Genomic DNA, 260,073 nt, shown 5'->3' with positions numbered 1-260,073 from the left:
GGTAGAATCAATATTGTGAAAATGACCATACTGTTAAATGCAATATACAAATTCAATGCAATTCCCATCAAAATACCACCATCATTCTTCACAGAACTAGAAAAAACAATCCTAAAATTCATACAGAACCAAAAAAGGAGCCTGCATAGCCAAAGCAAGACTAAGAAAAAGAACAAATCTGGAAGCATCACATTACCCAACTTCAAACTATACTATAAGGCCATAGTCACCCAAACAGCATGGTACTGGTATAAAAATAGGCACATAGACCAATGGAACAGAATAGAGAACCCAGAAATAAAGCTAAATACTTGCAGCCAACTGATTTTCGACAAAGCAAACAAAAACAAAGTGGGGAAATGACACCCTATTCAACAAATGGTGCTGGGATAATTGGCAAGCCACATGTAGAAGAATGAAACTAGATCCTCATCTCTCACCTTATACAAAAATCAACTCAAAATGGGTCAAATACTTAAATCTAAGACCTGAAACCATTAAAATTCTAGATGATAACATTGGAAAAGCCCTCTAGACGTTGGCTTAGGCAAAGGCTTCGTGACTAAGAACCCAAAAGCAAATGCAACAAAAACAAAGATAAACAGATGAGATATAACTAAAAAGCTTCTGTCCAGAAAATGAAATAATCAGCAGAGTTAACAGATAACCCACAGAGTGGGAGAAAATCTTCACAATCTATACATCCATCCAAGGACTAATATTCAGGATCCACAAATAAATCAGCAAGAAAAACAAACAGTCCTATCCAAAAGTGGGCTAAGGACATGAATATACAATTTGCAAAAGAAGATATACAAATGGCCAATAAGCATACGGAAAAATGCTCAACATCACTAATGATCACGGAAATACAAATCAAAACCCCAGTGTGATACCACCTCACTCCTGTAAGAATGGTCGTAATTTAAAAAATAATAGATGTTGGCATAGATGCAGTGAAAAGGGAACACTTTTACACTGTTGGTGAGAATGTAAACTAGTACAACCACTAGGGAAAACAGTATGGAGATCTACTGTTTGATCCAGCAATCTCATTGCTAGGTATCTACCCAGAGGAAAAGAAGTCACATGAAAAAGACACTTGCACATGCATGTTTATAGCAGCACAATTTGCAACTGCAAAAATATGGAAGCAGCCCAAATGCCCATCAATCAACGAGTAGATAAAGAGATCCTGGTGTACGCATGTTCTCACTCATAGGTGGGAATTGAACAATGAGAACACATGGACACAGGAAGGGAAACATCACATACCGGGGACTGTTGTGGGGTCGGGGGAGGGGGGAGGGATAGCATTAGGAGATATACCTAATGCTAAATGATGAGGTAATGGCTGCAGCACACCAACATGGCACATGTATACATATGTAACAAACCTGCACGTTGTGCACATGTACCCTAAAACTTAAAGTATAATAATAATAAAATAAAAAAAGAAGTCCTGGTGTATATATACTATGGAATACTACTCAGCCATAAAAAGGAATGAAATAATGGCATTTCCAGCAACCTGGATGGAATTGGAAACTATTATTCTAAGTGAAATAACTCAGGAATGGAAAACCAAACATCATATGTTTTCACTCATATGTGGGAGCTAGCTAAGCTATGAGGATGCGAAGGATGATACATTGGACTTTGGGGACTCCGGGGCAAGGGTGGGGTGTGGCAAGAGATAAAAGACTACACATTGGGTACAGTGTATACTGCTCAGATAATGGGTGCACCAAAATCTCAGAAATTACCACTAAAGAACTTATTCATGTAACCAAATATCACCTGTTCCCCAAAAACCTATTGAAATTGAAAATAAATACATAAGGCCGGGCACAGTGGTTCACACCTGTAATCCAGCACTCTGGGAGGCCAAGGCTGGTGGATCACTTGAGGTCAGGAGTTCGAGACCAGCCTGGGCAACATGGCAAAACCCTGTTTCCACCAAAAAATAGAAAAATTAGCCAGGCTTGGTGGCGTTCACCTGAAGTCCCAACTACTCAGGAGGCTGAGGCAGGAGAATCACTTGAACCCAGGAGGCAGAGGTTGCAGTGAGCTGGGATCGTGCCACTGCATTCTTGCCTGGGTGACACAGCGATACTCCATCTAAACTAAATAAATACATAAAATAAAAATAAATAAATAAATAGAAATAAAGTATACAAGAAAATGTGTGTAGGTTATATGCAAATACTGTACCATCTTTATTTTTTTTTATAGACAGTCTACTCTGCCACCCAGGCTAAAGTACAGTGCTGCAATCATAGCTCACTGCAGCCTCAACCTCCTGGGCTCAAGCAATCCTTCCACCTCAGCATCCTTAGTAGCTGAAACCACAGACAAGTGCAAACATGCTCAGTTAATTTTTTTAAAATAATTTTGTAGGCATGAGGATCTTGCTTTGTTGCCCAGGCTGGTCTTGAACTCCTTGCCGCAAGGAATCCTCCCACCTCAACTTCTCAAAGTGCTGGGATTATAGGCATAAGCTGTTGCACCCAGCACATGCCATTTTATATGAGGGACTGGAGCATCCATGGATTTTGGGATCCGCAGGAGTCCTGGAACCAATCCCCCACAGGCACAGAAGAAAGACTGTAGTAGAAACTTGCTAAATATTTGTTCCAAAATTATCCTTTTCTTTTTTCTTGAGAGGCGGTCTCCCTATGTTGCCCAGGCTTGTCTGGATCTCCTGCCTCAAGTGATCCTCCTGCCTCAGCCTCCTGAGTAGCTGGGGCGACAGGCACACACCACCTCACCTGGCTATAATTATCCTTTCTATCTAACAATGGTATACCGAGATGAGAATTTGGCTAGACATGTCACAGAGTTACATCCTCAGGACACCTTAAAATTGGTAACCCAATCTGTCATCTAGGGTTATGGGGCCCCAAATTGACCCACTTATCTCAAGAAAGCAAGAAGGACAGCTCCAGGCAGAAAGAATTTTTTCTGCTCTCCAAGCTGCATTATTTTACACCTTGCTTCCTTTGCACGTGTTGTTCCTTTCTCTCCTTCCTCCACCTCCATCAGGATCCAACTCATGTCATCTCTACAAAACTTTTCCAACTTCCTTGGACTAACAAGTAACTTCTGCCTCCTCCCTCCACTTGCCTTCCCAATGAGCTCTCATCATCAGCTCCCCACCAGATCATAATTATGTATGTGTGTCTGTACCCCACCAAAGCCAGCATCATCGCTAAACACAATGCATGGCACAGAGGCCTTGTGCTTGTTTGTTGGATGGACTGGTCCTCTCTCTGTCCTTTCAGGGAGGCCTGGGAATTGTGAGCCAAAAGAAATATCAAGTAATCAACAACTTTAGTTAACACTCTCGTTCCTCAAGATCACTTTTGCAGACAGCTTCTCCCTACACCTAGTTCCTCTACCTCTAGAAATGATTTTGCAAAGCATATGATGAATTGCCTGGGAGTAGGCAGAACTTCACGAAGAGCAATTTCACTTAACTTGGTTCCTCTACCCAGCTTTAGGCTGGTTCAGAATAGTTAAAATCTCTGAAGCTGAGTATCCCAGGTTTAAATCCTAGCTCTACTTCTTACTAGCTGTGTAACTTTAAGCAAGTTACTTAATCTTTCTGTGCCTTAGTTTTCTGTTTCCTAAAATAATAGTAGTGACACCATAGAAAGTGGGCAAGGGTTGTGAGAATTAAATGATACAATCTATGTGAAGTGTTCAGCTCCTGGCACATTATAAGCACTCCGTAAGCAGTAGCTGGCTTGTGAACTGTCCAATCTGAAGGATGACAAGCCCATTCTTTTTAAACCTTCAGAGGGCTGGATTCGCTCCAAGACATCCTGAGCAGGGAGGGGGTGTTGTGGCCATGCTGGAGTTCTGCTGGGAGGCTCAGACAACTGGTGTCATCGACCTTTGGTTCTCATCTGGATCCATCGCTCACCAGCCATGGCCCTAGCCTAAGTAGCTTATCTTCTCAAAGCTTTATGTCCCCAGTAGGGCTGGCAGTACTGAGCTGCCTCACAAGGAGTGCCGAAAAGATCAATTCATGTTAGCAAAGTGCTTTGGAAATGTAAAATGCTAAATATTAATGGGTCTCTCTCAGTGTCGGGAAATGTGCAATCTGAACTCTGCTCAGGGCAAGCTGAAGGTGGGGAGAGTAATTCTGGGCAGCCCGATTGCCACATCCTTGGTCTAATTGGGAGGTGGTGCTTATGAAGGAGTGAGCACAGCGAGTATCTGGGGGCTGGGCGGGGCTGCGGATGGCAGCTCTGGAAGGAAGGATGTTCTGAGGAACCACCTAATCCATAAATAGACAGAAGCCTGGGGTGGGTCTTGGGGAAACCCAGAAAAGTCCTTCCTTGTGTTTCTTTACAAAAAGCAGACACAAGCTCACTCCTTGCTGCTCTCTCTTTCTCTCTCTCTCTCTCACTCTCATCCCTCAATTTTGGAGAGGACAGCACTCTGAGGATCTGTTAGCCGTCTGAGTTCTTGTCCTGTTCTTAACCTCTCAATTTCCCTGGATACGGTGATAAGTAGATATTTTCTTAACCTGAGCCAGAACTCTCAATCTAAAATCTTTAGTGTGGCCAGACATCAGGGCCTCTCTGCACATGCCCTCACTGAACAACTCTGGAGTAAGGCATTCCCTTAGAATACTGTTCCTCCATCACTTCTTCCAGGAAGACTTCTTGGACCCAGCCAGTTTGAGCTGGGAACTCCTCTTCAGGGCTTCTGTAATGGTCTGTGCTTGTGTCTATAAGTGCACATAACAGACATGCTCAGTGCTCTGCCCACATTCTCTTGGCACCATCATTTTCTTCTCACCTATGACTCTCTGCTGCTGATGGCCAAGCATGTACTTGACCAGAGGTCAGGCCAGGTCAGAAGGTAGAGATTAATGGGAAAATACCCTAGATTCTCACCCTCAGATGGGACATCACTGACACAGCTTCTACACTCTCTGAGAGATTCCCAGTGGGACTGAGCCCAGTTGCCCACAGCAGGACCCTGTTCATTAACATACCCTGTACTCATTTCCTTTCCTTACTTGTCTCAGCTTCTCACTCCTCTACTGGTACTTCTTGGGATCACTGTCTAGGACTGTTTCTGGGGCACCCAACCTAAGACATTGGACTTACCCTGCTGTATGAGAGGTATCTGTTTGTGCCTCTTTTTCTCACTAGATGGGAGCTACTTACGGGAGGGGACTATGTCTACTTCATCTTTTTATCTTCAATGTTTTGCATCATGCCTGGAATAGAAGTGCTCAGTAAATATTTGTTGAATGAATGAACTAATGAATAAATTATTCACTAAAACTCAGTTTCCTCATCTGTAAAATGGAGACCCACCAAGACCACCTACCTCATTGGGTAATCATGAATATTAAGTCATATAATGGATGGGAAATGGTTTGGTAAACTAGCTAACAAGGAAAAGGGGGAGATATAAATTACATGAAGTTTTGCTCGTAAGGGACAGATCCGGGTAAGTTGAACAACTAGATTTCTTTCTCTCTCTTTCTCTCTCTTTCTTTCTTTCTCTCTCTCTTTCTTTCTTCTCTTTCAATCTCTCTCTTTCTCTCTTTCTTTCCCTCTTTCTTCCTCTCTTTCTTCTCTTTCACTCTCTTTCTCTCTTTCTCTTTCTTTCTTTCTTTCTTTCTTTCTTTCTTTGTCTCTCTCTCTCTCTTTTTCTTTTTCAAGGTCTTGCTGTTACCCAGGCTAGAGTACAGTGGCATGATCATGGCTCACTGCAGCTTCCCGACTACCTGGGACACTGCACCACCATGCCCGGTTATCAATTAGATTTTAAAAATTGCAATGACAATTCTGTTTTCAATCAGGAGAATGGTAGAGGCAGATCAGGGTAAGAAACAATCAGATAAGGTATGGGGGGTGGCTAAAGGATGATATTAATAATATCTGGCACTTACTGAACCCTTAAATAACACTTCCCTCACTATTCTCAATAACAGCCCAGGAACAAGGGATTCTGTCCCAGGGCTTAGTAGGAAAACAAATACCAGTAATAATTGAACTTTCCAAATGTGGTCAAAACTTGCATGCCAAGCTGGCTGCTCCTAGAGCCCTGTGTGTCTCCTGCAGCTCTGGCCTCGGGGAGTCCATCACCTCAGTAGAACAGCAGCTTCTGCCATATATAACAGCAAACTTTCCTTTCTGCTCATGCCAACTCCTCAGGCCTCTCTCTTTTCTATTCTTCACATTAAAAAAAAAAAACTGGCTGGCTATTTTTATGCATTTTCTGCATTGTTGTCTTTCTTCCTGGCTTTTTTGCTTTCTCAGTGCTCAAAGAAAGGGAAGAGGATGAATTTATAAGAAAAGTATCCAAAAAGCTGAAGCCAGAGGATGAGCCAGTGCTCCAGAAAAAGCTAAAAGCAACCAAAGGGACTCAATCATTATGTTTGGAGGAGAACATTAAGAAAAGGCTAAACCCATTGTTTGTAGAAAGTGTGGAAATGTGTGTGTATGACAGACAAAGAGGTCAAACTATTTCACATCTGGTTTTCTACTCACTTTCCCCAGTCTTTACAAAGGTGTTCAAACGAGAAATTGTATGATAATCAATAGAAGAGTGCCTAGAATTCCAGCAAAGGGAAAGCACCTAAGCAATTTACAGAGAGCTCACATCATACAAATTCAACTATTGGCATTTGGGGAAAGAGAGAAACAGATATAAAAAGAATAAGGGAGAAATCACAATCTAAACAATCTACTATATGCTGCCTGCCTTCCATCCATTGAACGTATGCCCCAGTATGAACATGAGATGGGAGATAATAACATAATTGCTCATGTTGATTAGAAAGCATAGAAATACTATGTGCCCAGTGCTAGTCTAGAGACCTCATATACATTAGTAAACTTGGTCCTCAATCTATTCCTATGAGGCAGGTACTATTATTATTCTGCTTTACAGATGAAAAAACTGATGCATAGATAAGTTGAATATCTTGCCTGTAGTCATACAGCAAGTAAGTAAATGTTAGAGCCAGGATTCAAAATTAGGTAGTTTGGCTCCAGCACCCACGCTCAAAACTACTTGGCTATCCTAGGGGATATAAAATTGCTGTTCTCTCAGTCAGCCTCAGTTCCTAAATAAATACTTCCTCTAGGAAAAGCACCTAACCAGGCTAAGAATGATTCAGGTGTTCAGAGATCCATATTTTTCATACCACAGGGCTGCTAATACAAACAAACCAATTCCTCAGACACACAACTACAGAATCAGTAATCTGTTGTGATGCTAGGGATGTTCAAGGAAAATCCTGATGCTATGTGAATTTTACCTTCCTATGCTGACTTGAGAATGTAACCTCATGCTAGATAAAAATCTTCTGTGCATGCAATTTGCTTAGGTCCCTAGGCCAAGGTGGAAAAATCTCCTAGACACACAGCTGAAAGAACTTGCAGATCTTACAGCCACAGTCAAAATATTTGAGAAATCATGAAAAGTAGGAAATACCACAGGATTTCTGATGAGAAACTATTTGGGCACATTTTCAAAAAGATTGGACTTGTTTCTAGAAACTACAGACAAGTACACTGGATATTAATGCTAATTTTATTTTTATTTATTTATTGAGACAGAGTCTTGCTCTGTTGCCCAGGCTGGAGTGCAGTGGCTGATCATAGCTCACCGCAGCCTCAGACTCCTAGGATCAAGTGATTTTTCCACCTCAGCCTCCCAAATAGCTGGGACTACAGGCACGCACCACTATACCCAGCTAATTTTTAAATTTTTGTAGAGTTGGGGTCTCACTTTCTTGCTCAGGCTGGTCTCAAAATGCTGACTGCAAGTGATCCTCCCACCTTGGCCTCCCGAAGTGCTGGGATTATGGGCGTGAGCCACCGAGCCTGGCCAGCTGCTAGGTTTTAGAATAGGTTGTCAAGAAGATTAACTCATTCATTCACTCCACAAATGTTTATTTGGCACATGTCATGAGCCAGCCCTGTTCTTGGCACTGGGGATATAGCAGTGAATGAAACAGACAAAATCCTGCCTTCAAAGAGCCCACATTCTATTGGGAGACTGACAACTAATAAGTAAATAAAAGATAAATTTAGATCGTAATAAATGCTATTAAGTAAATAATGCAGGGTAAGGGGATAGCAAGCAACAAGTTGTGGGGTGAGGGGACTTTAGGTCTCTCTGTACAGCTGAATGATGTGAATGAGGGAGCAAGCCATGGGGAAGCCTAAAGGAGCAGGGTTCCCAAGAGGAAACACTAAATATAAAAGCCCTAACATAGGAATCTGGTGGGTTCAAGGGACAGCAAGGAAGTCAGGGTGACCAGAGTGGAAACGTTTGAAAGTTCATGTGGGCAAGAAGAGGTGGCCAGATGCCAGATAGTGCAGGATCCTACAGGCCACTGTAAGGACATGGGGTTCATTTTCGTTTGTTTTGTTTTTTGTTTTTTTAAGAGATGGGGTCTCACTATGTTGTCCAGGCTGGTCTCAAACTCCCGGCCTCAATCAATCCTCCCACCTCCACCTCCCAAAGTGCTAGGATTATGGGTGTGAGCCACTACCCCTGGCCCCTGGGGTTAATTTTTTAGTGTGATGGAGAGCCTTGAAGGATTTTGAACAGCAAGAAATATGATCTGATTTGGATTTTAAAGCAATAATTCTGGCTGCTGAATAGACATGGGAACAGGCTATCTCTGCTCCCTTCTTTGGAAGTGACCTCCTTCTCCTCTGTGCTTCCACAATATTTACCATGTCTCAATTATAGCATTTGTTTTACTCTTTTCTGGGTTGTCCCCACTGGAGTGCAAGTTCCTTAGAGACAAAGTCTGAGCTTGTTTGTTCTTTTTCCTCCACCTTGACTACCCCCATGGACCACCCATGTCCACCCACACACATACTTAGAACAGTGCTGCACAAAGTAGATGCTCCATAACTCTGAAAGTTGATTCTTTCTTCCTTCCTTCCTTCCTTCTTTTCTTTTTTTTCCTTTCCTTTCCTTTCCTTTCCTTTCCTTTCCTTTCCTTTCCTTTCCTCTTTCTTTCTTTCTTGAGATAGGGTCTCACTCAGTTGCCCAGACTGGAGTTCAGTAGCATGATCATAGCTCACTGTAGTCTCAACTTTCTAGGTTCATGGGATTCTTCCACCTCAGTCTTCCAAGTAGCTGGGACTTCAGGTTATTACCCTTGGATAATTTTTTCTTTTTTTGTAGAGATGGGGTCTCACTATGTTGCTGAAGCTGGTCTCGAACTCCTGGGCTCAAGTGATCCTTCAGCCTCAGCCTCCCAAACTACTGGGGTTACAGGCATGAGCCATTGCACCCAGCCAACTAACCTTTTGATGCAGCAGGTTTCAATTGAAAAGGATAAACTTTTGAACAGAGAAGTCAAAATACTGAAGGGCCTGTCTTCATAAAAAACAAGAGTTTCCATTATAGAATACTCAAGACCCCCAGTTTCTCTCAAGGAATGTTGGAGCCTGGTGATTTAATCAACAGATGGGTGATGATGCCTTTTAAGAATCTTTGTAACCCTAAGCTTTCATAATTCGAAGAACAATTTTTAAGTCATGAAAAATTACCGGGGTTGGTTCATACAAAAATTTGCATAATTCACCCCGAACAAGCCATGGTCACACTTTTACAGACTTCTCCCTGACTAGGAACGCCTTGGTGCACCCTGTCAACTCAGTGGACCCCTTGTCCCTTTCAAGACTCATCTAAATGTCCCCGTGTGCTGGCTTGTACTCCAAATTATTAAGATCACAGACGAAGTACTATGTACACGCTGGGCACCACAATTTAAGAGGGATGTAGACACACTGGGGCATGATCACGGGAAACCAACCAGGGGGTGAGGAGTCTGAAAACCAAATATTAAAAGAAACAGTTGGAGGCTGGGCATGGTGGCTCCAGCCTGTAATGCCAGCAATTTGGGTGGCCAAAGCAGGTGGATCGCTTGAGCTCAGGAGTTCAAGGTCAACCTGCGCAACATGGCGAAACCGTGTCTCTACAAAAGATAGAAAAATTAGCTGGGCATGGTGGTGCATGCTTGTAGTCCCAGCTACCCAGGAAGCTGAGGTGGGAGGAACACTTGAGCCCGGGAGATGGAGGCTGCAGTGTGCCAAGATCATGCCACTGCACTACAGCCTGGGTGACACAGTGAGATCCTGTCTCCAAAAAAAAAAAAAAGAAAGAAAGAAAGAAAAGAAAAGAAAACAACAATTAAAAAGTAGCTGGAAGTGCTTAGATTTCCTCTAGAAAAAATAAAAACTAGGGGAAGGCACAAAGGCCATCTTCTAATGTTGGAAGGGCTGTCATATGGCATAGGGAGAGCCTTATTGTGTGCTGTCCAGAAGGCAGGTATAGGACCAATGGGGAGAACTTGCAAGAAGAAAGGTTTCTGTCCTGCTTAAGGAAGCACCTTCTCAATACCTAGCCCAGGGCTTTTCCTGTGGTAGAAACACAGTGAGATTTAATTATAACACAGGCTTAACAATTTGAGCTATTCAACAACAAAATAGGTTCACAAAGCCTCTAGAGCGGCTCTCCAGAAAGCTAGAGAAGCAATCCTACTGGAATGATGTTAGATTGAAAAAAATCAGGAAAGGCAAAGGCCTCCACATTGAGTGCCAACTGTAATGATCTGGTCGTGGCTGCTGAAGCACTGGTGAGAACATTCTCAGGCGGCATCTATGCTCAGCAAGCATGTGGATATCAGGAAACAATGTCTGCTATGGGTAGAGGAGCAGGGAATGGCAACAAGAATGCCGTTCCCACTCCCCAAAGACTCCTTCAGCCCTTCAGTTGTATGATCCTCCATTGCTCTGTGCTTGAATACTGGGCCATTGGTGGCCCAGGTGTAGTCGTTGGTATGAAATTCAATAAAATGTCTCCCAAACAGGTACACATTGTTGTATTCTGCAAAATCAGCATGAAGCCTCCATCCATGGGCCCTGTGGCTTTCAGATCTGCTCAGAGACCTGGGGCAGCTGGCATTGATTCTGTTTGTTTCCTTAGAAGGAACAATATTGATCTACTGTACCATGAAACCCGCTCCCGGTTCACCTAGTTCCAACAAGCAATTCCCTTGTATTCGGCAGCCATTTCAAAGTTCCCCAGATACTTCACTTCTATTTGGCTCAGCCTCCAGCTAACAGGCTACTTATGCTGAGTACCACGGAGCAGCGCCCAGTTTAATCTGTGTCACCATGCTGTCCTACCACACTGGACAGCAACTTCTTCAATGCCCAGAACAGCTGGGCACTTGGATGAGGCTGGCTCCTCATTTCAGTCCCATGTAGATGACAGATAAACAGATGAATGAGGAAGTCCGATATAGACAATGCTGGCAGAGGAAAGCAAAATGGGGGCTGGGAGATGGTGGAGGAGGGAGGCCAAGCTCTGTAGAAGGTGGGACAGGGCTGGGATTGCTTTAGTAGGAGGCTCAGCAGAGATGGGCAGGACTCTTGAATGAGTAAAGACCTCTCCTAAAGTAGCGAGTACAATGTTATTGCTTGGAAGTCACCTCTAATGACCTGACAAGAGTTCCTAAGACTGGCCAACAAAGTGTGAAATCAGGGCCAGCACTGGACAAATGGGGAGGTAGATAAAGTTTGGCATTTCCTTTCCTTCTAGATCCTCTCCCTTATACGTGGATACTTCCGCAGGCCCAGGAAACTGTCCCTTCCTCTATCCTGCAGAGGGTGCCCCAGCGCTTCTGCTGCCCCTTTGAACTCAGGACTTGTCTGTTCAGGGTCCTACAAGGGCCCTACTTGATCTGAATGCTGCTGGCCTCCAGAATCCGCAGGTTTCTGCCATCACAACTGAGCTTCCCCATGATGCTTGCAGCTTTCTTCACAATTGCCAAAAGGTAGAAGCAACCCGAGTGCCCACTGAAGGATGCATGAATAAACAAAACACGGGTGTCCACATACAATGGAATATTATTCATCCTTAAACAGGAAGGAAATTCTGACATGTGCTATGACATGGATGAACCTTGAGGGTATAATACTAAGTGAAATAAGCCACCCACAAAAGGACAAACACTGTATGGTTCTATTTAGATAAGGTACCTGGAGTAGTCAGATTCACAGAGACAGAAAGAATGGCAGTTGCCAGGGGCTGGGGAGAGAGGGAAGAATGAAGAATTGTTTGATGGGTACAGTTTTACGTTTGCAAGATGAAAAAGTTCTAAAGATGGTCATACAATTTGAATATACTTAACACTACTGAACTATACATTTAAATTGGTTAAAATGGTAAGTTTTATGTTATGCATATTTTTCTATAATTAAAACACTTTTTGAATTACACATACAAAACAGAACAAAACAAAACAAAACAAAAAACCTGCAACAAAACCCCCGATCGTCCCCTTCCACCATTCTCGGGAACTGTGCATTAGCTACTGAAGTGAGGTGGCTCTCCATGTCCTTCATCTGAGAGTCCAATTCTGTGATCTCTACCAAGAAAGGCCAGTTCAGCCAACAAACCAAGTGTACTAATGCAATCGCCCAATGGGTTCATCTTTCCTGCTGCACAGTTCATCACTGAGAACATCACTGAGAGGTTTTTGCAATAGAAAAAGAGTTTAATAAATGCAGAGCCAGCTCAGCAGAAGGATAGGAGTTTATTATTACTTAAATTAGCCTCCCTAAAAATTTGAAGGGCAGGGTTTTTTAAGGACACTTTGGAGGGCAGGGGGCTAGGGAATGGGGCCTACTGATTGGTTGGGTCACAGATGAAAGCAGAGGGATTCATAGCTTGTCTTCTTGCACTGAGTCACAGTTCCTGGGTAGGAGCCACAAGACCAGCTCAGCCAGTTTATCCATTTGGGTGGTGTCAGCTGGTTCATCAGAGCACAAGATGTGAAAAATATCTTGAACACCAATCTTAGATTTTACAATAGTGATGTCCTCTATAGGAGCAACTGGGGAGTTAAGGATCTTGTGGCCTCTAGCTGTATGACTCCTGAGCCATAATTTCTAATCTTGTGGCTAATTTATTAGTTTTACAAAAGAGGTCTGATCCCCAAGGAAGGAGGGGGTTTGTTTCAGGAAAGGGCTGTTATTATCTTTGTTTCAAAGTTAAATTATGAACTTAATTCCTTCCATAGTTAGCCTGGCCTAAGCCCAGGAATGAACAAGTGCGGCTTGGAGGTTAGAAACAAGACAGAGTCAGTTAGGTCTGATTTTTCTCACTGTTATAACTTTTGCAAAGGCAGTTTCACCAAACAGGTGAGAATGAGATAAAGTGATGCTCCTTCCAGTGCATACACTATAAATGGAACCCTGTGGAACTCATTTCTTGAAGCCAAAGACCATGGTTAGTGGAGGGAACTTCAGGAAATGTGGTCCATGCAGTGAGAGGTCCCTGAGCCCTCACTGGACTGGAAGATCTGTGAGAGGAAGGCCAAGCTTGACTTTGTCACTGCTTTACCCCAACCCTTGGCACTGGGTCTGGGCCTTAGGAGATACTCAGCATGGTTTTATTTTTCCAGTAACAGTGAATGAGGAAATTAATGAGTAAATAAAACTGGGCCCTTTAAATAACACAAAGCAGACGGTTTAAGCTTAGGGCATCTTGTGGGAAATAGCATGTTATATTCTATGTGTGCACCAAACAAGTTGGTTTTGTCTTTTGGCGCCCCTTAATTTGGAAGAACTACCTCTCCCTCATTCCTTGTAGTCTGAGAGGCTTTAAACTACTGTGTCTTTCCTCACTGGCCACAGGGGTGGGCATGTGACCCAGGCTGAGCCAGCCATAGTACTACATCTTTTGTACCTATGTCTAGTTCAGATGTGGGCAGAGAACCCAAGCAGGGTCGGTGAGAATTCTTCCATGAGATTTGCACATGGACACAAAGAGAGAAAGGGCTTCTCCCCTTTGACTCACAAGCCCCCAGCCATCCCTCCCGCCAGCTGGAGATATTTTGCCTGAGAATAAAGCCATAGAGGCGGGGCCCACCCGGAGCTGGAGAAAAGGAGACAGTATCCTGTCTTCAGTATTTTAACCCCTGGACACCACTTTGCTGAAAGGCAGATCTACCCTAGAACTTCCCAATTAGGAAAGTCAATAAATTATTTTCTCCCCCTCAAGTTTGTTTGAATTGGGTGTATGGCCCTTGCAACAAGGAATCTTGTTCATTTCAGTTTGAATGTTTTCCATACATGTTTCACCTTATGACATCGACTATTTTTAAGAGTACACAAAAAATGTATTCTGCACATCTTTGTATGCAATGTACCAAGACACAGCATACAAATCTGGAGAGAAAGAATTTAAAAAGCCAGTTTGTCCTTAAGGGACATTCTAATGGAGGTGAAGAGTTGGGGGAAGGGAAGAATTCCATTTAATGAGTATTTTAAAATGATCTGCTATGCGCCAGATGTTTTCACAAGTAATTGCAATTAATCATCACCAATCTTGTAAAGAAGATATTGTTATGGCCACTTTATAGATAAAACTATGGTTCAGAAGGGTTAAATAACATGCCTAAGACAGCCCAGCTATTAAGAGCTAAAACAAGACTTCAGATTCAGATGTCTAACTTCAAGGTCAGTGTTCTTACTACTGCACAATCCTGCCTCCTGGACAGGAGAGAAGACAAGCTTAAGAATATGATAAGGAAAAAAAAAAAAAGAAAGGAATTCATACACGAATCTGTTCAGAAAATACTTAGTGTCTGAATAAGTTTTTCACAAAGGTTAGTGAGTAACATTTCACTTATTCAGACTCTTATTTCACTTATTTTCACAAACATTATTCATTAATGTTTGTGAAAATACTTCTTAAACTAGTTATACATCACATAAATGTAAAACATTGTCAACATGTGCAAGGCATCATGCTAGGTACTGCAGAAGGAGGGACATAAAGATGAATAAAATAGCCTTTTTCCCCAGGGGCATACAATAGAGTAGACCTAGAAATATTACATGGCAAAGTATGATTAATGGCATAGGAGAAGTTCAAAGTGCTGGGAGAGTTCTGAGCAGGAAATGTTTACATCTGATTGAGGGAGCCGGAAAGACTTCGTGGAAAAAAGTCTATTAGGTAAGTGCAAATAAATGTATTGATAATGGTGTGCTTACTAAGGTGCCTGTAGGAATTTGGAAGGAGTGAAAAAGAAAAATGAAAAAGAAAAGAAGGGAGGGAAAGTAGGGAGGGAGAGAAGAAGAGAGAGAGAGAGACAGTGAGATAGAAGGAGAGAGGAGGAAAGGAAGGAGGGAAGGAAGGAAGGAAGGAAGGAAGGAAGGAAGGAAGGAAAATAGAGAAAAAGAAAGAAAAGGAAAGAAGGAGGGAGGAAACAGGAAGGGGAGAAGAGGGAAGTATAGGGAAGAAAGAAAAGAAGGGAAATGAGAGAAGAAAGGGAGTGTGGAAGGGAGGGGTAGAGAGGCCAGCAAGCCAACCGGCATGCAGCTGCAGCGTGGTCCTGGGGCAGTGGCCTGGGTGTAGACCATGGAATAGAAGCTCTCTAATCTTTCTCTCCAGGGACACTTTGTTAGGACAAAATATCCTCTGGATTACTCACTCATCCATTCCACTTGTCACTTCAAAATAACTCAAATGATTACTTAATCCAGTAACCCCCACATCTTAGAACGGAAAAAACCTTGCCATTATAAAATTTTAAAGGTTTTCAACTGGAGTGGAAATAAGAATTGCCTGGGGAGTTTGCTCAACTACAGACTCCCAACACCCCAAAGATTCATTTTTGATAGCACTGATTTGAGTCCAGGGAATTTGCATGTATGTGTATATATATATATATATATATATATATATATATATATATATATATATATATACACACACACATACATACATATAAGTATATATATATATATATTTTTTTTTTTGAGACAGAATCTCACTCCATTGCCTAGGCTGGAGTGCAGTGGTGCAATCTTGGCTTACTGTAACCTCCACCTCCTGGGTTCAAGACATTCTCGTGCCTCAGCCTCCTGAGTAGCTGGAATTACAGGCACACACCACCATGCCCAGCTAATTTTTTTGTATTTTTAGTAGAGACAGGGTTTCACCATGTTGGCCAGGCTGGTCTCAAACTCCTGACCTCAAGTGATCCACCTGCCTCAGCCTCCTAAAGGGCTGAGATTACAGGTGTGAGCCACGGCACCAGGCCCGGAATTTGCATTTTCTAAAAGCCACTCAGGTGAATCTGCTACAAGTGTTCTGAGGATCACATTTTGAGAGACATTGCAGCCTAACCTCATTGTTTCACAGGTAAAGAAGCAATAGAGTCACAGAGAGGTTAAAAGACTTGTTCAAGGTCACATAGCTAGTTAGTGAAAAATCTAGGCCCAGAAAACTCAGGTCTGTGAACTCTTCGTCTGTTGCTTTTTGTTCCCCACTCAGTAGCTATATCATTCAGGGCTTACCTAAATATTGATATTGTAGAAAAGTAGATCTGCCCTTGGCTTCCAGGAACATCCATGTGGACCATGCTCTGAGAACCACAGCTCTGATTCAGCCAAGAGTACAAGATTTCAAAGCTAGCTTCTCCCAGATTCCAGTGTTGACTTGTATACAGTACTAAATAAACATTTGTTGACTTGATGAATTCCTAGCTGTCATTGAAAGAAAGAAAAAAGAGAGAAGGAGGTTCTAGTGAATCTGTAAATAAAAGAGTGAGATTCCTTCTCGGCTACCTTCTTGTGGCATCTCTTCTTCATAAGTTTGCCCTCGAATCAGACTAATTGAATGAGTATTAATTGAGCACCTACCATTTTCAAGGCCCTATGTTCTGTGCTTAGTGGATACAAAAATAAAAGTTAGCTTTCCTGTTGTGATGAGTAACACAAGAGTGACACATTGTAGGGTTCAAGAAGAGAAATATCTGTTCAGGTAAATCAAAGTAACTTTTATGGAGGTGGTTTTGAGATGGTTCTTAAAGGATGAGTAGGATTTCAACAGATGAAATGTGAAGGGAAGTTGGTCCAGGCAGATTCATCTCATTGGCAGCAAGGTGTGGAAGAACTGGGATGTAGTTCAATTTGCCTGTAGCTTGGGCACCAATGAGAGAGTAATGGGATTATAAAACGAGAAAGATAGTGAAAAGACCTTGTAGTGGTCTAAATCCATTCTTGGGTTTAGAATGGAAAGTGTTGGCTAAATCTAAAACACATTGAGAAATCATTAAAAATGTTTGATTGGTTTGATGTTTCAGGAAATGTTTCTGATGGGTGTTGTGCAGAGTGATCAGAAACTGGGAGAGCTAGGAGGCAGGGAGACCAACTGAGAAGACTGTCAATTTGACACCGAGGTTATGTTGGTCAGGATGTAGCCAGAGGCAAAAGTGTGAGGTCATGGTAGCTGACTGGTTGAGGGGCCTAAAGGAAAAAAGGATATGGATAACTCTGAAGTTTCAAACTTGGGCAACTGAATAATCCAACATAGGAAAGTGGGGAAGTGAGGTTGATTTGGCTTGGGTGATGACGGTAAAAATGTTGGTGTTACATATGCTAAGATTAAAGCTTCATAAACCAAGTATAGCTACTCAGTGAAAGGCTAGTAGTGCTGGAGTTGAAGGTAAGGAGACAGGTGGTAGAGGTGTAGAGGAATCGTCTACATAGATATAATCATGGAAGCTATGGGAATAGGTAAGAGCAATGAGATATAACATATCATATAAAGGGAGAACAGTGAAGGAAGCTATAATGGTTATATGTTTGGATTGCAAATAATGGAAATCCCTACACATCATGGTTTAAGTAATGCAAGGAACTTATTGGCTCATGTAACTGAAAAATCCTATAATAGAGTGGGCTTCAGGCATAGTTCAGTCAGGGATTTGGATCTGTTATGCATCAGTTATCTCTGCTTTATTCTGTGTGTTGTTTCATTTTCATACCGGATTCCCTCAAGGTTGTACAATGGTAGCCAACAGCAATTAGGTTTACATGCTTTGTCGTTTATATCCAAGAGGAAAGAAATAACTATTTTCCCTCAACTACCAAACAAAAATCCTGAGCTTTGCACTAATTGGATCACCAGAGGTCATATGTAAATGTCACATGTTAATTGTTCTGGTCTGGTTTTCCCTGAGACATCATTGTGGTAGGAGGAATGGGTTTATACTAATGGGCTTAGATGAGTCATAGCTTCCACTAGAGCTGGAGGTAGGATCAGTCCCTCCCAATTCTCCTGGCTGCTACACAGTGGGAGGTAGAGATCATTTAAAGTTCACTAAAAGGTTTGAGAACAAATTCTTATAGAGGTACAATTTTGGTAGGATAGAAGGGACTCTAAAGAAATTTTACGGCCATGGAACCTCAGATAGGAAAATGTTTCAGTGAGGACAAGATAGCCAACAGGGTGGTAGGAATGATGACCGATAAAGGGTCATTTGCTTGGATTTTTAAGAAAATTATTGGTGGCCTTGACATGGCAGCTTTAGTTGAGTGTTGGTCATCAATAAAAGAGGGCAAAAGGTTGAGAAGGAGCTAGAAGATGAGATGGTGAAGTGTAGACTCTTCCTTCAGAAAGATGGATGGTGACAGAAAAAGATATTTCATGGGGAGAGGGAGAAATTGCCTATTGCTTTTAGGAAAAGGGAGATGAGGATATTTGCAGGCTGAGGGGAAAGAGCGGAAGAAGAGGGAGAGACAGATGATGTAAAAAGGGTGGAATAACTGATGCAGCATGGTGCTGAAGAGACAGGAAGAGGGAACGTGGTCAAATATGCAGGCAGGAAGGTGTGTTTGGAGAGGAAATCAGACACCTCTTCTTCAGAGATCAGCCTAGGAGGGAAGCCCAGGTAAAAATAGAAACGTTGATGTGGAAGGAAGTTGAGGAAACTCAGGGACATGCATGTAACTTTCCCAGTAAAATCACCTCTGAAGGTTCAGAGTGGCTTGATGCCCCAGGCAGGCCCAGAAGATTTGGAACAACCCCTGGGGGAATTCATTACGAGGCTACAAAGCATGAATAAAAAGACGAGAGAATTGCAAATTAGTACAGTCTTTTGGAGAGCAGTCTGGCACCTCACAACAAAAGCCATAAAAGCGTCTCTAGCCTTTGACCTAATAATCCCTCTTCTGGGAATATATACCAGGGAAATAACTGAAAAGGAAATATAAGCTATTTGTGAAAAGATGTTTATTGCTGCCCTGTTCATAATAAGAAAATCCTGGAAAACACCCAAAAGCTCCACAAATGGGGAATTATTAAGCAAACTATGAAACATTAATATGATAGAATATTATACAACCATTACAAATGATAAATACTAGTACTCTGTCAATACATGAGAAAGTTTATACAGAAAAATGTTAGGTGAATGAGGTAGAGTATGAAATGGGATGAATAGTTGATTTCCACCCTTGAAAATGATGCTTATACAATGGCACGGTTTATAAAAGGTCACTGAATTATGCAAATAGTTGGTGTGAGGAGGTGAAGAGATTTTTTCCCCTTTAGAAAATTGTTTTCTCATTTTTTAAAGAGTTGGCAAGCAGCTGAAGCTGGTCTGCATGCATTTCTAGTAATGCTGATGTGCAGGACTCTTGGGCAATCTCTCTTTCCAGAGAAAGAAACGGAAACTGGGGGACATGCAGAGCCAAAGACAGGTAAGGCAGTGAGTCATGAATGCAGGGTTCATCAAAAGATGATCAAGCTCTTTCCTGAAATGGCTTATGATGTTGCAGGCTTTGTAGGGAAGCCAGCAGAGGCAGAATGGAACCCTGGAAATTAGGAGAAGGGGAGAGACTGAAGACCCCAAGGTACATGAAGAGTCATGCTAATGGAAGTGAATGAATGGCAGCTTTGGGCTCCTGACAGTGGTGTTATAAAACTGGGGGTCATGGGGATTATGAGAACAAATTCAGGGGGAGTTGAGGGAGAGGGTGCATAGAAGTCCCTGGAGTAAAAGAGGTTGAAAAATAGTAATATTAGATAACTATGTCTGGAATGAGCAGAAAAGTAAATACAATGGCCATTCAGTCATTTTTCAACCCAACAAATACTTATGGAACCCTACTATGCACTGGGCACTGTTCTAGACACTAGGGAGCCAACAGTGAATAAAACAGACAGTATGATTTTTCTTGCCACAGACTGAGTCCCTGAACCACGTTCTCTCTCTATTGCAGGTCCTAGCACATGGCTTGTGTTGCTACCTTTTGTTAAAGAGTGTAGAAATGAGATGAATTCTCTTGGTCTTTTAAAGCAGGGTCCACCCAGTATGCTAGGGCCCTGGGAACACAGGGATGGGAGGTCATCGGGGCCTGGTGACCTGCTCCAGGGTTTGGTGCATTAGAGCACTGGGAGAGTTGCTGCCTAAAGGGGTGAGCTCAGCAGAGATGGGAGGGATCAGGTTTAGAGAGAAGAGATACATCACCATCCTTTCTAGAACCAGAGGGAAGGAAAAGAAGATTGATGCAGGCCGGGCGCAGTGGCTCCTGCCTGTAATCCCAGTACTTTGGGAGGCTGAGGTGGGCAGATCACGAGGTCAGGAGTTTGATACCAGCCTGGCCAACATGGCGAAACCCTGTCTCTACTAAAAATACAAAAATCAGCCGGGCGTGGTGGCATGTGCCTGTATTCCCAGCTACTCAGGAGGCTGAGACAGGAGAATCACTTGAACCCAGGAGGCGGAGGTTGCAGTGAGCCGAGATTGCACCACTGCACCACTGCACTCCAACCTAGGCAACAGAGCGAGACTCCGTCTCAAAAAAAAAAAAAAAAAGAAAGAAAGATTAATGCAGGGATGGGATATATTAAGATGGGAAGTGTTATGTTTGAGGAAGTATTCACAGAATGTTCTTGGTGTTTTCCAGGAAGTCATTCATTCTCCATTTACTGGGCATCTACCTTGGTGCATGGCTCTTGACGATCGATTGTGAAGCCTGCAGAGTTGAAAAAAACTCAGCTGCTATTATCAGGAAGCTTACAAGCTTGTAAAATTGAAGTTGGTCTTGAAAACTGGGGCATAGGAAGAGAGGACCTATTCCTGCATTCCCCAGTGAAAGAAGAAGGGATGACAACTGCCCAGGGCTCTCTCTGAAACACAGTCCTGTGAATGTTTTCCAGGTCTTAACCAGAGGCTGGAGGCACACGGGGACAGAGATGCTGGGGACAGAGAAGCTGGAATGCTGACTGCACAGCAGGAGCTGGGGAGGGAATGCCTAGAAGGGGTTGCTGTCCTGAGGAGAGTGAGAGTGGTGGGGTCATGGGGGCTAGTTGGAGAAGGTGGCAGAGACCTTTCTCTAGGGCCTCCTGGCCACGCCCAGGAGAAAAGAGACAAAAGTGTAATACCCTGGAAGCAGAGAGAGCCTGAGTCACAGAGACGGGGATGGGATGGATTGAAAGCCCTGGCTCAGGAGCTAAACACCACCACGGGCCCTTCCACTGGTCTGCCTGAGGGCGGCTGGCACCAGAGGTGGGGTGGGAGTAGAGGTTCATTCCTTCAGTCAACAAACATTTACTGAGCTCAGACAGTTCTGGTTTCTAGTCCCTGCTCTGCCACATACTAGCCATGTGTCCCTATACAGGTCACTTCACTTCTACAAACCTCAGTTTCTTCATCTGTGAAACAGACCTAATAACCTGGAAGAATTGTTCTGAGGATAACATAAAATAATGTGAATGAAGGCCTCCCAGAGTGCTGAGTAAGCCCTCAATACATGCTAGCTATTATTTTTATTAACAACTGTGCTTAGTTCTGTGGGGCATACAGAGGAGCAGGAGACAGCCCTCTTCCTGCCAGAACTCCCTGTGATGAGGGGAAACAGACAGAAACAAAGGATTACGCCCAACCAGAATATAGTGTGGTCATTGTTAAAACAGTAGCATGCTTGCTATGGGAACCGGTGGAGGCAATAATTAGTTCTGCCTGGAGAGGTCAGAGAGGGCTTCCCTGAGGAGGAGATATTTGAGCTGGGCCATTAACTGGATCACCTGGCAGAGAAGAGGGGCGAGGCACTGCAGGCAGAGCAACTGCCTTGGGCAAAGCAGGGAGGCAGGCAAGGGCACTGGGGTTTGGAGAAGAGCAGTGATGCTCCAGCCTGCAGCCTGACAGGGGATGGGGAAGCAGGCTGGAGGGGCATTTGTGGCCAGTCTGGGAAGGGCCTTGATCTCTGGGCTGATGTGAGTGAATGTGTTCTTGCTGCAGTGAGTGATCTCCAAGCATTTGTCAGCACGGGGGTGACACACTCAGGCGAGACGAGTCTGGTGGGACGCACGACAGAAGGGAAGAGGCCAGAGCTGGTGCAAGGACACTGGCGAGGAGGCTGTGCCCCCACTGCTTCTTGTTGAGGGGTCCAAAGCCCCTCTGCAGCAGTCAGTCATCACTGGTACCCACAGCATCCAAGACGTCCCCTGCGGCAGGGGAGAGGTCCCTCATGCACAGAGTGCCAAGTGTCCACAGTTTCCCACCTACCATTCTGGGGGAGCTCCGTGAGCCCCACACTGGTTTGGGGGCTGATGGGTGGCAGCCTTGGTCTCTTTCATGGGAGGAGCAAAAGGACAGTCCCCACCTGTTAAGTTGATTTTCCTTTTCAAAAAGACAGCTTTGCTGATGAAGAGCGATAAGGGTCTTTCACCGGTGAGGAAAGGATTTTAATAACATCTGCTGATGACTCTTGCCCTGCTCTGCCGAGATACAGAGGCTCATTCTTCTTCCTTTTAATAACCCTGCGCGACTGGACTGCGGTGGAGGCAGCTCCAGCTCTTCCTCGCCCTGGCGGTGCGCTGCCTGCCCCTCCAGCCCCAAAGTGATCCAGGTCTTTGCCTGTTTCCTCAGTTTCCTTCTCTGCTCTGCTGTCAGATTCCTCTCCCACTGTTCTTTTCTTCCTTCTCTGACTCCTCATTTCCCTGAGTTGGTCATGGGGCTGGAAGGGACCTTATTAACAGGAAACCTGGTCCAAAGAGATGGATGAGCTGGCCCTGGAGGGGAGCCCCTTGTCACCTTTATGGTGACCACATAGGCCAGAGATCTTGCCAAGGAGATTGGTGTCAGCAGAAAAAATGTGGTTCTCAAATTTCGGTTTGCAATAGAATCACCCGTGGAGCTTACTAAAAACAAAGTTCCAAACCCTACCCTAAGCGAAGAGCCCAAAGCATTGCAGTTTCCACTAGTCCCCCAGGAGCCCCGGGCAGGAGGCTGTCGGCCACTCCCAGAAAGACAGCGGTGAGGCTGGACAAGTCACTGCCTCAGAGTCTCCGGCTAACCCCATCCAATAGCCTTTCTCCCAACTCCCCTTTGTTTTTCAACAATCCGTGTAAGTAAGTCCTGAGCCATTTCGGTGGTTTGGAAACTTGAACCATATGCTGGGTTAAAGTGGTTTTATAATAACAGCAGCTAACATATGAGTACAAGGAACCCGGGTAGGCACTTTACATGCCTCTCATTTCATCTCCTGCTGGTGCTGTGAGGTCGATTTTATTGTCCCCTTCATTGCCTTTATGTGACGTGCCCAGGGACTCCAGGCCAGTAGCAGCAGAGCTGGGACTGAGATCTGAGCTGACAATCTCCCAAGCCCATGCCGCTGACCCCACTCCACACTGCTCAGAAGACAAGCACACTGGAGGGAGGCAAAAGGAGAGGAGACATTTGTTCCATTTTATGGAAACTTCTTTTTCCCTTAAGATGTCCAAAGGAAAATGGTCCCCAAGAGAAAATGGCCATTGCCCCAATTGTTTCACTTTCCCCCAGGCCTTCTTGTGTCTAGTCCTGCTATCCCTCCTCAGAAAAAACTCTCTCTCCCTTCCACACCTCACTCACAAACTCAACTCACAAAATTACCCACTTTGCCACCATGCGCCCTGGCTTTGTACATGATTCCATTTGATGCCTTCTCACACTGGGCCCAGTAGCTCACGCCTATAATCCCAGCACTTTGGGAGGCCGAGGCAGGCGGATTGCCTGAGGTCAGGAGTTTGAGACCAGCCTGGCCAGCATGACAGAACTCCTTCTCTACTAAAAAAATACAAAAATTAGCCAGCATGGTGGCACACGCCTGTAATTCCAGCTACTCGGGAGGCTGAGGCAGGAGAATCGCTTGAATCCAGGAGGCAGAGGTTGCAGTGAGCCAAGATTGCACCACTGCACTCCAGCCTGGGTGACAGAGTGAGACTCTGTCTTGAAAAACAGACAAAAAAAAGTGGACGCCTTCTCTCCTTCAGCCCTTATGCCAAACCCTGGTGCCCTCTTCATTGCAGCTCTGGGCGTCATCTCTTGATTACTTTCTGGCCTCCACACCAGCCCCCACTGCCACCACTATTCATGCCTAGATTTCCCTCATTACTTTCCTACCTAGAATTCAGTCCCCCAACCTCCAATATTCTGGGGTATCTACCGTCAGTGACGTCTTCTTAAACCCACTGCTGTCACTTTGCTGCCCCTGCTTAACCACCTGTATTGGCTCAGCCTTGCCTTGCACACTGAGTCTGAAACTCCCGCCTCCCCAGCCCATGCCTCTCTCCTTCTGCAGAATAAATTCTCCTTTCCTTGAGGTCCAACATGATATACTATGTTCTTTCTAGCCACTGGGCCTCGGCCTATGTGGTTTCTGCCATCAGACAAGCCGTTCTCTCTAATTTTCTCTAATCCCAGCCCTTCATTCCTTTACCAACTCAGGTCCATACTCTGCCTCCACAAAGCCTTCTTGAGCTGAGCCTGCCTTCCTTTCCTTTTAATTCCCTGATGCTTAGTGTACACGGTTGGCATCACACACTCTCATACTTATTTATTTGTTGTCTTGGAATTATTCTAAGGTTGTTTTAGGTCTGTGTGGTTTTTCTCTCTCCAGCCAGATGCTGTAGGTGTTTAAGAACAATACCAGACCTTCCTGCACTTCAACACCTACTCTCCCAGAACACAGTGAGTGGCTTTAGTAACTTTGCATTAAATTGAAACAATTCCTAAATGACCATCCCTTTAATTACAATGAATGACTCTGAAGTCCTAAGCCAGTGGAGTGTGTGCTTTGTGGATGGAAATGATAGGATGATATAATGGGGACAAAGAACACAGGATTTGAAGGTAGAACACCTGCTTTATAATCTCACATTTTCTACTGTACAGCTCTATGATCTGGGGCAAGTCACTCCACTTCTCTATCCTGAGGGGTCAGGCCAGATATGCCGTGAGATCCTTCCCAGCTTCTCCACATTCTATGATCTGAACGAACCCATCCACTCTCTCTCCTAGCCAATGATCAAGGGCACACATGTCTCCCTGGACCTCACTTTACTTACATGTGAAATGGAAACTACAGTAATAGTAACTAATTTATAGAGTTGTCGTAAGGATTAAATGCAACAATTCAGAGAGCTCTCAGCCTAGAGCTGGCCCATAGAAAGTGATCAATAAATGGTAGCTGTTATTGGCCACAGTTAGGAGAGTGGCATGTACCCTAGGGAGAGAAGAAGGCCATCCCCTTGTGTTCGTGTCCAAGTAGGAAGCCCCAGAGTCCATGAAGCCATTTGAGCTCTGAAGAGGCCAGGTTGGGTCCCCAGTGCTAGGGTCCTGCCCAGCAGCCTTGCAGTAGCTGGAACACCAACTGTCCCATTAATGACAGCACTGCTGGCAGCTGGGGTGACCCTGTTGTATAGTCCCATCGATTTTACCATTACCCTTTAATGCTGTGTATTAAAGGCTTTGCAGATCCACTCTGTTACCTTCTTTCTTTATTATCTCCAGGGCCTGCCCAAATGCTTGGGAGGATTAAATTGCCTGGCTGCAGTAAACCTCTCCGCAGGGTGAGACACCTCTTCTTGAGCAGATCTTGGAGCCAGGAGTCTTGGAGGCCCTCCTAGCTTGCTCCTCAGGTTCAGGCACACCCTGATAAGGACGCTGCAGGGAGCGCAGACTGTGCACCTGGGACCAACTCACAATCCATTGCCGGCTGGAGAAGGAGATCCCAGCAGAGTCAGGTCCTCACCCCTCTGCTAGGTGCGTCTTCTGGACTTAGCTGGTCTCAGCCTGCTCCTGGCTAGTAACTGCCTTTACTTGGTCCTCTCTCCCCTTTCATCTTGCTTCCTGTTGGCCCTGTATGTCACTACTCAGATCCCAAGATTCATCCTCCGGCCTGACCTCCTGGGTGCTCTCTTTATTCAGTGACTCAATTTAATATTCTGGATCCCAGTACATATGTGGCTTCACTAAAAAAAAAAAAAAAAACTCAAGTTTGCCTCGATTTTCTTATTTGTGAAATGGGAATATGAGTCCTCTCATTGAGACAAGACAGAGATGAAGTCCATATGTTTCTCTGAGCAAAGGAGGCCAGGGGAAGAAGCACTGCTGTTTTGCTGTTGTTGTTTTGAAGTATGACCAAAAACAATGAGGTTGATCTTTCATACTATAATTCATCTATGCAAATTAATTTTCTCCCATTCACCTTGAAAAGCAAAACAGCAATTCAAAGATGCAACTCATTCTCAGCTGGCGTCCTGGTCAGCAAGTCTCCATCCTCCGCGAGTAGATTTGATTTTGAGACATGGTCAGTTAGAGTTAGGTCTGATGAACAATCTAAGCAATCAGATAGACTACAGATGGTCTCCAGTTTATCACGGTTTAACTTTTGGTTTTTTGACTTTATAGTGGTACAAAAGTGGTATGCATTTAGTAGAAACTGAACTTCAAATTTTGAAGTCTGACTTTTTCCCAGGCTAACAATATGTGGTATGATACTCAATTGTGATGCTGGGCCCCCAGCCAGGTATGCAGTCACAAGTTAAACAACCAGTACTCTACAGTATACTGTGTTCAATAAATTACATGAGATATTCAACACTTTACCATAAGACAGGATTTGTGTTAGATGACTTTGCCCAACTTTAGGCTAATGTAAGTGTTTTGAGCATGTTGTAGGCTAGGCTAAGCTATGATGTTCCATAGGTTATGTGTATTAAATTAATTTTCAAATTACAGTATTTTCAATTTACATAGGTTTATCCAGATGTAACTCCATTGTAAGTTGAGGAGCGTCTGTAATCCTCTCTTCCGTCTCAATGATACAAAGTAAGCAGATGACTTTATTGTTAAATTGGTACCAAGGGTTATCTCAACGAGGAGTTCTAAAAAATACTTCGAAATAAGTGTTGCTTCCCACGGTGACAGCTTTGAAGGGAAAAGTACTTACACGATGTAGCTTTGATCTACTTGTAAATTAAGCAGAACTTTTTTGGTGGAAGATGAGAGAAATCCAACTCAAACTAGCTTAAAGATAAAAAAAAATAGTAATTTATTGGTTCAGTGACTGAAACATCCACAGTTAAATTTTGTTTCAGGCATGGTTGGACCCAGGAGCTAAAATAATGTGATCAGGACCTAGCGGTTCTTAATCTCTTAGCTGTTTCCCTGTGCTTTCTTTTCACTCTCAAACAGGCCCTCTGAGCATGATGGCCCCAGCCGCTCAATCTTCAAATCCAATGGAAAGAGAGTTCCACTTTCCCACCAATTTCAACAGAAGTTCTGCGATACAGGGGCCAGGCATGGTGGCTCACGCCTGTAATCCCAGCACTTTGGGAGGCCAAGGTGGGTGGATGACGCGATCAGGAGATCGAGACCAGCCTGGCTAACACGGTGAAACCCCGTCTCTACTAAAAATACAAAAAAATTAGCCGGGTGTGGTGGTGGGCACCTGTAGTCCCAGCTACTTGGGAGGCTGAGGCAGGAAAATGGCATGAACCAGGGAGGCAGAGATTGCAGTGAGCTGAGATCGCACCACTGCACTCCAGCCTGGGCGACAGAGTGAGACTCTGTCTCAAAAAAAAAAAAAAAAAAAAAAAAAAAAAAAAAAAAAAATCCGTGATAGAATCCCATTGGCTTGGCTGGTGCGATGCCTTTCCCTGAGCAATGACTATGGCCAAGGAGATGGAATACTCTGAGTGACCAGGACTGGGTCATTTGAAATAAGTGTTGCTTCCCAAGGTGACAACTTTGAAGGGAAATGCACTTACATGATGAAGCTTTGATCTACTTGTAAATTAAGCAGAACTTTTTTGGTGGAAGGTGAGAGAAATCCAACTCAAACTGGCTTAAAGATAAAAAAAATAAAACTTATTGGCTCAGTGACTGAAACATCCACAGTTAAATCTTGTTTCAGGCATCATATGCATTCTTGGAACCAGATTGAACATCCACAATTAAATCACGCAGGTGCACACCTATGCATTCTCAGAACCAGATTGACCCGACATGTACCAAGAGTAGGAAAGGGGTGGCTCCACAGAGGAAGAAATGAGGTTCTGGTGCCAGGGGAGAGACAAATGCATGGTTGGCAGACAAATACAACAGACATCCACTATGGCTTTTTTAAAAAAATGAGTTTCATAGTTGCCACATTAAAGTGATAGAATCTTGAAAGGTTTTCTTTTAAAATTTTACTTTATTCCTGTATTACAGTTCATTAAATAAATAGAAAGGTAGATGTCCCTAAAAAGCAATTTATAACTTGAGCAAAGTTAAAAAGAAAAGAAAAAAACTGTTTCATTCATTTGATGCATCTTATGATGTCCTTGGCCTGAAGCATAGGGCATTTGTCTGGAGAGGTTTTCAGGAAGTTCTAACCAATTAACATGGGTCTATTTTCACTTGTTTTCCCCCTTATGAAATATCTGATTGGCCTGTTGGGCAACACTCTGTGGTTATGGAATGGAATGGTGGTTTTCTAATTATTTTTAGAAGCAGAACTCTTTTTGCAAGTGCCCACCACCCCGCCCCTCGCCGAACAACTTACCAAAGGGGTGAGAGCAGAGCTGCTCTGGTTGACCTGGGGGAAGAAACTCAGATCCCATCTGCAAAGCTTTTTTCTTCCTCTGTTATTTGCCCCTTCCTCTCAGCCTCTGATTCAGGACCAGAATCCCGCGGCTCCAGGAAATGCAATTTGAAAACCACTGGAATATAGCAAAGTAACTGGCTCTCTAGGGCAAAATCTGGGGTCTTAGCCTCAGCCCCATAATTGGGAGGGGCACAGAATGAACATTTATTGAGCACTTATTGCCAGGGGCTATATCTTCTTTTTCTCATTTAATCCCCATGACAACCCCATGAGGTAGCAATTATCCCATTTTACAGATAGGAAGATTGAGGCTCAGAATGTCACACAGCTGGCAAGTCACAGAGCTGGTTTGGAAGCCAGGTCTTTCTCATTCAAACCCACCCCATACCTCCTTAAATATTCACCAAGTTTCTACTGTATCCCAGGTCCTGTGCTAGGTGTTTGAGTATGGACTATTTCATTTGATCCCTACAAAACCCTGTGAGGGAAAGAATCCAGACACCAAAGAGCACACATTATATGATTTCATGCAAATTTCAAAAATACATCAACCTAATCAGAAATAGTGGTTACCAGCCGGGTGCAGCGGCTCATGCCTGTAGTCCCAGAACTTTGGGAGGCCGAGGTGGATGGATCACCTGAGTTCAGGAGTTCGAGACCAGCCTGGTCAATGTGGTGAAACTCCATCTCTACTAAAAACGCAAAAATTAGCCAGACGAGGTGGCGGCTGCCTGTAATCCCAGCTACTCAGGAGGCTAAGGCAAGAGAATCGCTTGAACTGGGGAGGCAGAGGTTGCAGTGAGTCAAGATCATGCCATTGCACTCTAGCCTGGGCAACAAGAGCGAAATTCCATCTCAAAAAAAAAAAAAAGAAAAGAAAAAAGAAAGAAATAGTGGTTACCCTTGGTGGGGCGGGGCTGGGTTGGGGGTGGTACTGACCAGGAGGGAGCCAGAGGAAGCCCTGTGGCATGCTGGCAATGTTTGTCGCTTGGTCTGGGTGATGGTTCTGCAGGCGCATACATGTGCAAAAATTCAGTGAGCTGTACACTTATGATTTGTGTGATTTATTATGTGAAGTTATGCCTTTGTTTGTTTATCTTTATTTTTAAATCCTACTATTAATATTTTTAGGTCAGGTGTAGTGGCTCCGCCTATAATCCCAGCACTTTGGGAGGCTGATGCAGGCAGATCACCTGAGGTCAGGAGTTCGAGACCAGCCTGGCCAACACGGTGAAACCCAGTCTCTACTAAAAATACAAAAATTAGCCAGGCATAATGACGCACGCCTGTAGTTCCAGCTACTGGGGAGGCTGAGGCAGGAGAATTGCTTGAACTTGGGAGGTGGAGGTTGCAGTGAGCCGAGATCATGCCACTGCACTGCAGCATGGGTGACAAAGCAAGACTCCATCTCAAAAAAAAATTTTTTTTTTAAGTTTTTCATTGTAAACGTGAGAAGATGATGGTTCAGGAAGGTAATCCAGGATCATGCTGTCAGGACTGGAACGTGCTGGGGAGTGTGTGATGTGGTCTCCTGGCATGTGGACCCATCTGGGGCATTTTCAGTGATGTGTGGGTGGGAGCAGGAATGTCCAGGATTGTCAGCCAGAGAGACCTGTGTGCTGCTTGAGATGGTGATGTTCACTTCAGACACTCTGGGCATCTTCATCCCAGCCCTCCCCTCACTGTAGCCCCATCCTCTTCTCCTCTCTTTAACTTTGATTTGATGGCTCCTTGGCTCTCTCTAATGCTTCGTTCTAATGCTTTGTGATGGCTACAAAGGCCCTTCCTGGGGATGGGACAGAGTGCTGGGCAAGGCATGGGTTCAGAGCCAGGAAAGGCATAAGAAGAGAGACTGTGAGTAGGTGAGGGAAGTGGAGCTGGGCCCTCCCAAATGCAAACAGGGCCACTTTGTCCCCTGCCAGAAGGCCTGTCCTTTATGTTCAGAGCTTCCTGGGACAATCCCCATGTTCCCCAGACAGCCCTCCAGGGAACATTTCCATTTAAACCTTGCCTGGGTCCTTTGCCTTTTCCCCTACACTATAAAAGTGGTTTCTATTTTTAGGTCCCATTGTGAGGGAGACCCTGGGATTCAGGCCAGGGATCCAGGGAGTTGGGAAACCACACTCCCAGGGGCCAGATCAGCAGCAGAACTGAGTGGATTAAATGGCAGCAGCCTTGGCACCAACTGGGTGTAAATCTCTAAGCCTGATGATGAATCACTGTGAGGCCTTGAGCAAGCCCCTGGCTCCACAAACTTGTAGGCACTGGGTGAGGGTCATGTTTAGAGGGAGAGGCCTGCCTCCCTCCAGCACCTGCCACCCCTGATCCATCCCTATGAAGCTTTAGGAACACTCAGCCCAAACCCAAATCAGAGCAAATCACTCTTCCTCTTAAAACTCTTCAATGTCCCTTTACATCTTGTAGCAAAGGGGAGGCATCAGTGAGTTTTAAGCAAGGAATGAGTACCATAATAGAGCTGGCATTTGAGCCAAGCCTCAAAGGACGAGTAGGATTTCAGGAAGTGAGCAGAGAGCTCTCTGAGAGGACTCGTGAGATAGAAAGTTGGAATGACTGAGCAGCATAGGTTCCCAGAGCCAGGACCAGGCTAGAATGTTTGGGCTTCACGTACGGCACTGGCAACTAGTGATGATTCCTGAACAAAAGATAACCTGGCTATGGAGTTTTTAGAAAAAAACAAACAAACAAACAAACAAAAAACACAAACTACCCCATGTAGGATTATCCAGAGAGATAAGAGGCTAGTGGCAGCAAGACTTATTCATTCCACAAGCACTTACGGAGCACCTGCTATGTGCCAGGCACTGTGCTGGGCTCTGAGGAAGCAGTGGCGAAGATGGTATGGATCTAGGCTTTCTGAACTTCATTCTCAACAGAAAGAAAAACTACTGAACAGGAAATTACTAATGAGATGCATGATATGAAGGGGCAGTGTCATATGTAATAGAGGTACTTATCAGGGAAATTGTATCCAGTCCTGGGGTTTGCAGGAGGCTTGAACCCAAGGGCATGTGTGAAAGCCCACCTATGGTTTTAGAGGTCACTCTGGCTACAGGAGAATGGAAGGTGGTGGGGTGCAGGGTAGCCCTATAGGAGGACATTGCAATACTGGGAGAAAAGCGATGAAGGCCTGAACTAGGCCAGCTATGGGCAAGAGTGGCTGGATTCTAGGGCCCCGGGGGAGACAGAATCTGCAGGACCCTGTGGGGAGGGAGAGGAAAGAGTCAGGGAGGACTCCAGGGTCCCTGGCTTGGAGATGACTACAATAGAACAGTGAAAGCCTCTTTTTCCTTTAGTCCCATCTGAACACCCAAACATGCGTTCCGAGTTTTGCTCTTTAACTGGATCATAAACAACTTGAAGCAAAATACCAGGTCTCACTTTACCTTGGACAGTGCCGGTCCCAAGACCTTCCAGCTAAGAGATGCTCAGTAAATGAATGAATGACAGCTATTGAAGAAATATTTGCATTGATCCCAATGGCAGCCAGTCATAGCCAGACCTTGCTTTCCCTCCTCTCGTGGCCCTCTCCTCCCTCTGCCCTGCCCCACTACTGTGACAGGCTGAGCTCAGGGGCAGGGGGCAGAAGTGGCTTGTGGGCACAGTGCCACCTGGAATACTTAAAACATGAATTGCGAGTCAAGTGGCCCCTCTCACAGTTAATCGATGGCAGCATATCCTGATCGCTTTCATTATTATTATTTTCTTATGCATGTGTGATCGGGAGATTTATTGTTGAGGCTACAGAGGCAAAATCAATTATTCATGTTATAAATTAGAAAATGATTTATGTCTACAGGAGACGGGGCCTCAACGAGCCGAGCCCATTACAGATAAGCTTTGCTGAAAGGACCAAGATTTATCTGTAAACTTCACAAATTGCTGCTCGCCATTCCAGCCCTGTTCCCAACCCCTCCCCCCAGGGCACCCATCCCTCTTCCTGAGTCATTCTGTCTTTTTCTCTCGTCCACCATCCCCTTGACTCCTGTTTCCTCTTTCCAATTCCCACTGACTTCTCTTTGTTCTTTTTTCCTGTTTTTTTTTTTTACCTCTGACAAATGCCCCCATTGCTTGCTCGTATCTCTTTTTTGGGGGGAAGACACTCTTGGAACTTCTAAATAAACTTTCCAGTCCCTGGGCATAGCCTGCCCTGTACAGGGAAGAGTTAGGTAACAGATTGGGGGAGAATTCCTCTTGGTTCAGTTCATCTGCAAACCTGTTGAGAGGATGATGGACTGAGTCACATTTCTCAGAGCAGCTGACCCCAGCCTCAGGCAAGACAGCCATTATCCAGCACCTGCATTCTGTCTTTTGGGCTCTTCCCAGAGAACATGGTAATGAGAAGCAATGTGATAATGTGGAAAGCCCTCAGGTTTTGGAGTCAAAGAGACAGGAAGCTGAATCCTAGCTGTACTGCCAATGGTGTGACCTTGGGCAAGTCACTGGTGCTCTCTGGGCCTCAGGTTCTACATCTGCAAAATGGGTTTTCAGCATCAGCTCTAGCTCATGGGACTGTGGAAGGGCTAAAGGAATAACAAGGATGACAGCTCCAGTGCTGTGCCCAGCACACAGGCAGTGCCCCGACATGTTAATTTCATTTGGGTGGGCATGAGATTGCAAGTGGAATGTACCTCTTCCTGTCTGTCACTCCTCTCCTCTGCAGAACAACACAGCTGCCCTGGACATTAAGAAGAACGCAAGCTGGGATCTGAGGATAAGGGAGAAGTATGTCCCAATGATGGCCACTTCCAGTGAAGGTGCCATGGGCAAAGGGGAAAGGGAACCACTCAAGGAGTCAGAAAACCAAGGTTACAGACCTGCCTCCCTTAAGAAGCTGTGACCAGGGCAAATCCAGAGCAAGACTAGGGCAAGACACAGCCAAACCATATCAATGGCCATAATCAAAACATCAAAAAACACTAGATGTTGGCATGAATGCGGTGATCAGGGAACACCTCTACACTGCTGGTGGGAATGTAAACTAGTACAGCCACTATGGAAAACAGTGTGGAGATTCCTTAAAGAACTAAAAGTAGATCTGCCATTTCATCCAGCAATCCCACTACTGGGTATCTACCCAGAGGAAAATAAGTCGTTATTTGAAAAAGATACTTACACACGCACGTTTATAGCAGCAAAATTCACAATTGCAAAATCATGGAACCAACCTAAATGCCCACCAATCAATGAGTGGATAAAGAAACTGTGGCATATTTATATGATGGAATACTACTCAGCCATAAAAATGAATGAATTAACAGCATTTGCAGCTACCTGGATGAGATTGGAGACTATTATTCTAAGTGAAGTAGCTCAGGAATGGAAAACCAAACATGGTACATTCTCACTGACATGTGGGAGCTAAGCTATGAGGACCCAAAGGCATAAGAATGATATGGTGGACTTTGGGGACTTCGGGGGAAGACTAGGAGGGCGGCAAGGGGTAAAAGACTACAAATATGACGTAATGTATATTGCTCGGGTGATGGGTGCACCAAAATCTCACCAATCACCACTAAAGAACTTACTCATGTAAGAACTTACTCATGACCTAACCATCTCCCAAAGGTCCCACCTCTAAATACCCTCACAAATACCACCTGTACCCCAGTAACCAAATGTAACCAAATGCCACCTGTACCCCAATAACTTATGGGAAAAAAAAGAACCTGTGACCATGGCAAGTCACTTTCCTCTCTGAGTCTCACTTTCTCCTCCTGTCGAATGGGGGTGATAACACTTGTCCTGCCTACCTCATAGGTTCTTGTATCCAAGGAAAGGAGGACAATCTTAATAACAATCACCGCTTCCTATAGCACTTCTTACTGGATATTGGTATAGGAGTAAATTGGCAAAAAAAAAAAAAAAAGATTTTGGTCAGTTGGAGGGCAACTGCAACGGAAGTCCACTTAAGAAGAATCAGCCTTGGCCGGACGCGGTGGCTCACGCCTGTAATCCCAGCACTTTGGGAGGCCGAGGCGGGTGGATCACGAGGTTAGGAGATCGAGACCATCCTGGCTAACATGGTGAAACCCCGTCTCTATTAAAAATACAAAAAATTAGCCTGGCGTGGTGGCGGGCTCCTGTAGTCCCAGCTACTCGGGAGGCTGAGGCAGGAGAATGGCATGAACCCGGAAGGCGGAGCTTGCAGTGAGCAGAAATCGTGCCACTGCACTCCAGCCTGGGTGACAGAGCAAGACTCCATCTCAAAACAAAAAAGAAGAACCAGCCTCTTTAACAATTGAGTAAATGCCCCTAGAATTCCCTGAAATGGCCCCTAAGCCTTCTGTGGCTTCTTCACACTTCACCAGGGGCTGTGACGGCCCTGCCAGCCCAGTGATGCCTGTGTCCTGGACCCACAGACTCACAGCTCTGAGGCCAATGTGATAGCACAGGGCACTCTTGTGTCTGACTTGGTGCTGTGGTGGGAAACGCTGACCCTGGAGAGGTGGGTTCTTAACAAAGTGTCTGCTACATGCCAGGCACGGGGGATGCTAGTGAGCAAACCAAGCTCAGAGGCTGATGCTTGGGGAGCCTACAGCCTAGTCTAGAAGACAGATATGAAACATACACGTAAATTGCAAGCTGAGAAGATCCTATGGTAAACAAGTACAGGAAGCTGTGAGATCCAGGCAGGGGACTGGCTGAAGCCTGGGGAGTCAGGTCAGTCTCCCATGAGGAAGTGAGTCAAGGCCAAGACCTAAAAGACCAAAGAACGAGTAAGGTTTGAATGTTTGTGTCTCCTCAGGAGTCATATGTTGAAACCTAAGGCCTAATTGAGGGTATTTGGAGGTGGGACCTTTGGGAGGTGGTTAGGTCATGAGGGCAGGGCCCCCATCAATGGGATTAGTGCTGTTATAAAAGGGTCTCCAGAGAGCTTCTTCGCCCCTTCCACCTCCTGAAGAGACAGCAAGATGGCGCCATCTGTGAACCAGGAAGCAACCCTTAGACACCAAATCTACCAGCCCCCTGATCTTGAACTTCCCACCTCCAGAACTGTGAGAAATAAATTTCTGTTGTTTACAAGCCCCTCATTCTGTGAAGTTGTATTATAGCAGCCTGAGTGACTAAAGCAGGGTTGTAGGGAAAGGGACAGACAGGGTAGGCTGTGTGAATCCCCCGCAGGGAAGAGCAGAGGAGTTCAGGGACCATAGTAGGCCAGTGTGGCTGGGTACAGAAAGCCAGGGGGTTGCAATTTGAGGTGAGGTGGCGGGCAGACATGGGTCAGCTTTTGGAGAGAATCCAAAACTGCCTTCAGCTCCATGGCTGAGAACCCACCTGCTTTTTGACGATTGCCTCGCTGAAGCCCAGGAGCCTGACCTTAGGGGCATAGCCCTGGCCTGGGAGATAGCCACATCCTCTTCTGAGGGGCTGGAACCCAGATATCTGCTGGGTCTCCTTCACGGGATCTAATGTTGAAGGACAGAGCTCCCTGCCCTTCTCCCTGGAAGATCACGGGAGACCGAGACCAGATCCCAGGTTCCCTGAGTTCCATGAAGCCCACTCAGCACTGCCTCTGGAACTCTTTCTCTATTTCCATGGGAGTCTGCCTTCTTGGAGCCCAAGGCCTATAAGTAACCTTTCCCAGCCCTCCCTGCACCCCATGGCTCATTCCTGAAGTCCTGACACTTGCTCTTTCAGCTGTTGGGAACCCTGTGAACTCCTCCTGTCCCCGTCCCCATGAGACAGTCTCTAAGCCCCCTGTCTCCTCCAGGCAAGATCCACATCATCCAGAGTCCACTTCTAGTGCCTCTCGGAACACACAGATTTTATGATGTCTCCCCTACTGCTGACCAAGAAGCCTCAGACTTGCCTCAGCACCAACAGCATTCTCACTGGACAAAACCACTAGATTCAACTTTAATTCTTTCTGATTCTTCAGAGACTGAAGTGTCAGATATTTCCCTCAGAAATCCCACCTACGTTAAATCTTAGATGAGATGAACCCATTTTCCTCTTAAAACTTCCCATTGGTCATGACTGACAAGGTTCAAAGTCATTAACCTGGCAGAGAAGGCCCTGGAAATGGGGCTCCAGCTTCCCCCCATGTCCCCTGCCTTGCTTGTCCTCCAGCGGGACCTGCTGCCACACACTGTCCCACTTTCAAGCCTTTCCCACACCTCTCCCTCACCGTCAGAACACTGCTTGTGCATCATTGCCCCCATGACTGCTCTGCAGAGAAAGGGAAAACACAGAGTAGCAGAGACAGCCCTGGGCTCGAATCTCTGCTTCTCTACTTAGTAGCTGTGTAACCTCACTCAAGACAATGTCTCATAGCCTCAGTCTCTCCATATCTTAGATGAGGGTAGCACCATTTCTTTCCTGGTAGTTGTGGAGTCTACCTATTTGGGCAATGAGCCAGGGCTTGAGGTTGAAACCAGCTAAGGTGATGGGTAAGGTGAAGCCAGGCAAGGAGGCAGGTCCAGGCCCTGCAAGGACCATGAAGCTCGCACCGGAACAGGGTCTCATTACTAACGTGACATGGATTAAACATACCAGATGAGAGGATGCCTGTGAAAATGTATCATAACTGTTAGACTGCTGTACATATCACGGCCATCCTTATCTCTGGGTTATCAAGGGAGGAAATTAGGGGCTTTGGAGAGAGAGAAGGTGGCAGACACAGACTCACAGAAGGAGCCAGCAGCTGCCCCGGGGACACCAACTTGCTTGGATCAGGATAGGAGCTTCGACTCCTGCTAGAGAGGAGAGTGCAGGAGATTGATGAACTAGCTTGGCAATGCTTGGTTACCTTGTCCTGCCAATAAAGTCACCAGGATTGAAAAATGGAACCAACTCCCTCCCTTGCCCTTGTCCTCGGGTGTTCTATGTGTCTGAGCTCTGTCCTTTTTGCTGCCAAATTACCTTTGCCTCCCCTCTCTCTGAAAAGCTGGTGGTGAATGATCCCCCTATGTCGGTAACACAGTTATGCCTCGATGTATTAAGGATGTGGATGGGGCTGGAACTGAAGGTGGCTGGACGCACAGAGGAGGAGAGATGGGTCTGAGGGGAAGGGGCCCATCTGGTGGAGAGTCATCCCTGGGGAGAGACAACCTATGACTCTTTGTTTAAAAACTAAAGGGAGTCAGTCTAATGTGTTCATTAGCCCAGGTTCAGAATCAGGTCAGCCTGGAGTCAGATATGAGTTCTGCTACCGAGTAGCTGTGTGACCTTGGGCAAGTTAATCTAATCTCTCTGAGCCTTAGTGTACCATTCTGAAACTTGGGGAAACAATATCCGCCTTACAGAGTTATTGTAAGGATTAAATTAAGTGGCTTGTTTACCACAGTGCTGGCATTTTAGTAACTGCTCAGTAAGTAGTAGCCATGACTATTCTTACTCCTATTATTATTGTCCTCCCTGATGAACCCTCCTGCTTTCTCTCAGAGCCGTGAGAGAAGGCCACTAATCAAAGATAAGCAAACTGGGACAAAGAAGGTAAGATTGGCATTAGCAAGATAATTATGACTAAGAGGAAAATGGGCCTGTGTGAGGAGCAGACTTTGCCCAACAACTTGAGAGCCCCCTCAAATCCCCTTTGGGAGGCCATCCATGAGGGGACTGGGCATAGGACGAGAACAGTGGCAAGATTCATCCTGCCCACCCTCTGTGGGGCGGGCAGGGCTTGCAAAGACTCTGACAGGCTAAGTGTGACTGGAACTGGGTCTGAGATTTTCCTCTTTAATAGATCTCTAAGCTTCTGTGCAAAAGAAAACCTAGTACCAATATAATCAGTGCCTAAGAAAATTTTGTTGAGTGGAAGGAAGGGTGATAGGGAGAATGAGAGGGAAGAGGAAGGGAGTAGGGCAGGAAAAGGGAGGCAGCCGCTCAGGGAGGCAGCCAGTGGGAGCAGCGTGAGGTCTGGGCTCTGTACCTGGTCAGTACCTGCCAGGTAGGCAAGCTGCAACTGGCCAGCCTCACTGCTGCAGCTTGGCTGTATGTGTTACAGTCTGCTCAGCCCCTGTGCTGCTCGGGGGCCTACAGCTGTCCCACAACCCAGCTGTGCAGATTCTGGCAAGCCCCATGGCCCCCTCACCTCCAGCCCCAGGCCCCAGGCAGGGCAGCATAGGTAGGAGCTAAGAACTCCCAGGCCGCTTACTGCCTCCCTCCTCCTCTAACCCCACGTGTCTTTTCAGCTGCCATCCCAGCTCCTTTCCTTGCTTCACTGCCCAAGCAGCTCATCAGCGCACTGTCCCTCAGGCTCCGGAGCCTTCCACGCCTTTGCAGTGTTGGCCTGCTTCATCTTCTGAAACAGCTGCGCTGTCCGAAGCCTCCCACACTTGCCTGCTCCTTGTAACTGCCTCTTCCCTTGCCTCTCCCTAGGGCTGACACCCACTACCCACCATCACCAAGAGTAGCTTCTCCTGTCCTCTGGACATGGCACCACTTAGTTTTGAGTTAAATCAGAGCTTCTGTCCTATGTGAGCACTTGGACACCAAGGGTCATGCTAGAAGATCCCTCCCCACAAGCCTCCACACCCAAGCTACCTCCAAATTTAATTATGTCCTTGGCCTAGAACATTCTCCATGCCTAATGCCACCCTCTGTCATTCTCCTCCTGCCAAAGCCTGTAGATGATGCTTCTGTAAGCCCCTAAATTTTGCTTACCTCTTCCAATACAGATTGCCCACAGGGCCCAGTTTAAACATCACCTCCTCCATGAGGCCCTCAGAGAGCCTGGCCATCAGAATTACTCACCAGCACGATGCGTTAACACTGTTTAATGTCACAGGCTTCCTGCATGAGTCAGTTGTGTGTCTGCCTCCCCATGCCTACTCTAACTTTATGAACAGAGACCCTCTCCTATTCATCTCTACATCTTTGGCACCTAGCCTATTGACTGGAACATGGAAGGTACTAAAATAGTGTTTATCAAGTTGACTAAATGGTGGGCACTTATGGTTTGGCTAGGTTACCACGCACTCGGCTCCTTTAGAAGATGAAAAACTGTGTTGTAGAGAAGGACAGCATTTCAGGTTCACAATCCCTCAGGGATGGAAAAATGACCTGGCAGTTTTCCTCTCCAGCCCTGCACCCTCCAGGGCACATGGAGAACGGCCCTGTATGTGCAATTACCACTGCTCATTGTACCTCCATATTGCCAGTGTCTTCTCCCAGCAGTACTCATTTCTGGTGTGGAGTCAATTTATCTTCTACTAAGACCTCTGGATCTTTTTCATCCATATGCATATACAGCCACTGAGCATCTCCCGCCCCCAACTCTATACACACACGAACACACACCTTTTAATTCATATAGTTTATTTTTCCTTCTTTGGAGAAAAACATAGCTTTGACCCACCTTCTTGTATAATTACTAAGAAATAATTTGTTCTAGCGTTCATCTTTTTTCCTTTCCTAATTTCCTTTTCCTTGTCAATGACACCTTCAGGTTAAAAACCTCAGGCATTTTTGCTGCTTCTAATTCACTCCCTCCCCATAGCCGGTCAATCAGTTCCTTCTTGAGGATGTTTCTGGATTCACTCCTTCCTTTCCATTTTTAAAGTTGCACTGTTATGATCTAGGTTCTTCTTACTTCATACCCAAGGGACAGCCCCTATGGAACGCTAGAGGAAGAAAGGACATTAGAAGAAATCATAGCCCAAATTTTGTGCTTTAAAGATGGGGAAACTGAGGCTTGAGTGAACTGTGTCACCCAGAGAGAGTGGACACCCCACGAGGGCAGAGTCCATGTCTGCCATATGCAATTCTATCCCCAGCATTTGGCAAAGTGGCACACAGCGTCATACTCAATATGCACAGGGCTCAATTGACAGAGCAGGTTCATGGCTGGGGCTTCTGACTCCTGGTCCAGGGATCTTTCCACCTGCCAGCACAGTGCCTGCCTGGCTCATCTCCCAGCCACCAGCCCATCCCTTTGCAATCTAAACTATGCTTCAACATCCAACAAATGCTTCCTTTGACAGGCTAATCTCCTGCCTCAGAACTTAAAATGGGTTCTTATTCATTTCCTGGTAATGAAACATACCTTCCCTTCTTTCTCAAATTATAGGGACATTAATTTTTTTTTCAAAAAATGACTGAATAGTATATATTATTGAGGGTGATGGGAAGAAGAGAATGGGCTTTGACATCCTGAATTCATGAAAACCCAGATCTGATCTCCTGGCAATAGAATTCCCTGCTGGGAAATGAGGAACCACTTGAACTGGCCTGATGGGGATGAGAAGGGGGGTATAGAAGAGGGTGCAGGGCCAGGCAGTAGAGAGTAGAGGACTCAGAACTGACAGAACCTTAGCCTTGTCTGCGGAAGCAGGGGTCAAGGGTCAGGATCTACCCCACACTTAGTAAGCTCTGTCCAGGGATGCATCAAGAAGGGAGGTTAGGGTATGCTCAGCCTTCAGAGTAGAAACCAGGTTTCTATTCACACAGATTGGTGTCTCCCTGCATTCTTTCCTGTCTCAGGGTCTGGAGCTCTGGGGCTGAAGGGAAGACTATCTCCAAGCATCCTGGTGTCTTTAGTGGAACATCCAAGACTGGGCCTACCCCTCAGTATTCGTTTTCTAGGGATGTCATAACAAAGCATCAATAGAAATCTATTTTCTTTCAGTCCTGGAGGTCAGAAGCCTGTGGCCAAGGTGTTGGAAGGGCTGGTCTCTCCTGAGGCCTCTTTCTTTAGCTTGCAGATGGCCATCTCCTCCCAGTGTCTTCACATGGTCTTCCCTCTATACTTGTCTGTTTCCAAACTTTCTCTTCTCATAAGGACACCAGTTTAACTGGATTAAGATTCACCCTAATTACCTCATTTTAACTTTATTATCTCTTTAAAAATGCTGCTCCAAAGACAGTCATATTATGAGGTACTGGTGCTTAGGATTTCAACATATGAATTTGTAGGGTGGGGCAGGGGGACACAATTCAGCCTATAACGCCCTTTCAGAGGACAGAGTCCAGGGTGGTATGGACACAGGATAGAGGCTGCAGAAGATATCCTACCTGGTTTCTCCTTGACATACATCCATGGACAGAGAAGACCTGGAAGTGAATGGCAATTGATGAATGCCCATGGGTTTAGGAGTTTCCAGCTCAAGAGTTTTAGAGGGTACTGCTTCTGGGAGTGTCTTCATCACTGTCCTTGGAAAGGCAAACCCAGCCTAGATGGACTCTGAGCAGCAGAGAGCACTCAAAGCATGATGGTTGAGGGCCAGAGAAGCAGTTCACTCAGGAGGACCAAGATGGTGGGAAGCAGAGCAAGACACCAAAACTGAACACCCTGGCAACAGAGGTGCAGTGGTAGATTGATTGAGCTCATGGCTCTAGTTAATAGTTTCACTGAATTATGTCCTTTATCCTATAATTTTCTTGTTCTGCCCACTCTGATTCTAGACTTGGCTATGTAATTTGCTTTGGCTATGACATGTTAGCAAACATGTTTGGAAGCAGAAACTTGAAAAGCTGGTATGTTTCCATTCCTTGCACAGTTGAGCTTGTTTGTCATGCCCCGCTGCCGTGCCATGAGAATATGCCTGGCCTAGCCTGCTGGACCCTTGGTAAAGGACTGAGTCATCTCACTTATTCCAGTCATCCAAGCCATCCAGTAAAGACTTCCTAGATCAGCCAACAGCAAGCCAACCTCCCCATGAATGTGAAATAGTCCAGCCATTATAGGAAACCCTCCCAGTTGAGTTCAGTCTCAATAACTGACCCACAGCAAGCTAAATAAATGGGTATTGGTTTAAGCTTCTGAGCACTGGGGCAGTTTGTTAGACAGCATTATTGTGGCAATAGAAAACTAACGTAAGATACAATGCAAGACACGAAGAATTCAAGTACTAGACCATACTCAGTGTGATCCAAAGACTCTGGGATCTGATGGAGTCTGAGAGCCTAAGACCCTGGAAAATCAGACTGGTAGAGTAATGCAGGCCAAAGCCACAGCAAGACTCAAACCCTGATGTCAAGGCAGATTCCTCCTTAGCTTGAATCTCTAACCCTCCCTAAGTCCTGCCTTTTATCCTGGCTTCAGCCAAGGTTATTTGTGTACTCACACTAGATTTTACATCTCAGTTTATCCATCACTGTTTCTCCCCTTCTCCCCATCTTCCATGAGTGCCAGAAAGACACACTGCACTGAGAGCCAGAAGCCTAGGGTCTAGTCCCAGCTCTGCCAATACTAAGAGTGACTTTGGTTGGCTCACCCCCCATCACTGATATTCACTCTCATTGTCTGTAAATTGAGCATGGGGCCAGATGATATCTAGGGTCCCTCCAGACCCTAAATGTGACCCCAGACCTTTTGTTCCTTATAGGTACCGTGCCTTTACCCTCCACACTCCAGTTGTTTTCCTTGCCTTCTAGACTGTATGCAGTTTGTTCCAGCTACCCGGGGAATAGAGCATTAAAAACCTATGCATTTCTGTTGTCATCCATTATCAGCTTTCCCTCATCATCTATTAGGAAGAAACGTTCCCCCTTATCTTTCTCTTGTTCCCAGTGTATTTTAAAGAATGTTTTTCCATTCCCTTTTATGTGTTTTGCAGGTTACATCTCATTTCTTTCTTTGATTTTTCTCTTCTCATGCCTATAAATTCTGGCTATTTCTTTGTTCTCTTCTTGGGCAATTTGGCCAAGCTTCCTGTTTTTGCCTTTCCAACTGGCAGATCTGTTCCCTCTGCAGCTTTTTGTCTGGCCAACGAGACTTCTCCTTCTCACTTTTCCAATCTTGTTCACGTTGGAGTTTTTTTTATAGGACTTTAATTAATTCAGTGTGCTGGAGAGTGGATTGATAGTCACGGCTCTGCAACTTGACCAACTCCGTGACCTTGGAGAGGTCACTTAGCATCTCAGAGCCTCAGTTTCTTTACCTGTAAAATAGGGAAGTAATACTTGCCTGCTACCTGCCAGAGTTGTTATGAAGCTCTGAGGAGAAGATGGTCAGACAGCCTGTGCTGAACTGCAGAGAATAGAGAGGTTATTGCTTTTGTGGATATGCTTATAAAGGTGAGCTCTGCAGGTAAAACCAGGGACCAGAACTGCTTCTGTCCCCAAAAGTTCACTGAGCAGGGCTGCTCAACTTTCCCATGAGCTGCTTCTCACAGCCTCCCCACTTCCCTCTCCAAAGATAAAAGCCATCCAGGGAGCCCCTGACCTAACTGGCTGGGGCTCTGCATTTCTACACAGGGGGCCAGGGTATTTACCACCTTTGTTTGTCCAGCTGGATTCCCCACGGTCTTTCTTCTGGTTTTTTAGGGAGCTCCTCCCTCACTTTGGGGATGTGGTCAGAGCTCTCATTCTTGTTCCCTGTATGCTCTTTTGTCTCCACAGGTGAGGCCATACCACTCAGGCTGATCAATCAGAGTACATGCACAGGACCTAGGCAGAGCCACTCAGAATCTCCACTGTGACTGATGCATGGAAATTGGAAGGAAGATGGTACCTTTCTGTTTGTGTTGCAAATCAGGGATGGTGGGATTCTGGGTCTCATGGCAGCCACCTTGTCTCACATGATGGGGACTGATCTTCAGAAAAGCAAATTGGAGAACAAGGACTGGGGAAAGGGACAGAGTCATGATGACAGCATATAACACTCCCTCCACACACACGCATACACAAATTCAGCATCTCTGAAGCTAGATCTATACCCAGACTTTTTAATATTATGAACTAATAGCCTTTCATTTACTAGGCTTATTTGAGTTGAGGAAACTATTATCCTACTGAAAGATCTCTGAATAATGCACCTCACACATTTCACATAGCTCTGGAGTCTCTTCACTCCCTCCTACCCCAAGCTAGTGCTCTCCCAAGGCCAAGATGGTAAGAAGACACTCCGAGGATGAAAAGGAGCAAAGGAACTGACCTTTCTCTCTGCAAGCTCCACAAGCAAACTGTAAAGACTAGTATGTTTCTTTCTCCCATAGTCCCCTAATGGGGAATCATAATGATATAGGAAGAATCCAGGCTTTGAAGGAACACAGGCATGGTCTCTATCTTGTTCCACTACTTACAAGCCATGTGATTCTGAACTCATACCCTCTCTGTGTCCCTGTCTTATGGAGCTATTTCGAAATGATGTATGTACAGAGCCTGGTTTATAGTAGGAACTCAATAAATTATATCTATTATGATGTTTCCCAATCTTTCTAAATACAACTTTTTAAACTTAAATAGTCTTTCTTTTGTGTTTCCTTTCCTGTTTTTCTTGGAAACCTGTGTTGTAGTAGTTTCTGGTCATTTCCTTTAAGGTTATCTTCAACTTTAAAATACTCAAAGACTGCTTCTTCCCTACTATATCTAGATGCTGCCTGCATGTAATGGGCCCTCAGAGAATGTTTGTGGGATGAGTGAATTGATGGACCCTGAATTGGAAACTACATTGCATTCACCTCATTACAGATCTACCTTCAGCACCACGGAGCTGTCCACAGCACTCTCTGGAACTGGAGAGTACAGTCAGAATTTCAACTTAAATACGGATTGTCTACAGACTTAAAAAAAAAAATTTCAAGAGTATTTTCTGATTGCTCTAACCTAGAAGTAGGCTCTTTTCATATGTTTTATTTATTCTTCACTCATTTATTGTTTCATCAACAAAACTTTATGTAACTTTATGCTAAGAATATATCGATTGTCCTCAAAGAGTCTATAGATTTCCAAAAGTAAAACTAAAATTAAAGATCCTAGCACATTTCTAGGTACATAGTGACCGCCGCATGGAAACAGAAACACATGATATTAAAGGTGGAAAAACTATTATAAATAATTAAACACCACACTCAGCACCTCATTCCACCTTCCCCACAGTATATTTGTTTATACATGCAGAAACTGATACCTTGTGCCTTTCTCAAAGCCATACCTCTAATTTGTTAATTTTCACTTTATCTTATTTTTTATTTTTAAATCAACAAATAATAATCGTATTTATTCATGGGGTATGTAGTGAGATTTCATTATACATAATGTGTCGCGAGCAGATCAGGGTAATTAGCATATCCATCATCTTAAACACTTATCATTTCTTTGTATTGGCAATGTTCAAAATCCTCCTTCTAACTATTCAAAACTTTATAATATATTATTTCTAACTATAGTCATTCTATAGTGGTATGGAACATTAGAACGTATTTCTCCTATCTAGCTGTAATTGTGTATCCTTTAACAAATTTCTCCCTATCCCCCACACTCCTATTATTTGTTTTTTAACAAATTCCATGTGCCTATATTCAGTATTAAAAAATTTCTGTCCTTGGAGCTCTGAGAGTGGATAAAAGTCATTTCTGATTTTCCCTTTCATCAAGAGCCCCCTGCACCTCTTCTGTGGATCTACATGCTCCTTCTCCTCCATCTTCTCCTGAGATGGCCTGTGGCTGGGTTCAAGGCCATACCACCACCCCTTTCTCCTTTCCATATATTCCTTGCTCTCCGGGTCTCTCAGATTCGACTGGCTGCAGAACTGACTCAGAATTTCAATCATATACATCACATGGTAGTCACCAGCTCCAGGAACCCCTCTGGGGTGGACATTTTACAGATTGCCTCTGAGAAGTCAGGATTCTCCTGCCAGAATATTCTGTCCTCCTCCCCATCACCTTTGGACATAGAATGTATTCACCATTCTCCTCCTCCTTGCTTAGAGCAGAATAACACCTCCATCCTCCTATAGTTCTTGCCATCCAGTGGGGGATGTTATTCAGACATGAGACTTTTATCTGACCCTCAGAAAGGGAGACAGGAATTACCTGGCAGGGCCAAACAAACGGGAATCCAAGTCATATTTTCAAGACTGCCTCTTACACATAGAAACCACCCATTATTCTTCACTCAAGCACCCCCAGGCTTGTATGGCTAGAACCCTCTCCTTTTAATAAATACATCAGCCCACATTCCTCTGTCCATTTTTGGCAAAGGCTTCCTGAAGGAGAGCTATGCTTGGAGAAGAAGGGAAGTATGTGTATGTTTGTTAGTTAGCTTATCGCTTGCTGTCTCCTCCTCCAGACCATAAACTCCATGACGACAGAAGCTAAGCCTGTTTTGCTCACATTGTTTACTCGGCACCTGACACATAGCAAGTGTTCATTTAATACATGTTGAATGAAGACATACACAAAAAATAAAGAAGAGAGAAACCAGAAAGGCAGGCAGAGGAGAGGCATTTTCCAGCTCTTATGCCTCTGTCTTGTAGCTAATGCAATGGGATGGATGAGAGGGCAGCCTCTCCCTGGAGACTTGTTCGAGGGGCTCGCATGCTCCCCCCAAAACCCAAAGGCCAGGGTTGCTCCCTGTGATTTCTGATCCAAGGCTGACATTAGTCCTCAAGGAAGACACAATGGACAGCTGACTCTCTCTCCTTATCTTTGTCCAATCATCTGTAACTGTGACAGATGGTGGCCAGGGAAAGCAGAGGCAGTCAAAAGACCAAGGCAGAGAGAAAGGAACTGCCTTGGGACTTCAGAATCAGGTTACTTTTTTGTTGTTGTTGTTGAGATGGAGTCTCACTCTGTTGCCCAGGCTGGAGTGCAGTGACGCCATCTCAGCTCACTGCAACCTCCACCCCCAGGGATTCAAGCAAGTCTCCTGTCTCAGCCTCCTGAGTAGCTGGGACTATAGGGGCATGCCATCACGCCTGGCCAATTTTTGTATTTTTAGTAGAGATGGGGTTTCACCATGTTGGCCAGACTGGTCTCAAACTCCTGACCTCAGGTGATCTACCCGCCTCAGCCTCCCAAAGTGCTAGGATTACAGGCGTGAGTCACTGCACCTGACCAGAATCAGGTCACTTCTGAGTTCTGAATAGGCAAGGCGGACAAGACTTTCTTTGCTCCTCTGACAGGCTGAGATCTCTCTTCAGCCCGCCATGCAGAGCTCTGGGGACGTGGGTGTTCTGGCCAGTCTGTAGCAGTCTACGTGCAAGGCATTACAGACAAGTTTATTAAGGGAGGGGCCTGGATGCCAAAAGTTATCTCAGCTCCTTTAAAAATGCCCAGAAGTGCTGTGGGCTCTGCAAGTCTTGGCTAGACAATCGAAGTCTCCATCATTTGACCTTCAAACTACTTTGCCAGCCTCATGGTCCATTACACTCCTCTATGCCTCACGGCATTCCTTTCATGCCCCCTGTGATTTTTCAGGGAATTTGATTAGCAACCTCTAAAATTCATATGGAAGAGTCAATGTGCAAGAATAGCCATAACTATTTTGAAAAAGAACAAAGAGAGGGTCTTGTCCAACCAGATGTCAAGACATATTGCAAAGCTTTATGAATTTAAATAATGTGGTACTGGCCCAGATACAAAGAGGTCAATGAAACAGAAACAGAATTCAGAAACAGACCCAAGTCTTTAAGGGAATTTGATATATGAAAAAGGTCTTATTTTTAATTAGTTGGGAAACGATTGACAATTCATTAAATGGTGCTGAGGGGAGAAAGTATAAAGTTATATCCCTACCTCACACCACATAAGATATATTACAGATGGGTTGCAACTTTTAAATACCCTCCATTCTAGTGCTTACACATCTTTAAATACGGATTTTCTGAAAGCACGTACTTCCACATCTCTCTGCCTTTGCTTATATTGTTCCCTCCGTCTGGAATATTATAAGTTCTAACAATACTCCTCTTCTCTTCCAAACAACTTTACTTTGAAAGCTCAGGCTTAACTTCCACATTGAAGCCTTCCCTGGTTTCCCAATTGGATTGAAAACTCTTCAAAGATAGGAACTATATTATATTGCTTTATATCTATTCCAGAATCTAGAAATGTACCTTGCAAGCATAAAGATCTCCGTACCTATATACTGGTGGTGATGCTGATGATGATGGTTGTGGTAGTAGTAATGAAGCAGCTTAGCTGAATGTCCCGGGAAATGAAATGAATGATTCATAGTCTATAAACAAAACCGTCATCAAGCTCCCTAATTAGATCAAGACTCAGGAGCTCTAGTTCAGCTCCTTCTCTGACATCTATCTATTAATTCCTCATTTGGAATCCAGAACTTAAAATGATACTTGTCAACAAAGGCCATCCCAGGTCTTTAATGACTTATACTCAAGAAGGCTAAAATGCTACTAGTTGGAAATAAATAATAAAATGATAGGAATCAAATTAAGAAAAAACCCTCACCACTAATCAACTAATTAATAGGCATTTATTGAGCTTTTTATACATGCCAAGATCTGCAGAAAATACAAAGAGCTAAATTCAAAGTAGCAAGTTACACAGGATGTATAGCAATACATGCCAAATGCCAGTTCTGGGATAAAGAACATGAGTTTTGAAATCAGAAATATGTGGGTGTAAATCCTGACTGCCACTGACTGTCTATGTGAACTTGAATGAATTCTTTTACTTCTCTAAGCTTATGTTTCCTCATCTATAAAACGGAGATAATACAGATATCTATTTTCAGGTTGCCATGAGAAAAACAAAACTGATCTAAGGCGAGAAAAGAATGTCATCGTTCACTTAATCACTTGATATTGCACCAACTTCTAAGCTACAAAAAAATTAATCCAAAGGCAGCATGAAGGTTTTGCTTATTTTTCCCTTGGGAAACTCAGACACTTGTGCATGAGTAGTGAGCAAAGGACTCTAAAAGACCATTCTCAGCATAAGAGTTTTATGACAAAATCCCAAAGTTTAGGATTTGAGCTGAAGCTTGTGCCTTTCTATCACTAACGTTCCTTTCCTTGTAATGACTTGCAGTTGGGAACCAAATGACAAGAACCCTTCTTGATATCAGTGCTCATCATAGGGTGGCTGTCCCACTGCCTATCCTCCAGTTTTCTCATAACTTTATTAGAAAAAAGAAGAGAAAGCCTCAAAGCAAAAACAGGTCTATCTGGGGAGGGTCCTGGTGAACAGAGACCCAAGGAAATGTTAAGGGCCACTTCTTAACAGCACATAGGGATTTGGAATCACGAAAGGCAACATTAAGATTGATTTCCCTGCAAAGTGCCTTTTTTGTAAATGCTATCTTTGGGTGTTTAAGTAAATAATCTTTATTTTCAGTAACTTTTCTGAGGGAATTGGACTTGAATCTTTTCAATGCTAAAGTTTCATTTATTGAAACCCCTGCTGGTCTCTGGTGGCACAACATTTTGGTCTCCTCTAAAGTTTGCCAACTTTAGACTTCCCAACTAAAAAATCCAGGCATCTTTTGGGAGGTGTGGCTGAGAGGACACGTATAGAAAGCTGGGGTCAGCCCAAAGGGATTGTAGACATCTCACAAGGCAAGACCCAGACACTGAGGCCAAGTGCTCAGCCTTCCAAGCCCTGGACAGTACTTCATTACACACACACACACACACACACACACACACACGGGAGGGGATTGCTTTATCATCAATTCCCAGAGTTACAGAATCAACAAGACACTGAAGTTCAGAGAGGAGCGACTCTTTCCCAAGGCCAAAGAATGAAGGTCTTAAAGAGCTAGGATTACAATCCAAATCTCCTGGCTTATCAATTAAACTCTCTGACTCTGTCATGTAGGGAGTAAAAGCTATGCTGACTCACCATTTCCCATGCATCTCCTGATTGGTGCCAGAGTGAGGATTTGGGGGAGTCATAAGACGGAGAAGGAAGGAGACTAAACAAGTTTTCCTATGGGATGCAGCTAGTCACTCTAAAAAGAGCAACTATTGATTGCTGATTCCTGTTCCATCACCCCCAGCAATACTTAAGGCTCAGGCTTATTAAATGTTCAACTTATTTAAGCCATGGAGACATCCTTCTCCTTCCTTTATACAGGAGCATGGCATCCAGATATCCAGATATAGAGACTTGAGAACAGATTCAATAAGTTTAATGATGGAAGAAGAAGTGGCTCCTGGCTCATAAGTTTTTGAATACTAGGTGTCCTGAGCTTGTTTGAAATCTAACTTGGTCTCTTCTAGTCAGTATGTGGGAATGACGCAATGACTCACACTTGGATTTACTTTGGAAAACAGGGTACCCAGGCAGGGGCTGCTCCATGAGGTCATGCATAATTATGGAATAAACCAGGATATACTGAGATGCTTCTAAAGCCCACTACCCATCTCTCCCACTCAAGTTAATTCACTCCCATAAAAGGCAGAGTTGGAAGAAGGGTACAAACAACTTCTGTCACCAAATTTAAAGGTTTTAGAAAAATGATGAAAATGGGGAATGTTGTCTCTGTTACACATTCTGAGTCCAGCCTCCTGGGAAGGCACCCCAATTTTTCATCTCTCCTCATCTTGTCTTTCCCCCTGTTATGGTTTGATGTGTGCCCTAAAGTTCATGTATCAGAAATGTAATCCCCTGTATTGGGAGATGGAACCTAATAAAAAGTGATTAGGTCATGAGGACTCTGCCTCTCATCATTTCATGGGTGGATGAGTTATTGTGAGCACGGGTTTGTTACAAAAGCACTTCTCTCTGCTCTCTCATGCCCTCTTGCCTTCTGCCATGGGATGACACAGCAAGAAGGCTCTCACCAGATGCCAGTGCCATGCTCTTGTACTTCCCAGCATCCAAAACTATGAGCTAAGTAAATTTCTGTTCTTTTTAAATTGTCTAGTCTGTGATATTCTGTCATAGCAACATAAAATGAACTAAGACATCTCCCTTTGAATGGGCCTGACCTCTCTATCAAATGCCAAGCTGAAGATATTGACTTCTGTCTCCAAAATCCATCCAGTCACCTCCCATTTGCTAGTTTTGACCTCTGGGCATGCATTCTTGCTTTTTCTGGTTTTCCAACCCTCATTTAGTTCTGCATCTGATCTCTGGGTACTAATATCAGCACTCACCCACTCTTTGTTGATAATCATTGTGGATCTCTTTCCCTGGATCAAGCACCACTCTCTTCCATATAGTCCATCCTGATCTTCCCCCCACCAAGCCCTTTGCACAATGGCTCAGAAAAGATGCATAGCTCTTCAGTTTGCCTCTGCACTAGGGAAGCAGAATAGGCCATCTTGTTGTTCAAGACCACCTTGCTTAAAGTGAACACTCTTGGCATCTTTTCTCTTTGGCTGCTACAGTTCAGTACTGAAGTTCTACTATGCTAGATACTAAGGATATAAAGATGAATAAGACAAAAATTCCTGCTTTTAGGAAGCTTACAGTCTGGTGGGAGAGAAAAAGGAGTAAACAAGTAAAATATATCGAATCAAGATTCAGTTTCAGGTGACAAGCTTAGGTAAAAAAGAAAAGAGAGGGTGTTAGGAGAGATGAAGTTATTAGTTCATTATATCATATAACTTAAAAGTTGAAAGTAAATTGTTTTTAGGCATGACAAGATCCAGGGCTTCTAATGTCCTGAGGACTGTGTCCCTCTTCTCTTTCCAGTCTCCTTTCCTCTGCCTTGGCTTTACTCTCAGGCAGACTCTTGCTCCATTACGTCCTTCACTCCCACCCAGCTGTTCCAGCCTTGCATTCCACCAGCTTAGGAACCTGCAGGAATACAGCTCTGTCCCAATAGCGCCAGCACAATTCTAGATAAGGCCTCCTATTGGCTTGGATCCAGTCACATGCCTATTCTTAATCCAATTACAGTGCCCAAGAGAATGCAGAGCTCTGACTGGCTAAGCCTAGGTCACATGCCCACTGAAATTCCATGGACTAAGCTTAGAGGAGGGATGGTTCCCCAAATTAAAATCAGGATCCTATGTCTAGAAAAAAATATGCTGCCAGGCGCAGTGGTTCACGCCTGTAATCCCAGCACTTTGGGAAGCTGAGGCGGGTGGATCACCTAAGGTCATGAGTTCGAGACCACCCTGGCCAATATGATGAAACCCCTTCTCTACTAAAAATACAAAAAATTAGCCTGGCGTGGTGGTGGGTGCCGTAATCCCAGCTACTCGGGAGGCTGAGGCAGGAGAACTGCTTGAAACCGGGAGGCAGAGGTTGCAATGAGGTGAGATTGTGCTTTGCACTCCAGCCTGGGCAACAAGAGTGAAACTCTGTGTCAAAAAAAAGGAAAAAATATGCTGGGTGAACAAAAGCAACAAGACTTCACAGCCAAACCATAGCTTATCACCTGTATTCTCCAAGCTTTCCCAGGGCATCAGCTTGCTAACTTGACACCTAAAATGACTGAGTGTCACTGTGCACGAGTGCATTAATATGCTACCACTTACTCATCACCTATATATACCCCAGATCTTTGATAAAAGGCCCAATGTTATACCTTCTACTAGTGGCCAATGGTGAAAAGTCACAGCCCCCAAAGCAGAATGAGGGTGGGAGGTTTTTGAGAAAGAACAGCCTTTGAGATGCCTCTCAAAAACCATGCCCCATCAGCAGCTCTTCCTCTGATTCTCAAATAGGACCCTAGCTAAGGCCACACTCTACTTATCCTTAACATTATTTTAATTGCATCATTTAAAGGCAAACACAGCTGTTTGTACAATAAAGACTGAGGTTTTTCATCACAGGGTGTTTGTGTATTTGTGTGCATGCCTGAGTCTTATTTCAAGCACAAACAGCCCAGCTTGGATTGTTAAAAGACATCCTTTACAGTTTACAAATATACCCCCTCTGTCTTCCACCTACCTCCACCCACCCTTGAGATTTTGAAAGCATTCTGCAAGGATTAAAGAACTGCCACCGCTCTTTCAAACACTCCCTAGAACAGAGTTAAACTCTGTGCTGTGTTTAAAGAAAACCTATAGGTTAGATAACTAAGCCATTTGGCTTACACCAATTGTCCCAATTGCCACAACATTGGCAATGTCCTGCCAAGGAATGACTCAACGTTGTCAAGAATTCAGGGGCAGCTAAAAAAAATTAAGAGAGGTCTACCTGCCAACCAAGGATGATTCACCCAATCTGGAAAAGAACATGCTGGCAATAAAAGTCAATGGGCTAAAGGCACAGTGTTTGTGAAGCCATACTCTCCCCACCACCACTGAATCTGAATACCCTGATACTTTCTATAACCAGGGTACCAGATGAATCCTGAGACCACCATGAGTCTGTGCCTACACCTGGGCTCTCCTTTTGCGTGAGGATAATGTGAAAGAGCCACCTTCCTCAGGCAGCTTCATAGAATAGAAAACTCTCAGGTTTGGGGATCAGACAGATCTGGGTTTAAGTCTTGGCTCTACCACTTATTTAATCTGTGACTGTGGGCAAGTCTTAGTCTCCACATCTGTAAAATAGGAATGATATCAACCTTCCAGTTGGCTGTGATGACTTCATAATGTTGACTGTGTACTCACTTAGCATCAGACCCTGGGGGCATAGCAGGGGACAAGATACACAGTCCCCATCATCATACAGCTCTAATTATTTAAGTTGTATAACAGTGTATGCAAAGCAATTATCCCCCATGAAAATGATAGTTATCAGTTATGATGGAGACCTAGAGTTAAGGAATTCCAAAGCCTTACTGCTCTTCGGGCAGGGGGAACGACTGGAGGTGAGGAATCATAGGAGAAGGCCCAGAGGACCTGGGGAAGTAGGCAGAGCTGAAGTTCTCCCTCAGGTGAAAAAATTGTTTGTTGATAAACAATTAGTGAGTGCTGACCCTTAAGTAAGGAAAAGTCTTCATCAAGGCTTACTTGGGGTCATCGGAAGCTTCTCAACCTTAAAACCATTCTGAGTGGTAGATTTTTGTCCTCATTTCACCCATGAAGGAGCCCCGGCACAGAGAGGTTAAGTGCTTTGCTTAAGGTCACACAACTTGTAAGTGATGGAGCTGGAATCAGTACTTGAGTCTGTCTAATGCCAAATCCTATGCTATTAATCCTTGCACCATAGCACCTACTTCTATAGCTCCTGGAAAGGGATGTGAAGTTCTCAAGCTCTAAAAAAGGGAGCCCTTTTCCTGAGGTCCACACAGCTGCTGGAGACACTGAGCCCAAAGATTACCCTGAACGAGAGCCACTCTTTATTCATTCAACAAATAGCTGTCAGGTGCCAGGCACTGTTTGGCTTTGGGAATACAGCACTGACCAGGATAGACAAAAATCCTGCTAATGCTCTCATGGAATGCTACCTTAGTAGGAAAGAGAGACAATAAACACAATAAATAAAAACATATGGTAGGTTAGATAGTGATAAGAGCCGGGGCAAATACACACAGGGAAGGAGGCGTGTATATTTCGTTGGACAGAAAGCTATAGTTTTTTTTCTTTTTCTTTTTTTGAGATGGAGTCTTGTTCTATCGCCCACGCTGGAGTGCAGTGACGCAATCTCAGCTCACTGCAACCTCTGCCTCCCAGGTTCAAGTGATTCCCGTGCCTCAGCCTCCTGAGTAGCTGGGATTACAGGCATGCATGACCACACCCAGCTAATTTTTTTGTATTTTTAGTAAAGACAGAATTTCACTATGTTGGCCAGGCCGGTCTCAAACTCCTGGCCTCAAGTGATCTGCTTACCCTGACCTCCCAAAGGGCTGGGATTATAGGAGTGAGCCACCACTGACAGCCAGAAAGTTGTAATTTTACATGGAGTAGCCAGGGGAGACCTCGTGGAAAACGGGATAGTGGGAGTAAGTCATGTGGCTATCTAGAAGACCAGAAAAAGAGTCAGAATCCATTGAAAAAGGGTAGAATCTGTCCGTGGCTTGGTTTCAGACATCCCAATGCAGACAGGGTTATGGTGGCCATAAGAATGTGCCTGGCAGACCTCCAACTGCAGGCAGCAGAACTGACCAAGACTCTCAGTGCTGGACTCTGAAATCCATCACCTAGTTTGCACTGAAGCCATACTTCCTAGGCTCTGCTCCTCGCTGAAGACTAAGCACAACAGGAATACAAAAGCAGGTCCCTTCCTTGGAGACATCGGACCTCTGACAGCCAACTTTGGCTTGAGGACTCTACAATGGCCTTGCTGAGCCTTCCTCAAACTGCAGGGCAGCCAAGCATGCCCCTACTGGACCTGTCTTCTTCCTCTTCTTCACTTGAGGTTGGACTTGCATTGCTTCTTCCAGCCTTTTATAGTTCCCTCCCCATTTTCTCTCTCATAGGTATGTCCCCCTAGTAAAATCCATGCTTCTTTAATCCCATCTTGGCATCTACTTCTTGGGAGACCCAGGCTAAGACACAGTGGAGGCAAAAGAAAGAGAAAGAAGGAAGGAAGGAAAGAAGGAAGAAAGGAAGGAAGGAAGGAGAGAGAGAGAAAAAGAAGGAAGGAAGGAAAGAAAGAAAGAGGGAGGGAGGAAAGAATGAAGGAAGGAAAGAAAGAAAGAGGGAGGGAGGAAAGAAGGAAGGAAGGAAGGAAAGAAAGAAAGAAGAAATAAAGAAAGAGAAAGAAAAGAAAGAGAAAGAGAAAGAAAGAAATGAAAGAAAGAAGAAAAAGAGAGAAAAAGAAAAAAAATTAAGAGGCTGGGCTTTTTAAAAAAATTTTTCCTCCTTTTAATTGCTGAATAATCATTTCACAAGGCTTATGTATGAGAGCCTGGGTTTCTAGTAGGCCCTGCTCACTGAGCTAATCTTGAGTTATCTCGGGTGGAAGAATCCCTGCTCTACAAATGCATCCATTTCTAAGCTTTTGTACTTTGTTTTCCTGATTTGTTTTTGTAATTTCCTAGTGGAGTTCCTTTTAAGTAAGCGACAACAACAACAAAAGCTCCAGTGTGTCTCCACTAACCCAAGGGGGTGAAGGCATTCATCCACATCCTGACACACAGTGGAGGCCTTGATGATGGCTGCAAGGGGGGATTGAGATCAGATGGTGGTGGTAGCAGCAGCCAGCCCGGTGGGAGGCTGAGGAAGCCATTAAAGCTGGAGGCCATCCAAGGTAAGAAGTGGGGAGGGAAGAGTGGGGTGGCTGGGAGTATCTATCCCATCCTCCAGACCAGGGTTTCAGTGGTGTTGAGATGGCTGGGCTAATGTGTAATTGGTATTTCTGGGAGGGAGGGGAGAAGGGCAGGGGACACGGAAACCCTTTGCAGGGCTTAGCAAGGTCTGTCCTAGGCTCATTGACTTCAGTTTCCCTATTGGTTTTGAAGTCAAGTAAGTCATTTCCGGCTGTTCTGCAAACATCAGCTCCAATCGATAGCATCGGAATCGTTTCTTTGCCCCATTTGTTTTCAACAGCCTGCCACTGGCGGTCCCCATGCTGACTTCCTCCAGCAGCAGCTGTGCTCTCGGGGCTCCCTGTTGGTGTATGGCAGAGATCCCCAGCCAAGCAGCAATCACAAGTTCAGACCTTTAATCTCTTGCTCAGAGGGATAAGGCCCCGGGTTCACCTCCCTGAGCAGATTATAGGCACTTACTGTGCAAGCAGCAGCCAGCCTTCCTTTCTCTGGTCTGTCCTTGCTCTTAAGAAAGCATTCCTAATTTACATTCCCACCAATGTATAAGGGCTCCCTTTTCTCCGCATTCTTGCCACAACACTTATCTTTTGTCTTTTTTGTTTAGCAGGACCTTCTCTCACTCACAGACACTCCCAAGGACTGTGTAAATCCCAGCAGCTGCAGAGGAGGCTAACAACTAGGTTTCCGGGAGGAAGAGACCCAGCAAGAAGCAAGGGGCCATACTTCTTCCCCTCATGTGAGAGCTCAGGATTAGATCTGCTCTAGGATAAGCCCTGCCACGGCCAGACCTCCCAAATCAAAGCACACCACTAGACTGCCTGGTCCTGCCCTCACCCAAACGGTACCAACAGGCTCTGATTATCAGTTTATCCATTTACACATATTTATTCAGCAAATCTTTTTGAGCCCCTACTGCATACCCAGCACTATTCCCCACAGAGCACACACGGCCCTGCTCCCAGTGACTCCACAGAACGACAGAGGAGAGGACCATGTGGACCCCTGATTGCCACCACTCTTTAACCAAACTGAAATGATCAAGTCCTGGAAAACAGCATGGTGGGTGTGGGACCTGGGGAGGAGAGTCATCGGCTTTGCCACTTATTCCGCTTTCTTTTGAGTGTTAACCAAGCCTTACTACACAAGACAATAGATTTGAGCCGTGGTAGGGATTATTCTACATGGAGGACCACTGATATACACGCGCGCACACATGCTCGTGCATGCGCGCACACACACACACACCAGCCAAGGAAGAAAGTAATAAAAATAGAAACTAAATATATTCAGTGAGGGATGTGGGTGGAGGTGGGTAATTATCCCACTAGAAGATAAGTTCCACATGGGCAGGGAATTTAGACTGCTCTGTTCACTGCTATATCCCCAACTCCTGGCACAATGACTGGCACATAGCAGATGCTCAATAAATACTTGTTGAATGAATGAGTATTGAATAAATTGACGAAGGGGGTGGGTAATTTTAAAATTCAGATCAGAGGCTATAGTGTATTATTCATTAAAAACAGAAAGTAATGGTGAATGCACTTTTATTCATGGCTAAGTAAGAGTGGGGAGGAGATGCAGGAAGGAAAGTCATCAAGACAGTGAGAAGGAGACACTAAAATGGGAGAGCAGAGTGCACCAGCAATGGGGAAAGGTCCATATTCCTTTCCTGCTTCTCTGATCCATCTGTGTTCTCTGTTCACTGCATATGCTCTGCTACCCAAACACTTGACAAAATCTGCCCTCAAAACAACCCAGATTATGAATATTTTGAGTTTCTGGATCCCTTGCATGGTAAGACTGCCCAGCCTAGAAGACTGATGAGCGCAGTGGAAAGGACACAGATGGAGCATCACCCAGTGCTCCTTCAGTCCTCAAAACAGCACTACAGGGTAAATATTATCATCTTCACTATACTTACGGGGAAAATTGAGGCTCTGAGGGTTAAGGAAGCTGTCCAAGGCCACAAAATCAACAAGCATCCAAATTCCTAGTTATTCCAGGCCTGACTTGAAACCAAGTTCTAGTTTTAGCTCTGCCACTACCCATGTGACCCTGGCCAAGCCATTTTACTTACTTGGGCCTCAGTTTTCCCATCTGTAAAATGGGAAACTCACAGAATACCCACCCAGTATAGCCCCACTTCCAGATCTGTCTTTCAATCCAAGCAGGCTCCCATCAGTCCTCTTTCTGCTGCCTGGATACCCCACATCTCTCTGCAGCTTGGACCCCCAGCCAGCAAACAGTGAGCCCAGCAATCCCAACATGGCCTTTCCCAATCCCTGCTCACCCAACTCCTAGAACTACTGCCCCACCATGAGTTTCCTCTTCTCCACACCCCTTCTTCACTGAAACTACTTCCCCTCTCCATCTTTGAAAACCCAACCAACTAGGAGCCCCTTCTCCCTCTAGAAGCCTTGCACCTCAGTGAGTGAAATGCCTGGCAGAAGCTGGGCCTCCTCAAGTGCCGGAGCTTTCTTTTCTGCCGCCGTTAGAGCTGTTGGCCAAATAAGCAGATGCTCAGTTGAACCCGCCACCCCAAAAAGTGGGAGGCGGGCAGAAAGGGACAATCTTAGAAACACGACATCGGAGGGCTAACTATTTTCTTTCTTCTTCACTCCTTTTTCTTGTACCCTGTGTCCCAGGACCTGGAGTTTGGACTTCTCAGAAGTGCAGTGCAGCATCCATTTATGACAGACACTTCAACTGTGTGGCAGGATGGGGTAGAGGGCAAGTGAAAACAGAGATGGGGAAACGGCAGCAAGTGGCTGGTAGAGGCCGGCAATGATTGATTGCCAGCGTTGGGAGCTGTCCAGGGCACCAGCGCAAATGTGTTGGCAAAACATCTCAGTGCCTTGGTACATCTTTTCCTCCTGGGATTTGGGTCATGTTCTGGACTGGAAGACAAAATGCCTTCTCTTGACTCTTTTTTTATTTTTTTGAGACCGAGTCTTGCTCTGTCACCCAGGCTGGAGTGCAGTGGTGCGATCTTGGCTCACTGCAACCTCCGCCTCCCAGATTCAAGTGATTCTCCTGGCTTAGCCTGCCAATTAGCTGGTATTACAGGCATACACCACCATGCTGGCTAATTTTTGTGTTTTTAATAGAGACAGGTTTCACCACGTTGGCCAGGCTGGTCTCGAACTCCTGATCTCACGATTCGCCCACCTCGGCCTCCCAAAGTGCTGGGATTACAGGTGTGAGTTACCATGCCCAGCCCCTTCTCTTGACTCCTCTGAGGGAAAACTAGGAATGAAGGGGATCTCGGCCTTGGAAAAGCAGGTGAAGAGGTCTCTAATCACCAGCTCTAGCAGAGTCATAGGCTGTATATCACCCCAAGCAGCTGAGATTCTTAGAGATGCTCAACTGGTAATAATAACGGTGATGCCTCGTATTGGGCAATACTCAGTGTTTACAAGGCCTTCACACCCAAAGGCTTATTTGATCTACACGATAATTCTGTAAGAAAGTAGCGTATGAATAGTCTCCACTTTACAAATGAGGAAACAGGCCACATTTACCATTCAAACCAGCAATACATAAATTCTGCCTTGGCCCAGGAACCTCCCTTCCTAGCAAGACCCTGGCATAGATATGTGCAGAAATGTGGCAGGGCCAAGGAAGTGGTGATTTCCTCTTAGAGAGGCAATGTGGTACAGTGGCCAAGCATGTGGATTTACTGAACCAACTGGGTTTGAATCCTGACACCACCAGTACTCACTGTGTGACCTTGGGCAAGTCGTTTGCTTCCTCTTCTCATGCCTCAATTCTCTTCTCTCTTAGGAAGGGGTTCTAATAGTATTTATTTGATAGGTTGTTTGGGAGAATTAGATGCATTTAATGCTGGCAAAACACTTGGCACCGTGCTACATTACTACATAAATGTTAGCTATCACTGCCATGACTAGCTGGGGTTTGAACTTATATCCCAGTATGCTAGACTGTGCAGGAATACTCCTTCTTTATACAAAAGGAAACCATCTGTTCTTCTTAACATCCAAACTCAGGTGTAAGAACATGATGTTCCTATGGGATGCAAGGCCATCCCACATCAAATGAAGGATGAGAGAGTAAGAGAGGGAGTTTGTCCCAATGCCTGGAGTGAAGCTGGTCTAAGCCTCCTCCCCAGGGCTTCTTAAGCGTGGGGAGTAATCCACGTGTGACTGCTTTGTGGAGAAATGAAGATGGGGAAGAGATAATGGCATCGTCTGCTGCTGGACCATTCTTCACTTCATTATCCTCGGGGGTGAGTGAAGAAGTGAGGTGACCAGGATCAGACACTATCATCTGACAAGGGACCCCTAACTGCCCTCAGCCTCTTCACCAATACTCCGCAGTGGCAAACAAGAGTCCTCGAATTAGCCTGTGCTATTAATCATATGGCTGGGGGTTGGGTAGGGGGAAAAGAACTTGGTCTCTAACTCAGATCCTCCAGTTCTTGTCCTGACTGCCCATGTGCTAATTCTGCTCTGCACATAAACTCTGCTGGCCACTGTCCCAAGCATTGCTGAACCCTTTTCACTGTTGACAAAGTAAGGGTCGTAATTCTAAATGAACTCACAGGCTTGTTTGGAATTACTCAGGAATGGCATGAAAGGCCTTTGCAAATGGGCGGAACTATTAAGAGGGAATGAATAGCTAGTCCAGGCTCATGTGCAGTGCTTTAGAAACAAGCAGATTGACAAGGTAGGACCTTGAATTACTCCATGCTAGAGAAAGATTCAAGGGAAATGAACCCAGATATGGAATTGTCCCAGATGGTCACAGTATTGACTATTCATTCTGAGGGACTTCCCATACCCAGATTTAACAACAATGTTGGGAAACTATAGCTTTCCTATATTTTCATTATCCCAGGCCCATGTTTCCTGACCTTTTAGGGAAGACAGACCCCTTTGAAAATATAATTAAAGCTATCAATTCTCTCATTCGGAGAACATGTTGTGTGTGAATATTCACAACACTTTGCAAACAGTTTTGAAAGTATCACAGAGCTCCGTGAAGGCTGTCCCTGGATCTCTGACTCAGGGCACATCTTTGGGCTTGGTGGGTATATAAAATAATGAGACTTTCCTACACTGTCTAAGCAACCTGTAAGTAATAATAATTTTTTATGTTTATTGTGTACTTCGTACTTTGCAAAATGTTTTCCATCCCATATCCTCACAATTCTTATAGCCATTCTGTTCATGATGAAATGAGGCTCAGAGGAGTTAAGTGACTTTTGTCCAAAGTCACACAGTTAATAATGATGGCTACAGTTTATGACAACTACCGGCCAAGCATTTTAGATATGTTAAATCTAATTTCCTGGCAGTACCATGAGGTAGACATTATTACTTCCAGTCTGCAGGTGGGGAAACTAAGGCTTGGAAAAGCTAAGTAACTTCACCAAGATCACACAGTCACAAGTGTCAGTCCTGGGATTTGAACCCAGGACTGCCTTAGTGCAAAGCCCATCCTGGCTTGGAATATAAAAAAAAGTATTTTTGTAATAACAGGCTGATCGGTTAACAAAGGAAAGGATTCTGTTTAAAAGGAGAATTTGGATAATGCCAGCATTTCTCCAACACGGAGCAGGGGGAAATGTATATTTAGATGCATCTAACTGTCATAACAGCCTATCCAGATCCAAGTCTCCCAACCTGGCCAAACCACCCCAGGCCTCATGCAGCCGGCCCCAGTAACAGCAAGATCTTGGCATATCAGCCATATTTGCAATAAAAGTCCTGGTCCATCTCAGAGCATGCCCACTTTCGCTCCTTGATTTTTCTAGCACTTACTTGGCACCTGCTCTCTTGGATTGTCTCCCACTTCGATCCCATGCCCACCTCTTGGACCTAAGACCAACAGAACTTTATTTCATTTGGAGCCCTGGCCTCTCTATCAAATGCTCTTTGGGCTCATCTCTGATCCTGCTCTTGCCCTCTCTGGGATCCCCTGTCCCTCTCTCAACACCTATTCAATTGATCTACATCCTCTAGCCAGACGTGCACTATCTCCCCTTGAGTTGGGGTCAGACAATAGTTCTCAGAGCAAATTAATATGTGGTATTCTGGTTTGACAATTGACCTCTTGTGAAGTTGGTTTGGTTGACATGAATCAGACATGAACTGATTGGACTCAGTTCAACTATAAATCTGTGTACCAGGTCTCCTCATGTAATCATTCCCATGCGTTTACTATTTCAGTCTGAATGCCAAGGAGATATGAGACATCCACATCCACTGTGGTCCTTCAGGCACGTGTGCATCCATTCACCCATTTACTGAGCACGTGCTGAGTATAAGGCCTTGAGCCATGTTGTGAGCACACAAAGGAAACTGATACTTTTTAGACTCCTACATTTATCCAAGCTCTGGACTGGGTAGTTTTCATATATTCTTATTCAATTATTAAGATGCAGTCCTTGACTTAAGGATGGTATTTTTAAAAATATTTGATAATAAAAGAGATATAGAGCTGGCTTAAGAAAAAAAGAAAAGATTTAAAGGTTCATGGAGGACATAAAAATGTATGCAATAATCACAACACATGATAGGCTATTATAAGAAAACAATATGCATATTTGGGGAAGTAAAATGATACTTTCTAGGAGAGGTTTATGTACCAATCCTTCAACTTTAAATAAGTTTCTCCCTATTTTCATAGTGAATCCCTATCTTCTCAGTCATTTACACATTTATTTTTTTCTCCATCCCCCCAAGCCATGTAAGTATCTTGCCCATTGCATGTCAGCAGCATTCATTCAGGCAGAAGATCAAAGCAGTGATATGGACCCAATGTGTCTTGATTTCAGCATGGCATTTGACAAATGCTTTACCTGGTGCCCTTGAGAACATGATGGGGAAATGAGAACTGGGTCAGAGGACAGGAAGTGGAGTCATAGCTGGATGAGCACCACAGTCAAAGCATGTTGATTAGTTTTTTCTGTGTCAACCCAAAGGAGGTCTGTAAGGGCAAGCCATCGGGCTCTGTCCTTGGTGCTGACCTCATTGGCACTGTTACCTGTGACTCAGAAGACGACATACAAGGGGTTCTAATCAAGTCTGCAGCTGACACAAAGCTGGGAAGTATAGTTACCACTACAGATGACAGAATGGAAATAAGAAATGACCTCAACAGGAAGGAACATAGGGCTGAAACCAACATGATGGAATGAAACAAAGAGAAATGCAAAGTCTTACATTTAGGTTAAAAATTAATTGCACAAGTACCGGATGGGGTAGGCCTGGTTTGGCAGCAGTCCATGTGAAAATGACCTATTTGTTTGTTATTCTGTAAGCTGGCCACTAGCTCAGCTTGGTCCAACTGTTTTACGTGGTTGATACATGATACATAAAATGAACACAATCTTGGCCCGCAATTAAGGGAAGCAAATGTCTCTGGTCTAGACTACAACATGGCCTCAGTGTGCTCAGAACTGGTTAGTCCTGTCTGGAACACCATGCTCAAACCTGGGCATTATAGGATAAGAAGGATATTGAGAAATTGGAGCATGTCCTGAGAATGGCAGCCAGATGGTGCAGGAGCTGAAAGCCATGCCTATAGAAAGTGTGAGGGGGCTAGGAAACTTGGGTCCAGGAGGACGCAATTCAGGGGAATATGAGTGCTTCTGCAAACATGTGAAGGGTTGTTGTGTGGGAACTAGAGTAGATTTCCTCAGAGGATCCTCTAGACCAGCCATTCCAAACCATGTTTATTCACTGGAATCCATGTGACAGATAATGTTCACATACTCAACATATTCCCATGACAGACCCCTGATTTTAGACACCCCCTGCCACTGTATACTTGCAGGAAAGTAAAGAACTTACAGTAATGTGTCATTGTCACAACAAAGTCACATTCATTGTGGAGACTTGGTGGTCTCCAGCAGGGGTCTGGTGGCTGAGAAAATGTCACAGCTTCTCTGCCTGCCACCCCATCTGGCATTCTAGGAAGGGCAGAGACTGACTGGGGTGGGGATAAGTAAATCCACACTGCCCACATACAGCATTCTCTTGGTCTTTGGTGCTTTCATCTACTTCTTGCTGGCAAGTATGGCCTTTCCTCACGTTGAAATGTTAAAAGCCAATAATTGGCTAGACACTTTGGCATGGACGTCAGCAGAGCAGCCCTTTTAGCTGGCCTTGATTCTAGGCTGTCCTCATTGAAGTAAGAGTTCCCCAAGGGGTCCAGGACAGCTCCCCAGCACCCTGCACTGGGGGTTGGGGCCAGTGTCCCCAGAATTATAATGTGTTCCTTTGCCTCACCTTGGTCCCGTTTTATGTCCTTGGGGTCCCCTTAGGGGGAGATGGCAGCATTCCCTTATCAAGATCCCTGGACAAGGATTATATAAATCTCCCAGCCATCTCTAATTGTCATGGAACAATTAAGGTCTAACAAGATAGACAGATCTACCTACCTATCAAGGTCTTATTCTGTTTCATTTGTTTGTTTCCCAGCTGGGTTAAGCAAGTTACCTAACCTCTCTTCTCAGTTTCCTTCCTTGGAAAATGAAGCCAATATTGGTTCCCCCTCCAAGGATTAGTGGGAGAGTTACATGAAATAATATGCATAAACTTCTTAGCACATTGCTGGTTACAGAGTCAGCCTCAATATTAGTAAATTGCTGACCCATCCGTCCCTCCTTGATTGCTGACATCCCTGGGCAGAGATAAGGTGTGGATATGCACAGTGCTCATCATGGCAGTAACACCACACCCTTCTCTTCTAATCAAGAAGGTGTCCCAGAAGGCAAGTGAGTAAAAGCAATACTACTAGAGGAATAATCCTGAGTCTGTGCAAGTTAATTTAAGAGGTAAATAATTTTAAAATTTAGCCACTTTATTTTTAGGAAAAAATACTGGCAGCACATGTCACAACTGATCACAGTATTGGGCACTGTGACACCAAGACTGAGAGCCCCTGCTTTTGTGTGTGTGTGTGTGTGTGTTTGTGTGTGTGTGTGTGTGTGTGTGTGAGAGAGAGAGAGAGAGAGAGAGAAAGAGAAACAGACTGAGAGAGGGAAAGATGCAAATTCCTAGGCTTTCACTCCAGGAAATTTTAATTCAGCAGGTCTTAGGGGGTACTAAGCTCCTTGCCATTTTTTCTAGAATTTTGAAAAGCACAGTTCCAGAAAACAGAACTTAGAGTTATTTTTAGAACCTGAGCATTCTGTAAAGGGTGGCTCAATAAAAAAAAGAGTTTTCTAAAAAGTAGAACTGTCCAGCAGTGGGGCAGACAGGGGCATTGAACTCCCTGTCATTGGAGGTACTCACACAGAAATCTACCAGAGAACCCTCGGGCAGAGCAGATTGCGGCTATCCCGAGGAAGGCCAGTCCCAGGCTGAGAGCTTGCCTCCCTCTCCCACTGTGGGGGTCTCTGAGCAGCTGGTCGGGATGTCAGTTCTACTAGATGTGAGCCCTCATCCTGCCCAGGGTCAGAACTGAGAAGCAAAACTGTCTTGGACAAGATCTCTTTCCTTTCACTGCCTCTTCCAAGTTTGGGCAGCAGGAAGGTGAGTAAAGACTCAAGGTCAAAGACTTAGTCTTTGTGAAGCTGTTCCTAGACTTCCCTAGAGAAGGCTTGGAATATTCTGTCAGAGGTGTCTACACTTTAGGAAGAGAACCCCTGATATTGACAAAACCCCAAGAACCCCCATTTAGGAGCTGGCAATGACTTTACTCTCATATAACCTAGCACTTCAGTATCTACACATCCTCACTGCTGGCTACAGTATAGTAGGTGGCTATGAGTGGGGGCTCTGGACCATGTGGCCCAAAGAAAAGATAATGCAAGCCACCTGTCATTTTAAATTTTCTAGTAGCCATGCTAAAAATCAAACAAAGAAGCAGGTGAAGTTAGTTTTAATAATATATTTTATCTAACTCACTGCATATCCAAAATATTACCTATTTAACATGTAGTCAATATAAAAGTTATTACTGAGCTATTTTACATTCTCTCTTTCTTTTTGAAATAAGTCTTTTAAAGTGGGTTTATAATTTACACTTAAAGCATATCCCAATTCAGCCACATTTCAAGGGCTCAATAACCATATCTGGGAAGGAGGCACATTATTGGACAATACAGTTCTGGACCCTAAATGACCCTAAAAATGTCCTACCTTTCCTACTTACTAGCCCACGGCCTCAGTCACGTTATTTAACTTTTCTTTATCTGATTCTCCTCCTTCATAAATAGTAATGATAATAATAGTGTCTCTATCATAAAGTTGTTATGGGAGTTAAATGAGTTAATGTGTATAAAGTATTTAAAATAGTGGCTGGCATATAGCAACTGTTCAGAAATTCAACCCCTCAGCTCTGTTATATACAAAGGGCAGGAGTTTTCATCTCTTTTTTTATGGATAAGATATGAACATTTATTAAGTACCTACAATGTATCAAGCTTGGAGCTAGAGATATGATCTCATTAAATTCCCCAATATCCCAAAGAGGGAAAGATTATTGCCATGTTTTAAGTGATGAGGCTCAGAGAGGTTATCTAACTCGTCCAAGTCTGCACAGTAGGTGTGGCAGAGCAGGGATTCAAACCCAGGTCTCCCGACCCCCAAGCCATGTTCTTTTGCTGAACTATGTAGTCTGAGATGAAAGTGACCTAAGGTCTCACAGCAAATAGTGACAACTCCGGGCCTTAAGTCACTACCTGACTCTTCCAGTGCTCTTCCCCTCCACAAGCCACCTCCCTAAGGTGGAAGTATGACACCATAACAGGACAAAGAGAACATTTTTGGTAGGCGGACCCTTCCAGGATGCCTTCAAATGACATCTCTTTTGGTGGCTCTCCTGGTCTGCCAATAAAAGTGGGTCTTAGCACCTGAGCTGAAGAGAGAGTGGAAAGAATGGGAGTTATTTGGGTTTCCATCAAAAATAATTCAGAACATTAGAACCCAGTTCTCACCCAGATTCTGCACAGTTTCTATACCCTTGCGTCCTCAGTGCTTTGAAAGAAGGAAATGGGTGCTCTGGCCAGAATGACTCTGCAAAAGGATGTGTCCAGGTGCCTATCCCTGGCTGCTCCTTGCCCCAGGACACCCCAGCTCCCAAGCCTGCAGGTGAAGGCAAGCAGAGAAAAGGACCCAAAGAAAAACAGAAGACCCAGGAACCAGGATCCAGTTACAGAAAGAAAAAGGGAGAAAAAGAGATAGTAAGAGCAATTGAGAACAGCAATGCAGCAAAAAGGGCTTTTAGTGATAATCAATAATTAACATTTCTAATGAAGTCCCGGCGACAGGAAGAGGCCAGCACAGGGCTCCGGGGCATGACTGGGGGTGACAGTGACCTCCATGAGGACCAGCAGCCTGAGCCTCATTAACCTTCAGGAGCCCCCTACCCCCATGCAGCCAGTGAGCTGCCCACTGCTGAGATGGACATTTTTGTGGCAAATCCAGGAGAAGGGGTAGATGAGGGAGTAATTTCAGGGGGAGAGGCTGTGAGTAAGAGAGGGTTCTAGGTGATTCCTTTTCTGCACAGGCAGATCCAGCTCCTTTGAAAGGCTGGCTTTTCCTTGGTCATGCCAGGTACCTGGATTTCCTTTGGCCAGGCAAGCAGCCTAGAGAAGGCATGTTCCAAGACACAGAACATTCCTACGGAGCAGCAACATGCTAAGAGCTCAAGGAAGAGGGTAAGAGAGCAAAGGCAGGGAATGCCCGTGAAAGTGGGAGCTATCCCAAGAGGGGGCAGGTGCAGCCAAGCAGAGAGCCCTAGAGACTGGCTACACAGTTATGGTTGTAATGGTGGTGGGCAGAGTGGGTGGTGGTTGTTGTGGACTGAATGTTTGTGTCTCCCCCAAAATTTACATGTTGAAGCCCTAACCCCCAATGTGACTGGAGAGAAGCCCTTTACAGAAGGAGCTATAGTTAAATGAAGTCATAAGTCTGAGGCCCTGATCCACCTTATTAGAGGAGGGCACACCAGGGGTCCTTTTATCCTTTGTGAGCAAGAGGAAAGGCCATGTGAGGGCACAGCAAGAAGGCCACCATCCACAATCAGGAAGAGAGCCCCCACCCAGGAACTCAATCAGCCGGAACCTTGATCTTGAGCTTCCCAGCCTCCAGAACTGTGGGAAAATAAATTTCTAATGCTTAGGCCCTCCAGTCGATGGTATTTTTAATGGCAGCCTGAGCTGACTAATACAGTGGTAGTCAAAGTGATCATGGTAATTGAAAGGGTATTAACAGGCTCTGGGGTGACCAGCCATCCCAGTTTATCTGGAATGGAGGGTTTTCCTGGGATGCAAGGCTTTCAGTGCTAAAATCAGGACAGTTCCAGGCAGACCGGGATGGCCAGCTAGCAGTAGTAGTAATTGCAGCAGTGGAGGTGATCTAATAATTAGCCGACGCTTTATATTCTACATCTATTCTGTGTATGCGTTATTCACTTTTAAGCTACCTCATTCCCAAAGTGGGATGCTTTTGCCCTTAGACATATACAGTGCTTTACAGATACAAAGCATTTTCACAAACACATCTGCCCCATGACTTGAGCCAGTTCTTCTCTAGCCAAACTCAAGCCTGGCCGATTTTACTCTGAAGGCCAATGTGGACTCAGCCAGCTGAAGGGAGTCCTCTCCTGCCAAGGCCCATGGCCCTGAGGAACCCTGGCTCCCTCACTGTGAGCCAAGTGGATGCCCAAAGCTCCACCCCTGGAGCTTCTGATTCCTGTGAGCTGGGGCGAGGCCTGGGCTTTGGCAGGGTTCAGAAACTTTCCAGGGAATTCTGAGAAAGGACAGTGTGCAAAGTGCCCAACAATAGCTCTACCGGCTGCTGCTTAGGTCAATTTGCTGTAAGTTTTCATTTTGGTACAATGTTAATCTTACAGAAAACTTTCAAGAACTGTACAAAAGAACTCTTGTATTCCCTTTACACCAATCCACCAATGGTTCTCATCTTAACCATTTGCTTAATAATTTTCTTGTGTTTATTTTTATCTAAAAAAAACCATGAAGTAAGCTTTCCTAGTGGGTATGATACAGACTGATAGCAGGACATATATAATATATATTATATAACAAATGCATACATATATTGGGAGACATCCATATATTTGGTGCCCAGCGAATGCACATTGATAGAGATGTGCCACCGTAACCTTTGGTGGCAAATGTCATGATCATTTGGAGATGGAGATAAGGGAGGATTGACTGGGACGAGGGACAGAAAAGAAGTTTTGGGGGTGATGAAAACATTCTATATCCTGATTGCGGTGGTGGTTACACAAATGCATACATTTACCAAAACTAATTTGCCTGAATGTACAATTACAATAGGTACATATTATTACATATGATTGCATATAATTTATAATTTGATAAAGTTGATTTTTTTAAATGTAATTTTTTTTGCAGTGTAGTGGCCTGTTCTAAAGAATCCAGCAGAGGAAAACTGATGCCTGAAGAAGTATGGATTTTATGCCCTGAATTATCATACATTTGTATGGCATTTATTATATGTCAGGCTCTGTTCTAAGCATTTTGCAAGAACGAACTCATGTAATTCTCACAAGCCTGTGGTGTAAAGGCATCACAGGCCCCACTTTAGAGATCAGGAAGAGAGGTTAGCTATTGGCCCAAGGTGGCACAGCCAGGAAGTAGAACAACATGACTCTAAACCCTAGCAGGGAGGCACCAGTGCCCCTGCTCTCAGGCACTATGCTAAGTTAGTTCTTTCCATGATAGCCAGAGACCAGGCTCTGCCTTACCGTGCACCACTGCCCCATGGCAGAAGAGTCCCCTGAACTCCAGGGACCAGCCAGTGGACAGAGGGAAGCTGACTGTCCTTGAGGCCTCGCTGTTGAGTACCCAGACCACCAGACTCTTCTCTGCTTCCTGCTTCCCTCCATCCTTGACTCACCCGCTCTGCCAGTCCATCTCTGGAGCTTTCCAACTGCCCAATTTTAGGAAGCATCCAGAGGTGCCATATAGCCTCGCACTGGAGACAGAGTTGGTTATCTGAACCACTCTGTCTGTCCCTGAGAGATATTAACAGAAAATAAATATCAGCATGTGACATCCTGAAGTTCTGTGTTCCCGGGAGCCAGTACTGGTTTCCTCATATTCCATGTGCTTCCTGTAAGTCAGGGGTCTGTGGCGGGAGAGCACGGAACCAGATCTCAGGCATGGACTTCGCTACTGACTTGCTGTGAGATGTAGGGCTTCTCTTCCCTTCTCTGAGTCTCAGATTTCTCACCCCAAATAATGGGAGGTTAGCCCAGATGTGAGGTTCTTGGCCTGTGGATTGCTAGGAAGTCCACAAATAGGCTTCAAATGTTCTAGGAATCCCTAGCATTTGTATTCATAGTGTTTTGTGTATTTAGATAAAGGAGTCCATATCTCATTTGATTTTCAAAGGGATCACTTTCCCTCTAAAATTTCACATCACTTGCCTGCCAAAGTCTTTTCTAGTTCTAAAATTTGAAGACTCTATGTCTTAATCTAAGTCTTTGCATTACATATCAGCCTGGAAGCTTCATTTACAGAGAATGGCAAAGGAGACCCAAGGCATCAGTGTTAGAGTCAGAGCTAGCACGTGATGTCTCCTGACTTATTCATTTATTCAGCATATATCCATTGTAATAAGCATATTTCATTCGAATGATAACTTTTGACCATAGTCCCACATGTGCCAAGAGCCTCTACAATGACCCAGGGCCTAACACAGGACCTAGTGCATAGTAGGAACTCTATAAATATTTGATGAATAAAATAATAATTAGGGTGAGGGCCTTAGGCCTGTAATCCTACCAGTTTGGGAGGCCGAGGTGGGCAGATCACTTGAGCCTGGGAGTTTGAGACCAGACTGGGCAACATGGTGAAGCTCCCTCTCTACAAAAAGTACAAAAAAAAAAAAATAGCTGGGCATGGTGGTGCAAGCCTGTAGTCCCAGCTACTCAGGAGGCTGAGATGGGAGGATCACCTGAGCCCAGGCAGGTCAAGGCTACAGTGAGCTGTGATCACGTCACTGCACTCCAGCAAAGGTGACAGAGCAAGACCATGTCTCAAATAATAAAAATGATGAATTGGGAAGCCAACTAATTGTGGGAGTGGAAATAGAGGAGGAAAGACAGAACCCCAAATCAGGAGATCCAACTTTCATTTTCATCTTGGCTACACACAAAGCCTCTTCTCCTCTGGTCTCTCTTTTTCCACCTTAAACTGAGGGAACTGGAGTAGCTAAACTCCAGGGCCTTTTCTAGATTTAAGATTCCAGGACGTCAAGACACCTCTGGCCGCTTAGATAGAGTGCTGAGAAAGAGCAGTCCCCAAGAGTTCCCCATGCCAGGGAGATCTCTAGCTAGTGTATTAGTTATCTATTGTTGCATAACAAATTAGCTTAAATTCAGCAGCTTAAAACAACACATATTTATTATCTCATACAATTTCTGAGGGTTGTGAATCTGAGAGTGGCTTAGCTAGGTAGTTCTGGCTCAGTCTCTCTCATGAAGTTGAAGTCAAGATGTCAGCCAGGGCTGCAGTTATCAGGCTAAACTGGGACTGGAGCCTAGGCCTCCAGGTTCATTCACATGACTGTTGGCTGTTGGCCTCAGCTCCTTGCCACGTGGGCCTCTCCATAGTGATGCTCATGACATGGCAGCTACCTCCCCCGAGAGCAAGTGATCTGAGAGAGAAAGCTGCCAGGATGAAAGCTGCAACGACTTTTTATAACTTAACCCAGGAAGTGACATGCTATCACCTATTTTATTAGCTATACAAACCGACCCTGGTGTAATGTAGGAGGGGCCTGTATAATGTGTGAATATCAGAAAGTGGGAATCTGGGGCAGCCGGCTACCACATCCAGGCTGAAGTCAAATCTCTTGAGGCTCTCATTTAGATAAGGCCACTATTCATACTTTTCCGTGGGCAGGGGTCCCAGCGGGAAGAACTTGTGCATGAGCCAGCCAGTATCATCAGTGAAATGTTCTGCCTGCTCCTTTTCAAAACAAGCCCAGGAATTCTACAGGGCTCCTTGCTGAAGCGCCAATGCCTGGTGCAGCCCTGCAAAGAGTGAAGGCAAAGATATGCGGGGGCTCAGCAGGGACCACCCTAATAACCTGGCAAAACCTCAATTACCCAAAGCAACGTGAGCCAGGGCCCTCATTTAATCAGATTTCTTGATTTAACTATCCCACACTGATAAATAAATCTATATACTGTGGTTGATGATAGACAAATAGCAGGCAAATATGTTGCTGTTAAAGATTTTTAAAACCCCTTCAAGGGTCTCTATCTGTAAATTTGCATGTTCTCTGCAGCTAAAATAATTGCAAGATACTGCAAGATCCAGACTTATCAATGGGCTAACCATGGCCTTCATTTTGCTTGCTAAAGCAGGAAAGCAAAAGAAAACATTTTAGGAAGTTTTTTAAAATTTAAAAACATTTCTAACAAAGCAGTCTTTCTGCAGAACTTCCATCTAATTAAGAAATTAAATTAACCAGACCATTTCACTTCCTCAGTAAAAGCGATTGAATTTCTTGTGGCAACTCTGACCCCTTTCACCATTTCCCCGACATGTCCGGCACTTCCCCACCCACACTGCCTTTCATCCGCCCTCAGCCTGGAATTCCTGGTGAGCCCAGAGTTGGAATGAGAAGAAATGGATTCCACTCTCTATTCCATCACTGCACGTAGGGTGTTTGGGCTTTCTAAGCTCCCTTTCCTCACTCATAAAAGGAGGCATTTAAAGTACGTGATTCTTCAGTTCTCTTTACCCCTAACACTCTAAGTTGTCTGATCCCCACCATCATCACTTTCTGAAATCTGACTGCTTTTTCAGGATGCAGGTAAAGTGCTATATTCACTATGGAGCCTCCCTTATCTCTGTGGACAGAAGTAGTTTCTCTTCTCTCTGCAATCCCACAATTAAGTAAATAGAGGTAAACACATGATTTTATGGATTATGTAAAATATTTACTCACATTTTTGTCTCTCCTAGCAGACTCTGTGCTCTTTGAGGACAGCTGCCTGACCCTTCTCCTCTTGATATCCGTTAGCACTGCACCCGGCACATGGTAGGTGTTCACACCTGTGGTTTGGAGGGAGCCCAAAAACCAGGTTTGTGATTTTGCAGCACACCGATGTATTGGCTGCCCTCAGCCAGCAGGGGGAGCACATTTGCTCCTTAAATGAAGCCGCCCGCTCTGAACTGTGACACCCTCTGAAGAGCTGATGAATGGATTTACCTCGGAGGGTGAGACGGGCCCAGAGGACTAGGGTGAGGGCAGGGGTGAGGACAGATCTGCTACTTCTGACTAAGAAGCCACCACTTATTTGGTAAACAATAACATCCCAGGAACAGAGAGCACCCTCATGATAAATTCAGAGAACTTCCTATCTCTAAGGCCAGGAAACTGCATGAAGTTATAATAGGGATACATTCTTGATTAAACACTGTGTAACTTGGGGAATTAAGTCTATGATAAATTGGGAGATAGGGACCTGCAGCCTCATTTCTTTTAAGGATATTTAATTACAAAATTCTGTAACGAAATTACAGCCTTTTTAAAATGGTTTCTCACTGAAGAGAGGGTCTCGAAAGGTGAGACAATGCCAATAGGAGAGGGGCTGTAGGGTTTTCCAAGCACTCTCCCTGTGCCACTGCATTCTGATCAGAGACTAGAAAGTGGGGATAAGGCACATCCCTTTGAAAATCAGCCCGCTGGAGAGGTTGGTCTCTCTCTCTCTCTCTCTCTCTTTCTCTGTCTCTCTCTCTCTCTCTCTCCACCTTTCCCCATGAGACTGCCCCCATGAAGCCTGGACTGCCAGGCAGCTAGGATCCTATTAGAGACAGCTGCCTGGTGGAGAAACTAGCTTCTCTTTAAAATGACAGACACTTGTTAGTGATAGACATCTTGTCGATCACTCACACCTTAGTATGAATTACACCAATCAGCTGTTAGGGTTTCCTCCACCAGAATAGGTTGGGGATTGTTTAATCTGAGAATGGTAAATTTGGTTGCAGATTAGAGGTCACAGTTTTGGAGCACGAGATACTCTGGGAGGGAGGCCAGAGTGATGAGCCTTTGTGGGAGGGCTTTGGGTGACCAGAAAGTGATGTGATGGATATGGAGCAGAAGAGGAGGCACAAAGAGGCAGGTAGCTATGCTGAGACCCATACTGATTGCAACTGCCCCTGGGGTTTTTAGAGATCCTGCTGATCACCAGCCAGTGTATCAGACCATGTGCCCTGATTTTTAATTAAGAAAATACAGCCCCTTGGTTTACCTAGCAAGTTAACACCTTCTCCGCCATATAAAAGCAGAAGCATGTTGATCCTGACAGTTCAGCCATTGGGATACTTGTTTCATCTGTCCGAGATTGAGACCCAATATCCTCAAGCAGAAAATAGGGAGAGTCATCTTACACTCCTCACAGGTGAGATGCTTGTAAGTATCTTACTGTGCCCAGTGCAGAATGAGCCCTCGGAAAGGTCATTGATTGTTGCTGTTGCTGCTGCTGCTGCTGTTGCTGTTTTGCTGCTGTTATTGTCACTACTGTTGTTGCTGTTGTTGCTATTGTTGTTTCTGTTGCTGCTGCTGCTGTTGCTGCTGTTGTTGTTGCTGCTGCTATTGCTGTTGTCGCTGCTGTTGTTGCTGCTATTGCTGCTGTTGTTGCTGCTGTTGCTGCTGCTGTTGTTGTTGCTGCTGCTGCTGTTGCTGTTTTGCTGCTGTTGTTGACACTACTGTTGTTACTGTTGTCACTACTGTTGTTGCTGTTGCTGCTGTTTTGCTGCTGTTGTTGCCGCTACTGTTGCTGTTGTCGCTACTGTCGTTGCTACTGTTTTTGCTGTTGCTGCTGCTGCTGTTATTGCTATTGTTGTTGTTAGTGTACAGCACATGCATGGCCTTCAATGAATACTGTATGGTATAATTACAGAATCATTCAGTGTCCTGTGGGGTCAGCCTATAACGCAAGTTCTACTGCTTATTACTTACATCAAGGGCAGCTTTCACCCCTGAGCTGCCTAACTGGAAGCCAGAAGATAGTGTTGAAATAAACCAGGAAACCTGACAACCCAGCTGACATCTCTCTTTCCCAGTCACTGTGTGGATCAAAGTCATGCTCCATAGAAGGTGAGTGCTACTTCTAGGAATCAGATATTCCAGAGCAGCGGGTACAGATGCCTTGTGGCAAAGTAGAAAGTGTGCTGGCTCGAGTGTCATGGTCCAGCTATGTGACTTTAGACATGCCACTTAGCCTCCTTTTTTTTTTTTTCCTCATAGGCAAAATAGAGACTATGCTAGCAGGGCTGCTATGAAGATGTGATGCCACTGTGCTCAGTTCAGTGCCTGACTGAGAGAACGAACTCGATAAACTTTAGCCTCCTTTCCTCCAGACCTTCCTCCTGCTTCTACTCCCAAATAAAGGGCTAGAGCATCAGAACTGCAGGGAATGTGAAAGATCATCCAGCTCAGTTTTATCTTTCCAGATTAAGTAGGGACATACAGTGGGACAGTGGCGGCCCAGATGAGAGGCCAGGTTGCCCAGTTCCTCACCCGGTGGTCACCCTGGCACCACTCTGCCACCACATCACAGTCATGGCACTGTCAGCTCAGAGCTAAATTCTCCTGGTATTATTTAACTGGGATTGTGGCTGTCTTCATTCTCTGAAATTACATCAACTAAGCTTTAATGACCATTAGCTACCGTGGTTTTTCCTTTCTGAGGCCACTCATGTCTTTGGCTAGGAACTCATCTCTGTAAGCATTTGTACTCTGCTCCTGTTTTCAGCAGATCTTAAATATTGTGCCTGGGTCTGAGCGTCTCCTTACAAGTGCGGGATTCTAAATTCAAATTCATGAGCCAGTGTCTGTTTTCTGGAGCACATCCAAGCGTGGGTGAGTGAGAACGGGCAGTTTATAATCCTGAGATGCTAATCTACCTTGCCAGGTTCTGAATGTGGTGGAGGAAGTAATAAACTTGGAAAACAGAATAGGTTCCAGGCCTGAATGACCAATTAAACCTCTTTTTAAATGGCCAAGAGCAATATCTATAAGATACAAGCTAATTACAAGAATTAACAACAACCACTACCAAAAAAACCCAGACTCTTCAGCTATATCAAATACCAAGGACCAGAAATGCAAGCCATCTTATATTTGTAATATCTATATTCCTAGCTCTGGCCTCACTTCACCTCTGGTCCTGGATACAAAGAGGTGGGGTCCAAAGAAGAAGGAGGCAAGGATGATACCAACAATGGGAGGAATGAGAAGGCCCCTGAGTTGTTAGTAGATGGATAAAATACCAGTCATGGGACCTTTTCTCTCCTGTCGCCTTCCTTCTGATCATTCATCCAGTACACATTTATGGAGCAACTACTAGGCAAGCAGTAGGGTAGGCACTGAGACTCAGCATGGAGCTGACCTTCCCAGTGGGGAATACAGACAACAGACAAGCAAACAAACAAGATACTTTCAGAGAATGCTAAGCCCTCAGAAGGACATGCAGATAGGTAATGGGATAGTGAGGAACTGGGCTTGGGCAGGGACAACTTAGATGGATGGTTGGAATGGCATCTTTGAGGATGTGACCCATATGAGCTGAGATCTGTAGGACGAGTAACCAGCCACAGGCAAATCTGGGAGAACGTTCCAGACAGAGGGCACAGAAAGTGCAAAGAAGAGCACTTGCTGTGCCTTCTGGCTGGAACATTCTCCTTGTGTGAGAGCCCAAAGAAGAGAGGGATGGTCGGAGTGGCTGCGGTTCAGTGAGCAGGACTGGGGGATGGGCCATGGCCTGATGGGGTAAGGCTGGGGAGGTAAGATAAGGAGTAGTTAAGTAGAAGCAGGACCTAGAGTCAGAGAAATCTGGATTTGAAGCCCAGCTTGAAGAGTTATAGACCGGGCACGGTGGCTCACACCTGGAATCCCAGCACTTTGGGAGGCCAAGACAGGCAGATCACTTGAGGTCAAGAGTTCAAGGCCAGCCTGGCCAGTGTGGTGAAACCCTGTCTCTACTAAAAACCAAAAATTTGCCAGATGTGGTGGTGCGTGCCTGTAATCCCAGCTACTTGGGAGGCTGAGGCACGAAAATCACTTAAACCTGGGAGGCAGAGGTTGCAGTGAGCCAAGATCTCGCCACTGCATTCCAGCTTGGGCATCAGAGAGAGATTCCATCTCAAAAAAAATAAAAATAAAAATAAAATAATAATTATTAACAGTGTGACCTTGAACTGGTTACTTTGCCTCTGAGCCTCAGCTTCCTCATCTTTGAAATGGAGCCAAAGAGAATAGGACCAACCTCACTTGGTTAATGCAAAGAATAAATGACAGGGAGCCCTTTAAAGTACTTAGCAGAGCACCTGGCACACAGCCAGTGGCCATAAACTCCAACGTCTACTCTTCCAGACTCACCACTGACACCCAAGGCCACTGATCGCAGGCTGGGGTCAATTTCAGTCGCCACCACCAAGAAAGCCACCAGGTGGCGGTCTTTCAAGCTTTTCTGGCTTCAGCGTGGTCAAGACTGTTTTGAGCTTGTTTTCACCCAGTAGGAAAGTGCAAAAACAAATCCTCCAAAGACTAGGTGGGTATAGGGCCACTGGAAACATACAGGGAATATTTTCCAGCTTCAGCAACAAAATGTAATGAAAAGAACACCAGCTAAGAGGCAGACCTGGGTTCCCGTGTCCACTTTGCCTGTAGATGAATTGAGCTTGGTAATAATGCATTTGAGCCCTGTGGTCTAGATTTCCCCATCAACCTACACCACGGTATTGCTGTGAGGCCCCAAGGAGGCACTACATGCAGAATGGCTGAAGAATACCTTTCTAGAGTGTGCTTGAGTGACAGTCCCAGCTTTGCCACTTACTTGCTGTTTACTTACCCCCAGCTTTTTCACCTATAAAATGGGCATAAGAACAGAATTACAGGCTTGTTAGGAAGATGAAAACAGTTAAGCACTTGAACAGCTCTGAGCACCTGAACGTACAGTCTCAGTGTGTGCTGCCATCATCTGTAAAGTGCCATTAGGCAGATTGGCTGTGACCACAGGCTGCCCTGGCTTTGGTTGAGGTGGCTGCTGGGAAGCTGCAGAGAAAGAAGGTGAATGTTTGACTAAGGATGAAGATGAGACAACTACGAATAAGCAGAGAGAGGGGCGTTCCACTTGCAGATGGGGAGTGAAGGTGCACAGTAACCAAGGAAGTGTCTCCTGCCCCCACAGTGCCTTGGCAAGGAAGCTCACAGGATGTGGGAAGAAGGGGCATCACCTGGTAGCCACGTCTCCAGCCCATTTCTATTCCTTCTGTCTCTCTCACTCTCTCCCTCTCTTTCCACCCCCTCTCTTTTTGAGACAGGGTCTCACTCTGTTGCCCAGGCTGGAATGCAGCGGCATGATCATGGCTCACCACAGCCTGGACCTCCTGGGCTCAAGCAATCCTCCCACCTCAACCTCCCAAGTAGCTGGGACCACAGGCATGCACCACCACCCTGGATAATTGTGTGTGTGTGTGTGTGTGTGTGTGTGTGTGTGTGTAGAGATGGGGGTCTTCCTATGTTGCCCAGGCTAGTCTCAAACTCCTGGGCTCAAGCAATCCTCCTACCTCTTCCTCTCAAAGCAAGTAAGTGGCAAAGCTGGGACTGTCTCTCAAGCATACTGTAGACAGGTATTCTCCAGCCATTCCACATGCAGTGCCTCATCTGGGCCTCACAGCAATACCGTGCTGGGATTACAGTCACGAGCCACCTTGCCCGGCCCTATTCCTTACCTCTTTCAGCACAATGTGGGCGCCAATTTCCTGCTGTATGGTAAGCTCCTTGAAGGCAGAGGTTGTATTTATCTTTGTTTTCCCACCAGCCTAACACAGAGCCTACACCTAACAAGCCCTGGACAAATGCTTGTTGGTGAGCAATCCATTCTGGGCTACCCAGTGCACTGATCACATCTCAGATAACCTAGGGCTCTGCACTGAGCTGTGACTCCACCAGCTCAGCCACGGGATTGGATGCTCTGCCTGTGACCTGAGGATGTTAGTTACTCTGTGCTAATGCCCTTACCTATAAACGTGTGCAGACCGTGTCCTAATCACAGGCAGGAGAAAAGGCACAGGCACCAGCTGGCTTTCCTGGGTTTCCCATTTTCCTGTGACCTGCCCCTCCTGCCTGCAAATCTCTCAGGAGGATGGCACGTGGTGGTGAGTGCTGTGTAATTGCTTAATGGCAGGAATGGGTGTAGGAGGAATTGCAGAGATATGGGAAGGGCAGCAGGCATGACGAAAGGCACAGCATGCCAAGAAGGACACCGCATACCTAGCTCTGCTTTGACCCATGAGAACTTTGGGAGGTGATGGGAGTCACCACATCTTTCTATTTCCTCTTCTCCACAATAGGGGAAATACAAATACCCACTTCTTTGTCAAAAAGGGCACAGTGCCTGGCACACAGAAAGTGCTTAAATGCTTGTTGAATATATCAATAAGATGTTGTGTGAAACAATGCTTTGTAAATACTAAAGCAGCACTGTTAAAACTTTTTACTAAAGTACTCTAAACGCAAAAGAAAAGGTTACACGTATCCCCACAAGGTTGGGGGAGGCTGAAAATCTCACCCAACAGGAAGCCTGGAAGATCTTTTCAAGGCTCACGCTTTGTTTAAAATATGCTCACACAGTTTTGCATTCAGCTCCATGATATATGCAGATTTATTCAAGTCATAATTAGATATTTTTATTTCTTTTCATTTTTTTTTTTTTTTTGAGTCAGAATCTTACTCTGTCACCCAGGCTGGAGTGCAGTGGCACAATCTCGGCTCACTGTAACCTCCGCTTCCTGAGTTCAAGCAATTCTCCTGCCTCGGCCTCCCAAATAACTGGGACTACAGGCATGCACCGCCGTGCCTGGCTACTTTTTTGTATTTTTAGTAGAGATGGGGTTTCACCATGTTGGCCAGGCTAGTCTTGAACGCCTGACCTCAGGTGATCCGCCCACCTTGACCTCCCAAAGTGCTGGGATTACAGGTGTGAGCCACCACGGCTGGCCAGATATTTTTATTTCTTACCAGTTAAATTACCTACCACTCTTCCTCGTTCTCCCCACCCGGGCAAAGTGGGTCTTCTAGTAAAAGTGGATCCTCCAGGAAGCAGGAAGATGTGGCACTTCTCTCTGGGGTATTTTGTGTTCCCAGAATACTTCCAGCATTCTTGTTTAACAAGCATTGTGTAAGACTTCTCTTCAGATTTAGTTATTTGTGTTTAATATTTTACACTTGATCTTAGCCAAAAGACCAAGAAGTGATGTCTGTTTAATATTTTGATGGCCAGCCTCCGTACCTTGCTTTACTCAGAGAAAAATAATTGGCTTTTGTCCATTTGGTCCAATCAATGCGAGGGTCCAGAATGCACCCCTTCCCACCCCTTCCTTCCACGCTGCGGGGCCCACAGCCCCGCCGGCAGCGGTTGCACACGTCCGAGAACAAACAGCCTGCCGGGCTCTCCACCAGGAACCGGGAACTCGACAGCCTGTTGCGACTCTTCGTGCTGTCTGCCCCTCTGACCTCTGGCCTCCCTGGGGCCTGCTCTCTCCTCCCAGCCCCGCCCCGCCTTGCCTTTGAGTTCCCACCTGCCTCCCGCGGTAGAGGTGTCAGGTCAGGTCTGCTGCATCCTGAGCCCTCCTCCAGCTGCCTGTGCCCTTGCCTGCACACACAGCCTTCAGCCCCGCATCCCGCTGGAAAGCAAATAGCGCTCCAGCTCTTAAAGACCTCCAGGGGAGCAGTTTCTACAACCTCTGCAGGAATCTCGTTCTAACATCTCTCAACTCTCACACAGAAAAAGGCCTTCTTTTCATGAAATCTCAATTCCTTTCTATTGCAATGAGCATGGAGTTGCTTTTATTCTCTGCTAGTTTGAGCTATACTTAAACAAGCCTAATTCCTCATGATATTCTCCCTGCCTCACCAAACGATGGAATATTGGCTTCACTTCTGCTCAGCCCTCGTCTATGGTGTGTACGGGCCTGAGTCTAGGCTGGGATCCTGCCTCTGGGGTGTGAACAGAGCAACACTGAAGCAGCGAGGACCCTTTACCATGGAGGCAGGGCTGAGCCAAGGGTAGCCCTGAGCTCTTTTGGGTGCCTGGAAGTAAATAACTGACACTGACTAAGGGCCTCTTGTGGGCCAGACCTTGAAGAGGTTTATGGGAAATATAAAACCAGGTCTCTACCTTCAATAATAGCATCATAAAAGAATCACTTACTGACTCAACTCTGTGGACAGTGGAGAATGCACTGATTTTGGCCCAAGAGACTTACATTTGCATCCCAGCTGTGTGTGTGTGTGTGTGTGTGTGTGTGTGTGTGTGTTTGTTTGTTTGTTTGTTTGTTTGTTTGTTTTTAGACGGAGTCTCTCTCTGTTGACCCAGCTGGAGTGCAACAATGCGATCTCAGCTCACTGCAATCTCCACCTCCTGGGTTCAAGCAATTCTCCTGCCTCAGCCTCCCAAGTAGCTGGGATTACGGCACCCGCCACCATGCCCAGCTAATTTTTGTATTTGTAGTAGAGCTAAATTTTGTATTTGCCATGTTGGCTAGGCTGATCTCAAACTCCTGACCTCAGGTAATCCACTGGCCTTGGCCTCCAAAAGTGCTGGAATTACAGGCGTGAGCCACCGCGCCCGGCTCCAGCTCTGCCTTTTATTAGCTGTGCTACGTTGGGCAAGCCACTACACCTCTCTGAGCCTTCATTTATGTGTCTATCTCACAGGTGTTAATGAGGATTTTTTTTTATCCTATAAAGTGCTACACAATTAAAGGATTATCATAGATTGGGGTGGGAAGAATATGAAGGCGGGGCTCTACCTGTCTGCAATAGGAGAAAAGCACATGTGATGTGCTAAAGGGCTTGGAGGAAGAGAAAAGGATGAAAATGAGTGGCATTTCACAGGAATGACAGGCAGAAGGAGGTGACAGTTGGGCACAGAGACAGGGGAAAAAGAAGGGAAGAAGGATGATAGCTATCATTTATGGAATGCTCACTATGTGCCAGGCGTTCAGCTAAGGGCTTTGCGTACATTATCTCACGTATTCCTTATGAAATCCCCGTCATGAGGTTTTATTATCCTCATTTTACCCTTGCATATGGTAGGTCATAACATACCTCCATACCCTCAAGCTGAACCCGTGAGATATACATCCTATCTATAATGGAATTTGGTGCCAAGATGAGGATACAGCTTTATAACAAATCAGAGAAGAACCAAGCAAGAGATGCAGAGATAGGTGGTCAGGGCAGAGGGTTTTCCACAAACCCTGGTTAATGACATCAGAAGAGTAATCAGAAATGATTGCCCTTACAAACTTCAAACATGGATTCCTTTTTCCAGATGCCATCGGTTTTTGTCCACCTTGTTAGCCCTCCACTTCTATCTACTTCCTGGATGGCCCATTTCCTTACTCTTCTCTTTCTCTTATGTCCCCTTTCTCTCTCTCTCTTTCTCCCCATCCCCCTCCTCCACCCCTCCTCACACATGCACACACACACAGGCTCAATTACCTTTTCCATCTTCTTTTGTGTCAGTGTCTGACTCTACGGATGACAAGCTCTCCATGCTCATTTTAGACACTGAAAACAGGCTATAGCTACAGACACTCTTCCCACCCCACTTTGCTCCCTCTCCCGACATCCTCCCTTCCCTTTCTCTCTTCTCTTGATTCTTCCCCTCCTTTTATTTACTCCTTCCTGTTCCCCTTCCTCTTCTGTTCACTTTTCACCCATTTCTCTCTCTTCTCTTAGGATGGAAACTGATGAGGGCATCCCTAGCTCAGGAGCTCCCTGGCATTTGCTGCTAGTAAATGTATGCTACCACCACCCAACTGCTGACAGGGTTTTTCTTTTCTTTTCTTTTTTAAACCATGACCATGAGCTCATGTCTGTCAGAAACCTGGCTGGGTTGGCAGCTGGATATGCCAGACCAGGAAGAGCTGGAACCCAAAACAGGACCTGTCCACCAAGGCAGGGCCAGGGTCTGGGGAGGTCCTGGGAGCTGGAGGCAGAAGTGAGGCCAGGTTGGGGGCATGTTAAAGGAAGCTGGCATGAGGCAGTTGGCAGAGGTTCAAGAGGGCAGTTGATGCCTGGAATGTGGGGCAGCAGGTGTTAAAGACTCAGCCACAGGGAAGAAAGGAAAGCATCGGGACCCCAGAATCCTAGGCCCTGAGGTCCTGGATCATGGGGTAGGGCAGCAGGAGGTGAGAATGGATGGAGACCCAGTGACTGGAGCTGGGGGTACCAGCAGGAGCTCTGTCAGAAGAAAAAGGTAACAGTGGGGTCCTAGGACCTGAGAAGAAAGGTAGAGCAGGACCAAGGTCAGCAACAATGATGACGATCCAAGATGAAGCTTCCCTGCTGTTGACTTGGACTCCAGGGAGCCCGTTTATCATGAAGACTGCTGGCTGAGCATCTCAAGCAGGGGTAGAGAGCTGTGTGGTCAGGGGCCCACCATGGCTTTCCTTTTCCCATCTCCCTCCCTGCATCACATTCTTAACCAGCCCATCAGATTGCAGAGCCACCCCCACGACAGTGTGGGAAAACCCCATAGCTCACTGGACACATAGGCAGGTAAGTTCCTGGAACCCAAGCCATTTTGGCACAGGTTAACATGATAAGCAGACACCTGCTTGCATCGTTACCCCCAGGCTTCCCCCTGCCCCAAAGCCTCTAAACTTTCTAACCAGGCTTCCCCAGGATTCCATCATGTCCTCCTCCTTCCAGCATCCCTTTCCTGGGGCTGCTCTCTGCCTGCAGAGCTTCCCTGCAGCATGCGCTCACAGCTCAAGGTCTTCTGAACAAACTCTCTGGCCATCTGGAAGACTCCTTTCTGCATCTGTGATGGTTCTGGCTCTGGCCCTGACTGAACCATCCCCCAGGGTTTGTGGCTTCTCTAAAAGAGTTCCTGTCCAACTTTACCCCTAACCTACCTCCCCTTGAAAGTCCATCCTATGCATCTGCCTCTTACAAGCCACAAGTGCATCTGAAACCCATCGGCCATGTGATAAATGTGTACTCCTTGGAAAAAAGGGACGACCCCTCCATACGACTTGGTTTGAGAAGGGGTTATTTCCTCATACCCCCTTTAGCTCCTCATTTCTTTCACAGTTTGTGGTGTCCCATTTTCAACTATTGCTGTTTTTCCACCCCCTTACAAAAAGATTCATTTCTTTTGAGACGACCAAGCCTAAAATACACAATCCCTTATCTACAATTCCAAATCCCCAAATCTCTGAAAGTCAAAAGGATTTTTGTTTTGCAAGTTTGATGCCAAGACTCATCTGGTAGCAAAATCTGACCTAAACTGATGTGAAGTTACTTTATCCTCACACCTGCTTAGTATAAACTTCATATATTTCGTTGCAGAAATATTAATGTGTCTGATTTCAATATGCTGCTCAAAGCTTCACTGAGAATGTTTATGTATGGTGCCTTTCTGAATTCTAAAATGCCTCTGGCCTCAAGGGCTTCAGATAAGGGTATGAGGACCTGTACCAGCCTCTCTGTTCTCCTGTGACAGAAGTCTTGGGACAGAAGCATCTCTAAGATCTGATGTCTTGACTTCTCACCCGGAGAGCGAGAAGATAGCCAAGTAATCTTCTAATGTAGAGAGAGAATTAACAAAGTCGTTTGTCAATGAAAGGACATGGGGTCTGGAGGTTGTCTTCAGTGATTCCCTACAGTTTTTGTCCTGTCTTGTTGCGTGACTGTTAGCAACTTGCATAAAGTCCAACCTCTCTGATCCTGGACTTTAGAAGAAAACTAGCTCCTGAGAACTCCTGCTCCAGTGATGTTGATGATGACTAACACACACAATACGTCTTGAGTTTTTAGAAAATGAAGTACTGTATAGCTTTAATAGTATTTTTAAGTAAATAGGTTTAATTGGAATAACTCAGCAAATATCTACTGTGTGTTCACTCTGTGCCCAGTTTCATGCTGGGTTCTGTGAGGTAGTCAACTGCAAAGTACAAACTCTGGACTTCAAGGGGCTAATATTCTGATAGGGAGGCCAAGTATCACTGAGTGAAAAAAAGCTAATGTGCATCACAGGTGATAAGATGGTGTAGACCTGCAGGAGAGCTGAAAACTGCTGGCCAGAGCAGTTTTGGAAGGTGGCGCAGGAGGGAAGACTTGGTTTGGGTATGAACAGATGAGAAAACAATTAAAGCACGTTCCCCAGGTAAGAATGAAGAAGTTTGTGGGGGAACACTCTGAAGAAAAAACAACTTCACTGGGGCCAAAGACTGGAGCCTGAACAAGATGCATGGGGTAAGGATGTGCTGAAAATGTGTGTATTAGTCAGCTCAGACTGCCATAGCCAATACCACAGACGTGGAGCTTAACCACAGAAGTTAATGTTCTCACAGTTCTGGAGCCTGGAAGTCCCAGATCAAGGTGCTGGCAGGTCTGGTTTCTTCAGAGGCCCTGCTCCTAGCTTGCAGATGGCCTCCCTCTGTTACTCACGCAGGCTTTCTCCTGAGGATGCACAGAGAGAAATGGGAGATCTCTGGTATCTCTCTCTCTTCTTACGAGGACACTAGTCCTATTGAATTAGGGTCCACCCTTATGATCTCATTTTGCCTTAATTGCCCCTTTAAAGGCCTTATCTCCAAATGCAGTCACACTAAGGGTTAGGGCTTCACTATGTGAATTTGGTCCAGAGAGGCACAATTCAGTCTATAACCGTGTGCATGTGCCTCAAGAAAGCTGTGTCTGGGCAATGTGGGAGGACAAGAGGTCTATCACGGGATTGGGGGTGGGGAAGGGCTGGAGCTCTGAGCAGACACTGACATGAACTGAGCAAATGGACATCGAGGACATCAGAGAAATGAGAAATTTTCCAACCAGGACTGCCTGGCCCACTGGGCTAAACCCTCACAAGTTCAAGTGCTGAAGCCAGATTGTATTCCCTGGAGCACTTCCTGGCTGGAACATCTCCATCATTTCCTGCATTTTTCTGTCCTTCCCTAGCACCTTTGGTCTGTTGTAACCTTACCTGGCTAGCTGCAGGAAAGTGTGAGATTATTACAGAGTTATTTTGCACAGAGCACCTATTCACATCTGGTTGGCTAATGCTGATAATTACCGTGCTGGTTACTAAATCTGTCGGGTCTGGGTGAGGTGAGGCGCTACAGCTGGGGCTGCTGTGCACAGCTTCACCCGAGAAGAGAGAGGTGAGAACAAAAACCAAGAAAGGTGTGCTCAGATGTTTGGGATTGAGTGAAACTGGTTAATTACCAGTCACTTGCTGTCTCCCTGAGTTGGAGTTTCTGGCTAAGGAACGCTCATAGATCAGACAGAATATGACAACCTGCAACTTATTTCCACATTAAGAGGGTGGCGGGGACCAAGATGCAGAGAAAGTGTGGAGACAGTCTCTCAGGTGCCAGAGCCTTGGCCAGATGACTCAGATGCCCTCAGAACAAGGTGGTGGCATGTTCCAGCAGGGTGCAGAGCCAACTGGACTCCTTATGCAGAGAGCTGGGGATCAGATATGGCCTTGGGGGCAGAGTCTATTTGCCGATAGATGAAGGTTCTTAATCAGGGCCCTAGATTAAGTTTTAATGATCCACGAACCCTCCTAAAGTTGCATGTCAACATGTGTGTATGTGAGTGAGCATTTTTATAAGCAAAAGATCCATAACATTTATGAGATTCTTGAAAGGTTCTAAAGGGTCTGTGATCCCCAAAAGGAGGGTGATTATAAATTACTGTTCTAGACCCCTGAAGAAACAGGTTGACACTGGACAGAGCCCCAAGAGACTCAGGGTTCCTAATGATCCTGAAAGTATATGCAAGGGGTGTGTGTGTGTGTGTGTGTGTGTGTGTGTGTAAATGTGTGTGTTTGTATATTTTTCTAGAAAAATGATTCAGTAATTTTTGCCAGATTTTCAAAGGGGCCCACAACCTTAAAGGCTTGATGGGGGCTCAAAAAGCCAGAAAGTGTGTCTGTGCCTAGCTATTTCTTTTCAGAGGAAGATCACAGAGACCTGAAAACAGAGCCCAGAGTAGGTCCTGGTAGTTCTGCTCAAAATCTGTGGATAACAGGGGCCAGGGGCTGGATGTGTGGCCCTCTATAAAAGAACACATTCAAATCATTCTAAGAGTCAAGGGCCCAGAAGCCAGACTAGTGGGTGATGGTCACAAAAGCGTCAACGGATGGGAAAACAGTCCTAGCTCCTTCCCTCTCCGATGGTGGATTCCCAAGTCTTTCTCTTCTGTAGCCCCTTTACCTGGCTTTCAGAAACCCAAAGACCTCACTCATGAAAGCTCAGAATTCATTCAATAAACACTGAGCGCCTACTATGAGCCAGGCTCTATTCTAGGCGTAAAATAAAGGATTTGCCTTCAGAGTGTGACCCACCAAGGCCAGTTTCCTGCCTGAACAGGGGTATTTTGAGCATTGCTGATCAAGTGTGTTTTTCTGGCGCTTAGCACCCCCATTTCCCTGGTCCAGAGAGGCAGAAACCATCCCCCCCACCACCACCAAGGCAGCGGGTTGGGGGCGAGGAGAGGCGGGCAGTACCTGTGATCAAAGCGGTGAGGGAGGCTAATAGGACGCAGGCGGCAGGAGCGGGTGGGCCAGGCCCGACTCGGCCATTGCTGGGGTAGGGACTAGGTGGGACGGGGTGGGGGCACTGCTGGTGGGGACAGGGGGTGGGGTAGAAGCGGCGCTGCCCGCAGCCGCCTGGGCCTCTGCGCGCTTGATCTCGGAGCTGCGCTCGCCCGCTCCCCGCCTGCGGGGGCCGTCGCGGAGCCCTGCTCTCCATACTGAGCAGTCCCCGGGAGGTGCTCGGACACGTCCCCAGGCTGGATAAAGATCGGCTCGGCGCTAGCTCCGTAGTCGAAATCTCGCCATCAGCGCGGCTCGCTCGGCCGCTTTGGCCCGGCTCGGCGACGCCAGATCGCTATCCTGGGGGGAATTGGAAAGGCAGTGCCGCCGCTCCCGCCTCCACCCTCGGTCCTGCGCGCAGGGGTGGCCGCGGGGTCCTGGGGCTCGCCGCCCTCCCCTCCCCCTTCGCGTTCCTTCCCTGCGCTGCCTCCCGAGGGACCCTCGCTTCCCTCCGGCCTGGGGCCCCCAGCGCCCAGCCAGGCGCCCTCTCCCCTCCTCGCCAGGCCTCGCTGCCGCCTGAAGGTTACGCGACGCAGTGGCGGGGCGCGGGGGGCGCCCGCCCTCGCCGCCGCCCACCCCAGTGCCCGCCGCGCCGCGCCGCGCCGGGCCAGCCTGGCTGCCGGCTGCTGCCACCGCAATCCCGGCTCCTAAATCAGCGCGGGGAGGCGCTCCCTCCCCCCGCCCTGCTCTCCGGGCTCTCCGGGCCGCGATTGGCCGCGCCGGCGCCCCCCACCCCGGGCCCCAGGCTCCAGCTGCCGCGCCATTGGCTGCGGGCCTCCGCCAGCCTTTACATAAGACCGGGCGCGCTCGAGTGGAGTTGTATAAAGCGAGCGCGCGGCGTCGGGGCGGGAGGCTCGAGGCCAGCCCGAGACCGGGGCTGGGAGCTAGCAGGCGGCGGCGCCGGCGGCAGAGGCGGCAGCGAGCTCCCGCTTCCCACGCCCCTAGGCGGCGGGGCCGAGAGCGGGAGGATGGCTCCGAGCGCTGACCCCGGCGTGAGTATCTGCACCGGTGCCCCCCACCCTAAGGCGGAGAAAGTTTTTCCAGCTCTGCGCGCCCCTCCGGATCCGCCCGCAAGGGTGGCGGGGACGCCGCCCGGGAACCCGGGAAGACGGGGATCGCGAAGGCGGCGGCTTCGCTCCTAACTTACTGGGAGGCGCTGGACTCGATTGGCGCGCGGAGCCTCCCCCGCGGGCTGGGGGTGAGGCGGCGGCCGGGTTGGAGGTGGCGGAGAGGTGGTAGCCGAGGTGTGGGGGCGACAGCCCGCAGCTGGCAGAGAAAGTGTTGGGGGCGCACTGGAGGTCAGCTGTCAGGGGAGGGGGCCTCTGGGGCCTGGAGGGGGCGGAGCGGGTGAGGAGGGATGTGCCGGGCTATCGGGAGAGTCTCCCAGTCAGCCAGGCTGAGACCCGGGCCGGGGAAGCCACTGGCCTCGGCCGAGTCCCTACGCTTCCAGGCTGGGGAAGAGCCCCGCGGGCTGGCTCTTCCTCCCCTGGGAAGCCGAGTTCCCGGGCACAGCGCTGGGTGGCAGAGAGCTCCGGGAGCCAGCCCCGCGCGCGGCGTAGCTGCTAGCCGCCTTATGCTGGACGAGGTGTGGTCTTCCCTTCAGGCTGCCTGAGGCAAGCCGGCTTCAGGCATTCCAGGGGAACCCTGAGTCCTCCTCGACCCCGTGGGGGCACTTGGAGGCTTTGATGGGGCAGCCAGGCCGGGCTTGGGGGCATGCCCAGCAATGCAGCGCGCTTCTTTGCAGTACAGTAGTTGGGAGCCCTGGTTAGTCCCGCTTCTGCAGAAAGCAACTCAAGAATCCAAAGTCATCCCAGCCTGGATGGAAGCCTCCCAGAGTGGCGGGGAAATTCTCCTAGGGTTGAGAGCTGGGGGGGCTTCCTCCGGGAATGACTAATGAATATTGCTGCTGCCGCCGCCGCCGCTGCTGCTGCTGCTGCTGGTGGTGGTGGTGGTGGGTGCACCCAGTGTGGCTTCTGCACATCCCAGGAGATGCTTCCGTTCTCCTGACAGGACACATTCTTGAGTCGCACTTGAGGTGTCTTCTGGGATGGGTGCAGGACTTTCCACGTGAAGCCAAGTGGAAAAGAAGGGAAGAGGGTCCCAGGACAGGGGACAGTTCTATAGTGTTTTCTTGAGTCAGGGGAGAACTCATGTGGGAAGAGATAAGCGATTGACGGAGATTTGGAACCCAGACGACTTGGGGCTGGAGATGTCCAAGACTGAATTAGAGCTCATTGAGAGTCACAGAGTACCTCACCCTCAGCCATGGGGGAGAGGTGGAGGCTGGAAAAGTGGGAACATGGTGGCTGTTCCAGCATGGTTCTTGAGAAAATGTTCTCTCTCTCTCTCTGACTTGGTTAAGAACATCCTTCTGGCAGTAGGTCCTAAAGTCAATTTAAGAGGTAATGAAGGGAGTTGAGGGTCTTGATGATGGCACAGAGGACCACAATTAGAACATCCCCATTGCCGGTGGGTACTGATGGACTCTGGAAAAGGTCGAAACGGTGTGTAGGGAGTCTGGGGAACCTGCTCTGTGGCTGCTCATTTGAGCCTGAATCCTCCACCTTATCCCATCCCTGAATGTAGGTGGATGTTCAAACTCCTAGGGTACCTGCTTCAGCCTGGAGATATTTTACAGGTGCTATCAATCCATATCCCAACCCCCAGCTCCATCGTTGTCTGCTGCAGTCAACATTTTTCTGCTGCATTTCCCAAGACCTTCTCTCCACTGGGGATTTGTGCAGCGAAATACCTGCTTGTTGCTCTTTCTTCCCTTCTCCATCTGGGCTGCACCTGGTGTTCTGAACCCTGGTGTTTATTCCTTGGCACCTTGATGTTTGGTTAAGACGTCCTATGGCTGCGCAGGGGTGCCCCTGTGAATGTGTGGACCAATGGCCTGTGTAATTCTAGGGAGTGCGATAGACTTTTATAGAAAGAATACCACCAACCAGGAAGGCAGTCCTACTAAACAGCTTGTGACAGCCTCTCATGCTCAAGCGCTCCCTTGCTTCCGTGCTGAGGCGGTGGAAGCCTAAAGGTGGAGCAGACTCCTTGGTGTCCAGTAGGGGGCGCCAAAGGTACCTAGCTCAGGACCACTGACTTTCTCACTTCTTGCCCTTCACTGGCTGTAGCAACTTAATGCTTTAAGGCAGCTCAGGCTACAGCCTTCAACCACCACCATCGTAATTGGAATCCTTCTACCACATGCTTCCTGGGCTTCAGGTGGTCCTGTGACCTCGGGTGCTATGGGGCAGGTGCAAGCACAACATTCCAAGGAGACAGAGCTGGTACACAGCCCCACCCTCTCTCGGGGATCATTCCTTTGTGCTTGGTGCCGCTGTGTTCTTTGAACTCTTTAAGGGTTCATGGAGTTCCAGAACATTAGAGCCAGAAGCAAGGACCCTTGGAGAGCATCCCATCCAACCCCATCCCATCCCAACAGTCACATGCACGTTTAATTTACAGATGAGAAAACTGAAGCTGGATAAAGCCAAGGTCACATGGCTATTTGGTGGAAGACATGGAACTAGGCCCTAGGATTCCCAGTGCTCGATTCAGAGCTGTTTCCACTCCAGCGGCCTGCTTCCTCTTCACTATAAAGATGGACATACTTTCTCTATACAGTAGGCACTCATAGTTATTGACTGACCAGGCTTTGGTAAATTAATACATCCCATACAGTTGGGGAGATTCTATTTTGAATCTGTTTTTCAGAGTGAGGAGGTGAGGAGAAAATACAGTTCTTGTCATGGACATACACAGGTCATAGAAATTCCTAATTATTCTTTCCCTCCCTCTACAATCTCGTCTCATTATTCCAAGTGGTGTTTTAAGCAAAAGCCATGCAAGTCCAGGTTTCTGTCTGTGCATTTAGGAGTCAGAAGTGCCGAGTCCCTCACTGTGGTCTTGGAACCCAGGTCTGGAGGGCCAAGGAATGTTGGCGTGGGGTCTCTCTGCTTGCAGTCACACCACTGCTGGTGAGACCTCCCAGATTCAGATTATAGATGGATTGGAGAGTTTCCAAAGAGTATTTGCCTATTTCCCCCACCCTTGCTGCTCCCAGCTCAAGGTCAGAGTGCTAGGACATTCTATTTTTGCAAAATCCTTATGTTTGGACTTCTTAGGTGACCTGCAAGATACTACCATTTCCATTGCCCTTTCTTCTGTTCCGAGAGCCTGGCTGTCGACATCTGAGCTGGGCTCTGGGAAACAGGTTTGCTGAGTGGCCTGTGGGCTGCCCCCTTTGTTCTTTTTTTTTTTTTTTTTTTTTTTTTTTTTTTTTTTTTTTGAGACGGAGTCTCGCTCTGTCGCCCAGGCCGGAGTGCAGTGGCGCAATCTCCGCTCACTGCAAGCTCCGCCTCCCGGGTTTACGCCATTCTCCTGCCTCAGCCTCCCGAGTAGCTGGGACTACAGGCGCCCGCCACTACGCCCCGCTAACTTTTTGTATTTTTAGTAGAGACGGGGTTTCACCGTGGTCTCAATCTCCTGACCTCGTGATCTGCCCGCCTCGGACTCCCAAAGTGCTGGGATTACAGGCGTGAGCCACCGCGCCCGGCCCCCTTTTGTTATTATCTCCCCACCTGGCTTCTTTGCACACTGGATGGACTTCCTCCTGGTTCTCCTTGGAGCCTCAGCAGACTCGGCAGTCTACCCTCGTAAGAAACCCACTGCTGCCAAGCCAGAATTCTGAGAGGCGGAATCCTCTTCTCTCCCTAAGACTCACGAAAGGGATGCTTGTTGCCAGGGAAGATGCTTGAGTCCCCTCCTCTCCCTCATGCTCACAGAAGATGAAGTTGGAGCTTCATCTTCAGCGGGAGGAGGGAGGTGGCAGGATCACGTGGACCACCGGAGAGCAAAAGCCCCTCTCTTTAAACTGGAGTCTTAAGAGGCTGTGCTTGAGATCTCACCAGCTCCTAGCTTTACCTGGTGAAATGAGCCTGCATTCTCAAGACTTGTTCTGGTTCTGGATAAGACCAGAGGAATATACTTATATAAATTGTGGTTATAGTACAAGCTCTCTGGACTTTTGTTTGAATGCGGGAGTGGGTAGAGAGCTTGAGAAGTGGCATTAGACTATGAGAAACAGGAAATTGTCCAGTGGGGCTTTTATGAGCCCCACCAGATGGCTGACCCTTCCCCCTCTCATTGTAATGGTAAGGACACAGGCTTAGAATCTGGTCTCCGCTTGCTGGCTTAGAGACCTTAAGCAAACCACTTAACCTCTGCAAGCCTCAGTTTCCTTCTCTGCTAAATGATGAGGCTGACAACCATGTGATGAGGGTAGGGGAGCAAAGCTGGAGGGAGACAGTCTTTAGTATTCCTCTGCCCTTGGTTAGAGGTAAAGAGGTACTCAGTTGGAAGGGGATATTATTGCTGAATCACTGGGAACCCCGGAGTCTTCTTTTTCCCGGTGAGTGAGTCTGAGTGCCCAGGTTTTCACATCAGCCTCTGCTCACAGCAATATCTGGGCTGATGGGCAAGGCCTTCTTGGCAGGGCTCCCTCCTTGCCTCTTTCCCTGCCCCACCTCAGGGTTTTCACTTTGGGGTTCTGCCATGCTTGGGGAAAAGAAATTTTATGGGTCCCAGGATAATTCTGAATGTGATGGAGGGCCCTGAGCTATTGATTCCTAAGGAAGGATCTTTCTGCTGGGAGAAGCCTTCCTCGGAGCCTAGTGATTTAAGAGTGCTGACAAATTCGTGCTCACCGAGCCTCCTGCAGGCTGCAGATACAGGCTTCCAGGCCAGCCTGGGCTCTGCTAGGGATTTCTGGAGAGCCTGGCTGGTTGCTTAGGGGACATAAACCTGTGAACTTTCCTTAGGAGAAAGTATGAAATCAATTGGTTCATTATCACACCAAACACACCCCAGACCACTTAGGGAATTTAAGAAATAAGAAGCAGCAAAGGACTGAGAGGTTGTCTTTGAAAAGTGTGCAGAAAGGTGTGAAAGGGTTGGGGGAAAGGAAGGGAGAGGAAGACCGTTTTTCCCCTGAACCACTCATGATTTTTACCTTATCGAAATCCTTGAATGGTGACTAGAGGGGTTATTTTGTTCCCCCTCCCAGATATTTGGCAATGTCTGTAGACATTTTTTCTTGTTACAGCTGGGGAATGGGGTGCTGCTAGTATCCACTAGGTAGAGGCCAGGGATGCTGCTGAACATCCTACAGTGCACAGAACACGTCTCACAGCAGGGAATTATCTGGCCCAAAATGCCGTTAACACCAAGACTGAGAAACCCAGGACTGGAGCATTGCAGCACAGAATCACAGCACATTAGAGGTGGGAGTGATTTTAGAAGTACTCTCATCCAATTCTCCCATTTCACAGCCGAGGGCACTGAGATCCAGAGAGGAGAGGGAAGCAGCCAGGATCACACTGCAAGCAAGTGGCAGAGCTGGTCTGCAATTCAGATCTGCTCTCTCCTGAGACCGTTTTACCCAGATTCCCCCAGAGTTGTTGTGAAAATTAAATGTGAGCTGTGAAAACAAAAATAAATAGAAAATTATAGAGACTATATTAATATTTCTATTATTAAGAATTGGGAGTTTGTATAGTTCTATTTCTGGCTATGCCACTGACTCATTGTGCAATATTGGACAAATCATTCTCCCACCCCCATGCCTCTCTATGAGTGTGTGTGTGTGTGGTGGTGGTGGAGAGGTGGTCTTAGAGCAAAAAAAAAAAAAAAGAAAGGATAATATAATCATTCTCTTTAGAGAAAGGTCCAAAGATTTGCCCTTCAAAAACCCTAGACACTAAAAAAATTAAAATTTTCCTTGAAAGAAATCATGTTGACTTTGTAAGAAGCAAAGCGTCTACTTCTTGGAAAAATTCCAGTACCCTGGCCCTGTAAGTTGGTTCCAGCCCAGGAAATCTGATCAGCATCCAGAGGAGAAACTGATAGCTCCACAAATGACAAGAGGCTGGATATGTGCCCCCTCCCTCCAAGAAAGGGTGATGGCGACTTCTCCTCCATCCTTTCCTGCTCAACCCTCCTGGCCCAGAAGTTCCACAAGGAACTTCAACGAGGGATGGGAAGGTGTGTCATTAATTAGTGAAACCTTGTTTATTTAACAGCCATATTCTTAAAGAGCTCTTCCAAGGGACATTTTGACATATTACTTTAATTAGCTACAGAAGAATTGAGAGTGCAGAGAGTATAAAATGACCCTCTCTGTTGTTTCCAGTTACTCTTATCTTTGTTTGCACCGGACAAGTACAGTGACAAGGTCATGGGAATCACTGCTGAGCCCTGGGAGTGTCCCGGTGACCTGAGGAGGGACTGCAGGGACTGCTTTCTTTCCTTACATCAGCCTTCACCTACCTAGAGAGCAGCCACCTCGGTGGAGATTCCTGCTTTGGCATTCCAGCCCTCTATTGATGTAGACCTGTCTTAAAGGAAGCATCATGTTGTGCAAATTTTAACACAGCTCTTAGGAAGGGGAACAGGCCTCGGAGCTGGAAGTTCCCCTCCCAGAAGTGCAGAGGAGCTCTTATAGGATTGGTGGGAACAGCCTTGGTTGGTGTTTTTCACATGAGGTCTGACCCTGGTCTTGTCCTCCTTGTGCTCAGGATCGGAGGTAGGAAGTCACTTGAGGCTCCCCTGAGAGGACTGAGGTGACATCCCTCCCTTCCCACATGGGAGCGTCACTATGTAGATTCCTGCCATGAATCTTCTGTGTGTCCTGAAGCAGGTCCCTTAGCCTCTGGAGGTCAGTCCCTGTAATCAGAGGAGCTGGGTGGCAGGCTCCTTCTGTCACTGGCAGTCTCTTCCTCTAAGGGGTGGCACATTCCCTTTCACTCTGGTCTCTAAGAACAGGCTCTTTCTTAGAAATCATCATCATGCACCTCTCATCTGAGAAGCTGTGTATATCCAAAGAGGCTTTTTTCAGGTGGGGAAATAAGAGTCCTCAAGGAGAAATGCTGCCTTGTAAACAGTATGAGGGAGACACCGTCATTTGTTCTCAGCCACAAATTCAGTGCCTAGCATGGCACTTGGCATGTGGAGGGGCTCAGTAGGTGCTCAGTGGGTGCACAAATGAGTAAGTGAATGTTGGTGGCCATTCTGGGGCAGAGGTGACCCTTGGTATTCGATTTGATCTCCAAACCCGCCTTCCATCTAGCTCCTTCCCAGAGCTGGCACAAGGACTATGTAAACCTCCAAAGGTCCCCTGATCAAGCAGCGCTTGAGGACTCCAGGCAAGGCCCACTCCATGAGATGGTGGCTGGCTCTGAGCCTGGAGCAAGGCTGAGTTTCTCTTCCTCTTTACCTCCCTTTGCTGTTTTTCCTCTCCTTCCCACCCCCTTCCCACCTGGCTGCTGCAGGGAAGCTCAGTGCAGGTTTACTTTGCTTGAAGCTGATAGACTGCATGGAAATTTGGACTTCCACTGGAGACAAACTAGGAAGTGAATCACAAAAATATATCTGGGAGAATCCTTTTAAATAGCGGGGTCCACGAATGCATTTTAAATTATTTAGGGAAAAAACTTGACACATAAACTATTAGGCCTGGAAAAGAACTTTGGAGGTCATCCAGTGCCCCACCCCACCCCGGCCCCAGGATGTTCAAATCCTGTCTGTGATACTCTCACTCACTCTTCAGAAACACGGTCTATCCATCCTGCACACTGCTGCCTGAAGTCTAAAATGCCCTTTCAAAAATGCAAGTCTGATCCTGTCTCTGCGCGACTTCAAAACTTCCCACATGGTGTGACTCCAGGCTCCTTACCGTGGCATAGCAGGCTCTCCAGGCCCCAGCTGCTGCCCCACATAAGACTGTGTCTCCATCCTTGTCCCCACCCTCCCCTCTTCTCTCTCCCTCCACCCCATATCCCAGACATTGCATTCCAGCAGCAACAAATGCATTCACAGCATGTATCAAGCTGTCTCACATCCATATCGTTGATCCATAGGTCTCCACCATCTAGAATCCAATTCACCATCTTCAGAGAGCCTTTTCTGCCTGCCCTTCCCACCACGTCCCTAGTTAATCCCTCCCTCCTATGGCCTGTGTCTAGGCTTTGTACCTGTCTCTTTTTTTCTTTTATTTTTTCTTTCTTTCTTTCTTTCTTTTTTTTTTTTCTTTTTGAGAAGGAGTTTTGCTCTTGTTGCCCAGGCTGGAGTGCAATGGCGTGATCTCGGCTCACCCCAACCTCTGCCTCCCAGATTCAAGTGATTCCCCTGCCTCAGCTTCCCAAGTAGCTGGGATTACAGGCATGCACCACCACACCCAGCTAATTTTGTATTTTTAGTAGAGTTGGGGTTTCTCCATGTTGGTCAGGCTGGTCTCAAACTCCCGACCTCCTGTGATCTGCCCGCTTCGGCCTCCCAAAGTGCTGGGATTACAGGTGTGAGCCACCGTACCCGGCCTACTTTGTACCTGTTTCTACTCTGAGGTTATCCTACTGAATTGTGTCTCACCCCTGGTAGATTGTAAGCTCCTTGAGGTCAGGGACCATGTCTTTTTCATCATTTCTAACGTGGCCCATAGGCATCTTCTCAATGTTTGAAGAATTAATGTGTATAGCATAGCATGCTAAGGGGTTCTCTGCTTAGGAAGCAGTATTTAAGGAGTCAAAGAACTCCATCAGGGTCCCCTAGACAAATTAGTTACAGAAGCAAACCTATTCCTCAAAGTCTCATAGCCCAGAGCATTCCATTCAACATTTGGCAACTACTCCTGGAAGGGAAGCACCGTGCAGGCCTGGACTCCCTCACCTGAGATGCATTCATGCATCCCACAAACATTTATTATTAGTAGTAATAGTGTGATTATTGGTACTGTTACCTACCACGTGTGGACTTTCTCTATGCCAGGCATTACGCTCAGCACTTAACATACATTCACCTCATTTCATTCTCATGGCAACCCGATAAACATTATTTCCCATTTTACAGAACGGCAAGTCTGAGCAGTTAATAGTACCTATTAAGAACCTGCTGTGACTTCTGCATAAGGCTAGGAGATTCCATTTATCCTCTCACTTTCAGAAACACCATTTCATTAGCCCACTGGCCTCTGTGGCACTTCCTCACCTGGGTCCCCCAAGGTTTTGTCTGCCTTTTTCTGGAGCAAGCCCAAGTCTCCTGTCTATGAGTGCTGCTGCAGGCAGTGTCTAGAGCTGTCTCCAGGTAGAGGGGAGGAAGAGGAATTCTTACATTTTCTTGGTGCTGGGGAAAATGCATGAAACATGGCACCTTCTGGGGGGTAGGGAGTTGTAGAGGTCTGGAGTTTGTCTCTTAGGCTGGCAATACAGAGGACAAGGGTGGGGGACAGGGTGGAGAAACAGAAGCATTAGAATGTATGCTAATGCCATACATTACCAAAACTTCATCTTGTTCTCAGCTGTTTTCCTAGTGCCCAGAGCGGTACCTGACATAGAGTAGGTGCACAAGAAATACTGAATGAATGAATGAATGAATGAATGAGTGAATAGTGGCCTCCAGTGTTCTTGCTCACTTGGGCCACAGTATTTGCCTCCTAACTGGCTTCTTTGCTTCCAGCCCAGCTTTCTCATGACCTTCTTCACACTGTATTGACACAGTATTCCTTCTAACACACCACTCCAGCCATGGCATTCCCTGGCCCACTGGGCCTGTGTCACTCACAAGGCTTCCAAGGTCTTTTCCCGCCTCCTTTGCTGCACTCCTTCCCACCAGGTGTCCTGCCCCTGCCCCGAGTCTGCACTGCAGAGCCTCACTGCACTACACAAACCTGCACATCTCCCATGCACCTGCTCCCCTCAGCCGGGAACACTCTCTCCACCTTGTTCCTCTGGCCCGCTTGGCGTTGCCTCTTAGGCCTTCCCCAGCTTCCCCAGGCAGAGGTGGTTGCTCCTTTCACTGTGCTCCCGTCTCATGGTTAAGACAAATTTGATGTCATAAGAGAAACTATTCAGTATGCTGCTGAAGAATTCTGGAGCTCATTTGCTTAGACACACATCCTGGATCCACCAGGTACTAGCTGTGTGACCTTGGGCAAGTTACTTACCCTCTCTGTGCCTTAGTTTTCTTATCTGTAAAATGCGGACAGTCATAGTTCTTCTCTCACAGGCTTACTATGTGTATTAAGTGGGTTACTTATGTGAAGGATTAGAGTAATGCCTGGCACATGGTCAGTGGCAGATATGTATTATTATTGTTACTATCCATTCCTCGTATAGTACTTGCTGTGCAAAATATCAATTATGTGCCTCTCTGTGTGTCTGGTGTCCAGAGTCCATATGAAGATCCACACGACCCACTCTGAGATTTAGGAAGGGAGCTCTGACAGCGTGTGGAAGTGGGAGGAGGGGAGAGGAGAGACAGAAGCCGTTAGCAGGTATTGCTATTGTTCAGGTGAGTGAGAAAGGGGCAGATCCCCCACAGGAAAGGTGGAAAAACTGAGCAGCATTGAGAGAGATTTGTGAAGCAGAATTGACTCAGGGATCCAGTGGGTGTGAAGAATGAAGAGGCAGCAGAGATGGTGCCAGATTTCCAGGCTGAGTGACAGTGTTGGGGTTTGAAGTGGCCCAGCGAATAGCATCCCACTCCCCGACTCAGATTCAGGGCCAACTAAGAGAAAGGACAAGATAGGTGGGGCTCAGGCAGGTGGAGAGGGAAATGCCACCTTTATTCCAGAGGCAGCTGCCTGGCAGGCCAGGCTCCCGTGGGGCTTGCTGACACCTTATCCCTGCCCACTGCAGGCTTCTCTGTGGGTGGGGGCAGGGCAGAGCTTGCCTGGCCAAGCTCCACACGTGGCAGAGTGGCCCTTGCAGGGAGGCAGGTCCAGGGAGGGCTCTTTGATCCCAGTTCTTTCAAACTGACCAGTTCTTTCAAACTCCCTCCCTTGGGAGAAGGGAGCAGAGTAAAGACGGAGGCCCAAAATGTCACTCTAGCTAAGGTTTCTCCATCTCAGCACTGTTGACATTTTGGGCTGAATAATTGTGGGGGCTGTCCTGTGCATTGTAGATGTTCAGCAGCATCCTGTGCCTCTACCCACTAGATTCTAGAAGCACCTCTTCCCTGGTTGTGACAACCGAAAGTGTCCCCAGATATTGCCAAAAGTCCCCAGGGCCAGAGGGCAGCAAAATCGCCATGGTGGAGAACCACTGCTCTAGTCTGATGGAAGGGCCTTTGGCTGGAAACATGCAATGTGGGGAAATGGGTGCTGCCTCCCAGCTTATAAGCCAGGCGGCAGGGTCTATAGATAGGGAAGGACAGGTTGGGTGAAGGCTGGGTCCTCCTGACCTTTGCAAAGTTGGCTCTCTGTCTGTTTTGCTTTCCTTCCTGCTCCTCCTCCTGCCTCTCCTTGCCCAGCTAACTTCATGGCATCCTCAAAGTCCAGCTACAACCCCTCCCTCTAGGAAGCACTTTCCAGCTCCCCCCTCCCAGCTAACTTACATCTCTCTGTGCTCCCTCCTCCGCAGCACCCCTCACCCTGTACTGCAAATGGTGAGCAGCTTTCTTGCTGTGACCCTAGCACCTAGCACAATGCCAGGGTTATCGAGGGTCTGCAAGAAGTCTTGTCACAGGTGAAGACCCGGGGCAGCTCCTGTTAGCTCTTCTCCAGTGTTGCTTGAGTTCCAGGAGCTCTTTTGTGGGTGTCTTTGTGGAGCTGGTGGCCCAGCCTGTGCGGGGCAGAGTGTTCCCGTGGCTGCCTCTCTCCTTCATGTCTCAGCCCTCCTACAAGTGTCTGAAAGGCTGTGTATTCTCTGCTTGTCGCCAACGTCGGAAATATTTAGGCTTCTTGTTTTTATGAGAGCTTGGGGTGTGGCCTTGGCTCTTTCCATAATTGCAAAAGAACTGTTTGCCCCGAAAATTGCCCTGGAAGCCTTTCCCCACAGCTGCCTGACCCCACGTCAGAGAATCCAGGTTGCTTGGTTACCAGTTTCCAGGCCCAATTCAGGAAAGTCCTGAGGCCACAGAAAACTGAGTTTGGCTACATGGAACCCACAATTAATGTCTAAAGACTATCTCACCTTTCAGCTCTCTACGTCAAAGAAGGGGAACGTGCAAGTTGGTTGCCGCCTGCCTGGCCCTGGAGAGGCCTTCCCTGTCACTCACTTAACCCTTGAAATCTTGGCAGGTCATATGATCTCCATGGTACAGATGAGGACACCAAAGACCAACAAGATCAAGGAATAGGCCCGAGGTCATGAGCTAGGCTGTGGTAGGGTTGAGATCCAAAGCCAGGTTGCTAACTCCCAGTGTTGGTCTCTCTCTCTCTTTTTTTTTTTTTTTTTGCGGGCATCTTGCTCTGTCACCCAGACTGGAATACAGTGCACAATCTTGGCTCACTGCTGCAACCTCCACCTCCTGGGTTCAAGCAATTCCTGCCTCAGCCTCCTGAGTAGCTGGGATTACAGGCGGTGCCCCTTACCACACCCAGCTAATTTTGTTGTATTTTTAGTAGAGACGGGGTTTCACCATGTTGGCCAGGCTGCTCTTGAACTCCTGGCCTCAAGCAATCCGCCTGCCTCGGCCTCCCAAAGTGCTGGGATTCCAGGCATGAGCCACCATGCCTGGCCTCTCTTTATCTCTCTATCTCTTCACCTTGCTGGGAATTGTTCAAAAAGTTTGCTTATAGAGCATTTTAAAGAAATTATTACCAGATACGATGGCTCACACCTGTAATCTCAGCACTTTGGAAGGCCACTGTGGGAGAATTGCTTGAGCCCAGGAAGTTCAAGATCAGCCTGGGCAACATAGCAAGACCCCATCTCCACCAAAAAAAAAAAAAAAATAGCCAGGAGTGTTAGCACCCCACTGGAGTCCTAGGCTACTTGAGAGGCTGAGGTGAGACAATTGCTTGAGCCCAGGAGTTTGAGACTGCAGTGAGCTATGATCATGCTACTGCACTCCAGCCTAGTTGACAGAGTGAGACCCTGTCTCAAAAAACAGAAAAGAAATTATTATTAAAAAACAATTCTTCTCACAGCTTGAAACACAAGTTTTCCCATCTCTGGCCCTTATGAAGTCCCTTCTTTTCCCCCTCCGCACATCTCCCCTGCAGAAGAAGCCCACATCCCTTACCGAGGCACCCTGCGCTCTGGCCCTGTGCCCCTCTGCGTTTGATATTTAGCTTCGCCTCATCTGGGCTGCTTTACCTGGATAGCCTCCCATTGCCTTTACACGCGGTGTTACACCTGAGATCACATGGCTGCTCTGCTGACTGTTGGGAGAGCTCCTTGAAGGCAAAGGCTGGGTTTTATTCATCTTTGCACTCCTAGGACCTTCCACATCTCTGCATGGAGTACTGTGTACTATGTACTTCTCTAGTGCTACTCCTGCCGGGGAGTGCTACTCCCAGTGCTCTAATACATAGTAGGTGCTTGATACACAAGCATTCAAGAAAACAAAACAGTTCAGTTCAACCTACTTTTTCATTCTATTTTTAACCTTTCTACCGTTCTCCCCAAGGATTCAGATGTTCACAGTGGTGTGACAAGAGGCTCCCTGAGTCAGCCACACAAAATGCGAGGTCACTCCGGGTGCCAGCTGCTCTTCTGTTTCAGGCAGTGTCATCCTGCTCTGCTTTTCCCCCAAAACTTTATATCCCCCCTCCTCCTCTGACACTCCCTAGATAAATAGATTTTCTGTATAGACTTCAACCAGCCGATGATGAATTTTGGTAGCAGAAACATTTCTCACTTCCAATCAGATTGCAGCTTCCCATCTGGGGACCACAAGGCTGGGGCAGTGGTTCTCAGCCCAGACTGTCCATTAACATGATCTGGGCAGCTTCTAAAAGTACACAGCACTCAAACTCCCACCTCAGACCAGTTCAATCAGAAACTGGGTAAGGGACCTGGGTGGTGGCATATTTCTAAACACCTCCACCCGAGGTGGTTCTGTTGGGCAGCTAGGGTTCAGAGCCTCCAGCCTAGAGTCTCATATCACCTGACAACTTCCTGGGAATGCAGGCTCTCAGGGACCACCCCACACCTACCGAATCCGAATCTGTATTTTCAACATGACCCTCAGGTGATTGGTAAGCACATTGCCTTTTGAGGAGCATTTCTTTAGAGGAAGAACAGTTTTTCAACAGCTATGACAAATTGCAAGCAGTTTCTGTTGATTCATGTTATCAATTGGACATACTCATTCCCGCGCTTACTTAACACATATTAACAGAGCGCCTGCTAGGTACCAGGCACTATGATGGTTTCTGGGAACACAGTGGCATATGTTTCTATCTTGGCCTGCAAATTCCTGCCCAGAACCCCTTCTTCCTAGACTCTGCCCTTTGATGGGAGCTGTCCTTCGTCTCCTTGACCTGACCCTCTCTGCAGCATCAACCCTTTCCCCTTCTCACCTCTTCATAAAAATTAGAGTCAGAATCCCTCTTTGTCACTCCTTGTCAATTGTGGTACTTTGATCTTGAGCTGAAGACAGCCAGCACTTTGAGTGTGTAAAGATAAACTGAGCCTGGGCAGCTCTGGAGATTGCATAACCTAGGATTGATTTCAGCTCCTTAGATCCAGAGGCAGAGGAGAATGTTCTTAAACCAATCTCGTGCCTTCACTGTAGTATATAGCCTGGTTTCAGGACTCTGGGAGCTACAGTATGGAACCTGGTATTCGATGTGTAGTTTATGGACCAATATCACCACCACCACCTGGGAGCTTGTTAGAAATATAGAATCTTGTGCTCCACTGCAGAATTATTGAATCAGAATCTGCATTCTAACAAGACCACCAGGTGATTCATACACACATTAAAGTTTGAGAGGCACTGATATAGAACACTGCTCATCAAATTTTGCAACATATTAGAATCATGTGGGAGCTTTTAAAAATCTGATATCCCATGATTATATATTAACAGCAACAAAAATTTGGTGCCCTTGCTACACATACTGTGCCAGTTAAGTCAGAATATCTTGAGATGAGACCCAGGCATTAGTATTTTTTTATTGTGATGAAATACACAGAACATAAAATTTGCAATTTTAACCATATTTAAGTATATATTTTAGTGATGTTATGTACGTTAACATTATTGTACAACCATCACCACCATCTACCTTCAGAACTTCTTCATCTTCCCATATGGAAACTCCATAATCCACTAAACACTAACTCCCATTTACCCCTATACCCAGCCCCTGGCAACCACCATTCTGCTTTCTACCTCTATGAATCTGACTACTCTGGACACCTCGTAGAAGTGGAACATACAGTGTTTGTCCCTTTGCGACTGGCTTATTTCACTTAGCATAATGTCTTCAAGATTTACCCACCTTGTACTCTGTGTCCGAATTTCTTTCCTTTTATTTATTTTTTATTTTTTCTTTCTTCCTATATAAAAGCAATTCCTTCATTTTTAAAGCTGAATAATATTGCATTGTATGCATATATCACATTTTGTTTATCCATTCAATCGTTGATGGACACTTGGGATGCTTCTGCCTTTTGGCTATTGTGAGTAACACTTCTGTGAACATGGGTATACAAATATCTGTTCATGTCTCTTTTCTCAATTCTTTTGTGTATATGCCCAAGTGGAATTGCTAGATCATATGACAATTCTAATTGGAATTTTTTGAGGAATTGCCATACTGTTTTTCACAGCAGCTGCATTATTTTACATTTCCACCAGCAGTGCACAAGGATTCCAATTTCTCTACATCCTCACCAACACTTTTTTTCCGTTTTTGTTTTTTATTATAGCCATCCTAATGGGTGTGAAATGGTATCTCATTGTGGTTTCGATTTGCATATCCCTAATGATTAGTGATGTTTCATGTACTTATTGAGCATTTGTATATCTTCGGAGAAATGTCTATTCAAGTCCTTTGTTTTGAGTCAGGTTGTTTAGTTTTTTTGTTGTTGAGTTGTAGGAGTTCTTTATATATTCTGGATATTAATACCTTGTTAGATATATGATTTGCAAATATTTTCTCCCATTCTGTGAGTCCTCTTTTCACTCTTTTGATAGTGTCCTTGGATGTACAAAAGTTTTTAATTTTCATGCAGTCTGTTTTAGCTATTTTTTCTTTTGTTGCCTGTGCTTTTGCTGTCTTATCCAAGAAACTATTGTCAGGCATGAGAATTTTTTTAAAGCTCCCCAGATGATTCCAATGCACAGCCAAGATTGAGCAGTGTTTCTCAAATTTTAACATGCATTGGAATAATCTGAAATCTTGTTAAAATGCAGATTCTGATTTATTAAGTCTGGAGTGGGATCCAAGATTCTGCATTTCCAACAAGCTCCTAAGTGATGCCGATGCACTGGTCTGCCGACTGCTCTGAGTAGCCAGGGTGGAGAAGAGCATTTAAATGATTTCCTTTATCTGAACCCCCCAAAAAGAGGGTAAATATTATATTTACAGACCTTCTTCTAAGCTTCCTCACCATAACCATTGCCCAAAAAATACGCCATCAAGACAGCCCACTGCTTATCTCTGACTTTTCAACTGGCACTGAGAAGCCCGGTGGGTGCATTGGGTGCCTTTGGCATGGCAGAGGAATGAAATGTAAAGGACTTATTCTCCCTGCCCCACTCTCTCCCTGGTCTCAGGGGGAGGCCAACCACTGGTCTACTTATGCTGGGTGAGTTCAGGATCCACACTAATGATGGCTTGCTCCTCTCTGGCCTTGGCCCTTGTGAGGCAACTACTGTAGAACCCTGCTGAAAAGCTTGTCTTGTTCAAAATATGTTTAATATCCTTAGAAAGGAAAACCACATGGGTTGGCCTGAAGTTTATAGGAGCAGCTTAGGAGGGGAAAAACTGCTGAAGGTCTGCATCTAAAAAAAAAATCTTTTAATTCATCATAGAATTTTAGAGCCAGAAAGGACCTTTAGAGGACTCCAAACCTTTATTTTGGAGAAGAAAGCTGAGACCCAAAGAGGTTGTGACTTGTTTTAAGGTCACCCAAGCAAAATAGAGGTCAGCCAATGGGTGCATTATTTCTTTCTCATCTTGCTTTAAGTTATTTATCTGGAAACGGATAACACAGCAGCTACTTCTTTCGTATGTCTCCTTTAATTAAAAGGAAAGGTAAAACTAAAGAGGCTAGATCATAATTCTTGACACTTAGGGCCTTCACTAGAAAGGTTCTAATGATTAGAACTTTTAGGCTCATATTACCTGAATGGGGCCAGCCTCCCTGGTGGCCGTGACCCAAATTGCAGATGTGGTGCCTGGAAGGAACTAACTAGCTTGGAAAAGACATGTTAGATGCCACTTTTCTCTTCCATGCCCATTGCTGATGTTGTAAGCTGATCACAGCACTCTTTCCAGCCACTGCCAGTCAATTGGATTTGGCCCTCAAATTGAAACTCCTTTGCCATTCACTACAATAGAGGTCATCCCTTGAAAAGTCCAATGACCTTCAGATCCATGCTACATTTCGGCATGTCGACACTGGTTATTAAATACTCTTTAGTTTCCCATTTCCTCCCCCGTCCCCACCCAGCTGCTCATTAATCCAATTATGAGTTTCCTTTATCCAATCAAAGTTCCTGCCAAGTTGCAGAGCTCTTGTAGTGATTCATGATGCATTTGTCTTTAGTGATTAGAAAACCCAGTAGAAGATGCTGTCTCGTTCAGACATCTCTGTAATGTGGAATGACCTCAGTTTGGTAGTGCCACACCCCGCATGTGCCCTGTGAACACACTACAAGAACCTCCTTCCCAGTTTCTGCCCTGCAATTGGAGCCTTGCCCCTGTGTCACTCCCCAGCCTCTCCAGCAAGGCATTCAGGAGGCTCCTGAATCACATCTGGCTCTGAAGGCAGTGCCCAGCCCCTTCATTTTGGTCTCTGGGTCCTTGAACAGCGAGCTCATTTGCTGGCAGGAGCATCTGTCTCCATATGGGGAGACAGTCTTCAGATCTTCCTTGCTCTTCCCTTCATTAAGACATCAGCCTCAGTCAGCCTTGCTCTTGGCTGCCAGATGCACTGACAAGCCAGCAGGAAAAGTTCCATCTAGAAGAGGTCTGCTACCTTCTGAAGGCAGGAAAGTACCGCTTTGCCTGCTGGGACTAGACCCATGCAGCCTTTGTGGGCCTCCTTCCAGCAGAGCCTTTAAAACATTTCATGAGTGCTGATTCTAGGCCTGCAGGTAGAGTCTCAGGGTGGTGCCATCTGCAGCGTTCCAAGTGTCTCCCTTGCTTTCACTCAAGGGGGGTGGAATCCCTCCACCTCCTTGGCCATTTTCATCTGTCTCCTGGGTGTGTGCCACAGGCTCCCATGGCCCCAGGCTACTTGGCAACACCCTGAGTTATGTTAGAGATATAATAATGAATTATATAATGCATTATACATAATTAATTTATAATAAAACACGCACGCAATGGTTTAATTTCTCCAAGTGAATGATGTGCTATCCACCAGATCCTGCTGGAACGCCTCCCCTAACTGACTGCTTCTTGGTCTGGAGGTGATGGCCAGCTGCCCTAGGGAGGGATGTTGGCATGAGGAACCTGCCAAGTCACATATTCCCCCTGGCTACCTCTGGAGTATGTACCACAGGAGAACAGTCTTTCATTGCATCTATTATTGTTCTAGATCTGGATACTCATGAGGGTCTCACCCAAACTCTGCATTGTTTGAGAGCTGTTAGGTTCTTCATTCTCCCAGTCTTTCTCCCAGAGTATGGGAAATGCCTTTGTATTTATACCTTTCCCTCCCCATCTCCCTCCCTTCCTCCCTCCTTTCCTTCCTTCCACAAATATGAAATAAATGAAGGAAAGAAGTGCCTATTATGTGAACTACCTTTGGCTTGCTGCATATCAGTGAATAAAACAGAGATCCTTGCCCAAGTGGAGCTTACACTCTAGCAGAGGGAGGCACACAATAAATAATAAGTGTAATCATAAGTAAATTATACCAAACATCACACAATGATAGATGCTGTAGAAAAAGAAAAAGCAGAGCAGGCTAAGGGCGATCAGCCATGATGGAGTCAGGTTGCAGTTTCAATGAGGGTGGGGAGGGCAGGGGAGGGGAGGGCAGGGCTTGTGGAAAGCCAGCAGCCTAGGCACTGTCAAGCTCTCCATGAATAGAGGAGAAAGGCACTCTGGGCCTACCTAGGACTTTAATGTTCCGGGATTGCTTTGGTTACAGGTTCTTTCAGTAACATTTGTCACTTTTGGTTTCAGATGTCCAGGATGTTACTGTTCCTGCTGCTGCTCTGGTTTCTGCCCATCACTGAGGGGTCCCAGCGGGCTGAACCCATGTTCACTGCAGTCACCAACTCAGTTCTGCCTCCTGACTATGACAGTAATCCCACCCAGCTCAACTATGGTGTGGCAGTTACTGACGTGGACCATGATGGGGACTTTGAGATCGTCGTGGCGGGGTAAGTGCCTCCCACCCTCAGTGTGACAGATATTAATCAGATTTTGCTGTAATAAGGCTGTGTAACAACTCCAAACCCCAGTGACTTGCAACAACATACGTTCTCACTCATAGGTCTGTGGTTGTCTGCGGCTCAGCTGCAGCTTGGCTGGGCTCAGCTGGGGTTCTGGGGTGCTGTGACCTTGTCTTTTGCTACTGCAGTGGGTCAGGATGGAAGGAAGTTTGGAAGAAGGGTGTTTGATCCACAGGCTTTTCAGGGAGAAAACTGGAATGCTCAGCTTTAAGGCACTCTCTTCTCTTCATATTTAAGCCAACTTGATTATGCAGATATTACTTCTTTACCAGTGGGGCTCTAGGATCTCTATACAGGAAGGGCTTAAGGGTGACAATTATGGTAGAAGGGTATGCTCAAAGCTGCCTTTGCACAGCACTTTACATAAGACTAAGAAAACATTAATTAACCGTTTCAAAGAGGGGGGAAGATGGAAATTAAGAGGGTTAGCTAAACCTCCGCTGAGCATGCCTTGTTGCCCACGGCTCCTTTCTCTCCTGAAAACCAACATTGGGTTGCAAAAAAAGCATAAGACTAGGAATCCAAATAGCCTGAGTTCATGCCCTAAGGTGTAAACGTTCCAGTTGTATGGCCTTGAGTCTCTTACTCACTGAGATTCAGAGATATCATCTGTAAAAAGGGGAATAACTGTAATGGCTTGTTGTCTTGAAGCCTTCCTAGGCTATTGCATGTGACAGTGCATTGTAAATTTCTGCCAATCACCATTGATAATTATTATGCATTGAGGGCCGGGTGCAGTGGCTCACACCTGTAATCCCAGCACTTTAGGAGGCCGAGATGGGTGAATCACTTGAGGTCAGGAGTTCAAGACCAGCCTGGCCAACATGGTGAAACCCCGTCTCTACTAAAAATACAAAAATTAGCTGGGCATGGTGGCGCGTGCATGTAATCCCAGCTACTCAGGTGGCTGAGGCACAAGAATTGCTTGAACCCAGGAGGCGGAGGTTGCAGCAAGCCGAGACGGCACCACTGCACTCCAGCCTGGGCGACAGAGCAAGACTCCATCTAAAAAAAAAAAAAAAAAGATTGTGCATTGAGCACTAATATGTGCCAGACACTATGCATCATCTTATTTCACATCCCTCATTTTATTTCATCCCCAACAGCACTATGAAGTAAATGTATTATCATCCACATTGAGAGAAAAGGCAGATCGGGTTCAGAGACAGTAAGCAGCTTGCTCTCTGCTAAGTAAATAGTAAGTAGATAAGTCGGGATCTGAACCCCAAGGCTTCCTAACTCTACAGCTGCCAAACTACACTGTACAAAGTTTCGTTATCACTTCAAAAATCAGTCAATCAATAAAAACACTACAGGGGCCTGTCGACCTCATTCTGGGAGGCCTGAGCTTTTTTGGTAGCACTAAAGTAACTGGCGGGTAACATTATTTGCAGCAGTTGCATGTAACAGTAGAAAGCTTTGACCTTGGAATTGGAAGACCTGGTTTTAATTCTAACCGTAGCCAACCTAGTATCTATAAACCCTATGCAATTTACTTTACACAGACCCACTTTCCTCATCTAAGTAAAATGGGCATATTGAAATCTACCGGCCTGCCTCACGGGGTAGTCATGGCAGTTAGTGGTGATGATGTATAGAAAAGATTGTTTGTAAAGTACAGTTTTTATTTTGTCTATTCATTTCTTCTACACTGCAAAGAGTAGAGTTGCTCAATTCTAGGCCTTCTAGATGTAGATTGGTGTGCTATCCAGAAGCATTTTCTGTGATGATGTAAATGTTCTGTGTTGATGCTGTCCAGTATGGAATCCACCAGCCACACGTAGCTACTGAGTATGTGAAATGGCTAGTGTGACCAAGGAACTGAATTTTTAAATTTTCTTTTATTTTAATTAAAAATAGCCACATTTGAATTGGACAGTACAGTTCTCGGCTTTTAGAAGGAAAAAACTAAAGAGCTGAATATGACAGAAAAGGAGAAATGGAATCATTGTAATGACCCTTTTTACCTGGGGTGACCTGAGCAGGGTTGCAGTTAATCAGCCTTGCCTGTGTCCAGTTCTGTGACTGTCCAGTTGCTCTCTGAATCAGGGAGACACCCTCCTCACTAAGTCCATACCCAAACTGACTCCCAGAGCCATGTGCCACCCTGCCAGAATCTCTGGTTAAAGGACTTTGATGCATCTCTGAGATGTTCTGTTTGGATGGTTGCCCTGCCTCCTACTTGGTGACCCTGGCCTCCCCTGATAGACCCTGGGGACTGACAGAGGACAGAGAATGGCAAGGCAACCGTCCTTCTCTCCTCCTCCTCGCCCCCCAAGTTGCTACTATTATGCCCTCCTTTCATCTTGGAAGATGGTATACTCTTGTATTCCCTCAAGTTAATATGGAAAAAAGTAAGACCTGAGATATGAACAGAAAGTGTCTTCACCCTATTTTCTTCTCCTTCTGGGACCTGGACATCTGGAAGGAGCTAGCCAGATTGCAGAGCATGGAAAGCCTTTCAGAGCATGGAAAGCCTCTCCCTGTCTCCACTGCAAAGCTGTCTGTGATTTCAGTACCTTGCCCTCCTCCCCCAGCCCCTGCCCCTACAATGAGCAGCCAACTCTGCTTCTCATGGTCTGGCTCTCCCTCTTTCTGCCCTGGCTGTTGCAGGAGACCCGTTGGGTGCCCCCCGCCCACCCCACCCCCCACTCTTTTGTACTCTTTTCCCATGGTTCCAGATGGAAGGAAAGAAAGGGTGCGAAGGGCCAAGCACACCCACTAAAGGAGGATGCAAAGAGCCTCTTACAGCATACTTCATTATTTTTGCTATCGTTTTGCCCCTTTCCACAGCATCTCTCTCAAAGGCATGCTGAAATAGTAGGCACAGGTTGCATTGCTCTCCTCAAGATTCATCTTTCAGCTGCGAAGAACAGAACTAGCAGAGAAGGTCTTGGCCCCAGGGCTGGTGCTGGCCTGGGTCTATTTGGGAAGAAGCAGAGCTGTTTGGTAGCAGAATTTTCAGTTTCCCTATCCTTTCCAGGTCAAAGGGAATGATATGTGCCCCCATGGGCCCAGTCGCTGAGGTCAGTTCCCTGAGCCCTGTGCGTAAATGTGGGCTCTGTGTGCAGGTCTTTATCCCACCAGTCCTTTGATGTGCAGGGGATTGCTCCTGCACTCCTGAGCCTTCAGCTTCTTTCTTTCCAAGAGCTGGGCATTCATTTCGTCTTCCTCTTCAATGAAGTCTTTTTCTCTTTCTCTTTCAAGAAATGTGCCTTTGTGTCCTCTGTGCTAGTGAAGCTAGACCATCATTTGCACTGACTACAAGGTTTAGAAGTCTCAACCTTGTCTAGCTTGCTGTTTATATGGGTCCTATAGGACTTTGGAGTCATCCTCTGGAAACAAGAACTAGACCGTCCTGGGTCTTGATGTGAAATCAGCCATTTAGAGAGACCCCTGTCTCTTCTTCCAGGGCAGGGTTGAGCAAAGCAGCCTCTGTCTGAGAAAGCTTAGGCTGCTGGATGTTATTCTGAAAGATGATATTTATTGCTCACCCCCAGCAAAGAATAAGAGTTACACAGAAGACAGGATGGCAAAATTGGGCAGTCTCCCAGCTCCAGGTCAGGCTTTCTTTGTGGCTGTTGTGAAGCATTGCGAATTCTCAGCGCATCAGAAAGACACATTCTAATTTGAGTACCAAAATGCATTCCAAAGGCAAATATAACTTTTTATTATCTTCAGCTTTGGATGATTTGTCACTGTCTCCTTTTTTGGGCTGGATAACCAAAAGTGGACTATACAGACATATTTAAATCAGGACCTTGGGAGGTCATTTGGTCCACCCCTTGCCTTACAATAAGGCCACACCTATAGTATTCAGAGGCTCCATTTACTTTGAGCCATCCGAGCGAACGTGGCAATCCTACTGTAATCCAGCTCGATAGTTACTTATGTCAAGAACCGATTTGACTAATCTGAATCCCCCATATTAGAGTTTAATAAGCCATTTCTTTTAGCTTTTGTTTTGCTATTGCCTGTGAAGATATAAACCAGATGATCACTATCTTTTCAAACAATGAAAGGTAGGATCACTGCCCTGCCTTTCATCCTATGTGGACTTTTTGACATTTCTGATTTTGACTCTTAGATTTCATCCACCCTAAACCTATATTTAATTCTGTTTTATTATCTATCTGATTGTCAACTCACTGTTTAAGAATCATGTAGCAGGAGTTGAAATTTTGAAAAATTGCATTTGAAGTCTTTATCAGGGGCACCTATGGTCCAGTTCATGACAGGTCCACCCTCTATTACCTTATAGACCTTTCCATTACCTGTCCCCTGAAGGCATTTACTTTTGCCACCCCTGGGAGAACAGCCAGCTCTTCAGTTTATAAAGCGCTCTGTACTTGAACTTGTCTTGAATGTGTTGACCTTGTAGTATGTCTGACTGGAGCCCTGTTGCTTTGAGTATTTACTCTTTGAATAGGTTTGTTTTGTGTTGCTTTTTCGGTGTCCTCGTTCTGGGTATTGACAGCATTGATTTTGAGCTTGTTGCGGGTCGGTTTGTGTTGTGTTTCAGATTCTTGAGTTAATTGTGATGGAAGGCGTGTGCATGTCTCTGACTCTGGGAGGAGCAGGAAATGACCGCCCTTTGTTCTGCGGGGATGGGGGAGGGACTGGGCCGGCTCAGATCCTCTGCACATCTGGGCGAGTGCCTCCGCATATGGAGGGCTTATCTGTTAACCAGCAGGTGCATGATTGCAGTCTGCTCCCTGTGGGGTGAGGGGAAGATTTGATCACCTCTGGCAACTTCCGCGCACGCACAGACCATTGAGGATCTTCAGGACTGTTTTTTCAGTAAATAGAAAGCCCAGTGGCTTCTCCTTTTCTCAGTGGAACTAAACACCCAATCTACAGTTTCACAGATTCTCGAAAGGAATTCCTGTTGGTGTCAATCTTGTACAATTCCTTTAGAGCAGCTTTGGTTTCCTGGGATATCCCCAGAGGTCTGAGGTAACACCCCTACCATCTCAGTTTCCAAAAGGAGTTTGCTCAAATGGAAAGATTGTAGTGGTTGTAAAGTTTAAATCATGATTTGGATCCATTTTTCTACCCAAAGATTATTCATTTGATAAAACCGTAACACATTCTTCACACTTGGAAGGGTTTCATTTAAAGGGATGCTACATACTGTAAAGCAGTGTTTTAGGTTTTTCTTAATTTTGCAACTATGTCAGTAAACTTTTTTAATTTACTAAAGTTAATTGAATTATTTAAAAGGCGAATTGTATTCAATTACCAAATTAATCATGATCATATAGGAGATAAATTTGCCATTATAAATAATAAGAACAACGATTTTTTAAAAGACACATTTATCCATGATTTAGCCAAAGCAGCATTTATGCATTTTATTTTAAGTATATATAGATACATGTAGTATATAGATATATATAGTATTTATAGATAGATATGGTAAATAATAGGTAGATGTAGTATGTATATAAATATAATTAGATACATATTGAAATATATATATATATGCACACATTCACATATGCTTTTAACAAAATCCGAATAAATATTTTTGAACTTTCAGTCTTAATTGTTGTGTTGTGTAACATTTTAATAGATTTGATAATCAGTTTTGATATTATCTTAAAATGTTAAATTATTTCATTCTGTTTCTTTTTTTTTAACTTAAAATATATTTTACTTTTGGCCAGGCATGGTGGCTCACGCCTGTAATCCCAGCACTTTGGGAGGCCGAGGCAGGTGGATCACCTGAGGTCAGGAGTTTGAGACTAGCCTGGCCAACATGATAAAACCCCTTCTCTACTAAAAATACAAAAATTAGCCAGGCGTGGTGGCACGTGCCTATAATCCCATCTACTTGGGAGCCTGAGGCAGGAGAATCGCTTGAACTCGGGAGGCAGAGATTGCAGTGAGCCGAGATCATGCCATTGCACCTCAGCCTGGATGACAAGAGCAAAACTCCATCTCAAAAAAAAAAATAATATATATATATGTATTACTTTTCATTACACTTAAGCACATTTTGTTGCAAAAAAAAAAAAAATCACACAACCTAGGTCAAGGTAAAAATCCATTTTTACCAACCCACACTCCTTCAAGACCATCCCAGCCCCTTCCCAGAGTAACAACTGTTTCCGGATTGCTGTTTATGCTTCCAGAAATTTCTATGTCATGTATATGGAGAAAGAGTGTGTGAGAGAGACAGAGACATATGGAGAAAGAGTCTATGTTATGTACGTTTCTATTGTGTATATATATTATAAAATATATAATTTCTGGAGAAATCACACTGATACATATTGTTCCAAAACTTGCTTTTTTTCACTGCATAATATGTTCAAACATATAGATGTAGCTTTTTTTTTAAGTTGCTTAGTATGGATGTACTGTATTCATTTTGCCATTCCTCAAGTGCCGTTTAAGCTGTTTCTAATCTGTGACCATTGCAAACTCCACCACACTGCATGTACATCCTTACACACATATGCAAATATTTCTTTAGGATGGATACCAAGAAATGGAACTGCAGGGTCAGGGATATGTTCATTTTAAATCTTATTAGATATCACCAAATTGCTTCCAATCTAATCTTTTTGTATTTACTCATAGCCTAGAAATAAAAGGTTTTGGATTATTCAGCTCAACAGCTATTCAAGCACCTACTGTGTGTACAGCCATGTATGTTCCAGGGTCTGAACTTTGTCAATGTAGATTTAACAATCCCAAGAAGGAAAAGAGGGCCTCTTCTACATCTGCAAAGGAAGCTGCTGCTATTAAAACTGAATTGAGGAACTTCAGCACTTTCTGATTCAAACTGCTGAAAGGGCCTCCTCTAAAGCCTCTTCTGCAAAAATATATTTCTTAAATGGATCACCCTTAACCCTGAAATTTCATTGTTGTTGGTATCATGGAAGAATGGTTGCAGTGTGCCAGCTGTTCAGCTGTGGTTTTGGATGGACTGCCCCTGATTTTGAATACCAATAAATACCAATTAAATTAAATACTAATTAAATGCTAATACGTATTAATTGGATCAGGAGCCAGGGCTTTTTTAGCCCATTCTTAAAACTTTTCTAAAAAAGGTTACTCAGCAGTGCCTGGCAGGTTTGCCAGAGCTGTCCCATTGCCGCATCCGTACCTCCTTCTCCCCAGTCCTGGGCAGCCAGGAGCAATGGGCAGAATTCCACTTCCACCCCCTCACCCCAAATTACATACTCTCCTGATCAGTTCAAAGGTCTGAGGCCCCTATGTAATTACCCCAGACAGACAGGCAGACAGACAGACACACATGCACACATACACACAGAACAAGTGTGCCAGTTGGTGTGGTAGACAGAATAATGGCCTCCCCAAAATGCCACATCCTAATCCCCAGAACCCACCAATATGTTATCTTACCTGGCAAAGTGGGCTTTGCAGAAGTGATTAAGTTAAAGACCTTGGAATGGGGAGAATATTCTGGATTATCTGAGTAGGCCCAATGTAATCAAAAGGTCTTAAAAGTGGGAGAAAAGGAGGCAGAAGGGGAAGTCAGAGTGACTCTGTGTGAAAAGGATTCAACCCACTATTCTGGCTTTGAAGACGGAGGGAGAGGCCAAGAGCCGAGGAATGTGGGCGGCCTCCAGAAGTTGGAAAAGGCAAGGAAACAGATTTATCCCTCGAGCCTCCGGAAGAAAACACAGCCCTGCCAATCTTGATTTTAGCCCATCAGGACCAATGCTGGACTTCTAATGTACAGAACTGTAAGATAATCAGTGTGTATTGTTGTAAGCCATTAAGTTCATTGCAATTTTTCAAAGCAGCCATGGAAAACTAAAACACGAGATAAAATGTTGAATGCTTGGTGTCATTTTTCAGAGAGGGGATGGCCATTACTTCAGAGAATTTTAACTGTATTATTGTATAATTTCACAACAATAAACAAAATATGCTACCAACAAATGTATTCTTTTGTAATCAATGCCAATCCCTGTCATAGAAACATGTGAGTTTTGGGCCGGGCGCAGTGGCTCACGCCTGTAATCCCAGCACTTTGGGAGGCTGAGGCGGGCAGATCACGAGGTCAGGAGATCGAGACCATCCTGGCTAACATGGTGAAACCACATCTCTACTAAAAATACAAAAAAATAAATTAGCTGGGCGTGGTGGCGGGCACCTGTAGTCCCAGCTACTCTGGAGGCTGAGGCAGGAGAATGGCGTGAACCCGGGAGGCGGAGCTTGCAGTGAACGGAGATTGCACCTCTGCACTCCAGCCTGGGGTACAGAGACAGACTCTGTCTCAAAAAAAAAAAAAAAAAAAAGTGAGTTTTGTAAAGAATTCCTAAAGGCATACTTTGTTCCTCGGTGACCATCAGGATTAATTCACTCTGTAACTCACTGTTTGACACCTAGTGCTATGAGTGGCTGGAGGTGGAGAGAGGGAATTCAGAGCTTTGAAAGATCTCACTGTCTTTGGTGGGACAAACACACCCAAATTGGGTGAGGTGATAAGTGACCAGTGCCACTAGAGAGACGCAAGCATTCCTGGAGGTTGGGGGGTTGAGAGCACTTCCAGCTGGGAATCACAGAGGTCTGGAGGTGGCATTTCGATGGCCTTGGAAGGACAGGCAGCCTGTAGATCTGTTTACCAAGGGGACAGAGGCCTCTCCAGGTCAAAGATAGTTTTAGGCTTATTTGTTTTTGTTCCTTTGTTTTTAAATTTATTTTTAAAAAAGGATTTTAACAAAAAAAAACCTGATTTTCACAAAGTAGTGAAGAGTATTTATATTTAAAGCCATTCAAAAATAGTGATATAATTAAAACACTAAAAATGCCTCTGCTGAAAACGGCAAAGCTACATTTAGTAGTCTGAATTTTTCATCCATTTGGAAAGTAGACGTATGCCCTGTCTCCAATCACTTTCCTTGAAGTCTCTCTTCTCCCCATTTTTTTTCAGCGGTGGGCTGACTGAAGGACCTTCTTAGTCCCGCGGGCCCTACTGCAGGCTGCAGAGGCCCAGGCCTAGGGCAGGAGAGAGCTGAGGCTGACCCTCCCCAGCCTTGCACCATGGGCCTTCCTCATTCTTGCCCTGCTCTTTGGAATATACGCAACTCCCACTCTCAGCATCACTGCTGCTCCAGGGGGCGGATCTGACGCCAGCCTCCCCATCCTGTGTTTTTCTTCACACATCCCTTCTCTTCTCCAGTCCTACTGACCTGGTGAGCAGGTGGTCTTATCACTTTGTTGTGATTCTGACTTAATTTTCCCTCTAAGGAAACTTTTGAGGTTATTTTTGAGGTGCGGGTGTCTAGAACACAAATGGATGTGTGGAAGCTAAAAACGAACATTCCCACTTCAGATTTGTACCATGCTCTCCCCTAGTTTACCTTCACCTGCTTGCAGCCTACAGTTATGGAGGCATAGAGAGCAGGAAAAGCATGGGTCTGGTATTTTACTGACATCTCTTTTTAACCATCATGCAGTTCATATGAGATGCAGCATTTAATTGATCCTAAGTCACATTTTTTTTTTTACATTTTAATATCTCTAAAATTGAGATGGGACTTAGAATTGGCAGCCTGCATTTAACTGGCAGAGTTCTTCCTTGCCTAGAGACACGTAATATCATGGTAAGTCTTATTGCCAATGACACTTTAGATTTGACAAAAACACTGTAAATAGTGTCGTCCCTGCTTTGCAGGTGAGGAAACAGGTCCAGTGACCTGCTTGCGTTCACAGAGATGGTAAAAGGTAGAATAATATTCTCTTTATGCCCATTAAATTAAGCTTGTTAATTGTGTTATTCAAATGATAATCTTTATTATATTTTTCTGCTTGGCCTATTAATAACTGAGGGGCTTGCTTTGTAATATCCTACTATGGCGGTTCATTTCTCTCAGTAATTCTGTCAATTTTTGTTTTATACATGTAGAGGCTAATTTATTAGGTGCAGCTTTACCAGTTGTATTTTCCTGGTGAACGGACCCATTATCATGAAGTGACCTCATCCATCCCTAAATACACATTTGGTCTGATAACATGATATCTATTCCAGCTTTCTTTTGGTTAGTATTTGCCAGGTTTATCTTTACCATACTTAACTTTGAACTTTTCAAAGTGCTTATGTTTTATGTGTGTTTCTTGTATGCAGCCTATGTATAGCTTAAGTTTCTCCAAGTGTTTGACCATGTCTGTGTCCTTTTGCTAATGAGTTTAGTCCACTTCCATATAATGGGAACATCAGTATGTTTAAACTTGTTTCTGTTATTTTGTTTTCTCAATTTCCATGTTTTCAATGATTTTCTCTTCCTTTCTTGCTTTTTAAAAATTTGATTGGTTGAAAGTCTTTTTTATTGAAGATGGCAGCGTTTCAGGATCTCTGGGGTGTCACTCTTCTAGCCAGACACCTGTGGCTGGTGGCGCTTTTGCCCAAGTTTTGCTTGGGCCTGATGGGCTCGCTCCGCCCACTCGCCCTGGCAGGCTGCGCTCAGCTCATACCACCAGGCTGGATCCCACGCCTCCAAGGGAGACTGCGAGTCAGATGTGGAGTGGCAAGGGGTGTGTGAGCCAGTGCAGGGCCCAGCCACTGTGCAGTCAGACACGCTGGCTGCTACTGCAGAGCGGGCAGCTCCAGGTGCTGGCATGGGTGCCTGCTCTCTGCAAGGCTGCGGCTGGATTGGGTGCAGGTAGCTTCCCTGTCTGGCACTGGGGAACGTGGTGGCACCTAGAAGCTTAGAGATGCTGGGAACTGCAGGGTCTCAAAGAGGGAGTCACAGCCGTGGCTCAAGGAGATCCTAGGTCTGGGCTCCCTGAGGGGTCACAGCTCTTCTCTCCTTCTCTCTTCCCACAATATAGAGAGCAAGGGGCATGTTTCAGCCTTCTTTGTATTACAGCTCTTTCAGCCTTGCCATTCTGCAGGTCCCAAGTTCTTGTCCTGCAACCAGGAAGAATGAGGTAGTCAGACAAGTAAATGGTGAGCCAGACTAAGAGGAGCTTTACTGAGTGATAGAACAGCTCAGTCTCCCATAGGGCAGCTCCTTTCTGCAGCCAGGGTGTCCTGTCGAGTGTTCAGCTCCTAGCAGAGAGGGTAGCTCCTCTCTGCAGCTGGTCATTCCATCATCTGGGCAGCTCTCAGCAGGGAGGAGGCCCTAGAGTGGGTGGCTTCTCTTTGCAGACAGGGCGTCAGTCATCTCTGCAGCTCTCAGCAGTGAGGGGCCCCTGGAGTGGATAGCTCCTCTTTGCAGCTGGTCATCCTGATGTATGCTCAACTCTGGCTGAGCCCAGGGCTTTTATGGGCCTCAGAGAGGAGGAAGTGCACGCCAGTTGGTCCATGGACAGCCATGGGCAGGCCCAGAAAAGGCACCACAAGTTCCCACTCCTGTCCACGGTACTGGCAGCCCAAACCCAGCCGTCAGGCCCTCTCTGGCCTAAAGGTAGGGCCTAAATGTGGACCTGCCCCCTTCTTCTCAGAAACCTGTCTGCCTCCTGCTGCCATTCATGACACCCAGGTTGTAAGTGCCAAGGGGCATTTGCAGGCCTGCACTAAACTGCCCTCAGCACCCCTTTGGCTTCCCTTCTGTGCTCATTGGCACCCAAAGTCCAGAGGGGGAAGAGGCAGCAGGCAGCTGGCATGTCAGCACTGCCCTGAGCCTGTGCACACCTGGCTGGGCCACAACAGTGCCCGGGCTTGCCCTAACTTTGCTCTGAGATTAAAGCAGGTGTCAACAGCAGGGAGAAGCCAGGTCTCAGGGGCAGGCACTTCTGAGCCTGTGAGGGCAAGGGGGCCTTCCCAGGCCCCCAAGAGTGCAGGGATGCCTAGGTCTGCAGCTGGGGTTTGGATAGCTGCAGCTGTGCCCAGGATGGTGGGGCTCTTGCCTTCTCCCCTGCGTGGGAGTCCTGGGTCAGCAGCCCCAGGTTTGGGCAGCTGCAGCTGTGTCTGGGAGGGCAGGGCTCTTGCCTTCTTCGTGGAGTGGGAGGCCTGGGCCTGCAGCTGCACCTCCCTGCTGCAGCCAGCGTGATGGCAGTGGCCACTCCAGATGGCCTGTTTCTGCCATCATCAGAAGGTTCTTGTTTTCTAAATCACATTTTTTTTTTTACCCCTATTGATTTGGGATTTATACCTCTACTTTTGTTTTTTTAGAGGTTTACTTTGAAACTTTATATACATTTTAACTTAACAAACTCTGAGATTATCTTAACCCCCTTCTATAACAATACAAGGACTTCAGGACATGTTAACTCTGAACCCCTACTCTTGGCATTTGTGTAGTATTTTAGTCTTTGCCCTTTGTTAGCCCTGCCAGTTATGATAATAAAAATTAATAATAATAGTTTTGTTGTTATTGTATAAAGTATAAATGTAAAAATGTTTTTACTTTTTTTTTACCATTTTATTTGCTCATTTTTCCTTCTTGCATCTCAGAAAGACCTTCTGGGATCACTTTAATTCCAAAGATGTTACTTTCCTGAATGCCCTGTCCTGATAGACTCAGTTTTTGTTTAATCTAAAGATATCTCAACTGTATCTTCATTCTTGAAAGAACCTTTTTCTGTATGCACAATTTCAAGTTGATGGCTATTATTCCATGGTGTAATGGTTGCCATTGTTTCTTTTCAGATGTCCATTATTACTAACTCCATTCCTTTGTAGGTGATCTATCTCTTGTCTCTCTCTTTCATCGTTCAGTTTGGCAGTTTTACTATCGTGTATATGGATCTCTTTTTTTAAAAAAATACCTGGTCTGTGCTTCCCAAATTGGAGGATTCATGTCTGTCATCATTCTGAATATTTCTCAGCCATCATCTTTTTAAGTCTTTCCTTGGCCAGGAACAGTGGCTCATGCCTGTAATCCCAGCATTTTGGGAGATTGAGACAAGCAGATCAGTTCAGCCCAGGAGTTTGAAACCACCCTGAGCAACATGGAGAAACCTGATCTCTACTAAAAATACAAGATAAATTAGCTGGTGTAGTGGTGTGCACCTGTAGTCCCAGCTTCTCAGGAGGCTGATGTGGGAAGATCTCTTGAACATGGGAAATCAAGGTGGCATTGAGCCGAGATTGCACCACTGCACTCCAGCCTACTGTGGCAGAGCAAGACCCTGTCTCAAAAAAAAGGCAAGTCTTTCCTCCATTCTCTCTACTCTCTCCTTTTGGGACTCTACTCAGACATGTGAGGTTTTCTCATTCTAGTCTCCAAGTTTCTTAACTGTTCTCACATTATTTCATCTTCTGTCTCTCTGTGCTGCTGCATTCTGGATAATTTTCCAGTTATATCTTCCAGTTCACTAATTATTTCTTCAATTGCATCTAAACTGCTGAGTTTTCATTTCAAAAACCGTTTTTTATTTTTAAGAGTTTTATATGGTTCTTTTCAAATCCCCCTGATAATTTCTGATAATGTCTTACTGCTTATCCACTTTTGTGAGTTCATCATTTCATTCTTTAAATATTTCATACATAGTTATAATCTGTATTTGACAGTTCTAATATCCACAGTCCTTGGGTGTTAAATGTGTTCTTAGTTGTTTTCATTACCACTAACTTCTGGTGGTTTGCTTCCTTATTATATTTGCTTGAACTTAAAATGTAGGAGTTCTGTGGGCCTAAATTGAAAACACTTTTTTTTTTTTTTTGAGACAGAGTCTCCCTCTGTGCCCAGGCTGGAGTGCAGTGGCACTATCTCGGCTCACTGCAACCTCCACCTCCCAGGTTCAAGCGATTCTCCTGCCTCAGCATCCTGAGTAGCTGGGACTACAGGGGTGTGCCATCACACCTGGCTAATTTTTTTTTGTATTTGACTATTTTATTTTATTTTATTTTATTTTATTTATTATTATTATTATTATTATACTTTAAGTTTTAGGGTACATGTGCACAATGTGCAGGTTAGTTACATATGTATACATGTGCCATGCTGGTGTGCTGCACCCATTAACTCATCATTTAGCATTAGGTATATCTCCTAATGCTATCCCTCCCCCCTCCCCCCACCCCACAACAGTCCCCAGAGTGTGATGTTCCCCTTCCTGTGTCCATGTGTTCTCATTGTTCAATTCCCACTTATGAGTGAGAACATGCGGTGTTTGGTTTTTTGTCCTTGCGATAGTTTACTGAGAATGATGATTTCCAATTTCATCCATGTCCCTACAAAGGACATGAACTCATCATTTTTTCTGGCTGCATAGTATTCCATGGTGTATATGTGCCACATTTTCTTAATCCAATCTATCGTTGTTGGACATTTGGGTTGGTTCCAAGTCTTTGCTATTGTGAATAGTGCTGCAATAAACATACGTGTGCATGTGTCTTTATAGCAGCATCATTTATAATCCTTTGGGTATATACCCAGTAATGGGATGGCTGGGTCAAATGGTATTTCTAGTTCTAGATCCCTGAGGAATCACCACACCAACTTCCACAACGGTTGAACTAGTTTACAGTCCCACCAACAGCGTAAAAGTGTTCCTATTTCTCCACATCCTCTCCAGCACCTGTTGTTTCCTGACTTTTTAATGATTGCCATTCTAACTGGTGTGAGATGGTATCTCATTGTGGTTTTGATTTGCATTTCTCTGATGGCCAGTGATGATGAGCATTTTTTCATGTGTTTTTTGGCTGCATAAATGTCTTCTTTTAAGAAGTGTCTGTTCATGTCCTTCGCCCACTTTTTGATGGGGTTGTTTGTTTTTTTCCTGTAAATTTGTTGGAGTTCATTGTAGATTCTGGATATTAGCCCTTTGTCAGATGAGTAGGTTGCAAAAATTTTCTCCCATTCTGTAGGTTGCCTGTTCACTCTGATGGTAGTTTCTTTTGCTGTGCAGAAGCTCTTTAGTTTAATTAGATCCCATTTGTCAATTTTGGCTTTTGTTGCCATTGCTTTTGGTGTTTTAGATATGAAGTCCTTGCCCATGCCTATGTCCTGAATGGTAATGCCTAGGTTTTCTTCTAGGGTTTTTATGGTTTTAGGTCTAACATTTAAGTCTTTAATCCATCTTGAATTAATTTTTGTATGAGGTGTAAGGAAGGGATCCAGTTTCAGCTTTCTACATATGGCTAACACCTGGCTAATTTTTTGTATGTTTAATAGAGACGGGGTTTCACCATGTTAGCCAGGATGGTCTTGATCTCTTGACCTTGTGATCCACCCACCTCAGCCCCCCAAAATCCTAGGATTACAGATGTGAGCCACTGTGCCTGGCCTGAAAATAGTTTTTACCAGAGAGGATTTGTATCCACCTCTAGGGCCGAGGGGTCCTACTGACCTGAGAATACCCTAGCTCTCTCCAAGTGTCCCGGCTTAATGTAGGGTTCTGTAACCCTATCTTGCCACCAGCTCAAGGATTAGTAATACTCTTTATGATACTCAGAGTCCCTCATTTCCATGTATTTACCATTCATTGCTGCCAGGTCTAATTTCAGCTCACTTTTCTGTGGGGTGGGATGGTTCTTGGAGATTTTCCTTAAGTTTGTGAACCCAGTAATACACTAAAAATATAGTTCATTGGGGATCTACTTGTTCTGTAGTGGTAGAGTCCTTCAGAGGTCTGCATACCATTGGAAACAGAAAAATAGACTTAGGAAATCCAAAGCTTGTGTTCTTTCTATCACCAAGAAGACATTGGAGCGTATGTGAAACTAAAGGAAGTAGGATTTAAGAGGTCCTTCCCCTTAGCTTTTCAGAGATGCTTGAACTCTCTTCTTGCAAAATAGAAAGAGTTCTACAGCATGGAAGTCTTGGGTATAAGACAGATGAGGAGGGCTGTGTGTGTGTGTGTGTGTGTGTGTGTGTGTGTGTGTGTGTGTGTGTGTATGTATGTTGGGGGAGAGAAGCATGTATGTGCAGGAAGCCCCATGCACCAAGAAAAGCCAGGCCAGACTGTGGTCCTTGGACTGTGCCTCTCTAGAAGAGCATGGAGTTCAAAATCAGAATCTGTTCACAGCACAGATGATACCATCCACTGGTGTTTGGCTATGCCAAGCAAAGAAACATGAACTGTGCACATCAGAAAAGATTCCTTCCCCCTCAGCAGCCATCTTCCCATGTTGTTTATAAAATACCTATAGCCATATGAGGTCATGGACAACTACACAGTATCCTTTGATGTGCCCAGCTGTTGCAGTCATTCTGTATGCTGTCCATGATTGGGCAGTGGAAGGGGATTCTCCCTGCTTGGGAGCTATCCTGGAAAGCAGCAATGCATTCCAGAGCTCCTCACACAGGATAAGGTGGCCGGATCTGCTCCTTGGGCCTCCACAGGACCTTCATTCCTTCTGGGAAGAATACTCCTCCTCTGGAGAACTGTTCCAATCACAGGATCCTGTGGGGCTGCCAATCAAAGTAGCCCTTTGGCCACTAGGGATTAGTCTGGTATCTAATCAGTATCTTGATCTGAAATTTTCTATCTTGAAGGAAAGTTCTCCCTTTGCTGTTGAATCATGAGTTGAAAAGGTATATCACAACTACCACCTGTTCTGTCCCCCATCTCATGGAGGAACCTGAGAGAATGCCGATGACATCCAGAGAGAAGACGAGGAGAGAATCCCAAGGGCCTGTCCTTGAGGTCCACAGATCTATGTGTCCCCTGAAGCTCTCCTTCAGTTCTGGGAACACCCTGGCATATGCCTCTAATATGTCCTCTCCCTCCTTTTCTCTACAGCTACTTTCCTTATCTAATGCCAAAACTTATGGCTTATAAATCAGACAAGAGAAGCCCATTTGTAGACCAGAGCGAGCACCCTATCTGGTGCTGTGTTGCAAACCAGAGCATAACCATCCCTAGCCCCAAAGGAGAGGCTTTGGGAAGATTCTTAAGAATATATAAAAACAGTTGGCAATCTGTGATCCATGTTAACCTAGGTTTGTGAAGGAGTTTTTGCTATCTGAATCAGATTTAAAATAAAACTCAAACCAAAAATATATCCCAATGTTATTTAATTAAATAGTAAACATTCTAGGCCAGGCGCAGTGGCTCATGCCTGTAATCCTAGCAATTTGGGAGGTCTAGGTGTGCAGATCACTTGAGGTTAGGACTTCAAGACCAGCCTGGCCAGCACGGTGAAACCCCATGTCTACTAAAAATACAAAAATTAGCCAGGCATGGTGGTGGATGCCTATAATCTCAGCTACTTGGGAGGCTGAGGCAGGAAAATCACTTGAACCCAGGAGGTGGAGGTTGCAGTGAGCCAGGATGACACCATTGCACTCCAGGCTGGCGGACAAGAGCAAAACTCTGTCTCAAAAAAAAAGAGTAAACACTCTACATACACATTTTGATCAATAATTCTTTTTAAAATTTCTCCTCTCACATTAGATTGCAGACTTCTAAAGGCAGGAACTTTATCTTTTTCATCCGTGCACCTACAGTGCCTATCACATAGTGTTCAAATGAAATAGGCAAGGGTCTTATGGGTGGATGGAGGATTTTAGATAAGAGGATTAATGAAAATAATAAACATTAGCTATACTCAGAAGTGATTGATTTAAGGACCTTCGCCTTGAGAGCAACATCAATCAATTCAATAAGCAAATTCTACAAGCCTACCCTACCGTGTGCATAGTTGTGTGCTCAGCACTTTGGAAGATACAAGAATATGATCCCCTCCTTCAAGCTATCTTAGTCATAAGAGAGATAAGGCATATATGGAAATAACAGAGCAGAATGTCATATGTGCTACAGCGAAGACACTCATTCCATGTTCAGCACACCCATCAGATTCATGTCCCCAATGAATATTCTAGCCTCTTATAAACACTGCATTTCATATAAGGTTGTAGTCATAAGGCTTTCACCCTCTGTGGAACTTTTCTATGATGAAAAACTGCTCTATGGGTTTGATCTTTTAGTATTAAAGCCAAGGTCCTTATGTTAATTTCCCTTTCATTAAACTGCAATAATTTTTTGTTGGCTGAGTAGTCCCAAGGGACTGACAGTATCATTGAGTCTCCAGTCCTGGTTCTTCTCGGTTCCTGTCTAACACCAAGACAGGAGAGGCAGTGAATTCTCAAAATGCACCACTAACCAGTTGTACTGATGTCAGCTTGGTTTTTGTTTTAATTGGCAAATAAAAGTTGTATATATTTATCGTACAAATCATGTTATAAAATATGTATACACTGTGAAATGGCTAAATAGAGCTAATTAAGATATGCATTACCTCACTTTTTTGTGATAAGAACATTTAAAATCTACTCTCTTAGTGATTTTGGAGAATACAATACATTGTTATTAACTATAGTCACCATGTTGTACAATAGATCTGTTGAACTCATTCTTCCCATCTAACTGAAATTTTTGTATCCTTTGACCAATATCTCCCTTCCTCACTCCTAGCCCCTGATAACTATCATTCCACTCTCCACTTCTATAAATTCAACTTTTTTAGATTCTACATGTAGGTAAGATTATGTGGTATTTGTCTTTCTGTGCCTGGTTTATTTCACTTAGCATAATGTCTTCCAGGTTCACCCATGTTGTCACATATGACAGGATTTTCTTCTTCTTTAAGGCCAAATAATACTTTATTATGTGTTATCACATTTTCTTTATCCATTCATCCATTGATTGACACTTAGGTTGATTCCATATCTGAGCTGTTGTGAATAATGTTGCAATGAACATGGGAGTGCAGATACCTCTTCAACATACTGATTTCATTTCCCTTGGATATATACCCAGTAGTGGGATTGCTTGATCATATGGTAGTTCTATTTTTAAGTTTTTGAGGAACTTCCATACGGTTTTCCATAATTAGGCTTATTTTTTGAACATATATTTTTCCATCAGTAACCTGTTGTCCATATCCTTCCTTCCAAGCTAAAGCAAAGTATGGAAGGAGTAGGAGGGAGATAGCTAGTTATTTCCCTCAACCCCCTCCAAATAAGGTGGGCTGTAATTCTAGTTCCACCAGGATCTTTTAAAGTTGCTTCCCTATTCTGGGAAGCAGTGGCACCAGGCTATAGCTGAGGCAGCACTCCCCCAACTCCCATCAGCTGTTGCTCCATCCGGCTGGCCTGAGAAGGCCTTGGTTAAGCCATTTCAGCACCTGATTCCTGGACAGCACCAGAGCCATGGAAGAGGCTCAGAGATGCTGCCTGGCCTTCTTCCCTGTCTGCATCCCCATATGCAAAACATTTTGCTTAGGAAGACTTTGAAAAGTATGGTAAGTCTCATTATAAAAGTTTCCTTTCTAGACAATGTATTAATGTCAAAAAGCAAGAGATAGTAAAATAACAGATATCTCAAAGTTTCCAAGGGTATATCTAAAATCTAAATCAATCTTTTAAACACACCTAACATTTCATAGGAAAATAAATCTTTAATCTAAAAACCAGGAAGTAAAAAGAAGACAAGTTCATTCTTGGTTCAAAACGCTGGAGAGCTAAAGAAATTTTCAGAGAACACTGGTAACTTGCTGATGCCTGTCAAATAATAGTACTTCCTACCATTGTGGTGAAGACAAATGAGATAAGCCATGTAAATTGCTTAGCACAGCACCTGACACATACTAGGTGCTCAATAGTTAGTGTGTTGAGTATGAATATGTTTCTTTAATGCCTAATATAAGTTTTAGGCATTAAAGGAGGAGTTTGCCTGGACCAACCCTTGTCTTAGAAATGTGTCTCTCCCTCTTTTTATCAGGGGGATAAAATGACACTATGTAACTTTTTTCTTTTTATCTTATTTATTTATTTATTTATTATTTTTAAAAGACAGGGTTCCCCTCTGTCACCCAGGCTGGAGTGCAGTGGTGCATTCACAGCTCACTTCAGCCTCCAACTCCTGGGTTTAAGTGATTCTTTCTCCTCAGCCTCCCAAGTAGCTGACACTACAGGTGTGTGCCACCATACCTGGCGAATTTTTGTTTTTTAATTATTTCTAGAGACAGAGTATCACTATGTTACCCAGGCTGCTGGCCTCAAACTCCTGGGCTCAAGCAATCCTCCACCTCAGGCTCCTGAGCTGGGAGTGCATGCCACAACACTGAGATAATTTTTTTTTTTTTTTTTGTAGAGATGGGTTCCTGTATGTTGCCAAGATTGGTCTCAAACTCCTGGCCTCAAGTAATCTTCCCACTTCAGTCTCCCAATGTGCTGGGATTACAGGTATAAGCCATCATGCCCAGCCATATTTTTTGTTTTTTAATTAGACCTATATATCTTTTGTTGTTAATTTTTAAAGCAGTCGTTTAAACATTGTCAAATACGGTGTTGTCTACAGACATGCAACGTAAAATAAGTTATCTTGTATTTTACTTAGTTTCCTATGAATCAGTGTCTCACCTAGGAGAAAGTTTATTTTCCCTATTATATTCATCAGCTCTTATTCGTTCATTCTACTCATTCTCTTATTAAGCTACCATGTGCAAGTCACCTTGCTGAGCCCTGGAGGTTAGTAGTGAATGAGAACAACTCCTGCCTTCACAGAGCTCAGAAAGAGAGTCAATGTGCCTGATGGATTAAAGAAATTCTTACTTTGGGAAATAACTTCAACTTCCTCCAACCAAATCTTTTATCAGAATTCATAATTTGTAACCAGAATCATTTCTCATCCCCACTGTCCATGCTTGCTAAAAGACGCTAATAGGAAATGGAATGATAAAACAAAATGGGGTTAGAAAGGAGAAGGACTCGACTTGGGCAATCCATGAATTAATCAGCCCCTGGATAATCAAGAGGTGATATATAAAATGTAAGTATCACAGTTCATGCCTTCTTAAATAATTAAACATATTAAAGGAAGGACAAAAAGACCACATTTCAGAAGAAATTGGTAGCCTTAAGGCACAGGGTGAGCAAAAATGAGCTCTATAGTAGCATTTATAAGCCTTTTCTATATTGTAACAAGCCAAGCAGGTAGGAGTAAGAGGGATGGTTATCTGGATTCTCCCATATATTTTAAAGTAGGGAATGCCAACCTAGAGGTCACAGAGTTATTACATGACATCTGAGAATCCATCTGTGCATGGGCTTTTTATCAATAGATGCTAGTACAGCTACCATTATATGGAGATTCTTTAACATTAAAAGGTATCGTCACACCTGAAAGAGTTCAAAACCATAGTCTTAAAATATATGCTTATGTACTGTCATAAAAATGGGATTAAAAGGAGCCGGAGAAGGGTCACTGAAAGAAGAGGGAATGAGAGATTTCAGACAAGACATGGAGAAAGAATCAGAGAACAGAAGAGTGAGAAAAGAAGAACAGAGAGAAGAACTGTACACAAGATGTAGGAGAGAAATGATGGAGTCACGCAATCTGTGGTTACACAAATCTGTGGTTAAACTCTAACTCCTTCCCTTCCTAGCTGTGGGACCTTAGAACGAGTTACCTAGCCTCTCTGAGTTTTGGTTTTCTCATCTATAAAGTAGAGACAATAATAGCTAATAGCCTACTTCACAGCACTATGGTAGTGGCGGTATTAAAGTTCTCCAATAAGAGAAAAGAACTAATAGGAGTTATGGCATGCAACGTGTAACAACATTTTGGCCAAAGGTGAACCACATGTACAATGGTGGTCCCACAAGATAATAAAATTGTATCTTTATTGTACGTTTTCTATATTTAGATACACAAATACTTACCATTGTGTGACAATTGCCTACAGTATTCAGTACAGTAACATGCTGTGCAGGTTTGTAGCCTAGGATCAATAGGCTATACCATCTAGCCTAGCTGTGTAGTAGGCAGTTTGTGTAGTAGGCAGTTTGTGTAAGTAAGACTAGGTTTGTGTAAGTACACACTATGATGTTTGCACAAAGACAAAATCACCTAACAACACATCTCTCAGAACGTATCTCAGTTGTTATTACATATGACTCTGTGTGTGCGTTGGGTGGGGAGAGAGAGAGATTGATTGATTTATTATGAGGAATCGGCATGTGATTATGGAGGCTGAGAAGTCCCATGATCTGCCGTCTGCAAGCAAAAGGCTCAGAAAAGCCTGCAGTGTGATTCAGTCTAAGTCTGAAGGCCTGAGAACCAGGGGAGCCAATGATGTAAATCCCAGTTCCAGGGCAGGAGAAGATGAGATGAGATGCCCCAGCTCTGCAGTGAAGCAGGGGATGAGGGGCAAATTCCTCCTTCCTCTGCGTGTTTTTCTACTCATGCCCTCGACAGATTGCATGATGCTCCTTCACATGGCAGAGGGCAATCTACTTTACTGAGTCCACAGATTCAAATGCTGATCTCCTCCAGAAATACCTTCACAGAAGCACCAGAAACAATGTTTAATCTGGGCACCTGTGGCCTACTCAAATTGACACATGAAACTGACCATCACAGTAGTTGAAATAACGCACACAAAATGCTTGGTCCTATGTCTGACATGTGGAAAGTACTCAGATATTAGCCAGCACCGCCATTATAATTTCTTTTTTTGCTTTTTTTAGAGACGGAGTCTTGCTCTGTTGCCCAGGCTGGAGTGCAATGGTGTGATCTCAGCTCACTGCAACCTCCGCCTCCCAGGTTCAAGCAATTCTCCTGCCTCAGCCTCCCGAGTAGTTGGGATTACAGGCACATGCTGCCACACCTGGCTAATTTTTATATTTTTAGTAGAGACAGAGTCACCATGTTGGCCAGGATGGTCTCAAAATCCTGACCTCAAGTGATCCGCCTGCCTTGACCTCCCAAAGTGCTGGGATTACAGGCGTGAGCCACCACACCCGGCCACCATCATAATTTCTTACTGTCCCACCTTGTGTCTACCCATGAGATCGTTCAGAGTCTTACCCATCTGCAAATGTCTGAGTGCTACTTTTTGGTTAATCTTCATCTTTAATGAACTGGATTAGTCAGAACTCTTTTGATTGCAGTGGAAGAAACTGTTTGCTACGCACCCCTCCCCACCCCAAAAAAGAGAGGATCTAGAGGAGGCATACCGGGGTACATACAGAACTCAAAGTTAAGACCAGATTAACTGAGCCTTGAGAAAGCAGCAAAGGGACAGCAGGGGCTGTCAGGACAGTCAGGAGCCAGAGACCAAATGTGGCCAGGATTGCTCTCTGTGTCCCTGCTTCTCATTCCCATGTCTGTGCCTTGGCCTGTCCACTTAATTATTTCAGAGCCTCTTTCTCCATAAGTCTGGCACCAAAACTGCTGGCAATCCTGGCATATGTCTTCCCAGCCTGACCACCAGAGAGAAAGTTCCAATTACAAGAAAAGAATTCTGGGTGACCACATGCCCATCCCTGTGTTTCAGGGACATTGTGTGGTTGGGAAAGGGGGTAGGATTGATCAAATGCAAAGGGGGTCTGTTCCTAGATCCAAGATGGAAGAGTGCTGAGCAGACACATCATCATGACATAGTCACTCATTCAGGAAACATTTATTGAGCACCTATGTGTATTCAGTGCTAGAGACACAGGGATGGCCAAGAGGTACGTGGTCCCTGCTGTCATGGAGCTGACATTCTAATGGGAGAGACAGCAATAAACAAAGAAACAGGATATTTGAATTTCTGTAGGAAAGTAAGTGCATGTAGATGATGCACACTCGTGCACGTGAACGCCGCTCACAGGGAAAATCTTGCAGCCTGCTGGTGGCATGCCTTCTCCAGCACAGACCCCTTTCCCTTCCTTGGTTGCCCTGGAATCCCCTGGTTAAATCATCCACTTCAGCACCCATTTATCTTTCCTTCTAACCCTCAATTTTAGTCCTTTTGAAACCTATTGAGATCCAGTGATGCAAAGAAGACACCAGCTAGATTTCCAAGAAAATCTGCATGCTCAGAATTATGAATTAAAGGAAGGGAGGCCTAGAGAAATATTCCACATGAACCCCAGTCGGGAAAAGAACAAAGGAAAACAGATGAGTAAAGTCAGTGTCTCAGAGTGTGTCATCCATGAGAGCCATGGTTTATAAAGGAGCCAACCAGGGCATGTCTCTGGGGACCAAGGGGCTACCGGCTCCAACCTTACTCTCTCAAATGCGAGATTCATAAGGCTGTATATACAATGTATATACAACCATTGTATTTGTGTGTGCATGTGTTTCAAATATTTTTTCTTGTGATATTTTTAAATGATTTGAATGATTTTGGCAGCTCTGTTTTGGCATTTCTTCATTTCTTAATACACTGAGAGTCTCAGAATCTGGAAGTGACCCAGCCCTCTCTCAAACCTCAGGACACTCTGGCGTTAGTATTTAATGAGCACCTGCAATGTACCAAACTCTGTGCTTTGACCTTTACACATAATCTTATTTACAAAGGAGATGCTACTGTTTCTGATTTATAAAAGAGAAAAGTGAGAACAGGAGGGCAGATCTCTCACTGAAGGTCACCCAGTTAGTAAGGGTCAGAGCCGGGAGGTGGTTGTGGCCTGTTTAGCACCAAGGCCCAGACTTTTCCTTCCTGCCCCTGGTTCCCAAAGCAGGGCAGGGCCAGTCTGAATGAAATTGTTGTCATCTTGTAGCAAAATTAACTAAATAAGAATGATATACTAATAATATTTTCATAACGCTAAAATTATTTAAAGGACTGATTTTTCAATTCTAAGATTTTGTAATTCTTGTTTTTCTGGTGTTGAAAAGTATTTTTATGGTTATATCATAGATGATGGGGGTTTTGCTTTGTTTTTTTGTATTGTCCTCAGTTGGCAAAATAAAACACTGGCAATCCTGCGTGAGTGCTCTCGAGGTTGTTTTTGAAAGTTCACTGTGCCATGACATCTTAACGTTGGAAAGTACTGCTCTAGATAACATTGACATCTCACGAAGAAAGGGCTGCCCTTCATTGAGTGCCCATGGGCCCCAGGCTGGATGGTTCGCATGTGTTGTCTCTGATAGATCAAACCACTAAAGGAAGGTCTCCCCTGGTTTCACAGGCTAGGGAATTGAGGCTTAGAGGACCCCCTGAGAGTGCTTGCAAAGGTCTTGGCTTCAAATGCTAGAGCTCTCCTCTCACCCGTGTGGTGGCAGTCTGCTTGGGAGCCCAGTCCCTGCCCTTGGTGCATTTCATCCCCAAGCAGCCTCCCTCCCAGTCCTGGGCCATCTGAGACACAGCCTCATCTTCCCTTTACCCTTCCTCCTTCCCAGAGCCCAACCCTTTTCCCACACATTGCAGCTTTGATCGCTCTCAGAACCTACATAAACAGCATTTTAGAGGCTGTTGCAGCTATTGTGGTCCCCATTGGTGCTCTGGCTTGGAATAACTTCTCAAAGATCCTCAATAGGGAGGTTGTGGCCTTCTGTCCCTTGCTGGCCAGGGACACTGAGGTCAAATGGGATCCCCAGAGCTCTTGGCAGTTCACAAAGTGAGTTCTTATTTCAGTGCAGGACAGGCTGGGATGGGTGGGCCAGCTACTGTCTCAGGACCTGGCTTACATGTTAATAATGGTCCAGATGCATGCATGTGGTTTTCCCTCTGTGTGCAGGGGTTGAAGGGTGATTCTTCTCTGCATAGGCTGTGGCTGGTTTTCTTGGGAACAAGCACAATTGGACTACACAGGGGGCCTTGGCACTTTGCAGAGGCAAGTGCACCTCTGGGATGACCAAAGGCTGTTCTCATGCATGCCCCGGCTCATCCACAGTGACAGATGCACAGTTGGCCTCCATGTGACTGCCAGAGGTGGCTGTAGCAGGCATACTGCAAGCAGGAAGAGCACCTGCTCTCTTCATTAGGACAAGGAGAAGAACGAAGCTGGCTGCGGGCTTCATGAGTGCTCTGAGGGAAAGGAGCAGGGTCTAGTTCCGTCTGGAGAAGATGGAGCAGCCCATAGACTGGTGTATTTTTTAGGAGCTATGAGATAAAGAAGAAAGATTCCATCAGCTCGTGGAACTGGTGATGGCTAATGAGGCCAATGTAATTTACAACGTGAGAAAAATGTTGACAAATAGAGCAAAAATTCTTATATAATATTATAGAGTAGTAGGAAGAAGAATAACAGGGCTTAGCTATGGTTCAAATTTGTCATTTTTTGGTGCCTAGCATCTATTCTCTCTTCCTTTCTTTACTAGTAGGTAATTGCTTCTCCCCTTTTGTGGGCAGTTTCAGAGAAATGGTAATCAAGGAATACTGCCCTTTACTCTACACAAACCGAAACAATCCCTGGAAGTTCTGGCCAAGGGGTGGAGCCACGAGTTGGGCACAAGTCTGACATGCACCCAATTACAGTCTCCTCTGAGTCTTTCATTTTTGGGCAGAGCGATGCAAGGATTAAAGAATTGTTTGAAATTTAGTTATTTTCACTGCAGCACCAGAGCTAGGCTGTCAGAAGGTTCTGGCTCCTTCTTGAGCTGCCTTTTCCTAACCTGGTCCTTCGGCCTTCCCTTTGAACTAGTGAGCTCCCCCATAGCCCTGCCAGTCAATTTCCTTGTCACGTAAGTCAGACAGACTCAGCTTCTGTTGCTTACAATCAAAGAATCCCACTGAGCATCACGTGCCCAAACAAGTTGTCTTTAGAGAGGGGTCTGGAAGGTCATGTACCTGGTTCAGTGGTGCTGCCAACCCTCAAAGAGTGCAGGAGTTTTGCGTTTGAGATGACCTTGGGAGCCTTGTTTCCACGCCATGCAAGAACACCAGACCCTGTAACCATGCTTCAGTTTGGACCCAAAACAACATTACCAGCTCAATCAGCTGGTTATTCACTGAGCTTGGCTACAAATGCCAAAAAGCTTCTTGACTGTTTCCAAAAATAAAATTCAGCTCTGCAGGATGGGGCTCTGCCACCATTGTGCTTATTCCAAATAATGTGGCATGGATTTGAAGAAAATTCTCAAGAGAGGCCCCAAAGTGTCTGGAACAATGGCAGCAACCTTGGGATAAATATCTGGCATCTCTGATGACTGCTCAGAAGCGGGAGGGACACTCATTTGGGTGGATGGATTCCAATATATTTATTAAGTAGCCCATCTCATTATCTAGAAGTCACACTCCATGCTGGAGACACGTTTCCAAGCCTGAGAGCTAGAGTGTTTTAAGAGTCTTTGGAAAATTCTCTATATGTAGTCTGAGACCCTGCCCCACCCCTCAGACATAGCCATGTAGGGATTTTCGCCTTCACAAGGGAAGCAGATGAGGTTTAACAAGCAGTGGCTGTTGTCTCTTGCTCTTAAGCAAGATGTGTGTCCTTTGCCCAAGGATGGGCTGAAATCTAAAATAAGAGAACATGTAACATCCATCGGCAAACCTCTGGTTAAAGCCCCTTGCATAGGCATCATGTTTCCTTGCTTCTTAACTTTCTTTTAGATTAGAAAAATATTTGCCATTAGGTTTCCCAAAATAAAAAAATGTGTGTATGCTGTGTGTTATATGCATACGTATTTTTGGATGACACTACAGGCCCCAGATGGAAACAAAAGAGTGGGTGGAACACACCCTACTTCACCCGCATCTTGATATGGTCACCCGGCCACACCCACACACATAGGCCAGAGGAATAGATGAATCTTCTGTCTTCTACCACTATGCCATTGCCAGGCCTAGGGTCCTGGATCATTTCAACAGTAGAAGAATTCCACTTTCAGACACAAGGAAGAAGAAATGTGGTAGTTCTTGATGTGTCTTTTGATAGAGAAACAAAGGAAGAATGAAACTCTCAGAATTGATTTCTGTCCCTTGGTGTCTTGATATTTCTATCTCTTTGTGATCAAAAGAGCACAGCCCAATGAGGGGAGGGAGAGGAGAATCTCTACTTTTGGCAGGCTCTAAGACAGTCTTGGATTATTTATTTGTTCTGTAACTCATTTCTGTCAAACATTCTTTTTATATCTCTTGTCATAAAAAATTGAAATGCTAGTTTTTCAGTAGATGTCTTGGCTTTAACTATCTGTCTGACCTGGGACAGATTATTTAACCTCTCTAAACCTGTCTTCTTGAATGTAAGCACAGTGCCTGGCACAGTGTAGGTGCTCACTAAGTATTTATGGGTGAGTGGGATGACTTCTAAGGGCATTCCAGGGCATTCCATAACTCTCTCTGTGGCTTCCCTGGTAACTGAGGAGAGTCTACTGGTGGGCTTTCTCCAAAGGTAGACTTCCTCCCTGTAGTGGGCATCACCATTGCCCTTTGGCATGTTTCATACTTGTTTGGTGCTTATTCTCTAAAATATTGTTTTGCCATTCTCCTGAGCACACTCAGTCACCACGTTAGCATATCAGAGTCATCTTGAGAGTCTAGAATTGAAGGTTCACATGGTTTACCCAGCAGAATTGCTAGCAACTGACCATCGCTAAATGCTGTTGGCTTTTGCTCGTCAAAAGTTGTTTGTTTAAAAAAATTAAAAAGCTGTTTGTTAATTTACTCTGTTTTTGAAAATCTTTCCATAGGCAACAACTTTCCCACTTTCTTCAATTCTTAGTGGTCTGTGTCAGGTCCTCCATAACAGGCTAGACCACAAACTTTGTTCAAATGTTGTGATGCTCCTTCAATTCCTATTTTTCAGTTGGCCAGTACCTGAATTTACACAATTGTGGTGCTTCTGGGGTTAATATTACTCTTTTGTGAAGTTGATTTGCGAAGTGTGTCCCCTAGAGGCTCACCCCCTAATCTGAATTGTCAACTGGGGACCGCTAGAGATTGATGATGGGGATTATGATTGTCTACGTGTTGCGCTTTCATCCAATTTTCTGATGTGTTTTGGTAATGATGTTGACAGTTGTGTGAAGATCTGTTACTGAAATTAAAGCAGCAGCAGCAGCATTTTTGAGCTTGATGATTAGATTTGATTAGATCAGAGTGGGTTTTACTTCTCCCTCAGAGTCAGCAGAGATTTACTGTCCACTGACTGATTTAACTTCATGCTGGAAGATGGTTAGGGACATAACTTTCTGCAGAAAAAGAAATGTCAAGGAGTGTTAGACTGAAACCCAACCTTGTTTGACTTTGTGTTGACCTTGAAGGGTCAGAAAGTGTTCGTATTATCAAAGATTCCTGCCTAGACCGCATCATAGAGAAAATAACTCTATCTTGACAGATTTTGGTGGACATTTGTATTGATGAGCATCTTCTAACACTAGCCATCATTTGAGTGAGTCAGAAGCTTTTATGAAATCAGATAAGGTATGAAAGAATAGGATTATGGTTTCTGAATTTTTCTTGCCATTGGCAAGAGGTGAAAGTAGCCATTTATGAGGCTAAGTGTACATGACTTAAAGCCACAGTGAGATGCTGGAAGGGACAGTTCATGTACGGGGATTTCCTGTAATGTGGTAGGTGCAGTTTCACTTTGTATATGAATTCTTAAAATAATCATAACCAGTAATTCACAAAAGAAGAGATGCAGATGGCCAATAGACATGAAAACAATACATGACTTCAACTAAGAATTTTCAAGATGTGGCATGAAATCAGACTCTGGTTTTTATTAACAAAACTGGCAAAAGTTAGGTAGATTATACTACTCAATGTTGACAAAGATGTGATGAGATGGACATTTTCATAAACTATTAGTGGGAGTTCAAAAATTTGGGAAGAAATTTGCAAAAGGTACAAAGAGCCTAAAAAATGCACAGCCCTTTTGACTCTGTAATTCTACTTCTATAACTTTGTCCTTGCAAAATAATCAGAAATATAAGGTCAGAAAATTATGTGCAAGGCTATTTGTTGTGCATATTTATAAGAGCAAAAAAATCAGAAGCAACTTTAATATCTGTTAATAACAAAATGGTTAAGTAAATTATGGAACATCAATGTGATGAGATATTATGTGGTCATTAAGAATTCTTTTCAAATAATATTTAAGGACATGGAGAAATATTTATGATATCATAACTAAGGGAAAGAAGCATAATATAAAATTTGGTGCAGCAGAATCCCAACTTTGCAAAACATTTAAATATTCACAGGAAAGGGATGAGAAGGAAATACACTGAAGTATTAAACGCTATCCTAGGTGGATAGTTTAGAGGTTAATTTTATTTTCTTCCTTACGTCTTTCTGTTTGTTTCTAATTTTTGTAAAATCTGCGCACTTTTTTTTATAATCAGGAAAGACTTTTAGTGATCATAATTATAGGATCCATAGGGTCACACAAGAATTTTTTTCAGCATTTCAGATCTTCAGGATGAGTACAAGGGGAACAATTATGTGTTTCTCTTCACCTAATTGGGAAAATTTTAGCAGAAATTCCACTGGCTCCAGGTGCCTTATTTTTTCAGCTGTTTGATGATTTCCTGCACCTTGTCAAGAATCACAGGGATTCTGCAGATTCTTCTGTCTGATATTGCAGGGTGGAGTTGGAAACATGTTCCTCAATAATTGTCTTAACTGAGAAGGTTTCTGAAATGCGCTTTCCAGAGCTCAGCAACAGATTCATTCTTATTCAGCCGCTCTCCATCCAGGAATAGCAAGGGAGCCAGTGACAACTCTGTGCATGTGTGTGGCACTTAAATCTATGTTTTTAAATATTGGGGGAATACCAGACACCTCCGTGGGGTCATTTTTCCATCTCTTATTTGTGCCAGACTTCTCTGAGCCTCTGCTCTGGTGCATAGGTGCTTCCATGTCTAAGTTCATGTCAGTGTGATGGAAATTAAAAGCCTTCTTCCTCTACCTCTGAGCTGTGGCATGAGGAGGTTGGACTACATGATCAAATGTCTTCAACTTCAGCCTGGTTTGCTCCTGTGACACTATCCCCTCATTAGTCCCAAGCACCCAAGTGTAACGTTTTGTGGAAGTGGATCCCAGGACTTCCTCACAGCCACTACTGATGGTGGATTAAAAGCCACCCTACAGTTAGCAGGTATGGGACTCTTGGAGTGTATAATATAGTATTAGAGGTTTTGGAGGCTTAGAAGCAAATTGTAGGCATCTCCCTGATTTAAATGGACCGTGTCCAAACTTTGCCCATGTACAAGGGCAGGTCCAAAATCTGCCCAAAACTAAAATAAAAGCAACTGCATTGTTAAAAACAGCTTCTCAGAACCTACCTTATATGAGGGTGGGTGTGCCAAGTAACAGTCATTGAGCACCGACTGTGTGCCTGGCATTGCCCTGAGCACTTTACATGAATCTTCTAATTTATCATTAGCAATCCTTTGGAATTGCTACTACTGTTTTCTCCATTTTATGAATGAGCAAACAAAGATTTAAGAAACTTTCCTGGGTTGCTTTAAACTGCAGAGCTAGAATTCAGTCCCAGAGCTTACACAGGCCATTAGACCAGTGTGTCCCGAGCTTGGTTAAAAGAGTGGCCCCGGGTGTTTGTTGAAGAGACAGCCCCCAGGCCCTTGGAGCTTCTCTGACTGGGCGATCTGGGGAAGAACCTGGGGATTGGTAGTTTTACCAAGTGCCCCTCGTGATTTTTATCATCAGGTAATCTTGGGAGAGATGGTGTTTGACAATACTGCAGTGCTTCTCAGCCCCTGCTGCAGGTTAGAACCATCTGGGGACCCTTCAAAAAAAAATACTGGTGACAAGCTCCACCCCAGAGACATTTGGATTTAATCGGACTGGGGTGGGACCCAAGGTTCAGTAGTATCTTAAAGCACTCCAGGTGATTCTAAAGTGCAGCCAGGGCTGAGAACCACCGCTCTGCTGCCTCTGCTGATTAAAATTAAATCAGCCTGACTTACTCTAAAAAAACACTGGTAAAAGAAGAATCACTCAGTGCCCACCAACTGTCTCCCACTTCCAGCCCAGCAATCAGGGGGACTCATGTAAGGGCCGAAAGAAGAAAAGCAAAATGACCAGCAGCATGTGACAACAGTCCTTGCTTCCATTCACTCTCCAGCTCCTGATGGGACATCAAAGCCTGATGCCCTTAAGGTGCTGCCTAGACCAGAGCTTGGGCAAAGACGAGGGTTCTCTTGTTCCTTCCCCACGGTGGTTTGGGTGGGGTATATCGGAATCACACGGAGGGTTTGTTGGAACAGATTGCATGACCCTATCCACACAGGGTCTAACTGAGCATGTCCAGAGTGGGGCTAACACTGCTGGTCAGGAGACCACCCTTCAAGGACCACGCTTTAGCAGTTTGACTATCACGGAACTCACAAGCCACATAAGCATAAGTATGAGCCCCGCCCTGCTTCCTGGCCAGTGCAAAATGGTGCTCTGGAGCAAGAACTTCTCTGAGGGAGCTTTCAGTTAGGCCTTAGACCCTCTGATCATAACATTTGCAGGGGACACCACTGAGACACATCCACACAGAGTCGAGGACCAGCCCTGCCCCCATCTCCTCACTCAGTCACAGGTCATCACACACACACACTTCCAGACAGCAGTGTGAATTCATCAAATCACTGGGCAAGATGCATATGATGCCTGCCAAATGCCAGGCTGTGTTCTAGTGGCTGGAAGAAGAATGGTAGACGAGTCAGCCCATATTCTTGCCTCCACAGAAATCTTGTAAGGAACCACCAAACAGACAACAAATAAGCAAGATCATTTCAGAGGGGGTAAGCAATAGGAAGACAGCAAGTCAGAGTGAGTGACAGAGAGCGTAGCTTTGGACTGGGAGGAGCAGAAAGGCCCTTCTGAAGGGAGGACATTAGAGCTGAGACTTGAATGACAAAAGGAGGTAGCCCTCAAGGACCTGGGAGAAGAGTCCCTATGTCAAGAATGTTGCAAACCTTGAGGAAGCCATCAACTCCAGTGTCATGGGCAGCAAGCAGCTTGTGCAGAAATTCCTAGGGCAGGAGCAAGCTTGGTGCATGGGAAGAACAGAAAGCAAGCAAGGGTTGATATGTGCACAATAGCCACTTGCGTTTCCTAGCACTAGAAAGTTCTTTACATCTGTCATCTCATTGGAGTAATGATGTACTATGTAAGATGTAAGAGGAAAGGGGGATTTATTCCCATTTTTTGTATGAAAAAAACTCAGGTGGAGAGGGGGTAAAGGAACACTACCAAGGTAACAGAGCTGGTAAAAAATGGAGCTCAAAGCAGTGCTTCTGAAGCACTCCTGTGTACACAAGTCACCAGAGACCTTGTTAAAAATGCAGATTCTCATTGGCTAGGTCTAGGAGTGGAGCCTGAGATACTGAATTGGTGACAACCTCCCAGGTGATGTCACTCCTGCTGGCCCATGGGCCACAGTTTGCGTAGCAAAGTCTTAGGTCATCATTGGTGCCAACTAGGGCATTTGGTCAGAATTAAGGGGTGAGGGGCTGGTGATTATTTCTGTGATTTGATCAGGTGGACTGTGTTGGAGTTGACCTTCTGGCACTCCACCCAGCAGTCCAGGATCAGAGGCTGAAGTTCTTTCAGATACTGATATAAAACCTCAGGAAGAGGTGGTAGAGGCCTCCCCTCCCCGTCAGGAACAGCAGCAGGCTGGAGTCCAGGCTGGTGTGAATCCCTGCTTTGTCTTAGGCACAGCCTCAGCTCAGGCCGTACATACTGATGATCACAGCATATTGGTTCCCTGCCACTCTGATTTACACTCGTGAGGTACTCATCAATTCCAATAGGGAACTTGTTGAGTTATTTCAGGTTTCAGTTTTGATAGCAAAAACCAACTCCATAAAGCCAACATTTCTCAGTTATGTTTCCAAGAATGGCGTATAATTCCTTGCTAACCAGATCTTGTTCCTCTCTGGGTCTCAGAGCTGACGTCCCTCCCCAGGGTTCTCCCAGTCTCAAATTTGAGTTGGTACCCTGGTGAGTTGCTATTATGATTATCCCAGAAAAAAAAAAATCAGCATAGACTGTAAACAGCTGGCTTTCTTTTTAACAGCAGGAACATCATTGCAGTAGCCACTGTTACCAGAGAGGGGAAAAACTGACAAGACTTGCTTTGGGGGACCTTTCACAGTGTCCTGCCCCATTGGGTGAGCAGAGCTGGTCCTAAAAAGAACCCGCTGAGATGCAATTATAGCTCCTGAGCCTTGCTCCTTTCTTGCTCACATGCCAGACAGTGTTCCTGGAGCTGCCGCTCTCCTCCCCGGCCATAGTATTCCAGACATCACAATTCAGCTCCTGTCATGATGAGCACCTTGCCAAAGGACTTACAGAACCTGTCACAAAAGATGCCTGAGTGGAGGCCCCTTTATCAATTACCCTGGGCCCTCTTATCTGTCAGGGGCCCACCTGGTCCAGCTGTTCAGAACTTACCCATAAATTCCAGGCAAGCCCAATACTAATTTGGCAGTAAATTGCACATGAATACCAACTGCATAGAAATGCTTAGCAAATACTCCCACTTTTCCTGTGACATCTTGAAGGTCCAGCAAAGACTCAGAGGCTCTGAGGGAATACATACTTCACACCTTTGGACGAGATGATCCCTGGGCCGAAATGAACAAAAATGACTGAGCTAGCCTATATTTGTCTACATTTTATTCAATTCAACAAACACTTATTGAGCTGTATAAAAGAACTTTGCCAATCACTCAAGGAGAAACAAAGATATATAAAGTGCAGTCCTGTAATCAAGAAGATTGTAACCTATTACAGTTGAACCTGTAGACACATCCACAGATAACTAGTACGAAAAATAGAATGCGATAAATTCTGGATTAGAGGCTGGGTCAGAGTGGAGTGGGAGAGGATAAATTCTAACTGAAGAAGTCTGGAACAATTTTGTGGAAGCAGTGGCAATGGATCTGGTTTGCTCATGAATAGATAGAATTTCAACTGAGGGATGAGCATTTTTAGTAAAACTAAAAATTGCTGCGATGTAGTAAGGTCTTTCCATGTATCCGACACCATTCCAAGTGCTTTGTATGTGTTAGCTCATCTGATCATCTCTTTAACCCCATGAGGTTTGATGCATGTGATTCCCACTTTAACCCCATGAGGTTTGATGCATGTGATTTCCACTTTATAGGTGAGACAGGTGAAGCCTAGCAAGATCAGGAAACCTGCCTCAGGCCAAATACTACCCTATGGGGAGCTGGGATTTGAACCCAGGCAGCCTGGAGCCAGTGCCCATGCTGTTAACTATGAAACACTTTTGCTTCTACATTGAAGATATTTGGTTTTCTTTCTTATTATCCTCACTTTAAAATCACTGATCAACTCTGTTAAGCTTTGTTAGAAGTGGAATGAGCGCGGAGGACCTACTGAAGATGTTTGTTTATTCCTCGCTATGGGCTTTGGAGCCACCTATAATCAGTGGAGGTCTGGATGAGAATAAGCTGCGGCAGCCTGCCTTTCCTAGCTCTAGATGGCCAGGAACAGGCTCTCCAGGCACGCAGCTCCCTGTCCCTGGAGTGTCTTTCTGGTCCTCAGAGGCAGCTAAGCTGTCTCTCTTCCTCTGGGTTTGGGGGCTCCACGTCAGTGGTTTCTATAGGGGCCCTAAGATGTAAGATGTGGTTCGGAGAAGGGGCCACACACCAGGTAGATGGTTCCTCTTTCTTCCAACGCTTCATGACCTCAAGGGGCAGCCGGGAGCTAGCTCCTCATTGGGGGCCCAGGGGCACGCTCACCGAGTGTGCCTAGCTTCCCTGGCAGGTGGAGAGGCTCTTGGCACAGAGGGCGCAGGAGCATTTAGACAGGGCCTCTGTATAGGAGTGAGGGGCTGGAAGCCCAGTCTTCCCTCGTCTCCCCCAGCCCTACCCCCGTGTGAGGCTGTGCAGGCTTGGAGGAAGGGGAGCCTTTTTGTCATTCACAGGGAGAGTCCATCTTAGAACTATGCAGAAGACTGGCTGCCAGTTGTAACAGAAATGGTGCCCCACGTCCTTTAGGAAAAGGTGACTCCATTCCGACTGGGCCAAAGTGCCGACAGGGTAATCCTCTTTCTGCTCTTGGATGCCAAGAGATGTTGAGTCTTCCAGCTACTTCTCCCCTGAAGAAGAATAAGAAAGCGAGGTCTGCCGGCCCCCCATCCCGCCCCTCCACGCCCCATGCAGCCAGCATCTCTGTGCACAGGGCCCAGGAGGTCTGAAGTCTTTTGAACCCTCCAGCCGGGAGGCGCGTCAGGAACCGGCGCTGGCGCCTCCCGCACCCGTGCTCCGTGACGGGGCTGAGGACAGCCGCATCAGTCAGCCGGGCCCCGGGTCCCTCTGCGACCTGGGATTGGGCCAAGAGCATTTTGTGTTAAATGCCGACATATAAATTTGTAGACGATCCTTGTGCGCAAATTGGATTCCTTCGCAGGGCCCTTAAAGGCTGCCGTTTAGCCAGATTTAACTGTAGGCTCCGGCCCCTCCGCCGCTCCTCCCGGGCCGGCCCTCCACCGCCACCCGGGAATCGATCCCGCGCCAGTCCCTGCCCGCGCCCTGGCCTCCTCCCGTGGGCTCCACGTTCTCCGGTCTCCTCCTCCCCCACCGCCCGCTCCCTTCTCCCCAGCGTCTCCCTCTGCCCGCCTCCCCTTCCCCTCCGTCTCTCCCTCCTCCTGTCTGCGCCGAGGCAGCTGCTTCCAATGCAGCGAGATGCACCAATTCATTCAGCCTCGCAGACTCTTTAAGGTCGTTACTAAATATATCAAGAAGAAGAAAGGGGTCTTTTTTCCTATCTCTGAACAGGGAGCATAAATGCTGGCCTTAGGATCCGAGCCTGTCCTGGCTCCCCGAGTCCAGCTTCTCCGGGCTCCCGGCAGAGGCAGGGGTGACCCCGAGCGGAGGGGCAGAGGGGAAGCGGAGGGGACCCGGCGAACAGAGATGAAATCCGTTTGATATCTTCAAGGAGTTAAACAGCCCTGGAGAGTCGGAGGAGAAAACAATTTCCACCAAAGCGACTTCTCCTTCTCTAGATTAATATTTTTTCTTTATTTTTGAGGATATTGGGAAGTGTCGAAAGAGGCTGACTTGCCAGTCCTGGATACACAATTCTACTCAGACGCTCTACGCGGTGTTGTCTCTGATTTTTTCCTAAGTTGTAAGCAGGTGACCTTGCTGCTTGAGCGGTAACCGGAGGTGCCTGAGTGCACGTGAACCTCAGACTTCGGTGTTGAGATGAGACAAAATGTACAACAAAGTGAGTCCGCCTGTTACGCAGCAGGGGGGGAGCCTGCTGGTTTCATGGCAGCTTCGCTGTACCCAGTCCTCCCTACTACACACCGACAGGCGCTTCCTGGGCGTCTCCCACCCGTCTTCTCTTCCTCCTAATGTGTGTAGGCAGAACAGGCTGAGTTGTGACTTAAGAGAAAACGCCTCCTCCCCATGCAAAAATATCTCCCGCACACAACACAGCATGCAGCGCCCATCCTTTAGAAGTTCTTTGAGGGGAGATAAAAATATAAGTGGTATTTTATCTTAAAATCAAAAGTAGATGAGGTCACCGGAGAATGTGTAGGGCAGTCATTTTCATTTTTAACCTTTTTTTTTTTTTTTTGGTATGGGATCTTTTATGAGACAAAGAATGCGATGGCTGTCTCCCCAGGCTGTGTGCACACTATTATAATCACAGAATTCTGCAGATTTGGGAGGTTCGTGAACCCCTAGGGCCTATCCACACACCCCTGACTTCAAAGTAAGAACCATGGGACCAAAGAAAAAAGGCATTTCAGTGACTGTCTAAAAAGAAAGGTCAGTGACAATGGTAAGGAAGCAGTTAGGTGAAGGAGAATATTCTAGAAAAGTTGTCACTGCAGCAGCAGGCCAAAAGGGGTTCAGGAAGGAGGAAGTGGTGCCCATCAGACGCCTCAGAAAGCTCAGAGAACACAAGCGCTGGGAAGCGTCCCCTAGAATTAGAAATCAGCAGGTTGGTAGTGGTGGGGCTCTAGGAGAAAAGTTTCAGTGGGGAAGGGGAGGAAGTTCGATTTTCGAGGTCAGGCAACAAGTGCTTTGGAAATGCAGAGGCTGCTCTGCTTCTTTTGGGATAGGAAGTAAACAAGAAGTCCCCACAGAGGAGTCCAGTTTTGAAATGGGCTGTTGAAACATAAGTAGGAAATCACTAGGCAGAAAAGGGGGCCGGGGTGGGGGGCATTTCAGGCAGGAAAAAGAGCATTTCCACAGAGATGATGGCATGGAGGCCCAGGGGTAATTTGTTGGTGTGTGAATTAGGGTGGGAGAGAGACAAGGCTGAACAGTGAAGCCGGCCTCAGAGGGCACAGTGGCTGGGGAGTTTGTGCTTTGTCCTGTCAGGCAATTAACAGCCAGGATGAGATATTTTTAACTTACTTTTTTTTTCTGATTCTAAAAGTAATACAAGCTGATTATAGAAATGTCTTAAAAATATGGAAAATTAGAAAGAAATATACACACACAATTAGTTGGCATTATGGCATATTCCTTCCTTTAGTCTTCTTTCCAGACACTGTTTCGTTACATCTAAGACACCATCGTTTGGGAGCACTTCACTACTTTCTGTGCCTCTGCAAATGCACAATTACACTTGACACAGTGCTTCTTATCAGAGAGAGTGAGACACATTCCATTTCAGAGAGGTTAAAATGTGAAAAAAAAATCCTTGGAATTCCATCAGTGTCTTGGAATTGATGAAATAAGGCTACGTTGTTTTTTGAACTTGAGTTCTAATCGTATTTCAAATTTTGTATCTTGCTTCTTGACTCAGTATTATGCCACAATAATTCCCCAGGTTATAAAAGCATTTACAAAAACAATTTTTACAGCTGCATAATATTTCATTATGTGGATATTCTATAATTTATGCAACCATTTCCCTATCAATAGGTACTACACTGATTTCTTTTTTACTACTATATATAGTATCTCAGTGAAAAACACTTTGCATAAACTTTTTTATTTTTTTGTTTTCAACATTTTATTCAGAGATAATGTAGTAGATTCTGATGACTTTATGTTGCCTTGGCATCCATTTAGAGTACAGGTTTAACTTTCTCATATCAGAAGCAGAGCCCAGTTTCCAGTCCTACACCACACCCAGAGGGCATGAGAACTTAGAGGTGTCTCTCCCGCCTGGCAGACCGGGCTCCCTGCTTTCCTGTAGCTGCTTGTAATGGACCATTCAGGCATTTGCCTGTGAACTTGAAGTGACCCACACCCTGTTCCCTTATAACATACACTGCTAGTTGTGATGTGCACTCTCTCTGTCTGACTCTCTTTATTCCTGCCTCCTGTGACCTGGAAACAGAGGACTGCCCTCCTGACTCATGGTACTCTCTTTGCTCAGGGTCTGGAAGTAAAAGGTCTTTGAACTTGTTTTCTGTTCTGGTGGTGCATTGTACCTTCCATCTGAAGAACCAGGGGCTGCCCCAGGCTGGGTTTTCTCTGGGCATATGGTTAGGCTCCCAGTGTAAGTGTGATGGTCAGGCCAGACAAGAGCCACAAGGATGTCTGCCAGTAGAAACGAGTTTCCCAGGCGAGGGACCCTGGTCTCAGGTTAGACAACTAGGCATTTGGCTGTCTTCCAGGTGAAAGAAGTATCCCGTAAAAGGCACGCTGGACACACCATGTCAAGCTCCCCTGCGTTTCCTCTTAGGGCAGTTACTAGCCACTCTGGTTACTGAAACCTTAGTGTAGCTGGGGGCTCTCAAAACAGATAAATGTACACCTCAAGCCAAACATTGATATGGTGTAATAAGACTTATCTTTGAAAAACATGCATCACACTTCCCACCTCTCCAAGGTATATAAATAAACCATTGGTGAACTTAGCTGCAGCTCTGTGTTCAATCTTGTAGCTTTAAAAAAACAAAATTGTGGTAAACTATGCATAACATAAAATTCCCTTTCTTAACCATCTTTAAGAGTACAGTTCAATGGCATTATGTGCATCCACGTTGTTGTGCAACCATCATCACCATCTGTCCACAGATCTCTTTTCATCTTTCCAAATGGAAACTTTGAACCTATTAAACACTCACTCCCCATTCTCTCCTCCCGCCGGCCCCTGGCAGCCACCATTCAACTTCCTGTCTCTATGAATTTGACTACTCTACCTACTTCTTATAAGTGGAATCATACAATGTTTGCCTTTCTGTGGCTGACTTATTTCATTTAGCATAATGTCCTCAAGGCTCATTCCTTGTAGCATGTGTCAGAATTTCCTTCCTATTTAAGGCTGAATAATATTCCATTGTGTGGATATACCACATTTTGTTTATGCATTCATCCATTGGGGTGCATAAGCTTTTATCTGAATCTTGAGCTCTCTAGAATATATTCCTATTCATCAATCAAAAGGTATGAAAAATATGTTAGACTTTTAATATATATCGTGAAATTGCTTTCCAAAACCATTTTACAAATTTTTACTGCCTCTATCAGAGTATAAGTGTGCTTGTCAGCATTGGATATTATTATTTGGTTTATCTTTGTTACTTTGATACTAGCGATGTAGCATGTCATTGTTTTAACACACACTTCTTTGATCATTCCTAATGAAGGTAAACTTTAAAAGAAACCCTTCATTAGCTGGGGTGTGTTTCCTCTTTGTAAATTGTCTTTTTATGTACTCTGATCATTTTCTTATTAAAGATGTGTTTTACTTATTACTCTGTAGGCACTTGTTATAGATGAATGATTCGTTTAAATAATCACTGACATTCTTGTAGCACCGCCCGTCTGTGTCAGGCACTATCTAGGCATTGGAGAGACTGCTGCAAACCATCAGACAAAAATCCCTGCCCTCATGGAGTTTACCTCCTAGAAAGGGAGAAAGATGTTACAAAAGATATTAATATGTTAGATGGCATAAGTGCTAAGGAGAAAAGTTAAAGTGGGAAAGGGAGGTAGAAGTGTCAGGAGTTAGTGTCAGGGAAAGCTTCTCTGAGGAGTTTGAGGCAACCCGAGGGAGGGAGCCCTGTGGTTAGCTGGAGAGAGCTGGCCTGAGGCAGGAACACGGTAGCCTTCTCTGCTGGAGCAGAGTGAGGAAGCAGAGAGGAGTGACAAATAAGAACTGAGTGCAGCCACAGCAGCAGACCACGCTGGCCCTGAGGACAGGTTGCTCAGTCTGGCTTCTTTCTCTGAGTGAGAAGAAAGCCGTTAGGAGAAGGATTTTGAGCCAAGGGGTGACATGATGCAACTTGCACTTTAAAAGGATGCTCTGATTTTCATGTTGAGAATAGACTGAAGGAAGGAAAGGGGGAAGCTGAGAGCTGTCAGGAAGTTCTTGCAGTAATCCAAATGAAAAATGATGGGCTTAAACCAGAGATTAGCAGAGTGTGAGAAATAACCGTGTTCTGTGTATTAATATATTGTAAGGTAGAGCCGACAGGATTTGCCAATAGGAATTGGGTATGGGATGGGAGAGGAATCCAGTTAGACTTGGAGCTTTTGGCCTGAGCACCTGGAAGCTAGAAGTTGGGAAAGGAAAGACAGCAGGAGTAGGTCTAGAAGAGCTACTGGGAGCTCAGTTTTTGACAAGTTAAGTTTGAAATATCTATTAAACATTCAAGAGCAATGTCGAGTAGGCAGTTGAATATATGAGTCTGGAGTTCGGGGAAGAGGTCTGGGGTGGAGATATAAATTTGAGAGTTGTCAGCGGGTAGATGGTATTTAAAGCCCTGATACTGTGTGAGGTCACCAAGGAGTGAAAATGGATGGGAGAGGAGATACCCAATGACTAAGCCTACTGCCTCCAGCGTCAGCAACCATTTGCACCCTTTGCTGTGGTTTTGGCATTTTGAGGGTTACCAAGCTGGGAGTAGGTCTGGGTGGGGAGATAAGGCATGATCAGATCTGTGTTTCTGATCAATGGCTCTGTGGGGTCGTCCATGGTCTATCTCATCACTCCTGAGTGTGGAGGGATTATGAGAGCTTCCTATCTGAGGTCCCCAGCAGGCAATGGTTAATGTCTCAGATTTCCATGGTTACATTTGTCCAAAGATCAGCTAACTTTTAATCTCAAGAGTCATCATCAACAAGCAAAGCACACTGGCAGCCCTTTGATATTGACAGGGAAAAATGCAGACTTGGGAGAAAGAGAGGAGGAGAAAGAGAAAGGAAGGGCAAGGGGCCCAAAGGAAGGCTCGGGCTGGAGTGGCTGCCCTGTCCCCACAGGCTGGCTCCTTCTTTACAGTAGTGATTGTCAGGGGCCTGGGAGGGGATGGAGCATCAAAACACCTGAGAGCTTTGCCAACCTACTCTTCCCTGGCTCCCAAGTCCCCTGACCCCAGGAGTTCTAGAAGCTCCTCCTTCCCCAATTGAGAAGCCTCACTTTCAAGGGTGAATACAGTCTTGGATTGGAGCTGGGATGGTACAGGCATCATTGGCCAAAAAAGGTGCCTATCAGCATGTGACTTCTGCTGCTGCTTGAAGACATATCAGTGTTAGGAAGGGAGTGACCATATAATTTGTCACCCAAATGAGGGCACTTTTGACATGGGGGGGAAAGGAAAGCAAACCAACTGAGACTGTCCTGGGCAAACTCTGGTATTAAGACCACAAGCAGAGCTCCAAATGTGACTGAGAAATTCCAGTATCAGCATCACCTAGCGATATGGTTTTAAAAATAAATCTCTGAGCTCATCTCCAGATGTACTGGCTCAAAATCTTTGGGGATAGGACCCACGGTCTGCATTTTTAGTGAGCACCCGCTGGTGTAGGAATTCTCTCTTTGTCCCATCATCTCTATTCCTTCCGCAAGAGGTGATTCATGGTCTTTTCAGACAAGGCTTCAGGAAGAAGGAAGAGCTGCTGGTTGAGAAAGATCATTTCTCCTGCAGTAGGGTGGCCATCCTATTTCTAACATGTCCTAAAGCTGGGGCGGCACTGCCTTCCTGGGGAATTCAGCCTTGCTGTGTGTTCAGGACAGTCAGTTCCTTATTTCCTTCTCAGACTCTGGCCTCCCCATTTACCCCAACTAGATCCTGGGCTGCTGCAGTAAAATATAAAGAATTGCAAGCTGGGCGTGGTGGCTCACACCTGTAATCCCAGCACTTTGGGAGGTGGGTAGATCACAAGGTCAGGAGATTGAGACCATCCTGGCTAACACGGTGAAACCCCATCTCTACTAAAGATACAAAAAAAATTAGCCAGGCATGGTGGCACGTGCCTGAAATCCCAGCTACTTGGGTGACTGAGGCAGGAGAATCGCTTGAACCTGGGAGGTGGAGGTTGCAGTGAGCCAAGATAGTGCCACTGCACTCCAGCCTCAGCAACAGAGCGAGACTCTGCCTCAAAAAAAAAAAAAAAAAAAAGAATTGCTCCTCTGTGCACACCCAGGACCTTAAGGGAGCAGCAGAATTACTTCCTCAGATGTCAACACTTGGGCAAGTGTCCTTCCCACAAGCCAGCATCGTTCCCCTTTCATAATCCATTCTGGCTCTGTCATCTGTGAATTTAAAACCTTTTTGAGCTTCATTTATATTTTAAGCCTGTTTTCTCTTCTTTGGATTGCAAATCCCATAAATTTCCTACCTGCTGAATGGTGTATCCTTTATTTGTCTAAATGCCAGCTCTTTCTCCTTGCCCAGATCTCAGACTTCTGAAAGACGGAAGACAAAGAATGCCCCCGGGAAGCCATGTGTACCTTGGACGTACCTTTCCTTGTATGGCACTTCTGTTTCAACAATCACTGGGTTGAAAGGGACCTTGAGTATAGTTAATGGAATTTTTCCAATTCTACCCATCAGACCCCTCCTTTCCTTATTTCTTCCCAATCTGCTTAATACACTCAGTGAGGGAGCACTTACTACTTCCAGAAGCAACCAGCTCCAACTTTGCAGAATGTTTTTTTTTAATGTTGTTTAAAAATCAGTCTCCCCTAAGATAGGATGATTCATGTGGTAATGGATTAGAGTTGGAGACAGTGTGAACATAATATAGATACAGATGGTTACATATAGAAATATTTATAGATAAATGTCTATACATGGGTTAGTATACACACATATATTTCCTTGATCTGTCATCTCAGAGGCCCTAGAAGCAACTCACACTCCAGTATCAACAAGCACACCTAGCCCCCAGATCTTGGTTTCTAATACCATTCTCCAACAAAAGGAAACAAGGTTCCTTGGAGAAATGGCTGATTCTAGGAATGGGACAAGAAATATACAAAGTGAGCCTGGAGCATCTGGTAGTGCAGACAGTAAGGAGGTGCTTGAAAAGCCGCCATGATGGGATGTATCAAAGAGACAGAGGAGCTAACTGAAAGAGCTCCCAATGGCTAAAGCTGCAGCAATTTGAGCAACAACATAAATAAAGTTGTATTGGATTATAACCTAAAGTATAAATAAATATCAATGAAGCTATACTGATATAAATAAATGATTGTATAAATAAATAAATGAAGGAGAATAGACAAATATCCCAGATAGAAGAATTCCAAATAATTGATGTCGATACACCACCCCAGAGGAGCTGAAGCAAAACTCCCTACCTCTGCGTAGGTGCCGCATAGTGACTTCCCTCTGAAGCATGTAGGATGTTGGGGGGTGTGACTTTACAATGGAGAAACACAGCAAACACAGCTTCAGCCAGGTGATCAAGGTCAACATCAGCAGGGACAAGTCATGTTGAGAGTGTGTGTCCTGGTTATGATGTGATGAAAATGGCACGGTGCTTCTGCGGTCTTCCTCCCAAAAACCCACTAACCCCAGTCTAACCCTGAGAAAAACATCAGACAAATCCCACGGAGGGACATTCTGCAAAAATACCTGACCAGTACCCCTCAAAGCTGTCCAGGTCATCAAGACCAAGGAAAGTGAGAAACTGTCATGGCCAAGAGGAGCTAAAGAGCTATGACAATTAAATGTAACGTGGTACCCTAGGTGGGATCCTGGAACAGAAAAGGGACATTAGGGGAAAACTAAAGAAATCTGAATGAAGTGTGGATATTAGTAAATAATCATATATTGATACTGGTTCAGTAATTGTGACCCATGTAACATACTCATGTAGGATGTTAATGATAGGGGAAACTGGGCAGGGCATGTGTGGGAACTTGCTATACTACCATTGCAATTTTTCTGTAAACTTAAGACTATCCTAAACTAAAATGTGCACTTAAAAAAGAAAATCAGACTGGACACAGTGGCTCATGCCTCTAATCCCAGCACTGTGGGAGGCTGAGGAGGGCAGACCACTTGAGGCCAGGTGTTCAAGACCAGCCTGGCCAACATGGCAAAACCCGGTCTGTACCAAAAATACAAAAATCAGCTGGTGTAGTGGAGTGGCGCATGCCTGTAATTAGCCACGTATAGTGGCACATGCCTGTAGTGGCTACTCAGGAGGCTGAGGCATGAGAATTGCTTGAACCCAGGAGGTGGAGGTTGCAGTGAGCTGAGATCATGCCACTGCACTCAAGCCTGGGTGATGGAGTGAGACTGTCTCAAAAAAGAAAGAAAATCAGCTTTCCCTACCTATGTAGTGGCCTTGGCTCTATCCTTGGCCTGAGTCAACTCAGAAATGACCTAGAACAGGCCAGCCTTGTGTCCCTCCAGGCTGCTCCCAAGTGGCAGCCATCACAATCACCTCTCCCCTGCCCCATCTGTCATCTCCTTTCCAAGTCAGGTATCTCCACCTCCATCAGAACCTCTGAATCCTGCTTTCAGCTTCTCTCACTGACTAGACCACCCTCTTCAGGCACAGCTCAGTTCGACAACTGCCTGCCCCAGTTCACTGAGGAGCCCAGAATTGAACATGACACTCTGAGCATGGCTGCACAACCCAGGGAAAAGCAGGCCTGTCACCTCCTTCAGTTCATTACACATGTCTCTATTAATATAGCCCATAGAGGCTAAAATGACTTGACTTTAGGGAGCAGCCACCTCACATGAGTATCTACAACTCGACTATCCAGTTTAAAAAAAAACAACAACAACTCCATTACAATCAGTATAGAGAATAACTTTCCACAAAGTAGGAGCTTACCAAAAAAGAAGAAAGAAAGAAAAAGCAAAGGGTTGCCTCTGGCAGTAGTAAGTGTTCCAACATTGGGAGTATTCAAGTACACCTGGCAGCTACAAAAGAAAGGGGAGATTTCATGGGTGGAACTGAAAAAGGAGGTTCAATCCAATGATGTTTACAGTCCCCTGGACAAGTTACTTAACTGCTTTTGCCTCAGTTTCCTCATCTTTAAAATGAGGATACTAATAGAACCTACTTCATAGGATGCTGGAGATTAAGTGAATTAAGTGTTTAAAGGCACTTGGGCTGAGTTGGCACACAGTGAGTTCTATACAAATGTTTGCTATTATCTGCTATTATTTTAATATTTGTTCTGAGGGTAGAGACTGTCCAAGAAGAGGACCTTCCACGAGCCTGTGGTCAATCACTCCTGACTACAGGTCTCTTTTTGATCTCAGCTCTGACACCCAGCACTCTGGCTTTCTCTCCCAGTTTTATGTCATGTGCTCATTTGATCAGCCAGCCCATCAGCGTCACCTTCAAATTCATCTGTGCACATGTTGAATAGAAGGAGACAGAGAGCACAGCCCAGTGGCAAGTGTGATGGGGTGATAAGGCTGGGTCTCCTACCAGCTGGGCTGGTGTCATGCCAAGTAGAATGAAATGCCCTCCTTCTCGGGACACCAGATTAGTCTTACCACAAATCATGACAAGCACATTACATATGCTAATGACCAACTTACTTTGGTTTTAAAGACTGATCATTTCAGGAACATCAAGGTAAATGATGGGCTCAGTAGCTATCGAGAAAGAAGTTAGAGGTGCTGACGTCTGAACTTAATTAGACACCTGTGCCCTTTATAGGGCCTAATAAGGTCAGTCGAATACATTCAGCGTTAATAACATCATCAGCACTGTGTGGTCGGCAAGCCTTGCCAAAGTCAATAAGTCAAGTTTTTGCGGCTCAGAACATGTGTCTTCTGTTCACACTCAAGCTTGTTTCTTACGTGCCAACAGCTGGTGCCACATCTGGAAAGGCTGTTTCTGCTGTGGCTTTTCTCCTATGAGTGTTTTATGGGATGCCCCACCCCACCTCAATCTTTTTAAGAGAAAAGGGCTCATTCATTCATTCTCTGATGGCCTGTCAAGCGGCAACTCCTCTGCATTGCTGCAGGGAACCCACGTGAATAAGACAAACTCACACTGCAGGACAGTGGTCCTCAAACATTACTGTGCAGAATAACCATGGAGGAGGGGGTGCTTAGGCTGTCATTTCTCACATGCTTCCCCCCACCATGAGATTCTGATGTAGGTGATCTGAGGACCACGCTTCAGGAAATACTCATCTTAGGGCTTTTAGGCCCCTACAAGCCACCCAGCGTAATGCACTGGCTCATTGGTATAATTAGCAAGTAGCTCATTCTGTCTTGGATGAGGATCAGAGCGGTTTCAGCTGGTTGTCTGATCTCCAGGTAGGAGAAGGAGGAAAGGATGTGCTGGAAAGAGAGGACAGCACAAGCCAAACTATGGAGCCCTGAGACAGTGTGGTAGTTGGGGCGAGTGTAGAAAGCACATCAAGATCTGATTTTGAAAGGACATACATTTAAGGTATGAGTCCTGGAGACAGACAAACCTGAGTTTGAACTCCAGCTCATTGCTTGCTACCTATGTGTCCTTACACAAGTTACACAACCTCTCCGAGCCTCAATTTCTTCTTCTGTAAAAGGCAATGACCTACATATACCTCTCAGGGCTGAAATGTTTAAAAAGTAAATAAATATCAATACATGGTATTTACCAAAGCACCTGCAGCAATGTAGATGCTGCTAATAAAATGATGGCTACAAATAAAAATAGTACTAACAAGCAATAACAATCAAATAAACATTATACTACCTTCTTGAGGAATTTCTATTTTTTTACAGGCTGTGAGTAACCATCAGAGTTTTAAAAGCAGAGGTCATGTTTCATTTAGTCAGGCAATAAACATTTATTGTACACCTACAATGTGCTGGGCTGTGCCAGGCCCTGAAGCTGGTGAGGTTTCTGTTTGAGAAGGTTGGCTCTGGAGGCAAGAGACCATCACAGACTGTTGCAATAGTCCAAGCCAGTGGTTCTCAACATTGAGAGTGCATCAGAATCACCTGGAGAACTTGTTAAAAACATGGATGGCTGGGCCTCATCCTCAGAGTTTCTGACTCTAGAAGTCTGGGGTGGGGCCCAAGAAATGTGAATTTTTAACAAGCCCCCAGGGGATGCCAGTGCTCCTGGTCAGAGACCACACTTTGAGAACTACCAGTCCAGGAAAAAGAAGAGGGCATCAAAACAAAGATGACACAAGCACCAAGTAGGGAGGGTTGGGACGCCGGTTCTAAGCAAGGTTTTAGGGGTGCACTGGACAGGAAATGATGACAAAGGACCCAAGGACACTGGGGCCAGGCTGCTTCTAAGTCTGGCCTCGGGCTTTGCTTGTGCCTAGATTTCAGACACACCTTTGGGGTCCTGCTAGCCAACAGTCTATGGGGGAGAGGAGGAGCTGCTGTTGTGTCGCCTGGCCGTAATTTTGGAACCTTTAGTCTCATCATCCCAGCTAGGACTGGGTTTCTCAGTGCAGTCTCTTTTATCTCTATGGATGTTCAGAGAAGAAGTTTTGTTTTTTTTGGTTTTTGTTTTTGTTTTTGTTTTTGTTTTTTTGCTATTCTTTTCCTCCTGGGATGTTGATGCCACCGAGATGCGCAGGTACCGTTCTGCAAGAGTGCCCGGGGTGTGTATTGAATTTCAGCCCTGGATCATTTAATGCGTGGTGACAGAGAGAGCGGATGTTGTTTGGATTCATGTGGAACTCTCCGCCTTTTCTATTTTCTGTACCGAAAGACCACAGAGCCTTGCTCAGCAGTGGCCCCTGAATTCCCCACCTATAAGAACCTCATGGCACCAGTAGCCCTGGTCCCCACGGCATTGCCAAAGCTCCTTGTGAAACCCAGTGGAAAACTGGAATGTTTCTGCCGGTCTTCAGAGCATCTGTTTCACTTAAAGCCCTCCACAACTCGAGTTGTTACTGAATTAAACATCGAAACAAACAACAATCAATAGCCTAATAATATTATATTCTGAAATGTGTTCTTTAATAATGACTGTGAAGCTCTTCAAGGGAGGAATAAGGCTGTGTGTGCACTAAATGGTGATCTGCATTAATTCCTTTACAGCTGCTGGTTTTGAAAAATGGTTCTGGGTGTTTCTTACTGACACAGAGTGTCCTGTTTTCTGTGGATCAGAAACTTCGAGGTAGTTGGCTGTGATCTCATCCCTTAAAGTCTTATTCAGGAAGGCTGCTTCAGATCTGCTCACCTTCTCCCTCCCTTTTTTCTGCCTGGAGTGATGACTTAGAAACTGGCAGACAGCCCCAACCCTCGTGACCTGAGACCTATGCACAGACAGGCACCGGATGAAGAAGGAAAACCACGAGCATAGAGGCTGCACATCTGAGAACAGGGATTTGCTGGGCTCCTGAGCACAGTGATGTTCCACGGCTTTCTGAAGAAAGTTAAAGACATGGAAACTGTCTTCTGGGATCTGTGTTCTAAAAAAGACACCTCTAAAAAAGAGAGCAGACATAAAGGAGACACAAGCACCAAGTACGCATGGAAACTCACCAGTTACTGTTAAAATTAGACGCTAGCCTGAAGCAGGTGCTTATCCTAGAGGAAGGAGTGAGATCAATGCATGGAGCATTGGTCTTGAACTCCTAGCTGCAAGCAATCCTCCCACTGTGGCCTCCCAGACTACTGGGGCTTTATAGGCATGAGCCACTGCATCCAGTCAATGAATGGAACCTTGGAAGTCTATGTTTAAATTGAGTCCAGAATTCTCTTCCTTAGCCATCACCAACCTAAGAGGAGAAAGAACTAGAAAAGAGTGTATTTGAGCCTTGGGGCTTAGGGTCATAAGGCCCTATGGAGGTTAATTTCTCCAAGATCTTGTGTCTTGCTCGGTCTCCTCCCTGTTCACATGCTGAGTCTCTCCCCTCCTTTCACTCTGACCCAAGATCCAGACTCGTAATTTGTGTTTTCTAATATAGCTCATATATTTTGGTTGATTTTTTAAAAAAAATTATATTAAAAAGTTTTAAACATATACAAAAGTAGACAGAATAGGATAATGAAACCTCTGTAATTTCCGTGAGTTTTTCATGACTTTTTCCCCCCTAAGTAATGATGTCCTGGGGTGCAGTGTTGTTATACTTCTTGGAAGTAACAAAAGATGAGAAAAAGGATAGGTTGTTTGGGGATAGAATATCATGTTGTTAAGAGAGAAAGAAGATAGAAGTTACAACTTCTGTTGACTTTCATCTTCTCCATAGGGTTGGGGGTGGGGTCTTCAAGCAGGTAGAACCAATAACCTGTTAAGGGAACTCCAGCCTAAGGCAGGTGAGGCTCACACGTGGCCATTACAAGACCACTCTCAGGCTAGTGTTGCTAAAATAAAATTTAAAAAAATTACAAGACCAGTTGCACACAATGACACGATGGTCCTGGAAAATGGGGCAGCCAGGGAAAAGAACAGGCAAATTGTATTTCAAACATGAAGATAAAAAGAGTGGATCTGAAAATTAAAGAACAGTGAGTTCAAACAAATGGCTTATACATTTTTAGGACATAGTGTGGGGATCAGGAGCTAACACTGGCGGCCTAAGAATAATCTGTACACACTACCCTTGTTTCCTTGCAAGGAGGCATTTGGCTGGTAGATTGGCAGGATGCTGTAGACATAGTTTATTTTTGTTTTAGCGAAGCAGTTAACAGTCTTTCTACACATTTTACATTGAATATGTTGACCCATAAGCCAGATGATCATTCTCTTAGCCAGAATCATGCCCCAAAGGTGGATTCTAGAGCTAGAAGAAAGGCTCTGCCCAGGGTCCTGCTTTGTTGAACCCATTTTTATTAATCACGCAGCTAAAGACGTGGAGGGCATGCTAATCAGCATTGTAAACGGCAAACCAAGACCAGAGATGGGAGAATAATGATTCAACATTTGGAGAGGAAAAGATTTATTATGTAAGCAGTTAATTTATCATAGATACACACGTGTGTGTACAGAAAGGCCATCATGGAAACATGTGCTATATATACACACATGCATATGTATGTATGGAGGCATGTGTCCTTCATTTTCCAAGAGGGTTTCCAGTTTGACTTGGAGGAGGCTGGTGTTTATATGATGGTCTCTCCTTGCTGTAGAGAAAAGATACAAATATGTGATGCTGCTGACAAGAGGGGCTACAATTTATTGACCATCTATTAATACTATGTGCCAAACAATGAAGGAGGCTGTACAGAAAAGTTACAGCAGGGCTGGGACTGCTGTCCCCAGGGCTGAGACCGCTATCCCCAGAAAGACCTGCTTGCAAGGTTGCCCTTTGGCTGATGTCTGGGAACTTCGGGAGCATTCCTACCATCCCCAGAACTGATGCCAGGGGCTCACTGTACCTAAACTGTTTATCCATACAATGTGGTTCATTCTGAACACCTGTTTTCCTTCTGGGAGACAGTAATTTTAGTACATGCCAGGCAGAGTGTGCCTATGGGGCCAGCCCCTAGTAAAAACCCTGGGCACTGAGTCTCTAATGAGCCTTCCTGGTAGACAACATTTCACACATGTTGTCACAACTCATTGCTGGGTGAATTAAATGCTGTCTGTGTGACTACTGGGGAAGGATGTTGTGCCAAACCCCTATTAACCTCAATAGGGAAGGCACCTGGTTCAAGAAGCTGAAGAAGAGATCTAGAGCCAGCAAATGAGACATGGGGTTTTATTAGGGGCTTACATACAGAGGAGAGAGTCCAGTGGCAGTGGGCTGGACGACATATCCGCCGTACCTATGGCCCAGTGTCGGTGAGCTGGACAGTATAACCCCATGGCCGAGTGGCAGGGCGCCAGGCAGTAAAACCACACACCTTGCAAACAGCATGCAGTTTATATAGCATTTTTACTTAATACCCTCCCCTTAACAGCCTCCACCTGGCCACCTTCATCCAACCCAAAACTCAGGGCCTCAAGGCCCTGTACAGCCCATGGTCCGTGGAATGAGCCAGGAGCTCAGATATTCCTTATAGACAAGGAATGAATTTTCCAGCTGGGCACTCCCAGATTCCCTAGCTCAGGACACACATTCAGGTGCATGTGCCACACGGTCATTCTAAGTTGTGCTTAAGTTGTTGCTGTCAGGTGTGTTTACCCTGCAGCAGACTCTTGGAAGCTTGTGCCTGGTGACCCCACATGCCTTTTCCCTTTGCTTATTTTTCTTGCTATTTTTTAATTTAATAATCTCGGCCAGGAGAATGATTCTATGCAGATTTGTGTGTCCTCCCAATGAATCATTGAGTCTAGGGGTGGTCATGGGGACCCCGATCCACCTGAGTATGTGATACTCATCATACCATTTACTTATTACTGGTAACTCACAGACCTGTTACTTGAACCCAGGTCTAACTCCAAAGGCTGGCTTGTCCCACAGAGTCTCATAATGGCCGGCAGCTCTTTCACAGTCGCTGCTCCTGCAGGCCTGACACCTGAACGGGTAGCGCTCAGATTTCCAGAGTGCCCATGTCTTGTCTGTCTCATTGTCTTCTGGGATGAGAATAAACCACCGAGCAGATGGCTTTAAAGAAGCAGGGAAGGGGTAGAGAGTGGACCTTATTTTTTAGGACCCGTGAAATTTATCCCCATTAGTTTCATCCTGGCGGATTCTCTCTGGCCCCTGGGAGAGCAGGTGCTTGTATTTTCTGGCAAAGAAGGTGTGTGTGAGCTGATCAGGGGTTAAGGACTAAAATTGGCTGTGGCCATTATAACCTTGCTGGTTGGCCACCAGCCAGTCACCCCTTCCTTTTCCTATCAAGTAAGAAAGGGTGTGCTCCAAAACCCCTAAAAAGTACAAAACCAATAGTGAACCCTAATATTCTCTATGGACTCAAATGATGTGTCAGTGTGGGGTCATCATTGTAACAAATTAACCACTCTGGTAGGGGATGTCAATGATGGGGGGTAATGTGGGAAATTTCTGTCCTTCCTGCTTAAAAAATAAAGTCTGTTGGTTAAAAAACAAAAAAACAAGGAGATTCACTAGCTCTACAAGTATGGCTTAGGGTATGGGTCAGGGCAGTGAGAGATGGCCACTTCTTCAAAGGATGACTAATTTCTAACATTCCCCACTGCTTCTCCATTAAATGCACTGAGGTATCTTTGAGAGAGATGACATTGTCCCTTTCTTTTGCCAATTGGCATGTGATGCACCCACCCTCTCCCCCAGCCTGAGAATGTACAGAATGCCCAGTGCTGTTTTTAAACTGCTTCCTTCACCTAAGGAGCCCTGGGGCTGAGGGAGCCAGGAGGTTACTGTGGAACTACCCTTTTACCCTGTGTGACTCTGTTGGGAAATGATGTTGTACCAAACTCCTATTAACCTCAGTAGAGAAGGCATCAGGTTCGAGAGGCCAAAGAAGAGACCTAGAGCCAGCAAACGAGATGTGGGATATCCTGCTTACAAGACCCTGGCAGAAGCTAGAGGAGGCTTTAAAGGAAAGAAGGAAGAGACTTTCCCCTGTGCAGCCCTGGGGGTATTGGATGGAGGAGGATCTCCCCCAGATTCAAAGCCACGTCACATAGGTTATGATATGTGTTAAAGATTGTTCCTGCCATTTCCTGTTTCCAAGCCCCTCACCCACCATCTCCTCCCCCAACTCCCCATTCGGTGTGTCTTTTGTATTTCATGCACTTCATTCCTAGCCTCCTGGGGATGGAGGGTCCATTGCATTCCAGTATGATACACAGACAATGCCAGAGGATACAGTCCCTGTATCCACTTTCAGAAGACTGAAGGCAGGGAACAGTCAGCTGAAAGGCAAGAAGAAAACTGTGTTAAGAATGTGAGCTCTAGGATCCCATGGGCCTGGGTTTGAATTGGGCTCTGCTACTTTCCAGCTGTGCAGCCTCAGGCAAATTCCCTAACCTTGCTGAGCCTTGGTTTTCTCATCAGTAAAATGGAGATCATAATGGTCCCTGTCTTGCCTTACAGAGCATGAGGGTTGAATGAGACCATTCAGCTACAGTGCACATGGCTTATAGTAAGCCCTCAATAAACATCAGCTGGGGCTGCTCCTGTCACTGATGTTGCTGATGTTGGTGCTGTCCCCGGCCCACCTCCTCTGGACCACAATAAAAGCACACTGCTTTTATCATCACTCATTCCCTTTCTCCATCGCCCACTTCTGCACCTCAATTCTGTCACCTGTCCCTCTTCATTCTAAGACGTCTACCATTACCCTCTCCAGAGAGACTGCCAATGCCAGACATATCCTTGTCCCAATGTCTTTTTAAAGCATCGCCCTCTCCTCCCCAAAGAGAGGTCCCCTTCTCTTAACATAAGTGCCCTGGCTGGGCACAGTGGTTCACATCTATAATCCCAACACTTTAAGAGGCCAAGGTGGAAGGATCACTGAGCCCAGGAGCTCAAGGCCAGCCTGGGGAATACAGTGAGACCATATCTCTACCAAAAAAAAAAAAAAAAAAAATACAAGTATTAGCCAGGTGTGGTGGCATGTGACTGAAGTCCCAAACCTGGGTGGCTGAGGTGGGAGGATCACTTGAGCTCAGGAGGCTGAGGTTGCAGTGTGCCGAGATCACACCACTGTACTCCAGCCTGGCTAGAGTACAGTCTTTCAGAGAAAGACTCGGTCTCAAAAAAAAAAAAAAGAAAAAAAGTGCCCTGCTTCTCAGTGTGCACTTTCCAGAGAGTTCTCCCTGCCCCTGACACCTCTGAGATCATTTTTGTGACCCCAGCAAAGTGCTGTGCCTTGAGGGAAACTGTCTGGGTCTATGTTAGTGTTTGTTCCTTTTGAGAACCTACAGTTGTAGATTTCAGTGATTTAGAAGAGGATCAGCCCAAAGATACTTTTTTTCATTTGTTTATATTTTGTGGGTGCTAGTGGTAGGTTTTCTGTTTTGTTTTGCTTTGCTTAATCATCACTGTTACTGCATATGCTGTTTATTTTTAATGAGAAGGATAAGATCCTTTCCAAAATAAAGATGCCCAACAGCAGGCAGTGCAAATTCTTCCTCAGGAACACTGACCCTAGAGTATAATTGTGTGCCGGATTGAGAGCACAGCCACCAGGGGCTCATGCAAGTCCCAGTCTGAACCGTGCACTGTCACTTTATAACTCAGTGACCTTTGGGAAATCACTTGAGCTCTTACACCGCATCTGTAAAAAGGGATAACAGGTTCATTTGGGAGAACATGAGAACATGCATATAAAGTGCTTAGCCCTGTGCCTGGCAGGCAGTAAGCAGTCAATATGTGCTAAGCTGACATTAGGATGCGTTCTAAAATTCTATCAGAACCTGTGCTTTAAGCAGCTGTTTTGGAATATGTGGAAGAACTTGGTGTCAGTCAACTTGCCTCCTGGAAGTCACATGTTTCATCCAATCTGGAAGCAACTGTAATCGTAGGCCTTTAACAGAAGCAGGTGTGATTCCCTTTGCCTCTTACGTGGCCTTTATGGTGAGTTGTGCTTGGCCACTGAAGCATCAGTTGCTTACTACAAGGTTATTCAGAGGCCCACAAATGTCAATAAATAAATCTGTGTGATTATCAAAGATATCAAGAAAGCCCCACAGCTCCCTGTGGGGTTCAACCTTTGCAAGTTTAGTCATCATGGCCTCTTTGGGACTCCTGTCTGAGGCAATGACTGCACCTTGAATTCCTCACAGTGCACCCATGCATATGATGTGGACCCCTCGGGCACAGTGTAGATAACAGTGTCCTCCTATATGAGTCAAGAAGAACATGTCATCACCCTGGGGCTACCAGCTATCTCCTCTGGAAGGTCTAGCGAGAGAAATACAGCCGGAGCTGCCTGTTCTGGATAAACATTTTTATTTTTATGACATCCCAGATTGAATATAAGGGAACTGGTCAGTAGAGGCATGCACAAGACAATGAAAATGGGAATGAGACACTCAGAGAGGTTAGGTAAACTTGCCCAAGGACACAGAACAAGGAAAGAATAGAGAAGAGGTTTGGGTCCAGGTGTGTCTGACTCTAGAGACAAGGCTTCTTAACCTGGGCTCCTGCTCAAGCATTGCTAAGCAGTGCAGTGTACAGGGGTGGTTTTAAGACTTTATTTTCTCAGTGTAACCCTTTGAAACAAAAAGAAAATCTTATGCGGTATCCTAACACAGAAATCAGATCCAAGTGGAACGACTTGACTGAAGGGATTTAGGGGCCCAGAGCCCGTCTCTTTCTCCCCCTCTTCCACTCAGGGTTCTTGAGGACTCTCTGAGAAACCCTTGGACTCCATAGGACTCAGACCCAAAACCGCTGGTGAATCTGAAGGAGGGTGGACTTCAGAGCTTTTGTGTTCTCTTTGTGAAAGAAAATACAAACATTGTCCTTGCAGAGTTGTTGGGAAGATTCAGTGAGTTGCATAATGAAGCATCTAGTACACTCCCTAGCTGCTATTATTATTATTATTATTATCCTAACTGTTAGGTTTTATGGGAAAATAAGTGTCATTCAGAGAGGATGTAGTGGTTGAATGGTGGTCCCCCAAAGAGCTATGTCCATGTCCTAATCCTTGGAACCTGTGAACAGTACCTTGTATGGCAAAAGACATGATGAAAGTCAAGATCTTGAGAAAAGTTTATCTTGAAGTGATGCAGCCATAAGCCAAGCAATGCCTGCAGCCCCCAGAAGGTAGAAAAGGCAGGGAACGTCTTCTCTCTGAGCCTCTGAAGGGAGTGTGACCTTGTTGATACCTTGATTTCAGACTTCTAGCCTCCAGAACTGTGACAGGATAGGTTTCTGTGTTGAGCCAGCATTTGCAGCACTTTGTTATGGCAGCCCTAGGAGACTAATACCGGGGTCATTGCCCCGACATGGCCCCAGCTCATGCGCTATATATGGGAATTATTTCACACAAAGATGAAGGCCTAGGGCATGTGCCAGAGTCCTTGGAAGAATGCATTCATGGTGTCCTCCTCATTCCTGCATGTAGGTAAGCAGGATCTGGCAGGAATCCTCTCTGCTATTTCAAGACCCTTCAAAGGGCAGAATCTGGGTCACTGCTCAGGCTTCCGCTTTCCTCCTGAACCCCAGCTCTAGCAATCACAACGTCGAGTCAGTGATTTGTAATGCTCAGATTGGCATTTCTGACAACGGGTCTGCATTTATCTGTGGAGTCTAATGACGGTGCGGACAGGAGCCTTATTTGTGCTGTCACCGTCCCACTTTATCACCGTCTACATCCAGTCCTGGGGGGTCCTCTCAAGATAAGCAATCATGCCTCCTAGATGCTGTTCTTGCTGTATATCCTCTTCCCTCATTTTACTTCAATATTAGCCTTCTCCAGGAAAGTGGAGCTGAGCCAAGTTAGTAGGAATGTTCTGCCACAGAGAGACCAGGAGCCTTGTGGGGTCTGGGGTTCTGCAGGGTCTTGCCACGCTCCTCAGCTGCAAAGATGTTTCTCCCAGGGCGATGCCACGGCAGCCCGGCTGTAGAGACTTCTCGACAGCCACCTGGCATTGATTTTTCAGCTACACCTCCCGAGAATTTGCCAGAGCCATAAAGTAAAGAAGCAGTAATTCTTCTTTTTGGCCATCACACCTGCCGAGGAGTATCACATGCTAGTTCTGCACTCACTGGTATAATTTAGAGCAAGCTTTGCCAAAAGGAATCCCTGGTCTAGTTGAAATAATATGTTTGCTCATGAATAGGAGGAAAATAACACATTATGGTTGGGTAAAAAGAAACTAGAATTTGGAATAAGGAAACAAGTTCAAAGCCCAGCCCTACATTTTCCAGTGGTGTGACTTGGGCACATGACTGACCTCGGGCTTTAGTTTCTCACTGAAAGGTGGGGGAGATAAATAATGACCCCACTGGATTGCTGAGAGGATTAAGCCATCAATGCGCTATGCAACTACAGACGCAGATGACGAGGCCATGACAATGGAAGGAAAGCTTTGTCCCTCTTTAGTTCTGTGTTTTGAGTCCCAAGGTCAGGGCTGGATTAAACCAACACAGACAGTGTTCCTCTAAGGGACCTCCACTGAGGGTCTGCTGGCCTCCTGGCCATTTATCAAGGCTACAAATCAACAGAGACCTCCGGCTGGGCTGCTATCACACCTTGATGCATCTCTGCTTGTCGTACATTGAATTTCAAAAGATGCTGGCTGGTTTCTCTTATCTCTAAAAGAGAGTGTTATGGTGCATGTCACTCTCTTTCTGAAGAAACCAAATGCACATATCAAAAGGAAAAGAAGAAAGGTAGTGCCATCCCAAAGGACTGAGCGCTTGCCGATGCCTAGGCTTGATCTGACCCCTTTCTGACCTATGTCTTGGGAACTGAACTTGGGCAGAGCTGCAGAGGAATGGGCCAACTGATCCTTGGAAGTCATGGTGGGTGCAAGGAGGAAGGGGGAGGGCTTATAGGAAAAAGCTAATGAAGTAAAATCGCTGGCTTCCTGTCTGCCCTGAGCAAGATGCTAGAGTAGCAGAGGCATAGGCTCAAGAGAATGAATGGTTCCTGGGAGTGGGAATCTACTCAGCTCCAGAACTGGGAAGGATGGAGGCAGCATGTTGGTTATTCTCCATCCTCAGGGGGGACGTATATTCACAGATGTGGAAGGGAGCATCAAATGCATTGTGAATTGTGAATTAATCAATAATATAGTCCTTCTAGGTATTCACACCATAGCTTGTTCTCTACATGTTCAACTGTAGTGATATTATAAACTCCTAAATGGCACAGACAATATTTGTGCAAGTCTTTTTTGTACTAGACTCAAAGCACCATGTGTCAACTGGTCCTTAATGGATCCTGATGAGATTGGAAGGACCAGGGATGGGTCTCACATTTTGGTGAACATAAAAACCACCTGGGGGTTTGTTTGGAATGCTGATTCCTGGACTCCAGGTCTAGCAATTCTAATCAGTAGGTCTGGGTAGTGCTCTAGAATTTGCATTCTTTTTTTTTTTTTTTTTTTTTGAGATGGAATTTCACTCTTTTCTCCCAGGTTGGAGTGCAATGGCATGATCTTGGCTCACTACAACCTCCATCTCCCAGGTTTAAGTGATTCTTCTGCCTCAGCCTCCCAAGTAGCTGGGATTACAGGTGCCCACCAACTCACCTCACTAATTTTATTTATTTATTTTTTTTATTTTTTATTTTTTTTGAGACAGAGTCTCACTCTGTCGCCCAGGCTGGAGTGCAGTGGCGCAATTTCTGCTCACTGCAAGCTCCGCCTCCCGGGTTCACGCCATTCTCCTGCCTCAGCCTCCCAAGTAGCTGGGACTACAGGTGCCCACCACCACACCCGGCTAATTTTTTGTATTTTTAGTAGAGATGGGGTTTCACCGTGTTAGCCAGGCTGGTCTTGATCTCCTGACCTTGTGATCCGCCCACCTCGGCCTCCCAAAGTGCTGGAATTACAGGTGTGGGTCACCAAGCCCAGGGTGGAATTTGCATTTTTAACAAGGTCTCTGGATGTTTTCATTGTAGGTGGTCTACAGGCTACTCTTTGAGTCAGGCTGATCCAGACCAGCCCTTCTGAAACATTAATGTGCATGTGAATCCCCTGGGCCCGTTTTTAAAATGCAGATTCTGATTCAGAGATCTGGGATGGGGCCCAAAATTTCACACTTTTTGATGTGCTCCCCAAAAATGCTGGCACCACCAGTCCCCACTCCACAGTTTGAGTAGCAAGAATCTACTTGCTATTCTTTTCCTGCAGGTGGGAGGTACCAGCTCTAGCAGGGGCTTTATTCTAGATGAATGATTCAAACCATAAAATGTCTGCTTACCTAATATCTTAGATTATAGTCATGTACCTTTCATTTGTAATTAAAATAACTGTTTATCTTAACTGGCAGTCAGGTAGGTAATTTTTATACAGCAAGCACTTCAAAGAAATAAATGCCTAGGTACAATTTGGTACTTTCTCATTAATACTTACCACACAACATTTTCTATCCCTAAACTTTAAGGCACATTTTCTCCAACATCCAGATTCTGATCAGTGTCAATGCTTGGCTGAGGAAATTCAAGGCAGCCTGCAACAAAGACCCCTCTGAATGACCGCTTTTAGTAGATGGCAGCTTTATATATAAATTTTTTAAGCAAGAATCTCTTCTAGAACTATTTTCTTCAAATCAAAATGAAGAGTTTAACTCATCAGTTAACATTCCATAGCAACTAGAAGGCTTTTGCTGCTTCCTCCAACCATTATTTCTCAAGACATAGCCAGTCCTACCCCCACTAGCTGCAGCAGGAAAGAGACAACTAGACAGATTTTGTTGTCTTGATTTTGCCACTGGGATGGGATATCCACAGTAGGAGGTAGATCCAGCAGGCAGAACAGTACATGCACAAGGTATGGACAGAGGAGGTGGAGATGCAGGTGAGCAAAGGGTACAACACCACGTGGCCCATTTGTCTTGACAGATACAGGGCACTCAGTGACTTATATTAAAAATTCCAAGCAGATAGTCATTGTGGGGGAATTTCACCATCATGAAGAGGGGGCAGTCAACCAGGCAGAATTAGCTGGCCCCCAAGCTAGCTTCTCAGTTGCTGTTCCAACTTCTCCTTCCTCAAGCCGTGACTTCACACCCTCCTCTCAGCTGATAACCTCACCACTTATGTACCTATGAGAAGGCCAAGGTCTCTGGGTGTCACTCTCTAGTCACTGTCTTCCACCTTGTCCTATCTTCTTGCCCATCTTGACTTCCTTTCCTCTTAATTCCAGGCCTACCCCTCTGTCTGGTTGGACAGAGCCCTGGGCTAGCAGAATAGGCCTTTTCTGATCTGAAAATGGCCTTTCTGTTTTCCCATCCATTTCCCCATGAGCGGTGACCAGCAAGAGCTCACCTGGTCTGTCTTTATATGATAGCCCTACCCTTCACCAGGCAAGTCCTGTCTGTTCTCTGCCCCGACAGGGCCCATGACCTGTGTCTAGTAACCTGTGTCTCCTTGCCTGTCCAACCCAGACCTCAGACCACGCTGGCTTACAGCAGTCTCCTGCACATCTCTAGTCCTGTGCCCAGCCCCGGACTTCCTCCTTGATGGAGAAAACCACACAGCTGCCAGCTGACCAGGTCCTCAGCAAATTCCTGTCTTCTCCTTTAATGGGGCATTTCTGCAGCTCAATGGGCCTATCATTCACCTCCTGTCAAACTGGGTGGAAGACCTAGGGCTCCCCAGGGCCCAGGCAGCTGCCTCTGCTACAGATAATAGCCATACTCTCTCTCTCTCTCTCTCTCTGTGTGTGCACATACATGCAAAACCAACAGCTGTGTCATGGTTTACATATATTATCTCGTTTGACCTTGGGGTAGGACAAATATTGTTAGCCCCACTTTATAGATGAGGAAACTGAATCTTAGTGAATATATGCAGGTTCCTTTATCAAACACTGTGTTAAGGGCTAGAAGAATAAAATATAGACCAGAACTCCATGGAGCTCACAGTCTTCTGTACTCAAGGCTACACAGGTAATAATAGTAATTCATTCTTTCAAAAATATTTTTCGAGCTCCCATTATGTGTCAGACACTGAGTATATAAGGAGAAAAAGACAGACATGTTAACCAGTGTTTACTGAGCATTTGCTCTGTGCCAAGCCCTGTATTCACTGCTTTATAGATATTATCCTAATCCTCTGCACAGCCCTATGGCCTGGAAGCTGATCTCAGCATCCTCACTTTGCACATGAGGGAACTGAGGCTTGGACAGGTTAGGTGGCTTGACCAGGAGCACCCACACAGCTGAAGAGTTGCAGAGCAGGAATCTGCCCTCAGATGGTCTGACTGCCCGGCTGAGTGCCTCACCACGGAGCTATGCTGCCTCTCAGCCTTTATGTCTGACTTCAAGTCCAGGGCTCTCTCCGCCACTCTGTGCTACCCCCACAGAACTCACCTCACTCTGGAGAGCAGATGCTTCTGCCACCTTTACCAAGACACTCTATAGGGTTGGGGGAAGGCAGCCCTTGTCCCGGATCTTAAGACCCTAAATGCCTGCCCCACATTCTGCATGGCTGCCCTCCCTTGTTCCACCCCAGCTTGGTTCCCTGAGACAGCCCTGCCTCTGTTCCACCTCTGCCTGTGCCCTTTTGTCCAATTTGGCTCCCTGGCCCTGCCCAGGACTCTCTGCACAGATTGCTCCCCTCCTGGTGCAGGGTCTGTCTTCTCTGTGGGACCAGGGTCCCAGCACCTGCTCACAGCAGCTCACATTCCTTGAGTTGGCCTGACTTCCCCCTCTGAGGTGGCTGATCCTGCAGGCCCTCTTTACCATGGCAAGTGGTCATGTGTAAGTCTCTCACTTGCTAATCTAGCTTCTCCTTCAACATCTCTTGCTAATCCAGCAGGCTACTGCACTGTGACTTCCACACTGTCCTCTCAGCTGTGAACCTAACCCCAGCTTTCTGGGTGTGATATGGTTTGGCTGTGTCCCCACCCAAATCTTATCTTGAATTGCAGTTCCCATAATCTCCACGTGCTGTGGGAGGGAATTGAATCATGAGGCAGTAGTTACCCCCATGCTGTCTTTATGATAGCGAGAGTGAGTTCTCACAAGATCTGATAATTTTAAAAGGGGCTTTCCCCCACTCCTTGCTCTGCACTTGTCTCTCCTGACGCCATGTGAAGAAGGAAGTGTTTGCTTCCCCTTCCTCCGTAATTGTAAGTTTCCTGAGGCCTCCCAAGCCATGCGGAACTGTGAGTCAATTCAACCTCTTTCCTTCGTAAATTACCCAGTCTCGGGCAGTTCTTTATAGCAGCATGAGTATGAACTAATACAGGGTATTACTGTCTAGTTGCTCTCTTCCACCTCATTCTATCTTCTTGCCCATCCTGCCTTCCTTTCCTCTTAATTCCAGGCCCAACCCATCAGCTGGTACATGACACTCTGTTCTGCTGACCTACTGCACGCCCTGCCTAGATGCCCGCAGCATCCACTGCCTCTCCTAAGTCTTTTCCTCTTGCTCACAAACATGCACAGGCCCCAGAGCTTGGTGAAACCCTTGCTTAACCACGTGTCCCCCAGCACATATCTTAGGACTTTCAGAGCACTTTTTGTCCTAAATGACCCATCCACACTGTGGCCCCATCCACTCCCATGCACCCTCCTCAGTCTAGCTCTCCTCTCCTCTCCTCTCTAAGGAAACAGCTTTCTTGAAGGTTATCAGTGGCTTCCAAATTGCCAAATACACTTGCTTTTTCCAGTCCTTGGCCTTTTTGACCCTTGAAAGCATCTGACACTGTTGGCTACCCCTCTTATTTTAACCCTTGCCTTCCTGATTTCTGTGCTTTTTTGACTCTACTTTGTCTTAAGAGTCATTTACTTATTATAAGGAACAGAAACGTAATCACATTAGCTCAGAAGAGTTTTTTTTGCAATAATTCAGGGAATGCCATGGAATCCAATTGCCATTATTCCGCACTATCATTTCAATTCTCTTCCTTAGCCAATCCTTCATGCATACCAGACAATGCTCTCCAAAACATTGTTTTGACGTAACAGTACACCCTGCACGGAATCCTTCAGTAGCCCCCTATTTCCTAGCAAACACAATCTTCATCTATTTCTTAATTATTATTTTATTTATTTATTTTTAGAGATGAGGTCTCATTATTTTGCCCAGACTGACTTCAAACTCCTAGTCTCAAGCGATCCTCCCGACTTGGCTTCCCAAAGTGTTAGATTACAGGCATGAGCCACCATACCTGACCCAGAAAATATAAATCCTTAGTTTCATGCCACATCTTCCACAATCTTAGTTGCCCAGTACACCAAGACCATGCTTCTGTCTTTAAGTTCCCCCAATTAAACACCCTTTACCGACAAACTGGATCTGTCTACCTCATTCTTTTATTTCTCAGCTCCTTTAACATTTGGGGAATGCTTTGCATATACAGGCCTTTCACGGAACGTGTACTTTTCCAATTTGCTTTTCACTATTTTTCACTTCTGTCCAACACACACTTCTATGTTGTCCAGCTAGTCTACCCCCTATTCCCTAAACATATTTTTCTGTTCCTTGCTCACACCATTTCTTTCATAAATGCCTGACCCTTATGTCTCTTACTAAAATCCTATACATCCTTCAAGTTCCAGATCAAACAAACCTTTATTAAAACTTTTACCCCAATAATTTTTGGCCCTCTGCCCTCTGAAAGCTTGGGATTGGGACCACTCCTTATTTGCTATACTAGGCTGGAGACTCTGAGCAGAGAATTACATCATATGCCATGTGTGCCCATCACAGTACCTCGCGGTGTGCCTGCCTAGAAATAGGATCCCAGAAGGGTGGAATGAAGTCAATGACTGACTTATCTTTTTACTCTTAAAAAAGAGTGAAGCATTCATTGGCTCCTTGCCCCCACTATTCTGTCCCTAAATTGGCCTACCTCCTCAACTGAGAGATAAAGACCAACAGCTTTTTAGCTAGAAGCTTCTGGGTAGTTATAGCATGAAGGAAAGAAAGTTTCAATAGATATTTAAAGTGTTTTGTGACCAAGCAGTTAGTGATTTGCCTGAATCCACAGCAAGTGGGTGAGCTCTGGCTAGACTCTGGGATCCACTTGCTGATCTTTCATCGCTGCCAACTCTTAGTTTCCTCGAACCAGACCGTTTTGAGAACCTAGTGACTAAAACATTGTTCCAATTTCTGTGTTTACTTCTTTCTGGGGCTTCTGGAGGGGAATAGGGGGCCCTTGAGATGTGTCTAGAGGACACAGTGACTTGGTGGTCCCAGGGAAGCATTTGTTGTCTTCCATCAGGAGGCCCTGGTAGGTTTGTCTCCAGAATATGCAGACCCAGATGAGTCACTGTCATCTAGAACCACATCCTTATCCTTCCTGGCACTTCTCTTTCTGCATATAGGTGGATCCCAAGATGCCACTTTCACTGGCCTTGCTACTAGTCGAAAGCTGCCAACCACAGGCTCCCAGCTCTTGCCTCTGGAGATGGACAGGTGACCCACCCTGAGCCAATCAGAGCTCTTTTCTGGGGTTTTTTACATGCAAACTGAGGAGAGAACACAATTTCCCCTCTGGTCCTGAAGCTGAGATGTGAGTCTGGGAATGCTGCCATAGTTGAAGTCTTGGGAAGGAGGATCATGTGAGAGAATGAGGTCCATAGGCAGAGAAAAGAATGAGAAAGAAGGAAAAGGAAGTGCTGACCACATCCTGGTTCCAGTCATCCAGAAGCGTAGCTGCACTTTTGCTGTTCCTGCAGTTTGGACATTTAAGCCAATACATTTCTCAACTAGTTCACTTGCAACCAAAGAATCCTGATTAACACAGCCTCCATCTGTCACCTGAATCCCTTCTTTGACAGTTTATGGGAATTCCTGACTCCCTGTCTTCTTTTCCTAGAAACATGCATTGAGGAATGGAGTTATGGTCTTTGTCATCATCAGCAAACATGACTGAGCACTTGGTCTTTCCTGGCACTGGGCTAGGTGTGATGGGGAATAGAGCTGCATAGGATAGTCCCTGCCTTCTGTGTGCCTCTATGCTCATGAAAATATAAGAAATTCCAAGGGCATCAAGCACATGCTGAGCACAGATCTTTTTAAGAATGAGGCCGAAACCAATCAGTCTGTGTGGAGTTTTTACAGAACACAGACACCATCACTGCAGATTATTCTGACCTTTTGGTGCCAACCATCCCTTTCTTGAAAAACCATTGGCCCCTTAGGACAAAAGGTTTTTCTCTTTTTTCTTAAAGTTACCTTCTTCAGTAGAGCACTCTATTTGTGGAGTCTTCTCCACTCTGGCCAGCTCCTAAATCAGGATCAAATCTGATTTTGTTATTGTTATTTTTCCAACCTTACCCAATTTATTCCCTAGCGGAACCCTGCCCCAGACTTCTCATCATGCCCAGAACCTTCCCATTACCAAAGTCTCCATTCCTTTAAACTAATATATGGCCTCTGGATATATCCTATTCCAGGATACATTCTGTGAATCTCCTGTTTGAATGTCTTCCCATATGTTTTCTGGTCCTATTTAACTTAAATGGCTTTCAAAGAATAAAATGTGTAAAAACGAACAAAAAAAAGAGCATTACACACATTTCCAAAGAAATGATCTATTCTCAAGAGTGTGCATTCAAAATGGGAAACATTTAGATATGGTTAGAAAGGAAAGAAGAAAGAGAAGGAGGAGTAGAAAAACAGGAGTTTCTGGGATCCCTGTATTCTTATTACCCTTCCACCCTCGGGCTCTGCACAGACCTTCCCATATCCTGAGATCCAAGTACCAACACAACTAGTCCAGGCCTCCCTTGGGGAGACCTGTCTACTGTGAATTCAAATAGCCATCCTAGAGAATTCCACTGATTTATGAATAATCCTTTTTCCTACTTGCCAGAGATAAATTTTTCCTCTCCTTAGGTCTGAGATGATAGGTCATCATTATCTACTTTCTTTTCCGAAAACTTAGGGGCTTAAAAACAATTTATTATTTTTCACTATTCTGCCAATCAGGAATTTGGAAAGGGCTCATCTGGATGGTTCTTCTGCTCCATGTGACATCAGCTGGTGTCACTCACTTAGCTGCATTCAGCTGTCAGTGAGTTAGGCTGGAAGGTTTGAGAAGTTCTTGCTCACATATCAAATGCATTGGTGCTCTTTCACATGGCCTCTCCATAGGGCTAGCTTTGATTTCCGAGCATGGTGGTCTTAAGGTAGCCAAATTTTGTATATGGTAACTGGCTTCCTCCAGAGACTAAGTGGAAGCTGCTAGGCCCCTTGCAGGCTAGGCTCAGAACTGCTCCAACATCACTTCCACCGTCTTCTGCAATCAAGGCAAATCACAAAGCCAGCCCAAATTCAAGGGGAGGAGAAATAGACTCCATGTCTTCATGAGTGGAGTAACACATGCATACAGAGAAGAAAGGAAATGATGGTGACCATTTTTAGAGACCATCCACCACAACCTTTTTACCCCCTCACTTAGAGCACAAATGCTTTTGCTCATTTCTTAGCCTTAGATTAAATCCCTGTTTAGAGAACACTGTTGTCATCTTAAGCAACTCTTTTATCATTTTTTTTTTTTTTTGAGATGGAGTTTCACTCTTGTTGCCCAGGCTTGACAGCAATGAGGCGATCTTGGCTTACTGCAACATCTGCCTCCCCCGTTCATGCGATTCTTCTGCCTCAGCCTCCCAAGTAGCTGGGATTACAGGGTGTGCACCACCACGCTCAGCTAATTTTTGTATTTTTTTTAGTAGAGATGGGGTTTCACCATGTTGGCCAGGCTGGTCTTGAACTCCTGACCTCAGGTGATCCACCCACCTTGGCTTCCCAAAGTGCTGGAAGTACAGGCATGAGGCACTGCGCCTGGCCCTTAAGCAGCTCTTCTCAGTTTCTTTTTCCCCCAAAGTTTATCTTGCCTTACAGTCACCATCCTAAGACCTAAAATCTTTCATACATTTAACCTTCAATCTCCCTGAAATACTTGCTTCAGGAAACTATGTATTCCCAAGTACTGAGCCCAAATTAATTTTTACTAAACCTTATTCTAATTTTTTGTTGCTATGATAATTATCATTTAAAATTTGTAATATAATATAAGGCTGACAATCCTGGAGACCAGGGATTGGCAATCTTTTTCAGTAAAGCACCAAATGGAAAATATTTTCAGCTTTTGGCCATACGGTCTCTATTGCAATTAATCAACTTCAATATTTAGCAAAAGCAGCCATAGATAGTACATAAGTGAATGAATTATGTATTCCAATAAAACCATATTTACAAAAATGGGAAAGGACCATTTGGCCCACAGGCCATAGTTTGCTGATCCCTGCTTTAGACTAAGGGATAAGTTTGTCTTTCCATTTATTTTATCTAATGACCAGCTGTTTGACTTTAGAAGTCACTTTTCTCAGAAACTTTGTGTATCTATAAAATGGGAGTATCAAAGTGACCGACAATAAAATACTCCTGTGTGCCCATAGTTGTGAAAATGCAACACATTTTTAAAAACGTTTAGAGGAAATGCCCCAAGTGGCCACAAGATGGAGTTATTTCTCTATGATCATATCTCAGAGTCCTGTTGATGTGTCCATGACTTCGAGACTTTCTAGGGGTCTCTCCATTTGTCTTTGTAGATCTGTAGATGCCCTTTTCCACGTGGCTCCCTTTATATGGGTAGGTGTCTTTACCTCTGTATCTATGTTTACTTAAAAGGTTTTAGGTATGCTCTGATATCATTTTCTCTCTGCTTATCGGCTTCATCTTCCCTTTTTGTATATTTCCTCATTTCCATTTTTGTATATTCCATGTGTCTCTGGTCTCGGTCTTGCGCTCTTTGTGTATTCATACATCTCTCTCTTCTTTCTGCCCTGACTCTCTATCTTGACTATACTACTGAATAGATACATTCATTTCACTTTTCACTTTTTTTTTTTTTTTTTTTTTTTTGAAGACAGGGTCTTGCTCTGTTGCCCAGGCTGGAGTGCAGTGGCATGATCACAGCTCACCACAGTCTCGACCTCCTGTGCTCAAGCAGTCCTCCCACCTCAGCCTCCTGAGTAACTGGGACTACAGGAATGCACCACCACACCCGGCTAAATTTTTTATTTTATTTTTTTGTAGAGACAGGTGTCACTATGTTGCCCAGGCTGGTCTCAACCACCTGGGCTCAAGGGATCCTCCCATCTCGGCCTCCTGAAGTGCTGGGATTACAGGCATGAGCTACCATACCCAGCCTTTTTTTTTTTTCACTTTTTAATGGAAAAAAAATTTTAATGAAAACAATTTCTCTGTTCTTAATTTTCAAATAGATAGCATATTTTCTGTATCTTTCAAATCTAAAAAAATGTTTCTATTTATATATAATGAAATGTCATATGTAAATTACTTAGCACAGTTTCTGGTATATAATAGGTGCTCACATCCTTCTATCTGGCTTCCCCTTATGTGACTCCCTAAGCGATTTTTTTCACATAGGTCAAAGATTCTAAGCGAAAAGAAGTCGATCCTCCATAACTATAGCATTTGTTGTTTTCTCTCCTCCTCACCCAGGACACCAATTCTTGGTGCTGAAAGCTCTTTTTCATGACTATGTTTGTACATATATTAATATTTTAGGAATTGATGAAAGTGTAGAGTCCAAGAACAAACAAGGGATTGGTGGCCTAGTCAACCTTTTGTTCAGCTCTTTGTACCTTCCACGGGCTTCATCTCTTCCATTCACTCTGCAGTGGTTTATTAAGAGCTCACTATGGGCTGGATGATGGGGAGACAGGAGTGAACAAACCAGACACAGTCTCTGACCTCAGGAAGCTTATCGTTTACTGGAAGAGACATGCAATAAACAAGTGAAGAAACAGGAATAGGTGCTGGATGCAGTGATGAGAATACCAATGAGGGAGATCTCTCTGAGGAGCCTCTGAAGAGGAGGCCAAGGGATGAGAAGGAGCTCACTGTAGGACCAAACAGGCAGGGAATGGTTGGAGAGTGTTCTGGGTGGCGGGAGCAATTCTGCAAGAGAGTGCTGGGTTGGGAAGCACCTGCCAGAATTCAAGGAGCTGAAAGGAGACCCTGTGGCAGAAGAAGGCCAGTGAGGTAGGGGAGCAGACCATGCGGGCTCCAAGGCCAGGAGTGATCACAGGTCTGGGTTTCATTCCCAAGCAATGGGAAGCCACCAAAGGGTTTTAGCTATGATCTGATTTATGCAGTAAAAAAGATGACTCTGGCTACAGTGTGGGGGAATTAAATTAGGGGACGGTCAAGTGAGGCAACAGAGAAGGGTGTCTGCCCAGAGATGGTGGCAGTGGAGGAGGAAAGAAGAAAAAGGATTTGTGAAACATTTTTGGAGGTAGAAACGACAGGATGGGCCAGTTAATGAGAGGCGAAGACAAAGGGGAGGGACAGCCAAGTCTGACGCAGGTTCCCGGCCTTAGTATTTGGGTGCTCCTTTGTGGGAGGGAGGGGTGGAGTGGTCAGTAGCTCCACTTTGAACATGTTCTATTGGAGGTGGCAGTGGACGTCCAAGGGGTGATGTCAGGTAGCCAGTCAGAGATATGCATCTGACCTGGGACTGGGGATTTGGGTTGGAAGTATGAATTTGGAATTGTAAGTCAGGGTAATGAACATTATCCCATAGTGAAAGGGGAGAGAAAGAAGAGAATGCCCAGGACTGGGGACTCCAACATTAAAAGGGAAGGGAGAGGAAGAAGGAATTACGGTGGGGAAAGGAGAGGAAGCCAGAGAGAGCGCAGGAAACCAGAGGAAGTTGGTCTCCTTGGCCTAGAGGGGAGAGTGCTTTCAGAGGACAGCGGTGGGGAAAAGGAAGAGAGAGAGCAGCAACTGTGCCAAATACAGCTGAGAGGCCAAGGGGGATGAGGACAGAAAAGGGCACCCTGAGATATGGCCTCATAAAAGCCACCAATGACGGTAGCAGGAAAAGCTGTGGCAGAATTGGGGTAGGAAGGTGGATGGGGGTGGGGCAAATAGGCAGCGGGAAAGTGGAGAGAGAAGTTTGGTTTTACATGGGAATAAAGAAATATACCTGCAGAGGATGAGCTACCGAGGGCGGGATGTTTGGGGACAAGAAATGCTGGAGTGTGTTTGGAAATATCAACATGATCACCAGAGAGTGAGAGATTGTGCCCCGGGTTTGTTGTTTTTCTAAATAATGATAAGAACTTCTGATTGTGTAACTCTTCACAGTTTACCAAGTGTTGTCACACACACTCCGGCACCTCGTCCTCACAGCCATCCTGTGAGGTATGCAGCAGCCCCCTGTTCCAGATGCAGAAGTCAAAGCTTAGAGGAACCGAGGGACAAGCTTGGGGTCAGACCAGGAGGTGGCAGGGCCAGGACCCCACCCCCACGCTGCTCTCGGCAAACCCCAGGCCCCTGCCCTCCCCACAGTGGTGCTGTCCCAGTGAACTGGCACCAAAATGGGATGGCTCTCACAGCACGGGTTGGTCATGCCCTTGATGGCGTCTCTCAAGCATATTTTACAGTTGCCACTGAGCCCGTCACCCCTGCCTGCTGGCCCATCCTTTAGGAAGCCATAGCTGCTTCAAAACATGGGACCTTGCCCCACTTCTTGGCTCCATTTAACTGAGCTTTGAAGCCTCCAGAATTTAGCTTTGAAGACTCCAGAGTTTCTAGAAGTGCTCAGAAATCTGACAGGTGTCAGAGAAAGTGTGTAAGCCCATGTAGCTCACACCCAGCTTCCCAGGCTTGTCAGCGTGGGGACTGCCAGCAGAGTGATAGTGGGCAAGTCATCTAACCTCTGAACCTCAGTCTCCACATCTGTGAAATGGGGTGTTAATAAGACCCATGTCCTAGGATCGTTGTGAGGACGGAATGAGACAATGGGTACAAAGCACTTAGCATAATTCTAGGCACGCAGTGGCTGCTCTGGTAATGCTACCCATGATTATTTTTATTTATTTATTCATTCATCCACTGATTCACTCATTCTTGTATCAAACAGACATTTGTTGAGCACCTGCTCTGTGCCAAGCATTGTTCCAGGCACAGCAAATGAAGAGATGCATCCACTCCACATGCTTCCTGAGCTCAAGAAGCACATGTTTTAATGAGGAAAGTGGTGTTGGAACACAAACAATTCTGGCTTCACAGAAATAAGCGAGGTGCAAAATGCTGTGGGTTTCCAGAGAAGAGAAGGTCACAGCCAGCAGGGGCAGTCGGGGCAGGCGTTGTGGGAGGCTGGGAAGGTGGGGAGAGCATTCCCCGTGGGAGGGGACTGCTGCAGCTGAGCAAAACCACAGGAGCTGGAAAGGGCAGAGCACACTCAGGGGATGGTGAGGAAGCAAACAGGAACGTCAGCCTCAAGAAGAAGCGGGGAGGGAAGAAGACTGGTTCTCCTGGTTTTCTTGGGGGATTGTGAGAGGCTCTGAGTGTTGGTCCAGCAGACTCAGCAGAGAGCAGCCTGGGTGAAAGAGGAAGTGGCAACTCCAGGCACTGCCCTGGCCTTGCACCATGGGGTGCCAAGAACCCAACCTAGGAGCTGTTGGTCTGGCTTTGTATCTGTAGTCCTGGGAGGCAGTGGGGACTGGGGGAGATGAGGGCCAGAGTGTCAGGATGCATCCCAAGCTACCATGTCAGTTTAGGGAAGCCTTTGTGGTGTGTGCTCACTCAGTAACTGATCAAGAATTTGACCCAGCCTAGCAACCTTACCTCTGGAACTGGCACCTTAAAACTCTTTAAAGAAGAGAGCCGGGGCCAACTGCCTTTCCGAGGTTACTACCATGGTGCAGGGACCTTGTGTGTACCCCAGCTACTCCAGATTCAGGGCAGAAGGACTGGACTCCAATATGTGAGGAGGCCATGATCCCTCACCTCTCCCTGGGAACTGGCTTCAGGGGGTGGTGAAGACATTCTAGGAGACCCAACGGGCAGGGGTGCAGGGGAAGGGTGTCAGTGCTGGGATTATATGGTGGCTTCTCAGCCACAGCCTGGGGCAGGGAACACCTGCTCTGATCATCTCATAAGGTTAGTGAGACTCACAGACCCACAGAGTCCAGGGGCTTTTAAACTCTGGCTCTGGAATCCCTTGTTCAAACAACATACTGTGGAACGTGATGCATAAGACATAGAGATGTTCTAGTTGAATGGAGCAGAGGGCCCCCAGGGCTACCTTTTGCCACACATTTCATGACCCTCAGATTTTGTCCAACTCTTGCATTTCACAGAAGAGAAATGCAAAGCCTAGAGAGAACTGAACAGCCCAAGGCCACCAACCTCATCTCTGGCAAATGAGCCCAAGGATGAGAAAGTGCTTTGTAATGTGTAAAGTGCTATTGAAATGTAAGACTATCATAATCTTCGCCATCTGCATCTCCATGAAGTTCTCAGGCATTTCTCAGGGGCACTACTTTGTGGGAGGCAGCCAGGGGGAAAAATGAACAGGCCTGAGAGTGCTGGCATCATAGGCAGCACGGAAAGAACATGGGGTTTGGACCCTGAAGACACAGAGGCCCAGCGCTGCCACTAACAAGTTGTGTAACCTTGGACCTCACTTCAGTTCCCTTTTCTGGAAAAATGCTTTGCCTACCTTCCTTCTGAGATGGTGTGGGGCTCAAGTGAGACTGTGCATATGAGGGTGCTTTTAACAAGGCCAAGCACTCCACAAATACAGCCATCTTACAAGGTGCAGTAGTGATGGAAAAGCAGAAGACCCCAAGACTTGCAAGACTCGTGTTCAGCCCTCACAGGCACTTCCTGTCCCCAAGCACTGGAGCCAGCTGCTGACAGTGCTGGAACCCAAGTACCTGTCTTCCCTGCCTAGACACGTCTCCATAGGTCATGCCACGCCCTGGACATGCAGCCCTCAGACACTCTTCGTCAAGGTGTCTAAGGCGTGACCTTCCATCACCGGGCACTGACTCAGCCCCCAGGGAGCTCCATCTCTCCTTTCACACCCTATGGGTGCCCGAAGGTGCCCAGCCAGCTGCTCAGCATCCCCCAAACCTCGCTGGCTTCTGCATCTTGGGATGATGCAGCGGGCCAGACTGGATTTGTTTCAGGAAAGAAAGACGTGATTTCTCTCAAAGACCTTAGAAAGCTCTTCCTGCCCTCCCTGGGTGTTACCAGCTGGGGACCCTCTGGAGGCAGTATCTGCATTTCCCTCGGGATGTGCACATTCAGGCTGAAACATAGGAAGAGGTGGGGGACCCTGTGGATGGGGTCTGTTCCATTCTTTGGGAGAACCTGGCAAGCTGGTGCTCCCAGTGGGCAGGAAGAGGCCTCAGACATTCATTTCTGTGCTGCCTGGGGTGTGACCTTGGGCACACCAACTTCCTGCAGGGCCCTTGTTTTCTCCATATGGGAGGGTGATGTGAAGAAACAGACCATGGGACACCTGAGCTTTTATGATTCAGACATGAGCTCTGAGCTTTCATTCATTCAATCAGCTAGCAAATATTTATTGAGCACCTATTGTATACTAGGCTTGGTTCTAGGCACTGGGGAACAAAACAGACAAGAAGTTCTGCCTTCATGAGGCAGACATTCTAGTAGGACCAGACAGAGAAGGAAGAGGTAAATGAGAATATGGAATTGTCAGCTGTTGGTCAGAGCTGTGGGAAGACAGCATTAGTGAGAGATAGAGAACAGGGTGGTGGTGCAGTGGCGGGGGTGGTTGCTAATTTTGGGAGCATGGTCAGGCAAGCCCTCACTGAGAAGGAACAGGGGAGCAAAGGTTTAAAGGAGATGAAGGAGGGAGCCAGCGGTGTGGATGTCTGGAGGAACAGCATCCTGGGCAGAGAACAGCAAGTGCAAAGTCCCTGAGGCAAGAAAGTGCCTGGGGCTTCAGTGCAGCGAGGAGGGAGTTGCAGGCGCAGGAGAGTGAGACAGAGTAGAGATAAGTAGTGATGCCTTTTAACCTTTTCTCTTGATTTCTTAGAAAAAGATCCAGCAGGTCTGTCTAATAACTTTAGACGTGTTCATGTTCTCCCATCTGAGATGCGAACTTCATCCTTTTGTTTAAATGCAGAGACTTTGTCGAGAGAATTGTTCAAACCTCAACAACAAAGCCTCCCGCTCCTCCAGGGCTCATTCACACAGGGACTCAGGACTCGGGATAGTAGAAAGCACCTTGGTTCAACTCCCAGCACCTGACACTTCCTAGGCCATGTTACCTTGGAAAGGGCATTCAGCCTCCCTGAGCCTCAGTTTCCCTGATAAACCTCATCAGTTGCCTCATCCATAAAATGGGTTACTAATACATGCCTACCTCTCTTGATTGTTAAATGTAAATTAATGAGATCATAAATGTGAAAGTGCCTTTTGCATTGAAATGGGCAAGATGAGCATCAGGAAGTTCTTTGTTTTCTTCAGTGAAGCCTGTGGGAACGGGCTGTCCATGGCTCCCACTCCCCTCTGCCACCCTGCTGCTTATATGGTGTCCCACATGGCCCCTGCTGACTCTCACTGCACCCGGGCGCAAAATCTGATTCAGGGACACTCATCCAACACTCAGGGTTCCGTGAGGCAAGGCTGGCCGTGTTCTCCGGGAACACTCCGGGTCTGGCTTACTCCGGGTCTGACTTGCCCCATGGCGTTTCCAGGAGGACTCCCAGCCCGTTGCTCTGGTTGGATGGGACTGGGTGGGTCCAGCGGCTCGTCCCAGCATCCCCTCCCCATTCCTCCTCCAGGTACAATGGACCCAACCTGGTTCTGAAGTATGACCGGGCCCAGAAGCGGCTGGTGAACATCGCGGTCGATGAGCGCAGCTCACCCTACTATGCGCTGCGGGACCGGCAGGGGAACGCCATCGGGGTCACAGCCTGCGACATCGACGGGGATGGCCGGGAGGAGATCTACTTCCTCAACACCAATAATGCCTTCTCGGGTAAGGGCTGGGGCTCAGGCCTCTTCCTGCTTCCCATCTTCTCCCTCCCAGTACCAACTTGGGGAGGGCCGTGGGAACCCTGGCCCTTCCTCAGGCAACTGTCATTGTCCCCCTAGGCACTGCCCCCTGCTGCCGCAGGACCTCCCTGGGTCCCAGAATGACTTACTCTTCTCTTGCGTGTGAGCCTGTAGGTCTCATCTCCTGAACCCCGAACCTGGAGATGGACAGGGTGAGCAGAGACCGAGGCTCTCCCTCAGACTGTGTGTCCCCACCACCGCCTCCTAATGTGAGCCCTCCTGACCCCTCCTCTCCTCTCCAGCCCCACTGCCCTGCTCTGGCTCAAGCATGCATCACTCTCACCTGGGTTATGCCGTGATCGGAAGATGCTGCTAGGACAGCCTCCATGCTAGCTGTAGAGGACCTTTCTAAAATGTTCTGAAATCCTTCAAGAGCCCCCCACTACTCTCAGCTGAGCTCACTTGTTCACTCCCCAAATTCTTGCTAAGCACCTACACTATGCCAGCCTAGAGGTGCTGAGGACACAACCGTGAGGAAGACAGACCTTGAGTTCGTGGAGCCTTTTCTTGCAGGAGCTTCCCAAACTGAAGTGTGCATCCGAATCCCCTGGAGGTCTTGTGCAAATGCAGACTGACTCAGCAGGTCTGGGTGGGGCCAAGACCCTGCACTTCTGACCCGCTCCCAGGCTATGATGATGATGCCTCTGGGTCAGGGACCACACTTTGAGTAACAAGGTCCTGCACACTAAGGAATGGATGACGGAAATTGATGCCCAGAAGGCTAAATGACAGTGACAATAATAACAGTTAATACTTAAGTAGCACCTATTGTGTGTCAGACCCTGATCTAAGCATTTACGTTAATTATCTCATTTAGGCCTCACACACCTCGATTAGTAGGTACTGGTAAATGCCACCGTACAGTTGAGGAAACTGAGGCACAAAGAGGTTACCTGACTTGCCCAAGGCCATGCAGCTTGTAAGTCTCAGGATTCAAACCCAGGTGTCTGACTCCAGATCCATCCTCTTAATCAAGATGCTCTACGGCTTTCCTCAACCCTATGTCCTCACTGCCTCTTGGAGAGCCTAGCTTGCAGTGGTTCCTCAGTGTCTCATGATTTGGGGGCTGCGCTCTTGTGGCAGCAGATCAAGGCGGTTTGATCTGCCGCGCCCGCCGCTTCCCCCCACCCCCCCACCGCGATGCTTGCATTTTCTCAGGCTCAGCTCTCAGGATCTCAGCCCAGGCCTGTGGGGCTGTAACATCTCTGCGGAAGTCCCAGGTCACAGTGTCCCTAGGTGAGGGACACTCTGAGGGATGTAGGGCCCTGTGTCCCTGTGGGGCTGGGTTGAATGTGCAGTGGGCTCCTCCAGAAGGCAGCCCTCTTTTGGGTCAGCTTTGGATGAAGCCCTGGGGTTCAGACTTGAGCAGTCATCATCCTGGACCTCCCAACCTCCTGGAGGCTGGTGACTGCCTGGCTATGAGGACCACCTTCCTTGTGCTCCACTCCCCACCCTGACACATATACACTGGCTTTCCCCTGAGCCACGACATTACCATTACTGGTTGTTGAGCCCAAACCAGGATCCAGCCCCTAGACTGCCCCTGATGTTGAGTCCTGCAGTTGCATAAATGGAAGGGGAAGAGGTTGGGGCTTATGCCAGGGGCAGGGGCAGGCAGTGCTGTCTGGCTGGCAGCCAGCCTTGTGTAGCCAAGAAACAATGAGCCACAGCCCTGAGTGGTGTTTTATGGGTTTTCATCTCATCTTGCCACCAAGTGAGGCCTGAGAGATAGTAATTATCCCTACACAAATATCAGGGCATGATTATGCAGCTGGATTTACTGCCCTCTCTCCAGCCAAGCCAAGATTGGATTAGGACACAATTAATTGATGGGCTGATCAACTCTTTAACGTTGGACAAGGTCAGAAAGGGATCAGCGTCAAGGGATGCCTATAGAAGGGGTGAGTCCCCAGGAAGTCTCCTGGAAGCTGGAGCGAGGAGAACTTTGGAAGTGTGGGCTCAGCAGGCAGATGCCAGAGGAAGGGGACAGACCATCCCCTATTCACCAAGCACAGAGCACCTGCAGTGGCAGCCACCAGGTGTCTCTGAAACAGCAGCTCCTCCAACGCTCTTAGAGTGTTGCATTGTGAATCCCAGAGCCCTGGTTCCCTGCCCAGGCTGCACATTAGGGTCACCTGGGGAGCTTTCAACAATCCCAGCTAAGCTGCACTCCAGTCAATCCCATCAGAACCTCTAGGAGAGGGACCCAGTCACCAGATGGTAAAGACCTCCAGGCGATTCCCGCATACACCAAGGTGGAAGGCCACTATCTCAGAATCATGCTAGTTTCATGCTCAGCCCCACAACAACCCTACTCATTTATTAATGCATTCATCCATTGGACAAATATTTACTGAGCACCTACTATTCTAGGGACTGAGGATGCTTCAGTGAATAAAACACAAAAATCCTGCCCTCGTGAAGTTCACACTCTATCCTCAACATGGCCTTGTGTTTCTCCAGGTATCTGAGTCCCCTTTCCCAATCCTCTGCCTGAACTCTAAGCTCCTTGAAGGCAAAGCCTTGTATCGTTCATGTTGTGGCCCCCTTTGGCCCCAGCCAGACATTGCACATCCTAAGAGCTAAGTTAAAATTTGATTAATAAATCCCAGGAAGAACAGGCGGGCATGAGCTGTTGGGCCTGAGAGGAGGTTTGCCAATTGAGGGAAGTCAAGAAAGGCAGACACGGTGAAGGCGCCAGAAGGGCCCTGGGCTCATGAGATCGAGGGCATAAGTGTGCACTGGGAGAGACCAGAGCCGGCCTTCAGGGTGGGGATGAGGCAACAGTGCCCAGCAGCCTCAGTGCTGTCGGCCTTCTGTGGGTTTGAGGGATGTCTGTGGGTTTTAGTTAATTTTTCAGTTGAGTGATCCCATTGATTAATCGACAGTGGGCGGGGTGTGGAGCAGGGACATTGTGCCATGTCAGCACTTCCTTGGGCCCAGCTGGCATGGCACTTGGCCATTGCCACCCTTCCCACTCTCCAGGGGTCCCAACCAGCCCAGGCATGCCCATGGCATTTGGCTGTGCCCATGGCATGTGCCAGTGTGTTAGAGCGACCTGTAGAAGCATGGTCCCACTCTCCTCCCTTGGCCAGCCTTTGGGATGCTAGCATTGGAGTTCCTGGAAGAGGGCAAGCACCCTGCATCCCAACAACATCCTGTGGGAGTCATTTCGTACAAACCTGGGGTCTGCCCCTTATTTACTGTGTGACCTTGGACAAGTTACTTGACCTCTCTCAGCCTCAACTCCCTCATCTAAAATCATGCCAACTTCTTCAGCTCAACTCCCACTAGTGGCACCATAGACTATATCCAAAGCCCTTCCCATCGCTTACAGCACCCCTCCTATGTGACCCGGGTTGCCTTTCTGACCTTCTTTCCTCCATTCTTCCTCTCACTCACTGCCTTCCCACCTGAGGCCTTCGTACTTGCTGTTCCCTCTGCCTGAAATGCTTTTCCCACTGATGTTCTCCAGGCTCACTCCTTCATTCAGGCCCCTCCTCCAGTGAGATCTTTCCTGAGCCCCGTATCGAAAATTGTACCCCCATTACCCCTTGTGCCCTTAACTGGCTTTATTTTCCTTCACAGTGCTGACCACTATGTGAAAACAGGCGATTTTTGTTTGTTGTCCATCTCTCCTACTAGGGTCTTAGTTCCATGGGGGTGCCTTTTTCACTGCTGTACTCCAGATCCAAAGGAGTGCCTGTCACTTAGTAAGCATTAAATACGTATTTTTGAATGAACACCTGAGATAAAGAACGAAAGCACTTATTACAGTGCCCAGGACTTAATAAGCCCTCCACACAATAGCCGTTCTAGTCCTGTGGCTCTGAAGAAAGCCAGAGCCTCTCAAAGTGTCGTGGGCAGAGGTCCACAGGCCTTCCTCCTGGCCTGTGGGAAAGAGAAACCGTGGGAGCAAAGAGAAAAGGACCACATTGTAACACTGTGCAGATGGGGGGCCCAGTGAGTCTGGGTCAAGGGCTGAGAATTGGTAAGCGGGTAAGGGAAAGGAGAAGGAGGAAGACTGACCACCATTCCAGGAGGGCCTGGGCCAGGAAACTGGCTTATGGCTTCAGCAACCTAGAAAAATACAAGCCACTGAGTAGCATCTCAGGCAACACTGCTCAGTGAAACCAGGTAGGAGAGTGTGCAGGACGCAGGGGGACAAGAGACAGGTGCCAACACCTCCCTCCACATCCAGGAACCTAGGATGTTCTGCAGCTCCTGGTCAAAGCCCATCCCCTGGGGGGGTCACACACTAGCTCACCCCAGCTGCTTCACTGAATAGCCCTGAGCACTCCCGCCCGCGTGAGCTGGCCTGGGGTAACAAACAGGAGCATGGGTAGTGGATGGGTCAGTGTGAACTGTGAGCCCCACCACTACCGTACTTTCATGCATTCAGTTCCACAAAATGATTGAAGAGCTGCTATGTGCAGAGCACTGCTCTAATAATTTATGTGTCTCCCTCCTTTCTACACAAACAGCGTGCCCAACTCAGGGTTCCACTCTTTGCTCTTTTCATTTAACAATGCATTTTGGATTTGATTTCATGGCAGTACACAGAGAGCTTTCTCATTCATTTTATGGTTGTATAGTACTCCACTGTGCCATTAATTTAATTGGTCCTCTATTGATGAAAGATTACTTGCAGTCTTTTGCCTTTTGCCCTCACAAAACATGCTACCAAATGAATAAGTTTGTACAACATGCTATTTCCCACAATTGCAGATATATTTGTGAGTTCATAGAAATAGAATTACTGCCTCAAATGAATATACATGTGTAGTTTTCATAGCCACCGCCAAATTGTCCTTCCTAGGGCCACTGCTCAGGAAGTTCGTGTCGACCAAATATGCAAGCAAGCACTTTCCGACACTCCCAACAAATATTTCATCTATTTTTACAGTATTTGCTAATCTGATGGGGAAAAAATGATATCTAAGTACACTTTTAATTTTCATTTTTGTTAAAATGAAGGAGACTGAGAATATTTTTATATATTTGAATTTCTTGTCTGCTCATAGCCTCTGCCTATTTTTGTATTGATTATTGGTCTTTTCCTTATTGAGTTGTAACAGCTCTTTATAAATTAGGGAATTAGCCCTTTGTCTATAGGACAAGTTTAAAATACTTTTCCCTTGTTTGTCATTTTTTTTTTTGTCTTTGCTCTTGGTGGATGTTGTAATGTGGAAAATTTTCCTTTTTATGGACTTGGATTTATCACTCTTTTCTTTTTTGGGCTCTGTGTCATACTTAAAGAGGTCTTCAGCAGAGGCTCTTGTAACTTCTTATAGAGGAGAGGGAGCGTCAGTCACCACGCTAGAGAGAAGGGTATTTGGATGGGTGGTACTTCCAGCCTCTTCTGCCTTCACAGCAGAGGAGCTGACTGCTTTTGAGAGAAGCACCCCTGGTCGGGCAGCTCCTCCACCTAGTCCAGTTCCAACTGTACCCAGATATTCTGCACCTCACTACTCCAAGTCTGATGCATGGGCCAGAAGCATGGGAATCAGCTGGGTGCTCTTAAAAATGCAGAATGTTAGGCCCCACACCAGACCTCCAAAACCAGAATCTGTATTTAATCTCCAGGAGCTTCCTGAACCCGGCAAAGTCTGAGATGTATGGCCCTATGGCTCCACCCTCTTTTCCTAGGATTCTCTAGGTCCTAAAATGGATTCTGGGGTCTCCTGATCCCCCAGCCAGATTTCACTTGGATGCAAAGTCCTGATTTGCAGCTCTCCCAGCATGGGCCGAAGCAGCTTAAAATGGAATATGGGGCCCCAGAGGCCATCCCCATGGTCCTAACAAGGAACAAGCTTCCTTAGGAACTGGGACTGCCTCCTACGAGCAACCTCAGCTCTTTAATAACATGAGAGGGGGATCAGCAACAGACAGACCACCTCACAACAGCTGTGCAACCTTAGGCAAATGACCTAAGCCTCTGAGCCCCTGTTTCTTTCTGTGAAATGAAGACTCTACCTTCGTGGCACTGCTACAGAGAGCACTGAAGGAGCTGATGTGGGCAAAGTGCCTGGCGGGAGCTGATCGGGTTTCCCTCTTAACCTTGGGATGGGGGAAGGAAGGCTGGGGTCAGCATTTACATCAGGGACCCAGCACAGCCTGGGCTCCTCTTTTAAAATGTCCTTTGCCTGAATGAGTTCTTTCTTCCCCTGGAGCCATCACTGTCTTGCTGGTTTTCCATTGACTAAGTCTTATAAAGCCTTTTATACTTAACATCACAGTTGCCTCCTGAGTTGAGGAGCTGCTGTGGTCATGTGCTGTGATTTCCTGGATGATGGTGGTGATGGTGACGGTGTTGTTATTATTTATTTAACTTATCATGTGCCAGGTATTGTTCTCAGCACTTTACATACATTATCTAATTTAACCCTCACAACAACCTGACAAATAGGTGGCCATTCTCATTCCATTTTACAGATCAGGAAAACACAAGTTCATGAGTTGCCCAAGATCCACCTAGAGGGAGGGTTGCTGGCTACTTCCCCAGCCCTGCTGTTTGCCTGATGAATGAGGTTGGAGGCTGAGGCCTCTGCCTTGCCACACAAACCTGCCCACCCTTCTCTCTACCACCAATACCAGATCACGAGTTAGGACATCTCCCAGGTGGGGAAAGCCTCCTGGGGAGGAGGCATTCTGATCCAGTGATCCTTTGGAAGAGTTCTTTATGACACAACCTCATGCTCCCAGTGGCTCTAGGTGCCCTCTTGTTTCCCTTTTCTAGTCTTCTGATGCCTCCATCTCTGTCCCAAATGTGGCTTCTCCCTGGGACTCAAGGGACCCTGTTTATGGCCTGGTCTTTCCCTTCTCCCTAGCTCCAGACTATTCTGTAAGCAGTCATGCCTCTTGGCCACCCCATGGTCACTTTAAATGCAAACTGTCTGAAGTCAGGCTCTTGCTCACCCCCAGTAAGCTCAGTGTCCCTGCCTGGGTCACTGTTTCCACATTTTGGACAGCTCCCTCACTCTGCTGGCCACACTCAGCCAACCCGTCCCGCACCGGTGCTTCTTCCCCATCCCGATCAAGCCTGAGCTCCTAAAATAGTGGCCACTCGCTGCATTTTCTCCTTTGCTAGCGCATTCACCCTTCACTCCACTGCCAACTTAATCTTCCAGAAACACTGTCTTCCCCTGATTTTCCCCAGATCAGAAGCCACCAATGGCCCCTTTGCCCTCAGTCCTGGAATTACTGGGTCTCCCCTGCCCTGCCATGCTTTGCCTCCTCCACCTGCACAAACCCCCCTCCCTGGGCAAACTCAATGTCCCCTCTGTGCCTTTTTCTCGCCATCCTACCTAAACTGTAGAGTGCATTGCTGTTGTTACTCTGACCCTTCCAGTCCCAGTTCAGGTGCCTCCTCTCTCATGAAGCCCTCCCTGATCACAGCGACTCTTCCATCCTGATTTCAAGGCATCTCCCAGATATACTGTCTGGTTCTGCCCTGCTGGGCTCTGCCAGTTGTGGGATCTTAGGCAAGTCCCCTTCTCTCTCATGCCCCAGGCACTTCATACGTAAAGGGGTCATGAAAATAGTACCCACCTCGAGGGGTTTTGGTGAGGGTTAATGAGAATATACGTGAATTGCCTGGTACCTGGCAAGTGCTATAGATGTGGCAGTATCATTCATTTCATGGCTGTCTCTTGGTATCTCCTTTACCTGTCCCTGGTGTTGTGGATGGACTCTAAAAGCCCCTAGTCAGGGACCAAGGCGTACTTCCCCCAGCCTCCCACGGCATCTGGTGTAGCACCTGGCCCCCTGCACGGCATGGTGGGCACCTGAGCCTCACCTGCAGACCCTTCCCTCTGGCCTCCTGGCAGCAAATGGTGGTTCTACTGGACTCTGAGACCTTCAAGTCTCCTTTAATGCCAAGATGCCAGAATCAGGGTGGAAATGGGAATCACCAGACTTGCCTCTCATAAGGGCTGTGACTCCATGGCCCCCTGCCCTGCCCCAAATGCTCTCCTGTTTCTCCCAGGCCTCTACCTTCTCAGTGTCTTTCCCCAGGGGACTCAAAAGAATACCTCTCTCCTGCTCTTAACAGTCTCACCTCTTCCCGAGCAGCTGCCCCCACCCTCTCATGAGGGACCCCAGGGCAGAGTGCAGCTTTTATGTAGCTACAAGGAGCCAGAAGGCAGGACTGCATGCTGACATGGGTCAGGGGCCAGTGCTGGGTGTTTATTGCCTGTGCCATCGACCCGCACATCTCGCTGTTTATCTGTCTTCCTGACACACCTAATTACCTAGATTGCAGCTGCCAGAGCTTTTGCTCTTCCTAAATCACGGGCTCCCATCTCTCCCGTCGCCCAGGCCTCCGGGCCTCTGCCTGCAGAAGGGCTGCCATTGATTTTGCTGTTCCCGTTTATGATCTACAAGGCTCTGCATGGCTGTTGCACATTTTACCTTAATTAGTTTATTCTTCTGGGCATCCCTGGTGAGCTCGGGAGCCAGGAGGCTGAAGAGGGGGAGAGGCCAACAGCACAGGCGCCCTAACACCTCTAGCTGAAAAGCTCTGAGCCTGACCAGACATCAGCACCTTAGGATGGCACCTTGCTAAGGACAGCACCAGTTACGCAGGGCGCTAAGAGATGGTCTACAAAAAGGAGTTCCATGGCCAAGGAACATTTGGGAAAGGCTGGGTTAAATAAAATTAAACAGGTAATTCACTGCAGGACTTTCTGAAGTTCTGATAGATCAATGTCCAGGGGGAATCTCCAAGAGGTGGGTGAGTGTGCATTCTTTCCCAAGCTCACGTGATCACAGAGTCCTTTCTCCAGACACCTCGTAGAGATCAGAGTCCCACAAAGCACTCTTTGGGAAATGTTGCTCGGGATGGACAGGAGGAACTGGAGGTGAGAAGGCAAACAGAGGGGGACAGAGTCACCCTAGACCTAGTTTCTCCTCTAGATAGCTAAGGCGGGAACTCCGCAGCTTGAGAAATTTCTCTCACTGAATCCAGAGGTGTCCATCAGAGCTCTGCAGAACCCCAGCTGCCACACCCATTTTCTCCCCAACTCCATGCTGGCCCAGGCTTCAGTGGAGTGTGACCCAGGCATCTCAGGGATGAAGCTAGCTGGAGGTACAGCATCTAAAGGGGCCATGGTTGGGCAGAGATGGGCAAGGGCTGCTTGCTGATGGTGAAGGCTGGAGACCCAGAAGCCTGCAGAGACCATCCTCAGAGGCTCCCAGGCATCTGGAAGCAATAGCAAGCCTGCCACTGCCTCCAGGACAGCCATGATGATGGCGGCCTAAGTCCATGTCCCTTCTCGAGAGCCCTGAAATCCAGAACCCTCTAAACGCTTCAAGTGCATTTTTTAAGTTTTGTGGGAAATTCAATTGATAGCAAAACCTGTCCTGGGCTAATCTGAGCTATTTATAGGCTTTATTTATCCCACTTAGGGTGAATATTCATATAATTCACTGCAGAAATATTAATGTGTTTAATTACAGGGTGCTGCCTCCATCCCTGCTGGGGGTGTTATGTAATAAACGGTGTGTGCACTGTGTTACCTTTCCAAAATCTGAAGGAAAAATATGCAAATTCCTGAACACATTTGACTCCCAGGAATTTTGAGGACGGGCTGTGGACCTGGGGTCTCAGAGCTGCCGCCGAACTCTCTCCAAGTGCATTTCTCATGTAATTCCCACAACGACGCTGAGAGGGAGGCAGAGCTGTTATCCACGACTTTTAGATGAGGAAACCAAGACCTGGGGCCTCGCAGCTAACAAGCCTCAGATGTGGGATGCGACTCCGGCCAACTGGGTCGGGGCCCTGTGCTTTTCTCAGGGTGACCCGCAACTCAGTTTCCCCCATGTGCATCCAGGCCACAGCAGCTCAGCGCAGGTCCCTTCTGGGCTCCACAGAAACAGGCCTGTGCTGAAGCCTCCACCTACAACCCCTGCAGGCCTCCTGGGTCTGCCTCCACTCAGCGGAAGGGACTTTTCCTCCTCCCTGGGTCAGGCTTCTCCGGACAGCAGGCAGGGAGAGAGGGTGCCGGTTCCCTGCTGTCGGGTGAGGACCCTTGAGGCCAACTCCAGACCTCACAGATGATGCTCCTGCTCCTGTGGGTCCTGCGGTCTCAAGGGGTCCCAACGTGAGGCCCCCTCAGAGACCAACCCTTTTGTCCTCTCCTGGGTGGAGCCACCTGAGGGGTCAAGGGGTCACTTAAACACGCTCCTTACCTATGCACACACACACTTGACTGTTCTCACACACTCTACGCTCAAACTCTCAGTCATGCCCACACTCATTCTCACTCACCCTCCCCTCACACTCACTCATCCCCCCACACACTCACTCTAACCCACCCCCCTCTCACACTGACTCATGCCCACACTCATTCTCACTCACCCTCCCCTCACACTCACTCTCACTCATCCCCGCTCTCACACTCTCATCCCCACTCTCACACTCTCATCCCCACTCTCACACTCACTCTCACTCATCCCCGCTCTCACGCTCACTCTCACTCATCCCCGCTCTCACGCTCACTCTCACTCATCCCCGCTCTCACGCTCACTCTCACTCATCCCTGCTCTCACGCTCACTCTCACTCATCCCTGCTCTCACGCTCACTCTCACTCATCCCTGCTCTCACACTCACTCTCACTCATCCCCACTCTCAACACTCACTCTGACTCCTTCCCACACTCACTCTCACTGATGCCCACATTCTCACTCACTCATGCCCACTCTCTCACACTCACTCGTTCTTGTCCACTCTTATTCTCTGACACACTCTTACTCTCGTGTACTCACCACACCCTCACTCACACACCCACTCTCATGCTGACACACACTCATTCTCAGCCATTGTCTCACTCTCACACCTACCACTCATTCTCATGCTTACACTTTTTCTCATGCACTTGCTGCTTTCACATACTCATACCCTTTTCTTTTTTGAGACAGGGTATTGTTCTGTCACCCAGGCTGGAGTGCAGTGGCACAATCACAGCTCACTGCAGCCTCTACCTCCTGGGCTCAGGTGATCCTCCTGCTTCAGCCTCCTGAGTAGCTGGGACTACAGGCATGTGCCACCACACCTGGCTAATTTTTGAGGGGGAGGGTTTGTAAAGATGCGGTCTTGCTATGTTGCCTGGCTGGTCTAGAACTCCTGGGCTCAAGTGATCTGCCCACCTTGGCCTCCCACAGTACTGGGATTACTGGCATGAGCCACTGTGCCCAGCCCACTCACACACTCTTACTCCCACTCATGCTGGCTCTTACTCCTGCATACTCTCACTCATTCACACATCCACACACACATTCACTCTCACAATGCTCACTCTCGCTCATGCTCACACTCACACACTTCCCACCCTCACACACACCCACTCACAGAATCACTGGTTTTCACCAAACCCCTGCAGTGCAGGGCTGATGTCTCTAAAGAACCTTGGAAAGTAGTTCATCTATAACATGAGAAAAATCATTCCTGTCGAAAAATAGCTACCACTTTGGTGGGGGGACCATCCCAAACCTTTAATGTGCATCATCTCATTTATTCCTCACAGTAAACTTGACTGTAACTACTGTCATCCCCACTCACAAGTAGGAAAACCGAGGCTCAGAGATGCTGGGCAGCATGCCTCGAGTCTGGAGCCTAGAAGTAGAATCCAAGCAGAACCAACACTGGGGCTCCAGATCATTTCCATCACCCTGAGCTCTTGGCCCCTGGGCCCCTGTGCCATGCTGTCTCTCCTCAGTCTAAGCCTGCTGCCTCTTCCCTGGCCCAGACAGTCAAGTTCAGGGTTCTGTCCCCAAGTCCACTCTTCCTCAACCTCACCTTCCCCAATTCCTTCAGTTGCTCCTCTCCTTGTGTTTCCTGTCCAGCCCAGGGGGTAGAACGAGGACCCCCCTAAACTACAAACATTCGGGGTCTTGCATTAACAAGAAATTAACTAAGGATGATGGCGGAGGAGAGAGCTCTGCCTTTCAAGTGGTCACTTGAATGGGCTTGAGGCCTCAGCAACCAGCAGTTATTCCCTCTTCTCTAGAACAAGGCTTCTTAGTCACGAACGAGCTCCAGAAGGCCACAGACCTGAAATGATGTATGGCATGTTGTGTGGTACAGACCTGCAACTCCCTGAGCTGAAGGTCCTTCACCTCCCTCCAGTTCTCAAAGGGGCCAGTAATCCAAAAGAGGTGAAAACCACTGCCTTCTGGGGCTCCCCAGTCCTGGGACCAGGGGCCTCCCAGGGCTGCCCAAACTCATCACACCCCAGGCAGAACAACCCCTCATTTCTCACCCCATCAGAGCTCAACTTCCAGCCCCTTCCTCAGGGTGGACTGAGACCTACCCATGAACCAGAACCATTTCTTCTGAGACCCAAATCAGGTAGGTCTGCGATCCAGTAGAGAATGTAGGGACAGCACCTGGAGAAAGCCATCCTGGGTTGAGTTTGGATGTTGCCGTATTGCAGTCCCAGGAGCTCCTTGATGCTGTTGCAGGAGCATGGGGCAGGGCATGAAATCCAGCTGCTGAGGGTCATCTTGGGCACACTGCAGCAGTGGCACTTCCTCCCTAGTTCCTGAGGCCTGGGCCTGCCATCTTCATGAGGCTCAGAGTCTCTTCCCTTAACTGGAAACATGTGAGTGCTCCCCAAACACAGAGGAGTCTCACCTGCTTGAGGTCTTCCTTGCCGCAGATGACCCATCCTCCTCTGGTCCCAACCACCTTGTGAAAGGTGCCATGAGACATACCCAGAGATCAGAACCGAGACCCTGATCCACTGTCCACCAGCCCTCCCTTTCCTCCTCTCTCCAGGGGTGGCCACGTACACCGACAAGTTGTTCAAGTTCCGCAATAACCGGTGGGAAGACATCCTGAGCGATGAGGTCAACGTGGCCCGTGGTGTGGCCAGCCTCTTTGCCGGACGCTCTGTGGCCTGTGTGGACAGAAAGGTGAGTGCAGGGGCGCATGGGGTCCTGGGGAGAAGCCACGTGAGAGCCAGGAGAGGAGCCACTGTGTAGACGTCCCCTGACAGAGTGGCGTCTCCCGCGGTGTCTTGGATAGATTGGGTGCTAAATACCAACAACTAAGACTTGCAGAATGCATTCCTATGTACCTTTCACATCCTGTCTCCCATGCAGCCCTTCCAGAAACCAGTGAGGAAGCCAGCCAAGGGATCATTGTGTCCTCGGGACACTTGTGGGGATGGAAGCCTAGCTTGGAGCAGTGACTTGCATGGGAGCCCAAAGCAGATGAGTGGTGTGGCTAGGACATGAACCCACCTCTTCTAGCTCTAAATCCTGCCTGTATTCATTCACTCAACTAACATTTATTAAGTGCCTCCTGTGTGCCAGGCACTGAGCCGTGGGGCCCTTCATAAATATTTACGGAATAAATGAAGGCACAATGGAGGGGTTCCTAGATGGGTGAAGGGAGGGTTGCCTCAATATACGAGTACTTTAGTTCGTTAATAGCTCCTCCAACGTTTTCATGCTCTGCAAGTGCACCCTACACAGAGGTGCCCCACCCAAACTGGAAGGGGAGGAAAGACGGAGTGGGGAGGGGCATGAGCCGCTGCAGCCATCTGCCCGGTGAGGGGGCAGCTGCCCACCCAGGCTTAGGTCCCAGCAGGCCTCGCCAGAGCCAGCAGCTTGCTGCAAAGGTGATTTATCCCTCCTGTCACCTGCTCCCCTGCCGCCCACCTCCTTGGCTTTGTAAACAGTCATCACTAAATCAGGGGCCCAGCTGCTGCCCGGCTGCCACAGGAGTGTCTATGGCCCCCATTCTGGGGGCAGGGGCAAGAGGCTTGGCTCACTTTGGGATTGAGATGGCACCGAGGGGATTGGGGATTCAGTGTGAATCTTTACAGCAGGGGCCTCCAGGCCTTGGGAGAAGGCAGGTGCCAGGTATAAATATTTATTTCTTAACAAGCTGGAGCTGGGAAGAGAAGCCAAGCTGGGCTGTGAAGCCACATTTAGCCTGACCTGAATCTGTGCCACCTGGACTCCTGCCTGGTGGGAGTAGATGGGAAGGCAGCTCTGTGAACAGCCCCGGAGTGTGGGGTGGAGCTGGGGGGTACCAGACCTGGTCACGGTTAGGGGCCTCTTCCCAGCCTCCTCCCGGTTTCCCATCTCACCCGTTCAGGACCAAGGCTTTTGACACTCAGCTAACGTGGGCAACTTCTCAGAGAACTGGGGGGAGAGGCATGCAGGTTAATCACAAAGAGATGCACTCTGTCCTAACAAGGTCATCTGCACACCCACGCATTTAACCACAGGACAAAGGCACTATGTGAAATGAAAAAAAAAAAAAAAAAAAAAAAAGATGGCCTGGCACTGCAGCACAGGAGGCAGGCGTCCAGAAGCTTGCTCACACCCTGCTTAGCCCCTGACTTCAGTCTCCCAGGCCTCAGAGAACTAGAAAGAAGCCCTATGGTCAGTCTGCCAGCAGAGGAGGGTTGCTTTCTGAGTCCAGCCACCACCTTGGCCATCCCTGGGGCCTGAGGACTGCCAGGGGAGGAATGGAGAGAGGTCAAGGGTAGCCTGGAAGTTGACAGAGAGGAATGCAGCATGGTGCAGGAAAACACGAGAGCAAGGACAACAGTAACAGCCAACACCTCTTACACTAGGGACATGCCACGCCTTATGCTGCATGCTTTACCTGCCTCGTCCTGCTGAATCCTCATAAGACACCAATGAGGTAGATGCTGTCACTATCCAATTTGACAGATATGGAAACTCAGGTTTTGAGAAATTAGGCAACTTGACCTTGATCACACATGAGGCAACAGGCAAAGCCAGGAATTGAACCTTGCCTGCCTGAAAATGAAGATGACTTTTTACCTTCCGCCTCCCTGCCCCTGGGTGAAATGATAGCAGACACAAGTTTCTAACTTTATTACAGCACTCACCCTAGTCATCCTTCCATAGCCCCATAGCCCCTACCTGGGGCAGGGCCTTTTAATCTAGCTACCTGGTCAGTGGATCTCAGTGTAGCCTCTGGGCCAGCAGCAGCAGCATTGCTAGAAATGCACATTCTCGGGCCCTGCCCCACTCCACCCTCCAGACAGACTGAATCAGAAACTCCAGGGGTGGGGCCAGCAATCTGAGGTTCAGTTAGCCCTGCAGGTGATTCCGATGCATGCTGAAGTATGAGACCTTTTGCTCCATAAATGCCTCAGCCCTGCCCCCACTCTGCCATGTGCTGTTCTCTCTCTCTCCCCTTCCACCCCTCACTCATTCTCTGCTCCAAACCCGGAACATCCACTTGTCCTTTCTCTCCAGTTCCCTCATCACTCACCCACCTTTCTGGATCCAGCTCAAAGCTGATCTCTTACAAGAACGTCCTCTGATCAATAATGATTATGCCTCATGTTTATATAGCATTTTTATCTTTTCAAAGACTTTTCACATACATTGTCTCATTTCATCTTCTCAAGAACCCTGCCAGGAAGCAGGGGGAATATGATCTCCATTTAACATCTGAGGAGATGCAGCCTGGAGGCAGCCAGGAATTTGCCCCAGGACGAGGTGCAGTTAGGGGCAGGCCCTAGACAAGGACCCGGGCTAATGGCCCTTGACCAGTAGTTCTCAAAGTGTGGTTCCCAGACCAGCAGTGTCAGCATCATCTGGGAACTCGTTAGAAATGCAGATTCTCATGGCTCATGCCAGACCTGTTGGTCAGAAACTCAGGGGATGGGGCCAGATGTTTAAAAAAAAAATCTATGTTTTAACGAGCCCCCCAGGTGATTCTGATATAGGTTAAAGTGTGAGAACCACTGCATTGGCCCTAAAGCTGCAGAAACATCTTCCTTCCCTTGGAATCATCTCACCCTCCCAGAATTACCGTGGTCAAGTTCACATATGAATTTCTGCAGTCTTCTACAACCGTAACACATCTGCGTTTGTCAGTTTATACCCCTGATAAATCAAAGTAAGGAACTAGGTATAACTGAATTTTGTAAATATCCTAATTTCTAGCAGCGTGAATTTCAGTCCATTGAACTTATTGCTCATTTGTTGATGAGATTGCTGCCAGCTGGTAGGGTCGGGAAGGGTTTGTGATGGCGCACTTTCCTCTTTGGCCCCTTCATTCACTTTTCATCCAGTCATTCTGCACAGCCTAGGATGACTGAGAACTTCTCAAAGTTCTCCCCTAATCAAGAAGCCATGTTAGGCCAGGTGTGGTGGCTCAAACCCTTAACCAGCACTTTGGGCATCCAAATGGGGAGGATAGATTGAGACACCAGGAGTTCAAGACCAGCCTCAGCAATATAGGGAGGCTCTGTCTCTACAAACAAACAAACAAACAAAATTAGCTGGGTGTGGTGGTGCACACCTGTAGTCCCAGCTACTTGGGAGGCTGGAGTGGGAGGATCACTTGAACCCAGTCGAAGCTGCAGTAAGCCTGAGTGACAGAGGGAGACCCTGTCTAAAAAAAAAAAAAAAAGCTGTACTGTAAAGCAGTGCATCTCAAACTCCAATTTTGCGCAGAAATCACATGGCAGTCTTGCTACAATGCAGATTCTGATTCAGCAGGTCTTAGCGGGTGGTTGCTGAGGGTCTATATTTCAAACATGATCCCAGAAGTCACCAATGCCACTGGTGTAGGGACCACTTTGAGTAGCAAGATTTGTAAAGCACAGATTTGTAAAGCACAATTAATTGGAGGGAAGTGATGAAAAGGATGAGAGAAAAGCCAGAAAACTGATTTAGAAAGTCTGTGGATCTCTTGGGAAGAAGTCATCCATTGAAGAAATAGCACCATTATAATAACAGGCAGAAGAGAAGAGTCTTTCATCAGCAGTGTTTTGGACTAAAGAGAATGACTCTTGCACGGAGGAGCTGGTGCCCAGGGCTGCTCCTGGATGCAAAGGGAAAAGCGAATCTTTGAGACAGTGTTATAAAGACAGAAGTGATATTATCTTTCTTCCTGGTAATACAGGGGAAATAAGGGAAGGGAAGAGGGAAGTAGGACCCCTGCAAATCTGTGCCTCTCGTGCTACCAAAACAGAGGAATGAAGAAGCGCGGGGTGGGAACAGGGGGAGGGAGATGGCTCAGGAATTTGCTTGTCATCTTGGCTGGAGTGAGCTTGAATGGGAGAGAGAGACTGAGAATAATGGGAATTGGTAGATCAATCAATCAGCAAATATTTATTGAGCAGCTACCCTGGCTGGCAGCTGGAAAGAGCTCAGCTGGAGGGAGGCACATTAGAAAATTGTCTATAAAAAGGTGGTTGTGGGGGAGAGGGAGGGATGTGTTCTTCTGGAACAGGATGGAAGGAAAAGCAGGTTGCTTTGTTGTACAACTCCCGGGAGTGTCATTCACATGGTAGCCTTTGTGAAAAGCCCCTCTGGAAATGCGCCACGCACAGCCTGCAAGGCCATTTGCAACAGACCTGGGGAGAAGAACCCAACCCTGTGAAAGAGCTATGGTCCTACCTGGGGTGGGGAGGGGGCGGTTTCTGGGATGAGCCAAGGTGGGCCTGCTCACCACTCCCTTCCCTTCTTCCTCAGGGCTCTGGACGCTACTCTATCTACATTGCCAATTACGCCTACGGTAATGTGGGCCCTGATGCCCTCATTGAAATGGACCCTGAGGCCAGTGACCTCTCCCGGGGCATTCTGGCGCTCAGAGATGTGGCTGCTGAGGCTGGGGTCAGCAAATATACAGGTATGCAGAGTGACATGGGAGGCGGTATGCTGGAGGGGCTGGGGCTGGGGGCCAGGGCCCTGCAAGGCTGAGTCTAATTCATCAGAGACCACAAGGAAAGGGTGGCCTTATGTCCCTGGTGACGGGAGATGAAGGCTCCATTCCATCCTGCCACCCACAGAAGGCTTCTCCCACACTGCCTCTCCAAGCATTGGTGAGATATCTGGCAGGTATGAGTTTTGGGGTACCCAAGAGGGGACATCTGGCTTGCTGGAAAGTGGGATGTGAGAACACCACAACATCATTTTCTCCCTGGAACCTCTTGCCCCACTGCCTCTGGTAACCTCAATGATGGGTGAGCAGGTTCTGTAGGGGAAAACTGACAAATCACAAAAGCTGAGATTTAAAGCATTCTTTATTGCCAAATCGCAGATGAAATTATTTACTTACACATAAGCAACCAGGAATTGAGTGCTAAATCCCTAGGCTTCAGCTGGGTCCCGTCTCGGATAACTGAGCTCAAAGAATTGAGTTCTTGTTCCAAAACCTCTCCAGCACTTTTTTTTGAAGGCACGCTCCCCCCTCATCTTTCTGGTTGGGGGACCTATTGTCAGACTCTCTGACAGGGAGATCTTTCTAGGGAAGGCTGTTTTTCTAATTCCAGCACGGCTGCTGACTAAACTCTGATAATCTGCCAATAGACTGCTGATGGCAGAGCAATCCAGTTCCTGTTCTGGGTGCCAAAAATCAGGAAGCCAGAGCTGTACACAACAACTTGTCATGTGAACTTAAGCCACATTCATACCCGACCTGCACTTGGGACAGAGAGATCCTCTTGTTGGTCGGCCTTCCCGACATATCCATCCCAACGTGTGCAGCAGAGGCTTCCAAAGTGGCAGCCTCCCTCATTCTGAATCCTGGGGCTGGAAGGATGGTTGAGGGGTCCTTTGGGGCACCACCCTGCCTCCAGACACGTGGGTGGTGGCATCATCTCAAAGTCCTGCCCAGAAAGGGTTGTCACTGCCTCTCCTGAGTTTACAATGCCTTTCCCTAGCCACTTTTCACCCTGGTGAAAGGGGGAGATTAATGTTGACCTGTCTTACAAAGTTTGTGGGAACAAATGACTAGATAATAAAATGGTTAGCACAGCTCAAGCCCCGTCTAAGTGCCTGAGAGCTCCGCGCGTGAAGGTACCATGGAACGGCTGTGTCAGTAATAAACCATGTTTCCCCCGGAAAAGAAATAAACATGCAGGCGCTTCAGCCTAGATTTGTACAGTCAATTTTTTCTGCATAGTTCCCAGTTCTGTGCACTGGGCTGGCTTGGCAATTAAGTGCCTTGATCTTGCAAGGGAAGGGGGGTGCATTGGGGGGATGAAGCACTTGAAAATGACAAGGTGGAAGGGAGGTAAGGACTGGGAGAGCAGGCTAGACACAGAATAAAAGAATCTGGAGGTTGCGGCTGGGTTTGAGCATGAAGGGGGCATTGTTCACGCTGGCTGGGCTGGCACAGAACCGAGGAGAGGGAAGGAGGAGACCCAGAGGAGGCAGATGAGGAGCACGGTGGGGATGGAAGCACCAGCCAACTGTGCCGGCTGGGCTGGAAGGACGGGCAGTTCAAGGAAGAAGCAGCAGCTCTGGTGGAGGAACAGAGGGAGGCTGGGGCAGCTGGCGTGCCCAGAGGACGTGTTCGAACAGCTCTGCAAACTTCCAAAAGCCATTTGGCTGACAAGAACCTATTTGGCCCACCATGTTACTATTCTGTCTGCCCGCCTTCTCCAGCCCACCCTTTCCCTGCCCGCCAAGCCCCCCAACACTACCCTGCAGCCCCCCTTGTCACTCAGCTAATGACACATGGACATCTGGCTGGAAAACTAGGCCAGAGTGCCCCCCACCCCCGAGCCCCAGGAATGGACCCCTAATGTAAGGGCCGCCATGCTGAGCCCGGCCTGATGGCTGAGGCTTTGGGCGTGTGGCCAGCGCTCAGCACCACTGTGGTGCCAGGGGGCCTGAGAAGCTGGAAGGAAAGCAGGCAGAAGGGGCAGGCCATGTCCAGATGTGCACTCAGGGAGCTGGGAGGTCCCTGGAGCCAAGCCACACAGCACCTGCCTGCTAGAGAGCTGTATGACCTGGGAGAACCTCCCATTTTACAAAGAACAGACGGAGATCCAGGGAGGAGAAGGGACTCGCCCAAGGTCACACAGGAGGTTGGTAGAGAGCTAGCACTTAGAGCCCCATCTCCTCCTGATGCTTAAACTGCCACAGCCCGCTGACCTTTCCGATGACCTCCAACTTAAGAACCCTGCCAGCCTGCAAGACAGAAGGGGCTGTGAGGGGAGGCCCACACCCACTGTGATGACAGCCCCAGGCTGGCACCCGGACTTGAGGCAGCCCCACCCGGGTTGTTGTGGCTGAAGCAGCTGCCTGGCTGAGTGTTCAGGACAGCGGGGGAGGTCCAGCCACCCCAGGGCAGGCTGGGCAAAGGTGCTATCCAGGTACCGGCCCTCAGCACTGCGGGAGGGGGAGGGGAGGCCTCCTCTCTAGACATTATCCATTTCCGCAGTTGCAGCTGCTCCGCTGGGTCACAGTGCCATCTAGTGGCCACCATGACAGCTCTCGGGGGACTCGAGGGCCCCGGGAGGGTGGCCGAGCGAGAGATTGGGAGAGAGACTGGGGCAGTAGGAAGACCACTCTCCCATCCCCTGGTACCCAACTTCCCCAGCTGCTTGAGGCCTCTTGAAGCCGGGACAGTGCCGGGAACTGCCCTGCCTGGGAATCCTGGGAACTGGGTTCTGGACATGGCCAAGGCCCTGGCATGGAACCAGATGGAAAAAGAGGAGGGGAAGGTGAGAGGCAAGAGTCCTGCACTGCCTCTGCGGTCCAGGCCCCAGTGACCTTGGGCATGCCCCTCAGCTTCTCTAAGGACATTGAGCTAGCAGGTGAGGGGACAGGGTCTGGAGCCAGGCCACAGGTGCAGGTCCAGCCTACCCTGTGTATTACAGCCTAGGCAGTAGTGGGCAAACTATTCTCCCAGCCTCAGTTTTCTCACCTTCAAAATGAGAGTGTTGTGAGAACGAAAGGAGGCGCACATGGGACATGGCTGGCACATGGCCTGGCACACGGGCAGTGCCCACCTAGTATAGCAAATACCAACACCTCCCACTCTGAGGCTCTGCCAGAGCAATGCCAGGGCCCTCTGCTGGGCACCTCCTGGGTACAGGGAGCACTGTGCAAGGTACAGGGGGATGCACAAGAGAAGCAGGCCCAGCCCCTGCCTGGGAAACATTCTCTGTGTGTCCCCCCAAACCTCCAGTCCTGGGCATGGCCAGCGGCATCTTCATCCCCATGCCCTCTGGAGTCCATCTCTCTGCTCTCCTTCCTGCCTGCCCTGCCTCCCCCAGGCCTCGCCTCCTCCCCAGGAACTCTGCATTTTGGCCTCACCCTTTGAGGCAGCATCTGTCCAGGCTGCAAGGTGGTGATTAAAGAAGCCTTAAAAGAAATTCGGAAAGAAAATGAAGGTGGATTTATGATGTCGGGTGGGGAGTTTTGCTGTTGGCTGGGAGCGGTGTGGAACAAAGCGGAGGGCAGATCTGATTTATAGGAAGTCATTATTGAAGGAGACGGAGATGCCTAAAGCCCAGCTGAGGCCTTCTGGCAGATCCTCACCAGTGAGCTCAACCAGGGGCCGCAGAGTGGGGGCCAAGGGGCCTCCTAGCTTCCCAGGCGGGCGCTGGCCTTTCATTGGGAGTGAAGCCAGATCTGACAGCCAGGGACCAGGCAGGGCTGGAGTGACAGGCTCCCCAGCCAGGGCCCGGGACCCCCAGGAAGTGCAGCACGGGCCTGCTAGGGATACCCAAAGCCCAGGACACACAGAGACCTTTTCCGTGGGGTGTCAGATGCATTTGATGAGTATCGGGGGGAGCATTACGTTTCTTTTAAAACAAACACAGATATGTTATAGAATTGAAATATAATTTTTGTGTGCATTTTTCTCAACACAAGAGATTTTAAAGAAATGTCAAGCCTGTGGCTAGCCACTCTGGGTAATACCCCCAGGCTACACCCCCAGGCTTTGCCAGTGCAAATCCCTCCTCTGTTGAGAGGAAACAAATGATGGGGCCTGTCCTGCTGCCCCACCCCTTGCCTTAACATTCTGCAGAGACAGGGCAGGAAGGATGAGGGTGGGTGTATCCTTGTCTAATACCCGCCACACAGTCAAGTCCTGCCCAGCCTCTGAAGGCTCCCAGAAGGCTTGGGAGTGGCAACACCAGCACCTACACAGTTATCTTGTCTTATAATTTTTCAGGAAATTTAGGATGAGAGACCCTGTTACCATCCTGCACTTGATCCTCACACCCCATTCTCCAGCATATGTACACACACACACACACACACACACACACTCACACTCTCTTTCTCTCTCTCTGTCTGTGCCCATTCCTGCACCACGTTTCCAGCATTTCTGCCCTACTCATTTACAATATCTTGGATGCTCTTGGCAGCCTGTGAATCATGGCATTCACCAGAATCCTGTTTCTATTAAGGTCTCAGCAGATGGCCAAGTTCCCTGGCTGAGGGGGCTCACCTCAGAGTCTCCACTGATGCAGAGGGTGCAGGGCTAGATGGGCACAGGGATCGGCCCCCAACATGCTTATCCTGTGTCCACCCTGGAGGATGCATTCATTGCAAAGTAAGCTAGTAGCAATCTTGGAGATCTTCTCAATTCCCACCCACTTTACAGGAAGGAAACTGAGGCCTGGAGAGCATGCTTCCCGTGATCCTGAAGGAGGGGAGGCGCAGAGGCCAGGCAGGAAGCAAGAGGCTTTACCTTAGCACCACGAATCCTTGTGCTGCCTCATCCTTGGGTCCTCAGACCCACAGCTTGGAGAAGTTCAGCTGCATGCACACCCTCCCTCCCCACCATCTTTCCCTGTCTCACCCCCCAGTCCCTGAGGGCTGGCCCAGATGCAGTCTGAGAGATGGATTGCCTGCACCCGACTTGTACTTGGGTCTGCATTGCCAGCGTGCCAGGGCTCAGAGGTAGAGGGATGGTTCTTGAGGACAACCAAGGCTGCCCTTTGGGGGTTGGGCCCAATGAACGGATCATCAGAGTGCCAGAATGTGGCTAGGGGAAATGGGGACCTCCAAGGGGCATTTTCCCCTCTAACTCCAGCCCCTACCCAGCCTGGTGGGCAGGGTGAGCAGAAGCCTTCAGCAGGGATGGGCAGGGAGGAGCAGTCACACCCCAACAGCAGAACAAGGAGGTCTTTGAAGCCTGAAAGTGCTGGGAAAAATAAAGGGATATTATTCACCCAGCAGGTGGTAAATAGTCCCAGCTAATGACTATGTGGCACCTGACATTTTCCAAGGCACCTTCCAAAAACCAGCTCACTTAATATTTATGACAGCCCCAAGAAGGAGCCATTATTATTATCACTCTTATGTTCTAGCTAAGAAAACAGAAGCCCAGGAAGGTTCAGTGATGAGCCCAAGGTCACACAGCTCAAACTTGGACTTTCTGACCCCCGGTGCTGTGGTGTCTCCCACAACCAGCACTGCCTCTCCAGCCCCGAGAGAATGCGCTGGCCTCAAATTATAAAAGAATTGATTGATGCAAGGTGGAGTTAATTCCCTGTTAGAACATCATTCTCCAAAGCTAAATAAAGATGTTCCTAACTGCCCCCTGGGTGACCGAATTTGGTGTGTACTAAACCTTAAGAGATGGAGGAGAAGGAGGGTGTGACAAAGGAGACAGGAGAGGAGGGGAAAGCCCTGGTAGAAGACATTTGCTGAATAATTGGCCTTTGACATTGGCCTGGCAGAGCGTAGGCATGGCAGCCTACATAATGATGGGTGGATTCTATTGGTTTGAAGATTTGCTTGTCGACCTGGGAGTCGTTTCCCTGTGGCATCAGTGAGGGGTGCAGGTACCTGGCTGCCCCACCTCAGCCCCCAGTTGGGCCCCCATCGTAAAGCTGCTGGGCCTGGCACCCAGGAGGCCAGCTTCCTGACTGTCGACTCACCTGCTCCCCAACTATGCAGCCAACTTGCCGAGAAGGAGGTGTGGGTAACATCTCTGTTATGGTCCGGTTGCCATGGCAATAAATTGTGGCTAATTCGTAGTGTGGTTACCATGGCAATTTTCTAGTAATTACAGGTTACAAATGGTACAAGGCTTCAACCCAACCCAATTAGTTAATTAGAAAGATTTAGAAATTTGTCCAAAAGGGAAATAACCTGCTTTGTAGAAAATGAAGGGAATGTGTCACAGCTTGGGAGCCAGAGGCAGAGAGGAAATTGGAGGATGTGGAAGCGGAGGAAGAAGGATGGAGCTGTGTGGAGGCAAGTCCCTGAGTCCCACCTGGAATTTCCAGGGGCCCGGGCAGGGCTGAGGGATTCTCAGAGAAGCTGGTAAGACCAGGGCAGGGACAGCTGCCAGCAACCACTTAGTGGCACCTCTTTTAATGGGCAGAGGTGCTGCCCAGGCTGTGACCCCACATCCTTTCCTGCTGGCTTTAGGACAGGCCTCTGGAAGCCACCCACGCCACTCCATAGCTCCCATCATGAAGAGTGGATGCTGTGTCTTGGAGGACATTCCAGAGGAGCAATGTGAATTCAGTGGCTTCATTTTCATGTGGCTTGGGCTCTCTTTGGCAGCTAATGAGATTATCTGGGAGGAATCTGGGAGGCATCCAGCCCAGAATGTGTTAACTATGAGCGCAATAAGAGTGGCAGTGCCATCGCCCCACCTCATCTCCCTGGCCTCAAATGCCAGCTCTGGTGGGCAGGCTCCATTTGCATAGGCGAAAAAGGCCCCATGATTTCCCCTGGGGGCATCTCTCAGAGGATGGGAGGCACCTAGAGACCAAGAGAACCCCTGTCTCAAATAAGCGTGGTCACTTTGGGGAAACCTCTGCCCCATCCAGAGGCGGGCCTGGCCTTTCTTTACACAGGTCTACTTGAGCTTTCGTTTATTTTTTTAAAAATCAAGTTCTTCTGGAGTGCTCTGATAACTCTTCTTATTATAGTAAACAACCCTTTAGAGCAGTACTTTTCAAACTTTAATGCGCACATAAACCACCCAGGGGTCTTGTTAGAATGCAGGTTCTGATTTCATTAGGGGCCTGAGATTCTGCAATTCTAGCAAGCTCCCAGGTGACATTCCTGCAACTGCTTCTCAGACCTGGCTCCAAGCAGCAAGGCTGCAGCGTCCACAGAGCCCTTTCATACAGCTCATCGTACAACATGATGTTTTGAAATAATGTAGACATTGTGGAATGGCTAAGTCGAGCTAATCAACATATGCATTATCTCACATACTTTTTTGGGGGTGACAACACTTAAAATCTACTCTCTTAGCAAGTTCAAGTATATAGTGCATTCTTATTAACTAAAGTCACCATGTTGTACAATGGATCTCTTGAACTTATTTCTCCTGTTAAACTGAAGTGTTGTATCCTTTGACCAACATTTCCCCAACACCCCTACCCCAGCCCCTAGTAAACACTATTCTTCTCTCTGCTTCTATGAGTTCAACTTGTTTAGATTCCACGTATAAGTGAGATCATGTGGTATTTGCTTCTCTGTGCCTGGCTTATTTCACTTAGCATAATGTCCTCCAGGTTCATCCACGTTGTCACAAATGACAGGATTTTCTTCTTTAAGGCTGAGTAATACTCTATTATGTATATATATCACGTTTTCTTTATGCATTCATCCATTGATGGACACTTCGTATCTTCATTCCATATCTTGGCTATTGTGAATAATGCTGCAGTGAACCTCGGAGTGCAGATATCTCTTCAACACACTGATTTCATTTCCTTTGGATATATATACCTAGTAGTGGGATTGCTGGATCATATGGCAGTTCTATTTTTAATTTTTAAGGAGCCTTATACTGTTTTTTATAATGTCTGTACTCATTTACATTCCCACCAACAGTATACAAGGGTACCCTTTTCTCTACACCCTTGCCAACACGTGTAGTCTTTCATATTTTTGATAATGGTCATTCTGACAGGTGCATCTTACCTCATTTGGTCCTCTCAAAACCCCAAAGTAGAAAAGGCAGGTCGGACTCTCCCCCATTTTACAAATGAGGAAACTGAGGCTCAAGGGTAACGTAAATTGCCCAGGGTCACAGAGCTTGTTAGAAGCCAGGCTGGGGCTAGAAGCCATGTCTTGATCCTGGTCGGGCCATTTTCTGCACAGTATTTCCAGCGTTTGGGGGCGTGGCTGAGGGAAGGCTTTCTCAGGGCAGATTTGTGTTCCTGGGAGCTGGAGGTGGGGCCTGGCAAGCAGAGAGCCTTCATTTGAAACCCACTGGGTGGGGGTGGTTTGTTCAGGACGTATTAAGGTTAGACTTCTTGACGTGGATAGCTCAGATTTGATCTTAGAGACTTCAAAGCCCAATGTGGAGCTGGCTTGATTTCTTTCCGTTTTAAAAAACATATATACTTTATTGGATTTCTTCCTTTCAAACTACAGAAGCAGTTCTTATTGCAACAAGTCAAACACTACAAAGACTTTCAAAGAAAAAAGGCCAACTATCGTTTCTCTTTCCTTCCCCAAATCCTACCCCATCAAGGAAGGTAGCCAGTGTTCACAGCTTGGGGTGTGGCCTTTCCCACTTTTCTCCAAACTGAATAACTCTGCACAAACATATGTATTCAGAACTAGCATGTATTTTCCTATTTTAAAAAATAAAAGCAAGATCACACAATACCATTACTTGATGAATTGCTGATTCTTTCAACCATATATCACAGGCACTCCTCCAAGTCAATCCATATGGATCTATGCAGTCTTTTTACTGCAGAATGGTTTGTCATATGGATGCTCCATAATCCATTCAACCCGTTCACTATTGATGGATGTAATTGTTTAACGTCAAACAAAGCAAAGTAAGCATCTGCGTACCTATAGCTGGGACCTATCCCTATAGGTTCTTGAAGCTGGGACATACCCAGTGGTCTTGACCAGCATATGTATGACTCAAAGTGAGAGTCGGGAGGCTTTTGGGGGATCTGTGACTTGACCAAAATGGCGTGCTTAGAGTTGGGTTTAGGATTATTGTGGGTTTAGGATTTAAGATGATTGTTCAGCCACTTCTCTTAGAAGGAGAAGGCAGATGCTGGCCTCTGTGTGGGGTCCCCATGCCCGGTTGAGCTCCTTCCTTCCCCCTTCATCAGTGTTGTTACCTTCCACACAGATTCATGGAGACCATGAGCCCAGATTTAGGCTCAGGAAAGCACGGGAAGCAGAATTCCCCCCAGGCTCCTCTGAGGAGCCTCTGCTGCAGCTCCCCCCAGGCCTCAGAGGCAGCCCTGTCCTCCAGGTGGGCCTGGGGCTTTGCTTCTGCCACTCACTGTGGGTCGATGTCTTTTCTAGGGGGCCGAGGCGTCAGCGTGGGCCCCATCCTCAGCAGCAGTGCCTCGGATATCTTCTGCGACAACGAGAATGGGCCTAACTTCCTTTTCCACAACCGGGGCGATGGCACCTTTGTGGACGCTGCGGCCAGTGCTGGTGAGTGGAGGCAGCCATGCCCTATGCACCCTGACCCCTCACCCCAGACCCACAGAGGACTCCAGACTGCCCTGCCCCCTCCAGGATAGTCTCTTCTGGCTGAGGGAGAGCAGGGCAAGTCATCGTCTGCACCACACAGAGAAACGCTGCTTGTCACTTCCTATTCCTTAGCTCCCATGGCTCCAGCCACAGGGAGTGTTTGCTGCTGGGGAAAGGGGTCTGAAACTCCTGCCAACTGCCATCTTGCGGTACCTGAGATTGCCCGCGACCCTCCAAGTCCTGCTTGTGTCTCTCAGCATCAACCTATCCTCCAAGCTGCCTCTCCCCACCTTGGCCCCCTCCCACATTTATCTTCAACATTCAGTTCAATACAGTGAGCATTCATGGAGCCCCTACTAAGTGTCAGGTTGGCACTGGGAACCAGGGATGCCCACTTGAATCAGGCTAAGACCACCCTACACACTGAAAAGGCAATGACGTTCTAAAAACAGATGTAGACAAAAATATCCGGCTGTAGTAAGAAGCAGGATAAAACCCACACAAAATAGTGCCCCAGTCCCCCAGCTGTGCTCCTCCTCCTTCCTCTGCACTCATCCCCCACCCACCTCAGGGCCTTTGCACTTGCCATGGCCTCTGCCTGGACTGCCCTCCCGCTTCTCTACCTGCAGAACGTCGTTTAGCCTTCATCGTTCACCTCAAATATCACCTCTGCAGAGATTTTCCTCACTCCCTGTACCACCTAGCAGAAACTGGTCCTTCCTCCTCCTGCTGCCCCTGGCATGCAGGTCTTCCTCAGGCTCCACATTGCCATCATGGTTTGTCTATGAGCTTTCCAAGGACCGGGTCACGGTTCTATTCATTCTTGACGCAAGGCTTGGCATCCAGTGCCCACCGGTAAATTCTGCTGAATGACAGAGTGGACACTTCCTGCAAGTTTTCGGATGTATGATTACATCCCATGTACCCCTGACCATTTTCCCTGACCTTGCCAATGAATGGGAGGTTTGATTTCACCTCCTTCTTGGAGGCATGGGGAAGAGCTCTGGCCTGCAGGAGTGGTGAGTGGGATCTAGACACAGAGATCAAGGGTCCTGCAAGCTCTGGCTGTTGCCAGCAGTTCACATCGAATCCCTGCACGTGCGCCAGTCTGTTCTCTTGGATTCTTGGACTTATGAGTACCTACCACCCCAGCATTCTGCCCAGGAGCTCCACTGTGGGGATTTACTGGCCCAGAATGCACACCCACCCCCAGCTTTTTGCCATTCAGCCCCCAACCTTGCCTTACCTCTTACCCTTCTCTGGCAAGGCAGAAGTTGGACTCCCCTGGCCTGTCCTCCCACCTGGCTCACCCCTCCTAGTGCTATCCTTTGGCAGCAAATTTTCTCATTGCTGAAAAATCATAAAGCAAAGGGGAGGGAATAGTGGAGAAAACCTAGAGGATTTGATAAGGTGTTAAAGAGATGGAAGCAGAGGTGAGCGAACAAGTTGGAGTGGGAGAAGGTATCAGGCGGGGGAGAGAGGCAAGGTGCTAGGCCCGTAATTGAAAGTCAGAATGATTGCAGGGGTTTAACAAGACATGTCAAGAGGGCATTCATCACCCAAACAGATGCTGCTGTGAAATGCAGCCTGGCACCGATTATTCCCGTGAAAGGGAACCAGCTCCTTGTCAAGGTGCCTCATAGATAGGAGAGAAATGGGCCAACGCAGAAGGCCACCGACATTTGGGCCGAGGAGTTTGGCAGAGAATTAATGGAGTATTAATCCTAGGGATTGGAGGCTGCCCCTAGTCCTCTGCAAACCCTCTTTCTCAAGTCTCACTGCCTCTTCTTCCCACACCTCCCCCAGCTCCTTCTCTCCCCCAGGAGGACACTCAGCCTCCAGGGTTCTCAGGGGGCCCCACCTTGCCTTCGGGCAAGAGCTCCCTGTGTCCTGGGGTCTCTGATCCCCACTGCCTATTACATTGTCCTGTGGTCTGCCATCCCAGAGAGCCTGATGACCCACAGCTATTTGTCCTCTGAAAGAGTCAACGTGGGTGGGTGCTTAGAGTCACATTCACCTCTGTCTCTCAAGCTATGCACTGGCCAGTGAGCAGCTAGGAGGTCAGGCCATCGCTCTGGGCAAAGCCACCCTCTCTCCTCCCCCAGCACCCACTCCGTGGATAGTATAAGCAGGTGGCATTGGGCACAGAGGCTTTGCTTTCCAGATCTCGCCAGGCATGCTGTGGGCTTCTCTGTCGTGGCTGTAGTATTTCCTCTGCTGTCACCCACGTCCCCAGTTTGCCTTCTGTCATGTTATTTATGTCTGTGCACTCATTCAGCAAGTATTTACTGAAAACTACCAGGCAACCACAGGCCCTGAGATAGATGCTGCGTGTACCCAGGTGAACCAAGAAGAGAGTCTTGACCTCATGGAACGTCAGGGATAGTGGGAAAACCGGACCCTAACAAGTCAACCACAAAGGAACGTAACCGTACATTGTGATCAACATGTTGGAGGAGAAGACTAAGAGGCTGTCAGGGAGATTGACAGGGTTGGCAAGATGAGCTGTCTCAGATGGGTGGTCAGGGAGGGCTTCCCGGAGGAAGTGACATTGTGGCTGAGAGCAGAATAACCAGGAGCTGGGTAACCTAGAGCTAGAGGGAGAGCATCCCAGGTAGAGACCAGCTTAAGCAAAGGCCCAGGAGCTGGAAAGATGGGGAGAGTGGAACCAGATCAAGACCAGATAAGGCGGACAGGACCATGGTCAGGCAGAACCCTGTGCTTCCCAGGCAGGAATTAGAACTTTCCCCAAGAGGATTGGAGGGCATGATCAGCTTAAGCAAAAGAGTGGCATGATCAGCTTAATGTCTTCCAGTGGCAGTGTTAGGGGTGGCCGGGAAGAGCCTTTGGTCCTCCAGAATTTCCCCCAGTCTCCCTCCCCCAACCCATGCCACTACCCAAACAGGATAAAAATAATATGCATGCTGGGCAAACACAGCTTGAACACAAGTCTCGGGTCTTCTTTTCAAGCACATGACTGTCCCACTTCCTGCCCCTATAGAGAGTTTCTGAGACTGCAGCTACGTCTCCCGTATCTCCTCCCGGGAACAAGATGAGAGTCACCCTCCCTAGTTGCTTGTCACAGAGCTAGAGCAGGGTGAGTGTTTGTGAAGTGTGCAGGGGATGCCGCCCTGAGAGTTCCTGCCTCTCCTCCCCAGGTGTGGACGACCCCCACCAGCATGGGCGAGGTGTCGCCCTGGCTGACTTCAACCGTGATGGCAAAGTGGACATCGTCTATGGCAACTGGAATGGCCCCCACCGCCTCTATCTGCAGATGAGCACCCATGGGAAGGTCCGCTTCCGGGTAAGAAGGGGCCTCACCCCAGGAGTTCAAGACCAGCCTGGCCAACATGGCAAAACCCTGTCTCTACTAAAAATACCAAAAATTAGCCAGGTGTGGTGGTGCGTGCCTATAATCCCAGCTACTCCAGTAGCTGAGGCACAGGAATCTTGAGCCCAGGAGGCAGAGGTTACAGTGAGCTGAGATCGTGCTACTGCACTCCAGCCTGGGTGACAGAGCGAGACTCCGTCTCAAATAAAAAATAAATAAATAAAATAAAATAAAAAGAAGGGGCCTCTCCCTCACTCCTCCCTACAGCACCACTGCAGGGGTGCCCCGGCATGCCATGGAGCTGCCTCGCTCCTCCCACCAGGCTGAGCAGGGCTCAAGGCTCTCAGGGCCCAGAGTGGGGGTGGGGTGACAAGGAAAGTTACACCGGGGACGAGGGACTACAGCTGGGCTGCTGTAGGAGCTCTGGAGCCAAGAGTAGGAAGAACCAGGTCAGCAGAGGTGGGAGAGCAGCCTCCGAGGTGAGCCGGAGTCCTGGGAGGTGGGCTGCACTCTCTGGATCCAGGCCATTTTTTTCTGGTGGCTCCTGGAAAGGATCCAGCAGCTAGAGCAGAGAGTGTTTGTGGAGTGTGCAGGGGATACAGGATGGCATCCCCTGCACACTCCACAAAAGCCAGGCCTCAGCTTTTCAGACCTTTTCAGAGTGACGTTCAAACCAAGGGCAAAGTGGTGGAGAGAATGGAAGATTGAAGCCACAGAGTTCCCAACAGCTGCCCCTAAAGACAAACAGCAGATGGCAGGCAAGGTGGCCTCAGAGCCCTGTCTGTGCCCCCTCCCTGAGCTGTTGATAGACCGATGCCAAGAATTCTTCAAAAGGGCTGTTAGTGACAGTGATGGAGGTGCCACCAGCATGAGGGGCATGGGTTTGGAACTTTCTCAGGGAGGGCAACAGAGGGCATGGGCTGGTTGAAGCTGATCTCAGGGAGCCAGGACTGTTCTGCAGATACCTAGGTCTGCCAAAAACCCCTGAGGAAATGGGAAAGTTCCAGGGTTTTCCTGAGGCTTGAGGATCCCAGGGAAGTCCCCAGGGACCTCATGTCTGTGTAACCAAGAAGAGGCCACCCCTACCAAGTCCCTTCCCTGTAAGCAGCCACCTTGGGACACCCAGGCCCAGCCACTCCCTCCCTGCTAAGGCTTGAGACTCAGGCTCCCTGGGCTGGGAAGGGGCATGCCCTGAACCCAGGGCAGCTCGTCCTGGGATCTTGGACGATTTCCATCTTTATTCCACTCTTGTTCTCACCCAGCTTCTCAACAGGGATGATCTTGCTGCCCTCCCTCTGGGACATTCAACAATGTCTGGGGACATTTGGGTTTGTCACAGCTGGGGAAGGGAGTGCTCCTGGCATCTAGTATGCAGAGCCCAGGGATAGGGCTGAACACCCTACAGTGCACAAAGCAGCCCCACAGCAAAGGATTATCCAGTCCCAAACACCAACGCACTGAGGGTGAGGAACCCTGTTAATTCCTCCAAAGGCCCCTCCCCAGAGCTCTCAGGAGCAATAATAATACTAATAATACATAAATGCCCTATTTATCAAGTGCCTTCCATGTGTCACGAACTGTGCTAAGCTTAACATACATTATCTCGGAAGCTCAGGCATCGAATAGGGCAACCCCAAGGGGGCTATGGGAGGTTTCCATTTTTATGGGATCAATAGAATCATAACGGCTAGAGATCCTGAGGTCTTTTTGCTCCCTGGCTCTTAAGGCCCAGCTCAACCCACCCTGACCAGTTGGCCAGGCTTATTCAACCTCATTACTCCTCTGATGGAGACAGCCTCTTTCCCTGGCCTCCCCAGAGCAGGCAGCTCGACCGCTGACCCAGCCTGCTCATCCCTGTGGCTGCCAAAGAGGGTCTGCAGCAGGAGGCCTAGAGCAGGCCCAAGTCGGGTAGAGGATGCTCCCAGAGATACCACCTGTACCTTTCTCAGCCCTCTCCATGTGGGCCCTGGGACTTAGACATGCCCCCAAAGTCTTTAGGGGAAAAACCCACCTATGATGAGGATATTACACTCAGAAATAGAAGATTGCCCTTCCCAGCTCTCCTTCTATTTCAGAAGCAAAAACACACCTGGGACCCTTTGCCTGGTCCCCCAAGGCCCTCCCAGTACTTTGGAGTCCAAGCTGGGCTATCCTGGGCCTGGGATCTCCCCATTAGTCCTGGACAGGTATAGCTGATACCGCAACCCCCTCAAAGCAAATGTCTCAAAAAATAAAAATAAAAAGGCTCCCAAGAAACAACGTAAGGTAGTAGAGGCAGACAAATCCACAGCTACAGGTAACCTCTTTCACCTTCCCTGAGGCAGGTGGTGGGTAAGGCAGGACAGGCTGCCAGCGAGCTGTCTCATGCCCACTCTGTGCCAGGCATTTTACATGCAATCCTCACAACCCAGGCAGCTATTACTATTCCCACATTACTGATGGGGAAGGTGAGATCCAAGGTAACTTGCCTAAGATCACACAGCTAGTCAGTGGTGGAGCCTGGATTTAGATGCACAGAGATTTCCGGTGCCCACCTAGCTTCTGACTCAGCACAGAGGAGGAATGGTGGCTAGGAGAAAGGGCACAGAGTCCGGAATCAGAAGCCCTGGCCTCCCCACTCAGTAGCTGTGACATCGCAGTTCCCCTCCTTCTCCAGGACTCAGTTACCTCACCCGTCAAATGGGAACGCTAATGTCTGTACTGCCTCAAGGGATGGACAGAAGGGATGGACAGGTGTGATCCAGACTAGGGATCGGCTAAGCACTTCACTGGTGTCTAGCACGACTGTTATTCTTCCCTCCTTCTTCTCCTACAAGCAGCCTGAGGTCTGCGTGGTCCTAAAGGCAGCCCCCAGGTCCTTTGGGGGAGGCAGGAGAGGAGCTTTTGGGTTGGGCTGTCTCTTATTTTTAATTGCCCCCACACTCTATAGAGGAGAGCTGGCCTCCCGCCCAAGCCCACTCTCCTGCCACTGACCCCCAGCCTTGTTTCCTCCAGGACATCGCCTCACCCAAGTTCTCCATGCCCTCCCCTGTCCGCACGGTCATCACCGCCGACTTTGACAATGACCAGGAGCTGGAGATCTTCTTCAACAACATCGCCTACCGCAGCTCCTCAGCCAACCGCCTCTTCCGGTAGATGCTCCATCCTGGCTCGTGGCTCTTCATCCTTGACAGCTGGTGGGAGGAACGGTCAGGGAGAAGGTTTAAGAATCAGAAAGGGAGGGTTCCCAGGGCCAGGGGGTAAGACCAAGGTCAACACAGGTCCCCTGATGAAGAAACAGAAAGGAAGGAAGGACAAGGACTGGGCAAGAGGCTGTGGGAATGCAGGGCAAAGCCTGGCCAAGGAGCCGGCCTCTGCTATTGCAGGGAAAGGGAAGGGAAATGTGGCCCAAAGTGTGCCCAGAACCCAAGCACCACAAGATACAAAGCCACACTACCACGAAAAGGGGCGACGGGGTCCAATCACTACCAGGAAAAGGGGCGACGGGGTCCAATCACTACCACAGAAAGGGGCGACGGGGTCCAATCACTACCACAGAAAGGGGCGACGGGGTCCAAGTAAATACAGGTTTATTTACTGCAGGACTTCTCAGTGCCTTTAACTTGACCATAAGTATTTTAATTTTCCAAAAGATGGATGGAGTATTCCAAATAGGCCAGATCACAGGGCACTTCTTCCACAGATTTTTCTGTTGAGATTGGTGTTCTGCAAACCATCCTTTGGGAAATTCTGGATGACAAGGGTTCCTGGTAGACAAGGAAAAGGGTTTCAGAAATGGAGGGAATGTGCAGGCCTCTGAGCAGTGTGTCTAGGGAGGAAGCGCTGGATTTGCTGTGGCAATATTTCTCCAAGGGGACGTCCAGAGACCATTGGCATCAGAATCACCCAGAGTGCTTAAAGTACAGAATCCCGGGACCTACCCAACAGCCCCTGACTTAGAATCTCAGGGGGTGAGGCCCAGGAATCTGTATTTTAACAAGTACAGTAGGCACCAGGTGATTCTCATCACACTGAAGTTTGAAAACCACTGTTGGGGAACTGAGCTCAGGGTCCCCCCATGAGTCCTGGATAGGTGGAGTCCTGGACAGGCATGTGGCCTGAGATGTCCCTGTTCCTGGCTTAAAACATTCCAATGGGGCTCAGGACCAGGTGGGGAAAGGAGGGTGGGCCAGGGCCTTGGATCCAGGACATGGGCCAGATCACCGGCTCGGCCCCCCAAGACCCCTACCCCATTTCCCGGGAGGGCCCAACTATTTATACTAAAAGGCATGAGTGTGACTAAGCGTGTTTTAAAATATAATTATTAACAAAGCATCAATCCTGACTGGATGTAATCACCCCCTGAAGGTGCTAGATTTACTAATTAGGTGCCTTGCAAAAAGCTTATTCACAACTTCCAGATAAATTGCAGAAGATCAATTGCTAGTTAACAGAGACACTGCTTTCCTTCTCTGGCTAATAAAGTGTCACTCGCCAGGAGGACGAGGCCTGAGCACTGAGAAATCTAGTGCTCCTGTCTCTGTGGCCCGAGAACCTAGTCTCTGTCTGCCTGGCCATCCTGCCCATCCAGCCTGCTTCAAATCTCCCAGCGTCCCCTGCAGCAGGGAGAGAGGGCTGGGTGGAAGGACAAGGCAGGCTGGCCCAGAGCTGTCAGTGGACAGAGCAAGTCACCACGTGGCTGCCCAATGGGTTAGTGTGTTTGCCTCCACACAGCAGCAGCAGAAGCCACTTCCCAGGTACGTGGCTGTGCCCCAAGTCCCTGTGGCAGATGGCTGGGTCCTGAGCACGCAGCAGAGAGGACAGCGAGAGGGGCTGCAGCTGGGACTGGCACTCAGCTGGCAGCTCTGGAAGTTTAACCCCCAACTGTCCCACACCACGGGGGCTTTTCACCTGTCACTGAACAGGCACTGTGGGCTCCTTGGCCCTGGTGCTCTCCAGGAACATGCCAGGAACTCTGTGGGGACGCAAAGCCTCAGTATGCTTGAGTCTGCACGTCCTTTAATGATACCTGCAGCATCCAGGGAACTCATCACCCAAACAGTCACTTAATGAGAGTGAAAGGGAGCCCTCTTAATAATCACAGCAAAAAAAAGAAGAAGGAAAAAAGAAAAAGAATCACAGAGGCAAAAAGGCATGAACAGGGACACTCCTAGGCCAACTGCGGTGTGCAGGGTCACCCCCTTTCACATCTAGCCATGTCTCCGACCTGCTCTTCACTCTCCACCATGACACCACTCCTGGTTTCCCACGGAGATTCCTGCACCTCCCCCAGCTGCTCTCCTCGCCTCTAGTCCTGCAGAGAGAGCCGTTGAAAATGCAAATCTGGCCACACCCTTTTCCCACCGAAGACCTTCTAGAAGCTCCCCATTGCCTTTGGATGAAGTCCAAACTCTTTGACACAATCCACATAGCCCAGCTCGGCTGCGTCTCCAGCCTTGTCACTTTCTACTTCCCTGTTTACATATAAGCAGCAGGCACAACAAACTTTCTTCAGTTCTGGGCTATGCCAGGCCTCACCCTCAGGCTGCCCACTCCCTCTAGCCCCCAATTATCCCTCTTCATCTGAGCGACATGTGCTCACTCACCATGGTGGTCTCAGCTTAGCTGACCCTTCCTCTAGAGAGACTTCCCTGATTGCCCGAATCTGGGTGAGCTTCCCCAACTCTGGACTCCCCATGACCCACTCTCCCTGGGCCTTCAGCCCTCTGAACGGTGGTTCCTGTTAACACAGACACTGAGCTCCATCCTTTCTGCTGCGCACCATACCTCACGCAGGGCCCGGCACACAATAGTTGCTGCCTAAGAATGTGTTCAATGAACACAGAAATGCAGTGGAATTGATTGCTGGGTGTTATCCTTAGGACTCCTTAACTGCATTGTCACCTGAACCAAGAAGTGTCTCTGCACAGCTGTGGCAGAATCTGCAGGACACATATGGTCAAAGGGACTGTGGGCATCACACCCATGCACACCAACACACAAGCCCACCTCATGAGGCATCTGCCAGCTCTCTCTGCCACCCAGCCACCAAAGGCTCCAGCTCAGGGGACTCCGACCCCCTCCTGAAGCTATGACTGTATCACGGCCCTCTGGTGTTTCTCACATGCAACCTGCAATGTGGTAGGAAGTGCGATGCCAATTCTTCCTTACGCCCTACCTTCCCATCATTGCCCCACACATCTAGGGCAGAGCACCCAAGGCTGTGAGAATACACCAAGTGAGAAAAATTCTAGAGGAAAGATCACTGCCATCATCAGCTGAGTGCAGAGAAAGAGCAGGACTTTTCTAGCAGACGTTTCTGAAATAAATAACATCAAGATTCAGAGTTCCAAACAGAACGGCTGCAACCCAAAGGGACCCCTTTCCTCTCTTTGCCTCTGGAATTCACCATTGTATCCTGCAGACATGTGCTTGGAGCTTTCTGAGAGCCAAGCACTGTGTTAGATACTGCAAGAGAAGCAAAGACGGACAATGCAAGGTCCCAGCCTGCAGAGAGCTCACATTCTACCAGGGGAGATCAGATGCATTTATACAGAGCTGTAACACAGGCAGAAAGTGATTAAGCCCATGAAGAAAGAAGGGATTGCTTCCAGCAGGATGGTCCAGGAGGGCATGGAGGAGGTAGCATTGAGTGGGGTTAAACCCTGGGTAGCATCCAGAACTAGGAAACCCATGGGCCACTTGAAGGACAAGGAAGGTTGGTTGAAGGTAGTTGTGTCCCTGCCCCTTCTTCATCCATCAACTGCCCTTCCCCAGGCTGCCTATAATTCATCCATTAGAGAAGGAAAAATCAATATTTACCAACATAAATTAAAACCCAGGCAGGGAACAGGCAGAGTATAGGCAGGGCCTGGGAGAAGAGAGTGGCTCCGTGGGCAGCCAGGTGGCAGCCCATGCACATTGGGACCCGGGGATGCTCAGGGGACAGAATGGAGCAGGTGGGCCTTCAGGTCCAGCGGCCTCCGAGACCCCACCAGAGCAAGCCTGTCTCCTCTCCTGCAGCGTCATCCGTAGGGAGCACGGAGACCCCCTCATCGAGGAGCTCAATCCCGGCGATGCCTTGGAGCCTGAGGGCCGGGGCACAGGTGAGGGGCACCTGGGGGATCTGGCCTGCACTGCCCCCTTAGCACTGTTCATACACTGGGGTGAGGGCGGGAGGGATGGGACAGCCAGTCCCACATCAGAGCCACTCCTGTCCCTGCCACACTGAGGGCTGAGACTCAAGGGCAGGGGTGAGAGTGGAGATGGGAGAACCCTGGGGACAGCCAGGCAGGAAGCAGAGGAGAGGATGGTCCACTCCCCCAATCCCAGGCTGATGGGGGGGTGGGGGAATGGGAATCTGTGTGTCCGTGGGCAGGAGCTTCTCTGGCCATGCCTTGCCAGGTGGGGATGGAAAGGAGAGGAGAGAGCCCCTTCTGCTCTCAGGCAGAGGATCTTGCCATCTGACCCCTCCCCTCTTGGCACTCAGCTTGTTGTCAGACAGAGCACTGGGCCAGGAGTCCCAGAACCCAGCTCTGCCATTGCCTCACTTTGTGGTCTTGGAAAAGTGACTTTACCCTCTGGGTCTTGTTCTCCACATTCATAAAATGGGGATAATTATATCTGCCCTCTTCACCTCTTTGGGTTGTAATGACGACCAAAAGGAGCCTATGTATATGCAAACACTTGGTAAATTGACAAAAAAAAAACCTGTGCAAATATAACAGGTGTGTATTATTCAAACCATAATAGAAAGACCAGAAAGAAGACCATGTGGTCTGAGTAATTTGCACACACCCTCTCCATGCAAAGACCAGGGGAAGGAAGGAAATGTCTGTCCCTTGAGTCCTATCCTGAGGCTGCTGTTAGGAAGGATAGGAGATGGGTGCCAAGCCCCAGCCTTCCTGCCCCGGTGCTGTGCTTTCTCTGGCTCCCACGCCCAGGGCTGTGGATACTGCACTTGGTTGGGAGCGTCTCTCCTTTGTGGGTCTCCTGGATTACGGCCAGAGGTGAAATCTGCATCGTTTGTAGGGGGTGTGGTGACCGACTTCGACGGAGACGGGATGCTGGACCTCATCTTGTCCCATGGAGAGTCCATGGCTCAGCCGCTGTCCGTCTTCCGGGGCAATCAGGTGCGCTAAGACCTCAGGAGCCACAGATCCCAGCCCTGTGTGCTCTCGGGTACCTTGAGTTGGTGAGGGCAAGGTGGCGGGGTGCTGGCTTGGCCAGCATGGCGGGTAATGGAAGTCCCAGGCCCTGGAGGAGGGAAGTAAATTCCAGCAGCACCGGGAAGCTCAGGAAGGGCCGCCTTGGGAGAAGCCCTTGCCTCTCTGCCTTCCACTATCATTTATCTGCCAAACACTGTGCCCTGAGTCCCTCGGCTTTTGTCTCCTCTGTCTGCAGTGCCTCTCCTTCATTCAACCAATCTGTCTTCCCCTCATTCATTTTTCTTGTTTGGCTTCCTCTTTCTATCTTTTTCCTCTGCCTGCTTTCTTCTCTTCCTCCTTCTTCTCCCTCTCCCCCTCCCGTCCTCCCTGGCTCCCTGCTCTTCCCATCCACCATGCTGATGCCCACCGGGTGTCTGCCTCTCACCCTCTCTGCAGGGCTTCAACAACAACTGGCTGCGAGTGGTGCCACGCACCCAGTTTGGGGCCTTTGCCAGGGGGGCTAAGGTCGTGCTCTACACCAAGAAGAGCGGGGCCCACCTAAGGATCATCGACGGGGGCTCAGGCTACCTGTGTGAGATGGAGCCTGTGGCACACTTTGGCCTGGGTGAGTCGGGGTCCGGTGGGGGACAGTGAGCTGTTATCAGGATGCTGACTGATTCAGGGACTCACAGCCCGAGCATCCTTGGGCACCGCTCTACTGTGACAGCCATGGTGGACACCAGCTACTGGGGACAAACCCTGCTCTGAGATGAGCCTGAGCTCAAGGAGAGGCGAGTGGAAAGTGCTGGTTAGATTTTCATGCATCTCACTTGCAGGAGTCCCCACCCCAGTGCCTCTGTGGAATTAGTTCACCTTGGGGTCAGAGTGTTTAATCCTCCATTTGTTCAAGGCTGTAGGCTTGTTCAAATGCTGGGCTGCACCAAACGTGTCCAAACCAGCTGTTTCCCTGGCCTCTTGGGAGCTGGTTCAGTCTTGGACAGAAGGCTTGGGAAACCATGCGTTCTCAACGGGAGTGAAGTCACCCCAAAGGGGAGAGAGTGGGTTCTTGGCAAGGGCAGGGGGATGACAAAATCCTATTTTATATATATATATATATATATGTAAAAGCATCAGGGGCTGGGCACAGTGGTTCATGCCTATAATCCTAATACTTTGGGAGGCTGAGGCAGGTGGATCCCTTGAGCTCAAGAGTTCGAGACTAGCCTGGGCAACATGGCAAAACCTCATCTCTACCAAAAGTACAAAAAAAATAGCCAAGCGTGGTGGCGCATGCCTGTAGTCCCAGCTACCTGGGAGACTGAGGTGGGAGGATCGCCTGAGCCCAGGGAGGTAGAGGCTGCAGTGAGCCGTGATTGCACCACTGCACTCCAGCCTAGGCTGGAGTGAGTGAGACTCTGTCTCAAAAAATAAAAAAAGCATCAACATGCATATAGCACATGAACAGATATACAGTATATCTGTGGCATTAATGGAACTATCACTACACACCTATTAGAACAAAAATTAAAAATAGCGACAATACCAAGCGCTGACAAGGATCCAGGTAGCTTCTGGAGATCAGAGAAACTGGATCTCTCCTGCATCACTGGTGGAAATGTAAAATGATACAGCTACACTGGAAAATCGTTTGACAGTTTATTTTAAGAAAACAAAACAAACCTAAGCAAACAACTGCTACCCTATGACCCAGCTATCATATCGCAAGCCACTTATCTCACACGAATGAAAACTTATATCCACACAAACATCTTTACATTTGTTCATAGTATCTTTATACTTAATAGCCCAGAACTAGAAACAACCTAGGTGTTAATAGTTCAAGTGACTGTGATACAGCCCTTCCGTGGAATATTATTCAGCTATGAGAAGAATAAACTATTGATACGTGCAAAAGCTTGGTAGATCACCAGGGCACTATGGTGAGTGAGAAAAGGGGAGAAAAAGCTCATCTCCAAAAGTCACGTATGGTAGATTTTTGTTTACATAACATTCTCAAAATGACGAAATTATAAAGACGGAAAACAGATTGGTGGTTGGCAGGGCTTAGAGATGGTGGAAGGGAGAGGGGTGGGTGTGACTATCATCAAGGGCAGCCCGAGAGGGTCTTTCTGGTGCCTCATGCCATGGCAGATCCCTGGGTAGGCAACCTGCAACCATTGGGTGAAACTGGGTGAAGGGCGCAGAGGAGCTCTCTGTACTATCTTTGCAATTTCCTGTGAATCTATAATTATTTTAAAATACAACATTTTAAAATAAATATATGGGGGGAATTGGGGAAAAAGTCTAAAGAAGCTTCTGGCAGGGTAAGGGGATTACAATGATGGAAAAAACATTGAGAAACACCAGCAGGAGTAGAGGAGCCCAGAGTGTCTTCACTGAAATGCAATGGTTCAGAAAGCGCTGGAGTCAAACATTCCTAGGTTCAAAATCAGACACCTTCCCCAGGTGTTCACACCTCATGAGATGATACCATTTTAATATAAAAGGAGTAGGCACTATGGTCTCAAATTAGTAAATACAAATGTTAATATTATACACATATCATATGTGCAGAAAAAAAAACTGAAAGGCAATGCAAAAAGTGAGAACAGTGATTCTGTCAGAGTGGCTGGATTAATATAGTAACTCTCACTTATTCCAGACACAGTGCCAAGCACTTCACTCTTATTACTTCATTTAATCCTCATGACTACCTTGTGAGATGAGCAATATTATCCCCATGTTACACGTGGGAAAACTGAAGATCAGAACAATTAAGAAACCTGCCAAGGTCACATGATACTTAAATGGCAGCACTGGGATTCAAACCCTGGCTTCCTTGAGCGTGTGGTTTTCATTTTCTTCCATATGTTTTGTTGTGTGTGTGTGCTCCAATTTTTATAGGGAACACATAATATTTATGTGTAGTCTGAAAAAGAAGCAATAAATATTTAGGGGACCCAGAGCCTGGTTATATGATCATTTTCTTGGGCTGTTTCACCCTGGATAAGTCAGCCTGAGGTTGGAGTGTTTATCACTCCTAAGGCAGCTATGTGCTAAGCTGGCCCTAAAGGCACAAGACACCTTTTAAATACATAGTCCTGTCTTGCAAAGTAGCAGTAGCCGACACTTATCAAGCAATTAGTATGTGCCAGGCACTGGGCTGAGTGGTTTGCCTAAGTCACTTCATTTGATTTTCACAACTTGAAGAATCAGGTAACATAACCCACATTTTACAGGTCAGAAAACTGAGGCTGAGGTCAAGTAACTTGCCTCAAACCACACATCCACAGAGTAAGGAGAGCTGGATTTGGATCCCACCTCCCTGACGCCACGGTCTGAGTTCCTGACTGTGACTTAACACCTCTGGTAGCTGCTTTGTGCAGCCAGCCAAGCACCAGGGTGACCACCATGGTATCGTAGGTGGTTGCTTATCCAGGGTTCTGGTTGGATATCAACTCCCCCACTCCGTTGTGCCAATAAGGCACACCTCGCAAATCAATGGCAAGGGCAGAATGGGGGCTGAGATTCTCCTTCCCCACATCTCAGGGGCTGCCTCTGCTATTTTAAGAGGTGTATTAGGGGCCTCACTTGGTCCCTTCTCTGGCCAGAATCTGCCCTGCCAGGAGAATAGATTGCTTTTTTAACTGGAAAGCCTTAGCCAGGTCATGTGGTGGGGAGAAGGAGGCTCAAGAGCCCCTTCTGGGCACCTACTCCCCACACTCAGGGTTATGTACACTGCACTTCATTGGGAGCTCCGCCTGGTGCAAGTCCTTGCTATTTTGCAAGGCCCTGGGATTTGTTCTTGGTCTGAACTCTGGCTCAAACTGCTCTAAGGGGCCTCCCGGCAGACTCCTCTCTCTGTTGACAGGGTCCATTCCCAGCGGCACTAGAAGGCAGGCTGCTCTAGAGGCAGGCCCCTTGGGTCACGAGGCGCCTCAGCAGGTGGCCAACCCAGCCGCCAGGGACACAGCGAGAGGCGGGGCAGTTCCATCCCTGCAGCTCCAAGGCCCCTCTGGATCTTTTATGAGTGGAGCTCAGGGCAGCCCTTCCTGACTGATGGGGGAGCCAGCAATGGAGCAGGAGCGAGGGCGCCAGTGGAGAAAGCCAGATGGAGGGAAGGACTTGGGGGTGAGAGAACAGGGGGAGACAGAAAGACAGAGATGAGCCTGTGGAAGACCAAGAGAGGCAGAGACATGGGGAAAGAGGCAGATAAGAAATGCCCCCTGCCCTGCAGGCTGGCAGTGGGTGGAGGAAGGCAGATGGACACGGGACTCTCATGCAAGGCAGATCTGGACACACCGCCATACTGGCCCCGTGGCCATGAGAGGACTCAGGCGAGAGAAATCAGTTTTGTTCTGGGCAGCTTCCCAGAGGAAGTGGGACTGGAATTAGGTCTAGAAGGACAGTAGGAGCTTAGAAGGGGTGGACGAGGGCCTAAGGAGACCATTCTAGGAGATGGGCTGGCTTGGCCAAAGGCCCAGAAGTGGGAAGGTCCAGTCCAAAGAACGGGAATGTTTTGGAAATTTTTTTTTCTGATTGTAAAAACAATGTATATTGATTATAGGAAAATAAGAAAACTATTTTTAAAAGAAGAAAAATTACTCATCATTTCACCACTGTTTGGAATATTAAGGAAAAAGTAAATGTTTCTTCCTTCACCTTCCCTCAATATCATTTGATTCATTTAGTGACTACATATTTACTGAGCACATACTGTGTGCCAAACATAAAACTGAAGATCCTTGCCACAAGCCATCTACGTTCCAGTAGAAGGAACTTATATACATAATACACATAGTAAATAGGTAAATATATAAAATGTTAGAAGATATAATGGGCTACGAAAAAAGAAAATGCAGCCGGGTGCAGTGGCTCACGCCTGTCATCCCAGCGCTTTGGGAGGCCAAGGCGGGCAGATCACCTGAGGTCAGGAGTTTGAGACCAGCCTGACCAACATGTAGAAACCCTGTCTCTACTAAAAATACAAAATTAGCTGGGCGTGGTGGTGCATGCCTGTAATCCCAGCTACTCGGGAGGCTGAGGCAGGAGAGTCACTTGAACCCAGGAGGCAGAGGTTACGGTGAGGCAAGATTGTGCCATTGCACTCCAGCCTAGGCAACAAAAGCGAAACTCCGTCTCAAAAAAAAAAGAAAAAGAAGAAGAAAAAAGAAAATGCAGAACAGAGGAATGGATTGGGAGTGCAGAGGGGAAGGGGCAACAAGGAGCAGTTTTCCAACACAGTGGTCCAGGTTGGACAGGTCATACTTGTGATATGCTTTTATTATGTGTCATATACACAGGAACACACTTACAGACACATATTTCTTGGCAATTTTCAAAATCAAAAGAATGATATTTTCCAATTGTTTCTGTAACTTGCTTTTTTCCCCCTCTTAACCTATGTCCAAGGCTGGGTACAGCGGCTCATACCTGTAATCCCAATGCTTTGGGAGGCCAAGGAGGGAGGATTGCTTGAGGCCAGGAGTTCAAGACCAGCCTAGGCAACATGGCGAGACCCCCCTTTCTACAAAAATTAGCCCGGTGTGGTGGTGCAAGCCTATAGTCCCAGCTACTCAGGAGGATGAGGCAGGAAGATCGCTCAAGGCCAGGAGTTTGAGGCTGTAGTGAGCTATGATCAAAACACTGTACTCCAGCTTGGGTAACAGAGTGAGAGCCTGTCTTACATACACATGTGAGAGTGTGTGTGTGTGTGTGTGTGTGTGTGTACACATCCTGGACAGCATACCAAGTCTGTGCATATCTCTTGTTTCCTTTCAGTGCTGTGGAGTATTTCACTGTGAGACAGCACTCACACTCATCATCTATTTACCCAGTCCCCTCTGGAAGGACAGTTAGATTGTTTCCAATTCTGAGCAGTTGGGGTGAGAAGCGGGGATGTCAACAACATGAATCTGAAAAAGGCCTGCCTTGAGGTCCTGCATGACTGAGGAGTAGAGGGGAGGGGCCGGCGGGAAGCTCCCCTGCCAGCACTCACAAGGCTTCAGCTTGCCTGCCCCCAGGGCCCCTGCCCCCTTCCTGCCTCCATGAGTCACGCGCTGCCTCCCCATGACTTTGCAGCAAGGTGCAGTGTGCATGTGTGAGTACACGGACATGTATGTGAGTGTGTACACGTGTGCCTCTCTCAGACAGCCTCAGCCTTGCCCTATGTACATCGTGTCTGCTCCCGCGGAGCACACCCAGAGGACGCAGGCCCTCACCTGTACTCCCCACCTCCGTCCATGGGTAATGAGTGCATGGGGGGTTCCCAGAGGGCCCACTGTGTTGTGCAGAGCTCTCATAGCGACATCTTGCTGTGGGGTCCCTTCTCAGTGGACCCTGCCTTGCTCAGTGGACCCCCTCACCAAGTTCCACAGCCCCTCTTCACCCTGGCCTGTCCCTACTGCTCCTCGGTGCAGACGGACCTCCAGCTGAAAGTAAACATTTCTGCTTATAGCCCTTGTCGAGGGCTCCCCCACCACCAACCTGGTTGTTCGGAACCCACCCCCAAGGCCCACATGCCCACCCTCCACTTCCCAGCTGGCAGCAGGCCGAGGCAGCTCACTCCCAAACCCGGAAAATAAAAACAACACCAATCATCTATTTGCCTCCGCCAACTCCACTGGGAGTCACTGGCTCAGGCAGCCACCCCAACCATTCTCCCTCCCCCCTTCCCCCTCCCCCTCTTCCCTCCCCCCCACTGCCCCTGGTATTGCTGGTGCCCCAGCCCCACCCACACATGCCACCGTCCTTTCAGCTAATTGCTTGCAGGTGACTCAGAGCTGCCTCTCCGAGCCAGCTGATGCTCATTTAGGGAAGGGAAATTCAGTGGCCCACATAAAAATTGCTTTATTAAAGTGCAAAAATATTCTACCAACTGTATTCCCACCATCTGTTTTGTTTGTAATTCTTCTGAAAAGTGCAATTCTCTCTGCCTCCTTGGCCTCTGTCCTTTAAAAGCTGCCAGAGGTGACTCACTGCTGCTCCTGACCTCATGTCTCTGCTGGTTAATGGGGGGCGCTCTTCTGCTCAGCCCTCCCCTATACACAGGCCTGGCAGGACTGGCTGGCTTCGAGGCTGCTGGTGTGTGGTGTCTGGGAGCCAGTCCCCCTCAGCCTGTGCAGCCCCGGGAAGACTTAAGATGTTATGCAGATTTCCTGGGCAGAGGGATGAGCTGCGCCTAAGGACAGGAGACTGGTTTCCAGTCCTAGCTCAGACACCCAGTCCTAGCTCAGACACCTGCAAGTCACTTCACCTTGTCAAGCCTCAATGTCGGTATCTGGAGAATGGGGATAAATACCCACCTCGTAAGTGTGAAGCCGCTGAAGCCCCTCCCCAGTCTCCTCTGATACACATTCCCACCTGATACACATTCTGACACTCTTTCCCGCTCTGAACTTCTTCCCGATCTTCAACTACAACTTACCCTTTCACGCTGCTGTACCTTGGCCCACACTGTATCCTCTCCCTGGAACGCTCCTTCCTTCCCTTCTCCGCCTCACAAACTCTTACTCCTCCTGCAATACCCAAATGAAATGACCCGTCTCTCTCACCACATGGTAACAGTGCTGTTGTGGCACTTTCCCAGCTTATAATATAATCACTTGTATTCATCGGTCCCATGGGAATCATGAGAATGGGGCCTGGGTCTGTCTCATTCTCTGTTGAATCCCAAATCCCTGCACAAAGCTTGGTATATGGTGGCTGCTGGGCGTGGGATAGGGTGGGCAGTGTAACAGGGGCACAGTAGATACCGGCTCTGGGATCTGTCAGACCTCTGCTGGGCAACTGGGCGATTCACTGCATCTGTCCATGGCTCCACCTTCTCATCTCTAAGGCAGAAATGATAACACTGGCACCTTCCTCATGGAGATGTGAAGTTTCGATGCGTTAGCATCATAAAGCACTTGGTACAGCTTGGGGCACGCTGTGAGTGTTCACTGATGTTACCAACACCTGAAAGCCCTTTGGAAACTGTAGGGAGACCCCATGCCCAAGAGCCGATGGTGCCAGGGATGCTGAGGTGAATGGTTAACAGCAGGCCAGGACTCCTGCTCCAGGGTAGAAAGGCTGTGCTTCCTAGGAGTGGTAAGGCTGTTGGCCAGCACCCCCATCTTACAGATGAAGTAGCTGAGGCCCAGAGAGGATGCCCAAGTTAGCAAAACACAGTGGCAGAGGAGGGAGTCCTGCTGGTTGTGCTTTCTGAGGCCTGCTTATCTCATAGCCCCAGGCCCCCTGCACCACGTCTGGGTCTGGAGGAAGCTGCAGAAGCAGGACTCAAAACTAAGTCCCGCTGGTGGTGGTGACTCACGCCTATAATCCCAGCACTTTGGGAGGCCGAGGCCGGGTGGATCACCTGAGGTCGGGAGTTCGAGACCAGCCTGACCAACATGGAGAAACCCCATTTCTACTAAAAATACAAAATTAGCCGGGTGTGGTGGCAGGTGCCTGTAATCCCAGCTACTCGGGAAAGCTTTAGGCAGAAAAATTGCTTGAACCTGGGAGGCGGAGGTTGTGGTGAACTGAGATCCCACCACTGCACTCCAGCCTGGGCAACTAGAGCAAAACTCCATCTCAAAATAAAAACAGGAAAAAAAAAAAAAACTAAGTGCCGCAAGTACCACATGCAAATCTGTGATTGTCTATGAATATTCCGTGACTCTTTTGGGTCTTTTGTGGCCCTTCAGTCAGTCTGGAAAACACATTCATGTAGCTGTTCTGCAGGCTTAGGTAAGAAACATTTGCTGTTCTTTGTCTCCTTCTTTTAATGGCAAATATTTACCTTTTATATGTGCCACTTAACTTGGGAACTGTACACCCTGAAAATGCCAAATCTCTTGCGCCTCAAGATTCTACTTCAAATTAGAAAAAAAAAAAAAAATCTGGCCGGGTGTGGTGGGTCACGTCTGTAATCCCAACACTTTAAGAAGCTGAGGTGGGTGGATCACTTGAGGTCAGGAGTTTGAGATCAGCCTGGCCAGCATGGCGAAACCCTGTCTCTACTAAAAATACAAAAATTAGCCAGGCGCGGTGGTACATGCCTGTAATCCCAGCTACTCAGGAGGCTGAGGCAGGAGAATCGCTTCAACCTGGAAGGGGGAGGTTGCAGTGAGCTGAGATCCCACCACCACACTCCAGCCTGGGTGACAGATTGAGATACTATCTCAAAAAAAAAAAAAAAGAAAAAAGAAAAAAAAATCTGTAGTTGGCACTCCCCAGTCCCATTTTCACCCCCCTTCTGCAGAAGGAATTCTTGTAGATTGAGGGAGTGATGAGAAATAATTTCTTGCTTGATAAAGCAAAACCCAGAACGGTAAGGTTGGGCCTGGAAAGAGAGGATTTCCCTGTGGGAAGAGAAACTGAGCTGTGTGGGAGGGGAACTCAGTGTGTGAGGATGAGCCTCTGTCTCCGAGCCTCTCCGTTGCTGCTGCCTGCTGTGCCCATGAGGGCAGCGGCTGCCTCTCCATGGACTCTTCAGAGTGTAGCTCTGGTCCTGGCCCTCATAGGCCCACAGCATGGCAGCAGCAAGGCTGGGATGTTCCAGTGATACTCCCCTGGAGGCCAGGGTGAGAGAGCAAAAGGAGACCAAACATGGGAAGGATCTAGAAGCTGGGGGATGTGGCTCACAAGGCGTAACTCCTTCTGGAACCTCCCTCATCATGGGTCCTCCCCCCAGCACCTGGCTCCCTTCCTCCATGCCCCACAGTGGTCTCTACAGGAAGTCTACACAGAGATTCTCCTCCAAGTCTGCAAGTGGCCTCCAAACCTCCTTTTCTAAAATATGGGAACCCCTTTTATATATCAAGACATTTTGCCAACTACTGTCCACCCCATAGTAGCTATCATTGTAAAATTCATTGGTGGATAGTAATGACCAAATGCGAATATACATTCAACAGCAATTTTAAGTTTAATTTGTTTTCTAACAGTATCTACATATATTAGGAAAAATAATAGTGCATATATGTGGGTGATATATTATTTAGCCTGGGAATGGTGTTTGGGGAAGTGTATTGACTTCAAGGCCCCCTGCAGGACCCCGTGTCCCCACATCTGCTCAGCCCTGATGGGTGATAGAGTGGGCTGTGTTCTCCCCCTGTCTGTGCTGGACACAGCTGTCCTTCCCAGGGGCTGACCTGAGAGCAGCCTCTCCTGGAAGGTGAGGCCCAGCCCCCGCCTCCTCCCCACCCCGATCCATCACCATTAGCCTGACCTTGCCACAGTGACGGGCCTGTTTCCTTACGCGGGGAGCTGGGGCCTGCTTTGACAGTGCCTAAACATCTGACAAATCTTTTCAGCCTGCTTTCCACCAATGATGTGGCACGTTGCTTTAGGGTTGTGTGCAAATGGATTCACTGTGAATATCTCTGAGGTTCCCATCATCTTCTGTAAGCATCTTAGATTTGTAGAATGGTCTTTCTCCTCTGTCCTCCACCTGCCAGCTCTTTATCACTCCATCTTTTCTAAGTTGTTTTTTGTTTGTTTTTACTTTTTTCAGAAACAGGGTCTCACTATGTTGCCCAGGCTGGCCTTGACGTCCTGGGCTCAGACAATACTTCTGCCTCATCCTCCTGAGTAGCTGGGATTCCAGGCATGAGCCACCATGCCCAGCTCTTTTTCCAAGTTATTATGTAGAGCTCAGTGCAAATGCCCCCTCCCTAAGAGGCTGTCCCTGACCACCTGACTAGACAAGGCCCTGGCAACCCCCAGCTCCTCCTTACCTACTTGCCCTACTTTTGTCAATATCTGGCATTATTTATTTGTTCATCTGTTTGCTTGTCTCCCCAATTGGGCTGGGAACTCCATGAGAACAGGGGCATCCCCAGTGACAAGAGAGAGCCTGGCCCTTAGCAGAGCTCAATAAATAGAAACACAAGAAGCATTCCTGGGATAACAAAGCCAGTTAGCTGCAAAGCTGGGATTTGTCCCCAGGTCTCCCACCCACTTCCCACCATGCTCTTTCCAACATACCAGGTAAGGGGTAGAGCCATGATTTGAACGCCAGACTCCAAAGACAACCTGCTTATCACAGGCCTTACTGTATCCTCCAGTACAGCCTCCTGATGCTTGGCCTGTCTGCTAGAACGTGAGTTCAAGAGCTGCACTATCCAACATGGCAGCCACCAGCCATGTGTGGCCATTAAATTTAAATTAATTAGAGTTAAATAAAATTAAAAATTCAGCTCTTCAGTCACGTGAGTCCCACTTCAAGTGCTCAACAGCCACATGTGACCAGTGGCTACTGTACTGGACAGCACAGATGCAGAACATTTCTGTCCTTGCAGACAGACAGGTCTATTGGACAGCATTGCTCCAGAGAGGAGGGACCTCAAATCTGTCTTGTTCACCATTTCCCTAGCACTTAGAACAGTGCTCAATTCATGCTTTTATTCAATGGATGAATTAGTTGATGCTGATGCTTCCGCTGAGAGCCTCCTGCTCTCCTCTGCTGCTGATGCTCTCTCCTTCTGTCCCTCAGGGAAGGATGAAGCCAGCAGTGTGGAGGTGACGTGGCCAGATGGCAAGATGGTGAGCCGGAATGTGGCCAGCGGGGAGATGAACTCAGTGCTGGAGATCCTCTACCCCCGGGATGAGGACACACTTCAGGACCCAGCCCCACTGGAGGTGGGCAAAGGCATCTGGGCCTCATAGCCAGAAAAGCGGGCACCACCCACAATCCCATGGGCTGAAGCTGGGTTCCCAGGAATCTGCAAACTCAGCCTCTAGAGTGATGGAAATCTTGGCAAAGTGAAGGCTTCATACTGATCCCTCCATTTGTAGTTTGCACAACACTATCACACCCACATCTCTTCTGCTTCTCAAAGAATCCCTGGTGTATTGGCAGGGCAGGCATTTTTGCACCCATTTTACAGAGGAAGAAAACTGAGGTTAAGAGAGGAAATCCACCAAGGCCCACCAAGGCTGTACAGCCAGTTGTGAGCAAAGTTTTAAAATGACCCCAGGTCTGTTGCTGCCCTCCTGGTTCTTTCCGAGTCTCTGACAAGACCTCCTATTGCCCTAGGGTGGGGCTCAGAGCCTGCAGCAGGGTTTCTGGAGGCTCTTTGAGGAGCAGCTCTGGACCCATCTCAGCAGTGTCGTTCCAACTCTGATGGGGTTCACTTGGTGGTGATTGACAGGAACCCACTGAAACTGACACAAATGAAGGGGGCTTATAAGGAGGATCACTCATAAAACTCAGGGAAGCTCAGGATGAGTAGAAACTGGCAGCTTGATGGCCTCAGCCCTAGGAGCTCAAGGACCTTTGTCAGTGCACTGGCTTTGGGAGGAGAGGGGCCCCTCTTCCCCAACAATCCCCATCCACCCACCTCATTCATCAGTATGGTTGATTGACATTTTGTGTCATGTGTGTTACGTTTTTAGTCCCCTGCCCCACCCCAGGCTGCTGTCTCTGAGACCCCCATATGGGCATGGTGGAGCCTCCACAGCCTGGCAGGGCCAGCTCCCAACTCTTAAGTCTCTGAGTCAATTTGTCCAAATTCTTGCTGCAAAGCCTTGAGTCTTCCCTCCTGCTAGGATGTCCACCCATCAGCCCTGGCCAGAGAGGTGGGACACAAGCATGGCTGCAGGCACCCACCCGTGTGAGGGAGAGGTTCTTGGAGAAGTGAATGTGGGCAGTGAGCAGACACCTCAAAAAGCATCTCCCAGCCCTCATTACACTTTGCCCTGACAGACCCAGCCTCAGTCACAGGGTGATGCTACAGGAGGGACAGGTTCTGTTAGACGTCCCAGCTCGCATGGATCCTCTGCACAGGGAAATGAGCAAGAGTCTGAACCATATCTATTCATGGCCTTCCCGCCAGGCTTCTGTTCTCAGCGCAAAGGAAGGGTCTTACAAGGGAGGGGGCTCCCCCCAGGCCCAGAGCTCAGAGCATGCCTCACACTGTGGTTAGGGTGACAGCTACTCTGTGGCTGTGACTAGGAGGGAACCTGGGATGGGACCTTCTCAACTCACTCATGTCTCTGCTTCTGCCCACCTTACAGTGTGGCCAAGGATTCTCCCAGCAGGAAAATGGCCATTGCATGGGTGAGTTGCCTTCAGTCACCAGGGCATGGGGTAGAAGCCGGAATCTCCCTGGGGAATGCCCGCCTGACTCATGTCAAGGTCCAGGGTGCAAGCAAGGGGTGGAAAGGAGGACAGGGGAGGGTGTTGTTTGTTCTGGGACTCCAGATGCCAAGACAACCACCACATGACTCACCAGGGTGGGAGTGATATTAGTGACCCACAGGCTGAATCACTGCGGTTCTGGAAACTGGCAGTGTTTCCCTGCCATGAGTACCGAGAAACTGCAGATGGGAAGGAGACACACCACCACCCTGGCACAGGGGGAATAGCCACATGCCATGGCCAGCAAGTCCATGTGGAGCAGCAAGCAAGGGGGCTGGCAGGCAAGGGTGTGCATTGCCAAGGGCATTGGGGGCAAAATAGTGTATGGAGTGTGGTCACAGTATGGAACGGAGACTGCAGCCTGGTGCAGTACTAGGGCAGGCAGGTAGCTGCAGCACTACCAGGATGGCAGCTCCTTGATGGTCCAAGAACCTTCTGAAAGTCCCCAAGGGCCTGGAATGGGAAGGGGCAGCCTAGAAGTTGAGTGTCCAGGAGACCTTCACCCCCAACACTTTCCATCCCAGTGACCAGCAAGGAGGGGTCAGGCCAAGGATCCCTCCTTCCTTGAACCCTCATCCAGCATTCTTCCCAAGTCTACTCTGCAGCTGCTCATTAGCCCTTTGCTACTGAGATACAGGAGTAAACAAGACAGATACCACTCTCAGGAGCTGAAAACCAATGGAGAGCCACACAAGTAAACAGCTGACAACCACACAGTGTGATCAGGGCCCAGATGCGGGAGGGCAGGGGCTTGGAGACTACAAAGCAGGGGCCCTAAACCAGCCTAGGGAGGGTCCTAGAAGGTGCCCTAGAGAAAGTGAGGTCCAAGCTGGGCCCTGAGGGATGAGGAGCAGTTCGGCAGTCACAGAGAGGGGAGACAGGGTTCTGGTGGGGGGCACTGTCTGAACAAAGGAGCACAGGTGGGGAGGTGGAGGAGCAGTGGTACCAAGGGTGGCTGGAGGAGGAAATGACTCCCCTACACTCTCCACATGCCCACCCAGCCCCACTCCAAACACATAGTGCAGGTGCATAGAAATTCCAGAGTCTTCTCCGCCTGCAGGAAGGACCCTTTGAGATCAGCCTCCTCTTCCTTTTCATCACCCAACAGGCAGTTATGTGCCTCATACACAGCACGTGTCATGCTGGGAGCTGGGGATGTAGGCCAAGTGCCACCCCCGCGCCTCCACAAGAGGGGCATCCATTCTAGTGGAGGGAGACAGACCCTGAACGCATGACCGCACAGCTGGACAAGATGATTTCAGAACCCTCTGAGCAAGGTGCTCCCTGGAGACTGTTCCAGAGAGAGTGGTCAGGGAGGGCCTCGGGGGGAAGACTTTGAGCTGAGACCTGAAGGATGAGAAGGATCTAGGCCCAGAAAGAGCTGAGGGAAGGGCAGAAGTGAAAAGCGGGAGACAGGACAAAGGCTTTGTGTGTCGAAGGAGCAGGAGGGATGCCAGTATGGCCTGGAGATGATGGAGAGTCCGTAAGGCCCCTGTAGGGAGTCTGAATTTTGCTCTTAGGAGCCTTAGAAGCTAAACTGGAGAGTAATATGCTGTGATTCACATTTTTAAAGGCTCCCTCCAGCTGCTGAATTGCAGAGTGGATTGGAGGGAAGAGGGGAAGCCAGGTATTCTGTGAGGAGGCAGCTGCAGAAATCCAGGCAAGAGGTCACAATGGCAGGAAATTGGGTGGTGGCAGAGGAATGAGAAAGAGGTGACAGAGAGAGGTGGACTGGTGGACTGTGGGGCAGAGTGGACAGGCTCTGCTGTGAAATTGCACAGGGGGCAAGAAAGATGGAGGAATCAGGGGTCACTCTGATTTCCCCTTGAGCAGCTGATAGATGATGGGGGTGTTGATTGAGCTAGAGAAGAGAGAACAGAGGGCCAGAATCTGGGCAGGGCAGGGCAGAATCTGGAGTTCTATTTTGGACATATTAAGCATGAGGTGCATCTTAGACATCCAAGTGGAGCTGTCAAGTAGGTCATGGGTTATTGTATTCGTGAATCTGGAGCCACGGGGAGAGGTTGTGACTGGAGATAGAACTTTTGGAATCATCCATGCATGAAGAGATCACCTAGAACGATTGAGGTAGACAGAAGAGAGGACCCAGGACCAAGCCTGAGTGCCCACCCCCCGCCCCCAGCATGTAGAGACCAAGTACAGGAGGAGCCAGCCAAGGGAACTGAAGCAGGGAAACTGAGGCTCTGCGAGGAAGGCACATTCCCAAAGCCAGACAGTGTATGGGCAGGCAGAGCCTGGGCTGGTACTTGCTGCCCCACACCTTCATGGTGAGTGGTTCCCCTCGCCTTGCAGACACCAATGAATGCATCCAGTTCCCATTCGTGTGCCCTCGAGACAAGCCCGTATGTGTCAACACCTATGGAAGCTACAGGTGCCGGACCAACAAGAAGTGCAGTCGGGGCTACGAGCCCAACGAGGATGGCACAGCCTGTGTGGGTGAGTGGGGCCCCAGCCATAGGCCAGTAGCAAAAGGATGTTGTTTTCCATTGGGGAGCTCTGGGTAGGCCCCAGATCAAGGTCCCCAGCCCCTTCCTTCTCCCGGCTGGATAGAGTCTCCTTTGACCCATATTGGGTCTCCAGGGAAGACCATGACAGAGGCTTGGAGAAGCCCCATCACTTCTACCATCACCTGAAGGGCCAGGGGATGCTGTGTCCTGGCCTGAGGCTATCATTCTTCTTACCTTTCCTAAAACAACTGTTCCTACCTTGAGGTCAGCCCGTATTTTCATAGCTGGGATATAAACTAACTCCTACTACTCATCTTTGGCTGAATTTCTAAACTGGTAATTTCTTCTTCCCAAACTCCTTCCTCCACCCCCACCCCATCCCCACCCCCTTTCTCTTTTTCCCATTTTCTATCTCCCTGCCCCATCGTTTTTGCAGCTCAAGTGGCCTTTTTAGGTGGGTATTCTTCTGCCGCCTTTAGAATCTCTGAGCCTCTCTCTCGGGCCTCATATCTTTCTCTAGGCCTTGGACTTTGCCTTCAGTTATATGCACTTTAAATCCCATCAATAAAGGAAAAAACAAAACAAAACTAACAGCCTTTGTGGAAAACTAAATCTCTCTCCTGCTGCCTGTCTCTCTCTCTCCACGCCCAGTAGGTTCTGCTGTGTGCTCCCTCTGAATGGACAACAGGGGTGGCCATCTTTGAAAAGGGAAGGTTGGGCGATACTGACACAACCTTAGTTGTTTGTGAAGACTTTCTTTGCATGTTTTCTGAGGAAACAGAAAGGAAAGTCTCCAATACCCCATCCAGTCTCCCTCACTCCTTCAGAAGACTCAAGATAGTCTTGTATCCTCCAGTGTCTCGTGAGCTCATTATTTTGCCCTTAACAAAGATGGCTCCCAGGTGGTTGCTTGCTGGTTGATCCGATAATGTACCATGTGCCTGCTGGTTTGGCCTGTGCTGTTTCTGCTTTTTGCCCCTGACTTCCTGTGCTAGAGAAAGCCTTATTGGTGTTGGTGGTGGTGATGGGAGGGAAAAGGGTGGTCCTTTGGGACTCTTGATAAAAATGTTATCATTTGAACTTGCTAAGCCTTCCAGCCTCTTTTCTGAAGAAATTATGCCAATAAACTCTCTACTAGATATTAGTGCCAAGCTGATGATAAAAAGGGTCTGGGGCAAGTAGAACTGATTGGAATGCTGAATTAGGAGCAGCCCTTCCACCATGAGATGCTTTGAAAGCAGATCATAACACAGAGCAGGTGTCACCCTCAGGCACCAGCAGTGGTTTGGTTGTGTACAACAATGTTCACATTTGGGGGACCAGGGTTTGGGCCAAGTGAAGGATGTGTGATGAGTGAGGGGCAGAAATGGAGTGTGTACTCTAGGCCTTTTACCTGCAGGAAGTCACTTCTCCATGCTGGGCCTCAGTTTCCCTAATGTAGATGACAAGAGAGTTGGGCTGGTATATCCCTAAGGGCCTTTCCTTTCTAAGACTCCTCAATGTCTGGCTGGACATAGGCCTGGCTCATCTCAGGTTACTCTGATTTCTAGAAAGAACCTTGCTACTTGGTCTCTGCAATCTGCTTGGAAAATAGAATGCTCCTGTAGCCAGAACACCCTTTGGAAATGATGTAATGCCACAGAATATGCTCACGACCAGCCTCAGTAGTGAAGGCTTGTTATAAAACATAGATCTATTCTTCATGGGGAAAAAAAGTCATCCCAGGATATAATAAAATTACACTTAAGAATGCAGCAACTCTTTTAAAAACATATTTAACAAAAAAAAAACCCCTGCCATTTTCTGATATCATAGTAATACTCCTAATAAATCACAAAATATGAATTCCTTGTAGCTAGTGCTGTTTTTACACTTAGAACAGAAGCATAAATGAAAAGTTTTTAAATGAAAACAGCTACAATTTCCCTGAAAAGCAGACCCCAACTTAAAAATCATTCCACTTCTAGAAAGCCCATTCCTGTGTATTGACAGAGAATTAAAGATCTGAAAGGGCTCCAGAGATGAGGCTCAGAGAGCTGAAGTGTTCAAGGTCACTGTGCCCAAGGTCATGGAGCCCACTGCTCCCGAGGCCAGGGCTGGAGCCCTTTCCCACCACACCATCTTGTCAGAGGGTAACAGGCAGCTCTGTCACTGTTCAGACTATTCCCTAGTCCTTCTGGAAGCTGCTGCCTTTTAAAAAATGAACAAAGCGGATCTAAGATAGTGAGATAAGTAAAACCCAAAACCCATGGAGGAATGGTTCCAAATGCAGTGGTAAATGACAAGATAACAGAGCCCATTGACTGTCCATACACAACAGCACAAGAAATAAGGGACAAGACAACTACAGAGACGGCCTGCCAAGGACATCATGGGATTCAGGGTGACAGCAGACTTCAGATGATGCCTTATAAGTGATAACCATGAATGCCTTCACAATGAGTTTTATATAACAGGGTATATCTGTGTCATGTGATCCTGTTGGGTGAGTGGGGTCCAGTGAGTTGCAAAGAGGAGTTCTAAGTTCCCACAGCTGATAAGAGCCCACTGCAGCACTCAGACTCCAGGATAAGGCTTCCATTTGATTCATTCATGAGTTCAACAGATACTGATTGAGCACCTACAATGTGCCAAATATTTGGTTAGGCTCTAGGCGTACAATGGTAAATGAAGGTAACAATGGTAAGTAAAAGTAATATGTGTTGATCCCCTACTACTATGTGCAGGTACTGAGCTAGGCTCTAGGCATACAATGGTAAGTGAAAGCAATATTTGTTGAGCCCCTACTATGTGCCCAGTACTGAGCTAGGCTCTAGGCATACAATGGTAAGTGAAAGTAATATTTGTTGATCCCCTACTACTTGCAGGTACTGAGCTAGGCTCTAGGCATACAATGGTAAGTGAAAGTAATATTTGTTGAGCACCTATTATGTGCCAGGTACTGAGCTAGGCTCTAGGTATATAATGGTAAGTGAAGGTAACATTGTTGCCACCCCTACGCTGCCTTCCCTCCAGCCAGATAGAGGAGCCAAGTGCACAGGATGGGAGTGGGACACCAAGGAGCTTTCTAAAAAGTTGAGCTGAATTCTCAGGTTGCTATACCAGAAAGCAAGCTCTCTGCATTCATTCATTTACATATTCATTCAGCAAGCATTTATTGAGAATATCCTGTATGACAAGCACTAGGTTCCTCCCATGAGGAATGTGATAGGGACCCTCTAATGAGGTAGACAAGTCCCCTGCCCCCAAGATGCTTGTGTTGCAAGAGATACAAGGCTGAAAGATACAGAGGACAGGTGGATAGTGAACCCACTCAACATTACCTACCACCTCACCAAAAAAAAAAAAAAAAAAACAGAGCCTCCTCATTGAGCTAGCAGTACAGGCTTTTTGAACACGTGCCTCAAATTCAATGCATCTACTGGTCTGTGCTATACCAGCCACAGATTTGTGGGTGCAAAGCTACCCCCAAGCTACCCAGGCTCAGCATTCCCGTTCCCCTCTTTCTTCTAATCCCTTTCTCTGAGACCTGTGGGAGCCCAAACTGTTCCGTCCCCTCCTGCGCACAGATAAGTCTGTCTTTTCCCTGTCCCTTAGCCCCACCCAGGCTCCTGACATCTTTGTTGGCTTATGCTACACTTTAATTTGTAACAAAAATAACAAATGCCTTTAGGGGCAGTCAAGTAACGAAATGGACCCGGAAGGGATTATGCAAATGGAGGAGCTGGTGCCCCACCTGCCTGCACCAGGCAGCCACAACTCACTCCAGCAGGAAGGTGGGCCAGTGCTGCCACAACTACCCATTTTTCAAGAAAAAAGAAATAATAAGAATAATACCATTTTTATTCTGCTCAAGAATACTCCCTCTTCACAGGCACATACCCCTTAAAATGACAATAATAGCTTACATTTAGTGGGCTTGGCGTGTCTCGGTTGAATCTAAACTCTTTACAATAATCAACTCGTTTAATCCTCATAATAATCTCAAGAGGAAGGTACTGTAATTATCCCAGGTTTACAGATAAGCTAAATGGTTTGTGCAGGGTCATACAGCCCAGACAGACGAAGGCAGGACTGGATCCCAGGAGTCTGGCTGTCAGCTGGCACTCTCAACTACCACTCCCTTCTTCATTTGGGATGGTGAATTGGTTTAAGCAAAAGCCACAGTCACTCATGCTGCCCAGGATCAAGAGCAGGATTGGGAGGGGAAAAATGGAGCCCCTGGAAGCCTAGTGATCTGAAATAGTCCTCCCCACGGTCACATTCAAGTCTGCAAGAAGAGGTGGCAGTGCTTGCTAATGTCGAGAGTCCCCTTGCCAGGCGGGCTCAGCCAACCTTCACTGAGGCAGAATGGTAAACCATCCACTAGGCCTCTTCAAGCATCTACACGGTTGCCAACCCTACTCTGGGAAGGTGCCATTCTGAGGGCCAGGAGTTTGATTATGTGTCACTCTGGCTGCTATGGCCCCCTCCCAGGGTCTGGGCATCACACCCAGGCCAGTGCCACTGGACCTCGGCCCAAGCAGGAACTCCGCTCCAGACTCCAAGAGCCCCGTGGAGACAGGAAGATGAGCACTTCATTTTTGCAGGGAGCCAGCCAAGTTCTTCCAACAGATTCCAGGCTGAACCTCCACCCAGACTTCCAGCCCAGAAGGCAAACCGAGCCCCTCCGTGCCTCCCTGTGCCTAGGGCCAGCCTTCTCTGAGGCCAGAACCCCAGCCACAGGGGCCAGGAACATGCCAGAGGTTGCTGTTGTGTCTCTGTAGCAACAGGCACATCCTGGAAGGAAGGCAAGAGAACATGGGCTGGTTAACACCACAGATGACGCCAGCCTCTCCCACGGTGGCTTGTCCTCTAAGGAACTACTGTTGACAGTGAAGTGGTCAAAAAATAGGCCACCAGAGGGAAAATGAGACGCAAGAGAGAAGAAAACATCCTCCAGGAAAGCAGCTAACATTTATGCAATGCCTGCCATATGCCAAGAACTTTACATCCATGTCTCCGTGAATCCTCACACCCATCCCAGAATATAAATGTTATTAGTCTATTTTATTACCAGAGAAACTGAGACTCAGAAACAGTAAATTATGCAAAGTCACATAGCTAGCTAAAATGGCAAGAGCTGTAATTCAACCTCATGACTAGCTCCAAAGCCTGGGTTCTTAAGCCTTATGCTGTGCGATCTCTAGGTAACTGACACTGGGGAAGTTATTTAACCAGTTGTTCATGTGATGTACAGTGACTGAACGCCTACTGTGTGCTGGATGTTGTTCTAGTGGCTTGGGATATACATCTGTGAACAACACTGGCAAAGGTCCCTGCCCTAGCAAGACGTGGCAGGCACTAAACAATACCCAGAATAAGGAAAGTCTGTAGCATGTTGGAGCATGATACGTGCTATGGAGGGCTGGAGAAGAGTAACATCAAGACCATCCGGGAAGGCCAGGATGGAGGTGAAATGCCATTTTAAATAGCAGCGGGGGCAGGGGGGCTCCCTGAGAAAGAGGCATTGAGCAAAAACTTAAAGTAGGTAAGGTGTCTTTGAACCTCAGTTTTCCCATCTGCAAGATGGGGATAATACCTCACAGAGTTATTATATTAGACTTGACATGGTGCCTGGCACATAGAAAGCCCCCAACAAATTAGAGATACTATTATTAAGTAGCCATGTTCAGGATGGAGCCCCGGGCCCATTCAGTGCCAAAGCTCCTGTGCTTCCCAGTACACCCTGCTGCCACCCAGGACACCTGTGGTGGGAGAGATGGGCAGGACGGGGCCACCTCTGGAGAACTGACAGGTTCACCAGAAAAAGATGGCAAATGGCCATAAGGTGCAGAGCCAACCTTCCTGGGGCCTGGGCTGTGCTATGTTCAGCTGAATTCTCACACAGTGCCATTCCCAGAAAGAAGAGTCATAAAACAAAGTGAACTGAGCTAGGCGGGCATGGCATGGACTGGGCCATACAGAGCAGAGGTCACCAGGAGCTAGTGAACTGGCCTGGGAATTTGGCCCTCAACAATCACAGAATCCTAGAGCTTTAAATCCAGGAACACCTGAGAAGTCATCTAGTCCTCTTCCCTCCTTTTCAGACATGGAAACCAAGGCCCAAAAAGGAGCTGCAACTTTCCAAAGGCATCTGCACCCCCGTCTGGTCCTTTTCCCTGCCCGGGTTGCTGGCTGCTACTCAAAAGAGCTCAGCTCTAGGCTGCTCCCAGCACCCTTCTCCAGAAAGCTCCAGGTATTCCAGAAGCCCAAGTGTATGAACAAGATCAGGAATAAGAGAGGCAGGGCTTATCCTTCCCGCTTTGCTGACATGGAAACTGAGTCAGGATACGTGCCCATCAAGTAACAGAAGAACCACACTTGGTCCTTAGAACTCAGCTGGGATTAAATACAGATCTGAATGGGGGTCCCCAGTGCAGAGAGGAGCCTGTTCAGCTGTGAGGAGGGAGGCAGGGTCAGGAGAAGGGTGCGGCAGATGGAGAATCTGTATCACCCGTTCCCAGAACGTCCCGCCCAGAACCTCATGCCCTCAGCCTGCCTGCCAGCAGGAAAGCAGTCTGGGGCCAGAATAATTCCCCTAAAGCTAGCTGGTTCTCCTTCTTCATGGCCAGCCCCAGAGCAGCCAGGAAGGATCTCATCCCCCAGAGTCATTTAATGCACCCTCCCCACAAATGAAAGGGCTAACTTCCCTCCCTCCACCCCAGACCTGGCTGTAGAGCTCCTGGAACAGGAAAAAAGCACATCCTCATTCCCCAACTGCTTATGGAGACCATGGCAGAAGGACAAGTTTAGGCCAAAGGAAGGAAAGTGAGCCAAACATACACCCTCTCTGCAGTTCAGATCCCCAGACTCAAGGTTTAGAGCCCTCGAAGGCTGACACAGAGGAAAGAGGGAGAAGGAAGCCTGGGGCTGCCCTCAGGGCACCCAGTCATTGGAAAGTCTCAGTGCCTCCTCCCACTGCAGAAGGTGTCTCACATGTGCCAAAATGCCATGTTCATTCTTAGAGCTGTGCACAGATCCTATGGCCCTCCCCTCTCCCTTCCTTTCACCTGTCCTTAAAATTTTCCCTTCACACTGAAACTCTGGGATCAAATGGACTTGAAATCCAGACCCTCCACCCAGGCATTTGGAAGTGGCCTTAAGAAGTTATTTCATCTCTGAGCCTCAGTTTCTTCATCCACAAAATAGAGGCAGTGATAAAATCCTCATAGAGTTGTTGTGAGGCTTCCTCGAGCCTATAAGGTACTTGCTGCAGTGCCTGACTGATGAAATGCAGATATTGTCATAAAATCTGTACCAGGACGTTTAACCTCCTGGTTTCACTTCCAGCAATGCCTGACTTTACAACAATCCATAAGCCATTAGCTGGGGCAATATCAGACCTATAAGGATTCTTCCCAACAAGACACATCCATCACTCAGAGTTACAAATGCGGAGTTCATCTGGGGACTGGGATAGCACAGCATCTTCCCTTTGAAGAGCTCCAGCCCTATATTTAGATCTGCACTGGGGAGCCCAGGGGCGATCGGTACCCATCCATTCACCTGCCTCTCCAGGGTCTGCGAGCATCCATCTCAAGCCAGGCAGGCCTCTTGCTCATCTCTGATCTATCAGTCATCTCTCTACACCCATCTTCTCTGTATCCATCCACTTATCCAGCCATCCAGCCATCCAGCCAGTGATTCACTCACAGTAATTCACTCTCTAGGGCCTGAGGTCCAGATCTCTCAGGCAAAGAATTCAGCACCAGAAGGATTTTCCCCACCTCAAAATGCTGTTTGGGGAGTGTCAGGCAGGGCCGACTGGGGTGGGACACACGCTTCCTCCCCTCCTCTCCCAGGATAGGTAGAGGTCATGAGCAGAGCCACAATATCACAGCTAGGGCAACATCACTGAGAGCTGCTGCCCAGCTCAGGGGGTAGCGTGGGGTCACTGCATCCATCCTTTGAGTTATAAGGTGACCACTTGCAGGTGAATTGTATCCTTCAGTGACCACTGCCTGTCTGCATGGTTCTGAGCTGCTTCTCAGTGGCACCTTGCCCTAGGGGTCTGCAGATGACACTTCTGTATAGGCTTGCCTCTTCCTGCCAGCCTGAGATGGGCAGCATCTTCCATTGACCTGGCCAGGGCCAGGCCCTGAAACAAGCACTCAGGATAGGGGGAGGTGGGGGTGGGGGTGGGGAGTGAGTAAGACAGGCTCCCTGCCCTTGAGAAGTGTACTGATTAATTGTGGGCAGCAGGGAAAAGGACCCTCGCCATCTCTGAGGTCTTGTAAGCTATGTGTAAGCTTGTGTGTAACATTGCCCCCTTCTTGGGGCCTCACTCAGCACTGTTCTCAGGTGATAGCTGGTTCCCAATCACTTTTCCATTACAGAAATCGATAACTTGAATTACTCCAAAATAACTAGTACCTTCATGCCCCTGCAAAGCTAATTTTTCTGGGGATGCATTTGCCCACGAGTTTCTCTCTGGTCTGGAATCTGTCTTCTATCTTTATGAGTCAATCCAGGTAGAACAGTCTCTCTTCTCCCACGTCTCACTCTTGTGGCAGAGTGAGAGTGGGATTTGGAGTCAGAGACTTAGTTTCAAGTCTTTGCTCTGACACTTACTAGCCCTTGTCAAGCTACCTAACCACCTAGAACATCAGTTTCCTCATCTGTAAAATAAGATTTCAACACCCCAGTGTTTGAGAATTAAATGGAATAATAATCTACATGAATGTTCCTGGCATTTATTAGGGAATCAGTGAACTCTTGGATAAATATCTGTTTATTCTATGCCAGAATCTGAAGCCTGCTATAAATCTACATCATGAGGCCACCATATAACGAGGTCCTAGTATCACTTCTGCAATAACAATAATATCTTACATTGGAGAAACAGATGATTATTTATAAATATACACATTCTCATAATGACAAAGGTGAGACTCAGGAAAGTTAAGTGAATTGCTGGGGGTGGGAAGGAGGGCAGCTGGCACAGCCCTCTGACTCTCTTCACAGTTTCCCACTTCCTCCATTGTCCCTGATTCAAAACCCGACGCAGCTCCAGGATCCTGCATGCGAAGTTCTGCTGTCCAGCAGATGCTGAAATGACAGGCCCTTTGAACATCCTCTTGGAGGAAGAGTTGTGAGCTTGGTGCAGGCTGCCCTCGGCACTGCCAGGAGAATAAATCCTCCTAGAAGTCGCCCGAGAAGGCTCATGCAGAAACCTCCGAAGGCTGGGCTCTGAAAGGAAGGAAAGAAACCGACATTACCCAGCATCTCTTTCATGCCAAGCATATTCATGGCCAGTTTCTTACTGACTCCTCAAAACCAATTGTTCTTAACCTTTTTAGGGGGTTGCATACCCCTTTGAGAATCTGCTGAAAGCTGTAGATGCTCTCCTCAGATAACGGCACATAATATGCACCTGAATGCAGTCGGGTCGAGGTTAAGAACTCCTGGTGTGAACCTGGGCTGTTTTCAGATTTTCTTAGGCATCAGGGACCTTCCCTTTTAGAGGCCCCACCCACAGCAGAGCAGACATTACATTTTCACACACACACACACGTAACATAGAGTTGCAGTTGTCTGTTTGGCATATGTGTTACATTTCTAGATATTTAACAAAACATTAATTTCAAGTGTGTCCTTTCTTTTCCTATTTTGTAGCCAACAGGCTTTTCTGGTGAATTTTATTGAAATATATCACCAGTACAGACAAATACACAGCTCCTAAGTATACAGCTCAGTGAATTCTCATGAAGTGAGCACCCCGTGGAACTGGCACTCCGGTCAAGAAACAGAACCTCCTGAGCTCCCAGAAGCCCCCCAGGTCCCCATCCATCCACTACCCCCGACCCAGGGTAATCTTGATCCTGACTCCCAATCAAAGGCTAGTTTGGCCTGTCTTTCAGTTTCATATAAGGGGAATCACAAGGTGCATATTCATTTTTGTGTCTGGCTGCTTCTGCGGAACCATAAACTTCTTATTCAGGTCTCAGGCATTTTCAGAGGTGTATTAAAGGCTTATAGGCTATAGGTACTGTCAAAACCAGGGATTCTCAGCCTTACCTTCACATTAGAATCACCAGGGAAACTCTTTAAAATCCTAATGCCCAAGCTGTCCTCCAAAACAATTAAATCAGAATCTCTGAGGATAGGGTCAGGCATTGGTGATTTTTCACGCTCCCAGCTGACATCCATTGCCACCAAGGTTGAACACCTTGGGTCTAAACAACTCTGTGAGATATTAGTCTCCCTATTGAACAACTGGGGAAACTGAGGCTCCAAGAGTCTTCATGTGTCAATGTCATGAAGCCAGAGCTCAAATTCAGATCTGATGTGGAGTGGTGTTTGCCTTGCTTTATCCCTGGGTGAATAGTAAAGCCCAAACCAGGTGGTGATGCCTCCTGTCTGGGCCCCCCTCATTGTGAGTCCTTCTAGAGGTGTGGAGAGGGATGTGGAGTTTCCCAGGCTCGACAGCCCAGGGGCTGGCCCTAGGGAGAAAGTCACCGGACTCCACCTTTGCCCCACACCTCTGGAAGCCACAGAAAAGTCCCTGCAGGTGGCAGTGGCTGCCAACCGGGGAGCTGTGGGGGACGTGTCACAACAGCCATAGTTCTTTCTGCCTCCACCTTTGATTCCCCGAGTGCAGTGCATAATCCTGCCACTCAGTGGCACCTCAAGCTTCCGTAAACCCTGTGGTTTCACACACACCCGCCCTGTGGCCAAAGGAAGGAAGCCAGACAGCAGGGTGCTGGCGCAGGGAGAGGAGCATGTGCAGCAGGAGCTTCCTGAGGCATGCCTGAGTGGCTGGGGCCTCACTTGGGACCTCGGGGACAGTCTGGCTGAGGCTGGAGCTGCTCCTGGGTCTTGACGGGGCCTGTCCCTGGCTGGCAAGGTGGGTGCAGGGACATGGCTACAGCCAGACCCCGGAGAGACAGGCCACTGCCTGTAACTAAGCCGGCAGAGAGAAACCACACCTCCCCAGGCCCACAGTGAGTCAAGTCCCCCACTACCCTTCACCGGGCTGCCTCTGGGTCCCGCATGCCTGCGAGCACAGCCCATGCACCCTCCCTTGATGCCCTGGAAGTGGAGGTGCCAGCCTGGCCTCAAAACCCAGGCATAGCTCCAAGTCCTTCCCTGGGAATCTGCCTGATCCTAATCCCAGGACGGCTGAGGCCCTCAAGCTGTTAAGCGGCCTCTGAGGCTGGCTCTGTCTTCTTCCTTGCAGTTTGGAGACAGATTGCCTAGATTCAAAGCCAAGATCTGCAATTTCCCAGTTACTTACGTCCATGAGCCTCAGTTTCCCCATATGTAAAATGGGAAATAAGAATCCATGCCATGGAGGGTTGCTGTGAGAATTGAATGACTAATTATGTATAGAGTCCTAGCCTAGCGCCTGGCACATAGGAAGTGCTAAATAAATGTCAGCTACTATTATTATTATGATTACCATTTGAAAATGGAAGGGTTAAATGCCTCTCAGTCAGATAAGCACCCGGATTTGGTTTTACCCATTTATTAAATCCTCACCCCCTCCCCAGGACCTCCTATCTAGAAGAGCTGAGTTTGGATTCAAATCTGGCCTCGGGGTAGAACAAACTTCCTATCCCAAAACAGAATGAACCTGCCCTCATATTAGAGAACACCCTCACTTGTGGCAACCCACACACGGCCCAGGTTCCGGCAGAGGGAGTGAGTCCAGGCTGCTCACAGCTCACTGCTGCCCTTAGCGGCAGTGAGAACAAACATGAGAACCACCCAGAGGGGACTGCCCAGCCCCCACCCAAGAGGCTGGAGCCGTTGTCCCCACAGTCTGATGAGCCCCTCTCTGGGGACAGGCCTGAGTTTGTGATCCCAGCCTCCCTGCAGCCTCAGGCAGCTTCCCATCTGGGTGCCATCCCTGTGGTAACAGAGTGGGCACTGAGTCAGGAGACCTGGGTTCCAAGCTTGGGCCCTGTTATCATCAACCAGCTGTGTGGCCTAGGGCGAGTCACCCACCCTCTCTGGACCTCTGTGACAGGATTCAAGTGATCTTTAAATCCCCTCCCAGCTCTAACATATGGTTTCAGCAAAGTATCTGGCACATAGTAGGTGCTCAATAAATTATAAAATTCAAGACACAACTCTGCTAGATTCCAACATCCAGCTACTTTCTCCATATTTGATCTTGGCCAAAAGGCCGAGAAGTTATCATCCAGCTACTTTCTCATCTTCAATACTGAGTGACCTGTGTGATCCAGCTCCCAACAGGACCCAACCCAGGGGAAGAGCTCAAGAAATGAGGATTTATTGATACCATTAATTGATTACTTTTGGCCTCGCTTTCAGTCCAACCTGTTCCCCCACCCAAGGCTACAAGTGCCCCAAAGATTCCAGATTAGAGGTGCTGAGGTGTCTGCCTCTCCAGTAGACTGCAAGCTCCAAGAAGACAGAGTTCATCCTGCTCCCCATATCAGGTCCAGTTCAGGCAGCCGAGTATCCCCCTCATGTGGTCCTGGAGCATAGAACTGATCCTCCATCATCATGGGGCAGAGAAAGCATCTCAGAGCTTCATGCTGGGCAAGTTCTTTTATTGGAAAAAGAAAAAAAAAAAAAGGCCATAGCACTGCCTGTGCCCAGCCCTCCCATGGGAGATGCACAGGTCAGACACAATGCCCAGCCCCACAGGGGCCCAGGGAGGGCATAGGCCATGGCCAGGGGCTGCGGTGGAGCCCACTGAACTGCAGCTGTCCAGGGGGATCCTTGGACCAGGACTCACTTGGGCCGAGGACTCCCTGAGGCTGCAAGGACTAGGCTGACTCTCTCTGGTCTCTGGGTAGGCCCTTGTTTCCCACATGCTGCTCCCATGTCTGGTAGAAAAGCAGGCCTCTCTTTGATTCCAGAGAGATACCTTCAGTGGCTGGTCTTGCACATCTGCTTCTAACACCTCCCGCCAACTGAGATAGGCAGCCCCCTTCATTTCGTCTTCGGGACACCAGCCCCAGGGGCTGCTCCCATCCCACCTGCTCCTCTGGGCCTCAGAAGCCGGGCATCATTGGCTGGACATCTCCTTTCCTTGCAAAGAGGGAGTTTGCCTTTCCCCTGCAGGCTGCTGGCACCTTTGAAGGTCTATGGAAACCTCACCTACAATGCCTTAAAGAGCCCCAACCCCTGGGCAGGCTGAACACACAGTGTCTGCAGCCCTGTTGTCTTGTCATGGGGAGCTGAGAAGGGGCACCAAAGGCCACCAAAGTTTGGCTCTTCTTTCCTAGAACCCCGGCTTCTCTTCCACTAGAACATATGCAGTAGAGTATGTTCCCTGGTAGCCCTAGGGGAGGGGCAAGGGGCTTTTGGACATTTACTTACAGGGGGCCAGGCTGGACCCACACAGGGAAGAAGTCACAGACCCTCAGGTAGCAAAGACAGCAGGATGCAGAGAAGCAGTCGTTGGCCTAGCAGCCAAGGGGAACACACAAACACACTCACACACATATGCACTCACCTGCATACACACACACTCATACACATGAACACTCATACACACATGCTTGTGCACACATGTTCATGCACATGCATGCACTCACACTCATATAAATGCACATTTGTGCACACGTGCATGCACATGTACTCATACACACACAGGTGTGCTTACAAATGCGTCCACATTCATACACTTGTGCACTGGTGCACACACGCGCTCACACACAGGCATACTAGCACACGCAGACTCACACATTTATGCACACTGCACTTACACACATGTGCACTCACACATACATTCACATGTGCATACACACAGGTTCTAATCTCAGGAAACTGGCTCTAGTTCAGGAGATTCAGGCCCCGCATGGCTGCATCTCTTCACAGAGTTTCTCCAGATCCCCATATTACCTCCCAGAGCCCCAGGCTGTGTGCCCCCCAACCAGCACCTGGCAGCCTGCAAAGTCTCAAAGTTGGATGCTTCTGGCAAGGCCAAGCTGGCCTCTAGCTCTGAATGCAGGACAGGAAAGCCATAGGTCTAGAAGAGGTCGGGAGTGGGCTGAAGAGCTCCCAACCACGGCACCCATCTCCCCACACCTTGAATTTGGTGGAGGCAGGATCATAGACAGGCCGGGGCCCTGCAGGGGCATGAGAAGGAACAGATACTGGGAGACAGCCACGGGACGCAGGGCCCAAGGGAAAGAGTCCTGGTGGATATGGGTTTGGGATGAGGGGTCATGCAGTGTGGGAGTCCTCTATGTGGCAGGCCTCGGCCCCCCTCGCAGGGTTGGGAGAGGGGCTGTGGAAGAGAGGGGCCGCCTAGGTTGTGTTCTCCCCACCCCGGCCTTCCTAGGAAGATCTGTCTCTGTGTGGCCCAGACCAGCCCCATCGGGAAGGAAAAGCCCCCCAGGTCAGGAAATGGACTGATCCAGACGGGGGTGAGGGACAGGGGGCATAGGTTGATGGCCCACAGGAAATATGAGGCCCGTCACCCTCCCTCCCACCCCGGGCAGCAGGGTGAGCCCAAAGAATGACTCAGAAGCGGGTGCTCTGGTAGCGCAGCCGCCGCAGGTCTGCGAGGCCCTCACTCCGGCCATACACCTCCCTACAGGGACTCTCGGCCAGTCACCGGGCCCCCGCCCCACCACCCCCACCGCTGCTGCTGCCACTGCCGCTGCTGCTGCCGCTGCTGGAGCTGCCACTGCTGCACCGGTCCTCGTAGATGGAGATCTCAATCTGGGGTCGGCGGTTAAGGAGAGCTGCGAGCCCAGCTGCTGAGCAGGGGTCGGACATGAACCAGCAGATGGAGTCCAGCAGGGGAGTGGGAAAGTGGGCTTGTGCTGCTGCCTAGACAGTAGGGATGTAAAGGCCTGGGAGCTAGACCCTCCCCAAGCCCATCCATGCACATTACTTAGCTAACAATTAGGGAGACTTGCAAGGCCAGGCCCTGTGCTGGGCACATAGCTGTGATCACAGCAGACAGGGTCGCTGCCCTGATGGCGCTTACATTCCAGTGGGTCTAATGACCATATCTTAGGACACAGATGTGCCCAGGGAGGTGGTGTCACTGCACAGGAAGTATGAGGACTTTAGTGTCCTGAGTTCAAATCCTGATTCAGGAACTCACAAAGCTATGTGACCTTACACCAGTCACTTAACTTGTTAGCCATCTATTATGGCATCTGCAAAACGGGGATTAAGAATAGAATCTTGGGGTTAGTGTGGAGATTTGATTAAATGTATGTAAGACACTTAGCACAAAACCTGGCACATAGTAAAGGCTCAGTAAAAACAAGTGCCTCTCACTGGGCTTTGTCAACACGTGATTCTGGGTGTTTGTGGTTTTTTGACTCTGTTTCTCCTCAGTTTTCCAGTAAACCTTATTTTTTAGCAATTCTACTTATGTTGCTGCTGCCTGGGGGGAGGGATTTGTGCACACCCAGATCACACTATTCCAAGTGGAGATGGAGTCAGTAGAACCACGCCCCACCCCCGTCCAGCCTCTCACCAGGACTGAGACCTTGGGGGAGTCACATCATTCTAGACCTCATGTCTCTCATCTGTGAAAGGAGGACAATGGGACCTGCCACGGGAGATTTCATGAGGATTGCATGAGACTGTGGACCTGTAAATGAATGGGGTGATTTGCATATTCCTGGAGGGGTCTTTGTAGTTAAGGGTGAGCCTGGGCGCAATTCCTGGCTCCCACATTCACCAGCTGCACGACTCTGAGCAGGTTGCTGGGAATAATCAGAGCAACCCACCTGGTAAGATTGTTATGAGAAGTACATGAACTCATATTTTCAAAGCACTTCACATGATAGCTGACATATTCTAAGCACTGATTACATGCAGCCCAACAAGTGCAAATCCTGAAACTCACAAAGCCTCCAATAACTTAGGGTGGTGGAGGAGGGCTGAGGACCACTGATGTGGGGAATCCTGGGAAAATCTGAGTGGAGGCCCCTAAGGTGGCCTCGTTTCCTGGCAGCCTCACCAGGATCTCTACTGGTTAGCAGTCCTGTGTCCTCGCACAGACTAGCCCAGAAGGATACAACCCTCATCCCACGCTCCACGGGGTCTGTGAGTAGGAGGCCTCGAGGTGCAAAGATCTTCTCATTCTGCTCCTGGATGTAGCGGGAAATCTTCTTGAGAACCTGCAAAAAGAGGAGCCAGACAAGGATGAGCATGCCGCAGGGCAGCCCTGAGGGAAGGGATGCATGGTGGGGCGGGAGGGGCCACCTTCTCATAGTGGGTCTCCATGCAGAGGAAGATGAAGTAGGCCGTGGCGCAGGCCAGGCAGCCCTCGAGGTAGGAGCTGCCCCCAATCTTCTCAGCCTCTGCATAAAATCCGTTGAGGGTCTTCACAGTCTCTTCAAAGAGCTGCCGCTCAATCTGGAAAAGGGGACAGAGCCAGGCTGTGGTTAGCCTCCCTGGAGTGTGCACAGTCACAGGTAGGGCTGGAAGTGACAATGGTGGGGCCATGTAGATGGGGAAGATGACATTGGCACACAGGCAAGACCAAAGAGGCTGCAGGCAGAGCCGAAAGAGCACTGGCCTGGGAGTCAGGAGACTGGGGGGCCAATCCAGACTTGGCCATCAACTAACTGGCTGAGTGACATTGAACTAGCAGCTTAACCATCTAGGCTTCAGTTTCCTCATCTATAAAATGGGAATAAGAATGGCTGCTTGTCCTTCCTTGGAAACAGGAAATTCCCATGATATCTTAGATGTTTTCTGCAGAGGATCAAACAAGTATTCTAGTGACTTTGACACGTCCCATCTTGCTGGTTGTGAGAGAGCTCAGGACTAGATTCATAGGGGCTCTCCATGTTTGGATGGGACTGCATGAGACTGCTTCAGTGAGACCTCAGGGGCATCTCTCCAGGAAGGGGCATTTCCTTCTAGCTCAGAGGTCACCCACAACACCACCGCCCTGTGTGTTTGGACACCTGAGAAGCTGTCCTGCCCGTATCCATAATAGGAATGGCTAATATGTATTAAGCACTTTCTGTGTGCCAGGAAATGCACTCTTTCATTTAACCCTCATAACAATTCTATCAGAAAAGCACTACTGCCATCCCCATTTTACAGGTGAGGACTGCTCTGTGGTCCTAAGACCACGCGGACCACGAACTGCTCTGTGGTTCCAGCTGCCACCGTCTCTGGCCCCTTCACTGGCCTCCCTGCCCCTGCTCCTGCCCTAACTTCCTGTTAAAGTCAGATTATGTCACAGCTGTGATCAAGAGCTCCCACAATCTTCCCATCTCTCTGCAAGTTAAATCCAAGAAGTCCTTACAATGCCCGCTAGGCCTTCCATGGCCTGACCCTGCTACCCCTGGGCCCGTCTCCTCCTCTCCTCTTCACTCAGTACCCCTGCTTCTTGAAATTTCCTCAGGCCCTTTGTGTCCATCTCCTTAGCTGCCACACTTTCCCCTGAAGGCTGCCGTGACACCCTTAACACCCTTGGGTCTCACCTTATTCAACAGCCTCCCCCGTGCCCAGGATCATTCACCTCTCCCCAGCACACCCAACCCCCGTGACATCCTCCCCTTATTCTTCTAGTATTTGTTACCTCCTGAGCGAGGTATATTTACAGTTGACCCTGGAACAACATGGGTCTGAACTATGTGGGTCCACGTATATGTGAATTTTCTTCTGACTCTGCCACCCCTGGGACAGCAAGATCAACCTGTCCTGTTCCTCCTCTTCCTCAGCCTACCCAACATGAAGATGACGAGGATGAAGACCTTTATGATGATCCACTTCCACTTAATGAGTAGTAAATATATTTTCTTCTCCTTATGATTTTCTTAACATTTTCTTTTCTCTAGCTTACTTTATTATAAGAATACAGTATATAATATACATAACATGCAAAATGTGTGTTAATAAACTGTATTATCAGAAGACTCCCAGTCAACAGTAGGCTACTAGTAGTTAAGTTTTTATTTTATTTTATTTTATTTTTTTTTTTTTTTTGAGACGGAGTCTGGCTCTGTCGCCCAGGCTGGAGTGCAGTGGCGCAATCTCAGCTCACTGCAAGCTCCGCCTCCCGGATTCACGCCATTCTCCTGCCTCAGCCTCCCGAGTAGCTGGGACTACAGGCGCCCGCCACCACGCCTGGCTAATTTTTTGTATTTTTAGTAGAGACGGGGTTTCACCATGTTAGCCAGGATGGTCTCGATCTCCTGACCTCGTGATCCGCCCGCCTCGGCCTCCCAAAGTGCTGGGATTACAGGCGTGAGCCACCGCGCCCGGCCGTAGTTAAGTTTTTAGAAAGTCAAAGGTTATATCCAGATTTTTGACTGTGCAGGGGACGGGCACCCCCTAACCCTGTGTTGTGCAAGGGTCAACTGTATTTGCTTGGTTTTTTATTTTCTACACCATCTAATAGAAAATAAATGCCATGAGTTTACTCCTATATCTCTAGAGACTAATACATAATCAATAAATACTTAGTGACTGCTAAGTAAACTTGTCCAAGGTTACAGCTCTGACTCCAGTCTGTGCTCTTCACTGTGTAACACCAGACAGCCGGGAAGGTCACATTCCAAACTCAGCAGGTGTCACAGTGTCAAAACAGTAGCCCTATTTTTCACATTCTTCACAGTACCTTCTTCCCCACTCATGCAGCAGGACCAGAAATGCTCATCACACAGTTTAGGGACCTCCCTGCCTCTCTAGGACAAAACCTCTGTCCAAGAATAGTTGGAAGCTTAGGAGTTCCCCCTACACAGACCTGGGGAGAACTCATAGAGAAAATCCTATGAAAATCCTGCCCATCTAGTCCATGCCACAAGCCCTGCTGCTCCACCCTGGGGGTCACCCCGCCCTAAAGGACAAGCATGCTAAGATGAGAAAGAGGTCCACATTCTCTCCGAAAGCTGGCTCGGGGTCATATCAGTACAGACCATCCCTGCCCCCACTTCCCAAACCCATTCAGATCTACCTGGGCTGCTGAATGAAAGCTCAGGATCTGCCTTCTGGCTTCCCCAGTCCCAGGCCCACTCTAGGGCAGCCTAGGATGAAAGCTGAGGACACCCCTGGACCAGAAGCAAAACTCAGCAGCTGATGCCTCACAGCAGCCTGAGGTCCATGAGTCACCCAAGTAGCTGAGTCTAGAGGCAGAGGCTGTAGGCAGAGCCCTTGGCTGACTGCCTTTTATGCCACCCAGCAGACTGTGGGATGGTGCATCTGGCTCTCCCCTTTGCCTGAGGCAAGGAGAAGGGAAAAGCAGCCTGCAGCTCTTCCTTTAAGTCTCTAAGCTTTCCCTGCAAGACTGTGATCATGAAGACATTTAGTTTGATCTGTACCCACAAAAGATGCAATTGTGTCAGCAAGAAAATAAGAGTCCTGTGAAAAAGCAGAGAGGTGGGGCACTTAAGCCTGTCTGGTACTTACTAACTCCCATAAGTCACTTCTTTCTGGCCCTCAGTTTCCTCTGTTAAATGAGAGGGATGGACTAGTGTGGAGCTTCTCAAAATTTCATGCATATCTGAATAACCCAAGGAATAGATTAAAACCCAGATTCGGATTCAGCAGATCCAGGGAGGGAGCTGAGATTCTGCATTTCTATCAAGCTCCCAGGTAATGTTGATATTGTTGATCCACAGGCCACAGTTTTAGTAACAAGGACTTAATGGTTCTCAGCTCCAGCTGCAAACTGAAATTATCTGAGCAGCCTTTAAACCCTATGATGCCCAAGTCTCCCCCACCAGGAGATTCTGAGTCAATGGTCTGGGGAGGGGGAGGATAGGTCAGAGCAGCAAAGATCACCACTGCCCTGCCCTACCCAAGCTGACACCCTGCAAGGTTCCTTTTTCAAAGTTCCCAGGTGCCTCTAAGATGTAGCCAAGGATGAGAAGCAGCACTGTTTCTGAAGAAGACCAGCTGAACAAGACTAGCAATTCCAAGTGTAATCTATGAACCACTTGATTCTGATTCACCTGGGAATTCCTCATTAAAAATTAAGGCTTAAGACCTAGTATTTGGGCTGGGCATGGTGGCTCACACCTGTAATCCCAGCACTTTGGAAGGCCGAGGAGGGCGGATCACTTGAGCCCAGGAGTTTGAGACCAGCCTGGGCAACATGGCAAAACCCCATCTCTACTAAAATTACAATAAATTAGCCAGGAGTAGTGGCATGAACCTGTAACCCCAGCTACCTGGGAGGCCGAGGCAGGAAGATCACCTTAGCTGGGAGACAGAGGCTGCAGGGAGCTGTGATCACACCACTGCACTCCATCCTGGATTTCCATCAAGGGAAAAAAAAAGACCTAGTATTTGATAGCACAACAGGGTGACTATAGTCAATAATAATTTAATTGTACATTTTAAAGTAACTAAAAGAGTATAACTGGATTGTTTGTAACACATAAATGTCCGAAGTAATGGATGCCCCATTTACCCTGATGTGATTATTACACATGGCATGCCTGTATCAAAATATCTCATGTACCCCTGCTAGGTACCCACAAAATTATAAATAAATAAATACTAAAGTTTAAACAATCATGATTAAAATTCATTTCAAAATTAAGATTTAAAACTATGCTGATTCCAGAGCCCCACCCCTAGAGAGTCTAATGTTGGTTTGGGCTGCAGTCTGAGCATCAGGATTTTTTAAGCTCCCCAGGAACCTCTAATGTACAGCCAAGGTTGAGAACAGCTGCTAATAAATGGAGACTCCTGAGCCACAGTCCAACAACTGAATCAGCACTGCTGGACAACACCTGTATCATCCAGGAGGACTCAGGAATTTCCATTTGTTTAACAAGCTCTCTGTATCATTTTTAGGCAACTGAAACTTGAGAGCAGCCAGACCAGAAAATCCCTGAGATCCCTTCAGCTCTAACTTTCTATGAGGAGACAGTAAGACAATATTAAGAATCATCCTTTTGATTTTTTAAAATTCATCCTTTTGAAGTGGCCAAACAGGTTATGTGTCCTATGATATTATGTGTCATAGGATCCTGGATAAAATACATTCCAATAAGAACCTCAGTTCCATCACAGCCCTGGGTTCCAAGTGCAGAAAAAGGCATCCTTACCCGGCTGTCCAGCTCTGGGGGGAATTTGGTCTGGAACTGACAGATGGTCCCATCGCTGTAGTCTCTCTGGATAAAGACCTTGGTGGCCAGTGAGGCACTTCGCCGGAGCTCCTGCAGATTGTGGACCTGAGGAGACGTGCGGGCGGCATGTGCTGAGAGTGACCATCCATCTCGGCATATCCCAAATGCAGGGGTTTCCCAGAATGCGGGTCTTCCAGCACTAACACCAGGAAAGTTCCCAGCATGCAGAGACAAGCTGGGCACTCTACAGGTGCTCCAGGAGGCCAAGGGAGGCAGGGCTGTGGGGTCTACCCAAGAAGCTGCCCTGAGCTATCCCAGAAAGATCTTTTAAAAGCCTAAAGCAAGGCTGGGCGCAGTGGCTTGTGCCTGTAATCCCAGCACTTTGGGAGGCTAAGGTGGGAGCATTGCTGGAGTCCGGGAGTTAAAGGCTGCAGTAAGTTATGATTGCACCACTGCACTCCAGCCTGGGTGACAGAGCAAGACCCCGACTCTAAAAAATTTTTTAACAAGCCTAAAGCAGGGCCAAAGTTGAGTCTCTCGCGTGCGCACACGCACACAGACACACACACAGAAGAACCTTTCATACTTTCATTCATTCAACAAGTACCAAGCGTTCACTTGTGAGACCCTGTGCCTGGGGAACCCAGCACTGAACAAGACCAGTGCTCCAGTCCTGCCAAGTGGAGCTCACAACAGAGTTGCAGGCAGGGAACATGTGGGACAGAGGAATACCTGAGGTACCCCTGAACTCAGAGACTGGGGTCCAGGCCGAGTTTTACGGCCCCGGCCAGAGAGCACCCCAGATGCTTTTTACATCCGGCACTTCTCACCACAGGAAACAAAGGGCCCATGAATGTCCAAACTTCTCCAGAGAATAGTGTAGATGAAATGGACAGAGGCCAGAAATGGAAGAAATAGCCTTCCCTGGCAGGAAGGAGAGGGGAGATATCTGTCCCTTGTGCACATCTGTGGACTTCACATTGACACAGACTCTAGTGTTTGAGGGGAATGGGCTCAATTCCACAGAACAAGCCCACTTTTTCCACCTCTCCAGCCTCAGTCACCCACATTCAAGACAAGCATCCCACTGGTTGAAATATGCCCAACACTGAGAACACGTGGAGACCAAGCCCCAAAGGCAGAGTGAACAACAGCCAGTTCATCCCATGTAATTAAGCTGGATCCATTCAGTCACTCGGCTCTCATTTATTGAGTCTCTCCTAGTGCCAAGCTCTGGGGGTGCTGAGCAAAAGAGTCTGTGAGCTCCAGGGAGGAAGACAAGTAAATATATAATGAATTAGACAGTGACAAATGCCACAGAGAAGTAACATCTTACCCAGAAATGCTCACTCAGAAAAGGCCTCCTGAAGCCTGTGTTGAGTCATAGAGGAAGTCCAGGGGTTACCAGTAGTAGGGGGCAGGCAGGGAGTGTGGAGAGGGAGGAAAAG

At 47.2% G+C, this 260,073-nt stretch overlaps 2 protein-coding genes across 3 annotated transcripts; one reads left to right on the top strand and one right to left on the bottom strand.

Annotated features, from left to right (window-relative positions):
- The first annotated feature begins 88,856 nt into the window (after positions 1-88,856).
- On the top strand, positions 88,857-252,940 carry CRTAC1 (cartilage acidic protein 1). 2 transcript variants are annotated; one of them, XM_019035334.4, is made up of 15 exons: positions 88,857-89,029; positions 108,127-108,326; positions 183,094-183,290; positions 196,147-196,283; positions 200,847-201,003; positions 210,375-210,509; positions 213,707-213,852; positions 216,874-217,010; positions 220,882-220,964; positions 221,890-221,990; positions 222,462-222,630; positions 233,485-233,630; positions 235,008-235,050; positions 237,445-237,588; positions 252,163-252,940. In XM_019035334.4, the coding sequence occupies exons 1-15, from the start codon at positions 89,006-89,008 to the stop codon at positions 252,327-252,329; spliced, it is 1,986 nt and encodes a 661-aa protein (XP_018890879.3). In that variant the 5' UTR covers positions 88,857-89,005; the 3' UTR covers positions 252,330-252,940. The 2 variants fall into 2 exon arrangements, with proteins under 2 accessions (XP_018890879.3, XP_018890880.3); XM_019035335.4 differs by lacking the exon at positions 252,163-252,940 and adding an exon at positions 238,036-238,715.
- Positions 246,315-252,167, bottom strand: LOC101126571 (uncharacterized). The gene is made up of 2 exons (XM_055352659.2): positions 251,501-252,167; positions 246,315-250,158 (listed from the first exon to the last, which is right to left on the bottom strand). Exon 2 carries the CDS (start codon positions 248,652-248,654, stop codon positions 247,884-247,886), a length of 771 nt encoding a protein of 256 aa, XP_055208634.1. The 5' UTR covers positions 248,655-250,158; positions 251,501-252,167; the 3' UTR covers positions 246,315-247,883.
- Positions 252,941-260,073: the final 7,133 nt, after the last annotated feature.

The sequence above is a fragment of the Gorilla gorilla genome, chromosome 8 (genome assembly GCF_029281585.2).
Source record: "Gorilla gorilla gorilla isolate KB3781 chromosome 8, NHGRI_mGorGor1-v2.1_pri, whole genome shotgun sequence".
Lineage (NCBI taxonomy): Eukaryota > Metazoa > Chordata > Mammalia > Primates > Hominidae > Gorilla > Gorilla gorilla.
Note: the sequence above shows the minus strand (reverse complement) of the source record. Positions and strands in the feature narration are given on the sequence as shown.

Bases quoted from the DNA above. Each gene is read 5' to 3' on its own strand.
- CRTAC1 (XM_019035334.4), top strand. From the start codon at position 89,006: ATGGCTCCGAGCGCTGACCCCGGC. The intron at 201,004-210,374 runs GTATGCAGAGTG...TGTCTTTTCTAG, and splicing joins TGGGGTCAGCAAATATACAG to GGGGCCGAGGCGTCAGCGTG. The intron at 237,589-252,162 runs GTGAGTGGGGCC...ACCTCCCTACAG, and splicing joins GGATGGCACAGCCTGTGTGG to GGACTCTCGGCCAGTCACCG.
- LOC101126571 (XM_055352659.2), bottom strand. From the start codon at position 248,654: ATGGGCTGTGCTCGCAGGCATGCGGGACCCAGAGGCAGCCCGGTGAAG.